Here is a 288,358-nt window from a genome sequence, read left to right on the forward strand (position 1 = left end):
CAGAATCCTTTGTACTTGGAGCAAAATGGGCACTTCTTTCAAAACAAAAAACACAAAGGAAATCTACACCCGTTACATTATTAGAGTCTGTGCATCATTTTACAATTCCCAGATTTAACTGTTTCTCAGGCACAGCATTAAACATAATATTCTGCTTTATGTTTTCTTCATGCCTAGAAACATTAAACGCACATCCCTGTTGAAAATCAGTTAAATTCTGTTTCCTTCCAAAGGATTTCCAAAGGAAAGGTGACATCTGTTACGGCGATAAAAGGAAGCAAAATAAATTGGCGTCAAGAAAATTTTTCCCTTGTCATGAATATCTAATTTCATGTTTTAGAACAGCGATGGGCGGCCTAGGCTAGAGAGTGGGCCCTCTGAGTGACCCCACTCCCCTCCCAACTCAACTCGGTCGGCTGCAAGATTGTAATGAAGCATATCCATTAACTATGACCCTTCGATCAGATACATTTAATGCACGCCAAATATTTCATAACAAATTATAGAAAATGCCTAATCATTCATAGATTAAGAGAACTGTCATCAACTTCAAGTGGCAAAAACAAAAGCTATTTACGCTTGATTGGAAGCAGTGGGAGCGCAAGGCTCTCAGTTAATGTGAGCAATCAGCATTCACCTGCCCTTGCTTTAGGTGTGTATCAGTTCGTTCATACTCGTCAGAGGCAGATTTACACTTTGTGAGGCCCCGCGCTCACCTTCATTTCTTCCCCCTCTGCCCCCCGCTCACATCCTTTGTTTTAGAAATATTTTTATTGAAGCCATTTTTCATATATACAAAAATACAAGTCAAACCTTGGCAACAGGTAACAAAACTAACAGTCCATCTGCCCCCCCCCCCCCCCCCCCCCCCCCCCCCCCGCCCAACCCTCCATGGCCAAGATATCTTAGTACTCTTCGGGAGGGTTGAAACTAATTTGTCAGGAGAATGGTAACTGGACTTGGGGCGGAATTCTTCGCAAGGCCCGATGCCGTCGTGAAACCTGGAGAGGTTCACGACGGCGTCGGAAGCCTCTCCTGGCCCCCTATTCTCCCCTCCCCGGAGGGATAGGAGGGCTGTGCTGGGAAACTCGGCTGCCGGGCCTTGTCCCTGGCTTCAAGGCCCGGCGCGCCAAGAATGACGCCGCCGCGGCGCCTAATGACGTCAGCCACGCGTGCGCGGGTTGGACAGCTCAAACTTGCGCATGCGCAGTTGCCGTCTTTCCCCTCAGCCGCCTTGCAAGACATGGCGGCTTGATCTTGCGGGCGGCGGAGGGGCCCGTCCCCTCCCGAGCACGGTCGTGGTGCTCGATCCCCGATCCGCCCCTCACAGGCCCCACACTTACCTGGCGCGCAATGTTCACGACGGCAGCGACCAGGTGTGGTTGCCGCCATCGTGAACAGGTCGGGAACATAGAACATAGAACAGTACAGCACAGAACAGGCCCTTCGGCCCTCGATGTTGTGCCGAGCAATGATCACCCTACTCAAACCCACGTATCCACCCTATACCCAACAACCCCCCCCCCAACCTTACTTTTAGGACACTACGGGCAATTTAGCATTGCCAATCCACCTAACCCGCACATCTTTGGACTGTGGGAGGAAACCGGAGCACCCGGAGGAAACCCACGCACACACGGGGAGGACGTGCAGACTCCGCACAGACAGTGACCCAGCCGGGAACTGAACCTGGGACCCTGGAGCTGTGAAGCATTTATGCTAACCACCATGCTACCGTGCTGCCCTGAGCGAACGGCAGGTCGCTCAGCCCATCCGGGCCGGAGAATCGCCGGTCGCCGTGAAAAACGGCGGCCCACATTTCTCTGAGCGGCGTGTCGCAAAACCGGACACGCCATTTTGGGGGAGTGGGAGAATAGCAGGAGTGCGGGAGAGGACCTCCCGCTATTCTCCCACCCATTGTGGTTGCAGAGAATCGCGCCCTTGGAGTCCAGCAACTAAGATAGCCAATGTTCAGGACGTCAAAGCGTGTAGTGAGGCAGTGGGGAAGGTAAAACTGACAAAGGAGAGTACTTGCAGGCACGGAGATGGGTTGAAGTGTGTATACTTCAACGCAAGAAGCATCAGGAAGAAGGTGGGTATGGATTGGTACTTGGGACTACGATGTGGTGGCCATCACGGAAACTTGGATGGAAGAGGGGCAGAAATGGTTGTTGGAGGTTCCTGGTTATAGATGTTTCAATAAGATTAGGGAGGGTGGTAAAAGAGGTGGGGGGGATTGCATTATTAATTAGAGATAGTCTAACAGCTGCAGAAAGGCAGTTCGAGGAGGATCTGCCTACTGAGGTAGTATGGGTTGAAGTCAGACATAGGGAAGGAGCAGTCACCTTGTTGGGAGGTTTCTATAGGCCCCCCAATAGCAGCAGAGATGTGGAGGAACAGATTGGGAAACAAATTTTGGAAAGGTGCAGAAGTCACAGGATTGTAGTCATGGGTGACTTCAACTTCCCAAATATTGAGTGGAAACTCTTTAGATCAAATAGTTTGGATGGAGTGGTGTTTGTGCAGCGTGTCCAGGAAGCTTTTCTAACACAGTATGTAGATTGTCCGACCAGAGGGGAGGCCATATTGGATTTGGTACTTGGCAATGAACCAGGGCAAGTGATAGATTTGTTAGTGGGGGAGCATTTTGGAGATAGTGACCACAATTCTGTGACTTTCACTTTAGTAATGGAGAGGGATAGGTGCGTGCAACAGGGCAAGGTTTACAATTGGGGGAAGGGTAAATACGATGCTGTCAGACAAGAACTGAAGTGAATAAGTTGGGAACATAGGTTGTCAGGGAAGGACACAATTGAAATGTGGAACTTGTTCAAGGAACAGATACTATGTGTCCTTGATATGTATGTCCCTGTCAGGGGGAGGAAGAGATGGTCGAGTGAGGGAACCATGGTTGACAAGAGAGGTTGAATGTCTTGTTAAGAGGAAGAAGGATACTTATGTAAGGCTGAGGAAACAAGGTTCAGACAGGGCGCTTGAGGGATACAAGATAGCCAGGAGGGAACTGAAGAAAGGGATTAGGAGAGCTAAGAGAGGGCATGAAAAGTCTTTGGCGGGTAGAATCAAGGAAAACCCCAAGGTCTTTTACACATGTGAGAAATATGAGAATGACTAGAGCGAGGGTGGGTCCGATCAAGGACAGTAGCGGGAGATTGTGTATTGAGTCAGAAGAGATAGGAGGTCTTGAACAAGTACTTTTCTTCAGTATTTACCAATGAGAGGGGCCATATTGTTGGAGAGGACAGTGTGAAACAGACTGGTAAGCTCGAGGAGATACTTGTTAGGAAGGAAGATGCGTTGGGCATTTTGAAAAACTTGAGGATAGACAAGTCCCCCGGGCCTGATGGGATATATCCAAGGATTCTATGGGAAGCAAGAGATGAAATTGCAGAGTCGTTGGCAATGATCTTTTCGCCCTCACTGTCAACAGGGGTGGTACCAGAGGATTGGAGAGTGGCGAATGTCGTGCCCCTGTTCAAAAAAGGGAATAGGGAGAACCCTGGGAATTACAGGCCAGTTAGTCTTACTTCAGTGGTAGGCAAAGTAATGGAAAGGGTACTGAGGGATAGGATTTCTGAGCGTCTGGAAAGACACAGCTTGATTAGGGATAGTCAGCACGGATTTGTGTGGGGTAGGTCTTGCCTTACAAGTCTTATTGACTTCTTTGAGGAGGTGACCAAGCATGTGGATGAAGGTAAAGCAGTGGATGTAGTGTACATGGATTTTAGTAAGTCATTTGATAAGGTTCCCCATTGTAGGCTTATGCAGAAAGTAAGGAGGCATGGGATAGAGGGAAATTTGGCCAGTTGGATAATGAACTGGCTAACCTATGGAAGTCAGAGAGTGGTGGTGGATGGCAAATATTCAGCCTGGAGCCCAGTTACCAGTGGCGTACCGCTGATGTTTGTGATTTTCATTAATGACTTGGATGAGGGAGTTGAAGGGTGGATCAGTAAATTTGCAGACGATACAAAGATTGGTGCAGTTGTGGATAGTGAGGAGGGCTGTTGTCGGCTGCAAAGAGACATAGATAGGATGCAAAGCTGGACTGAGAAGTGGCAGATGGAGTTTAACACTGAAAAGCGTGAGGTTGTCTATTTTGGAAGGACAAATATGAATGCGGAATACAGGGTTAACAGTAGGGTTCTTGGCAATGTGGAGGAGCAGAGAGATCTTGGGGTCACACTTTGAAGTGTGTCTACTTCCATGCCAGGAGTATACGAAATAAGGTAGGGGAACTGGCAGCATGGGTGGGTACCTGGGACTTCGACGTTGTGGCCATTTCAGAGACATGGATAGAGCAGGGACAGGAATGGTTGTTGCAGGTTCCGGGGTTTAGGTGTTTTAGTAAGCTCAGAGAAGGGGGCAAAAGAGGGGGAGGTGTGGCGCTGCTAGTCAAGGACAGTATTACGGTGGCGGAAAGGATGCTAGATGGGGACTCTTCTTCTGAGGTAGTATGGGCTGAGGTTAGAAACAGGAAAGGAGAGGTCACCCTGTTGGGAGTTTTCTATAGGCCACCTAATAGTTCTAGGGATGTAGAGGAAAGGATGGCGAAGATGATTCTGGAAAAGAGCGAAAGTAACAGGGTAGTTGTTATGGGAGACTTTAACTTTCCAAATATTGACTGGAAAAGATATAGTTCGAGTACATTAGATGGGTCGTTCTTTGTACAATGTGTGCAGGAGGGTTTCCTGACACAATATGTTGACAGGCCAACAAGAGGCGAGGCCACATTGGATTTGGTTTTGGGTAATGAACCAGGCCAGGTGTTAGATCTGGAGGTAGGTGAGCACTTTGGAAACAGTGACCACAATTCGGTGACCTTTACATTAGTGATGGAAAGGGATAAGTATACCCCGCAGGGCAAGAGTTATAGCTGGGGGAAGGGCAATTATGATGCCATTAGACATGACTTAGGATGTGTTGGTTGGAGAAGTAGGCTGCAAGGGTTGGGCACACTGGATATGTGGAGCTTGTTCAAGGAACAGCTATTGCATGTTCTTGATAAGTACGTACCAGTCAGGCAGGGAGGAAGGGGTCGAGCGAGGGAACCGTGGTTTACCAAAGAAGTGGAATCTCTTGTTAAGAGGAAGAAGGAGGCCTATGTGAAGATGAGGCATGAAGTTTCAGTTGGGGCGCTTGATAGTTACAAGGAAGCGAGGAAGGATCTAAAGAGAGAGCTGAGACGAGCAAGGAGGGGACATGAGAAGTCTTTGGCAGGTAGGATCAAGGAAAACCCAAAAGCTTTCTATAGGTATGTCAGGAATAAAAGAATGACGAGGGTAAGAGTAGGGCCAGTCAAGGACAGTGGTGGGAAGTTATGTGTGGAGGCTGAGGAGATAAGCGAGATACTAAATGAATACTTTTCGTCAGTATTGACTCAAGAAAAAGATAATATTGTGGAGGAGAATGCTGAGACCCAGGCTATTAGAATAGATGGCATTGAGGTGTGTAGGGAAGAAGTGTTGGCAATTCTGGACAAGGTGAAAATAGATAAGTCCCCGGGGCCTGATGGGATTTATCCTAGGATTCTCTGGGAAGCCAGGGAAGAGATTGCTGAGCCTTTGGCTTTGATTTTTAGGTCATCATTGGCTACAGGAATAGTGCCAGAGGACTGGAGAATAGCAAATGTGGTCCCTTTGTTCAAGAAGGGGAGTAGAGGACTTCCGGTGGCGGCGATGTCCGAGTGAGCCGCACATTCGGTGGGCTCTCACTCCGGCCGGCTGGAACAGCTGTTTCCCCGCGATAGCGGGACTACGGAGGCGGCAGAAAGGCTGCCTGGAACAGAGGAGGAGAGCGGGCTGCAGAGGATGTAAGTGTGGAGGCCAGCAGGTGAGGAAGAAGGAGAGAGAGAGAGAAGGAGGAAGCTGACCTGCAGGTTAAGATGGCGGACCCACGGACCTTCCTTCCTCCAGGACAAAGGGAAAAAGAAAAAGTTTGGAGTTGCTGAGGAGGGACAGCTTGGACCCACTTCAGATGCCCAAGAGGTAAAATTGAAGGAGCTGGGCGAAGGAAAGCGGCAGCGGAGGCGCTGAGGAGCGGGCTGCGGCATATGGAACAGCGGGATTCCAGAAGGCAGAAGAAGAAGGAGAAAAAGGGACAGAGACAAGGACCGGAAGAAAATTACCTGGGACCTAAGATGGCGGACACACGGAACCCGGACTCAGCAATCCAGCTGGCGCTGGATAACATGCTCCAGGTAATGAAGTCCAGTTTTGAAGCGCTGAAGCGGGACAGCTTGGACCCAATCCAGAAAGCGGTGGATCAGCTGAACCAGAGGCTGGACGCCCAGGATGTTAAAGTTAAGGAGCTGGGAGAAGTGGTGGAGGAGCAGGCGGATGCGCAAACGGTTGCAGCGCTAGAAGTGGACGGCCTGAAAGAGCGGCAGAGAAGACTGCTGGACAGAGTGGAGGAGCTGGAGAATAGAGTCCGCAGGAACAATCTGAGGATGGTCGGCCTCCCGGAGGGGGCGGAGGGAGCTGATGCTGCAGCGTTTGTAGCAGACCTGCTGAAGCAGCTGATGGGGGCCGAAGCCTTTCCGCGACCGCTGGAGCTGGAGGGGGCACACAGGGTGCAGGCAAGGCAGGGGCGGCCGGGCGGACCCCCCTGCCCGATGGTGATTAGGTTCCACAGGTTCGTGGACAAGGAGCGGGTGCTGCAGTGGGCAAAGAGTGCCAGGAGCAGCACGTGGAATAACAGTGTGCTCCGCATCTATCAGGACCTAAGCCAGGAGGTGGCTCGGCGGCGAGCAGCCTTTAAGAATGTCAAGGAGGTGCTGTTCAAGAAGCACGTGAAGTTTGGTCTGCTGTTCCCAGCTCGGCTATGGGTCACGCACCAGGGTCAACACCACTACTTTTCCGAGCCCGAAGAAGCGATGGATTTTGTGAGGGACCTGGGGATGGCCCCGAAAGGAGGCCCTAAGGACACGAGTTAGGGCCCGAGGATTTCTGTGGGGAGGAACGCCGAATGTGCCTGGACTGCTGCTCAACGGTTTGCTGGGCCAATGGGGCCAAACGGAACATTTGAGACTCTTTCCTTTGTTCATGGACATTTATGTGCTTTTTCTCTTTTTTCTATGTTTTTTCCCTTTTTTATTCCTGTTTGGGCTTTTTGTGCAGCTCGCGGAAGACACTGGAGCCGGCTTGCCCAGTGGGTGGGGAGGAGGGCGGGGAAACAAGGGGAATGGGACAGGAAGGCGCCGGAGTGTTGAGTCACCGGGCTAGCAGATTGGCTAGTCAAGGAAGTCAGATGGGGGGGAAAGCTATAGCCAGTAGATGGCAGGGGTGGGGGTATCGGGGGATGGGGTTAGGGGAGGGGGGGGTTGTTCTGCTGACGGGAGAGGGACTTGAAATAGGCACTGGAAAGGAGGTCGAGGGTGGAGGCAGCTATAGGGCGGGCCAGGAAGGGCGCGACGCACGGGTCAGGGGCCGGCCCGAGAAAGGCTATGGCTGACCGGCGGGGTGGGGGGGGTGGGATGTGCCCCCCGACCAGGCTGATCACCTGGAACGTCAAGGGACTGAATGGGTCGGTTAAGAGGGCGCGGGTGTTCGCGCACTTGCGGGCCCTGAGGGCGGACGTAATTATGTTGCAGGAGACACATCTGAAAGTGTCAGACCAGACCAGGCTAAGGAAGGGCTGGATTAGCCAGGTCTTCCACTCGGACTTGGACTCGAAGTCCAGAGGGGTGGCAATCATGATCAACAAGCGTGTGCAATTTGAGGCAGAGGGCATATCCGCAGACAGGGGGGGCAGATACCTGATGGTACGGGGCAGGCTGGAGGGGAGAAGAGTGGTGCTGGTGAATATATATGCCCCGAACTGGGATGACGTGGACTTCATTAAAAGAGTGCTGGGGAAGATCCCGGACTTGGATTCTCGCAGGCTAATAATGGGAGGGGACTTTAACATGGTCCTTGACCCGACTTTGGATCGGTCGTGTCCCAGAACGGGTAGGCTCTCAGCAATGGCAAGGGAGCTGAAAGGGTTTATGGAGCAAATGGGGGCAGTGGACCCCTGGAGGGAGGGACAGCCAACAGGAAGGGGCTACTCGTTCTACTCGCACGTCCACAAAGTATATTCCAGGATAGATTTCTTTGTGTTAAGCAGGGACTGTAGGGGGGAGGTAAAGAACACGGAATACTCAGCAATTACCATTTCAGACCATGCCCCGCATTGGGTGGACCTGCAGTTCGGGGGAGCGAGCTATCAACGCCCGCAATGGAGGCTAGATGTGGGACTGCTGTCGGAGGAGGGGATCTGCGAGAGGCTTCGGAAATGTATAAAAAATTACCTGCAGGTGAATGACACTGGGGAGGTCTCAGCGGCGACCGTGTGGGAGGCGCTAAAGGCAGTAGTGCGGGGGGAGCTGATTTCAATTGGGGCCCATAGAGCCAAGGCAGACCGGGCAGAGATGGATAGATTGGTCAGGGAAATGGGCCGGATAGATGAAGAGCACGCGAAGTCCCCGGGGGAGGTTTTACTCAGGGAAAGGCAGAGGCTACAGGCGGAACTGGGGGCACTATCCACGAGCAGGGCCGTGGAACAGCTTAGGAAGGCGAGGGGAGTGGTGTACGAGTATGGGGAAAAGGCTAGCAGACTGTTAGCGCAGCAACTTAGGAGGAGGGAGGCGGCCAGGGAAATAGGTAGAGTGAGGGACGAGGGGGGGCACAAAGTGGAGGATCCGGCAGAATTGAATAGGGTATTCCGGGACTTCTATTGTAAGCTGTATACTTCAGAGCCGCCAAAAGAACCGGAGGGGATGAAAAGGTTTCTGGATGGGTTAACATTCCCAACAGTTGGGGGGGGGGCGAGTGGAAGAGCTGGGGGCCCCGATTAGAGTAGAGGAGGTATTGGGGGGCCTAAAGGCCATGCAGTCGGGGAAGTCCCCGGGGCCGGATGGATACCCAGTAGAGTTTTATAGGAAGTTCTCTGAGCTGGTGGGCCCGGTCTTGGCGAGGGTTTTCAATGAGGCAAGGGACAGAGGGACCCTGCCGCCGACGATGTCACAAGCCACCATATCTCTGATATTAAAGCGGGGTAAAGACCCGGAGGTGTGCGGGTCCTACAGGCCAATCTCCCTGATTAATGTAGATGCCAAGCTCCTGGCAAAGGTACTGGCGGGTAGAATGGAGGACTGTGTACCGGAGGTGATTGGGGAGGATCAAACGGGGTTCGTGAAAGGTAGGCAGCTGGCGGCCAATCTGAGGAGATTGCTCAATGTGATAATGATGCCCCCGGCGGGTAGAGAGGTGGAGGTAGTGGTGGCTATGGACGCCGAGAAGGCCTTTGACCGGGTGGAGTGGGAATATCTATGGGAGGTGCTCGGACGGTTTGGGTTCGGGGAGGGATTGGTGGATTGGATCAAATTATTATATCAGGCCCCGAGGGCCAGCGTCAGGACCAACAGAGAAGTGTCGGAGTACTTTAGGTTGTACCGAGGGACCAGGCAGGGCTGCCCGCTCTCCCCGCTGCTGTTTGCGCTGGCCATAGAGCCGCTGGCGATTGCGCTGAGAGCCGCAGAGGGTTGGAAGGGGATGGTGAGGGGCGGGGTGGAACATAGGGTTTCTCTTTATGCAGACGACCTGCTCCTGTACGTGTCGGACCCAGTGGCCGGGATGGGAACTATACTGGGAATGCTGAGGGAGTTCGGCCAGTTCTCAGGATACAAATTAAATACGGTCAAGAGTGAAATGTTTGTGGTACAGGCAAGGGGCCAGGAGAACAGATTGAGAGGGCTACCGTTTAGGTTAGTTGAGGAAAATTTCCGGTATTTGGGAATCCAGGTGGCGCGAGACTGGGGCAGGCTGCACAAGTTAAATTTGGCCAGGGTGGTGGAGCAAATGAAGGGAGAGTTTCGGAGATGGGATGCACTCCCGCTGTCGCTGGCGGGGAGGGTGCAGACTGTAAAGATGACAATCCTCCCTCGATTTTTGTTTATTTTTCAGTGCCTCCCGATCTTTATCCCACAGTCCTTCTTCAAAAGAGTTAACGGGCTGATCATGAGCTTTGTCTGGGCGGGAAAGTCTCCGCGGGTGAAGAAGGCGATGTTGGAGAGGAACCGCAGCGAGGGAGGGCTGGCGTTGCCGAGTCTGGTCAATTATTACTGGGCGGCCAACATCGCTATGATAAGGAAGTGGATGGTGGGTACGGGGTCTATTTGGGAGCGAGTGGAGGCGGCTTCGTGCAGGGGCTCCAGTTTGGAAGCCCTGGTCACGGCTCCTCTACCGCTGCCGCCGGCCAAGTACACCACCAGCCCGGTAGTGGTGGCGACCCTGCGGATATGGGGCCAGTGGAGGAGGCATGTGGGGGAGATGGGGGCGTCTGTCTGGGCGCCAATCTGCGACAACCATCGGTTTGCCCCCGGCAGTATGGATGGGGGGTTCCGAGTATGGCGGCGAGCAGGGGCGGGAAGGGTGGGTGATATGTTCCTGGAAGGGAGCTTCGCGAGTTTGAGGAGCTTGGAGGAGAAATTTGGGTTGGTAGGGGGAAATGATTTTAGATACCTACAGCTGCGGGACTTTGTTCGTAGACAGGTCCCATCTTTCCCCGCGCCTCCCGCCAATGGGGATCCTAGACAGAATAGTCTCTGGGAGGGACGAAGGGGAGGGTAGAGTCTCAGGTATTTATAAGGTGCTCATGAGGGAGGAAGGGTCCCAGACAGAGGAACTGAAACTTAAATGGGAGGAGGAGCTAGGCGGGGAAATGGAGGATGGGCTGTGGGCAGAGGCCCTGAGTAGGGTAAACTCGACCGCGACATGTGCAAGGCTCGGGCTGATCCAATTTAAGGTCGTTCACCGGGCCCATATGACGGTGGCTCGGATGAGCAAATTTTTCGGGATAGAGGACAAATGCGCTAGGTGCGCGGGAGGACCAGCGAACCATGTGCACATGTTTTGGGCATGCCCTGAGCTGAGGGGGTACTGGGAGGGATTTGCGGGGGTCATGTCCCAGGTGCTAAAAACAAGGGTGGTGATGAGTCCAGGGGTGGCAATTTTTGGGGTTTCGGAAGACCCGGGCGTCCAGGGGAAGAAAGCGGCCGATGTGCTGGCCTTTGCTTCCCTGATAGCCCGGCGACGAATATTATTGGCGTGGAGGGACTCAAAGCCCCCGAAGACTGAGTGGTGGCTTGAGGACATGTCAAGTTTCCTGGGGATGGAAAAAATTAAGTTCGCCTTGAGGGGATCTGTGCAGGGGTTCACCCGGAGGTGGCAACCATTTATTGACTTCTTTGCGGGAGAGTGAGCGTCAGCAGGGGGGTGGGGGGAGGGGGGGGGGTAGAGTAGAGTAGGAGGGAAAATATGGCGGGTAGTACGGGTGGGAGGGGAGCGGGCTTGTGCAATACGGTATGATGGAAGTATTAAAAGTACGTGGATGCTTGCACATTTTTGCCTTTTTTGCTTCCTTTCTGATGATGTCTGTAACTGTTTATAAAGCCAAAAACTACCTCAATAAAATTGTTTATTAAAAAAAAAAGAAGGGGAGTAGAGATAACCCCGGTAACTATAGGCCGGTGAGCCTAACGTCTGTGGTGGGTAAGGTCTTGGAGAGGATTATAAAAGATACGATTTATAATCATCTAGATAGGAATAATATGATTAGGGATAGTCAGCATGGTTTTGTGAAGGGTAGGTCATGCCTCACAAACCTTATCGAGTACTTTGAGAAGGTGACTGAACAGGTAGACGAGGGTAGAGCAGTTGATGTGGTGTATATGGATTTCAGTAAAGCGTTTGATAAGGTTCCCCACGCTATTGCAGAAAATACGGAGGCTGGGGATTGAGGGTGATTTAGAGATGTGGATCAGAAATTGGCTAGTTGAAAGAAGACAGAGAGTGGTAGTTGATGGGAAATGTTCAGAATGGAGTTCAGTTACGAGTGGCGTACCACAAGGATCTGTTCTGGGGCCGTTGCTGTTTGTCATTTTTATAAATGACCTAGAGGAGGGTGCAGAAGGATGAGTGAGTAAATTTGCAGACGACACTAAAGTCGGTGGAGTTGTAGACAGTGCGGAAGGATGTTGCAGGTTACAGAGGGACATAGATAAGCTGCAGAGCTGGGCTGGGAGGTGGCAAATGGAGTTTAATGTGGAGAAGTGTGAGGTGATTCACTTTGGAAAGAATAACAGGAATGCGGAATATTTGGCTAATGGTAAAATTCTTGGTAGTGTGGATGAGCAGAGGGATCTCGGTGTCCATGTACATAGATCCCTGAAAGTTGCCACCCAGGTTGATAGGGTTGTGAAGAAGGCCTATGGTGTGTTGGCCTTTATTGGTAGAGGGATTGAGTTCCGGAGCCATGAGGTCATGTTGCAGTTGTACAAAACTCTAGTACGGCCGCATTTGGAGTATTGCGTACAGTTCTGGTCGCCTCATTATAGGAAGGACGTGGAAGCTTTGGAACGGGTGCAGAGGAGATTTACCAGGATGTTGCCTGGTATGGAGGGAAAATCTTATGAGGAAAGGCTGATCGACTTGAGGTTGTTTTCGTTAGAGAGAAGAAGGTTAAGAGGTGACTTAATAGAGGCATACAAAATGATCAGAGGGTTAGATAGGGTGGACAGCGAGAGCCTTCTCCCGCGGATGGGGGGTGGCTAGCACGAGGGGACATAGCCTTAAATTGAGGGGTAATAGATATAGGACAGAGGTCAGAGGTGGGTTTTTTACGCAAAGAGTGGTGAGGCCGTGGAATGCCCTACCTGCAACAGTAGTGAACTCGCCAACATTGAGGGCATTTAAAAGTTTATTGGATAAGCATATGGATGATAAGGGCATAGTGTAGGTTAGATGGCCTTTGGTTTTTTTTTTCCATGTCGGTGCAACATCGAGGGCCGAAGGGCCTGTACTGCGCTGTATCGTTCTATGTTCTATGTTCTATGTTTATAGATCTTTGAAAGTTTCCACTCAAGTGGATAGAGCTGTGAAGAAGGCCGATGGTGTGCTAGCGTTCATTAGCAGAGGGATTGAATTTAAGAGCTGTGAGGTGATGATGCAGCTGTATAAAACCTTGGTACGGCCACATTTGGAATACTGTGTGCAGTTCTGGTCGCCTCATTTTAGGAAGGATGTGGAAGCTTTGGAAAAGGTGCAAAGGAGATTTACCAGGATGTTGCCTGGAATGAAGAGTAGGTCTTACGAGGAAAGGTTGAGGGTGCTAGGCCTTTTCTCATTAGAACGGAGAAGGATGAGGGGCGACTTGATAGAGGTTTATAAGATGATCAGGGGAATAGATAGAGTAGACAGTCAGAGACTTTTTCCCCAGATGCAACAAACCATTACAAGGGGACATAAATTTAAGGTGAATGGTGGGAGATATAGGGGGGATGTCAGAGGTAGGTTCTATACCCAGAGAGTAGTGGGGGCATGGAATGCACTGCCTGTGGATGTAGTTGAGTCAGAAACATTAGGGACCTTCAAGCGGTTATTGGATAGGTACATGGATTACGGTAGAATGATGGGGTGTAGATTAATTTGTTCTTAATCTAGGACAAAAGTTCGGCACAACATCGTGGGCCAAAGGGCCTGTTCTGTGCTGTATTTTTCTATGTTATGTTCTATATCACGTCCCTCCTGACCCCACACACCCTCGCCCAAAAGAACGCAAAGGGACAAGCCACAAAAACACACAAATTGATCACTGTTTTAGTGTTTTAGTGCAAGTCTGCAACTCTTGCTGAACCCCCCCCGCCCACCCTGTCACACACTCTCCTCCCCCCGGGTGCCCTGTGGCCGCAGCCGACCCATAAGCCATATGGGTGCACATCAGCACAACCAGTGGCATCTTGTTGGCTGAGCTGAGTGTATATGCGTGTGGTGAATGGTGGACCAGTACGGGCTGCGGGCCACTTTCCCGTACTTGGATAACGTCACCATCTGCGACCATGACCAGCAGGACCACGACGCCAACCTCCACCGATTTCTCCAGACCGCACAAAAACTCAATCTTACCTACAATAAGGAGAAATGCATTTTCCGCACTACCAGGCTAGCCATCCTCGGCTACGTCGTGGAAAACGGGGTCCTAGGACCCGACCCTGACCGTATGCATCCCCTCTTACAACTCTCTCTCCTTCACTGTCCCAAGGCCCTCAAGTGGTGCCTCGGATTTTTTCATACTATGCCCAGTGGGTCCCCCAGTATGCAGACAAAGCCCACCCACTATTTAAGGCCACCCTCTTCCCACTGTCAGCCGAGGTTCGCCAGGCCTTCAACTGCATTAAGGCGGACATCGCCAAAGCCGCCATGCGTGTGGTAGATGAGTCTGTCCCATTCCAGGTGGAGAGCGACGCATCAGAGGTCGCTCTCGCTGCCACTCTGAACCAGGCAGGGAGACCAGTAGCGTTCTTTTCACGAACCCTCTCCGCTTCGGAACTTCGACACTCCTCAGTCGAAAAGGAAGCCCAAGCCATTGTGGAAGCCATGCGACACTGGAGGCACTACCTCGCAGGTAGGAGGTTTACCCTCATCACCGACCAAAGATCGGTTGCCTTTATGTTTGACAACTCACAGCGGGGCAAAATCAAGAATGACATCTTGCGGTGGAGGATTGAACTCTCCACCTATAATTATGATGTAGTATATCGTCCTGGGAAGCTCAATGAGCCCCCAGATGCCAGCGCGCAAGACGACCGACTACAGGCTATCCACAATGACCTCTGCCATCCGGGGGTCACCCGGCTCGCCCATTATATCAAGGCCCGCAACCTGCCCTTCTCCACCGAGGAGGTTAAAGCCGTCACCAGGAATGGCCCGATCTGCGCAAAGTGTAAACCGCACTTCTACAGACCAGACAAGGCCCACCTGGTAAAGGCATCCCGGCTCTTTGAACACCTCAGTATTTATTTCAAAGGGCCCCTCCCATCGAACAACCATAACACCTACTTTCTCAACATTATAGACGAGTTCTCCCGTTTCCCTTTTGCCATCCCATGCCCCGATATGACCACCCCCACGGTTATCAGAGCCCTGCACAGCGTCTTCACCCTGTTCGGTTTCCCCAGCTATGTCCACAGTGACAGGGGTTCATCCTTCATGAGCGATGAACTGCGTCAGTACCTGCTCAGCAAGGGCATCGCCTCGAGCAGGACTACCAGTTATAACCCCAGGGGAACGGGCCGGTGGAGAGGGAGAACGCAACGGTCTGGAAGACCGTCCTACTGACCCGACGGTCCAGGAATCTCCCAATCTCCCACTGGCAGGAGGTCCTCCCCGACGCGCTCCATGCTATTAGGTCCCTCCCATGTACAGCCACGAATCAGACTCCTCGTGGTCGCCTATTTGCCTTCCATGGGGAACTACCACAGGGGCCTCGCTTCCATCCTTGTTGAGGACACTGGGCCCTGTCCTCCTTCGGAAGCACGTCCGGACACATAAGACCGACCCCCTGGTAGAGAGGGTCCAGCTCCTGCACACGAATCCCCACTACGCGTATGTCGAACACCCTGATGGCCGGCAAAACACCGTTTCCCTCCGGGACCTGGCACCCGCAGGCTCTAGCACTACTACCGCCGATATACCCCCCACACCACACCCCACCCAACTTCCCACGCCCCTGCGCCTATTTGCTTCCCGCGCACCCTTCCACCCGGCACACCAGTCTGCAGGAACGAAGCTCAGGAAGAACCATCCCCGGAGTCCCCCCCCCGGACCCGCACTGAACATCCTTCCACAGATATCTGAAACGGCTGCAACACCAGTGCTTCATCGGTCGCAACGCACAATCCGGGCTCCGGATCGACTGAACTTGTAGACCCATCACCCCCGCCGGACTTGATTTTTTTAACATGGGGTGAATGTGATGAATGTGTAACTGGTAATTCACACTGTACCTTACTGTTGTCCCTGTGGGCCCCATCTGTGAGCCACTGTGCGGCTCTACCCACAGGGGGAGATGAGGAGCATGTACAGGGCCAGCGGGCGTCACCATCTTCTCCCCCTCAGACCAAGCGCGGCCAGTGGGCACCGCCATCTTCCCCTCTGAGCAATACATGCGGCCCATGGGCGCCGCCATCTTGTTCAACCCCCGCCACGTGCGGTCCATGGGTGCCACCATTTTGTTCCCCCCAAGATCTTCAGGCGCCGCCATCTTGTCTCCCCCACGGCACATGGGCACCGCCAGCGTTCCAGGACTTGTGCCCCCCGGGCTCCCCATCATCCGACCCCAGCTACGACCGACCACAACCTGCCTCAGTGACCATCGACCAGTTCGTCCGCACAACCTGGCCACCGCATCGACCAACGTTAAAATCAACGGACACGTGACCTCTTGCCTGCTGGACTCCGGGAGCACCAAAAGCTTCATCCACCCGGATACGGTAAGGTGCTGCTCCCTCGCGGTACACCTCGCCAACCAAATAATCTCCCTGGCCTCCGGATCCCATTCCGTGGCGATCCGGGGGTACTCTACGGTCACACTCACAGTCCAGGGCGTAGAATTCAGTGGCTTCCGCCTCTATGTCCTCCCTAACCTCTGCGCTGCCCTGCTACTCGGCCTGGACTTCCAGTGCAACCTCCAGAGCCTAACCCTGAAATTCGGTGGGCCCCTACCACCCCTCACAGTGTGCAGCCTCGTGACCCTAAAGGTCAATCCGCCTTCCCTCTTCGCAAATCTAACCCCGGATTGCAAACCTGTCGCCACCAGGAGCAGACGGTACAGCGCCCAGGACAGGACCTTCATCAGGTCCAAGGTCCAGCGGCTGCTTCGGAGGGCATCATCGAGGCCAGCAACAGCCCCTGGAGAGCCCAAGTGGTAGTAGTTAAAACTGGGGAGAAACACAGAATGGTCGTGGACTACAGCTAGACCATCAACCGGTACACGCAGCTCGACACGTACCCCCTCCCACGCATATCTGATATGGTCAACCAGATTGCACAATACCGGGTCTTCTCAACGTTAGACCTCAAATCCGCCTACCACCAGCTCCCCATTCGTAAATCGGACCGTCCATACACTGCTTACAAGGCAGACGACCGCTTCTATCACTTCCTCAGGGTTCCCTTTAGCGTCACCAACGGGGTCTCGGTCTTCCAATGGGAGATGAACCGAATGGTTGACTGGTACGGACTGCGGGTCACTTTCCAGTACCTGGACAACGTCAACATCTGCGGCCACATCCACCAGGACCACGACGCTAACCTTTCCAAATTTCTCCACACGGCCACTCTCCTCAACCTCACGTATAACAAGGAGAACTGTGTGTTCAGCACGAACCGATTAGCCATCCTCAGCTATGTGGTCCAGAACAGAGTTCTGGGGCCCGACCCTGATCACATGTGCCCCCTCATGGAACTCTCCCTCCCCCACTGCCCCAAGGCCCTCAAAACGCTGCCTGGGGTTCTTTTCGTATTACGCCCAGTGGGTCCCAAACTATGCGGACAAGGCCCGCCCACTCATTCAGTCCACCAACTTACCCCTGACGGCCGAGGCACAACAGGCCTTCGCCCGTATCAGAGCCAATATCGCCAAGGCCGGGATGCACGCAGTAGACGAGACACTGCCCTTTCAAGTAGAGAGTGATGCATCAGAAGTCGCCCTAGCCGCCACACTCAATCAGGCAGGCAGACCCATGGCATTCTTTTCCCGCACCCTTCATGCCTTAGTAATTCGGCACTCAACTGTCAAAAAAGAGGCCCAAGCCATCGTTGAAGCTGTGCGGCATTGGAGGCATTACCTGGCCGGCAGGAGAGTCACTCTCCTCACTGACCAATGGTTGGCAGCCTTCATGTTCAGTGACACCCAGCAGGGCAAGGTCAGGAATGATAAGATCTTGAGGTGGAGGATCGAGCTCTCCATCTACTATTATGAGATTTTGTATCGCCCCCGGTAAGCTCAACGAGCCCCCAGCCACCCTATCCCGTGGTACATGTTTCAGCGCACAAGTATGCCAGACTCCAGGCCCTGCACGACAGCCTTTGTCACCCGGGAGTCACATGGTTGCACCATTTCATAAAGGCCCGCAATCTGCCCTACTCCGTCGAGGAAGTACGGACAATCACCAGGGACTGCCAGGTCTGTGCGGAGTGCAAGCCACCAGCTGCTGTGGGAGGCCACACATCTTAGAGCAATAAAGCCTCAGTTGTACCCAACTCAAGTCTTTGTGCAATCGATCGTGCATCAGGGATAAGCTTAGGAGTCAATGTAAGCACACAAGTAATACTTTGCCTGTTACACACCTATCAAGACACTTGGCAAATTACTGTTCATCGGGCAAAAACAACTGCCCCCTCCTGGTTAGGACCCCTGCCTGCTCCATTGCTCTGGTTGTGGGGCATTGCCTCACCGCCTCACTCCTCAGGTATTGCCCTCGGGGATTCCTTTGGAAAGCAGCAGCCTCTGACTGCCTGCAAGAGTCCTGTGCCCCAGAAATTATTGAGGTAGAGTCTGTGACACCATTTGAAAAGGAATTGGATCAGTATTTGAAAAGGAAAAGGGATACGAGGCAAAATCAGGCACACTGGCATCAAACAGTTCCAGTCAACAGCCAAGTGAACCTTCTTCTGTACTATTATGTCTATGGCTCTGGCCAATCATGGAATGGGACACCTCACTGCTCGTGACGTGGTGACGTATCTGAACAATTGTACATCATGAATAATATCCCAGGTATATGGAAAAAGGGCAGCATGGTAGCATAGTGGTTAGCACTATGGCTTCACAGCGGCAGGGTCCCGGGTTCGATTCCCGGCTGGGTCACTGTCTGTGCGGAGTCTGCACGTTCTCCCCGTGTGTGCGTGGGTTTCCTCCGGGTGCTCCGGTTTCCTCCCACAGTCCAAAGATGTGCAGGTTAGGTGGATTGGCCGTGCTAAATTGCCCTCAGGTTAGATAGGGTTGCTGGGTTACAGGCATAGGGTGAAGGTGTGGGCTCAAGTAAGGTGCTGTTTCCAAGAGCCGGTGCAGACTCGATGGGCCGAATGGCCTCCTTCTGCACTGTAAATTCGAAAAAGAAAGAAGGCCTCCTTTGCTCGATAATTCAACAACTAGGACTAGGGGTCACAATGTAAAAATAAGGGGTTGCCCATTTAAGACAGAGATGAGTAGAATCTTTTTCTCTCAGACGGTCATGAGTCTTTGAAACTGTTCCTGAAAAGGCGGTGGAAGCAGAGCCTTTGAGTATTTTTAAGATGTGGCAATGCCAGCCTTTAACCTGGTGTTGTAAGAGTGTTTTTAAGGTGGAGGTTGATTCTTGATAAGCAAGGGGGTGAATGGTTATCGGGGGTAGGTGGGAATGTGGAGATGAGGTTGCAATCAGATCAATCCCTGAATGGCAGGGCGGGCTTAAGGGGCCGAGTAGCCTACTGCTGCCTCCTGCTCCTAATTTATATGTGACAACTTGGAAATGTCCCATTGCTTCACAGAGGAGGAACCAGACAATAATGAACACTAGGTCAAAGGAGGTAGCTATTCCAAAATGGTGGGTTTTGAAAAGGATGTGAAAGAGGAAGAGAAGAGGCAGAGACGTTTAGGAAGGGAATTCCAGAACTTAGGGCCTAGACAGCTGAAGGCATAGCTCCGAATGGTGGAGCAATTAAAATCAGGGATATGCAAGAGGCCAGACTCCCACAGAGTCAGTGGCTCAGTGGGTAACACGCTGCTGTCAAAGTCCCCCAAGAGAAATGGGTACGTGTACTAAACTGACTCTCCCTGTGCAATATTGAAGGAGTGCTGCATTGTCAGAGGTCCTTGGTTGAGATGTCAAACGAAGGCTCAGTTTGTCTTCTCAGCCGGTTATAAAATGCCCTTGACACTATTCAAGGGAAGACAGGCCCTGGCAAATATATATCCCTCGACCAACATTACCAATCAAGGGGCAGCACAGTGGCACAGTGGGTTAGCCCTGCAGCCTCACGATGCCGAGGTCCCAGGTTCAATCCCGGCTCTGGGTCACTGTCCGTGTGGAGTTTGCACATTCTCCCCATGTTTGTGTGGGTTTCGCCGCCACAACCCAAAGATGTGCAGGCTAGGTGGATTGGCCATGCTAAATTGCCCCTTAATTGGAAAAAATTAATTGGGTACTCTAAATTATAAAAAAACATTACCAATGAAGTGACTTACCTGATTACCATTCGTGGGATCTTGCTGTGTGTAATGTGGTTGTCACATGACCCACAACAATGACTGCACTCCAAAAGGATCCATGAGTTGTGAAGTACTTTGGGACATCCTGGGATCATGAAAGGTGCTATAGCAACACAGCTACAAGTGCGGCCTGTTGTTTTTTTAAAAATATTTTATTTTTAAAAGATTTTCAAAGATACATCCATATTCAAACAACAATTGCAAGATTGCACCCCCCCCCCAAAACCCCCAAAAAACAAAACTCCCCAATCAACCCCCCTCCCCGTAAACATCTGATAGTGACCGACTCCTGAAGTGGGAAATGAACGGGTACCGCCTTAAATAGAATCCTTCCGTCGATCGTCTCAGGATATATTTCATTTTCTCTAAATGTACGGACTCCATCAGTTCTCTTACCCACTGCACTTCCATCCAAACAATAGACGCCTTCGGACTATTGGCGAGGCGAAGGCCACAGCTCCCCCTGTCTGCAGGCTCCGGTAAATCGGAAACCCCAAAGAAAGCCACCAATGGGCAAGGACTGGAAATCCATTTCGCCGGAGAGAACCTCTGCAGGCACCTCCCTCCATCCGCCCACACACAGACTCCCTCCCATTCTACCACCCCCGCACCCTCTCAATAATCGCCGCCCAATTGTAAAACAACAGATTGGGCAAAGCCAGACCCACCGATTGCCTATCCCTTTGCCCGCCCAAATGAAAGACAACATTTTACTGACTCCCACAAAGAAAGATTTAGGGAGGAAAATTGGAAGGCACTGAAACAAACGTAAACACCTTGTGAGGACATTCATTTTTACTGACTGAACCCTACCCGCCAAGGTCAGCGGAGGTTTTCTCACCTTCCCAGGTCAGCCTTTACCCCTTTGACCAGTTTCCCAAAATTCAGCTTCTGGAGCGAGGCCCAATCGTGGGTCACCCGGATTCCCAGAAAACGGAAACTGGACATGGCCAGGCGCACCCCCATCCCCCTCCACTTCATAGATGACCTTAATGCGATGGCCAGAGACTCGATTGCCAAGACAAACAATAGCAAGGATAGTGAAACCCCTGTTTCATGTCTCTCATCAAATGGAAATACTTCGAACTCAAAGCATTTGTGTGAACACATGCGATGGTGACCTTACATAAGAGCTAGATCCGAGCTAGATCCAACCTATAAAATTAGGCTCAAAGCAAAACCTCCCAAGGATCTCAAACAACTAACCACACTCCACCCTATCAAACGCCTTTTCTGTACCAAAATAAATAATCACTTCCGGCTCAGGGGCTGAAGAGGGGCCCAAAACAACATTACGCAGTCTCCAAACATTGGCCGACAACTGCCTATCCTTAACAAACCCTATCTGCTCCTCCGATATAAACACCTGGGAGGCAGGGCTCCAGGCGCACATCTAAGACTTTGCCGACAACTTTGCATCTGCATTCAGTGACTAAATAGGCGATATGACCCACAATCTGATGGATCCTTATCTTTCTTTAAGATTAAGGAGATTGACTCCTGTGCCAACGTGGTCGGCAACGTCACCCGAGACAACTAATCCTGAAATATTTCTACCAGCAACTGGGCCAACTGTCCTGCAAACGTCTTATAATATTCGATCGGGAATCCATCCTGCCCTGGCGCCTTAGCCGACTGCATCAGACTCATGTATTTCAATACCTTCTCCAAGGTCAGCGGGGCCTCCCGCTCCTCCCTTCTCTCCTGTGCCACCACGGGGATAGATAAACCATCCAAGAACTCTGACATTAACAACCCATCCTTCGGGGCTCCGACTTGTAACGGTGACGGTAAAAAAAACCTCAAAAGCCTCCTTAAACTTGGCTGGGTCAGAGGTCAACCTGCCACCCCAGTCCTTCACCTGCACTATTTCCCGAGAAGCTGCCTCAGCTTGTGCGCTAACTGGCTTCTGGCCTTCTCCCCATGCTCATTAAAAAGCTCCCTCACACGCCGTGGTTGCTGCACTGCCCTGTCCTTCAAAAGCAGTTCAAACTTCAACTGTAATTTCTTTCTCCTTGTCGGTTGTTCTGGTGTCTGATTAACCGAGAAGCGGTGATCCACCTCCAGGATGGCATCCACCAACTTCCACCTCTCCACCCTTTCTCTCCTCCCCACCCTTTCACTCCTCTCCACCCTTTCACTCCTCCCCACCCTTTCATCCTCTCCACCCTTTCACTCCTCCCCACCCTTTCACTCCTCCCCACCCTTTCACTCCTCCCCACCCTTTCATCCTCTCCACCCTTTCTCTCCTCCCCACCCTTTCACTCCTCCCCACCCTTTCTCTCCTCTCCTCCCTTTCTCTCCTCTCCACCCTTTCTCTCCTCCCCACCCTTTCACTCCTCCCCACCCTTTCATCCTCTCCACCCTTTCTCTCCTCCCCACCCTTTCACTCCTCCCCACCCTTTCTCTCCTCTCCACCCTTTCACTCCTCCCCACCCTTTCTCTCCTCCCCACCCTTTCTCTCCTCCCCACCCTTTCTCTCCTCCCCACCCTTTCACTCCTCTTCTTATGTGCCATGTAAGAAATGATCTCTCCTCTAATAAACACCTTCAGAGCCTCCCACAACGTCGAAGGTGAAATCACCTCACTTCTGTTAAACCACAGATACTCCTCACTGGCAGAGGAAACTCTCTCACAGAATCCCTTATCCAGCAGCCCCAACCTCCAGAAGGGCGCTGAGAGGGGCCAGACACCACTACCAAATCCACAAAATGCGGGGCGAGATCAGAGATCACTATCGCCGAGTACCCCGCATCTCAGGTGGATGTAAAGATTTCCATGGGTCTGCTGCCCCCATCTGCTCCATGAAGGCCAAAAGTACCTTTGCCACCCAAAGGCTGCACAGCCTTAGGCCTCAATGTATCCAATCAGGGATCCATTACATAGTCAAAGCCCCCTCTCAGGACTAACCTGCCTGGTGTGAGACCAAATCCTGGATCAATGGCAACAACATTTTAATGTTGTTAAACATTACAGGCAGCACGGTAGCACAGTGGTTAGCTCTGTTGCTTCACAGCACCAGGGTGCCAGGTTCGATTCTCAGCTTGGGTTACTGTCCATGTGGAGTCTGCACGTTCTCCCCGTGTCTGCGTGGGTTTCCTCCGGGTGCTCCGGTTTCCTCCCACAAGTCCCGAAAGACGTGCTGTTAGGTCATTTGGACATTCTGAATTCTCCCTCCGTGTACCCGAACAGGTGCCGGAGTGTGGTGACTAGGGGCTTTTCACAGTAACTTCATTGCAGTGTTAATGTAAGCCTGCTTGTGACAATAAAGATAGTTAAGTAATAAAAGCTGCGTCATCCCAGTTTGGGGTATATACATTGACCAGCATCACCGGGGCATCTGCCAACAACTCACCAATCATAACATAGCTCCCATTCGGACCAGTCAAAATCTTAGCCGCCAAAAAAGCTACCTTATTAATTAACACCGCTGCCCCCCCCCCCCCCAAACCTTAACTGATCTTTAACCTACAAACTCCCACGGTGCACAAACAACCTAGATCTCTTTACGGTCCACTCATATTCCATGTGACCAGCAGGATGGGGGGGGTCGTCTACCCACCCCCGTACGAGAGTCAGCGATTCCCAATCTGTGAGGCACCCCAGCAACCACTCCAGGTGAGCCGACACCCGGCCCACCCAAGATGGCCGCCAAATCCCCCAACAAAACCGAACAAAGAACTGTCCCCAGCCATCATCAGAAAACTAACCTCCCCCCACTAACACCAACCAGCCCACCCAGCATCGACCAGGCAACCAAAGACTCCCCCACCCCCAAAACAAAACCACAAAGCCCATACTTAAAAGCCCCTCCACTGGACGATCTACAGCTATCCCCAACCCTTTGCTACCATTAACTAACTATCTTAGCTAGTGGGGTGGTCCCCACACAGTGCCCTTCATAAAAATTGCCAAATACCAACCAGCCCTCCCGCCCAAAACCAATTTTACAATCTGCAAAGGAGAGCGAGAAAAAACACAGAATGAAACGAACAATAATCAACCCCATCCCTCTAACCCCCACAATAAAATTCCCCAGTCAGAAAAAACTCCAAAAGCCCCCAATAATCACCCCATCAAAAATCAGAAATCACACACCAGCCTCCATACAAACATCACCAGCCAATAGAAAACACATTGATCGCAACCCCAGTCCATTTCTCTCCACAAATACTTCAGCCTCCTCTGGAGTCTCAAAGTAATAATCACAGTTTTCATAAGTCACAGGGGTAACCATGCCAAATCGAACCTTGTTGCGATACAGTGCAGCCTTGGCATTATTAAATGCAGCACGGCCCCCTTGGCCAGCTCCACTCCGACATGCTAATAAATTCTCACCGCATGGCCCTCCCATCTGCGAACACTATGATCCTTTGCCCATCGTAAAAATCGTCCACCTTGGCCCTGAATATTTAGTTATCGGTCACCACCCGCGTCACCTTCCCTCCCATGGCGGCGATCTGATCACTCTGCCTAGACAGAACTACCCCATCTCTTTCAGCTCCACACCCTGCACCTTCACCAGCTCGACAACCTTAGCCTAGGCCGCTTGAATCGAGGACATCGGCGCCTCAATCGCCTTTGCATGGGCCCCCCGAGACCTCCCGGCATAATTTCTATAGCTCCACCACTTAGATCTCAACAGCTTGTGGAGTGGACCCTGGTCCTGCAGTAGCCTCCGCCATTTCTGTTCAGACAGGGCTCCCAAATTCAACACGAGTTCTTTCTTTTACTGCTACCTCCCTATTGAGCATCCTCTTGATACGGGATACTTAATCCGTCAATCAACTAAAGGTGAGCAACAATTCATGCTGGGGTCATGCTACTAGATCATGGTGGGATTGCGGTGCTAGATCATGGCGGAATTGCTCGGCTAGTCCATGCCGGTATTGCGGTGGGATTACACTGCTGCAGTTGACGCCATTCAAACAGCACGACCAGTGCATTCTGGGGACGCACTGTACACGAAGGTCTGAGCTTTTTGATTAAATGTTTTGGCCATTGTATCTTTGCCCGTGGCTCATGGATGGCTTTGTGTTGATGTGGCATGTTGAAGAAGGAGAATCAAGTGCAAAATCAACAATGCAGAGGAAGAAGAAAAACCAGAAAGAGAAAAATGAGGACAGAAAGGTAAAAGAGAGTTGGGTCTGGATTATATACTTACTGAACAGATAGGGAGACCCTTGTGTTTAATTTGCTACGAGGTGTTCACAGCTACAGAAATGCCAAGAACATTGTGAAACACGCCATTGCTTTCACACGGCAAACCTTCCAGCCGGCTCTGCCCAATGTGCTCCGCACTCCGGGGTCACTGTCCGTGTGGAGTTTGCGCGTTCTTCCCACATGGGTGTGGGTCTCACCCTCACAACCCAAAGATGTGCAGGGTCTGTGGATTGGCCACGCTAAATTGCCCTTTAATTGGAAGAAGAACGAATTGGGTATTTGAATTTTTAAAAAATTGATAAAAAATGAAAACCCAGAGGACAGACCCAACCAAACGTCACGTGAATGTCGGTCAGGGAAGCGTAAATATTTCATTTGTTTTGGCCAGTCGAGGTTGCTGGCATTGCTATTAATATATCAATGCTTATTTATGCATTTTCTGTAACAGGTTGTGAAATATTTAGAACATAGAACATAGAACAGTACAGCACAGAACAGGCCCTTCGGCCCTCAATGTTGTGCCGAGCCATGATCACCCTACTCAAACCCATGTATCCACCCTATACCCGTAACCCAACAACCCCCCCCCCATTAACCTTACTTTTTTTAGGACACTACGGGCAATTTAGCATGGCCAATCCACCTAACCCGCACATCTTTTGGACTGTGGGAGGAAACCGGAGCACCCGGAGGAAACCCACGCACACAGGGGGAGGACGTGCAGACTCCACACAGACAGTGACCCAGCCGGGAATCGAACCTGGGACCCTGGAGCTGTGAAGCATTTATGCTAACCACCATGCTACCGTGCTGCCCCTTTAAATTTTTATCAATTTTTTTAAAATTCAAATACCCAATTCTTTCTTTTGGCGCATATTAAATGTATTTAATCTTATTCATGGTTGGTGGAAATGCCTAATTTCAATCTTGCGGCCCACTGAGATAAAGGAGTAACCCGTACGGCTCACCCACTAGCCTAGGCCTGCCCATCACGGTGCTATAGAAATGCAAAGATAAAAGCACATTACTGTGGGCGCTGGAATCTGAAACAAAAAACAAAAAGCACCGGACAATCTCAGCAGGTCTGACAGCATCTATGGAGAGAGAGAAGGCAGCTAACGTTTCGCGATGCTGTCAGACCAGCTGACATTGTTCAGTATGTTCCTTCGCTAGAGAGAAATGCAAGTCCTTTCCTTTCAGCCCAGTTTGCATTGCAGTGTGCCTGCAAAGCCTGTTGTTGCGATCAAACTCTTGCCGTCGACTTCATGCTGTTTAGCAGAGGGTATTGATAACCTTCCACACATTCGGATTCTATCTGTCAGCTTACTTAATTTCAAATCTGGCCGCTATACATCATCGCCGAAAAAAACAGAAGAGAAAAAATCTATTATGGTTTTGTTGTGCCAGGAATTCAAACAGGTTTGAAAACTGAGATATCACATCCTTTCACGTCTCATAAATCAGCCGGCCTCATGCATGGGCTGCTGGTGTGGCTTTCATTAGGACTAAGTCAGAACATGCCTGCATTTTCATTGAGGGCTTAGCAAGTAATCGCTCAAGAATTCACGCTCTAATCTTAAAATGCTGCAATAATAGCAGCGATTGCCAACTCCTTGAATACTCAATTCAACAACTTGCGGCGTGAAAATAAATCTGAAGTGGCACAGACCCAGATTCTTAATGTTGGTCTATTGTATTATCGCATGGCCCACAGGAAACCTTCATTAATTAATGTCCGAGGTCAGCTGATCTTTTCCCAAGTTCAGGTCAGTGCAGCTCCCGGTGTAAAGTCAGCTTTTAGGGAAGCGATGGAGAGATGAGAGAGAGAGCAGCGGGAGGCAGGGTAGAGGAGGGGTGGGAAAAGGGGTCAGAGAAGGAGACAGAGAGACAGCGAAAGAAAGAGAAATAGAAAGAGAGAGAGCAAGAGTAAGAAAAGAGATGGAGAAAGATAGACATCCAGGCAACATTTTAAAAAGCAGCTCATTAAAAATAAACTGGCAATGGGGTTGCCAGCCCTAGTTCCAGCTATTCCTGGAGGTTTATCACCTGCCCACCCACCCCCTACTGCTCTGGCCAATCAAACAGCACATCTTTCCACCCCCCACCCCCATCTCCAATTATTTTAGAACTAAGAAAGGCAAGTGTTCAAAGAATTTTTTTTAATGCTATAATTTTTCTCTTATTTCGCTTGGAGCATTGTGGCGATTAATCTTCACCTCCTGACGATTGTAGACTTGTCCTAACTGGGAACCACAGTCAGTCTATACCGAGTGTATTTAACCCTGTTGAGATCTGGGCGTGTATAGCCATAAGGGCCACAGGAGGATAAAATATTCATTTTCTGGTCAATCTAACTTGAAATGTAAACAATCAAGATGTATGACATAAAGCAGGGCCCCAGTGGTAGCTTGGACTCATTTTGGATGAACTAAAGTGATCAGAGGGGACATTTCCAGGCTCTCTTTCCCCAACTGTCCTGGGTTTTTTTATTTCATCTGCCAGGATATTAAGAACTGGCATTTCTATAACAGGTAACATCATCCCAGGAAGCCGTTGACAAAGGTTTGACAGCCAATGAAATATATTTTGAAGTATAGTCTCTTGTAATGTAGGAGGTAGGGCAGCTAATTTACCGTATCTTCAGCCTGCGTGTGCACCTGCTTCATGTCAGTGCCAGTGGCAAACGTACCGGTTTACCCGCGGGGCTGAATGACTCGCCAGGTTGAATGACCCCGAGCCTGACAGCTGGAATGTCAGACCCTCCCACTACTGTCTCGGATGGAAGTGGTTTAAATTGGAAATGGGGGTTTGGTAAGGGCATACACAGGGGGCGGCACTGACGGGGGATTCCCAGCGAGGAGGCGGTTTGACGTCATGTAAAACTTATTTAGTGCTTCTCACAACGTCGCTTCTTTACCGGCATTGAAGTATTTTTTGAAATGTAGTCACAGTTGTAAAGGCAGGAAATGTGGCAGCCCATTTGTGCACAGCAAGCTCCCACAAATAGCATTGATATCGTGACCAGGTGATCTACTTTTCGTTAATCAGGGTATCAGAGCAAACTTCCTTTGTCCTTGGTCAAATAGAGCGGTGGGGCCTTTTACATCTGGGAGGGAGGCCGCAGCTTTGGTTTAACGCCTCATCTAAAAGATGGTAGAGCACTCCCATGGTCCTGCCCCAGACATATCATCCTGGGCTTTGCTCAGGTCTCTGGAGTGGGACTTGAACCCACAATCTACAGACTCAGAGGCGGGAGTGCAGCAAATGATAGAAGTAAACCGTTATTGAGAGAGGAACTTGTTTATGGAACATTGGGTTCCTCCTGCACTTTTAGCTCGGTCGTTGGACCAAGTTCTAATAAAGAGACTGGTCAAGCTGCAGATGTCCACACCCAGTGGATGTCTTTTAAAGAAAGACCTACTCCAAACATCGAAAATGCTAACAACCAGTGACATTTTTACCATTGGCAGCATTGGTATAGAAGCAAATTCAGCAACAAGAAGTAACGAAATAGGCTTTACCATGTGACATTTATCTCTAGGCAGCTGGAGCACAAAGAGGAGGAAGTTATATTTGAGTTGCACAGAGCCCTGGTTAGACCGTACAGTTGCAACGACTTGGTCAGATCGTACAGTTGCAATGACTTGGTCACATCGTACAGTTGTAGAGTCTTGGTCAGATCGTACAGTTGCACAGAACCTTGGTCAGATTGTACAGTTGCACAGAACCTTGGTCAGATTGTACAGTTGCACAGAACCTTGGTCAGATTGTACAGTTGCACAGAACCTTGGTCAGATTGTACAGTTACGCAGAGACTTGGTCAGATCGTACAGTTGCGCAGAGCCTTGGTCAGATTGTACAGTTGCACAGAACCTTGGTCAGATTGTACAGTTGCACAGAACCTTGGTCAGATTGTACAGTTGCACAGAACCTTGGTCAGATTGTACAGTTACGCAGAGACTTGGTCAGATCGTACAGTTGCACAGAGCCTTGGTCCGATCGTACAGTTGCATGAGCCCTTGGTCAGATCGTGCAGTTGCAATGACTTGGTCAGACCATACAGTTGCAAAGAGCCTTGTTCAGATCGTACAGTTGCACATACGTGGTCCGATCGTACAGTTACACAGAACCCTGGTCAGATCGTACAGTTGCACAGAACCCTGGTCAGATCGTACAGTTGCACAGAGCCTTGGTCAGATCGTACAGTTGCACAGAACCCTGGTCAGATCGTACAGTTGCACAGAGCCTTGGTCAGATCGTACAGTTGCACAGAGACTTGGTCAGATCGTACAGTTGCACAGAGCCTTGGTCAGATCGTACAGTTGCGCAGAGTCCTTGGTCAGATCGTACAGTTGCGCAGAGCCTTGGTCAGATCGTACAGTTGCACAGAGCCTTGGTCAGATCGTACAGTTGCACAGAGCCTTGGTCAGATCGTACAGTTGCACAGAGCCTTGGTCAGATCGTACAGTTGTACAGAGTCTTGGTCAGATCGTACAGTTGCAATGACTTGGTCAGATCGTACAGTTGCACAGAGTCTTGGTCAGATCGTACAGCTGCGCAGAGCCCTTGGTCAGATCGTACAGTTGCACAGACTCTTGGTCAGATCGTACAGTTGCACAGAGCCTTGTTCAGATCGTACAGTTGCACAGAGCCTTGGTCAGATCGTACAGTTGCACAGAGCCTTGGTCAGATCGTACAGTTGCACAGACTCTTGGTCAGATCGTACAGCTGCGCAGAGCCCTTGGTCAGATCGTACAGTTGCACAGAGTCTTGGTCAGATCGTACAGTTGCACAGAGCCTTGGTCAGATCGTACAGTTGCACAGAGCCTTGGTTAGATCGTACAGTTGCACAGAGCCCTGGTCAGATCGTACAGTTGCACAGAGCCTTGGTCAGATCGTACAGTTGCAATGACTTGGTCAGATCGTACAGTTGCACAGAGACTTGGTCAGATCGTACAGTTGTACAGAGACTTGGTCAGATCGTACAGTTGCACAGAGACTTGGTCAGATCGTACAGTTGCGCAGAGCCCTTGGTCAGATCGTACAGTTGCACAGAGCCTTGGTCAGATCGTACAGTTGCACAGAGACTTGGTCAGATCGTACAGTTGCACAGAGCCCTGGTCAGATCGTACAGTTGCACAGAGCCTTGGTCAGATCGTACAGTTGCACAGACTCTTGGTCAGATCGTACAGCTGCGCAGAGCCCTTGGTCAGATCGTACAGTTGCACAGAGCCTTGGTCAGATCGTACAGTTGCAATGACTTGGTCAGATCGTACAGTTGCACAGAGCCTTGGTCAGATCGTACAGTTGCAATGACTTGGTCAGATCGTACAGTTGCACAGAGACTTGGTCAGATCGTACAGTTGCACAGAGACTTGGTTAGATCGTACAGTTGCACAGAGACTTGGTCAGATCGTACAGTTGCATGAGCCCTTGGTCAGATCGTGCAGTTGCAATGACTTGGTCAGACCATACAGTTGCAAAGAGCCTTGTTCAGATCGTACAGTTGCACATACGTGGTCCGATCGTACAGTTACACAGAACCCTGGTCAGATCGTACAGTTGCACAGAGCCTTGGTCAGATCGTACAGTTGCACAGAACCCTGGTCAGATCGTACAGTTGCACAGAGCCTTGGTCAGATCGTACAGTTGCACAGAGCCTTGGTCAGATCGTACAGTTGCACAGAGCCTTGGTCAGATCGTACAGTTGCGCAGAGTCCTTGGTCAGATCGTACAGTTGCGCAGAGCCTTGGTCAGATCGTACAGTTGCACAGAGCCTTGGTCAGATCGTACAGTTGCACAGAGCCTTGGTCAGATCGTACAGTTGCACAGAGCCTTGGTCAGATCGTACAGTTGCACAGAGCCTTGGTCAGATCGTACAGTTGCACAGAGCCTTGGTCAGATCGTACAGTTGCACAGAGCCTTGGTCAGATCGTACAGTTGCACAGAGCCTTGGTCAGATCGTACAGTTGTACAGAGTCTTGGTCAGATCGTACAGTTGCAATGACTTGGTCAGATCGTACAGTTGCACAGAGCCTTGGTCAGATCGTACAGTTGTACAGAGTCTTGGTCAGATCGTACAGTTGCACAGACTTGGTCAGATCGTACAGTTACGCAGAGCCTTAGTCAGATTGTACAGTTATGCAGAGACTTGATCAGATCGTACAGTTGCACAGAGACTTGATCAGATCGTACAGTTGCATGAGCCCTTGGTCAGATTGTGCAGTTGCACAGAGTCTTGGTCAGATCGTACAGCTGCGCAGAGCCCTTGGTCAGATCGTACAGTTGCACAGAGCCTTGTTCAGATCGTACAGTTGCACAGAGCCTTGGTCAGATCGTACAGTTGCACAAACTCTTGGTCAGATCGTACAGCTGCGCAGAGCCCTTGGTCAGATCGTACAGTTGCACAGAGTCTTGGTCAGATCGTACAGTTGCACAGAGCCTTGGTCAGATCGTACAGCTGCGCAGAGCCCTTGGTCAGATCGTACAGTTGCACAGAGCCGTGGTCAGATCGTACAGTTGCACAGAGCCTTGGTCAGATCGTACAGTTGCACAGAGCCCTGGTCAGATCGTACAGTTGCACAGAGCCTTGGTCAGATCGTACAGTTGCAATGACTTGATCAGATCGTACAGTTGCACAGAGCCTTGATCAGATCGTACAGTTGCATGAGCCCTTGGTCAGATTGTGCAGTTGCAATGACTTGGTCAGATCGTACAGTTGCACAGAGTCTTGGTCAGATCGTACAGCTGCGCAGAGCCCTTGGTCAGATCGTACAGTTGCACAGACTCTTGGTCAGATCGTACAGTTGCACAGAGCCTTGTTCAGATCGTACAGTTGCACAGAGCCTTGGTCAGATCGTACAGTTGCACAGACTCTTGGTCAGATCGTACAGCTGCGCAGAGCCCTTGGTCAGATCGTACAGTTGCACAGAGACTTGATCAGATCGTACAGTTGCATGAGCCCTTGGTCAGATTGTGCAGTTGCAATGACTTGGTCAGATCGTACAGTTGCACAGAGTCTTGGTCAGATCGTACAGTTGTACAGAGCCTTGGTCAGATCGTACAGTTGCACAGAGCCCTGGTCAGATCGTACAGTTGCACAGAGCCTTGGTCAGATCGTACAGTTGCATGAGCCCTTGGTCAGATCGTGCAGTTGCAATGACTTGGTCAGATCGTACAGTTGCATGAGCCCTTGGTCAGATCGTGCAGTTGCAATGACTTGGTCAGATCGTACAGTTGCACAGAGTCTTGGTCAGATCGTACAGCTGCGCAGAGCCCTTGGTCAGATCGTACAGTTGCACAGACTCTTGGTCAGATCGTACAGTTGCACAGAGCCTTGTTCAGATCGTACAGTTGCACAGAGTCTTGGTCAGATCGTACAGTTGCACAGAGCCTTGGTCAGATCGTACAGTTGCACAGAGCCGTGGTCAGATCGTACAGTTGCACAGAGCCCTGGTCAGATCGTACAGTTGCACAGAGCCTTGGTCAGATCGTACAGTTGCACAGAGCCTTGGTCAGATCGTACAGTTGCACAGAGCCCTGGTCAGATCGTACTGTTGCACAGAGCCTTGGTCAGATCGTACAGTTGCAATGACTTGGTCAGATCGTACAGTTGCACAGAGACTTGGTCAGATCGTACAGTTGTACAGAGACTTGGTCAGATCGTACAGTTGCACAGAGACTTGGTCAGATCGTACAGTTGCACAGAGACTTGGTTAGATCGTACAGTTGCACAGAGACTTGGTCAGATCGTACAGTTGCACAGAGCCCTGGTCAGATCGTACAGTTGCACAGAGCCTTGGTCAGATCGTACAGTTGCAATGACTTGGTCAGATCGTACAGTTGTACAGAGACTTGGTCAGATCGTACAGTTGTACAGAGACTTGGTCAGATCGTACAGTTGCACAGAGCCTTGGTCAGATCGTACAGTTGCATGAGCCCTTGGTCAGATCGTGCAGTTGCAATGACTTGGTCAGACCATACAGTTGCAAAGAGCCTTGTTCAGATCGTACAGTTGCACATACGTGGTCCGATCGTACAGTTACACAGAACCCTGGTCAGATCGTACAGTTGCACAGAGCCTTGGTCAGATCGTACAGTTGCACAGAGCCTTGGTCAGATCGTACAGTTGCACAGAGCCCTGGTCAGATCGTACAGTTGCACAGAGCCTTGGTCAGATCGTACAGTTGCGCAGAGTCCTTGGTCAGATCGTACAGTTGCGCAGAGCCTTGGTCAGATCGTACAGTTGCACAGAGCCTTGGTCAGATCGTACAGTTGCACAGAGCCTTGGTCAGATCGTACAGTTGCACAGAGCCTTGGTCAGATCGTACAGTTGCGCAGAGCCTTGGTCAGATCGTACAGTTGCGCAGAGCCTTGGTCAGATCGTACAGTTGCACAGAGCCTTGGTCAGATCGTACAGTTACACAGAGCATTGGTCAGATCGTACAGTTGCACAGAGCCTTGGTCAGATCGTACAGTTGCACAGAGCCTTGGTCAGATCGTACAGTTACACAGAGCATTGGTCAGATCGTACAGTTGCACAGAGCCTTGGTCAGATCGTACAGTTGCACAGAGCCTTGGTCAGATCGTACAGTTGCACAGAGCCTTGGTCAGATCGTACAGTTGTACAGAGTCTTGGTCAGATCGTACAGTTGCACAGACTTGGTCAGATCGTACAGTTACGCAGAGCCTTAGTCAGATTGTACAGTTACGCAGAGACTTGATCAGATCGTACAGTTGCACAGAGACTTGGTCAGATCGTACAGTTGCACAGAGCCTTGGTCAGATCGTACAGTTGCACAGAGCCTTGGTCAGATCGTACAGTTGCACAGAGCCTTGGTCAGATCGTACAGTTGCACAGAGCCTTGGTCAGATCGTACAGTTGCACAGAGACTTGGTCAGATCGTACAGTTGCACAGAGCCTTGGTCAGATCGTACAGTTGCACAGAGCCTTGGTCAGATCGTACAGTTGCACAGAGCCTTGGTCAGATCGTACAGTTGCACAGAGCCTTGGTCAGATCTTACAGTTGCGCAGTGTCTTGGTCAGATCGTACAGTTGCACAGACTTGGTCAGATCGTACAGTTGCAATGACTTGGTCAGATCATACAGTTGTACAGAGTCTTGGTCAGATCGTACAGTTGCAATGACTTGGTCAGATCATACAGTTGTACAGAGTCTTGGTCAGATCGTACAGTTGCACAGAGTCTTGGTCAGATCCTACAGCTGCGCAGTATCTTGGTCAGATCGTACAGTTGCACAGACTTGGTCAGATCGTACAGTTACGCAGAGCCATAGTCAGATCGTACAGTTGCACAGAGTCTTGGTCAGATCGCACAGTTGCACAAAGTCTTGGTCAGATCGTACAGCTGCACAGTGTCTTGGTCAGATCGTACAGCTGCACAGTGTCTTGGCCAGATCGTACAGTTACACAAAGACTTGGTCAGATCATACAGCTGCGCAGTGTCTTGGTCAGATCGTACAGCTGTGCAGTGTCTTGGTCAGATCGTACAGCTGCACAGTGTCTTGGTCAGATCGTACAGCTGCACAGTGTCTTGGTCAGATCGTACAGTTGCACAGAGTCTTGGTCAGATCGTACAGTTACGCAGAGACTTGGTCAGATCGTATCTGAAGCACTTCATTCAGTTTTGGGCGACACATTAAGGAAGGGCATATTATCACTGGAAGGGTTTACAGCACAGATACATCAGGATGATACCAGACTTTGAGTTAAATTGCAAGGAAATATCCCATAAAGTTGACTTGCACTCCCATCTGTTTAGAAAGTATATCTAATTGATATGTTTAAAATGATTAAGTGAATTGTTAGGGTAGACGCAGAGAGACTCTTTCCCGTGATGGGTGAATCAAGAACAAGGTGGCCTAACCTTAAAATAAGAGAAAGGCTGTTTAGGAGTGAAATCAAAAAGTATATTTTGTCCAAAAAGTGTGGTGGAAATCTTTGTCCTTTAAAGGAGACATAAAAGAGACATGGTACATGGGAGGTTTTGGTGGCAGTGCCTTTAGTTACCTAGGCCCTAATTTACCCATTAACATCTTGCCATTTGCTCTCTCCTCCTTTAAGACACCTCTTTAAATCTATCTCTTTGACAAACTTGGTCACCTGTCTTAACATCTTATGTGGCTTGATAACTCTCATGTGAAGTATCTTAGGAACTACCTTATAGATTGTGAATTGTTGATTTGTTCCGGTATCCTGGCCCAACACTTCACAGAATATCTAGCCATTTATCTTGTTGATGTTTCTGGGATCTTATTATATGCAAATTGGCTCATAATCCCATAATCACCATGGATGGCATACATTCAAGTGGAAAGCGAGACGAGCATCCATGATACAGACCAGGACAGTGGTAGGTTGGTACAGCTCTGAAAGTGCACAGGTTGGTGGGCTGTCACTGAGAGACCCCAGCTTCGCCAGAACGGTTTTCCGTTCATGCAACCTTCCACCAGCAGTAGGATTCACCACAGGGACAGCTTATCAACGGAGTTCCAGATTCTCACCACTCTCGGGTTAAAATAGTCCCTCCTGCGTTCTTCATGGATTCTGTTAATGACTACCTTATGTTTACAAGCTCCTTGTTCTGGATTCAGCCCATGAGTAGAAATAGATTCTTCATGCCCACCCTGGAGTATCTTCATAGTGTTAATACATCAGTCAGCTCGAGGTGAACCCCATTACAACTCAAGTAGAAGAGTTTAAATGAGTATAATCAGAGTTTACATCTCCCAGAATCCTCTTCTACCACCTCTGCTCGGGAGCAAATAGGCCGCCGAGGTTGTGAAAAGATTAATTCAGTCTAAGATAGTGGCCAGGCGACGGCATGAAATCAACAGCAAGAGTGTAGAGACAATGGTGCAGATAGAAGACTTTGGATTTTCCAAATGTTTAACTGAACAAATTGAAGTTCGCCCAATATTAGAGGTCAAAAAAAAGATTGTATAGCACAGAGGTAGTGGAGGGGTAGAAAGAAGTGCTTGGAAGGTAGAGCTGGATGTGGTCTGTGTATACGTGCTGTTGGATATCACCAATGGGCCTCGTATAGATGAGGAAGAGGGGGTAAAGAACAAACCTGCAGTGGACTCCTGATCTAATGATGCCTTGGTGGGAGATGTCATTACTCTGGTCACAGTCTGATAGGCAAGAGAAATAACAAGAGAGGGCAGTCCCACTAGGCTAGAAAATGAAGAGTTAATGGAGGAAGATACTGTGGCTGATCATGCCAAAGGCCAGCATGATGAAGAGGTCACAATCATGGTGGCATTTGTGACTTTGATTAGGGTTGTTTCAGTGCTGGGCTCAGAAACATTACTTTGTGCAATAAATTATAAAAAATGTGACTTTGCATAACAAACGCAAACATTTTCAGCAATTCCAGGGAATAGAATTTCATTTCCACCTCTCCCTCCCTCCCCCCCCCCCCCCCTCACTATCTTGATTGTTTAACCTATCCTTCTATTTCCTCAAAGAGGGACATAATCTTACAATTAGAGGTAGATCATTCAGGAAGCACTTTTTCACACCAAGATATATGGAAACATGGAATTCACTTCCTCAGAAAACAAAGCTGTAGATACTAGGGATCAATCAGCACTTTCAAGATTTGAAGTGATAAGATTTTTGCTTGCGATGGGTATCAAAAGATATGGAGCTAAGGCAGGTACACAGGAGGCGGTACAAATTAGTCATGATCGGATGGTCCTGTGCCCCTGTTTGTTGTCACCATCTGTTTTTTTTTGTTTCAGATTCCCAGCAATCACTCGGATTCGTTTTTTCTTTAAAAGGGACCCCCCACTTTACCATTTGAGAACATGCGTGTGTACAGTGACTGTCATTATTCCATTTGAGCGGGGGTGGGGAGTAGACAGATCTGGACATTCTTGTACAGCCTGCAGAGTTGCTAATCCCAGTCACAAAGTCCCAAAAATGAGTTAACCCTGTACTTGGAACCGCTAAAACAATCTGGAAGGAATGCAAGTTATGTGATCAATCGTACACACATGTCTTGTCACAAGGCAAGGTCTACAAAGGGGCAAACTACATGGCAAAAAGAGTGTTCTTTCAAATATAAAAATGAAGTATTTATAATACATTTTTAAGAGCCAAGAACGGTTTGTAAAGGTTCTATCTATTTTTAAGTCTTCAAAATATTGAGCAAAGTACAATTCACAAGAAGAGCTAAGAATTCAGGAGTGAATCGGGAAGCATCTTTTCCCTACGAACTTAAGTGGAAACTGGGAACATGCACTCCTAAAAAGAGTAAAAGGTGTAGATGCTGGTGAAGGGATTTGATTGGAGACTGATAAATATGTGCTGGATAAGAGTATTAAGGGCTATGTAGCAAAGGCGGTAAATAGAGTTGAGATCTAACTGAATGGTAACGCAGGCTTGAGGGGCTGCATGCCTCTTCCTGTTCCCCTGTTCCTCTGTTTGGGATGAGTTTTCACATATGTTCTGATTTCATGCAGCTCTTTCAGGGAGGTTAAGGAGGAACGGTGAGCCCAGATCAGTAATCTCACAGGGATTCAAGAAATGGCTGACGGTACTGAATACAGCAGAGCTTATGGGCCCTGACAATATTCCGGCAATAGTACTAAAGGCTTGTACTCCAGAACTTGCCACGCCCCTAGCCCTGCTGTTCCAGTACAGCTTCAACTCTGGCATCTACCCGGCAATGCACACAAAAAGCAGGACAAATTCAACCCAGCCAATTACCGCCCATCAGTCTACTCTTGATCATCAGTAAAGTGATGGATGGGGTCATCGACAGTGCCATCAAGAGGAACTCATTTAGCAATAACCTGCTCTTGAACACTCAGTGCGGTTCACTCAGCTTCTAACCTCCTTCCAGCCTTGGTTCAAACATGGAACTCCAGAAATGAGGCCCCTGACATCAATGCAGCATTTGACTGAGTACAGCATCAAGGAGCCCCAGCAAAACTGGGATCAAGGAGAAAACTCTCCACGGTTGGGAGTCATACCTGGCACAAAGAAAGATGGCTGTAGTTGCAGGTCAATCATATCAGTTCCAGGATATCACTGCAGAAATTCCTCAGGGTCATGTCGCAATTCCAAATGTCTTCAGCTGCTTCATCAATGCTCTTCCTCCCATCATTCCCGTACCTCCCCGGACAGGCGCCGGAATGTGGCGACTAGGGGCTTTTCACAGTAACTTCATTGAAGTCTACTCGTGACAATAAGCGATTTTCATTTCATTTCATTAGGTCAGAAGTAGGGATATTCACGATGATGCACAATGTTCAGCACCATTCGCAACTCCTCAGATACTGAAGCAGTCCATGTCCAAATGCAACAAGATCTCGGCAATATCCAGGCTTGGGCTGACAAGTGCCAAGCAATATTCACGCCACACAACTGCCAGGCAATGATAATCTCCAACAAGAGAGAATAAAACCACCACCCCATCACATTCAATGGCATTACCATCAACAAGTCCCCCATAATCAACATCCTGGGGTTACCATTGACTGAACTGGAGGCCACAGTATTTGTGTGACAAGAGCGGGTCAGAGGTTAGGAATCCTGCAGTGAGCAACTCACCACCCGATTCCCAAAAATCTGTTCACCATTTACAAGGCACAAATTCATAAGTTTGATAAAAACTCTCCACTTTCCTGGATGAGTGCAGCTCCAACAACATTCCCAAGAAGCTTGATATCTTCCAGGACAGAAGCAGCCCACTCGAGTGGCACCCCTTCCACAAATATTCACTCCCTCCATCACTGACGCACTTCAGGAACTCAACAAGGCTCCTTAGGCAGCACCTTCCAAACCCATGACCACAATCACCTGGGAGGACAAAGGCGGCAGATGCCTGGGACACCGAAGCTCCCCTCCAAGTCTCACACCATCCTGACTTGGAAATAAACTCCCTTTCCTTCACTGTTGCTGGTTCGAAATCCTGGGACTCTCTCCCTAACAGTGCGTGTGCCTTCACCAGGTGAGACTGCAGCAGTTCAGAAGGCAGTGCACCACCATCTTAGAGGGCAATTAAGGATGGGTAATAAATGCTGACCTAGCCAGCGATGGCCACATCCTTTGAATTTGTTCCTAAAAAGCAAAGGAAGGAACCAAAGGAGTTGATAACTGTTTTCCAACATTAATCTGAAGACTTGACGTGCACAAATGCTAGCAAATGGGCACCCAGCAACATCTTGAAGTGAACCAAGGGGGCGGCAAAGCAGTGACACCATTTTGGGTCCTGCTGGAAGTCATGAAACAGTAGAGCTGAGGCAGAGGCAGAGCTCCAGGGAAACGGTGGTCACTGAGCATGAGACGAGGAGCCAGGTACAGCAAAGAGCGCTTGAAGGAGTGAAGTGTTTTACATTTAGTTTTGTTTGGAGATCAGCCATGATCTGATTGAATGGCAGAGCAGGTTCAAAGGGTCTGCCTCTGCTCCAAATTCCTGTGTTACACCCACAGGATGTTTGCGGCAGACCAGATTAATGGGAATAAGGTGGTGAGCAATTGGTTGGAGATGATCATGTTGGCAATTGAATTCTGCAGTATAGGGAGACAAGGTCCAGGGGAGGTGGAGTGAGGAGAGACTATAAATCAAGGATGAGAGCGAGATCATTGCAAATCCAGATTGGAGACTTCCAGAAAAGAATGCCAGGACATTCTGCAGTTTACCTGGCAGTGCCCACACATCAAAACCCTCAATCACACATCCTACACATTTATCCAATCTTTCCTAATTTTTCTACATCGTGGAATTAACTTCAGATACCATTCTCATCACTATTCTCAAAATAATCTCATTTTGCCTATTGCACAAATTTACCCAGAATAAATCAACATCGAAAACCAAAAAAAAAACTGTAGCTCCAATAATTAAGTCACTGTTTTGCTGTAAATTAGTCCCCTCCCCTGCTTGACTACCTCTGTAACTCTATAATCGATGACAGTGTCCTTAACTGTGCATTTTCAGTGATTGGCTACCAAATGCAGCTCACAACATATATAGGTGCCTGCGGTTACTGTAACGTAGTAGCTGCTTGGACCTACCCTTGTCCCTCTGGGCGAAACGAATGTTAATTAGGGACAGCACCCTAATTGATGCAAATTTATTCTGGCTCAGAAAGCCAGTTCTAGTTGATTGATATGATGTGCAAATGTATCAACAGTAATTCACGTATAATGGCGTACAAATTCCCAGAAAGATGGCAATCTCTGGTCAACATATTTTGAATGATTCGTTCAATTTACTTTTCCCCCTCGGCCAGTCAACTAAACAGATAGTGTGCACGAACACTTTGAAACTGAAATAATATTTTATTACACTCATCTCATCTGTCTTTTTTGTCCAGCTGCTGCTAGATCGCTTCCCCACGCTCTTGACTTTCCTCCAGGCTATTCTCCAAGAAACGACAGCAAAAAGCAAAAACTTGCATTTCAATCATGCCTTTCACAACCTCTGTGCTCCAAAGTGCTCCACACTCGAATGAGGTAATTTTTGAAATTGTAATGCAGCAGTCAATTTCCACATGTTATGATCAGGTCATTGGGAGGCGTTGCAGGAGTGGTGGAAAACAGTGTTAGACATTGGTTGAGGAATAAATACTGAGGAACAGATATTGGCCAGGAAATTTCTCTACTCTTCTTTGAAAAAGTGCTACGGGAACTTTCATGTCCACCCTAGACAGAAGGTCTTGATTTAATGCTGCACGGTAGCACAGTGGTTAGTTGCTTCACAACTCCAGGGTCCCAGGTTCGATTCCCAGCTTGGGTCACTGTCTGTGCGGAGTCTGCACGTTCTCCCCGTGTCTGCGTGGGTTTCCTCTGGTTTCCTCCCACAGTCGAAAGATATGCAGGTTAGGTGCATTGGCAGGGCAGCACGGTGGCGCAGTGGGTTAGCCCTGTTGCCTCAGGGTGCCAAGGTCCCAGGTTCGATCCCAGCTCTGGGTCACTGTCCGTGTGGTTTGCACATTCTCCCCATATTTGCGTGGGTTTCACCCCCACAACCCAAAGATGTGCAGGGTAGGTGGATTGGCCACGCTAAATTGCCCCTCAATTGGAAACAATGAATTGGGTCCTCTAAATTTATATATTTTTTTAAAGTTAGGTGGATTGGCTATGCTAAATTTCCCTTAGTGTCAAGAAAAAGATACGGTACCGCTATTGGGTTGTGGGGATAGGGTGGAGGTATGGACTTGCGTAGTACTCTCTTTCCAAGAGCCGATGCAGACCCGATGGGCCGAATGGCCTCCTTCTGCACTGTAAAAAAAATTCTAATTCTTATTCTATAGGATCTTTAGAAATAAGGCATGAACATATTTTTTGATTGGTTGGAAAGTTTGGGGTGAGGGGTCATGTGGTGAACCTCAATGTGCCTAACTAGAAATACAAACCTAAAATGAGAGAACACGGAAGAGGTTAGGATTAAAATTCCAGGGTGGCACGGTGGTGCAGTGGTTAGCATTGCTGCCTCACGGCACTGAGGACCCAGGTTCGATGCTGGCCCCTGTCTGTGTGGCGTTTGCACATTCTTCTCGTGGTTGCGTGGGTCTCACCCAAAGATGTGCAGGGTAGGTGAATTGGCCACGCTAAATTGCCAATTCTTCTTGTTATTCTAAATTTATTTTTAAAGAAGGATTAAAATTTCATCATCCAGTAAAAGAGACAACTAACTTCTGCAAACAGTGGGTGGTTTAAAATACACAGCTCTAAAAGAAATACAGAAAACCGCTTTCCCTCAGAAGTTTGCAAACCTGATGAATCAGCTTGGAGCTGGTTAGGTGGCATTTGTTGTTCACAGAATACAGGAAGCGCCTATTCATACCATGCTAAATTGTCTACCCTTCTTTTGTATTCCCTTTTCAGATCGCTTATCTAATTAATTTCTAAATGATGTATCTGCCTCCACCTTTCTGGCACAGGATTAGTTGTTCTAATTACCCCCCGGCAAAATTTCTCCCTTTCATGCTTCTCGTGTTAATCTTCAACCTACACTCCCTCATGGGATCAATGGGTAAGAGGAGGTAGCGGTGCAGGGTAAAGGATATTAAGTAACAGCTCAGATGATTCCACTCCATTCAACACAATGCTGTTCCTCATTTTGATAATAAAGGAACAATGACACCTGCAGGGGAATTTGCGGTAGTGCAGATCATTTGAAAAAAAAATGTACAGTAGCTTTGACCGCTTGCTTGTAAAGTTTGAAACTTGCAGCTTACATCGCTGGAAAGTCAGAAAGCAATTCAGTCTTACATTTAGCTATATCCTCTCCATCAACAAGATTGTCTAGTTTAATTTGTGTAACATTGCCACCTGTCATAAACATATCTGTTGCTGAAACGATCATTCACACCTTTGTTATGCCTAGATGTGGACCATTCCATTGATTTCTTAGCCAGCCTCTCACCGCCCACCCTGCGTAAATTTGAGCTGTTGTTGAAAACTCACCATTATTCTTAGAATTCCCCCTATACCAAAAAGGGCCGACATTCTAAATGGTGAACAGGGATTCAACAGGGATTCTCGCTTCGGTGGGTGCTATTCAGGTCAAACTATATTTTCAAGTTAACCTCCGGTATAACCCATACCTTCACCAAAGTCTTCATCTACTTACCACTTAGTAGCATCGATCCTGGGTTCCGCATTGCTAAGTAAGTAAAGTAGATTTAGAAATAACCACTGTTTCAGGTTAAATTAAGTTATTTTATTATATTTTTTCTTTTAAAAGCTGCAATCACTTTCTTTACAGAAAGGTAAAAAGATCTTGCTTCTGGATCCTTCTGGTTGGTTGAAGGGACCTTCAGGCCCAACTTGACAATCAATCTTCTTTAAAGTCTGGTCTTCTTTAGATGTATTCGCTGGTTAGCTCGGTTGCTATGTCCTATCTTTCCCATGTACCGAGCTATGAGAGCTGGCTATCTCTGAGCTGACTCTGCCTCCTCTTTAAATTCTAGTCTTCCTTATGACGAATTAGCTGTTTTAGCTCGGCTGCTATGTCTTATCTTTCCCATAACCGAGCTGGCTGTAAACTGACTCTGCTTGCTTCTCTTGTTCTTTCTCGGAGTTCTGGTTCTGCTAGTTCCTGCTCTGGGTTTATATTCTCTTTCTAACAGTTATTAAGTTTTTATGACCTTATTGTAAAGTAACTATTATTTCATTTTGATTGTAAAAAGTATCTTTGATCTAAACATTATAATACAACTAAGTATTCATTTTGACATGACCTCACCTCAGGTCTCTGATTACATTGTTTCCTTTGTGATGTTCAAAGTTCCTTTGTGATATTCAAAAATGCTTTGGTTTCAAGAGGTATTACTTTTAATTCCTGTCATTTCTATAGTTTTATTTTCCAATTGTGTCCTCAGCTCATAATTTTGACTTTGATTTTAGCTTTAAATTATGTTTCTCGTAGACAGGTTGTCTCCAATTTTCTTTAATTTACCTGATATCGGCAGAACTTCACACCTAGAATTGTCACCAAATTCAACTGAACCTCATCCTTTCCTTTCCAGCTGCTGACTAAGATAAGTTAAATGAAGGTGTGAAACATTGCTTTTAGCTGTATGCTAAAATCCACTTGGTTATAACTTGAAAGGTTTACATTTATCACCTAGCTCAACTGAAACTCTCATCCATGCTTTTCCAGATGCTTACTAAGATAGATACTTTCAATGAAAGTGTGAGCCATTGTTTTTAAACTTCATACAAGAATCCTGTGTGTTTGCTAAGCCTGCTTGGGAGAAAGAATCTGCATTTTATAATCCTGCTCTTTGCAGCTGCTAACCCTTCGTGGGATCTTTCCCTGTATCCTCTCATGTTTCTCTCAGACCAGATATTGCCAAACTTCCATGTTTCAAATGACACCTTTCCATATTTTCAATTACAGAGCTAATCCAAAACTCTGCGCTTAGTATCTTAACCTGTGAAAAATCCTGTTCACTATCACCCTGTGCTCATTGACCTACATTTGGTTCCCACCCAACTACATCACAAATTTAAAATTCTTATATCCTGGTTTTAAAATCACTCTATGACCATGCCGCTTCCCTAGCTCGGCAATATCCTCTTGCCCTACAATCCTCAGAGATCTCCATGTTCTTTCAATTCTGGTCCCTTGCACAAAATTGCTCTGCCATTGGTGGCTGTAATTTCAACTGCCATCGAGAGGGAATACCCTCAGTAACCTCCTCGTCTTTATTCTTTTTTTAAATCGCTAATTTAAACCGATCTTTGACCAGACTTTTGATCACTCTTCTCCCCCCCACCCCGCGTGATTCGGTGTAAAATTTTGTTTTCAACAGCTTCATAAAATCCCTACAGTGCAGAAGACGACCATTCAGCCCATCGAGTCTACACCAACCCTCCAAAAGGGCTACTCCCCCGCCATATCCCTGTAATAACCCCATCTAACCTGCACATCTTTGGACTGTGGGAGGAAACCCAAGGAGAGACAGGGGGGGAAGGTGCAAACTCCACAAAGATGATCACCCAAGGCCGGAATTGAACCCAGGTCCCTGCCGCTGTGAGACAGAAGTGCTAACCACTGTGCAACCTTGCCACCCAGTTGGTTTTTCTTTAAGAGGCTAAAGGTGCTGTGTGAATGCAAGATGTTGTTGTTCAACCCAACATTGGGCCAATTTTTCTACTGCTTTCCAAAGTAGCTAGCTGGTGCAGGCATCCTCACAACCTACAGTGATTTTCTTGCCCGAGAGGCCCATTTGGCTTTGCAACAACAAAAGAAACCACAAACTTCAACTTTCAAACATCGAATTAAAATTTTTATTTATCAATATATTAGACACAAAAAAACAAATGGATCAAAATAAATCACTCATGCATGTGGATACAAAAAATAAAATAAAAGTGCCAAAAATACAATATTTACTAATTGGAACATTTTACCTTTCCCTATACCGGCTTCAGCAGTACCAGGGCACCGGAAAGACAACAGTGCTAAAATAAAACAAATAGAATCGCTGCCTACTCCTGAACCATGCTCATATTTAAACTTCCTACTCACGTCAAATTCAAAGCAATGATGTACAAATCTGTTAAAATGTCATCAAAAAGTTATCAAAGTTAGAAAGAGACCACGCATATCAATTAATTGCTTTCTGCTAGTTAATGGTCACGTTGACAAGAATTTCGGCAGTATTGGTTTGCAGTCTGAAAGCTTGCTGCTGGAAAGTTTGCAATGGAAAAAGTTAGTTTCAATGCACAGATTAAACCCAATAGCCAAGGTATATGGCAGTTACCTTCAGGCTGTTTAATATGTCAGTGCTTTCGGAATTCAGTTCTGCATTTGCTCTCACTGCCTTTGGCCACGGGTCCTGCAGCAGAAGAGCTTTCAATGGTTACAAAAAAAAAGTAAATAGGCTGCTTGAAATTGTTTGGTCTAGAGTTTTCACAATAAAGGGACCAACTGTTTATCGCATAATCAAAGGTTACAAGTGGGTAGCTGTATGGCATCGGAAATCACAGCCATTTTGTGAGGTAGAGTTGGTACAAAAGGTCATTTAAAACCTGCAAATCTACTCTAGGAAATTTCCTGACCCTTCCAGCTCAATTCAGACTTTATCCTGATCACGATCCCCACCCATTCAAGGGTAACTAAAAATGAAGGTATCAGAATGAAGGTTTTTTCATTTGGAAAGACTGATATCACAAGGTGTAGTTAAAGGGACGATGACAAGGGTTCTGATAATGTCATATTAATGCTTTGCAAGGTCACGAGAAATGTTTGCAAAAATGAAGTGAATAACCTGTTGCCAACTCCTTAAATGATCAAATTCAGGTAACTATAACTAGTCTTGGGTCAGAGAACTGTTGCATTTTGGTTTGTACGTTTTAGGTTTCACAGTAACACATTTCTGTGGAAAAGAAAATCTTGCACTTATAACATGCCTTTCATTAGATCAGGGCATCCCTAAGCATTTTGCAGTCAACTGAGTACTGCCACTGCTACATATTATTTTGTACTATAACAAAAAGTGTGTTGGCTGGAGTATGACATCCAATTTTGATATTACCTAGTGAACTTCCTGTGACATTACTCACACACGACTGAACATGAGGGCTGTTGTTTGGTCAGAGGCATTGCACTAAGTAAAGTGACTTTAAAGGCTAAATGATGGAATTGCTCACACGGGTCAAAATAGAAGCCGTCGTTTAAAGAAATAACACTGCGTGGTTTCATGTAAAGGTTGGTTAAAGGAAATGGACAGACTGTTTCTGGAGTTCTTCTGTATACTATTTCCTGAGTTGCAGCAGAAAGTTGAGTTAGACATGGAAATGCGATGGGCAGGAAATACACTACCAGATGTGTTTCTTAAAAAATGACTGGCAAATCAAATCTGTCGGGTTGCTCACAATGATTTACAAGAGGAAAATAATTACACCAAGCCTCATGTTTATATTAAAGACAGGCATTTTGAAGGGCTGTGTCTTTGAATCAATATTGTCAAATACCTGTTCAGAACATTTTACCCACCCCACCCCCGTGACAATATTTTCAATGGATTCAGTTATGTGAAGAAATTATTTACTTAGAAGATTAACTGAAGAATCAGTTTTGATCATGTTGAATTTTGTAATAAGACCTGTTTATCTTGTAATGGTAGGGAAACCATGCACTAAAACTGGAAGTTTGAATGCAATGGTGTTGTGCTATTCCTCCAACACGTGGATACTTTTTGTGCCAAGTCTACGAGAGTAAAGCTGCACTGAAATATCAAACAACTGAACCAAAATAACTTATCAGTGGACTTGTTCAGAAATCAAGAGACCAGCTACTTGATATTATGGGAGAAATACTTTCAGCACCTGGCAAGCTTGCAAACGGTCTTCTTTCAAAGAATCCATTTCCAAGTGTGCAACCAGCAATTTATTTGGCACTGCTGATAATCAGTTAGGAATGAATAATACCGGTGCACCTTTTAAGATAAGATTGGGCATGGGGAGCAAAGGGACCAAACACACTAGGGCAAGCAAATGTACTGCAAACTTAAGGCACAAGTCTTCCTACGGCTGTGCTTCTAATGTGTATACTCTGAACAGGGGCCGACTTGCTTTACACGAGAAACAAAATATACAAATCATGAAATATTTTTAAACTCGCTTGACCCTAAATTTCACTTTCACTGACAGCCAGCTACATGGTCCCAGATCCAGAGGCACGAAGATTCCTGAAACTCAATTTTAAAAAGGATATAGCACGTCATAGAAAGGATTCCGCTTTGTAAACTTGTCCCGTCAGCTTTAGTGCTCCTGATTCGGTGTAAGAATCTGTGATGAAACAACTCTGGGTGTCCTGTTGAAGGCCAGAGGAGCCAAGTGCCAGTTGGTGCTGACAACTGACGGTACACTCTGATCAAGAATAGTCCCTTACAGCAGTGATCAGAGCCTGGGCTGGTTTGGCACCTCATGAGTTAACAGCAGTGTCTCCATATTCTTCATTCCAGCGTTTGTACCCCTCCAGAGTCTGAGGGCCCACACTGCGTTTGATCTTCCTCCGTGAATCTTCAAAGTCAGTCAGTCTGATCTTTCTCACCTTGGACAGGCAGAAGAATAAAGGTTACAAAGTTGGGTCTGGTTAAGCAGCATGTAGTAACTCTCACACAGAACACTCCCTTGGTTCATCACCAACACCGTGCCAGCCCAATCTTATCCTTCACCTGTGTCTCCTCATAACTGTACCATGAGCATCAACGTGTGGTTTACCAGCAGAGGAGCAAAATGACGAAAACGCCATCCTTGGAATGATGCTGTAATGAAGCAATCTACGCTGCTGAAGAAGAGTATGTTAACACTAGCAATTTTGCGCATGGAGTGTTTTAAACATAGGAGAAGTGAACCATACCTCACTAGCCGCCATATTCCTCACTTCCTCTGGCTTCAGCTCTGAACAAAAAGGAAAAGATGTAATTTTTTTTTTTTTTTTTTAATAATTTTTATTGAAATTTTTCGATACAAACATTTACCCCTATTACATTTTAAATTATAACACCACAAGTCCCCCCTGGAAAAACCTCCCCACGCCCTCCCCCGCGCGCACCCCCCCCCCCCGCGCTATCAGTCTAGCAACCAAACCGTTTTTCCCTTTCTGCCGATGGCCTCGGGCAGTCATTGCCCGCGGCCCCCCGCTGACGTGCTCCCTTCGTTGCTATCCCCCCCCCCCCCCCCTCCCTTCCCCCCCCCCCCCTTTTCTCCCCGGGTTGCTGCTGTTCCGGCCTCCGGTTCCTATCTCTGATCCAGAAAGTCAAGGAAGGGCTGCCACCGCCGGAAGAACCCCTGTACCGACCCTCTCAGGGCGAATTTGATTCTTTCCAATTGGATGAAGCTTGCCATGTCGTTTAACCAGGTGTTAACGCTTGGTGGCCTTGTGTCCCTCCACTGAATCAAGATCCTTCTCCGAGCTACCAAGGACGCAAAGGCAAATATTCCGGCCTCCCTTGCCTCCTGTACTCCTGGCTCCACCCCAACCCCAAAAATCGCTAGCCCCCACCCTGGTTTGACCCTGGTTCCCACCACTCTCGATACCGTCCCCGCCACCCCCTCCCAGAACTCTTCCAGTGCCGGACACATCCAGAACATATGTACATGGTTCGCAGGGCTTCCCGAACACCTAACACACCTGTCCTCCCCCCCCGAAGAACCGACTCATCCTAGTCCCCGTCATATGGGCTCTGTGCAGCACCTTAAAGTGGATGAGGCCCAACCTTGCGCACGACGACGACGAATTGACCCTCTCTAGGGCATCCGCCCATGTCCCATCTTCTATCTGCTCTCCCAGCTCCGCTTCCCACTTGTCTTTCAGCTCCTCTATCGGTACCTCCTCCACCTCCTGCATTATTTTGTAGATGTCCGAGACCTTCCCTTCTCCGACCCAGGCCCCTGACAGCACCCTATCACTCGCCCCTCCATCGGGAAGCAAGGGGAATCCTTCCACCTGTCGTCTGGCAAATGCCTTCACCTGCAGGTATCTAAACGTGTTCCCCGGGGGGAGCTCAAACCTCTCCTCCAGCTCTCCCAGGCTCGCAAACCTCCCCTCTATGAACATGTCCCTCAGTTGCCTGATGCCCGCCCTGTGCCAGCTCTGGAATCCCCCGCCAGTGTTCCCCGGGACAAATCTGTGGTTCCCTCTCAGTGGCGCCGCCATCAGACCCCCCACTTCCCCCCTGTGTCGCCTCCACTGCCCCCAGATTTTAAGGGTGGCCGCCACTACCGGACTCGTGGTATACCTTGTGGGGGGGAGCGGCCATGGTGCCGTTACTAGCGCCCCCAGGCTTGTATTGCCGCAGGACGCCCTCTCCATACGTTTCCAAGCTGCCCCCTCCCCCTCCATCACCCACTTGCGCACCATCGATGCGTTCGCCGCCCAGTAGTATCCGGAAAGATTGGGTAGCGCTAATCCTCCACTGTCCCTACTCCGTTCCAAGAAAATCCTTCTCACTCTAGGGGTGCCATGCGCCCACACATAGCCCATAATGCTGCTAGTTACCTTCTTGAAGAAGGCCCTGGGGAGGAAGATGGGCAAGCACTGGAACAGAAACAAGAACCTCGGGAGGACCGTCATTTTGACTGACTGCACCCTCCCTGCTAGCGACAGCGGTACCATGTCCCACCTCTTGAACTCCTCCTCCATCTGCTCCACCAGCCTTGAAAAGTTCAGCTTGTGGAGGGTCCCCCAGTTCCTTGCCACCTGCACCCCCAAGTACCTGAAGCTCTTTACTGCTCTCCTAAAGGGGAGCCGCCCAATTCCCTCCCCCTGATCTCCCGGGTGTATCACAAAGACCTCACTTTTACCCACATTTAATTTATATCCCGAAAAGTCCCCAAACTCCGCTAGTATTTCCATTACCTCCGGCATTCCCCCTTCCGGATCCGCCACATACAACAACAAATCATCCGCATAGAGTGATACCCGATGCTCCTCCCCTCCCCTTGTCAGTCCTCTCCAACCCCCTGAACCCCTCAGTGCCATCGCCAACGGTTCGATCGCTAATGCAAATAGTAAGGGGGATAGGGGGCATCCCTGCCTGGTACCTCGATGGAGCCCAAAATACTCCGACCTCCTCCCGTTTGTAACCACACTCGCCATCGGGGCCGAATACAGCAGCTTCACCCACTTGATAAATCCCTCCCCAAACCCAAACCGTTCCAGCGTCTCCCACAGGTATTCCCACTCCACCCTATCGAATGCCTTCTCCGCATCCAGTGCTACCACTATCTCAGCCTCCCCCTCCACTGCTGGCATCATAATTACATTCAACAGCCTCCGGACATTTGTATTAAGTTGTCGTCCCTTTACGAAACCCGTCTGGTCCTCATGGATTACCCCTGGCACACAATCCTCTATTCTGGTTGCCAGGACCTTTGCCAACAGTTTGGCATCTACATTCAAGAGGGAGATAGGCCTATAGGACCCGCACTGTACAGGGTCTTTGTCCCGCTTCAGGATCAAGGAGATCAGGGCCTGTGACATTGTCGGGGGCAGAGCCCCCCCCCTCTCGCGCCTCATTGAAGGCTCGCACCAGCACTGGACCCACCAAGTCCACATACTTCTTATAAAATTCCACCGGGAACCCATCCGGCCCCGGCGCCTTCCCCGCCTGCATCTGGCCTATCCCTTTAACTAGTTCCTGCAGCTCTATCGGCGCCCCCAGCCCCTCCACCCGTTCCTCCTGGACCTTTGGGAACCTCAATCTATCGAGGAAGTTCTCCATTCCCCCCCTCCTCCTGGGCGGCTCAGACCGGTACAATTCCCTGTAGAAATCCCTGAAGACCCCGTTCACCTCTTGCCCCTTCTGCACTACGTTCCCTCCCTTCTCTCTCACTCCCCCAATCTCTCTGGCTGCATCTCGCTTGCGCAGCTGGTGTGCTAGCATCCTGCTCGCCTTTTCCCCGTACTCATAGACCGCACCCTGTGCCCTTCTCCATTGCGTCTCCGCCTTCCTAGTGGTCAGTAGGTCAAACTGGGCCTGTAAACTGCGCCGCTCCCTCAACAGCCCCTCCTCTGGTGTCTCCGCATATCTCCTGTCCACTTCTATAAGTTCCCCCACCAGTCTCTCCCTCTCCTGCCTCTCCTTCCTTTCTCTGTGTGCCCTTATGGAGATCAGCTCTCCTCTGATCACTGCTTTCAGGGCCTCCCAGACTACCCCCACCTTCACCTCGCCCGTGTCGTTCGTGCCCAGATATCTCTCAATGCCCTTCCGGACCCTTCCGCACACCTCATCGTCCGCCAGCAGCCCCACATCCAGGCGCCACAGCGGGCGCTGGTCCCGTGCTTCCCCCAGTTCTACCTCTACCCAGTGTGGTGCATGGTCCGAAATCGCAATGGCCGAGTACTCCGTGTCCTGCACTCTCGAAATCAGCCCCCTGCTCAGTACAAAAAAGTCTATTCTGGAGTACACCCTGTGGACGTGGGAGAAAAAAGAATACTCCCTCGCCCTTGGCCTGCCAAATCTCCAAGGGTCTACCCCCCCCATCTGCTCCATGAACCCCCTTAGTACCTCCGCCGCTGCCGGCCTCCTATTCGTCCTGGAACTCGATCTGTCCAGCCCAGGGTCGAGCACTGTGTTGAAGTCCCCCCCCATGATCAGGCCTCCTGCCTCCAGACCCGGAATGAGGCCCAACAGGCGCCTCATAAAACCCGCGTCATCCCAATTCGGGGCATATACATTTACCAGCACCACATTCTCTCCCTGCAGCCTACCCTTCACCATCACGTACCTACCCTCCTTATCTGCTACCACCTGCGCCGCCACGAACGACACCCTCTTTCCCACCAAAATCGCCACCCCCCCGGTTCTTTGCGTCCAAGCCTGAGTGGAACACCTGTCCCACCCACCCCCTTCTCAGGCGCACCTGGTCTACTACTCTCAAGTGAGTCTCCTGCAACATTGCCACATCCGCCTGCAGTCCCTTTAGGTGTGAAAAAACCCTTGATCTCTTGACCGGTCCGTTCAGCCCCCTCACATTCCAAGTAATCAACCGGGTCGCGGAGCGACCCGTCCCTTTCCCCTGTCTATTAGCCATGTTCTGTCCCCTGTTCGCCCCGGGTCGACCCTCCCCTTCTGACCCGTTCCCCATGGCGATGGCCCCCCCCCCCCTCTCTCCTCCCGTTCTTCCCTTCCCGTCCTCAGGCTTTCCAGCAGCAACCCGGTATCCCCCCCTAACCCCCCTTTCCTCCCCCCCCCCCCCTGGCTAGGACCCCTCCTAGCCGCAGTGTATCCACCATCGTACTCCCGAGAGTCAGCTGGTTTTCGCTGACCCGGCTGCCCCTGCCACACTCCGACTCCTCCCGATGTGGGAGGGGAGGGGCCTCCCCCCCCCCTTGCCATCCCTCTCTGACTCCGCTTCAGCGCGGGAAAAGCCGCCATTGCTGGCCACACCCCACTCTTCTCTCCTCCCCCTTCCTCCGTCCCGCGCGCGGGAAACAGGGGAGAGCCCGCGCTTTCGCCCGGCCACACCCTACCCCGCCATCTTCAATTCCACCCCCATCCCCATCCACACCGATAACAAAGCCCCCTTAAAACGAGAGGAAGAAAAAAGAGAAAAAGAAAACACGCATAACCCACTTGCTCCCCCCCCGTCCCGCCTCCCCAACTTAACAATATAACAATATAAATAACAAATCGCAAATAAATACATAAATACATAACTATGCCTGCATAACTAAATAACTACCCAATAATAACGTACTTAACCAACAGTAACCATAACCCTTAAAGAACAGATCAAAAAACAGTAAAAAAGCCCCCCCTACAACAACAATAATTTAGTGAAGTTGGCAACGTGAAGAGACACACAAAAAGGAACAAAGAAACCCCCCATAACACAAGTTTCAAAGAAACCAAACGATCCATCAACTTTAACCAAGTTCCGACCTGGCCTAAGAAAGACATGGGCCACTTGATCAGTCAAGGGTACTCGGGCGGCCTCGACCGCCGGCGTTCCCAAGTTCTAGTTCAGGTCCAGCTTTTCCTCCCGAACAAAAGTCCATGCCTCCTCTGGGGTCTCAAAGTAATGGTGCTGATCCTTGTAGGTGACCCACAAGCGCGCTGGCTGCAGCATTCCAAACTTGATCCTTTTTGCGTGCAGCACCGCCTTCGTTCGGTTAAACCGGGCCCGCCGCTTTGCCACCTCCGCACTCCAGTCCTGATATATCCGCACCGTCGAATTCTCCCATTTGCTGCTTTTCTCCCTCTTGGCCCACCTCAGCACTTTCTCCCGATCGCAGAAACGCTGGAACCGCACCAGCACCGCCCTCGGGGGCTCGTTTGCCCTAGGCCGCCTAGCCATGACCCGATATGCTTCTTCCAGCTCCAGGGGCGATGGACCGGCCCCCTCTCCCATCAGGGAGCTCAACATCTCCGCTACATATTTCGGGAGATCAGGCCCCTCCAGGCCTTCTGCTAGGCCCAGGATCCTCAAGTTCTTCCGCCTCATTCGCGTGTCCAGCTCCTCAAAGCGGCTCTGCCATTTCAGGTGGAGTGCCTCGTGCACCTCCACCTTTCCCACGAGGACCGTGGCTTCCTCCTCCCTCACCGCCATCTCCTGCTGCAGCTCTCTTATCGACGCCTCTTGGGTCGCCTGGGCCCCCATCAGCCTTGTGGTCGTCGCGTTCATGGACTCTAAGAGTTCCACTTTCAGCTCCGTAAAACACCGGAGGAGAGCGGCCTGCTGCTCCTCCGCCCATTTTCTCCAATCTTCTAGTGCGCCACCGGCCACCATTTTGGTCCTCTTCCCCCGCTTTTTTTGGGGAGCTGCTGCCGCTTTTTTTGTCGCCCCTCTCCGAGTACCGACCATAAGGTTGGTCTCACTCTCCTCAGGGAGCCTTCCCCCACCGGGATTCGTCTTTACAGTACCGTCGGGGCCCTCCAATCGGCCCTTAAACACCTTTGTCGCAGGAGCTGCCAAATGTGCGACTTAGCTGGTCATAGCCGCAACCGGAAGTCCCGAAAAGATGTAATTTTAACAATTAAAAAACTTAAAACCAGAGTTTGAAACAACATAAAATGAACACCTCGGCACTTTGAGACTAGGAAAAGTGACTGCGAAGCGGTCAGATTGTCGTAAAAGCCCAGCTGATTCATTAATAATCCTTTAGGGGGGCAGCACGGGGCGCAGTGGTTAGCATTGCTGCCTCATGGCACTGAGGTCCCAGGTTCGATTCCGGCTCTGGGTCACTGTCCGTGTGGAGTTTGCACATTCTCCCCGTGTTTGTGTGGGCTTCACCCCCACAACCCAAAGATTATCATAGAATTTACAGTGCAGAAGGAGGCCATTCGGCCCTTCGAGTCTGCACCGGCTCTTGGAAAGAGCACCCTACCCAAGGTCAACACCTCCACCCTATCCCTTTAACCCAGTAACCCCACCCAACACTAAGGCCAATTTTGGACACTAAGGGCAATTTATCATGGCCAATCCACCTCACCTGCACATTTTTGGACTGTGGGAGGAAACCGGAGCACCCGGAGGAAACCCACACAGACATGGGGAGAACGTGCAGACTCCACACAGACAGTGACCCAAGCCGGAATCGAACCTGGGACCCTGGCGCTGTGAAGCAATTGTGCTACCCACAATGCTACCATGCTGCCCAAGATGTGCAGGGTAGGTGGATTGGCCACGCTAAATTGTCCCTTAATTGGAAAAAATGAATTGGGTACTCAAAATTTATAAAAAATAAATTTTTTAAAAATTAAAATAATCCTTTAGGGCAGGAAGCCTGCTGTTTTAGCCCAGCTTGGGCCTGGTGAGACTCAGTCCTGTAACAACAAAATGATCTTTGAAGTGGTCTGACTCTCAGTTGTGTTAAACCATTAGCATCACCATTTCAAGGTAACGAAGGATGGGCAAGTAATGCTGGCTTTGTCATCGACAACTATAATGCACAAAATTTATTTTTAAAAAGATTAATGGAGGGGGGGGGGGCGGGCAGGAGCGAAGGTTTCAAAGGCAAGACTATTCTCTCTCTTCCCTCCCCCAGCATATGCCAGGCAATATCTTTTGCAGTGGTAAATGGAGCTTCACCGCTGAATTCAGTCAGGGGCAATCTTCAATGATGAGTCTTTGATTGGGATGTAGCACAGCTGCAGTCCGGGTTCTACAGCAAAACTATAGCAAACAAAGTCTCCATGTACAGCATGGTGCATTCTCCAGTAAAATACAATGAGTGGGGGATAGTAACATAATACAAAGTCGGTGAAAACTATCCCAGTTAATTATAAAACAGCTTCTCTAGTCTTCCAGTTACATCTTCAGCTGTCTAAATAGCTATTTAAGAACTTAAGAAATAGGAGCAGGAGTGGACAATTAAGCCCCTCTTGTCTGCTCCACTATTAAATACGATCATGGCCGACCTCATCTTGGCTTCCCTGCTCGCCCCAATAATCCTTAATCCTGCTACTAATTAAAAACCTATTAATCTCTTCCTTAAATCTGTTTAGTGTTCCGGTGTCCACTGTACTCTGGGGTAAAAAAATTCCACAGATTTACGACCCTTTGACTAATTCCATTCTAGAATGTCCAACAAGGGGAAACACCCACTCTATATAATAATAATCTTTATTAGTGTCACAAGTAGGCTTGCATTAACACTGCAATGGAGTTACTGTGAAAATCCTCTAGACGCCACACTCCAGCGCCTGTTCGGGTACACTGACGGTGAATTCAGAATATCCAATTCACCTAACAGCACGTCTTCCAATACTTGTGGGAGGAAACCAGAGCACCCAGAGGAAACCCAGACACAGGGAGAACCTGCAGACTCCGCACAGTGACCCAAACCGGGAATCGAACCGGGCCCCTGATGCAGTGAAGCAACAGTGCTAACCACTGTACTACTGTGCCACCCCCATCTGTCAATCTCCTATACCTCAATTGGATCTCCTCTCATTCTTCTAAACTCGTGGGCATTGGCCTAAACTGCCCAATCTCTCTTCATAAGACAAGTATTTCATCCATCCCTGGAATCTTTTCTCTGAAGCATCTCTAGTGCATTTACCTCCTTTCTAAAGGGGAGCAAAACTGTGCACAGTACTCCAGATGCGATCTCACCAAGACCCTAGTTGCAACAACAATTCCCTACTTTTATACTCTATTCCATTAGCAATGAATGCCAATATTCCATGTGCCTGCCTTACCACCTGCTGCAGCTGCATTCTAACTTTGTGATTCATGCACAAGGACACCCAGATCCCTCTGCACCAAAGCACTGAAATTTTTAGATAACAAGTTGCCATTTTTTCCCAGACAAAATGAATAACCTCATATGTATCTATGCTAAATTCCATCTGCCAAACTTTGGCTCACGCACCTAACCTATCCATATGTAAATTTCTAATTTCCTCATTGCAACTTGCTTTCCTATCTATTTGAATGTCATCTGCAAACTTGGCTATAGTATCTTCTAACCCTGCATCCAAGTCATTAATATAGATAGCCAATAGTTGGGGCCCCTACGGCCACTGTGGCACACCACTAGTTACAACTTGCCAACCAGAAAAAGACCCATTTATCCCCCTCTTTGTTTTCTGTCGGTTAACCAGTCTTCTATCCAAGCTAATATGTTACCCCCAACCCAGTAGGATCTTACCTTGTGTATTAACCCTTTTGTGCGGAACCTTATCAAATGCCTTCTGGAACTGTAGATACACTACATCTACATGATCCCTATTATCCAGTTTGCTTATTACATCTTCAAAGAACGCAAATTAGTCAAACATGATTTACCCATCATAAAATCATGCTGACTGATGGATTGTGTTTTGACTTTCCAAATGCCCCATTGCTACTTCGTTAATAATGGATTCCAACAGTTTCCCAACGACAGACGTTAAACTGACTGGTCTATAGTTTTCTACTTTCTGCCCTTCTCCCTTTTTGAATAGGGGCGTTACATTAGTCTTTTTCCAATCCACTAGAATCTTTCCAGACTCCAGGGAATTTTAGAATGGTATAACCATATCCCAGGCACAACCATCTTCAGCCCTTCCATCAAGAAATGTTTGCGGATGATTGCACAATGTTCAGCACCATTCGCAACTCCTCAGATAATAAAGTAATCCATGTCCAAATGCAGCAAGATCTGGACAATATCAAGGCTTGGGCTGGCAAGTGGCAAGTTACATTCACACCACACAAGTGCCAGGCAATGACCATTTCCTGCAAGAGAGGACCTAACCACTGCCCCTTGATATTCAATGGCATTACCATCGCCAAATCTCCCAGAATCAACATCCTCAGGATTACTATTGATCAGAAACTGAACTGGACTAGCCATATTAATACTGTGGCTACCAGTGCAGATCAAAGGCTAGGAATCCTATGGTGAGTAACTCACTTCCTGACCCTACAAAGCCTGTCCACCATCTACAAGGCACAAGTCAGGAGTGCAATGGAATACTCTCCATTTGCCTCGATGAGTGCAGCTCTAACAGCACTCGAAGCTCAGCACCATCCAGGACAAAGCAGCCCACTTAATTGCCCCCCCCCCCTCCCCCAAGCATTCAAACCCTCCACCACTGACGAACAATGGTAGCCATGTGTACCATCTACAAGATGTACTGCAGTAGTTCTCGGAGGTTCCTTAGACAGCACCTTCCAAACCCACTATCACTACCATCTAGAAGGGCAAGAGCATCAGATACCTGGGAACCCCACCACCTGGAGGTTCCACTTCAAGTCACTCACCACCCTGACTTGGAAATAGATTGCATTCCTTCACTGTCACAACATCCTGGAACTCCCTCCCTACCAGCACAGTGGGTGTACCTACATTTCAAGGGCTGCAGTGGTTCAAGAAGGCAACTCACCACCACCTTCTGAAGGGCAACTAGGGATGGGCAACAAATGCTGGTCGATCGAACGACGCCCACATCCCGTAAATTAATTTTTAAAAGAACAATGCTGCCACTTCCTTTAAGACCCTAGGATGTAGGCCTGAGGACTTGACTGCCTTTAATCTCAATAGTTTGCTTTTCCCTACTGATGGCAATTGTTTTTAAGTTCCTCCTTTTCAACAACCTCTGCATTACCTGTACTATAGGGATGGTTCTAGTGTCCTCCACCATAAAAACAGAGGCAAAATATTGATTTAGTGTCTCTGCCATGTGTTCCACAGTCTCGTCCTGAGGGACCAACGTTGGTTATAGCTACTCTTCCTTTTTTTATACTTCTAGAATCTTTTGCTATCTGATTTTATATTTTGTACTAGATTTCTTTCATACTTTACCTTTGCTCTTATTACTTTTTAGTCATGATTTGTTAGTTTTTAAAAGTTTTTCATTCCTCCAGCTTGCCACAGACCTTTGGAATATGGTATGCCTTTGTTTTTTCCTTTATGCTATATTTAATGTCCTTCCTTAGCCACAGAAGCATTTAACCCCTCTTACAATCTTTCTTCCTCTCTGGAATATATTCTAGTTGGGAGGAAGTGAATATCTCTGTCTGCCACTGTTGAACCTTTAGTCTTTCTGGCCAGTCTACTAAGGCCAAATCTGTTCGCCTGCCTATGTAATTATCTTAGTTTAACACCTGAACACTAGTGTGGGACTCAGGTTTCTTGCCCTCAGACTGAATGAAATTAAAGCATGCAATGATCACTCTTCCCTAGAAGATAATTAATTAATTGCATCTTATTACAATACTAAATCCAAAATAGACTGCTCCCTGGTTGGTTCGATAACATATTGTTCCAAGAAACAATCTTGAATACACGCTATAAACGCTCCCTTGAGGCTACCCTTACCAATTTGATTAATCTAGTCTAAATGCAGATTAAAAATCATCCACGGTTATCGTCGTACCTTTCTTACAAGCCTCCAGTATTTCCTGGTTTATACTGTGTCCTACTGTAGAACTACTATTAGGGGACCTATAAATTATTCCACTAGGGACTTCTTTCCCTTGTTTTCCTTATTTCTACCCAGACGAATTCCATGTCTTGATCTTCAGTGCCAATATCATTTCTCATGACAGCACTATCCCATCCTTTTCCTTTGACTTCTGGGCAGCAGCAGTAAATAAAGGTGAAGAATAGTGTCCAATTCTGGGTACTACACTTTAGGAAGCCGTCTTTGACAGGGTTCAGGGGCAATTTACTAGAATAGTACCAGTGATAAAGGAATTTGGTTATGTGGAGAGGCTGGAGAAGCAGGGGCTGTCCTCCCTAGACCAGAGCAAGTTAAATACATTTAATAAATGTAAGTTGTGAAGGGCTTTGACAACTGTAGATAAGGGAAAATGGTTCCAGTGACGAGGATTGGTAGCCACAGGATGCAGTTTTTTTTTTTAAATTCACGTTTAATAGATGTGGGCTTCGCTGGTTTAACCCACATTTAATGCCCATCCCTAATTTTTAAATAATTTTTATTGACAGAAGTAGGCTTACATTAACACTGCAATGAAGTTACTGTGAAAATCCCCTTGTTGCCACATCCCGGTACCTATTCAGGTACACAGAGAGAATTCAGAATGTCCAAATTGCCTAACAGCATGTCTTTCGGGACTTGTGGGAAGAAACTGGAGCGCCCGGAGGAAACCCACGCAGACACGGGGAGAAGGCACAGGCTCGGGGAGAAGGCGCAGGCTCGGGGAGAAGGCGCAGGCTCGGGGAGAAGGCGCAGGCTCGGGGAGAAGGCGCAGGCTCGGGGAGAAGGCGCAGGCTCGGGGAGAAGGCGCAGGCTCGGGGAGAAGGCGCAGGCTCGGGGAGAAGGCGCAGGCTCGGGGAGAAGGCGCAGGCTCGGGGAGAAGGCGCAGGCTCGGGGAGAAGGCGCAGGCTCGGGGAGAAGGCGCAGGCTCGGGGAGCAGGCGCAGTCTCGGGGAGCAGGCGCAGGCCCGGGGAGCAGGCGCAGGCCCGGGGAGCAGGCGCAGGCTCGGGGAGCAGGCGCAGGCTCGGGGAGCAGGCGCAGGCTCGGGGAGCAGGCGCAGGCTCGGGGAGCAGGCGCAGGCTCGGGGAGCAGGCGCAGGCTCGGGGAGCAGGCGCAGGCTCGGGGAGCAGGCGCAGGCTCGGGGAGAAGGCGCAGGCTCGGGGAGAAGGCGCAGGCTCGGGGAGAAGGCGCAGGCTCGGGGAGAAGGCGCAGGCTCCTCACAGAGTGACCCAACTCGGGGAATCGAACCAGGGTCCCTGGCTGTGAAGCAACAGTGCTAATCATTGTGCTACCATACCACCAGTTCCCTAGTTGCCCTCGAGAAGGTGGTGAGGAGCTGTCTTCTTGAACTGCTGCAGTCCACGTGGTGAAGGTACACCCACTGTGCTATTAGGGAGCACGTTCCAGGATTTTGACCCAGCAACCAAGAAGGAACGGCGATATATTTCCAAGTTAGGATGGCGTATGACTTGGAGGAGAACCTCCAGGCGGTGGTGTTCCCATGTACCTGCTGCCCTTGTCCATCTAGATAGTAATGGTTGTGTGTTTGGAAGATGCTGCTTAAGGAGCATTTGCAAGTTGCTGCAGCGCATCTTGTAGATGGCACACATGGCTGCAACTCAGCGTCAGTGGTGGAGGGACTGAATGTCTGTGGAAAGAGCACCAATCAAGCAGGGTTGCTTTGTCCAGGATGGTGTTAAGCTTAGAGTATTATTGGAGATGCACTCATCCAGGTAAGTGGGGAATATTATATCACACTCCTGACTTGTGCCTTATAGTCAAAGTATTTAGATGGCTAGGCAATGGCAACTCCCAGATTGTTGGTAGTGGGGAATTCAGTGATGATAACGCAACAGAATTTCATGGGGCAATGGTTTGATTCTCTCTTATCGGAGATGGTCATTGCCTGAAACTTGTGTGGTACGAATATTACTTGCCACCCCAAGCCTAGATATTGTCCAGGTCTTGCTGCATTTGCTGATGGACTGCTTCAGTGTCCGACGAGTCGCAAATGGTGAACATTATGCTGTCATCAGCGAACATCCCCACTTCTGACTTTATGTTGGAAGAATGGTCACTGATGAAGCAGCTGAAGATGTTTAGACCTGGGGCATGACCCTGAGGAACTCCTGAAGTCCCAGGACTAACCTCCAACCACCACAATCATTTTCCTTTGTGCTAGGTATGATTCCAATCAGTGGAGTTTTCCCCAATTTTCATTGATCCCAGTTTGTTAGGGCTCCTTGATGCCATACTCGATCAAATGCTGCCTTGATGTCAAGGGTAGTCACTCTCACCTCACCTCTGGCATTCAGTTCTTTTGTCCATGTTTGAAGCAAGACTATAATGAGCTCAGGAGATGAATGACCCCGGCGGAACCCAAACTAGATATCCACGAGCAGGTTATTGCTAAGTAAATGCTGTTGATACCACTGTTGATTATCTCTTTGATCCTCTTACTGATGATCGAGAGTAGACTCATTTAGTGGTAATTGGCCGGGTTGGATTTGTCCTGCTTTCTGCGGACAGGACATACCTGGGCAATTTCCCACATTGTCGGGTAGATGCCAGTGCTGTAGCTATACTGGAACAGTTTGGCTAGGGGTGCGGCAAGTTCTGGAGCACAAGTCCTCAGTACTATTGCTGGAATATTGTCAAGGCCCATAGCCGTTGCAGTATCCAGTACCTTCAGCTATTTCTAGATATCATGCAAGGTAAATCAAATTAGCTGAAAACTGGCATTTGTGATGTTAGCGACCTCTGGAGGAGACCAAGATGGATCATCCACTCGCACTTCTGGCTGAAGATTATTGCTAAAGTTTCAGCCTTGTCTTTTGCACTGATGTGCTAGGCTCCTCCATCATTGAGAATAGGGATATTTGTTGAGGCTCCTCCCCCAGTGAGTTGTTTAATTGTCCACCACCATTCACGATTGGATGTGGCAGGACTGCAGAGTTTAGATCTGATCCGTTGGTTGTGGAATCGCTTCGCTCGGTCAATCAATTGCTGCTTATGTTGTTTGGCATGCAAGTAGTCCTGTGTTGTAAGCTTCACGAGATTGATACTTCATTTTTCGGTATGCCTGGCATGCCCTCCTGCACTCTTCATTGAACCAGGGTTGATCACCTGGCTTGGTGGTAATGGTAGAGTGGGGGATATGCCGGGCCGTGAGGTTACAGACTGTGGTTGAGCACAATTCTGCTGCAGATAGCCCACAGCGCCTCATGGATGCCCAGTCTCGAGTTGCTAGATCTGTTCTGAATCTATCCCATTATCGTTTGTAGTGCCACACACCACTCAGATGGAGGTAATTGACAAAAGAACCAGGAGGGAGATGAGAAAATAATTTTTTTATATACGCGATTAATCGTGATGATCTAAAATAATGGTGGACACAGATACAATAATACATTTCTAACAGCAACTGGAGATAAATACTTGAGGAAAACACTTAGGAGGGTTGTGAGAAAGAGCACTAGCATGGGATTAATTGGATAGTTCTTTGAAAAGAGCACAAATAGGCACAAAGAGTAGAATGGCCATTTTGCATGCTATATCTTTGTATATCACACAACCTACCTCGAATTGGACCCAATGCTGCATCCTTCGCCAGTGCAGTCAGGTCACTCCCAGAATACCCTTCTGTTTGTCTGCAAGGAGGAGTGGGAAAATTAAAAATATGTACTTACACACACAGGCAATAAGTAAAACTGAGCATTTGTTGAAAATATTCAAGGTCCTTTGAGTTAAACAGAAAGCAGTAAAGATGCTCCTGAATAATGAATTTCAGGAGAGGACGTCAAAGGAATTATACAGTAATATGTTACTAGACCAAACTATCAGATGTCAAGCTATCCCAATTGTGGTTGCCGCAATACAATTTCAACCAAATGGAATGTGAACTGCATTTAGTAGAGGGGAATCAATGATTTGAATGAGATAGAGGGAGTGTTGAATAGGTCGTGAAAGGAGAATGAGGGGAATTAGGGAGGAAGGTATAAGAAGCTGACAGTTCAGGGAATGCGCATGCAAGATTGAGAGGACCAAAGGGTATGGGAGGGGAGATTCAGAAACAGATTTCACGGTAAGATTCACAGGCTTTTTTTAAACCCATACAGCCACAGGGGCTGGTTTAGCACAATGGGCTAAATAGCTGGCTTTTGAAGCAGACCAAGGCAGGCCAGCAGCACGGTTCAATTCCCGCACCAGCCTCCCTGAACAGGCGCCGGAATGTGGTGACTAGGGGCTTATCACAGTAACTTCATTTGAAGCCTACTTGTGACAGTCAGCGATTTTCATTTCATTTCATTGGGTCGAGTGTGGGCAGATTGGGCCATAACTTCCACCCAGTGGTGTAAAGACATGGCCTGCTAGAATTACAAGTGCACTTATCCGTTCTGTCAAAGCCTCTGCTGGCTGGAGCTACTTGGGAGTCTGCAGTGAAAGAGTTCCCGGAGGCCACAACCCAGTGCAACACCAGTAAGCTCAGGGAGGCCACATAGCATTTTTTCCAAACTATACTGGCTGTCATAAAACAGGTAGGAGGCAAGTGGATAGAATTTGGATTGGGGGGGGGGGGGGGGGGGGGGGGGTGTCAGTGCATCAGAGTGACTATAAGCGATTTAAAATCACTGTCTGATAGTTCCCAGTGCTACAGAAGAGGTGGAACCAACCACTAGCTCATGCTCTCTGCAGCCCTTTATAGAATGAATGAATGAATCAATGTTGGAAAACATTCAGTGCAGGTGTTGCCCAGAAAATGGCTTCCTGTTATGGGCCAGGGTTTAGAAAACTCTAAAGTATATCATGGAGTTCACCTGACCTACAACTGCTTATAGATTTTGGTTACGGGAGAGCACAAGGGCCTGTCTTTCAGGTGTTATTTAACAGAGGCCTTAAGCACTTTTAATCCAAAACAAAGTTGATTCTATGAAATTAGTTAACATTTTTATAAACACAGAGTAAGCATTTTTATCAACTATAAACATAAATACCCCACACAGCTACAGCACTCTATGTATAACCCTTAATAAATTTCCCCCTTTAAACTGTTCCAATTTAATAACACGATCCCATAAACCAGAAACCCCTTTTCAAAGGTGTGGCCGAGCACACAGCACTCAAGACCTGATATACACTCTTGTTTTGTTTCCTTTTCAAAACATCTGGAAACGGCTTTTAAAATGCAGAGAGAGTTAAGATGTGAAAATGAAAGCAAAAAAACTCAGAGCCACAGAACAGCTCCGCCCACATAATGATATCACCCACATTTCTTTTGGGACACTCCCATGACGCTTCCTCAGAAATTTAAACCACAGTAGCTCCATGTACACAGTAGCTCCATGTACACTCTCCATATCGCATTAGGACTCATCTAACTAGCCAAAGATATCTTACCATTGTACTGGATATTGATGCTGTTAATGTTCAACCACCTTGCTATGTGCACATTAAAGTCGCCACAGTCCCAGATGACCATAGGCTGCTTTCCACTTGTGAGGGGAAAGAGCTTACTGGTGGTGATGTCAAAGGAGTTGTTGGTGTTCATGGAACAGATGGGAGAGGGCCTCATATCTGTGTAGATTTAGGTATCCGAGCGATAAGGAGTTTTCTTTCTTATCCCACATCGGGTTTACTCCTGGATTGATTTTTGTGGGTAGGTCGGTCTCTACTCCCTGGGGTTGGGGGGGAGGGGGGGGGGGGGGACGATTGTTATATCAGACCCTGGCCTACATTATGTGGACCTGTTGTTGGAGTCAGGCCATCGGGTTGGACACTGCGTTGCTCACCGATATGGGATTTTCCAAGTGGGCTTCCTCTGTTATTGGGGAGTGTGGTTTAACAAGAACAAGGCGGTTTCGCCTTCCACGCTCTGGAAAGCATTGACGGCAGTTATTGGGGGAGGGGGTGGGGGGGTGCTAGGGCTAAGGCTAGCTGTCTGCTAGCTCACCAACTGAAACGGCAGGCTGTCCCCTGGGAGATAGTTCAGGTTAAGGACTCGGCTGGCGGGTTGGTTTCTGCCCCAGAGAAGGTGAATGAGATGTTTGAGGTCCTTTATCGTGGGCTCTACAAGTCTGAGCCTCAGAGGATTTGATAATGTGACAATTTTTGGATAGGTTGACCGTCCTGGATGGGGAACAGGAGAGAAGGGGCCAATTGGACAGGAGGAGATCATGAATTGTATTTGTTTATTGCAGACGGGCAAGGCACCGGGTCCAGACGAATTCCCAATTGAATTTTACAATCGATTGGTTCTGCAACTAGGGGGTGTTGCCGGCCACCCTGGCGCAGGCATCAATGTCACCAATTCTGAAGTAGGACAAGGATCCCACGGAGTGCGGTTTTCTCTGCTGAATGCTGACGCTAAGCTGTCGGCTACGGTGTTGGTGACTCATTTGGATCCCCGCCTGCAGGGGGCGATTTCGGAGGAGGAGACAGGATTTGTTACGGGCAAGCAGTTGTCGGCCAACATTGAGATTGTTGAATGCGCTGTTGTTGCCCTGCTCAGTGGAGGCAGAAAATGAGTTCTCGTCTGGCCAGCACCAGTTTCAGATATCTGGAAATTCGAGGGGCCCATGATTGGGCCTCGCTCCATAAACTTAATTTGGTCAGTGTGGTGGACGTGATGAAGGCTGATTTGAAGAGATGGTATGCCCTTCCTCTGACCTTGATGGGAAGAGTACAGACAGTGAAGATGAATATTCTCCCACAGTTTTTGTTTCTGTTCGAATGTCTCCCAGTCTTTATTTGATAGGGTCAATAATTTAATATCTACTTTTGTTTGGATGGGTTAAGGCCCCCTCGGGTTTGCAGGATATTTCTGCAAATCAAATTAGGCTCTATGTCGCTGTTGGTGCCGATTTATAGGAACCATAGATTAGTGCCGTCTGGTTTAGATTCAACATTCAGGGCATGGGAGAGGGTGGGATCGGAGAGGTTCAGTGATTAGTTTCTGGAGTGCAGGTTTGCCAGTCTAGATGAGATTTTGGAGAAGTTCCAGCTCCCGAGAGGGAATGTATTCAGATACTTCCAGCTGCACAAGCAAGGAGCTTCTTCGTTTCCCCTGGTACCAGCACCCTCACTCATGGATAGGATCCTGTCCTTGGACGAGCGAGAGGAAGGAAGGATCCCAGAACTTATGGGCAGTTGTTGGCGATGGAGTAGGCATCACTGGAAGTAAAGAGGAAATAGAGGATGAGCTGGGTTTGGTCTTCGAGGTGTGGGGAATGAGGCACTGGGCACATCTGACCAGGGCACATAGGAGTTAGTTCTTCTTGGGCTGGAGGACAGGTGCGAGCAGTGCTCCAGGGGGCTGGTGAATCACATGCACATATCCTGGTCCTGCCCCAAGCTGGTTAATTTTTGGGTCTCCCTTTTTTTGAAACAATGCAGGGATTCTGGGTGTTCGACTGGAGCGGTGCCCATTGGTGTCCATTTTGGAAGTGGCAGACTCACCGGTGCTGCAGGCGGGGGCGAAGGCAGATAGAGGTTTTGGCCTTCACCTCGCTAAAAGCCCGGATGCGAATCTTGCTTGGGTGGAGGTCTCCGGTTCCGCCTCAGGCTTTGGCCTGGTTAGGGGACCCAATAGAGTTCCTGTACTTTGAGAAGATCGCGCATGCGGTGAGGAGGGGGGGGGGGGGGTGTAAGTGGACAGGTTGGAGCCATTCATTGCCTTTTTTAAGGGGCTGGTTATCGTCAGCTGTTGGGGGTATAGAAGAGTCTTGGTATAACATTGGTTTGGGGTGGGTTGTGTTCATTATAGCAATATTGAAAATTTTTTTTGTATAAAAATATATTTTTTAACAAATCTCTTGCAGAATGACATCAATAATTCTACTAAATAGGAATCCCCAGGTAATGCTGCAGACAGTGCCTCGTTATTGCGATTTTTCCAGTTACCTCAGCTAGCTTTGGCGCAGTAGTGTCCAAATATTTGTTTCCACAGGTTTCACCAGAACATATCCACTAAATGAGGCGATTGTGTGTGTGTGTGTGTGTGTGTGTGTGTGTGTGTGTGTGTGTGTGTGTGTGTATATGTCTCGCGAATTGTGGGACAGTCTCAGAATAAGAAGTAGGCCATTTAGGACTGAGGTGAGGAAAAGTTTCTTCAGGTGGAGGGTGTGAATCTTTGGCAATCTCTACCCCAGAGGGTAGAGAAGCTCAACCATAGAGTTATGTTCATGAGATTTCGAAATAAAGATATCAAAGGATATAGGGATAGTACAGGAAAGTGGCATTAAGATAGAAGCCCAGCCATGATCTATATGAATAGTGCAGCAGGCTCGAGAGCTGAATAAAACTATAAGACAGGAGCAGAATTAGGCCGCTTGGCCCATCGAGACTGCTCTGCCATTCAATCATGTGTTTTGCATCCCCATTCTCCTGCCTTCTCCTCATAACCCCTGATCCCCTTATTAATCAAGAACCTATCTATCTGTCTTAAAAACAGTGATTTGGTTTCCACAGCCTTCTGCAGCAAAAAGTTCCACAGATTCACCACCCTCTGGCTGAAGAAATTCCTCCTCATCCCTTCAGCCTGAGGCTGTGCCCTCAGGTTCTAGCTCTTCCTACTAGTGGAAACATCCTCTCCATGTCCACTTTATCTAGGCCGATCAGCATTCTGTAAGTTTCAATAAGATCCCCCATATCCTTCTAAACTCCAACGAGTACAGATCCAGAGTCCTCAACAACTCCTCACAGAAAAACACTTTCACTGTACATCATATTTGTAGCCACAAACTATTCCAAGCGTCCTTCACGAGTGAAACTTTGTCAATCCCTTGCTTTCCAAACCCTCAAAGACCAGACCCATCTCCTGCAACGGGTCTGAAATATACAAGAGCAGGTTATTTGCGTAGAGCGAGACCCGGTGCTCCACCCTCCTCCCCCACCCCGAACTTTCCAGTTCCTAGAGGCTCTTAACACCCTGGCCAGTGGCTCTATGGCCAGAGCAAACAGTAGCGGGGAGAGGGGACACCCTTGTCTCGTCCCTCGGTGTAGTTTAAAATACCCCGACCTCAGCCAGTTCGTACGCACACGCGCTACCGGTGCCCGATAGAGCAACAGCACCCAGTCAATGAAGCCCTCACCAAACCCAAACCTTCCCAGCGCCTCCCACAGGTAATGCCATTCCACCCGATCAAAAGCCTTCTCTGCATACATCGCTACCACCACCTCCGCCTCCTCTCCTTTGGAGGGCATCATAATAACATTCAAAAGCCTTTGAACATTTGCCGTGAGTTGCTTTTCCTTTACAAAACCTGTCTGGTCTTCCCCTATCACCCCCGGGGACACAATCCTCGATCCTTATGACCAGTATCTTAGCCAGCAGTTTGGCGTCCACATTCATTTACAAATTGGCCTGTATGACCCGCATTGCTCCGGATCCTTCTCCCGTTTCAGGATCAATTAAATCGAGGCCTGCGACATTGTTGGGGGTAGGACGCCCTTCTCTCTTGCTTCATTAAATGTCCTCACCAGCAGGACAATATCAATATCTCAATATCTCCGAAAGCTTCTGATAGAATTCCACCGGGTAGGCGTCCGGCCCCGGGGCCTTGCCCGACTGCATGCCCTCCAGCCCCTCCATTATTTCCTCAATTTCAATTGGGGCTCCCAGCCCTTCCACTAGATCCTCATCCACCCTTGGTAACCTCAACTGACCCAAAAACTGCCTCATCCCCTCCACCCCAGCTAGGGGTTCTGACTCTCATAATTTGCTGTAAAAGTCCTTAAACACTTCATTCACCCCGACTGGGTCCAGGACCATGATCCCACCTCTACTCTTTACTCTCCCCATCTCCCTGGCCGCCTCCCCTTTTCTGAGCTGGTGCGCAAAACACTCTGCTTGCCTTTGCCCCATACTCCTAGATTCCCCCCCCCCCCCCCCCCCCCCCCCCCGCTTGCCTTCCTCAGCTGTTCCACTGCCTTCCCTGTAGTCAACAGCCCAAACTCCACCTGTAACCTCCGCATCTGGGGCCTGAGTATCTCCTGTCTACCTGAAAAATCTCTTTAACTAACCTATACCTCTCAGCCCGTTCCACCTTTTCTCTGTGGGACCATATCGAGATTAATTCCCCTCTGACCACTGCCTTCAAAGCTTCCCAAACCGTCGCTGCAGAGACCTCCCCCGTATCATTTGTTTCCAGGTAGTTCTGGATGTACGTATTCACCCGCCTACAGACCGCTTTGTCCGCTAACAACCCCACATCCAGCCTCCATAGCAGGCATTGTCCTCTTTCCAAACTAACCCATAGATCCACCCAATGTGGGGCATGATCCGACACTGCGATTGCCGAGTACTCAGTATCCACCACCCCGATATTAGAGCCCTGCTCAGAACAAAAAAGTCGATCCGAGAGTATACCTGGTGGACATGGGAGAAAAAAGAAAACTCCTTCACCCTTGGCCGTGCAAACCTCCATGGATCTACTCTCCCCATCTGTTCCATAAACCCCTTCAATTCCTTTCCCGCAGCTGGCAGCCTGTCCTGGATTTTGACCGGTCCAATTAAGGATCAATGACTGTTAAAATCTTCCCCCATGATCAAGTTATGGGATCTTACCTTGCACCCGCCTCATAAATTCCACATTGTCCCAATTCAGAGCATATACGTTCACAAGTACCACCCGCACCCCCTCCAGCTTCCCACGCCGCCCCCTCACCAATGTGACACGATTCTCCCCGCCTCAAATGCCACCTGTTTATTAATCAAAATCGCTGGCCCCCGGTCTTTGAGTCGAGCCCCGAGTGGAATACTTGGCCAGCCGACCCCTTTCTCAATCTAGTCTAGTCTGTAACCTTTAGGTGTGTCTCTTGTAATATTGCCACGTCCACCTTCAGCCCCCTCAAATGCACAAACACGCGAGCCCTCTTGACCGGCCCATTCAGCCCTCTAACGGTCCATGTAATCAGCCTGGTCGGGGGACTCTTTCTCTCTCCCCACCCCGGTAACAGTGCCAGAAACCCAACCCCCACCCCCATATCAAGCTCAAGCTTATCACCTGCTCGCCGCCCCCCCCCCCCCACTGTGCTTCCGTGAATCAGCTGACCTGATAGCTCCCACCCATGGCACCAAACAGACCGTCTCCCTATTGTTCTCTCACCTCTCACCCACTTGGACATAGATATTCATTCCCCAGAACAGCAGAAGAACCAACCACCCCACCTCCCCGCCTCCACCCAGCTCCTAGTAAGGCAAAGTTACCGTTAGCCATCGAAACGGCCCCTTATTGCACATAACACTACTTATTCAAACCAGCACAAAAGTGATTGTCAACGAATCACCATTGTCGTACTCTCCCCAAGGATTCAGTGTCTTTAGTCCACATCCAGTCTTTTGTCCCTGATGAAAGTCAATGCATCGTCTGGTGTTTCGAAGTAAAATTCCCGGTCCTCATATATGACCCACAGATGCGCTGGGTACAACATCCTGAACATCACCCCATTCTTAAAGAGGGCCAATTTTGCCCGATTAAACCAGGCTCGCCTCTTAGCCAAATCCGCACCCAGGTCGATAAATTCACAGCTCTCAATTCTCTCACCTGCTGCTCCTTTCTTTCTTGGCCCACCGCAGAACGTGTACCTTGTCCAGGGATCGGTGCATATGAACCACCATCGCCCTCGGCGGCTCGTTTGCTTGGGACTTCTTCGCGAGGGCTCTGTGCCTCAGCCCCCATCAACTTCTCCAATATATTCGTCACATAGGCCCTCGCATCCGATCCTCACTGCCTTCAGGGAGGCTGACGATTCTCAGATTCTGCCTCCTGGACCTGTTCTCCAGGTCGTCCAACTTCTCCTGCATTCTTTTCTGGCGGTCATTCATCATCTCGACCTTGGTCTCCAGCACAGTTAGGTATTCCTCGTGCTCGGACACCTTTTTCTCCACAACCTGGATCACTCGTCCGTGGGTTTCTTGATACTGCACAACCTGATCATTCGAAGCCTTGATCGGGTCCAGCATGTCCTTCTTAAGCTTGGCGAAGCAATCTTCAAAAAACTTTATCAGCTGCTCCGTCGACCACTGTAACATCTCCCCGTGGCCCCGCTTTGCCAGCTCTGTTCGAGTCTTTCTTGTAGAACTTTGTCTTCTCACACGGCTACTTCTGGTCCAATTCTCCATACACTGGAGGGGGATTTCTCCTGACCGTCTCACTCTCCACCGGTTCAGCCAATAAAATCCGGAAAAAAAACGAGAAAAAAAGTTCCAAAGGTCCATCACAGGCGCGAGTTATCAAACGTGCAAACTACTCCCGCCACTGGAAGAGGTTCTTCACGTGTTTAACAGTGGCTTCGACTTAGTCCACATTTGGAGGGAGTCCAGGATCATCTTTGTTGGGGTGAAGAGATCACCTGTCATCTCCATCAGCTGGTGGTGAAATTCTCTGACAAAGAAATTCCTGCAAACCTCACAGGATGTGAGCCACCATCTTCAAGAACGGAGTCAAACAGACTTTGGGAACTACTGAGGAATCTCCCTACTCGCCATCGCCGGGAAGATCATCGTCCAAATCATCACCAGCTGCCCAGACCTGAAGAAATTCTTCGGAAAAGTCAATGTGGCTTCTTATCAAACCATGGAATTTTCACTGCTCGGCAACTTCTAAGAGGAATGCCAGGAGCAATATCAACAACTTGACATGGCCTTCATCGATCTGACCAAGACTTCCGGCTCAATCAATCGAGAAGTGCTCTGGAAGATCCTGTCAAAGGCCGGCTGTCCAGAGAAATTCGTTCTCTGACTCCTCTATGAAAAGATGTTGGCGACATTCCTCCCTGTCGGAAATAAGACAGAAACCTTTGAGGTCAAGACTGGAGTCAAGTAGGGCTTGTTATCGCTCCCCGTTTGCTCCATCTTCATTGGCACCATCCTTGACATTGTCAAGAGCCAGTTTTCCAGTTGAGTGGACACTGTCTCCAGGATGGGCGGAAATCTTGTATAAAACAACATTGATATCACTTGTGAAACTTTGAGGATGACATCGCCATCGCTACTCGCTCAGAAGAGAATCTCCAAACCATGCTCAACACCTTCGCGGAAGCATACCAAAGAATTGGTCTCGGCATCAAAAGTAGCTTACCAACCCAGTCGGTTACGGCCTCTCCCTCCACTAAAATCAACGGAGAAACCCGACCAAACGTAAAACATTTCCCATACCTGGGCAGCCTACTCTCCTCTTAAGGTTGACATTGATGTGGAGATCCAACATATCCTCTTTTGAAGGATCTTTGACAACCGCACTGATACCAAGATCCTCGTGTACAAGGTGATCACCCACCCAACTATTCTATATGGCTCAGAAACTTGGACTACGTAGATGCCATCTCAAGGCCCTGGAGAGGTACCATCAATGCTGTTGGGAGAGAGATTCACCACATCAGCTGGGAGGACAGGCATACTAACATCAGTGTCCTTAAAGGAACCAAGAGCACCAGCGTAGAGGTCATGATCATCCAAAACCAACTCTGCTGGGCCGGCCATGTGCTTCGGATGTCAGAGTCCTGACTGTCAAAATAAACCTTCTTTTCCCAGCACAAAGAAGGCTTTTGAACGAGAAGGACAAAGGGAGTGCTTCAAAGACATCCTGAAGGCCTATCGCAAGAAATGCAACGCAGACATCATCGTCTGGGAGACCACTGCTCAGAAGAGACCTACTTGGAGGAACCTCCAGATTGAAGGGAAACAATTCTTGGAATACACCAAGAGGAGGCCAGGAAAAGGAGCTTCAGAAAGGAATACCAGCGATCTAGGATCGATCCCACCTTCCATAAACACCTGCCAAGTTGCAATCAAAGATGTAGCTCTAGGATCGGGCTCATCAGCCATCCAAGAACCCACCGCCAGTAATATGGAGTTTCTTAGGTCAACAATCATATTTGTTAGTGAGTGATCTCCGAAGAATCATCTCTTTTTTAATTCCATCTACCGATACAAAGGGCATCTGTCGCAACGGCTGGTTGACTTTGATACCAGAGTGTGCTAAATTGTCAGGCTCTCCTTGATGGGTTTACAATGGAATGGTTTTCTCTGGCCTAAACGCCTGATCCAGAAACAAGCTGTGGAGTAGATCATGCCAAAAAGGAGATGTGATAGACACTCTGGTGTTCTAGAGAATGTCACGAGGAGAACAGCACTGCAAAATCTTCACTGGATCGAGCAGACAGCGAGAACGCCTGACATATGGCATTGGACTTGGATGCCTAAACTATAAAGATGCGTCAGTCATAATTTGCATCTTTGGATTGGAAACCTGCAAATGACACTATTATACAATAGGGAACCAGGCCCATCGGTTTGATATCAATTGTGGGGAAGTTACTGGAATGTATTAATGACAGTGACTCAGGACTTGGGTCAACTGATAGTAATCATAGATTTGTGATGAGTATATTACGTTTCACTAATCTAGTTACTTTTTTTCTGAGGGGGTCATTAGCATTTGATAAGATTTTGCACAAGAGATTAGCTACAGAAATTAGTCTGCATGCAAATTTAGGTCACCTTGCGATGCGGATGGCTAATTAGTTGAGGGGTAGAAGACGAGAGAGAGTAGAGATAACTGATACTGGCAACTTATATTTTCCAGGGAACTGTTCTCAGGTCTCAACTTTTCAGCATACATATGTATGACTGGAATGAAGGATAGAGACTTATATTACAGTTGTAGATGATACTATAACCTGGGGAGGATACATTGCAGATTCACCAGAATTACTCCAATTACTGGTTTAGACCAGATAGTTAAAAATTGGATAAGAAACGGTTGCATACACTTGGTTTCTAATGACTGACGTTTAGATAGTTGGTGGATCACCAAATCAACATTAAAAGGTAGGTACAGAGAATTTATTTTCTCCAGTGGGGAAATCTAGAACAAGGGAATACATTAAAGCCACTTTGTGAATATAGGACAGCTTGATTTTGAGATTCACTCATGTTGCAGTTCACCTACCACCCCTCCCCACCACCGTCCCACTCAATCCCAAAAAATTAGATTTGTTAAACAGAACAAAAATGGCTCATCCGGACTGCCCATTTCAATAGTTCAAAGGGATTATGAATTACTTACTTGGACAGATGTTCAAGGTCTTTCTGGCTCAGTGGATACCCGTGTTTGGCCAAAAGATTTGTAATCAGCAACAACCGTGTCTGTGGAAGAGGATCATAGGAGAATGAAGATTAATGTTACAGTGCAAAACTATTCAGACTTAAACACATGTCACATTCTGCACCACAGCTGTGCTTTTTCTAGTAGAACATTTGGTTGGGGAATTTATGGAGAACCCAGGGAGAAGGGACTAAAAGAGATCATTTCTACATCCATTAACACTTACTGATTTCCCCATAGTTAAGAACATGTAACCTACTTATGTAAGCCTACTTGTGACACTAATAAAGATTACTATTTTTACTCCAAACCAATGCTCCAGGGCAACCTGCTCTTCACAGTCATCCATATCACCCAGGGTCATAGTCCACATCCTTGACAGCTACCCAAGTCCATAAACAGTTTACATTGATTAGAAATAAAGTGTAAGATATAGGAGAGTGAAATGAGCTAACCAGGTGAGTGCAAGTACAAGTGTTTGCTTTTGTGTAGTCCAAAAAAGCTCACACCGGGTGGCATGGTGGCGCAGTGGTTAGCACTGCGTCTTACGGCACTGAGGACCTGGGTTCACTCTTGGCCCTGGGTCACTGTCTGTGTGGATTTTACCCATTCTCACCGTGTCTGCGTGGGTTTCACCACCACAACCCAAAGATGTGCAGGTTAAGTGGATTGGCCACACTAAATTGCCCCTTAATTGGCAACAAAAAAATTGGATACTCTAAATTTATACTTAAAAAAACCCAAAAAACTCATCCCGATATCTAACATTTCAATATTAGGGTTAGTCACAGTGCGAGCCAAATTTATAAAATGCCAAGTCTAGGGAGCCTGGAAATTCTACAGCCTATGTGAGGGGAGTTGACAAATTAACACTAATGCACACTAATATGGGTGGCAGGGTAGCACAGTGGTTAGCACTGTTGCTTCACAGCTCCAAGGACCCGGGTTCAATTCCCGGCTTGGGTCACTGTCTGTGCAGAGTCTGCATGTTCTCCCCGCGTCTGCAGGAGTTTCCTCCGCGTGCTACGGTTTCCTCCCACCCGAAAGGCGTGCTTGTTAGGTGAATTGGACATTCTGAATTCTCAACAGGCACTGTAGAGTGGCGACTGGGGGATTTTCACAGTAACTTAAGTGCAGAGTTAATGTAAGCCTACTTGTGACAGTAACAAAAATTATTAATAAATATACCATTTAAAACTAGGCTGAAAATTTTCCAATGTAGTTCACGCACCTTTTCATTTGGTAATGAGACAAACACCCTCTTTGCAAAACGTCTGCAGGGGAAAAGAATAGAAATTGAAGATTGTTCAAACTATACTTCTATTAAGTACACTTCTATTAAGTATACAAAGTGCTTTTCAGAATGGTTTGATGTAATCCTGGTAAGTGCGCCTGACATTAGACACCGAATAACTCATCTAAATTATCTTCTTTATAAATCGGAGCATTCATAACTTAGAATCATAGAATGATACATCACAGGTGGTAGCAATTCCGTCCATTGTGCTGTATCGTTGAAAGAACTATCCAATGAGTCCTGCTTTTCTGCTCATGGGCCAGCAAATACTTCCCTTCAAGTATTTTTTTCCAGGTCCCTTTGTGAAAGGTATTATTGGGGAGGGTCATTAGCCATGCTGTAGCCATATCTGGAGTAGTGTACACAACTCTGGCACTATTTTACAGCAAGGTTATCTAGGCATTTGTGACAATACAAAATTGGGCAATCAAGCAAACACATCTTTCTCATCTTCAAAACAGTGCCCCATTGGGCATCTTTTGTGTCCACTTGGGAAGGCAAACTAGGCCTGGTTTAGCATTTTTGACAGTGCAGCACTTCCTCAGTACTGCATTATGGGCTCAAACCTTTGAGACTTGAACACATGACCCCAGGACTCGGACGAGTGTATAATATCCACTAAGCAAAACAGAAGGCAGTAATTTCAAACAAGCACAATTCAGGAAACTGAATGCTACTGTTCCATAGTCTGCTTTAACATCAGAACACATAAAAGTAGAAAAAGCAACATATTTAGTCAAAAACACAGCCTGGTTAGCCAAGCCGCTGCAACAGAACCTTTTAACAAAAAAGTTTGGTTTGCCTAAAAGGTCAGAGATGTTCAAAGGCCTGCTGATAAACTGGCAGTCTTGTTAAGTGCTCTTTGTCCCCCAGTTGAAACATCACTCAGTTATACTGAGCCAGCAAATTCCTAATGCTCAAATTCTGCCAAGTTCGAAGAGGATTTCATTACAAAAGGGGATTTCTTAGCTACATCAAAATTCCATCCAGCCTAGTGAACTGTGCAACTACAACTGAGCAGGTTAGTCTACTAAACACGGTATTCCTAGCCTCAGTGCTACAGAGAGACAGGCTACTCACCTAAGGACAGCCTCATCCAGCTCCTGCGGCCTATTTGTTGCTCCCATTACTAAAACTCTGTCATCCCCAGTGGATTGTACCTAAAAACAAGGGAGAGATCTTGTCAATGCATATTATACCAAACATATCCAGGTTGCTTTTATTTTAAAAAGGAGCATTAATGGCAACATTAATGTTGAGCAACAAAGGATTAAATCAATAGCTGCCCTGAAAAGATGGTGATGTGCATTCTTCTCAAACTGTTGGTAGCGGTTTGATGTAACGGAGGCGCCTGTTATGTCACTTTGGAAAGCAGTTAAGAGTCAATCACATTGGTACAGGTCAGGAATCACCGATAGACCCTGCCCAGGCAAGAAATGAAATGAAAATCACTTATTGTCACGAGTAGGCTTCAATGAAGTTACTGTGAAAAGCCCCTAGTCGCCACATTCCGGCGCCTGTCCGGGGAGGCTGGTACGGGACTCGGACCGTGCTGCTGGCCTGCTTGGTCTGCTTTAAAAGCCAGCGATTTTGCCGAGTGAGCTAAACCTTAGCCGAGTGAGCTAAATAATAGCACAGAATAGCAGGTTTCCTTCTCTAAAGGCCATTAGTGAACCAGTTAGGTGACTATGACAATTCAACAGCTTTCCTGGTCAAATGTACTGGCACTGGCTTTTCATTACCAGATTATTAAAGCTAAATTCAAATTCACAAACTGGAGAGAGATTGGAGTGTTCATTGTCTGAATTACTAGTTCAGTAACATTACCACTACACTTTCCTACTCGCAAGTTCCCTCAGGAGAATGAACCTGGGGCAGTGAATGGCACCAATATTAGATATGCTCAGCTTGACAGCCATGCAGGTGATGGACAACTCTCCAAGAGGATGAAACCATTGCAGACTTGACGTTCACTCTTTCAAAGCTTTGCCAGTGTACACACGGACCACCTCTCTGAGAGATTAACTGTATCACGAAAACTGTTGCACTGGAATTCAAAAGTAATCTGTAAAAACATTGTTTCAGAGACTGATCCGTGGTCACCCCAAGTCAAAATTACTCCCAAGGACACCAACAGGCTACTTAGAAATACAGATTTGCTCCAACACTAGATGCAACGGTCAACAAAATTGTGCTTCTCACATCACTTTTTCAAACCAAAATTGTGAGTTTGTTCACAAAATGTTAGAACGGCTTCCTTTCATGGAGGTCAATTGAGTCCTTCAGTTGAATAGGACACAGACGCCACTGCAGAGAGGAGTACAGTTTGTGATTCAAAATAGCAATTTTGATTGGCAATCCTGATCCCAAAGTACGGAGAAGGTTAGAAGTCAAGACATTGACTTACTGCAGCCTACTTTTATTCTAGTTGGGAGGAAGCCAGAGTTGAAACCGCAAGTCAAGGAGGCAGGGAAAGTCCCATGACTGCAATGAGAAGAACTATTTTATTGTAATAAGTAGTTGCTGGTCTGCAAAATTATTTCGGACCATTAATACAAAGTAACATCCTTTGTTACTTCTTGTGTGGTGTGCAGTAATGTGAAATAGACTGAATTTTACCACAAATAATATTGTGCACTGTGTGTGAAATAAACCAGCATCTTGGTTAACAATTGACCTCATCTCACCAGAGTTTTAAAATCAGATGCCTATTTGAAATGCATGTGCAAACTTGTAGTAAGTTAGACACGTGATGAGGGGTTGTCATTGTCATAGCCTCAAGGTCGCATAATCATGTCAATGGATTTGGATTACAAACTACAAAGTCCATTTACAGGAAAGTTCAGTGATGTTGAACCCAAAAATATACACCAGTAACATCCATTTTGACCACAATTTGCAGAATGTTATACCTCCTTGTGCTCCTCGATATTTGACAAAGTCAACCATTATGTTCCTGTGGTCTAACTTAGGTCAAGTTCAAACCTAGTTCTTGGGGAAAAAAATCAATATATCCCTGATTGCACATCCTGCTCTTAAAAGTCAATATATGACAGATTGTGGCCACCAGTACTCACCCCATCAAATTCTATTAAAAACTCTGTTTTTAAGCGTCTGCTTGCATCATGCTCTCCTTCTCTCCTCTCACAAAGGAGGCTGTCGATTTCATCTGCAAGAAGGATCAACATATTCAGAAATAAGGCAGAATCTCACACCGACAGACAGAACTTGCAAAGTGCCAGCACTGCAGTTGTGTACAGTGCTTCCAGATGTGGCTCACTGAATTTGGTGCTGCACTCACCAATGAAAATGATGGATGGCTGTAGCTCTCTAGCTGCTGAAAAGAGAGCTCTCACTAACTTTTCTCCCTCGCCAACCTAAAACAGAAACAGTTCCTTAGAAAGTGATCAAACAATTTAACACTCCTATTGAAATAATTGTAAATTCTCAAAACATTACCATCAAAATCTGTTCTGAACACAAACTGCAGAGTACTTAAAATACTTAGTTACAGTAAAATCTGTTTTTCTTATTTCTTAATGCAACTTCAGTATTTTAGTCTCCATGGAGATATCAAAAATCTGACATGAACGAACAGTAAAAATATTTTGTTCTAAGAGAAAAACAAAGGCATTTTCCTCTCAGCCCACTGTGTTTCAGTCTCCGAGTCTTGTGAAATCCCCAGGCGAGACATTTCATTTCTTCCCCTCTTCAATTTATAAAGGACAAGAACTAAACCAATAACCAAAAGAAAGGCTTTTAATCTCATTCGCAGGCTGTCATGTTTACTCACGTATTTGGAGGTTAGACTTGCAGCACTGATATTGAAGAATGTTGCACTGGATTCAGAGGCCACAGCTTTAGCCTAAATTGAAAAAGTAGAGGTGACTGAGAAACAATAAATGCTTAACACACAACACATCGTTTAGGATGCACACCTATTGCTTTTAATTGAGATCTTTGACAAAACTCCAAGCCTTCAAGAGTCAAGCCAATTGTGACACTGTTACCGTCAACCGTATAGAAATCAATGGGAACAAACATGAAACGTTCTTTTTTTTTCTCTTTCTTTTTTTTAAAATTTAGATTACCCAATTATTTTTTCCAATTCAGGGGCAATTTAGCGTGGCCAATCCACCTACTCTGCACATTTTTGGGTTGTGGGCGCGAAACCCACGCAGACACGGGGAGAATGTGCAAACTCTACACGGACAGTGACCCAAAGCCGGGATCGAACCTGGGACCTCAGCTCCGTGAGGCAGCTGTGCTAACCACTATGCCACCGTGCTGCCCTAACATGAAACGTTCTTGATCTTTTGAATGGGTCAAAAGCTTGCCATGTGGTACTTTAACCCAGCTGGAACATCAGAGCACTGCCAATAACTGAATAAGAATAAAACCGTGTGTCTCAAGATCATTTAAGTACTATTAGAACATAGAAAAATACAGCACAGAACAGGCCCTTCGGCCCACAATGTTGTGCCGAACCTTTGTCCTAGATTAATCATAGATTATCATAGAATTTACAGTGCAGAGGGAGGCCATTCGGCCTATCGAGTCTGCACCGGCTCTTGGAAAGAGCACCCTACCCAAGGTCAACACCTCCACCCTATCCCCATAACCCAGTAACCCCATCCAACACGAAGGGCAATTTACCATGGCCAATCCACCTAACCTGCACATCTTTGGACTGTGGGAGGAAACCGGAGCACCCGGAGAAACCCACATACACATGGGGAGAACATGCAGACTCCGCACAGACAGTGACCCAAGCCCGAATCATACCTGGGACCGTGCTACCCTTAAGAACAAATTAATCTACACTCCATTATTCAACCGTAATCCATGTTCCTATCCAATAGCCGCTTGAAGGTCCCTAATGTTTCCCACTCAACTACTTCCACAGGCAGTGCATTCCATGCCCCCACTACTCTCTGGGCAAAGAACCTACCTCTGACATTCCCCCTATATCTTCCACCATTCACCTTAAATTTATGTCCCCTTGTAATGGTTTGTTGCATCCGGGGAAAAAGTCTCTGACTGTCTACTCTATCTATTCCCCTGATCATCTTATAAACCTCTATCAAGTCGCCCCTCACCCTTCTCCGTTCTAATGAGAAAATTAGCACCCTCAACCTTTCTTCGCAAGACCTACTCTCCATTCCAGGCAACATCCTGGTAAATCTCCTTTGCACCTTTTCCAAAGCTTCCACATCCTTCCTAAAATGAGGCAACCAGAACTGCACAGTACTCCAAATGTGGCCGTACCAAGGTCTTGTACAGCTGCATCATCACCTCGCAGCTCTTAAATTCAATCCCTCTGCTAATGAACGTTAGCACACCATTGGCCTTCTTCACAGCTCTATCCACTTGAGTGGCAACTTTCAAAGATCTATGAACATAGACCCCAAGATCTCTCTGCTCCTCCACATTGCCAAGAACCCTACCGTTAACCCTGTATTCCGCATTCAGATTTGTCCTTCCAAAATGGACAACCTCTCACTCTTCAGGGTTAAACTCCATCTGCCACTACTCAACCCAGCTCTGCATCCTATTTATGTCTCTTTGCAGCCGACAACAGCCCTCCTCGCTATCCACAACTGCACCAATCTTCGTATCGTCTGCAAATTTACTGACCCACCCTTCAACTCCCTCATCCAAGTCATTAATGAAAATCACAAACAGCAGAGGACCCAGAACTGATCCCTGCGGTACGCCACTGGTAACTGGGCTCCAGGCTGAATATTTGCCATCCACCACCACTCTGACTTCTATTGGTTAGCCAGTTCGTTATCCAACTGACCAAATTTCCCACTATCCCATGCCTCCTTACTTTCTGCATAAGCCTACCATGGGGAACCTTATTAAATGCCTTACTAAAATCTATGTACACTACATCCACTGCTTTACCTTCATCCACATGCTTGGTCACCTCCTCAAAGAATTCAATAAGACTTGTAAGGCAAGACCTACCCCTCACAAATCCGTGCTGACGATCCCTAATCAAGCAGTGTCTTTCCAGATGCTCAGAAATCCTATCCCTCAGTACCCTTTCCATTACTTTGCCTACCACCGAAGAAAGACTAACTGGCCTGTAATTCCCAGGGTTATCCCTATTCCTTTTTTTGAACGGGGCACATTCCCGTACCAGCCTCTCCAAACAGGCGCCGGAATGTGGCGACTAGGGGCTTTTCACAGTAACTTCATTGAAGCCTACTTGTGATAATAAGCGATTTTCATTTCATTCGCCACTCTGCAATCCCCTGGTACCACCCCTGTTGACAGTGAGGACGAAAAGATCATTGCCAACGGCTCTGGAATTTCCATTTCTTGCTTCCCATAGAATCTTTGGATATATCCCGTCAGGCCCGGGAGACTTGTCTATCCTCAAGTTTTTCAAAATGCCCAACACATCTTCCTTCCTAACAAGTATCTCCTCGAGCTTACCAGTCTGTTTCACACTGTCCTCTCCAACAATATGGCCCAACCCGTTTGTAAATACAGAAGATAAGTACTCGTACAAGACCTCTCCTATCTCTTCAGACTCAATACATAATCTCCCGCTACTGTCCTTGATCGGACCTACCCTCGCTATTGATTTATTTAAAGTTTATTACTCATACAAACAAATGCACACAACAATATAACAAATGCTAATCTGTTAAACTGCTGAACAGTCTTGTGGAAGCTCTTTTCCAGGAGCATGGAAAGGACCTTTGTGGAAATGGCAGATGCCTGCTGATTTGTCATGAACCTGTTTCACGTTGCTAGCACAGTAATGACCATTCTTCTTTTGGCTGCAAAGTGCTCTGGGATCTCCCAAGACCATGGAAGGTGCTGTACAAACACAAGGGGCTGGATTTACCGTTTTTGAGCCTAAGTGGAGCAGAGCGGTGGCGTTTTCCGCCAAACATAAACAGCGGCGCCCCCTCACTGCATAAAACCCCTGGCTCCCACAATAAAAAGAGCTGGAGAATGGCCGGGTCTGTGGCAACGCATGTGCACGTCGATGACCTGCAGCAGTTGCAACATAAAACATGGCGCCAGCCATGCCCGGACCCGACCTGCTAGATAGTGCCCCCCTGCCCACCCCCCACCAGTCCCCCCAGCCGGCAGCATGGCTCCCGCCCGATCGTGGCAGCGCTGGACACAGTCCGCAGCCACCACACCAGATTCCCGACCACTGAGAACACATGTCAACCGCGCGGTCAAGAACTCGGCCCATCGGGGGCGGAGCATCGGGGATGGGCCTTTAGGCGACGCGTTAAGGCCGACCTAACGGCGTGTGACATCATTTCAGAGGGGGCGGAGCGTTCAAAACCTGTGTCAAACCGGCGCCGTCCCCGATTTTGGTTTGAAAGGGGATTCTCCGCCCAGTCGCCGATTATGAAATCAGCGTCAGAGAACGGTAAATCCCACCAAAGTTTTCTTTCTCATTGTTTAATTTCTACAGTCACTCTATCCCAAATAAATATATCTGTACATTTAGTCACCACAGTGCCAGAGAATCATAGGCTGTTTGTGAGCTGACTGGGCGATTTAACCGGAGGGTCACCATATCTCAGGTGAGGGTCTGAAAAGGCAGGGGCTTCACGAATAACCTCAACCAGTATGGGAATCGAACCCGCACTGCTGGTGTCGCTCCGCATCGTGAACCAGCCATCCAGCCAACTGAACTGGACAACTGCTGTAACTTTGCATTTAGAGATATGTATGAAATTCTACTTCATACGCATAACGTCACAAACAAAAAGCTTTTTTTCAAAACTAAAGTATGGATAGACAACCTGGAACCTTTCTGTGTTTGTCCAAAGCTTATCAAACTATATCTCCGGGAGTTGGCTACTAAGAGTCATTAAAAACGCAAAGGATTTTACGGCCGTACTCGCCAGCAGGATCTTCCGGTCCTGCCAATAGCAAACCTCTGCAAGTGCATAGAATGGGAAACCCCAGTGATATGTCGGGATCTGGGGATCCCACCTCCAGTTAATGGCAGGTTGCATCTGCAAGTGTCGGTACCTGTCGGTTTCCAGTAAGGAAAGGAGCCTATGATCTCTCCCAGTATCTGTTCTACCTATCAAGTCCACTTACGAAGGAAAACGCTGACTCTTTGACTTCACAAGTCATCCCAGCTGCTAAATCAAACCTTAAGTTTCAAACACTTCACTTTGGAAAGATGGAATTCAAGCAATCAGCCCTGTAATGATATCGCAAAGAGACAAATTTGAAATCTCACCTTGAAGCATCATTATTCTTTAGCTGCATTTTAATCTTTATATTTTAGTTAAAATTGTTATCACTTTTATTCAAGTAACTTTCTGCAGTGGCTTTACAATAAACTAAACTTTATCTTGATTAAAAATAAAGCTTGACTGCTATGTTATTTCAACTGGAACGACGCACAAATTAAAGGGGGGGGGTGCATATATACACAAATTCCTATCTCACAAACTACCGAGGGAGCATCTTTTTTTTTAATAAACAATTTTATTGAGGTAGTTTTTGGCTTAATAAACAGTTACAGACATCATCAGAAAGAAAGCAAAAAAGGCAAAAATGTGCAAACATCCACGTACTTTCAATACTTCGAGGGAGCATCTTTTACATGGTCATGGTACTTGACAAGCATTACTAAAGTGAACTATCGCAAAAAATTACCCTTTTTAAAGTTTAATTCCAGTGTTTAAGAATTAATGAACAATTTTGCTTTTCCTATTAGTTTGAGCAGGTGTCACAATCACCTAAAGTTTTCTTACTTTCTGTAGACTTTCAGGTGTACACTGTAAACTTTAGCATTTGATTTTACAGCATGTGGTTTGTACATGCAACAGCTGGTCACCACCAATCATGCTGACAACAAACTAGTTTGCACCACAAAGACAAGGCTGACTCTGCACAATGACACGAAGTTCCACACGGTGTTCCACATTTCCCAGATGTTATAATCTGCATAGAGACCAATAATTTTAAGTATCATACAAGATTTCAAATTTTAAGATTTTTAATGTAACCAATTAAAACCAACATTGAGCAAACACTATTTCCATAGGCAAATTATATTCTGTCACGTTAAATGGGGCAAGATTCTGTAGTTTAATGACTGAAGAAAATAACACCATAACACATCTACATGGTTATACTCCATCCTTTAAATGGACATTTCATATTCCAGGAACCCAGTTAAAAGCCAGTCCTAGCTCCAGGTGGCTTGCTTTCTTTTTCCCCTTTCCAGCCAGATAACTTCTAATCCCTGAATTACCTTTCAAGGCGAGAGATTCCTTCCTTTAGTCAAATCTTCCAGTCTCATTTAAATCCTCATGAACTTGGTCTCTTCCAATCAAATGTGCGCTCCCATCTGCATTCTGCATAGCCACCTTACCTCTCGGATCTCTTTCTCTCAGAGTCCTGCAGGAGGGATGTCTTTAGAAACCTGTACGGTCATATTATAATGGCTTGGACTCTTCGCATTTCAAAGCCTCTCTCCACAGCAGCATGAATCATGTGAGCATTGTATCCCGGTAGAAATGCCAATTAGCTATCCTCTATACGCTCAACCTCATTCTATCTCAAAATAGATAGTTTAAACTATAACCATTAACAAAATCTGACAATCATAATACCTCCTTGTGAGACTTGGAGCTTAACAGTCTATCCACTGTAGAACTGGTCATTATTTGCAGGTGGGAATACCTCACACCATCTTCCCAGAAAGATAACGTGGGCCCCCTGTTGACCAGCAAGCCACCTAAGCTTGTTGTTGGGCAGAATTCAGAACAGATCACATACTGCTTTATTCCCCCAATTTACCCTAAATTAAAGAGAGTACCAAAACATACCAATCTTTGTAACAATTTTTTAGTTGCAGCTATGTCAGCAAGGAGTGAAGCCACTCTGTGCTTTGATTTACATAGCTCTTGCTTGAAAGGAATACAGTGGCTAGAAACCATGGCAAGGGACAGTCAAACTGTATTTTCTGACGGCTTTTCTAAATGCAGGCTTATTGGGATCCGCTCAAAACTGCTAAGTACAAGTCACCAAATCTGTCTGTTGTCTGCAAGATCAGCAGTAACCAGCAGCTGTATGTACAAGTTACAAAGATCAAACACAAATTGCACTCTAAAGCTGAAAGGTTTACAAGAAGAAAAGAAACCATGGATGATTCCGACACCTGCTCAAGCTGGTGAAAGCAAGGAGAGGGAAACTAGTCATTAATCCTTTGACAAAGACTGGATTAAACTGGAGGCCACTTCTTCGAACAATTCATTTCAACAATTTGTTACATTTAACACCCTTTGCTGCATGGGAAAAACCCAGTTATGTAACAGTCACAGCAGTAATGTAGGAAATGCATCCGCCAATTTGTGCACAGCAAGGTCACACACAAAACAATGCAATAATGACCAGATAATTTGTCTTTAAGTGTTGGTTAAGGGATAAATATTGGCTGAGAAGTAGAGTGAGAAAAAAAAATCATGCGCTTCTTTGAATTTGTGCCATTTTACATCCACCCAAGGGGACCCTGGATTAACATCTTATCTTAAACTGGGCGCTACCTCTTCATTCGATCCCTCAAGTATTGTATTAGTATGCTAGCCTGAATTATGCACCCATTTTTTGTAAGTGCTTGAAGCCACAACCTTTTGATTCAAGAGAGGCAAGTGCAGCCCACTGAGCCATGGCTAACTTAACACATTCGGACAAGTTAAACTAAATCAGGAAAAGGATATTGCAACAGATAGTACAATAGAGACATGTCAATGCTGTGGATATATATTAAGGTAGATATAAAACATACATACCAGCATAGTCTTCCCATTCCCTGGTGGGCCAAATAGCAGCAATCCCCGAGCAGGAGCTCTCAGTCCAGTGAACAACTTAGAAATAGAAAGGCAGAGGAACAAAAACAAATCAGAAAACTGACTGCTAACGGAACCATTTCTTACATTGTAATCTCCAAAACGACAGAAGTTCACTAATAGAAGAACATGCTCACACAACACGAAAGTGACATCCTTGGGACTCTGCTGCCAATAACTGCAGTCACCATTTTACTTTAAGAAAACACAATTCATGCACAGTAAGATGTATGCTTACTGTGAAATCCATTTCATTCCTGCCATGGGGTGGTGGTGGTGGTGCAGTGGATTTGTCGCTTAACCAGTAATTCAGAAACCCAGGGTAATGCTTTGGGGGCCTGGGTTTGAACCGGCAGATGGTGGAATTTAAACACAAAATATATGGAACCATTGTTAAAAACGTCCAACTGGTTCACTCATGTCCTTTAGAGAGGGAAACCTGCCATTATACCTGGTCTTGCCTACATGTGACTCTAGACCTACAGCAACGTCTTAAATGCCCTTTGGAAGGGCTTAGCGAGCCACTCAGTTGTATTCACCCACTACAAAGGAGTGAAAAGGAATGAAACTGGACCGACCACCCCACATCAACCAAGGCACCAGAGCCCTGCTGCCTCACGGCCCCAAGGTCCCAGGTTCGATCCCAGCTCTGGGTCACTGTCCGTGTGGAGTTTGCACATTCTCCCCGTGTTTGCATGGGTTTCGCCCCCACAACCCAAAGATGCGGCAGGTGGTAAGGGAACCAACACGAGGGAAATACAAACTATACCTCATCCTCATCAACTTCCCTGCCACAGATGCATCTGTCCATGGCAGCGTTGATGGAAATGACACCGCACAGTCCTTATGGAGACAAAGTTCCATCTTCACATTGAGCATATTCTCCCATCATGTCGTGTGGCACTACCACCGTGCTAAATGGGATAGACTTAGCAACTCAAGACTGGGCATCCATGAGGCACTGTGGGCCATCAGCAGCAGCAGAATTGTCCTCAATCACAATCTGTAACCTCACAGCCTGGGATATCTCGCACTCTTAACACTACCACCAAACCAGAAATCAACTCTGGTTCAAAGAAGAGTGCAGGAGGGCATGTTAGGAGCAACACCAGGCATATTTGTTTTGTTTTTTTTAAATGTAGTGTCAACTGGTGAAGCTACAACACAGGACTACTTGTGTGCCAAGCAGCAAGTGGCAGAACTAAGCAATCCCACAACCAACGGGTCAGATCTAAGCTCTTCAGTCCTGCCACATCCAGCCATGGGCAATTAAACTTACTGGAGAAGGCAGCTCCACAAATATCTCAATCCTCAACAATGGAGGAGTCCAGAACATCTGTGCAAAAGACAAAGCTGAAGCATTTGGAGAAGCCATCAGCCAGAAATGCTGAGTTGATGATCAATCTTGTCTGCTTCAGAGGTCCCCCAGCATCACAAATACCAGTCTTCAGTCAATTCGATTCACTCCACATGACAGCAAGACCAGCTGAAGGCATGGGATACAGTAGCGGCTATGTGCTCTAAAAATATTCCGACAACAGGACTGAAGACTCATGCTTCAGAATTTACCACATCCCTAGCCAAGCTGTTCCAGCTACAATACTGATACTGCCATCTACCCGGCAATGTGGAAAATTGCCCCAGCATGTCCTGTGCACAAGAAACAGAACAAGGCCAACCTGACCAATCACCACCCCATCAATCTACTCTCATTAGTAAAGTGTTGGAAGGAGTCATCAATAGCGTTATAAAGTGTCATTTTCTCAACGATAACCTGCTCAGGAACACTCGGTTTGGGTTCGGCCAGGGTCACTCAGCTCCTGACCTCATTACAGTTTTGGTTCAAACATGGGAAAATAAGATGAATGCCAGAGGAGGTGAGAATAACTGTCCTTCACACCTTGTCATCAAGGCCATATCTGACCAAGTATGGCATCAAGGAGACCTGGCAAACTTGGAGTCAATGGGAATCAGTGGAAAACCCCTCTGCTGGTTGGAGTCATAGCTGGCACAAAAGGAAATGGTTTGTGGTGGTTGGAGGTCAAACATTTCAGCTCCAGGACATTTCTGTAGGAGTTTCTCAGGGTAGTATCCTAGATCCAACCTTCTTCAGCTGCTTCATCAATGACCTCCAACCCATCCGAAGGTCAGAAGTGGGGATGTTCGCAGAAGACTGCAGTCGTGACTCCTCAGATACTGAAGCAGTCCGTGCAGCAAATCCAGGACAATATCGAGCCTTGAGCTGACAAGTAACATTCACACCACTCACAGAATACTCAAGTGCAGAAGAGGCCCTTTGGCTCATCGAGTCTGCACCGATGCACAAAAGGCCCTGACCTGCCCACCAAAACCCAGTTGCCAGCACTTGGCCCATTGCCTTGAAGGTTATGACGTGCCAAGTGCTCATCCAGAAACTTTTTAAAGGATGTAAGGCATCCCCCACCTCCCCCACCCTCCCAGGCAGTGCATTCCAGACCGTTAGCACTCTGGGTAAAAATAATTTTCCTCAAATCCCCACTGAACCTCCCACCTCTGACTTTGAACTTGTGTTCCCCTCATAATTGACCCTTCAAAGGGGAACAGCTGCTCCCTATTCACCCTGTCCATGTCCCTCATTATCTTGGACACCTCAATCAGGTCACCCCTCAGTCTTCTCTGCTCCAGAGAAAACAACCCAAGCCTATCAAACCTCTCTTTATACCTGAAATCTTCCATCCCAGGCAATATTCTGGTGAATCTTCTCCGCCCCCTCTCCAGTGCAATTACATTCTTTCTATAACATGACGACCAGAATTGCACACAGTACTCCAGCTATGGCCTCACCAAAGTTCTATACAGTTCCATCATGACCTCCCTGTTTTTGTAATCTATGCCCAGATTGACAAAAGCGAGTGTCCCGTATGACTTTTTCATCACTCCATTATTAACCTGCCCTTCTGTCTTCAGAGATCTATGGACAAACACACCAAAGGCTCTTTGTTCTTCACCTGACCCACAACTTTTAATAGATTTTGGTTATGGGGAGCACAAGGGTCCACTGTCCAGGTGTTATGCAACAGAGGCCTTAAGTATTTAAAAAACAAAACAATGTTTATTCTATAAACCCAGTTAACATGTTATAAACATCTTATCAACTACCAACACACGTAACCCCACAGATACAATATTCTTAATACCTTAATAACCCTTAATACCTTTCCTAGCAACATCCATAAGTTAAACCCTTTTTAACAAAGACAGCAGGTTTAAATTCTCTACAGGTATTACTTTGAAATCATCAGTGAGCTGAAGACATTCTTTAGCTTGTAGAGAGAGATCAGAACATCTTCTTACTTTGAATGCAGCTCTCCAACACTGAAAGCAAAACCAAGAATTGAGCCACAAAGCAGCTTTTCAGCTCAAAACAAAAGTAAAAGAAAGACAGCCCAGCTCCACCCACACACTAACATCACTGCAGGTATTTGATAAACACCCATTTCTTAAAGGTACGTCCACATGACAGTATCCACTGCTGTCACTGAGAGTCAGTGGTGTAGGGTGTAAATCTTGAAGGTGGTGGATGGGGTGCCAATCAAGCGAGCTTTGTCCTGGATGATATCAAGCTTTGTGAATGGAGCTGCACTCATCCAGGCAAGGGCAGAGTATTCCATCACACTCCAGACTTGTAAATGGTAGACAGGCTTTGGAGAGCCAGAAAGTGAGTTACTCGCCAAAGAATTCCCAACTTCTAACCTGTTTTTGTAGCCACAGTATTTAAATGGCTGGTCCAATTCAGCTTCTGGTCAATGGCAACCCCCAGGATGTTGACAGTGGGGGATTCAGCAACGTAATGATATTGAATGTGATGGGGTGATAGTTGAATTCTCTCCTGTTGGAGATGGTCATCACCTGTACTGTACACACGAACAAAGGAATTAGGAGCAGGAGTAGGTCATTTGGCCTTTTGCATCTGTTCTGCCATTCCTAAGATCATGGCCTACCCGATATTAACTTGCGTGACGCGAGTGCAACTTTGCAACAGCCCACGCCGGAACCTTGTCCAGGTCTCACTATGTCGCTACATATGGACACGGACTGCCTCAGTATCCAAGGAGGTGCTGAACAAAATCAGTGAACAGCCCGACTTCTGACTTTATGATGGAGAGAAAGTCATTGATGAAGCAGCTGAAGATGGTTTTGCACAGGAGCTCCTGTAGTGATGTCCTTGAACTGAGATGATTGACTTCCAAAAACCACAACTGTCTTCCTTTGTGCCTGGCATGACTCCAACCAAGGGAGAGCCCCCTTCTGATTCCCCATGTCTCCAGTTTTGCTAGGGCTCCTCGATGCCACATTTGTTCAGTCACAAAGGGCAGCCATACTTATCTCTCCACTTGAGTTTGGCTCTTTTGCTCATGTTTGGACCAAAGTTGTAATGAGGTCAGGAGCTGAGTAACCCTGGTGTAACTCAAAATAAACATCAGCAAGCATGTTATTGCTGTGTAATTTGTACTTTTTATTGTGTGTAGGAGATAGTCGGACAATTGTGCACATTATCAGGTAGATGTCAGCCTAGTAGAGGTACCAGAACAACTGAAACAACCCTGAAGTAAATGCAATTCAAGCTTGGAGTTAATGAGTTACCCGCTAACCTACACTTCTCTTCAGGATGGATTTAGAAAGTATAAACACTTGAACAATGAATGACCCGTTTCTGGACCACTTTGTAGAGTCAGACTGTCTACCATTATCTCCATAAAAGAGGCTAAATGTTACCACTTATGGAAAAGAGGGTCGTAAAACACCATTAGAGAAATAAATCATTCATATGGTTTGCAAAATCAAAGAGTTATGTTGAAATGAAAATAATTTGTTTCCATTTCTGGTTGAATCATCCTAAAGCATGGCACATTACCACAGAGATAATTCAGGAGTCTTGATTAGGAAGACTGTTTTAAGTTTATTTGTGTGCGTTAGCTGAGAAACAGTTTGGGAACACACGGTCAGTTGTAGCTTTGCTGAGGGCCGCCGCCCACTGCAGTGAGAGCCAAGAGGTGATAGCAAGATATTGATTTCAAGCAGAGAACCTTCATCGTCCACTGCATGAATCATGGGTGGGGCTGTATCGAAGTTTGGATTTTGAGAAAAGCAGCTGGCAGATTAGTCCCAGCTGGCAGATTAGTCCCAGCTTGCAGGCAGTGGTTCTCAGAGCCTTGTGGCATAAAGCAAGTCAACAGAGTCAACTTGGAAGCTGTGGGAAGGTGTTTAGATCTGCTAGCAACGTAACAAGGAGCAGAGTCATCAGTAAAGGAAAAGGTGGAGGGTCACGTAGCCGAAGAGCAAAGTTAAGAACCCCCGTAGAACTTACCTCAGAGGAATAGCTGAAAAATTAATCAATGTAAATTCCAGAGAGCTGTGACATACCTTTTGTGTTGGTCCCAGAATAGTGAATGAACCTTCCAAGAATTTCTAAAATAAGGGAACTTTTGTGGGGAAGTAAAAAGTAGAACTGAGAGCATAGCATACATATTTATATGCTATGTTAAGAGTGCTCAACTATTTTTGATATACAATAAAGTTTGCTTTTGTTGTAAAGTGCAAAATTCTTGGTGCATTCTCAATCAGTCAATTAATTACAGGGTGTTCAGATTAGTTTGTCTTTAAATATCAACAGTCACAAGTTTATAACACTTTGAAAATACTTTAAGAATAATGGCCTGTAAGAGTCAAGGTCACTGATTTTGTACAGATTTTGGGTGGGAATGAGTATGACATTACACCAGCCATTCTACCTCAGAGACGTTGGAACTACTAGTGTGGGAAATAAAACAAAAAAGAGACCACAGCAGGGGTAGCACTGATCAGGTAGGGCTAATAGGGAGGGAGTCTCACTTAGCACTTGCTCCAAACCCTTCCTAACAGCAGATGGCTCAAGTGGGAAAGTTTAAGAAGGCCCAACTTGAAGCATGTAAAATTTCAACAAAATACAAACCCAGAAGACAAAGACCAACAAGCACCGCAAAGATTCTCAGATACATGAACTGGGCTTACCTCAGGCCTGAGAGATGGAAGAATGACTATCTCCTGCAAAGCCTGTTTTGCCAGCTCCTGCCCAGCAATATCTTCGAAACGGACCGACTGTGCACTGTTTAAAAATAAACATTATGTTTTCCATCAATTCAGCTAGTCTCAGCTGGGGCCTTGCTGACACTTTTTTTTGCAATTATTGTTTGATGCAGTCAGACTGTACCTATGCCTCTGAAATACAGGCCCAAACCTCCCCCTTCACCCCCTTAGTCCCAATATACCCACTAGAATATTATCTCACACTATTAGGAAACAGATGATTTAATTTATGTAAACCAAGCACACAAAGCACATGTTGCAAGATTTCATAGTAAAACAAATCATCTAAATTTTTCCTCTATTTGCCACATTGCTTAATGAGATAGTACATGTACTCTGCTGGTCACTCACAAAGCTCACACTGGTGACCATCGATACGAACAGGCTATAAGTAAAATTAGGGCTAAAACCTGCAGGGTTCCCAGCGGTTGAAGGGGCTAATACACCAGAGGGCACAACACAGCGAGACAAACAAGCAAAATCCCATGATCAATGACTAATTCTAAAATCTTGGTGGGGTGGGTGGGGGGGCGCGCAAGAGAGAAGAGGTAAACAATAAATAGGGTTTCATCTCCTGATCACAAATTTTATGACCGCTCTAATACAGCACAAATTTTATGACCTCTCTCATACAGCACAAGTGAACAGTTACTTGGGTAAAGACAGGGAGGAAATGCGTTCTTGATAGAAGGGAAGGAGGGCAGCATGGAGGCGCAGTGGTTAGCACTGCTGCATCTCGGCGTCGAGGTCCCAGGTTCGATCCCGGCTCTGGGTCACTGTCCGTGTGGAGTTTGCACATTCTCCCCGTGTTTGCGTGGGTTTCGCCCCCACAACCCAAAGATATGCAGGGTAGGTGGATTGGCCACGCTAAATTGCCCTTTCGTTGGAAAAAATGAATTGGGTACTCTAAATTTATTTATTTAAAATGATAGAAGAGTAGGGATTTAATACAGGTAAATTCATCCGCAAAGTTCAGAGCAACTGCAGGTACCAGTTTGAGGGAAAAATCCCATGAACACAGGTTTGTAGTTGAATCGTAGCCCAGTTATCCTGGAAAGCAGCTTGGAGACCATTTTGTAGAACTTGTAAAAATATTTTCAACAGGTGTTTTTCAAATCACTCAAGTTAAACTGGTGCAAACAGTGAACGGATTATTTTGAGGAGATTTGGACACAAGTCATCCAGACTTGAAACGATAGCTCCGTCCTCTCTCTACAATTGCTGTCAGATCCGCTGATACTGTCCTGAATTTCTGCTTTTGTTTCAGATTCCAGCTTCCACAGTAATTTGCTTTTATTTTGGGGAGTAATGCTTTTGAAAAACCGTGACTGAACTAGTAACCCGGAGTGTGAATCAATTCCCACTAATCTGTGAAAGGGCAATAAACCTTGCCTGCGACAGATCCATCCTGGGAGATCATGCTATAAATACCCGGTATCATCAACAGCAAAGAAAAGCCACTGCTCTTCTTTGAGTAGTACCGTAGCATCTTTCTAACTACTTCAGAGGTTAAATAGGGCCTCAGTTTAACTTATCCGAAAGATGGCATCTCTGCCAGTGCTGCACTCCCTCAGCACTGCACTGAGGTGCCAGTCTGGATGATGTGACTAAGTCTCTGGAGTGATGCACGGTACAAAATACCAGGCATGGCCAAAGCTTCACCTTTCATTGGTTGTAGGAGTAAGAGAAGGAGCTGGATACTTCTCAAAGTTTAGAATGCAAATGGACTTTTTATTTTCTGCCCTCATGTACAATGAAGCTCAAATTGATGCCATATGACACAGTTACCTGTCCACTACTTCATTCAGGATGAGGTTTGCCAGCTTACTATCGACATTTCGAAAATTTTTCAAATCCTTCTTCTTCCGGGGAGTTGCAACAGGAGTGGTAGGTTTGTTTGGTCTGGTAGTGCTTTTTGTACCCGTGGCCTGCAAAAAGGGAAATCTTTCAGCACGTCAAATAAATTGTCAAAGCAACACAGTTGTGAAACTCTCAAAACTGAAGGCTTCCAATTGCAAATCCCTCCATGGCCAGGCCCCCAACCCCCTGAAGATACGGGGTGGACCATTTAGGACAGAGATCAAGAGAAATTTCTTCACCCAGAGAGTGGTCAGCCTGTGGAATTTTCTACTGCAGAAAGCTGTTGAGGCCAAAACATTGTATGTTTTCAAGAAGGAGCTGGATAGAGCTCTTGGGGCCAGAAGGATCAATGGAATTGGGGAGGGGGGGAAGAGAGGCTGAGGGATTCAGCCCATCGAGTCTGCACCAGCCCTTGGACATCAGGCGTCTGCTGAACGTGTTAATGACCAATCTGGAGGGAGAACACAAGAGGTGATCGTCTCCCTGGATGCAGAAAAGGCCTTTGACACAGTAGAGTGGAAAAACCTCATGGAGGTATTAGCGCGATTTGGACTAGGGACAGGGTTCACCTCATGGGTGAAACTCCTATACAACACCCCACAGCGAGCTTATGGACCAATGCCACCAGCTCTGAAAACTTCCAGCTACACAGATGCACAAGGCAGGGATGCCCACTGTTCCCGCTCGTGTGTGCGTGTGTGTGCGTGTGTGTACGCGAGAGCGCACAGAGTGTAACTCTATGCAGATGACCTGCTCCTCTACATCTCAGACCAGCAGAGCAGCATGAAGGAAAAAATGGAAGTTCCCAGGAGAGTTCAGAGCCTTCTCAGGCTACACACTCAACCTGGGCAAAAGCGAAGTTCTCCCGGTGAACTTGAGAGGGAGAGGGGCAGAGCTGGAGGGCCTACCATTTAAAATAGCCCAAAGCAAATTCCACTACCTGGGGATCCAGATTGCTTACCACTGGACACAGGTCCACAAGTGGAACATGACCAGTCTGCCAGAGGAAGTCAAAAAGGATCTACAGAAATGGGATGTACTCCCGCTTTCCCTGGCAGAGAGGCTGCAGACGATCAAAATGAACGCACTGCCCAGGTTCCTCTACCTGTTCAGATCCCTACTGATCTACATCCCCAAGGTCTTTTTCCATTCAATAAATAGGATTATGGCGTTTGTGTGAGAGAGTCCCAAAATCCCCAAAACGTTACTACAAAGGAGAACATGGGGGCCCTGGCCCTCCTGAGCTAACAATACTACCATTGAGCAGCCACAGCGGAAAGAGGGAGGGGATGGGTAAAGGACCCAAACACGGAATGGGTGCAGATGGGGGAGTCCTCTCCAGGCCTTCACCACGGCAACACTCCCATCCCTGCCAGCAAAACACTCCACAAGCCCAGTGGTGGTAGCGGACCTCAGAACTTGGAACCAGGTGAGGCAAGATGTCGGGCTGACCAATATATCCATCCCTGCCCCTATCTGTAGCAACCATAGGTTTGCACCACCTTCAAGAGGTGGAGACAGTCCCAGGGCACACTGACGGTTAAGGGCCTTTTGCATGGATGATAGACTAGCGACCTTGGAGGAGCTGTTGGAGGGACTGCACCTACCAAAGGGAAACAAACTACGACATCAAAAACTCTCTGCAAGGAAACGACCATTAACCCCAAAATGCACAATGCTGGAAGAGTTACTGGATGCAGAGAGTCTGGACGAAACTTGAACGGACGACCTTCAGAAAGGACACTCCCCACTGGACGAAACTCGGGAAAAATGGGAGGAGGATCTAGGGACAGAAATAGGGTGGGGACTCTCGAGAGAAGCACTGTGTTGGTCACAACGGAAATTCATATGTACAGAGTAACGGCACAGTTACCCTGTGTAGTGTACAACATGCAAAAATGTCAATAGAAAATATTTCAAAATAACAAAAAGGGGGGTGGCGATTGGTAATGTTGGGCTTTTGCAGATTTCGATTTGGTCTCCACAGATTTGTTTATTTTATATTGTATAAAATGAAAACTTTAATAAAACATTTAAAAAAAAGAATTAGTTGTAGTTGACATGTCTCCTTGCTGCGGAGAAGGTGCTCCAGCACGTTTTAGTGATTTTTTTTTAAAGACTAATGAGATCTTCCATTATATAGCCCTTCTTACGTTCTATTGGCACTATTGGAAGAGCAGAGTGCTAACCTGATTCTCTAATATAAAAAAAAACCTCCTCGTTCTGTATTCAAACTGGCTGTTTTGTTTGCATACAGAATATATAGAACAGTACAGCACAGAACAGGCCCTTCGGCCCTCGATGTTGTGCCGAGCAATGATCACCCTACTCAAACCCACGTTTCCACCCTATACCCGTAACTCAACACCCCCCTTTCTAACAGTGGGGCTAGAAAGAGGAGGGTGGCATGGTAGCACAATGGTTAGCACTGTTGCCTCACAGCATCAGGATCGATTCCCGGCTTGGGTCACTGTGCGGAGTCAGCATGTTGTCCCTGTGTCTGCGTGGGTTTCCTCCGTGTGCTCCAGTTTCCTCCCACAGTCTAAAGATGTGCAGGTTAGGTGGATTGGCCATGATAAATTGCCCTCAAGTGTCCAAAAAAAGTTAGCTAGGGTTACTGGGATAGGGTGGAGGTGTGGGCTTAAGTGCGGTGCTCTTTCTAGGGGGCGGTGCAGATTCGATGGGCTGACTGGCCTCCTGCACTGTAAATTCTATGAAAACAGTGACTAGATTCAAAAGTAAGGCACTTGGATGTCCTGAGGTTGTGGATGACACTTGGGAATTGCAAGCTTTTTGTTTCTCTCTTCTATCCCAAACTGTGATAGACGCGAAATCTATCATTTAAAAGTAAAGAATTCTCCAAAAAGTAAACCTTTCTCCAGAATTCTTGCCGAACAGCTGGAAAAAGCACTGGAACACAAAAATAATTTAGAAAGACAACAAGGGAAAGTTAACTGCATTTCTTTAAAGTGCAAGTTATTCCATGCGAGCAACGGAAGCAGTTTTTGCTTCTGTAGGTCACAACATATGACTGCTGGAAATTCCCCAGAAAGCAGCAGTAAGATTCCAGCCTGTGTCTCAATCACAGGTCCTAGAGGATATGTCACAAGGTGCCTGAGTTTTTCTTTCACAGTTCATGAGGGCACCCGAAGCCTAATTTACAGAGTGAGCCGCATCTATTCGGTTTTGTTTAAAATGGAGCAAATCAAAAATACAAATGGAATTCAGGTCAGCAAGGACAAGACTGAAATTGGCACAAAGCTTGACCAGCTAGATATATGCTTTAGCAAGGAAAGATTTGCAGGGGTATAAGTAAAGAACAGAGGAGTGACAATATTGGACGGCTCTCGCAAAGAGCCAACACATGTAGGACGGGCTGAATAACTCTTCCTGGGCTCCAAGTCTCTTTGAGCTCACATAATTAAACTGAAGCAATCACCTAGTTAAATACACAGTTTAACTGAATGGTCCAATTCCTTTAACACCCAATAGCAGTCAAATATCAAGGCAGGCTACTAATTTGAAGACAACAGAATCGTCAAACTGAAGCAAAGTCAATGTCGTCGATGGCAGGAACATCAAAATGTCAAGTCAAAATTTTGAAGTGCTACTGATCGAGTGAATTAAAAATTGAAAGTCAACTTATAAAGGCTTGATGGTTTATAAAACATTAACACTACACAGTGGATTGACCAGCCAGGTTTGACTTGCTCACTCAGTGTAAATATAGCCAAATCAAGTTGCTGAGAAATGTGCTCAATTTGGCAACAGCCGAGGCTCGAGTACCTCGGGGGATGTATCCACCTGCACACCGAGTTTAACCAACTGAGCATCTGGGCAGACTCCACCTCGTACTGTCTACTTCTCAGTGTCCTCCTGCTATCCACTACCATAATCTCTCCCAGTTTATAGCCCGTCTCCTTCCAGACATGCCATGTACCCACCCACTAGCCAGTCTTCTACTTTTGTCCACTTTACTCAATTATGTCCACTGATTCCACCTCTTTTGTCAGAAGTCTTCGTACTGTCATCAAATGGTTTTAGTTCAAACTTACTGTTGCACCGTCTGCAACTCACAAGGCTATATGTTTGGTCTAACCTGGCACTCTGCTTCTTTTCATAACTAAACTATGAGGCTCATCTGTAGAGTACGAATGCAGCCAAGGTAACCTGACAGATGCAGAATTACAAAGCTCCCCAGAGCCAAGCAGAAAATAATTCTAGTCCTGGGAACTCTATTATCCTCCAAGATCTCATTAATGAATCAGGCTGGCTGGTCGGTAAACAGTATGGAGATTATAGATGCGCATGACCAGGACAAAGACCAGGCAAGAACAATGCTCTATTTTGTTACCTTGGCAGCTGAGGTACTGGGCTGAGGTGTTCGTGAAGTCCCAGCACCATTGGAGATTCCACTGTGGCTCTGAGCCCTCTGATGACCCCGCTGTCCTGGGGAAGTGATTTTTGCTGTGTACTTGGAACGAGGGAGGGAATTGCTTGTGTGCGTCAAAGGATCCTTTTTCTTTGGGACAGCTCCACTTCCTAGAGTCAAATAAAGAGAATTGGAGTCAGAACAAGAGACCATCACAACCAATGAAATACTAAAGAGTCATTTTTTGTTGCACAAAACTGTTGGGAATGTTACAGTACGATGAACTGATACTAATTTTTAGATTCGATAATGCAAATCATTTTTTCAGGGGTATTTTTAAAATACTGGAAAATGTTGCAGTACAATTGTATGGCAGCAGATGGCGATGTTGGATTCTCTTGCTTCTTAGGAGATCACAGTAAGAAGTCTTACAACACCAGGTTAAAGTCCAACAGGTTTGTTTCAAACACTAGCTTTCGGAGCACTGCTCCTGCCTCAGGTGAATACACAAATTCAAAGATGCAATTAGGAGATGAAAATGCAGCATTCATTCCTACAAACTGCAGATTTGCACTTGACTCTTTAAAGAAGCCGAGGCAGTCAAATACACCAATTTGCAAAAAAATTAATAAGTATTTATAAATCTGACTGCACACACAAACCTGAGGAGCACCACCAACCAAATGAGTAGCTAAGCAACTCTACCCTCCGGTCAAATAAAGCTTTCCAAAAGTAGTCAAATTTAAATTGCAATGTTTGGTAAATGAGCACTCCACGCAGTTAACAATTATTTGGATCTCTACATTGTACCTACAGTATATCAACCATCTGGATGGCAGTAATGAGAAACCACATTACACCCAATCATTTGACTAAACCGCTGCTCAATTATTCTGCTGCGCGAGGTCACAGCAACAGAAATAGGCCATTCAGCCCTTGAGCCTGTTTCAAAAATCAAGTAGATAGAATGCAGGAGGCCATTCAGCCCATCAAGTCTGCACCAGCCCTAGGAAAGAGGACCCTACTTAAGCCCACCCTATCCCCGTAACCCCACCTAATCATTTGGGCACGAAGGGGCGATTTATCATGGCCAATCCACCTAACCTACACATCTTTTGCCTATGGGAGGAAACAGGAGCACCCAGAGTAAACACACGCAGACACGGGCAGAAAATGCAAACTCCACACCCACACAACTACCTGAGGCCGGAATTGAACCCGGGTTCCTGGCACTGTGAGGCAGCAGTGCTAAACACTGTTACCCATAATCATGGCTGATCTGCACCCTCTTATATTAGGTTCATGCCTGTGTTCAGTGAGCATCTGGAGAGCTCTGCAAAAACTTGGCCGTAACCCTGATTAATATGACAGTGGGGAAATAAGCAAAATATTTCCATTTTAGGGACTTCCGGTGGCGGCCATGGAGTAGGAGGTCCGCCTGTGACGGACTTTTGGACCTTTTCCCCTCCCCCCAGTTTTTTCCGGATTTTATTGGATGAATTGGTGGAGAGCGAGACGGTCAGGAGAAATACCCCTCCGGTGTCTAGAGAATTGGACCAGAAGTGACCGTGTGTGAAGACAAAGTACTATAAGGAAGACGCAAGCAGAGCGGCAATGCAGGAAAGCATGGTGGAGAGTCAGGGCCGTGGGGAGGTGGCACAGTGGTCGACGGAGCAGCTGGTGAAGTGTTTTTGAAGATTGCTTTGCCAAGCTTAAGAAGGGCATGCTGGACCCGATTTAAGGTTTCGATTGATCAGGTGGTGCAGAATCAAGAGACCCACGGGAGAGCGATCCAGGAGGGGGAGAAATAGGTGTCTGAGCACGAGGAATACATAACCGTGCTGGAGACCAAGGTGGGGATGATGAATGACCGCCACAAAAGAATGCAGGAGAAGTTGGAGGACTGGGAGAACAGGTCCAGGAGGCAGAACCTGAGAATCGTCAGCCTCCCTGAAGGCAGTGAGGATCGGATGCGAGGGCCGATGTGACGATCATGCTGGAGAAGTTGATGGGGGCTGAGACGTTCCCATCGGCCCCCGGAAGTGGATAGAACGCACTGAGCCCTTGTGAAGAAGCCCCGAACGAACGAGGCACCGAGGGCGATGGTGGTACGTTTACACCAATTCCTGGACAAGGAACACGTTCTGCGGTGGGCTAAGAAAGAATGGAGCAGCAGGTGGGAGAACCGTGAGCTACGTATTTATCAGGACCTGAGCGTGGATTTGGCCAAGAGGCGAGCTGGGTTTAATCGGGCACAAACGGCCCTGTTTAAGAAGGGGGTGAAGTTTGGGATGTTGTACCCAGTCCCTCTGTGGGTCACACATGAGGAACGGGACTTTTACTTTGAAACACCAGATGATGGATGGACTTTCATCAAGGAAAAAAATCTGGAGGTGAACTAAAAGACAAAGCCTTGGACAGTACTGTAGTGGCGATTTGCTGTAAATCACTTTTGTGCTGGAATAAGTAGTGTTACGTGCAATAAGTGACTGTTTTAATAGCTAAAGTTTTTTTTTTATAAATTTAGATTACCCAATTATTTTTTCTATTAAGGGGCAATTTAGTGTAGCCAATCCACCTACTCTGCACATTTTTGGGTTGTGGGGGCGAAACCCACGCAGACACGGGGAGAATGTGCAAACTCAACACAGACAGTGACCCAGAGCCGGGATCGAACCTGGGACCTCAGCGCCGTGAGGCGGTTGTGCTAACCACTAGGCCACCGTGCTGCCCTTTAATAGCTAAAGTTAACTTTGTCCTACTGGGACAAAGTTAGAGTTTCTGGGTTTGTTTTTGTTCTGTGGCTTTTTTTTCACTTTTTCAGATGTTTGTGTTCTAGGGAATGTGATGCTTTCAATATGTTTATCCAAGTGAGGGGGAGAGGGGAGAACACAATGGGGAGACAGACTGCTTGGTGCCATGGGTAGGAGCTATCAAGTCAGCTTGGGTCAGCTGACTCACAGCAGCACAGTGGGGGGTGAGCAGGTGTTAAGCTGGAGCTCGATATGGGGGTTGGGTTAAAAGTGCTGTTACTGGGGGGTGGGGGGCTGCTTTGCTGACCGGGGAGGAACTGTTACTAGGGGACAAATGTGAGGTCGAGGACGGCGAATGCCTGAGGGGGGGGCTCGAGGAGGCCGGGTGCGCGAGTTGGAGGCTGGCCTAAAAAGGGTGATGGCTAGTCGGCTACAGGAGACACACCGAGAGGTTATAGACCAGATTAGATTGAGAAAGGAGTGGGTTGGCCAAGTATTACACTCAGGGCTGGACTCGAAGACCACAGGGGTTAGCGATCTTGATCAACAAACGAGTGGCATTCGAGGCAGGGAGAATCGTGTCAGACATGGGGGGGGGGCAGGTAGCTGGAGGGGGTGCGGGTGGTACTCATGAACATAGATGCTCCGAATTGAGACGATGTGGAATTTGGTAAGATCCCAGACTTAAGATTCATATAACTTGATTATGAGAGGATATTTTAATATAGTCCTTGATCCGGAATTGGACTGGTCAAAATCCAGGAAAGGAATTGAAGGGGTTTATGGAACAGATGGGGAGAGTAGACCCATGGAGGTTTGCACAGCCAAGGGCGAAGGGGTTTTCTTTTTTCTCCCATGTCCACCAGGTATACTCTCGGATCGACTTTTTTTTCTGAGCAGGGCTCTAATGCCGGGGGTGGTGGATACCGAGTACTCGGCAATCGCAGTGTTGGATCATGCCCCACATTGGGTGGATCTACGGGTTAGTGTGGAGAGAGGGCAATGCCCGCAGTGGGGACTGGATGTGGGGTTGTTAGCAGACGAAACGATCTGTGGCCATGTGAACAAGTCCATCCAGAACTACCTGGAAAGGGAGAGTAAAGAGTAGAGGTGGGAATACGGTCCTGGACCCAGTGGGGGTGAATGAGGTGTTTAAGGACTTTTACAGTAAATTATATGAGTCGGAACCCCCGGCTGGGGTGGAGGGGATGAGGCAGTTTTTGGGTCAGTTGAGGTTTCCGAGGGTGGATGAGGATCTGGTGGAGGGGCTGGGAGCCCCAATTGTAATTGAGGAAATAATCGAGGGGCTGGAGGGCATGCAGTCAGGCAAGGCCCCGGGGCCGGATGCCTACCTGGTGGAATTCTATATGAAGTTCTCAGAGATATTGAGCCCACTGCTGGTGAGGACATTTAATGAAGCAAGAGAGAAGGGAGTCCTCCCCCCAACAATGTCGCAGGCATCGATTTCATTGATCCTAACAGGAGAAGGATCTGGAGCAATGCGGGTCATACAGGCCAATTTCTCTACTGAATGTGGATGCCAAACTGCTGGCTAAGATACTGGTCACAAGGATAGAGGACTGTATCCCGGGGGTGACAGGGGAAGACCAGACGGAATTTGTAAAGGGCAGGCAACTCAAGGCCAATGTCCAAAGGCTTTTAAATGTTATTATGATGCCTTCAGAAGGAGGGAAGGCGATGGATGCAGAAAAGGCTTTTGATTGGGTGGAATGGCATTACCTGTGGGAGGCGCTGGGAAGGTTTGGGTTTGGTGAGGGCTTCATTGACTGGGTGCCGTGGCTCTAGCAGGCACCGGTAGTGAGTGTTCATACGAACAGGCTGAGGTCGTTGAAGTACCAGGTCACGCTCCACGCAAATTACCTGATCTTGTATATTTCAGACCCGTTGGAGGGCATGGGAAATTATCTTTGGGGAATTTGGTAATTTTGTCAGGGAATAAATCGAAGATGGGGAAAAGCTAGATGTTCGCGATCCGTGCAAGAGGACGTGAGAAGAGACTGGGAGAGCTGCCGTTTAGAATGGTAGGAAAGAGCTTCCGATAACTGGGAATCCAGGTGGCCTGGGAATGGGAGGCACATTTTAAACCTATCCCGGCTCACAGAACAAATGAAAGAGGACTTTAAGAGATGGGACATGCTTCCACTATCACTGGCAAGGAGGGTAGACTGTGAAAATGACGGTCCTCCCCAGATTTCTGTTCGTCTTTCAGTGCCTCCCCATCTTCACCCCAAGGCCTTTTTCAAGCCGGTGAATAAGGTTATTTTGGGCTTTGTGTGGGTGGGTAAAACCCCGCGAGTGAAGGAAGTATTGCTGGAGCGCAGTCGGGGGGAGGGTGGGTTGGGGCTGCCGAAAGTTTGCAGTTACTACTGGGTTGGCGTTGCCGAACTTTTGCAAGTACTGCTGGGTGGCTAATATAGACATGATTAGGAAGTGGGTAGCGGGGGAGGGATCAGTGTGGGAGCGGATGGAGGCGGCGTCATGTGAAGACACATGTTTGGGAGCACTGATAACGGCACCTCTTCTGTTCTCGCCGGCCCGGTACTCCACAAGTCCGGTGGTGGTGGCGGCCCTGAGAATCTGGGGGCAGTGGAGGAGATGTAAGAGAGTGGAGGGAGCATCGGTTTGGACCGCAATTTACAATAATGATCGGATTGTACAGAGTAGGCTGGATGGTGGGTTCCGGAGATGGCAAAGGGCAGGAATTAAGAGGATGGGGGATCTATTTTTAGACGGGAGCTTCCCCAGCTTGAAAGCCTTGGAGGATAAATTTGAATTGCCAGCAGGTTTAGGTATTTGCAGATGCGAGACTTCTGGAGAAAGCAGGTTCCGGCCTTCCCACTGCCTCCGCCATGTGGGATACAGGATAGAGTAGTCTCCGGTACCTGGGTGGGAGAGGGGAAGGTAGCAGGAACTTTTGGAGGGGGAGGAAACTCCGGCGGAGGAGCTCAAGGGCAAGTGGTAGGACGAGCTAGGAGAAGAAATAGAGGCGGATGCCCTAAGCAGGGTTAATACATCCTCATCATGTGCCAGGCGTAGCCTGATACAATTCAAGGTAGTCCACCAGGCAAGGATGGTGGCCCGGATGAGCAAGTTTTTTTGGGTAGAGGACAGGTGTGTGAGATGCGCAGGAAGCCTAGCATGTCCACATGTTTTGGGCATGTCCGAAGCTCAGAGGGTTTTGGCAGGATTTCACTAAGGCAGTGTCCACGGTACTAAAAACACGGATGGTGCTGAGTCCAGAGGTAGTGATCTTTGGAGTGTCAGAAGACCCAGGAGTTCAGGGGGTGAAAGAAGCCGACGTCTTGGCCTTTGCCTCCCTGGTAGCCCGGAGACGGACCTTTTAATGTGGAGGGACGCGAACCCCCCCCCCCCCCCCCCCCCCCCCCCCCCCCCCCGAGTGTAGAGACCTGGGTTAGTGACGGCTGGGTTTCTCCGTCTCGAGAAAATAAAGTTTGCCTTAAGAGGATCAATGTTAGGGTTCACCTAGGGTGGCAGCCGTTCGTCGACTTTCTCGGGGAAAATTAAAATGTGATGGGGGTGGAAATGATTATTGTATCGGGTTTATGTCATTGTTATTATTATAAAAACTTGCAAATACCCTAATGAAAGTATTATTTTTTTAAATTTCCTTTTAGGAAAGAAAATCAAACAGAAGAATCAAACCTGGGAACATCGCAAGATCGACATTATCTTCATACCAAATCAAGTGAGGGTGTACACTAGAGAAGATCTGCAGTTCACGAACATCGGGAGCTAAAGCTGGTGCTAACAAACTAATCTTCAAAGATTGGACATAAAAATTTACTAAGGACTAAAACAAAGGGAGCTGGGACCACAGTACTGATTAGGAAGGACATTGTCATTTAAAATATGACGTAGCTAGCCGAGTAGGCAGACAAGTGGCAGGTGGAATTTAATATAGAGAAGTGTGCAGTTATGCATTTTGGCAGGAGAAATGGGGACAGAAAATGTTGCTTTAAAGCATGTGCAGAGACAGAGGCACCTGAAGGTTCATGCACATAGATTTTTGAAGGTGGAGGAAAAAGTGTAGTTAGAAAAGTATATGGGACTACAAAACTACTTCAATGGTTGTAAATTGATTTGGAAATCCTTAATTCAGGAAAACTGCTAGATAAATGCAAAGTTTGTGTTAATTAAGATTGACATTGCATATAAAAGGAAACGGTATGAGAGAATACAACCATACAGAATGATTAAATCACTCACTTATTTTCACACCATTTCCAATTTATGAAACTAATTTAAAAGGTGTACTGAAATCGGGGGAGTCCTTTAACCTGCTTCCTTACAGCCTCCACTGCTCAGTGTTCAACCTCTACCGTTGGAACCTCAATCATGATCTCAGTGAAGAAATGCTTATCCCAAGACAACAGAGTGAAAGCAGCAGCCACTCTCGCTTTTGACTTCTTCCCTGGGTGCATCAAAGGAGAAAGGGAAATGATGCATCTTCTCTTCCTGAGAGTTAGAGTTGGGACTAAACCATAGCCTCTGAAGGTGTTACAGGGGAAGGTGGTGACAAAGGAGAGATTTAATGAAAGAGAATGAGACAGTAAGGTTGAGGTGATTCACTGATGCTGACATGAAGGAACCTGCACATAAGAGCGGAGTCAGCAAACAGCAGGAGAGGATAGAGCTGCACGGCTGGAGGAGGTGGACATTAAAACTCCCATTATTCAACTCTGGTATCCATGATAACCATTTTGTTTATAACATGGAATTGTTTGGATGGACAGTGAACACCTTCAACTAGTCTTGCCTCCCCTCTTTCAACTCTGCTAATGGACATCATCCAGTTATGTACCCTTTCTTACACTGCTGGATGAGTTCAGTAACACTGGCTGTTTCAGCACATTCTTCAATCCTTTTTCTTTCTTGACCGTTGGCCAACAGTCTTTTGAACCCATTTCCACTTGAATGACCTTTCCTGGCAATTTACCTGCAACAATTTTGTTCCAACAGTATAATCTAGCCATGCAGTATCTCCCTGGAGCCCTGTACTTGTAATTACTTTGCAAATCACACACTGCCTCAGTGAGAGGTAAAGGGGTTTCTCTAAATTGTAGAATCCACAAGATGTTTACCACTTGAAAATAGTGCTGGCTGATTTATTGAAAAAAAGTTAAGCTCAAAAGTCTGGCTTTAAAAACAAAGAGAGAGACTTAGCTACTCATTCAGTTTTCTGGTCAGTCTGTGGAGCTTGTCTCAGTAATTAATACCAAACATTTAATCCATATACACATGCCCAAAATATATACACACATGCTATGCCTAAAGTTAAAGAATAAATAGAATGCCAAATGGTCCGACATAACTGAAACCCATAGACACTGAAATATAGAACTATTAAAACTTATAGCTCAGGAGGCGGCTTTCTGGACTATTATGCTTGTGCAAACAATTTGAAAGAGTTATCCAATTAGTCGACCACACTGCACTTTTCCTGTCACCCTACAATTTCCTCTTCTTTAAGCACATATCCAATTACGGGTTGCAGAGTCAGTGGCAAGGCCAGCATTTATTGCAAATCCCTAATTGTCCTTAACCGTGTAGCTTGTTAAGCCTTTTCAGAGGTCAATTAAGAGTCGACCACAAGGTCAGACCAGTAAAAAGGCAGCAAATTTCTTTCCCTTTAGGGCATTAGTGAGCCACATGGGTTTTTAAATGACAATCCAATCGTTATGTGGTCACAATTAAGGATACCAGCTTTTTATTCCAGATTTATTAATGGAATTTAAATTCCCCAGCTACTATGATGGGATTTGAATGAACGTCTCAAGATTGTTTGTTCAGGTCTCTCTGGGTTACTAGTCCAATAACAACCACAATACTACCATCCCTTTTTGAAATTTACCATTGAATCTGCTTCCATCACCCTTTCAGGCAGTGCATTCCAGTTCGTGACATGCTATGCAAAAGTGATTATTTTCACCTTAAATCTGGGTCCTCTAGTTACTGATCCTTTGTCACTGGAGTCAATTTCTCCTCATTTATTGAATAAAAACCCTTTTTGAATGTCCGTATTGAATCTCCACAAACAGGCGATTCACACCAGCCACCACAGGACCTTCAAGACCAAAGCAGCAACAGCCATCTGGTTTTCTCACAACCACTCATCCTCACAATACTTGAACTATGAGGGTTAATTCGTCAATCCAATATGCCTGGCACAGCACCACAGGCAAAGGAATTGCGGATGGGAGAAAATTAGCACCAACACCACACCACCATCATTCATTCACCTTGGGTGTGACGTCACTCCTTTTGAGCACGACATTGGCAAGTTGACCAACGGGAGTCATCCCTTAACCATGGAGCACTTGGTTTACAATCTGTTCACAAGGCAGCTGAAATTTCTAGGAAAATATATGTGTACATATTCTTTATTAAACCAAATGGTTGCCATCTAATAAAGCCATGGTTTTGTTGAGCAGAGGAAACCCACCTGACTGGATCCGTGCACTAGGGCACGGCGGGCCTGAGTTGTCTCTACACACCTCCCTCTCGGGCTTGGAAAACCTCGCACATGCTAGCATCTGCTCTATACAACACAATAAGTGGGCACAAACAACAACAAAAAAGAAAATAAGTACAGACAGAGCAAACAAGTTAAATAGATTGTGTTATAGAATTTTGAACTGCATGGATAATGTGCCAAATTAAAGTGCAAATTTGGATGCGTGCTTTCACACCATTCTGGTCAATGAACCTGCATTTCCTTTTGAAGAACACCATTCATCCAGATTTAGGGAAAAGGTGTTGAAGAGCTTTGGAACAAGTCAAGGTAAGAAAATCAGAGGATGTCACATCATTTCCAACCCATTATTATATATCCTGACAGTCAATTCCACGTGGGTTCACTAAATCACACTGAAGAAAATGGTTTTTTAAACCCAGTTCCAGGGCTAATTAAATGCTGAAAGTTTATCACCATCGCCTCTCAAGGTTTGTGTAAAAACACCTTTATTTAATTTGAGGTAAACTGGTCCCATCCATCCCTGGGTTGACTTCGCTCATTCCCAACTCCATCTTCTACAATTCTAAACACATTGGTCATTGGTTGGGATTTAATTATTTAATTGTCGTGAGGTCCTAAACCTGAACTCCCTTCCCCAATAGGATGGTACCTTCAGCACTTGGACTGCAGCTGCTCAAGATGGCCCACTGCCCCGTTCTCAGGGATAATAAATACTGCCCTCGCAAGCGTCACCCACATCCCAGGAATGGTCTCTTGGATCGAGTAGGAAATAATAGCACTTACAGGGGTCAAAACTTAATGTACGTGGAGAAATAGCTGTTCACCACTTTGCCTTTAAGGCAGCGTAGAAAAATATGGAATGAAAAGTTCTGCATGTATCCAGCAGTTCAGGAAATGGCTGAAAGTATTTTTTTTCTTTTTGAGGACCTTACTTCAGAAATCCAAATCAGAACTAATGTCCGGAAACAAAATTGGATGCTGCTTTTCTGTAAACACAGCAATTATTCAACACCCTTGCAGTTCTGTATACTCACTACAATCAATTTTTTTTTTAAACGCTTACGATTGGATTTTTTTTTTTAAAATGTAAAAGCAACACAAGCTGCAGGTTTAGCTTTGTTGCATGCTTCAATGCTTGAGCTTATTACCACTTTAACCACCTTTCATCTTCATGTAGTGTAGTGATCTGGCACTGGATCTGCAAGTTTAATTGCAGATAATGGATAAATGAAGCAGCCCGAGGAAATGGCTATTTTTCAAAGCACTGCACCGGGGCCTATATATCAAGAGTTATTACTCAACTGGAGTGCAGTTTTGACATACTGACCTAAATGTATGTTTCCTTGTGTCTCATTAAACAGGGATGGGATATTAAAGAGCTTTACTTTATTTAATTTTTTAATACTTTAATGCAAATTTCTCATCCTCTTCTGAATTTAGCCATCCTTGTCTGAAATTTCCTGAAGCATTTCACTAGTTTACCCCCATCACAAGCTCTCCTTTAACAAACCAAGAAAACAAAGGTGGAGAACTTTAAGGCTGCTTAGACACTTTCAATTTAGCCAATTTTGTTAAATTGTTACGGGTATAGGGTGGATACGTGGGTTTGAGTAGGGTGATCATTGCTCGGCACAACATCGAGGGCCGAAGGGCCTGTTCTGTGATGTACTGTTCTATGTTCTATAACAAAAGCACTTGTAATTTTATTTTAAAAGTCTATCAGAAACAGGTTCTACAACACCACTTTGCCTGTACCAGGCAAGTCAATAAGGTAAAAGATTTGGAGACAACAATATTAGCAGTGCTGCAAGGAAAGAGGCCAATGTTTCCACAATTGGGCAGCATGGTAGCATAGTGGTTAGCACAATTGCATCACAGCTCCAGCGTCCCAGGTTCGATTCCCGGCTTGGGTCACAGTGTGTGGAGTCTGCACGTTCTCCCAGTGTGTGTGTGCAGGTTTCCTCCGGGTGCTCCGGTTTCCTCCCACAGTCCAAAGATGTGCAAGTTAGGTGGATTGGCCATGCTAAATTGCCCTTAGTGTCCAAAATAGCCCTTCGTGTTGGGTGGGTTTACTGGGTTATGGGGATAGGGTGGAGGTATGGGCTTGGATAGGGTGCTCTTTCCAAGAGCCGGTGCAGACTCGATGGGCCGAATGGTGTCCTTCTGCACTGTAAATTCTATGAATTGACAACTTGTGATAAAGACCCAAACCTGGAATACTTGGGAGTTTTGCCATTCTACTGCCTTGCAAGATTTTCCCAACCTTGACTGCAGAGCACTTTGGGATATCCCGAAGCCAGAAAAGGCTCTACATAAACGTAGGACACAATACATGCCAAACCACTTTAGCGCCAACCAAGTGCTTCTGAAGTGGAGTCACAGTTGAGAGCACGCCAAGCTCTCACTATCATATTGCTGTTATGACCAGATGTTTTAGTGATGTTGATTGAGTGATCAATACTGGCTGGTACCCAAGTACACAAAACATCAGTATAAACAAACTTAAATTAATGACCATCAACTGACACCCCACCTTTATAAATAGACGTTCAGCACCTAGATACCTTAGTTAGCCAGCAATAAATGTGTTGGTCATCCAAAAACACATCAGTTTCCACGTGCATGCTGATGATCCCTAGTTTTAGTTCACTAGATCGTTCGATCCGCTGCTGTTTCTAAACTAATTAAACGTTCGGAAGACTGAAGCCGTTGTTTGCAGATCCCACAACTCCACGTCTCATCACTGACTCCAATCCTTCTCCCTAACTGGGAAAGGCTGAACTAAATGTTTGCAAGCTGGATGTCATATTGGACACCGGGACATCACACGTTGATGTCGTCATCAAGGACCAATATTTCCACCTCTGTTATCGGCCAATTCTGCCCGCCTCACCTCATTTGCCACTGAGGCCTTCATCCATGCCATGTTACCTCCAGGTTTGCTTCTTTTACTGTACTCATGGCCAGTCTCCCAAATTCTACTCTCCGTAAACTGAAGGTCATCGTGTTGCCCTACTCGCACCATTCATCCATCACCCCTATGTTTGCTGACCTACTCTGGCTCCTGAATAAGCAATGCAGCAATTTTTGAATTCTCCTAGTTTTCAAATCCTTCTCTGGGTTGACTCCTTCCTATTTTGTAATGTCCTGTCATATAGCCATCCCATAGCTCTACAATCCCTCCATTCTGATCGTCTTGAGTATCCCTCATTTCCACATCTCCAACATTGATGCCTTCAGAATTCCCTCTCCAAGCTCTCCATCTCTACTTTGCTTTCCTCCTTTAAGATGGACCTTGAAGTCCATTTCTTTGGTGAAGCAATTGGCCATCTGCCCAAATATTTTCTCATGTGACTCTGTCATATTTTGCTTATTTTTTAAAAAAGTTTTTTCAATATAAACAGAATATTTTGAAAATATTGAAAATTTGGGAGGTTGTGATATTATTAAAATCAGAAACAGACTTTCTGCAGAATATACCCCATGGGAGCATAACCTGCAAATATTAAGTCAGAAAGGTAAACAGTCTAGGAATGAACAAGGAAAGTGTGGGGTTGGGATGGGGAGCGAGATGTAAAAAATTGCTTGGCAAGGATTTCATTCTCCAGAGGGGGCAAAGTACTGAAGAATAAAGGTGCAATATAATTGTTACAGTTAAAATGATTTAAGAAGTTGACAGATAGACAAGGCAAAAATTATTTCCTCTGGTGAGAAAGCCCAGAAAAAGGAGGATATATAGCCTTAAATGTAGCTCCAGGCCATTTAGGATATCAGGAAGCATTTTGTCATACAAGGAAATCTCTCCCCCTGCTCACCCAACCCCCTTCCAAAAAAGTGGATCAATTAAGAATTTCAAAATTGAGATAGACAGACTTTTCGCAGACAAAAGGTTTAAAGGTTACAGAAGCGAGGCGAGGGGATGGATTTACAATTCAGAAGAGGCGTGGTCCACTATAATGGTGGAACAGGCTCGACAGGCATACATTCCCAACAAAAAGGTTGGTTTCAGTCTTGAAAGCACCAGTTGCCATTATAGTTTGCTACACAGTCGATGCTGCAGATCGCTGACATCGCCAAGACAAATAAATTAGTTCTACAGTACAACAAATCTCTCCAGCTCCGAGACTTAAAATCGCACAAAAGATTAATCTACTACTTTTGCACCAGGTTTTGTGTACTGTGGCGACTAGGGGCTTTTCACAGTAACTTCATTGAAGCCTACTCGTGACAAGCGATTTTCATTTTCATTTTCACATGCTAATTCAGTTTCTCTTCCTCCTGAAGTTACTTTCAAAGCTCCCTTTAGCAAATAACTTCCTTGTATCATTTTTACTCTTGCTTCAGACAACTGTTGATTTAAAGATCATGATGTGATTAACAAATAATGCAAAGAACCAAAAAGGTTGAAAATATGATCATCAGGAAGCTTCTCCCACTTCCCCTTACTGCTGGTCACAGCTTGTTGTACGGAAGATTAGAAAACTGACAAGAGATGAGCGAGACAGGAGTCAACTGTTCTTGCTCATTTATTTTTAAATTTCACATCCATTTCAGGATGCGAGCTGTGGGGGTACCCTGGAGGGTTTTATATGTTGCATATCTTGGAGTTAGGGTCAATTGTATCCTTGAAACCAGAAGCAACAGGCCTGCCAAGATAAACAGAATGGCTCAAGTATCACGAGAAGAAAATATGGCTTGACCTTTTCTTTAAATGCGTTATCCACAATAATTGTTTGTGGAAAGAATAAGAAAGAGTAAATTTTTTAATTTTTAAAAAAAATTAGAGAGCCCAATTATTTTTTTCCAGCTCTGGGCAATTTAGAGTGGCCAATCCACCTACCTGCACATCTTTTGGTTTGTGGGGTGAAACCCATTCAGAGAGAATGTGCAAACGCCACACGGATAGTGACCTGGGGCCAGGATCAAACCTGTGACCTCAGCGTCATGAGGCAGCACTGCTAACCACTGCACCGTGCCACCCAATAAGAAACATTAATGAAGTTAGCTACGAATAATTATGGTGAAATTATGGGCACTAATTTAATAAACTTAGGCAGAGCAATCTATTCACTGTAATATAGAAAGATAATGTCTAAGAAAACCAACTTTTCAAAAGATTCAAGAACAGTCAAGTCAGAAGGGGTAGTCTGAGGGAAGTAGCTTTTGTGCAAACAACTATTTATGCAAGTAGACTGCTTGAGGGATTCACGAACAGAAATGCCAATGTGGTCCTGTCTGAGACATGTACCTGCAACGTAGGCAACATATGGTGTATAAAAGGAGCATGGTTTTCAACTCGCCCCGAGGGCACGATAGATAGAACTAGAAACTGAAAATCATTCTTTGGGTACAGGACAAGTCAATTACCTAAGCTGTGTTGCATATGAATAGTCTGTTCTATATACTCAATCATAAAATGCTTGCTTGAAGCACGTCATTGTGAACCAAAGAAGAAAATAAGCAGACTAACAGCTGAACATTAGCAAGAGTGTGTTGCAGGGCCACTTAGGTGTGTGACTAAGAGCTAACCACTTTGGTCTGGGACTAGAATCACAAAACGGACAAGTGGATATACTTTTATGAAAGGAAATAGTTTCTTGTCATTTACCCCAACAGATCCTTTAATCTTCTCCCTCATACACCTCTTGATATTCACTGGTACACAAGTCTAGTGTATTCAACCTAACCTCAATTAAAGTAATGTATAAAAAGAATTATATTTATAAACTTCCAGTCACTGACAGATAAATCATTATTTTGCACAGTACACACCCAGCAACTCCAGACGATCCTTGGCCATAATCAAGTTGGTTGTCATCTTGCTCTGTAGGCGTCTGGCTCGTTCAATCTGCTCACCTGGAAGGCAGGAGACTTATCAGTGGATATTTAAAGATTTTTAAAAACGTTACAAACTACTGTTATGTAGCACTCAGTTACTGCCAGTAAGCAACAAACGCAGAATGTATGCAGGCTGCTCAACTACCACGTTATCTGCAAATTTAGGCAATTAGGAAACAATATTTGTAACTGACTAAGAGGGATAGCTCTGAAAGGACATTGTAGCAATTAAGAAAAACTGCTCAATACCAGCTACCATTGCAGCCCACTCAATGTACTCTTTACATTATTTTTATTGCCTTCCTAGAACGGGGTGGGGGGAGGAGGAGGAAACACCACATATTACTCCAACTGCAGCCTAATTAAAATTGTGTATTAATTCAAAATTTCCTCATTATGTTTGCATATCACTACTAAGGACACAAAATTAAAATTTTCTTTACCTCACTTTGCTCCTTAGTTCAAAGAATTCTATAAAGGTTAGTCAAGTGTGAACTTATGCCGTAGAAACCCGTGAAAACCAACATTGATCAGTTTCCATCTCTCCAAAGTTTTAGTAATTTAATCTTGTATCATGTCAAGCAGTTAATCAATATCTTACGAAAGACCAAGGCACATATTCTTATCTAATTCTTACTTATTTTGAAGAGTGACATCTGTTACTTTCTAGTCTTCTGGCACAATTTGCTTTTCTGTATAATTTTGGAAAATTAACAAAGCCTCCCATTATTTCTACAATCAGAATTCCCCGGACATAAAACCATTAGGCGACGGTTTATGCTGGCTGTAGGTGGGAGGCAAATTAATAGGGTTTACTAACAATGATTTATTAGGACAATCAATAATTAGTCTATTAAAAGGGTTGTAGGCCATGTCTGCTTGGGTTTCACCCCCAAAACCCAAAGATGTGCAGGTTAGGTGGATTGGCCACGCTAAATTTGAAAAAGACCCAAAAATAATTGGATATTCTAAATTTATTTTAAAAAGGGGGCCGTAGGGACTTTTGGAACTTGTATAGTGCAGTATAATAGATTAAAACAGTAGAGAATAATTCCACAAAATGGTCAATCTGATGTGGCAAAAAGGACATAAACGATGCCAGCTGAATGCACAAGCCAGGATAATGGGTCAACAAATATGTTTTCAGTCGAACTGGTTCTTAGTGACCAGTGATGGTTTCTAGACACCATCTGTGAAAAATCAGGATAAGTGCCAACAACGTGTTTCTGGTTTAACAGTTCTAACAAGTAAAGAGATCGGAGTAAGAGCCATAGAAAGATCAGGGTAGCTAATACTCACTCTGCCTGGATGCGCATCTGCAACTTGTTTAATGTAAAGTTTTTAACCAGACAATGCTCAAATGTGAGCAATGTATTTGCCTACGTGACCTGCAATATATAAATGTTACTCAATTTCTTAGTTGGGGAGAGTAAGCTCCAGAGGTCCTTCTCGGAGGTTGTGCTCTCCCAATGCGTTGGCTAATAAACAATCATTCTGTACCTGAGCCTCTTGTAATTATTTCTTGTAATAGAAAAACACTACAACACTGACCTTAAAGTTTGAGTAGCCTCTATTTCTCTATGCACTTCCTCCAGCTGGTTAACATCCACCTCTTGAATATACAGAACCTATTTAAAAACAGTATGTACAGCATCTATTCCTCCACCACAAGCTTGCGCCCTTCATCTCTGAGCCACCCTATCCTGACTATTACTTTACAACTAATATCCATTAGTTCCATTCAGTTCATAAGATAAGCATTCTTCGTTTATAGTCAACCTATATTTATTATCTGCCTCGCAAGCACTTTAATTGAAATGATTAACATGGAGTTAGAACACAAGAAATAGGACAATCAAGCTTCTCTGCCACAGTGCGTAATCCTTTGACTTGAGCATATTTATTGAGTGAGCATCCAAAGCTCTAGGGATTCACAAACCCTTGAGTGAAGAACTTTCTCAGATCAGTACTTATCACTTATTCTATGACTCTGATCCCTAATTTTGAACTCGCACAAGGGAAACACCCTCTCAGTCAACCTAATCCTTTAGGAATGTTATGTTTCAAAAAGATCACCTCTCAGTCTTCTAAACCCCAGTGAATTTAGGCTCATACATAATGTTCGCTTTCTCCAAAACAGTTCGATTGCTCAGTAAACAACCCGACTCCATAACATGGTATGTTGCAATGTTTGTTGGATAGAATAACAGGGAGAACTGAAGATAAACCCCAATGGGAGAATGCTCGGGGAAAAGGTAACAACATTTTCAAATAAAAACAACTGGGACTCTATTCCAAACTGCGGGCAAATTCTTGGGTTTAGATAGCTAAACAGAAAGTTATGTGACTCACAAAACGATAGGCTGGCCTCACATTATTTATTCTTTGGTGAAACATTTTCCACGTTATAGTGCCTAATTCATGTTAGGTGGTCATTTTGCCCAATGTCCATCTACAAGCTTGACTATGATCTCATTCACCATGTTTCCCAATCGTTGGTCTCCAACTAATCTCAAATTTCAGGAACATCTTTTTTTGCTGGGCAATCAGTCCATTGCACCAAACACTTAATTTTGCTAAGGTGAAGTTATGGAATGCTCGAGGGTAAACTGCTTTTAGGTGCTATCCCCTAGCATTTACATTTCCACAACCTTTTGCGATAATTGAATGTACTGCCCAAATTAAGCTGTTATCTGGGTTGAACTCTTGCGGATGCTCCAGGCTCATCAGTTCCTGCATTTAAGTTAAATTAATCTTCTGCCATTCAATATCTTCAAGTTAACTATGGAAGAAATTGATTAGCTGCTGCTCGTAAGCAAAGAAAACTCTTGCCATTTGCTGCAACTGCCTTGGATCCTAGACCCCAATCTCATCATTCCTGCTTCTCTGCTCTGTTTAACCCAGTCTCTCTCCGTCGAACTTATTAATGGGAGAAATTTGGTGAGTTTGAAATTTGATCAGTGTAGAAGTTCACAAAGTCAGAACACGAGTTGTGAGTAACCACAGTTCCAATGCAAAAACCTCTCAATTAGCCTAATGAGTGTATGCTGAAGAGGGCTTATTATAACTAATATACTATCGGCAAAAAATTGAGGGGTTAAGCTATCTTTCAATAATCCGACTGGTGCCTAGAATCTCTCCAGATTCTGTTGCGGTCTCTCCAAAAGCCCTTTCTCGGAGGGGGCAAACAGACACAAATCAACACGGAGCCAACAGGATAACATTAGAACAGGAAGAAGTAGGACTACAGAGGGATGTCGGGCTAAGACATCATAGTGATGCGTGGGGTAGGGGGGCTGAGGCCGTGGAGAGATTTGAAAGGAGAATGAGAACTTTTAAATCAAAACATTGCTGGATCAATACTCAATGTAGGTCAGCAAGCACAGGGGTTCTGGGTGAACAAGATTCGGTGAAAGTAAGGATACAGATAGGAGAGCTTCAGATAATTTCACGTTTGTGGAAGGTCAGCCATGGGAGTATTTTAATAGTCTCAAGGTGACAAAGGCATGGATGAGGTTTTTAAACCGTCAATAAATGAGCTGAGGCAAAGGCGCGCATGTTACTGAGGTCGAAGTAAACCAGCCTAGTGAGGAATAAAGTTAAAAGCTCAGCTCAAGATTAAGCGGGATGACAATGTTATGAACCATCTGTTTCCACCCGAGGCATTGGGCAGTGGAAAAGTGGAATAAGTGGCGAGAGAGTAGAATTTTTGGTGAGGCTGAAGACAATGCCATTTATTTGTCTTCCCAATATTCAGTTGGAAGAAATATCTGCTCACTCAGGATTGGATGTCAGGCAAGCAACATAACAGATCAGAGACAATGCACGGGTCGAAAGTTGGGTGTTATCAGCATGCATGTTGAACCGAGGACAGCACGGTGGCACAGTGGTTAGCACTGCTACCTCACGGCGCTGAGGTCCCAGGTTCAATCCCGACTCTGGGTCACTGTCCGTGTGGAGTTTGCACATTCTCCCCGGGTTTGAGTGGGTTTCGTACCTACAACCCAAAAATGTGCTGGGTAGGTGGATTGGCCACATTAAATTGCTCCTTAATTGGAAAAAAAGTGAATTGGGTACTCTAAATATTAAAAAAAGAAAACAAAATGCATATTGAACCAGATTTTTTTTGGATGAGGTTGCTGAGGCAGGGAACAGAAGATCAATAGGAGGGGGTTGTGGAAGATCCTGGAAAGACTTGGTGCTGGAATAGAAAAGAATGACAGCAATTACATCTCAAAAATGCTTCATAGGCTACCGAGTATCCTAACATTGTGACAGGCACTATATAAATACAAGTTATTTCCTTCTTTCTGCTTGACAATTCCTTCAGGACAAATATTTCATGACGTATTCAATGAAAACAGCTATTCCTCTTGAAACAAACTCTAAAAACATAAACACTATGTTTTCTTTGTATTCTTGCCTTTGAAGTCCAAGCAGGCAAAGATAAGAGTTTGTGAGAAGTCTATTTTAGGCAGAACTTACAATTTGAAGCATTTTGTCATGACTGCAGTCCTTTGTGATTAGTATATATCATGGAACCATTTTTACTCCAAAAGCAAGCGAAATCTGGAATTCTTTCCCCCTAAACTAATGACAGGTCAATTAAAGCTTTCATTTCGGAGCATGATAAGACTTCAATTAAATGTGCGCATTGAGAGACATGGATTTAAGCAGAACAGAGGTACAGATGAGTGATGGCCTGATTGAATAGAGTGGTATAGGCCCGAGGGGTTGAATGACCTATTTCAGTTATTGCGTTCCCATATCCACAGCAGTGAATAACTACATCCAAGGGGTGACTGCTCTGGAATGTATCTTTTCAAAGAAGAAAAATACAGCACACAAACAGGCCCTTCAGCCCTCCAAGCCTACGCCGAACCATGCTGCCCGTCTAAACTAAAATCTCCTACACTCCCGGGGTCTGTATCCCTCTAATCCCATCCTATTCATGTATTTGTCAAGATGTCCCTTAAATGTCACTATCATTCCTGCTTCCACCACCTCCTCCGTCAGCAAGTTCCAGGCACCCACTAACCCTCTGTGTAAAAAATTTGCTTTGTCGATCTCCTCTAAACCTTGGCCATCACACCTACACCTATGCCCCTTAGAAATTGACCCCTCTACCCTGGGAAAAAGTCTCTGACTATCCACTCTGTCTGTGCCCCTGATAATTTTGTAGACCTCTATCAGGTCACCCCTCAACCTCCTTTGTTCCAGTGAGAACAAACCAAGTTTATTCAACCTCTCCTCATAGCTAATGCCCTCCATAACAGGCAACATCCTGGTAAATCTCTCTGCACCCTCTCTAAAGCTACTCTCTGCCTTCTATGGCCTTTGCATAACTAGATACTTACAAATAAAGAATTAGTCAGGTAACTCGATCATTTTTAATTTACAATCATAGGCAGTCTTTGAACCCCACATATCATGTTCCAACATCCCATTTTTTCCTGTGTCTTTCTCTACCTACCCGCTTTGGTTCCATGACCCTTAACATCCGATGAAAATCTATCAATCTTAGTCTTGAGATTTTCAAGTGACCCTTGCATTTTTGAGAAGAATTCCAGGTTTCCACAACCTAGTTCTAATTTGAACATTAAGCTCCTTTTCTACATTTCCCCTGCAATTGGGTAGATAGAAACTATTTCCTTATACTGTCTTAAACGCCATAATTAGATCATCTCTTAACCGTCTGTACTCAAAAAGGAAGTTAAGTATTAAGAGGTTTCTAATGTTGCCAAAAAGAATAACAATCCTGAGGATTGGAAGGATTTTAGAATTCAGCAAATGCTGACCAAGAAATTAATTTTTAAACAGTGAAAATAGGATGAGATTACATCAGCTAGAGGCACAAATATAGTATGTAAAAGCAAAATTGAAGAGATTAGTTAGAGTAAACTTGGGTCCCTTACAGGCATTGGCAGTCTTAAGGAAATGGCAGAGACATTAGGGGAGACACATTGGCACAGTGGTTAGCACTGCTACCTCAGCTGCAGGGACCTGGGTTCGATTCCAACCTCGGGTGACTATCTGTGTGGAGTTTGAACATTCTCCCAGTGTTTGTGTGGGTTTCCTCCGGGTGCTCCAGTTTCCTCCCACAGTCCAAAGACGTACAGATTAGGTGGATTGGCTATGCTAAAACCAGCTTGGTAGCATAGTGGTGAAGACTATGGCTTCACAGCGCCAGGGTGCCAGGTTCGATTCCTGGCTTGGGTTACTGCCTGTGCGAGGTCTGCACGTTCTCCCTGGGACTGCGTGGGTTTCTTCCGGGTGCTCCGGCTTCCTCCCACAAGTCCCGAAAGACGTGCCGTTAGGTAATTTGGACATTCTGAATTTTCCCTCTGTGAACCCGAACAGGGGCGGAATGTGGCGACGCGGGGCTTTTAACAGTAACTTCATTGCAGTATTACTTGTAAGCTTACTTATGACAATAAAGATTATTTATGGGACGGCACAGTGGTTAGCACAGTTGCTTCACAGCTCCAGGATCTCAGGATTGATTCCCGGCTTGGGTCACTGTCTCCCAGTGTCTGCGTGGGTTTCCTCCGGGTGTTCCAGTGTCCTCCCACAATCCAAAGATGTACAGGTTAGGTGGACTGACCATGCTAAATTGCCCTTCGTGTCCAGAAACATTACGTGGGGTTACTGGGTTACGGGGATAGGGTAGCGGCATTGTCTTAAATAGGGTGCTCTTTCCAGTGGCCAGTGCAGACTCGATGGGCTAAATGGCCTCCGTCTGCATTGTAAATTCTATGCTTCTATACTATGCTAAATTGTCCCTAGGTGGGGTTACAGGGATATGGTGGGGAATTGGGTCTGGGTGAGGTGCTCTATCAGAGGGTTGATGCAAGTGTGATGGGACGAATGGCCTCCTTCTGCACTGCAGGGATTCTATGATTAAACAAACAGTTTGCTTTTGCCTTCATTGTGAAAAGTTCACAAAACATTCCAGAATTACTGGGAGCCAAGGGTCTAAACAAAGTGAAGAATTTTAAAGTATTGTTCTTAAAGAAATAATGCTGGAGAAATTAATGGGACTAAAAGCTGACTAAAGGTCCCTGGCTTGATGGCCTCCATCCTAGGAGTTGTAAAAAGGCTGCGTCAGAGATAACAGATCAGTTTTATCTTTCAGAATTCCCTAGAACTTAAATTAAGAATCGCCTTTGCAGATTGGAAAGTAGCAAATGAAGCCCCACTGTTCCAAGAAATGAGGAGAAAGAAAACAGAGAACTATAGAGCAGTCATCCTAACATTAGGAGACAAAATGCTAAAAGCTATTATTAGGGGTGCTTTAATAGGGCATATGGAGGCTTATTTTACCCAAAAGGAAATTTTGTTTGACAAATTTTAAAGTAGTTACTGACTTCTTGTGACAAGCTCTTCCCCACAGACAGCCATTCTATTCCCTCTCCAATTCTTACTTTCCTGCTCTTGGTCAAGAGTCCTTCTTGACTTCCTCCCAAGGAGCCCAAGTGGAACAAAGCAAAGCCTTCCATTTAGTCGGCAGCCTCATCTATTACAGCAACAGAATTGCATTTGTTAATGCACATGTCTTACCTGATCCAGAGATGTGGATTGCAATCCCATGCTCTAGTTCTGCAATCCCCTTCTTGTACCACTCCACAGCTTTTTCCTTCTGTCCTGTTCAAACAGAGGAGCAGGATTACCCACAAATTACTGAAACAACATAATGCCTTAACACAACTCAAAAACAGCATTGTTTAACTTGTCTTAAATCTTTGGGGATTGATGGCAATCTGCTGCTTTTCTACCAACCAGAGCTGTCACCAGCATTTCAGGGAAGTGTGATATTGAACATATGACATTTTCATACCTGGTCTAATTTGAACAGTGAAAAGTAATCTATTTGTACAGTAATTTGCGTTGTCTAGTCAAACCCAGATTTGTTGCCTAAAGCATGCACTCAGAGGTGTGCAAAACAGGGTCACTTTTGATGTGAAAGTGATGGAACAGGAGAAATTGAGGCATTGCACACCAATGACACATGAGTATATGCATTACCCAACTGATGCCCAGTAGCTGCTAAAGGCAAGAGACCAGAATACACAAAGATCAACACAATCACAGACTCCACACAAATGGACATGCTATCCAAAATACAATTCTCACAGTCTGGCTCCAGTTTACAGGTTCCTATTCAAATTTTATGGGACTGGATATTTGAAAAGTACTGTTGCCATGCTGGTGGATACATCACACATCAAAACACGCATTGGTCCCTTAATACCTGCTGGTTGAGATGTACATAAATTAATAGGAGCACTGACTGTTGCGTGCAGCCAGTGACACTCCGTGTTTATGAAGAAGGAAAAACATGCCCAATAATTAACTGCTGAACAATTGTAAAACGTCGAGGTGCAAACAACGCTGAACAGAAGGGGAAAGAAGGGAGAGAATGGAACAAACAAATAGGGTTCATGGTCAATACTCTTCAAACCATTTAAAAATTAGATATGTATATGTGATTTTCTTTTAAATTCCAATCTATATTCCTGCTCCCCACACACAATTTCATAATGTTGCAATATGGGTCATGTGTTTAAAACAAAACCCCTTTAGGTTCAACTAATTTCAATATAAATCGTGTAGTTTAAGGAGGCTGAGCCTCAACTGCTCCTGCTTGTATTCTGACTACAGTTCTGAACATGAAGTCCCAAGGGAGTCAGCGTCAATGCATTAGACAACATGTTGGTCAACCTCAGCAGAAGGTGCACAGAGTCAAGACAAAATGCAATCTTCAGATTCTGTTTATAAAAATTTGTTCAAGGAGTGTGCCTGTCACTGGCAACGCCACCATTTATTTCCCATCGCTAACCCTCCAGAAGGTGGTGGCAGATTGCCTTCTTGAATGCAATCCATGTGGCAAATGTACTCACAAAGCAACATTAAGAGGACATTCTAGAATTTGGGAGGATGCTCGTCAGTGAAGGAAGGATATATTTCTAAGTTCGGATGGTGTCCAACTCGGAAGGGAAGTAAGTTTGGAAGCGGCTGTCAAACGAGCACTGGTGAGTTTCCGCAGTTCATCTTGTAGATAATGAACAGAGTAGCTATTGTGTGGCTGATGGTGGAAGAAGTGAATTGTTAATGCGGTGGATGGGGCGCCAATCATGCAGGTTGCTTTGTCCTGGATGCTGTCACAATTCAGAGTTGTACTTATCCAGGCAAGTGGAGAGTATTCCATCATGCTTCTGTCCATGCCTTGTTAGAAGAAGGTGAAAAGCTTTGGGGAATTCTGGAACAGTATGGTGTTGGTTGAATCCAAACTGAAGTGGGATTAAATGGCAGGGGATAACTCGACCAGTCCATTAAATATAACCTGACTCTTCTATTTCCATAATTCCAACTGGGAAGCAGGTCATTATTCCCTGTCAGCGTTACCCTCCAAAAACAAATAATTCTAATCACAGAACTACACCCATAATCCACATATGCCTCCACATCCCTATTCTTTCATATAATAATAATCACTTATTGTCACAAGTAGGCTTCAATGAAGTTACTGTGAAAAGTCCCTAGTCGCCACATTCCGGCGCCTGTTTGGGGAGGCTGGGACGGGAATTGAACCCGCGCTGCTGGCATTGTTCTGTACTACAAGCCAGCGATTAAGCCCACTGTGCTAAACCAGCCCCTACATTTACATATCCAATCTAACATTGAATGTTGACTTTGAGACTGAGACAGAAACTAAGTCAATTCTAGAGCCCAGTGATGAGGATCGCTTTTTGTCGGTTCTAAATCTTTAAACCCCTCAACTACTGGAAATAATCTGCTGCTATCTACTTTGCCCATCCTCTCAACTTCCATCATTTCATAACCTGCAGTGTTTCAAAAAAAAAAGTGAATTCCAAATCTTTCTTTGTATTTATATATTCTCAAAGCCAACAGCATCCTATTGAATCTGCAGTTACCTCAATAGGATGCTTAAACTTGTTCCTCCGTCCATTAAAATTCCTCCGTCAACACGAATAATAGAAAATACCGTTGGAAATGCAATTACATTAGAAATGTACTCAAGCGGCTTCCATAATAAATGTGGAAGAACTCATAACAAAAAATCTTGACAGGAAGTGCAATATTTTAATATATTTATAACTCAATTATAGCCTTATGGCACCGAGGACCTAGGTTCAATCCCAGCCCCTGGTCACTGTCCGTGTGGAGTTTGCACATGCTAAATTGCCTCTTAATTGGGGAAAAATATAATTGGGTACTTTTAATTTTAAAAAATAAGTAGATTGTGATTTTGTCTAAGTTCTGGTGTAATTATCCTGGTAATGTACCGGTGGAAAAGTAGAGAACAATATGAGTTCCTCTTATCATCACCATGTCCCAATTACAGCAGTCATGTAATACGGCAAGACATGGTTAAAGGAAAGGACTCCCATTACTGTAGCATCTTACACAACCTCAGGATGTCCCAAAATCGCTCTAAAGCCAATCAGGTATTTTGAAGCATAGTCACTGTTGTAATGCGGGAAATTAGATAAATGAGGTCATCTGTTTCTGGCATTAACTGAGGGATTAAGTTCTGTCCAATAATTACAATGCAATGCTTGTCAAGTTGCATAGTGTGGTGGGCTGTCACACAAAACAAAATTCAACTCAACTTTGTCAGCTTTTATCAGGTCTTGTCCAACTTACTAGGTGGAGCCATTTAGGAAACAGACCATTGCACTGGGAGACAACAAAGAAGGCACGAAGCTGAGGCACAGGAAGTCAGTAGCCTGTGCTATCCACTTCTCAGACTAAGCTTGAGTTGACACATTAGCAGCAATAGTTTTTTCAACAGCTTAAGTGCATCTTAAGGACACATTTTTTGTATTTCAAAGTTTAGTCACTGTTCTATGCAAATTGCACCAGAATACTAAATAGTAGCTGTATCAAAACAAGATAGGCAGGCATCTCTGGTGTACATAAACCGGTCATGCAAATTAAACACTTGTTTCAACACCTCACACTCATTGTCCTCCACAGACTGAGAGAATAAGCATGTGCGTGTGCGCCAGGTGTTTGAACACTTTTGTTCTGTGATGTGACATGGAAAACTGGAAGAAAGGGGCCACTGAGATGAATGGAGTTTAATTTGATGAGATTTTGTACACTAGAGCTGCAAGTCTATATCGTTTTATCACAGCACACTTACATAACATCACATGGCGTAGATTCCTACATTACAACAGTGTTACTTGTACCACAATGTAACAAAGTGTTGCATGCACTACACCAAAACAAAGTAACAAATTAAAATGGCATACAGCAAAGTAACACATTAACATTTCAAATCAATGCAGCAAAACACCAATGCATACCTCTACATTAGAATGTACCACAGAAGCACAGCAATGGGTGTGCTACAATGCGATGCAGCTACACAGCACGGAATACATTGCAATGAATGAAATGAATGAAAATCGCTTATTGTCACAAGTAGGCTTCAAACGAAGTTACTGTGAAAAGCCCCTTGTTGCCACATTCCAGCACCTGTTCGGGGAGGCCGGTACAGGAGTTGAACCCACGCTGCTGGCCTGCCTTGGTCTGATTTCAAAGCCAGCAATTTAGACCTGTGCTAAACCAAGACTTAGTAATGCATGTATATTATGAAGTGACACCAACATGTTCATGAATGCAGCACATGAAGCAGTGACACAGCAATACATGTTTTGACATCATGATGCAATGCTGCAACAATAATGCACTTTATACATTACGATGCAACCCAAAGATGCATGCTCTGCACTGCTATGCAGTGAGGAAATAATACACAGTGACATAGTAAAACGCATGACATTTTGTTGCCTCGCCGCAACAAGATACTGCATATACATCGCAGCCCAACAATATAGTAATGCCTGGATTTGCAATTCAAATGACCACAAAACTGTCAGGATTCACTGCCATGCACATGCATAGCAAAACAAATCCAGAAGCTACTGTCAGGAATATCCTGCTTCTGCACAGCCTTCTCAGGCACAATTAGCACATAAATCATTGACTTGATTGAACTTCACTTTACCATGCACTATTCTTGCCATTGAGCCACTGAAAATGTTACATCATAGAATCTTGTGTTAGTTATTCCTGAACAACCTTCTGCTCCCAGACAAACTAACTTAGACATCATGCATTCCATGATAACAAATCCATAGATTTTTAAAATAACTTTAAAACGGTTATTATATTTCAGTTTCTACCATAGTCCTGTATGTATGTGCCAATGTTTATTTCCCTTGCTGTAAAATTATTTAAATAATCACTGCTCTTTGCTTTACTTTCAGAATTCTTCAATCTGGTTTTTGCTCAGCCTGCTATTCCTGGACATCAGAGATCCCCTACAGCTGGCCCCAGAATGAAACCATGTTGTTACACAGGAAATTACCATCACCGGTCTTTGTGGGTAATTTTCTAAACTACTGACTGCAAAACCTAAGCTAATGTAATGCCACAACATGGCAACATGTGCACATTACAGTGCAACACCACATGACACAGTAATGCATGCACCATATTATAGTGGGACGCTGCATGACAAAGTAAGGCATGCATTCTCTGCAACACCACAAGACACAGTAAGGCAGACATTACATTACATGATACAGTAGACATGCATTACAGTGCAACTTCAAAACAAAGGCTTGCATCACACTTCAATGGCACACCACAATGTGTTACCGATGGTAACAAACAGACCGAAATGCAACATTGTAAGAAGGCTGCAGAGGTCAAATCAGAGTTATGGGGAGAAGACTGGAGAATGGGGATGAGAAACATATCAGCCATGATTAAATGACTCGATGGGCCGAATGGCCTGATTTTGCACTTATGGTAATACGTACCCTGCATTAGAGAATGTAGTAACACAACTACACTGCAAGTGATGACGAAAAATAATGCTTTTACTACATAATAAACAAATTCAACATGCCAATATACTACATAAAACAATGCAGCCATATTACAATGCCAACTACAATGCATTCACATTGGGCCCGAAACAATATTGTCCTGTCAGTCCCTCACCTGGCTCAGAGGGGCAGGGCGCTGACCCAACAACGCTTGTAATCGCCCAACAAAAGCCTCCCTCCTCCCCAGACCCGGCCCTGCCCTGCCCGCTCTGGTGCGGCGGAACCCCGCTCACCTTTGTCGTCCTCGTCGATCTTGAGAGCGGTGGAGATGTAGTCGAAGGCCAGCTTGTGGGACTGGCGGACCTGCTCGGGCTCGGCCGTGGCCACGGAAGGGGCGGTCTTGCGCGATGCCATCTCGGCCAGGCGCTGGCAGACGTAGGCGAAGAAGAGCCAGAGGTGGAAGGCCAGGAAGCGCAGGAAGCTGAAGACGGCCACCAACGGGTAGGCGAAGTAGTAGAGGTTCCGCTTGTGGAGCGAGAGTCTGTCGCTGCTGCTGCTGCTGCTGCCGTCGGGCGGAGCTCGGGCCGGTGCCTTCTTCTTGCTGCCTCGTCCGCCCGGAGAATTCATCCACCCGCCCTCTCTCCGCCATCACCCACACCCCGACCACGCATGCGCGGGCACCACCCCCTCATTGTCCGGCTACCCGCCAATCGGAGGGGCAGGTGCCGAGCCGTCCTCCAATCCGAAAGCGGGTGCGCGGGCTGGGCCAATCAGAACGTCGTGCTCCGCTGTGCCAGGTGTGGGGAACAGCCAACCGGAGGCGGGATGAATCCCCGTCCAATCAGAGAGCAGGACGACTCCTCATTAATAAAACGCGGCTGCTGAAAATGCTCAGCAGCTCAGGTAGCATCTGTGGGGGCAGAGACAAGCAAAGACCCTGCCTGAGGAGTGGTCGCGAGTACTGACCAGCAACTCAAAAAGTAGAGAGAAAAAAGGAAATAGCTCAAAGAAGCAGGAAAAGAAACTGAAGGAGCTGGAGTGCTTGGGTGAAGTGCAGCTGATGATTAAATAGCAGGTGTATTATTTGCATGAGGCAGAATAATGAAAATCATAGAATCCCCACAGTACAGGAGGCCATTCGGCCCATCGAGTCTGCAACAACCCTTCGAAAGAGCACCCATCCACCCAGCCCTATCTCCGGAACCCATCCCACACATCCCTGGACATTAAGGGGCAATTTATCATGGCCAATTCACCTAACACGTATATTTTTGGACTGTGGGAGGAAACCCACACTGGGAGGAAGTGCAAACTCCACACAGACAGTGACCCAAGGTCTGAATTGAACCTGGATCCCTGGTGCTGTGAGACAGCAGTGCTAACCACTATGCCACCCCTATAAAAATGCAGCACTGAGTGTGTGGCTAGCTGGAGGGATAGGCAAAAGAAAGTAAAGTCTTGGGCCAGAATTTTACACTCTTGGAGTGGGCACACGCAACCAGCCTGAACTCACATGCGAGATGTTGAGCAAGCCCATAGAATCCCTACAGTGCAGAAGGAGGCCATTCGGCCTATTGAGTCTGCACTGTGATGGAACCATCAATTCACCAGACACGTGTTTCCGATGTGAATCTAGGCTTTAATCGACTTACTTCAGAGCCAGCCTGTGATCTGTCAATGAACTCATAGTGACCCAGGCTGACTCTGGACATGGGTATTTATACAGCTGCACTAGGGGGAGGAGTCATGGGCGGAGCCAAGGGTGGAGCTCAGTATAAGTTCCTGAGTGCTCCATGTGCTACTCCCCCTAGTGGTAGGATAGCGCTGCTGCGCTTACAAAGACCGTGTGAATTAACATATATACATTTATATTACATTCACCACACACTGGCCCTCAGAAAGAGCACCCAACTTCATCCACTCCTCCATCCTATCCCAGAAACCCATTAATCCCACCTAACCTTTTGGATACTAAGGGACAATTCACCAATCGACCTAACCTGCACATCTTTGGACTGTGGGAGGAAGCCGGAGCATCAACAGGAAACCCACGCAGACACAGGGAGAGAGTGCAAACTCCAAACAGTCACCCAAGGCCAGAATTGAACCCAGGACTCTTGACCAGTGAAGTAACAGTGCTAACCAGTGCACTACAATGTGAAACTGGATGAAGGTTCCGTAGCATGACTTGCTGCTGACTTTGCAGTTGATTATTGTTTCCATGAACTCATTATTCCAACAGCCATGTCATACTTTGCAGGAGAAGTGGCAAACAATGAACAGGGTGAAGAAGCAGATGATGGTCCAGAATAATAATAATCTTTATTGTCACAAGTAGGCTTACATCATCACTATAATGAAGTTACTGTGAAAAGCCCCTAGCCGCCACACTATGGCACCTGTTCGGGTACATGGAGGGAGAATTGAGAATGTTCAAATTACCCAACAGTACATCTTTGGGGACTTGTAGCAGCAGTGGTGGTGGTGGTGCAGTGGTTAGCATTGCTGTCTCACGGCATCGAGGTCCCAGGTTCGATCCCGGCTCTGGGTCACTGTCCATGTGGAGTTCGCACATTCTCCCCGTGTCTGCATGGGTTTCACCCCACAACCCAAAGATGGGCAGGGTAGGTGGATTGGCTACGTTAAATTGCCCCTTAATTGGATAAAATGAATTGGGTACACTAAATTTATTTTTTTTTAATCATCTTTGGGGACTTGTGGTTGGAAACCAGAGCACCCAGAGGAAACCCATGCAGACACGGGAAGAACTTGCAGACTCTGCACAGATAGTGACCCAAGCCGGGAATTGAACCTGGGACACTGGAGCTGTGAGGCAACAGTGCTACCCACTGAGCTACCATGTAGCTCCTATAAATATGCAGCACCGAGTATGCGACTAGCTAAAGAGGGATAGGCAAAAGAAAGTAAGACTTGGGCCACAATTTTACACTCAACATCTTTTCCCAAAGGTAGGGGAGTCTAAACCTAGAGGGCATAGGTTTAAGGTGAGGGGGGAGAGATACAAAAGGATCCAGAGGGGAAATGTTTTCACACAGAGGGTAGTGAGTGTCTGGAATGAGTTGCCAGAGGCAGTAGTAGAGTTGGGTACAATTTTGTCTTTTAGACAGTTACATGGGAAAGTTGGGTAGAATAATAATAATAATAGCTTATTGTCACAAGTACGCTTCAGTGAAGTTACTGTGAAAAGCCCCTAGTCGGCACATTCCGGCGCCTGTTCCGGGAGGCCGGTACGGGAATTGAAGCCGCGCTGCTGGCATTATTTTGCACGGTTCTGCTTAACAAGCCAACTGTTTAGCCCACTGTGCTAAACCAGCCCAGGGTATAAAGGGAAATGGGCCAAATGCGGACAATTGGGACTAGCTTAGTGGTAAAAACTGGGTGGCATGGACAAGTTGGGCCGAAGGGCGTGTCTTCATGCTGTAAACCTCTATGACTCTATCTGACGATTAATCGTATCTGAATTTTTTGATGGATGTTTGTGGCAAGCAGAGACTGATATGCTTATGAAGAAAATAAATAATTTTCATTTTTATAGTACCTTTCCATGCCCTCATATTGTCACAAAGTGCTTCATAACCATTGAATAAGAAAGAAAACATTTGCGTTTTGAGAGGACATCTCAGGAAGTTCCAAACTGCCAATCAAGTATTTTTGAAGTGCAGTCACTGTTGTAATGTAGGAAATATGGCAGTCAATTTTTGTACAGCAAGCTCCCACAAACAACATTTTAAAAAATAAATTTAGAGTACCCAATTATTTTTTCCAATTAAAGGGGCAATCCACCTACCCTGCACATCTTTGGGTTGTGGGGGTGAAACCCACGCAAACACGGGGAGAATGTGCAAACTCCACACGGACAGTGACCCAGGGTCGGGATTCGAACCCAGGTCCTCGGTGCCGTATGTAGCATTGCTAACTACTGTGCCACCATGCTGCCCCTAACAAACAAAATTAAAGGTATTAGTTGAAGGATAAATACTGGGGCAGGGGACTAAGAGAATTGTAGTGCTCGTCTTCAAATAGTGCCATGGAATCTTTAAAGGTCCTTGTACAATGTTGGCAAGCTGGAGAAGTGCAGCAACATTCGGATGTGTGCAGCTTTATCTTAATAGATCAGTCGAAACAATCAATTGAAGGGAATAGGGCGTGGCTGGAATAAAAGGAGAAATTACAGGAGGACCAAAGGTCTATTAAATTACTTGTTACTTTGTTCAAAAATGGCAGGAGTATAAACAAAGCAAGAGTCAGAGTGCAGAAGCCAGAGATTTGTCAAGTCTTTTCCCGTCTCGAGTCTCTTAATATAGCAATTCTGATCATATAGAGACAGTGTACTCTTGAAGAAATTTGTTGTTTTGAAATAAACTGGAAAACACTGTCAGAAAGAGAACACTTTAGTTAACAGATTGTCACCACCCTCTGAGAGTGTATGAGCAGGCTCACTTTGCAGAACAGTTGTACAGCAAAAGCCTTTTGAAGTTTTTTTCCTGGCTCTAGCAGTGAGTGTATCAGTCTTGATTTCTGACTGTTTCAAGCCTCAAACCTGTTTTCAAAAGATTGTGCATTTATTTTATAAATATTGGATATAATTTGTATCGTCATGTTTTAAATGTGACATACTGATAGTCAGGCAGGTGAGCGGAAAATGATGAGTCTGCGTTAGTTCCCGTCCTACAGTAAAGCCTGGTCTCCAGTCATCCCGGATTTCCCTGCCACTGGGCCAAGACCTCCCTCCGCAGGGAGCGTGTGGTGGTTGGTGTGCAAAGACCATCCCACGTTAAAAGAATCTACGCACAGGCATCTTCCACCACAACCTCACCACCCAAATAGATTTTGGGACTTGGAACGTTAGGACCCTCATGGACAACCCCAACAGCAATGCCGCGCCGCCACCATAGCCGGGAACTCTGACAACATTGACATCGCTGCCTTGAGCAAGACACAACTAGCCGTAGAACAAGGTGACGAATGTACCTTCTTCTGGAAAGGTAAACCAGATGAAGAATGCCATCTCTTTGGAGTCGGCTACATAAAAAAAAAGAGTTGGTTGCACGTCTCAATGAATTCCCCCTACGGGGTGAGCAAATGACTACTGACCCTACGGCTCACCCTGGCCCAGAAACAGCACATCACAGCCGTCAGTACCTACGCCCCAAACTTATATGCAGCTGACGAGACAAAAGTGGTATTCTGCTCCAACCTCGACCAATCACTGTCCCACATCCCAAAGGGAGACAAGCTGATTCTCCTTGGTGACTTCAAGTTGGGAATGGTACAAGCCTTTAGAAAGGCGTGTTTGGTAGGGAAGGCATGGGGAAAACAGACGCCAACGGAGTCCTCCTCCTGGCAAAATGTTTAGAACTTGCCCTGTTCATCAAAAATACCCTGTTCCGCCAGAGGGACAAGCAGAAAACCTCATGGCAACAGCCCCTCTCCAAGCACTGGCACCTAATAGATTTAAATTGTCCGGGCAAGGGACCACAAAGACGTCTGCATCACCTGCACCATGGCCGGAATTGACAACTGATCACCGACTTATCTGCACCACTATCTCCATCACCCTGGCCCCAAGCTGTAGAAGAAACTCTGCCGTCCGCAGGAGATTAAATGTTGATGCACTCAAAGACCCTGAGAAGAAAGAGCTACTCAGCTAGCGCCTCATAGCTAACCTGGCGACAACAAACAAGCCAGAGCCGTAGAATGGATTTGGATTGGTTTATTGTCACGTGTACCGAGGTTTCTGCGAGCAGCTCAACAGATCATTAAGTACATGAAAGAAAAAGAAAAAACATAATAGGGCAACACAAGGTACACAATGTAACTACATAACACCGGCATCGGGTGAAGTATACAGGGGTGTAGTGTTAATGAAGTCAGTCCATAAGAGGGTCATTTAGGAGTCTGATAACAACCGGGAAGAAGCTGTTTTTGAATCTGTGCGTGTTCTCAGACTTCTGTATCCTGCCCGAAGGAAGAAATTGGAAGAGTGAGTAAGCTGGGTGGGAGGGGTCTTTGATTATGCTGCCCACTTTCCCCAGGCAGCGGGAGGTGTAGATGGAGTCAATGGATGGGAGGCAGGTTCGTGTGATGGACTGGGTTGTGTTCACGACTCTCTAAAGTTTCTTGCGGTCTTCGGCCGAGCAGTTGCCATACCAGGCTGTGATGCAGAAGATAGGATTATTTCTATGGTGCATCTGTAAAATTGGTAAGAGAATGCCCACAATGCCTGGTATCCTGGTCCACCTTAAAAGCCAACATAGTCAGCATCTGTGAGGAGACACTCGGACTCTCGACCAAGACTGGCTCGGTGACAATGATCAGGAGATCCAGGATCTCCTTGACCGCCAGTGCCAGGCATTCCTGACTGGCAGCTCCGCCAAAATTCAAGTGAGAGGAAAGTGAAGGTCAAGGTGCAACAAACAGCCCACGACCTAAAGTTGGGTGGAAAGAGCGCAGGAGACTCAGCAACCTGCTGACAACCACAATGTGCGTGGGTTCTTCAGCACAATCAAAACCATCTAAGGTCCAAGCACCCCAGGGACTAACCCACTGACAGCCAAAAACAGAGAGGCACTCAGCAAAGACAGGCAGTCAATGCCTCTGGAAAGAGCACTTAGAGAGCTCCTCAACCAAGACACAGCCTTCGATACAAGCGTCCACGACACCCTCTCGCAACATGTTACCTGCCACCATTTCAACCCAACCCCAGCTTGCTGAGAGTTCGAAAAAGCCATCCAATAGCTGAACAAGGCGCAGGTGGAATCCCCGCAGAAGTACTAAAATGCACTCTTGACAAGAATCCACAACCTCATCATCCTTGTCTGGAAGGCAGAGAGCATGCCGGATGATCTCAGAAATCCTTAATTGTGACCACCTTCAAGAAAGGAGACATGTGGAAATTACAGAGGGATTTCCCTACTCTCTGCCACGGGAAAGATGATCACTAGAATCCTCCTCAACTTCCCCTCCCAGTGGCTGAACAGCTCCTCCCCGAGCTTCTGTGCAGCAAGAGGCTCAATGGACATGATCTTCCCCCCTCCTCCACCATCAAGATCCACAGTGAGCCCTTGGACAATGTGGATAATTTCCCATACCTCAGGAGCCTCCTCTCGGTGCAAGCAGACATTGACGACAAAATCCAACATCAACTGCAATGCGCCAGTGCAGTCTTCAGATGCCTGAGGGACAGAGTATTCGAAGAGCGAGACCTCAAACCCAGCACCAAGCCCCTGGCCTACAGAGCAGTCATGGTCACTCTCTCCTGTATGCACCATGCCACCTGCCACCATTTCAGCCCAAACCCAGCTTGCTGAGAGTTCGAAAAAGCCATCCAACAGCTGAAGAACAAGAAGGCGCAGCTGGAATCCCCACAGAAGTACTAAAATGCAGCGGACAAGAATCCACACCCTCATCATCCTTGGCTGGAAGGAAGAGAGCATGCCGGATGATCTCAGAAATTCCTTAATTGTGACCATGTACACTGTACGGCAAACACCTCAAATCCTTGGAGAGATATCACCAACACTGCCTCCACAAAATAGGCGTACCAACGTGAGCATCCTCTCCCAGGCCAATATCCCCAGTCTCAAGGCACTGGTCACGTTCAGCCAGCTGGGATGAGCGGGCCATTTTGTCCACATGCCCGACACAAGACTCCCAAAACAAATATATGCTCAGCTCAGGATTTTTATATAAATGTACCTTATACAGTGAGCTCCGCAATAGCGAGCAATAACTAGGAGGGCAGAGGAAACGTTACCACAACATCCTGAAAGCCAGGGATGCTGGTTTGATTCTCGGTTTAGGTCACTGCCTGTGTGGAGTCTGCACATTCTCCCCGTGTTTGTGGGTTTCCTCCCACAAGTCCGGAAGGACGTAAATGTTTGGTGAACTGAACATTTTGAATTCTCCCTCCGTGTATCCGAACAGGCGCTGGAGTGTGGTGACTAGGGGATTTTCACAGTAACTTCATTGCAGTGATAATGTAAGCCTAATTGTGACACTAATAAAGATTATTATTAAATGTAACATCCCCACCGACACGTGGGAATCGCTTGCCTTAGAACGCACAAGCTGGAGAAAAAGCATTCGCGAAGGCGCCAATCACCTTAAGCGCCGTAGGGTGGGGCACGCAGAGGCCAAGCCTATGCAGTGGAAAGAGAGTGCAGATTCCAGAGCGTCCCACCCACCTCATCAAACACCACTTGCCAAACCTGTCACTGAGTCGGCGGATCAGGATCAGACTGTTCAGTCACCGCAGAACCTACCTCCCCAGAGCAGATGCAAGTCACCCTCGACGCTGAGGGACTGTCAAAGAAGAAAATAATTTGTATAATGCGGTGAATATGGTGGGCTGATAGGCACAAGTTTGGTGAGCATCAAGATCCTATTAATTAACACTGATCTACAATCCTTCCATCCAACTTTGTCTAATCCTATCCATGTAACTTCTATTAATTTCTCCCCCCATGTGTTTATCCAAGTTCTACTAAAATATATGTGTTAGTCATCTCAGCTAAAATGCAAATTCTGCTTTCTAACCACTCTGTGCAAAAGTGTTTCTCCTAAATTTCCTACTGGATTTATTAGTGACTATATTCATATTTACAGCCTCCAAATTGGTTTCCCCCACACGTGTGAACACCTTCTGTATGATCTACTCTGACAAATCCTTTCATAATCTTAAAGATCCCCGTCAAGTCACTCCTCAGCCTTCTCTATTTGCAATGCATCAAGCATTGCAACTGTATGGGACTGGCTGGAGGAATCAGTTTCCTGTCTCATTTTTCATATGTTCATACTTATGTAAAACATGTAAAACATACTTTAGCAGGTAATTTAGCTCTTGGCCAGGTTAGACAAAATCTTTCATGGTGTAAAGATGCCTGATGGATTCAATTCCAGGAGCATTCACTGAGATTGCACAGATTTTCACAGCTTGATTGGCAATATACATAAATAGACCAATGGATACAGTCTAACTTTGAAACAAAAGATGATATCAAAGTCTGTACCATGCTCTCAATATTCTGGAGACATTCCAACAGCTTTCTAGAGGCTCTGAACACAGCCAGAAGATACTACAGTGCCAGATTGTATGCACAGCACAAGCCAGTGGAAACCTCCTGTTTGCTAGCTTAGACATCTCAAAGAAGCTTGTTAATAACCATTATAAACAATACTTGGTCATAAACGGATACTTCTACTACATTATGAACTATATCAATGAACTCAGAACCGATCCCTATTTGATTCTGCCAGTAACCTTTTGACCTACTACATCTGAGAAAGGATCTACTTGACACAGAGGGAGTACCTTGGCCTCGGTAATTCCACCATAAAATTGTTGTGATGTCGGGGTGGGTGGGAGTCCAATGCGAAGGCCATCCGAGGAATTTTACACCCCCTGCCCAGTTACACACCCGCTGGAGGGGTATGTAAAATGCTGCCCTATTTTGGTGTTCACTCACTGGGTCAAAATCCTGGAACTCTCTTCCATATAGCACTGTAGGTGCACCTACATCAAATGGACTACATCAGTTGAAGGAGACAGTTCGCTGCCAGCTTCTCAAAGGCAATTAGTGATGAGGAACTAATGCTGGATTTGTCAGCAACATTCTCATCCCTTGATTGAATCATTATTTTGATGAGTAAATAAAGCAACACTTTTTCTACTGGGTTCGTAACCAGGGAGCACAGATTTAAGGTAAATTCATAATTGACAGAAACAACATGAGAAAACGTTCATTTTAACATAGCGAGTAGTTGTGATCTGGGATATACGCAACAACTGAGCATCCTCAGGTCTTTGGGTTAGAGAATTGCAAAGGTTCACAACCTTTGAGTGAAGAAATGTCTCCTCAGTTTGGTCCCAAATGGCCACGTACAACAATCTTCTCATCCCTGAAATCAGTCTTATGAACCTTCGCTGCACTCCCTCGGGAGGCAAATATATATCCATAGGTAAGGAAAACAAAACTATACACCATACTCCAGGTACCTCACCAAGATCCTGCTGGACTTCTTTGCTCTTATCCTCTAACTGGTTTATCATAAAGGCTTATATACCATTTGCTTTTCTATTTCTCCTGTCAAAGTGGCTAGCTTCACATTTCACCACATTATATTCCATCTGCCACATTATTGCCCATTCACTTACCATGTCTAAATCCTTTTGCAGCCTCTTTGGTGTCTTCACCACAGCTTAGTTTCCCATTTAACTCTGTATTGGTAGCAAACCTCGATACCTTACACCAGTTATTATTGAACTTTTTTGTTTGAAGGACCGCTTTTCAATAGGATTGGTAATTATGAACCTGCCCATCTAAATTATAATACTGTAAATTCATTGCACATTTATATATCTAAATGTAAAAGTTAATTAATGCCGTTACAGAAACTTGCATAAAACTTTGCGGGCGGCAAGGTAGCACAGTGGTTAGCACTGTCACTTTACAGCGCAGGGTCCCAGGATTGATTGCTTGGGTCACTGTCTGTGCGGAGTCTGCACGTTCTCCCTGTGTCTGCGTGGGTTTACTCCGGGTGCTCCGGTTTCCTCCCACAAGTCCCGAAAGACATGCTGTTAAGTAATTTGGACACTCTGAATTCTCCCTGCGTGTACCTCAACAGGCGCTGGAATGTGGCGACTAGGGGATTTTCACAGTAACTTCATTGCAGTGTTAATGTAAGCCTACTTGTGACACTAATGAAGATTATTATTATTATTGGAGCTGTCTGACGTAAATAACATTGATGTGATTGGTGATGTGAAAACCTTTATCTTCCCTTTAGCTGAGAGGTGACCTTACAGGTTCAGCAACATGCTTGTTAAATACTTCACCACATGACACCTCCCTTCTTTTCCTGGAATGGGATTAAGTTTATTGCCTCCTGTTGGGAGTTTCAGGTGTAGCCTTCAACCACCTGTCTGCTCACTGCACAGTTGCTGAGTGTACCAGGGATTTTTTTCACACCGCCTTTGCTACTTACTGGCTTGGCTGCACTGGATTACTGCTGAGCAGAGTTCCTGGTGTGTGGCCCTTTGACGACTGGGACACGGTCATAATTTATGTGAGTTTTTTTCTCTCAAAGTGAATGGATCGGGTTTGGAAATGCTCTGAAGTGAGATGGAGGCAGATACAATCAAGGTATTCAAGAGGGCATTGGATGATTATTTGAATGCAAACAATGTGCCGGGCTAAGGGAAAACCACTGGGTGCGCCGGTTTCCTCCCATAGTCCAAAGATGTGCAGATTAGGTGCATTGGTCATGCTAAATTGCCCCTTAGTTTCCAAAGGTTAGGGCGGGGGAGTGGGCCATGGTAGGGTGCTCTTTCGGAGGGTTGGTGCACACGATGGGCTGAATGACCTCCTTCTGCACTGTAGGGATTCTATTCCATGAGAAGGGATGAATTTGGAACATCTCCCAAAAAGGAGGGAGGAATGAGAGACTGAGGAATAAATGTTGGAGAATTAGTGTCTTTGTTTGCATAGTGAAACCATGGTTTCTGGGATATGACTATTCTGGACATAGTTCAGCATCATCACAAAGACAAACCAAGAGTTTCTCGGACTTTCAGAGATGAGAAACTTAGGTCTTCACTGCTTCTTGTTAAGCATATAGAACCATAGAATTCCTACAGTGCAGAATGACACCGTTTGGCCCATTGAGTCTGCACCAACAGTATGAAAGTGCACCTTGCCTAGGCCCACTACCCTGCCCTATCCCCGTAAGCCCACCTAACCTGCGCACCTTTGGACACAAAGAGGCAATTTAGCATGGCCAATCCACTCTAACCTGTGCATCTTTGGACTGTGGGAGGAAACCAGAGCCGCTTTAGGAAACCCACACAGACACAAGGAGAACGTGAAAACTCCACACAGTCACCCAAAGTCAGAATTGAACCCAGGTCCCTGTGAGGTAACAGTGCTAACCAGTTTGCCACCACGCTGCCCCTTATGTAAAATCTTAATAAGTTCTACTTGATTCATAAATACTAGTTAATTGTATCTTGTAGGTCATGCACAACTGAGGACCCTAATGTGAGAAATTAAAAATCTGGATCTTGGAGGTTTTTCTTTTAACCAGAAAGGCTTTATACCTCAACTCTAAACCTTACACTACAACCATTGACACATCGCCAATTCTGGCCTCTTAACCATCCTTATTTTTAATTGCCCCACCACTGATGGCTCTGCTTTTGGTTTCCTAAGGCCCTAAGCTCTGGAATTCCTGCCCCAAACCTCTCCAACTCACATTCCTTCTTTAATATGTTCCATCATCTGATCTAATATCTTATTATGTGGCTGGTCGAAGAAAGCTCAGTGATTTGCCTTGGAAGGTTTTAGGATGTTGAAGGCACTGTATAAAGCTAAGTTGTTGTTGTGCACTCTTGTTGGTTTGGAACTGGTCTGAGATGGTCAGGAAACATTTCTATATCCAGCTTTGCTGATCATATTTAATAATAATCTTTTATTGTTACAAGTATGCAGTTACTGTGAAAAGCCCCTAGTCGCCACATTCCGGCGCCTGTTCGGGTAAGCCAGTACGGGAATTGAACCCGCACCGTTGGCTTTATTCTGCATTACAAACCAGCTGTTTAGCCCACTGAGCTAAAGCAGCCTTTCAGGGTGGCACAGTGGTTAGCATTGCTGCCTCACAGCTCCAGGGACCCAAGTTCAATTCCGGCTTCAGAGACAGTCTGTGTGGAGTTTGCACTTTCTCCCCGTGTCTGTGTGGATTTCCTCCGGGTGCTCCGTTTTCCTCCCACAATCCAAAGATGTGCAGGTTAGGTGGATTGGCCATGATAAATTGCCCCTTCGTGTCCAAAATGTTAGGTGTGCTTACTGGGATAGGGTGGAGGCATGGCCTTAAGTAGGCTACTCTTTCCAAGGGCCGGTGCAGACTCGATGGGCTGAATGGCCTCCTTCTGCACTGTAAATCCTATGAGTATGATATTAAAATTTAGCTCACTGGGCTAAATCGCTGGCTTTTAAAGCACACCAAGCAGGCCAGCAGCACGGTTTGATTCCCGTACCAGCCTCCCCAGACAGGTGCCGGAATGTGGCGACTAGGGGCTTTTCACAGTAAATTGAAGTCTACTCGTGACAATAAGCGATTTTCATTTTCATTTAAAATTGTTCCAAGTTAGGGCAGCACGGTAGCGCAGTGGGTTAGCACAGCTGCCTCACGGAGCCAAGGTCCCAGGTTCGAATTCCGGCCCTGGGTCGCTGTCCATGTGGAGTTTGCACATTCTCCCCGTGTCTGCATGGGTTTCGCCCCCACAACCCAAAGATGTGCAGGGTAGGTGGATTGGCCACACTAAATTGTCCCGTAATTGGAAAAAATGAATTGGGTACTCTAAAAAATTGTTTAAATTGTTTCCAGGCCCTCTTTGACCCAGTTAATCCTGATTGCCCCGCCCCCGCGGCACTGTGACACTTTGGAGGCATCACCATGTGCACCACCTGCTCACCTTACCTCCTCCTGACTGCCAGCACTTGTTGGGCATGCGCCTGGTGGTGGCTCTGACGTCACTATCCACCACACCTGCGCGCGCAGACCCGCTATCCACTGACCCATCAACCAATCGCCGCCTTCCTCGCCTAACGTCACAGTCGGGCCAATGAGAGCACGTGGTCAATGGTAGCCCTGGCGGCGACCAATCGCCGAGCTTGTCTCAGCGGGCTTGCGGGGTAGCGCGTAGAAACGGACAACAAACATGGCGGAAGGTAAGCTGATTGCTTTGGAGTTGGTCGTCCCGCCTCAAAAAAAAACAGTTCGGCTGCTTAATGTCAAAGTCCTGGGTGGGAGGCACTTGCTGAGTGTCGCCTGAGTGGAAGGAGCTGAAGCTGGGCTCGCCGAGTTGAGGTTTGGGGGATCCCCGCACCAAGTGTGGCGTGGCCAGGCCGCAAAGCCGGCTGTATTTCATATTGGCTTGTTAGAACGACTGTTAGCAGTATGAGGGTGTAGAGGTTTGCGGGGTAATGTTAAACAACAACACGACTATCTGCTGTAAACAACAACAACTTTAACTCCTATAAAACCAAAGTACTGCGGATGCTGGAAATCTGAAATAAAATCAGAAAATGCTGTAAAAATATCAGCAAGTCTGTGGAGCGAGAAATAGCGTTAACCTCTGGAGTCCGTATGACTCTTCCTCAGAGCAACTTTGGCTCAAATTGACTCTCGGTTTCCCGCCACGTCTTAACAATTAAACTCTTATCCATGTGTTTAAATCCCTCTGAGCTCTCGTCCTATCTCTGACTTACTCCAGTCTCGCATGTTGTCCCCCCCCCCCCGCCCCGAACGATGTCACAGGCCTCGATCTCTCTTATCCTGAAGTGGGATAAGAACCTGGAACAATGTGGGTCGTAGGCCAATCTCCCTTCTAAATGTAGACGGCAAGCTGTTGGCCAAGATCTTGGCCTTGAGGATTGTATGCCAGGGGTGTTAGGGGTTTGTGAAAGGGAGGCAGTTAATGGCTAACATCAGAAGGCTGCTAAATGTGATTATGATGCCTTCTGAGGGAAGGGAGATAGAGGTGGTGGTCACCTTTGAGAAGGCCTTTGATTGGATGGAGTGGGTGGTTCTGGGGCGGTTTGGGCAGGGTTTTATGGACTTGGTCTGGCTGCTGTTCCAGGCACCAGTGGCGCGAGTGTGTGGATGAACCAAGTGAGCTCGGAGTATTGAAGGCTGTACTGGGGGACGAGGCAGAGATGTCCACTCTCCCCACTGTTGTTTGCCTTGGCTATAGAGCCTCTTGCGATGGTGCTGAGAGTGTCATAGGACTGGCAGGGGCTAGAGCAGGATGGTAGGGGCTGGAGCACAGGGTCTCGTTATATGCAGATGACTTACTTTTGTATATTTCGGACCTTCTGTGGGGGATTGGAGAGATTATGAGGATCCTAGGGGAATTCGGCTGTTTTTCGGGGTACAAATTGAATATGGACAAAAGTGAGGACTTTGCAATTCAGGCGAGGGGGCAGGAGAGGAAATTGGGGGGGGGGGGGGGGGGGGGAGAGAGCGCCGTTCATGATGGTGCGAGGGAGTTTTCGGTATTGGGTATCCAGATGGCGCGGGGATGGGAGCAGCTACACGAGCTGAATTTGGCTCAGTTAGTGGAGCAGATGAAGGAGGACTTTAGAAGGTGGGATATATCCTCCTGTTGTCACAGGCGGGGAGGGTGCAGACGGTAAAGTTGATTCTCCCGAAGTTTTTGTTTGTATTTCAGTGCCTGCCTATTTTTATCCCATAGGCTTTTTTTTTTTAAAGAGGGTGAACACGGTGATCTCTGGGTTCGTTTGGGTGGGTAAAACCCTGTAGGTAAAGAAGGTGCTGGCCCTACAGAATTTCAGGAACTACTATTGGGCGGCGAACACAGCAACGATCACGAAGTGGGTGGTGGGGGAGGGGTCGGTGTGGGAGCAGTTGGACGCGGCATCATGTAGGGGCACTGGTAACGGCACCTCTGCTGTTCTCGCCGGCTCGGTACTCCACAAGCCCAGTGGTAGTGGCGGCTTTGAGGGTGTAGGGACAGTGGCGGAATCATATGGGAGTGGAGAGAGTGTTGGTGTCGGCTCCAATTTGTGGCAATCACCGGTTTGTGCCGGGGGGGCTGGATGGGGAGGTTTCGGAGGTGTCAGCGAGCTGGGATTGAGCGGTTAGGGGACCTGTTTATTTGATGATTTGATTGCCTGCAGGTGCTCACATTCCGGGGCATCTCTGACTGTGTCTATATAAACATTTCTGGAACAAGCCTTTCCATTCACCTGAAGAAGGAGCCGTGCTCCGAAAGCTCGTGTTTGAAACAAACCTGTTGGACTTTAACCTGGTGTTGTAAGACTTCTTACTGTGCTCACCCCAGTCCAACGCCGGCATCTCCACATCCTGTTTATTGAAGACAGCTTTCCGTGCTTGGAGGACTTGGGGAAGGATTTTGAGCTGCCAGGTGGGAAAGGGTTCCGCTCCCTGCAAGTGAGGGACTTTGTGTCCGTGTAGAGTTTGTACATTCTCCCCGTTTTTGAGTAGGTTTTGCCCCTGCAACCCAAAGATGTGCAGGGTAGGTGGATTGGCCACACTAAATTGCCCCTTAATTGGAAAAAATGAATTGGGCGCTCTAAATTAATTTTTAAAATAAAAGGTGAGGGACTTTGCACGGAGACAAGTTTCAACCTTTCCACACCTACCAATCCTGGGGATGCAGGACACGGTAGTGTCGAAAACGGGAGTGGGGAGGGGAATGTCTCGAAATTTATAAAGAGCCCATGGAATGGGAGGGAACTCCGATAGGGGAGGTAAAGTGAAAATGGGAGGGAGTTGGACAAGGAGTTAAAAGCGGGACTGTGGGAGGATGCCTCGAGTAGGGTTAACACGTCCACGACCTAGCCTAATACAATTTTTATTTAGAAAATATTTTATTGAAGCATTTGTAATTTTCACAGTTTTAATAAGTTAACATCTCTTAAAGAACCGAGCAGGCCAACACACGCAACAACGTTAAAATAACATACCCTACTATCTCTCCCCTCCCACCGCCCCCCCCCCCCCCCGATCTCCTGATTATCCGTATATTAAGTTCCCTGTCCTTGTCTTACACTACCATGCCTCCCATTTTCCTCTTTTCACCCCCTCCCCTTTTCCCTCTCAAGGCAAACTTAATTTTTTCCAGACTGAGAAACCCTGCCATATCGCTAACCCATAGCCTAATACAATTCAAGGTGGTCCACAGGTTGCACGTGACTGTGGCCCCTATGATCAGGTTCTTTGAAGGGGTGGAGGATAGGTGTGTGCGGGAGGGCCCGCAAATCATGTCCACATGTTTTGGGCATGTCCAAAGCTGAGGCGATTCTGGCAAGGATTTGTCGATGTCATGTCCACAGTATTAAAGGTACGGGTGGCTCCGAGTCCAGAGGTGGTGATTTTTGGTGTCGGAAGACCCGGGAGTCCAGGGGCCAAGAGAGGCTGATGTGTTGGCCTTTGTCTCCCTGGTAGCCTGGAGACGGATCTTATTGGCGTGGTTGGACTCGGATGGGTCAGTGACATGTCTGGGTTTCTCAGACTTTAGAAGATTGTTCACCCTGAGAGGATTGATGCTCAGGTTTGCCCGGAGGATGGGCAGCACGGTGGCACAGTGGTTAGCATTGCTGCCTCGGCGCCGAGGACCCAGGTTCGAATCCCGGCCCTGGGTCACTGTCCATGTGGAGTTTGCACATTCTCCCAGTGTCTGCGTGGGTTTCACCCCCACACACCAAAGATGTGCAGGATAGGTAGATTGGCCACTCTAAATTGCCCCTTAATTGGAAAAAATAATTGGGTACTCTAAATTAACAAAAAAAAGGTTTGCCCAGAGGTGGCAGCATTTTATTGATGTTTTTGGGGAAAATTAAGCTGTCAGCAGATACAAAGTGGGGGGAGGGGGGTGCTGTTGGTTGTGGCGGGACATAGTTAGTGGGAAAGGGGGACTAGGAAACTGTGTATGTAAGCCATGATGGCTGGGTCTGGTTGTTGGTTTGGTGGGTGTTATTTACTTTGTTGTTTTTTCTCTTGAAAATTGTTCTTAAAAATTATAAATGCTTTCATGAAATGTTTTCAAAAGAGAAAACTCTGCTTTTGCTACAAGCATCACTAATTTCTGAACTAACACATTTCTGATATCTGGAGGCCAGTAGACAACTCCCTATATATACATTTTTAAGTCCTCGCTTTTACCTTGGTTCTAACAAATCTCTGCTGATTGCCATCATTTACCTATAGCCTCTATTACTGATATTGTAAGAGTATCTTGAATCAATAAGGCTACTCTCCTTCACCAGTTTCCATATATTTTCTGGACTTTGGTTGGAATTCTCCAGTCGTTGGGATTCCCTCGGACAGCGTGCTCCTGCCTCCAGGTTTCCCAGCGATATGGGGTGGCTTCAATGGTAAATCCCATTGACACAGCAGGAGTAATGAATCCCGCTGCCAGCGAACACCAAACTGCCAAGAAACATGTGACTGGGGGAATGGAGAATCCACCCCCTTGTCCTGGAATATTTAACTTCCAATCATGACTAGCTTGTTGTCATGTCTTTACAATGACCACCATGTCATACTTTCCATTCTGTATATTAACCTCCAAATTATTGTTTATTTTACATACTATTACTCTATAGTGTATAAATTTGGTAAAAGACCAATATTTGTCATTCTGTCCTAATGTTGTCTTTCCTGTATTGTATACCTGAACATATTTCTTATTTGCCACTCCGTCTGCAGCTACTTTAGTTATTTTATTCATGTTATCTATATCCCTGTTTGTAACCTGATTCTGATCTTGTCTCTCTTATTATATATAAACTATGATTTCTGCTATTGCTTCTTACTGAGTCACCCTGTCCCACCACATCTATTAAAGTGCGTATTACCACCCTATTTATCCTTTCCACTAGGATCTTGGTACCAGCTGGGTTCAGGAACAGCACGTCCCATTTGTATAGCTACTTCATGGCCCTATACTTGTGCCAATGTCCAATGAAATGGAACCCTTCTTTCCCCAAAGAATTGATTTTGCCACAGTCATCTTCTTGTTTGTCCCAATTAACATGTAGCTTGAGTAATAACCGGTTACCACTCTTGAAATCCTACTTTTATTTAGCTCTTATCGCCTGGTACAGCAGGGCCTCCTCCAATTACTTCCCCAAGTCATTGGTTCTGACATAAACCGTGCAACTGAATCTTTCCATCCACATTGAGATATTCATTATCTGGCACCAACTTGGCAACAGAGATTCTTAATCGTGGCTCCAGAGGATGCCATCAATACCCATAACAGTTATCATTCAGAATTGACAGTCCGTTCAACATAGAGGAACTCTTCCCCCGAGTGTTATCTGGATGAAGAGCCTTTTTGAGATGTCCCAGATAATGATTTTAATGCCACTGTGTTTACTTTCCTAGAGCCTGGCGATACACTTGCAGAACCAAACCTGGAAGGACAGATGCAGGTAATATTAGACTGGAATAAGTGAGACACAAGAACATATTTCTTGGTTTTTGCTTAGGTAGGACAAAAGTAGCACTGCTCTCAGATGAAGTGTTTTTTTTCAGATATCAGAAAATCCTCATGCGGAATATGGTCTCTCTGAGAACGTGCAGGTACTGAACTGAACCATGTGGCAGTTTATTCCAGGGACAGGTTCATGCAGAGTCAAACCTATGTGCATGCAAGTTTTTCTGTGCAAGTCAATTGCAGAGTTATCGTCAATACATATTTGCAATGCCCTGTATAACCATGAGTACTTGGTAAACTTGACTTCATTAAAGATTTTCTAATCTTCATAGGACTGTGTTTGTGGCCAGTCTCTTGAGTCAATAGTGAATGTGATATAGAGCTAACATGGCAGGGAATTTTAGAATACTGTTCAGTGAATATGCTCTTCTGGCCTTGGTTGCATCTTTCTAAATGCTGCTTAGCTCTTCTATTTGCCAGTAGCATTTATTTTCCTAGGCTATCTACTATGCAATTTTGTATGTAAATAGGTTTGACTGTGCAGACTATAACCATTTATGAGAAGTAGCATTATATTGATGCTTAAAATTCAGTAGTGAGTTTAAACATATGGCTGAGCCATGGACTATTATAAATTATGCAGAATCCTCCCTATTTTTTATTTTTCATTAAACCTTTCCTAATCTCTTTAGAGCTGTGTGGGTGTGTTACCATTCCAGGCAGCATCCAGTGAACCAACAATGAGAGTCATAAAAATAATTATGGCGTGGCATTTTAATATAGTTTTTCCTTGAACACTTGGAGAAAGTCTATTAACCATTTAATGCTCTTCTCTTTTAAGGTTCCTTGCTATTCTGACTGCTCTCTTTGTCAGCCTTATCTGATGCTTATTAAATGACCCTCCTGTTGTAAAGTATATTCGGGCAGGAAAATGCTCTGTTGTGAAGCCCTTGCAGTCAAATAGCCCACTAAATAGCTGTTTGTGCCCACACATGAGCAATGGACACTTGAGTGAGACAAAGGTGGATCATGAAGAATATCATGTGGAGGACTTTTTTGGGTTGTACAGCATTGTGCCAGATTTAATTTGCTGCCCATCATACAGATTCTTTGTTTTGATACACTGCGGTTGAAGGTGTTCCCCACAAGAGTTGTACTCGCTTAATGAAGCCAGGCCTGAATGCTGATTGTCTGGGTGCACTGGCTGCACTCTTGCTTGGGAAGATGAGTAGAAGAGTAAAGTAGGATAATCACAAATTCTACTTTTAAAGTATTCTGTGGAAGGAACTTCATTTGTATTGAACTTTATGTTACTTGCTATTGGTAGTAATCCTATTATTTGAATTACAAACTGCAGCAAAATACTTTGGTTGAAGATGCAGAGTAAAGATTAAAGTTAAAAGCTGTATATTTTTTTTCTCTGAATGGTACAGAGGATAGTTGAAAATGAAAAACTGAATGCGGAGAAAACATCTAAACAGAAAGTGGATCTGCAGTCCCTTCCAACCCGGGCGTATCTGGATCAAACGGTGGTACCTATTCTTTTGCAAGGCCTTTCAGTTCTGGCAAAAGAAAGGTAAGATGTTTATGGAAAGCGAGTATATACTGCTCTTTTGGGGAAAATAAATCACCTATTTTTATATATATATATATTGTTGAGAGGGCCGAGAGGATTCTTTCAAAAATTACAGGATAAGTGGGCGCTATATTTCAAAGCTATTGCTCTGTGAGGGGTGAACAATTAATGTATAGAATCAGCAAGTGTCTGAATCTTATTAATGTTGTGAATGTTACTCTTGGTTTAAATATATAATATATATATATATAATATATATATATAATATATATATTATATATAAATGGTTGGTCAGAAGGTAATTGAACAAAGTCCCATGAGTAGGATAAGATGTACATAGAGGTATGTATAGAGCAGCAGTAATCTGATGTATTTTGAAAAGTAGTATGGAAGTTGATGCATTCAACAGTTGATACACACACTACTGCGTGGCAAAATTTGGTTCCAACTCCATCTAGTGATGAGGATATGACCATAGTGGGCCGGATCTCGAATAACGACAGGTCAGAATACAGAAGGAGATAGAGAACCTAGTGGAGTGGTGCAGCGACAACAATCTCTCCCTCAATGCGAGCAAAACTAAAGAGCTGGTCATTGACTTTAGGAAGCAAAGTACTATACACACCCCTGTCAGCATCAACGGGGCCGAGGTGGAGATGGTTAGCAGTTTCAAATTCCTAGGGGTGCACATCTCCAAAAATCTGTCCTGGTCCACCCACGTCGACGCTACCACCAAGAAAGCATAACAGCGCCTATACTTCCTCAGGAAACTAAGGAAATTCGGCATGTCCACATTAACCCGTACCAGCTTTTATAGATGCACCACAGAAAGCATCCTATCTGGCTGCATCACAGCCTGGTATGGCAACTGCTCGGCCCAGGACCGCAAGAAACTTCAGAGAGTCGTAAACATCACACGAACCTGCCTCCCATCCATTGACTCCATCTACACCTCCGCTGCCTGGGGAAAGCGGGCAGTATAGTAGACCCCCCCCCCCCCAACCCGGCTTACTCACTCTTCCAACTTCTTCCATCGGGCAGGAGATACAGAAGTCTGAGAACAAGCATGAACAGACTCAAATAGCTTCTTCCCCGCTGTTACCAGACTCCTAAGTGACCCTCTTATGGACTGACCTGATTAACACTACACCCCTGTATGCTTCATCCAATGCCGGTGCTTATGTAGTTACATTGTATACCTTGTGTTGCCCTATTATGTATTATCTTTTATTCCCTTTTCTTCCCATGTACTTAATGATCTGTTGAGCTGCTCGCAGAAAAATACTTTGCACTTTACCTCAGTACATGTGACAGTAAACAAATCCAATCCATTCCTCTTGGTTCAAACCCATCCTAGACTAAATGCAATGGAAGTTTCTTCTTAATAGGAAGGGTTTCTGGTAAAATCAGTCCGAAGCACCAATGATTTACCACGTGCTGGGAGACCATAATGATGATTAACGTAGGATTTGACAGTTACTATCTATACATTTGCTAACAACACTGCTCAAGGTTAGACATTATAATAAGGTTGGGATCACTTGGTCAGGGTTGTCTTTCCATTTGCAATTGCCGTATTGGCAGCACATATCTCTAGGTAGGTACTTATTCATTACCTTGTCCTAGGAATATAAGGCTCCTTTTGTACCAGTGTAAATAGAGATCAAAACTATGCTGGTTTCATGCAGCAGGGACTGAACTGTTTCAGCATTCAAGGCTGAATGATCTCTTGCTCCTAAGCAGAGCCCAGTCAAAATTGTCTAAAACTGGATCGTCTCGCAAAGTTGGAGCACTTCCATTCTTTAAATGGATATCCTTTCCATATCTAACGCACACTTTTATATTATCCACTAGGATACCATAAAAAACATTTAAGCTTGTTAGCAAAATTGAAGTTCATGGGATAAAGGGAGAAGTAGCAGCACGGATACAAAATTTATTAGGGGATAGAGTTGTGGTGAATGTTTGTATTTTGGAATCTAGAGGGGAGGACCACTGTCGATTTTGTAATAGATTAATGGCATGGGACTGTGGATGCAGGGCAGTTTTAAATTTCCAGATAATACACAACTTGAAATTGTAGTGAACACGGGTAGATAGTAATAGGCTTCAAGATGAAATAGGAGGACACATCTTGAAATTCAACACGGCAAATTGTGAAATGATCCATTTTAGAAATACGAATGAGAGATGATACAGACTAAATGGTACAATTTTAAAAAGGTTACAAGAGAGAGACCCAAGGATGCTTGTGCACAAATGACGGGACAGGTTAACAAAGCAATTCACAAATTGTATAGGATCCTAGAAACAGTGTACAAAAGCAATAAAGTTTTGCTAAACCTACACAAAATATTAGTTTGACTCCAGCTGGACTACTGTGTCAAAATCCAGGCACCGCACTTTAGGGATGGAGATAAAGATTTTGGAGAAGGTACAAAAGAGACTTACTAGAATGGTCCCAGGGATGAGCGATTGCAGTTATGTGGATAGACTGGAGAAGTTGGTGATTTACTTGAAGCAGAGATAGCTAAGAAATTTGATAGTTTGATGTTGAAAATCATGAATGGTTTAGTAAAAAAGAGAAACAGTTTCCAATGGCTGAAGATAAGTAGAGGACACAAGTTGGCAAGGGAATCAGAAAGACCTTTGAGGGAAATTTTTATGCAGCGAGTGGTTAGAATTTGGATGTGATGGACACAGATGAAGTTTTCACAAGAGAATTGGATAAATACTTTGAGAACAAATTACAGGGATTTGGAGTAGAAGGACTAACGGGATTACTATTCAAAAGTGCCAGCGGAGACCCAATGGGACAATTGTCTTCCTTCTGTGCAGCAGTATTCAATGATTCTGAATAACTTAGGTGCTACTTAACTAACATTGCAGGTAATAATGAAGCTATGTATGTTCACTGTGCTGCCTTTAAAAACACTGACTGAATCCAATTATAATCTCATTCCATCAATTACTTTCATTCCATTATCTGATCCTTCTTGTGGCTTGTATTTAGCCTGGAAGGACATGTATATATCCGTTACTGAAATATTCAGATAGGTAAATGGCGACAACTGAGAGCAGTTACACTAATCTTCTCACATTTGCGATTTTTTTCAATTCTCTAGTTTAATTTTTTAGAATATAAATATCAAGGCTAGCAGAGAAATCCTCAGTTCCCACTGGTTGTCTATAGCTCGAATTCCAAATTGAACCTTCACCGAATGTACCTAAGTTCTGGTTACTCGTTTTATAGAATTCTGAACATAACAGATTCCAAAAGAGCCTTTCCTTCATATTACCTGTGGTTCAAAGTAAATGGTGTTAATATATCTATTGAATCCCTACAGTGCAGATGGAGGCAATTTGGCCCAGTGCGTCTGTACTGAACCTCTGAAAGAGGGCCCTACCTCGGCCCACTTCTCAACCCTATCGCCATAACCCCACCTAACCTGCATCTCTTTTGAGGCTAAGGGGCAATTTAGCATGGCCAGTCTATCTAACCTGCACGTCTTTGGACTGGGAGCAAACCGGAGCACCCGGAGGAAACTCCAATGCCAGAATCAAACCTAGGTCCCTGGTACTATTAGGCAGCCGTGCTAACCATTATGCCACCATCTCTTGAAATTAAAAATGAAATGAAAATCACTTATTGTCACAAGTAGGCTTCAAATGAAGTTGCTGTGAAAAGCCCCTAATCGCCACATTCCAGCGCCTGTTCGGGGAGGCTAGAACGGGAATTGAACCGTGCTGCTGGCCTGCCTTGGTCTGCTTTAAAAGCCAGCCCCTGCAGCAAATGTGACTAGAGTCAGCAGGTTGTGGTTTGAGATTAATCCAATTTTATTCAACTTTAACAATCCACAAATTAAACAGGAAGCATAGCACAAAACCTTTAGAACCCTTAACTGACTCGAAGAGGACTGATGTGTGACCCCCATAATGCATGGCTTGACGTGTCTTCATTTTATACTGCCCTGTGTTTTTAAAATGTGAACTTGCATGCTTTGTTTTTAAATATATGGACTAACTTCTGCATGAGAGATAAGATCGTACATTAGATGTTTCACAACATCAATTCTGCAATTTAAAAAAAAAGTTAAAACTTAGTTTACCATATTGCTTACTTGATAAATTTTGTTTTCCAGACCTCCCAATCCTATTGAATTCTTGGCCGCTTACCTTCTGAAGAACAAGTCACAGTTTGAAGAGAGAAATTAGCTTACACAGAACTGAAAACTTCACCAGTCCCATGCAGTTGAGAAGGGGAGGTGACTCTTAGATTATCATGGTGGTTTGTAAAAACAATTGAAAGAAAAAAAACTGATTAAATGCAGAAGACCAAAAATGCATGAAGTGGCCTATTATCTATATAAAGAATGGTAACTGCACAGTTCTTCACCATTTTCTGTTATTTATGTAAACATTATGATGTTAAATAAACCAGTTGTGTTTTTACATCAGTTCATTAGTAGCTATTTGCATCATTCAATATTGGACTTCAAAAAAGACTGCCTTCTTTTGCAGGAATACCCCAGCAAACTTAACAAAATGTGGCAGTAGTTTTTGAGGGATTAAAGGGTTAAGTTTGAGTAATATGGCGAAGGGTAGACATGAAACACAAGATCTGGCTCAAATTATCAACGCTGGGCAGAAAACTAAAAAGGACAATAGACTAGTAATGGAGAATCTTCAAATGCGGTGCATTCCTCGGGTGAGGAAAGATAGCATGAAGGGAAATTAAGTGAAGCAGTGTAAAAGGAGATTGAAAGGGGTTATGAAAAGGCCAGCAGGGAACATAATTACAAAGATATTAAAAATAAAAAAGAATTGGACAGTCACTCAAATGAAGGATGTAGGTACGGTGAAGGTGTCTAAGTTTCCATTCAGACAAGAGTTGATGGAAGTAACCATGTAGGTATAGGTATGGGGCGCAATAAAAGTCAGTGATAAGGCAGTAATTATGAAAAAATGAGCAATATTCAAAATGATGTAATTGGGCCTAAATGGATTGCATCTCTTGGATGTTGAACAAAGCATGTGGACTTAGAGGCTCTGAACACAATTTTTCACTTTTCTAAAATGCAAAATTGTGGCATAGATAGCTAATGCAACGTCTCTGCTCAAGAAGAGAAAAGAGGTAAGTTAGATAACTATAGGCTAGTTACACAAATGTTTGTTGTGGACAAACCTAGAGATTAAGTTGATAAGCATGGCAGTGGTAGGTGCAACAATGCTAACCACTGCACCACTGTGCTTCCCCAAAAACAAATGAATAAAGTGTCTCAAGAAGTTAGACATCTGGACCCATAACTCTCTGGCTTCCCCAGTGCTGCATTGGGTGGGGGTACCCCCAAATGATGCGCTGGGGGATCCCTCTAGGAAGTCCCCGTGTAAGGGTTTACCCAGTAATTGTTCAGAAATGCCAAATTGCTCTGGACAACTGAACTGGGTTGGGAGCCATCTAACAGAAACAATTTAAATTGCTAACTCTGATGGTTCTGCCAGTTTTATCCTGATAGTTACATTGAAAGAGTTCAGGGGGAAACAAATTGCTTAACTCCAGAGTAACTATTTAAACGCCTAGACCAAGCCTCACATGGACACATGGCCTTCCCAGCACATCCCCCAGATTGTCTGAACCACTTTCCTTTGAAATGTCTCCCATTAAATATCTCGTTTTTGCAGCTAGTGCCGTAAAGGAGGGGGTGGCCTTGCTTCGCTGCTCCTGCCTCACCCATTCTTGAGTGAGGAAAGTTGGGCGACACAGGAGCTTTGCAATTTTAATTTAGTGGGTAATTCCATCAAGAGTGTCAGTCTGCAGTCTGCTAGGGATTCACCCTGAGGAAGTTATGGGCCATGATGTAACTAAGGTCAGCCATATACATGGTAAGTTGGTTGCCAGAAAACAGGTTAGAGTTGATAGTTATTTCTCAGTTTGGAGAACACGACCTTATAGCCAGCTCTTATCAAACATATTTGGAATTGGCAATATCATGTTAAAATTGATACAAAGATGAGGAATTTTGGGTGATAGTGAGGAAAGCTATATTACATAGTAAACAGGTGTTATAAGTTTATAGTCTGTCATTGATACCTTTTGAACTTTACTGGAATTAACTATCCAACAGGCTTATCTATGCATCTCTCTTGACATATCATCATAGAATTTACAGTGCAGGAGGCCATTCGGCCCCTCGTGTCTGCACCAGCCCTTGGAAAGAGCACCCTACTTAAGCCCACACCAACCCCCTAACCCCACCATACCTTTTTGGACACTAAGGGCAATGTAGCATGGCCAATCCACCTAACCTGCACATCTTTAGACTGTGGGAAGAAACCAGAGCACCCGGAGGAAACCCACGCAGACACAAGGAGAACGTGCAGACTCCGCCGAGAATCGAATCTGGGACCCTGGAGCTGTGAAGCAATTTTGCTAACCGTTGTGCTACCGTGCTGCCCATCTATAAACTAGGTCTTTCATACATGATATTGCATCATGAATGAACAAGCCGTCTGTTTACATTTTGATGATATGAGGCCTGAACCCAATGTCATTTCTGAGGCAGCAAGTGACCAGTTGATTTGTTTTTAATTAGTGGGGTATGGGCATTGCTGACCAGGCCAGCATTTATTGCTCATCCCAAATGGTTTTTGAGAAGGTGGCGAGGAGCAGACGCCTTGAGTCAGTGAAGTCTTATGTGGTGTCGGTCCACCTACAGTGCTATTAGGGAGAGAGTTCCAGGATTTTGACCCAGCTACAGTGAAGGAACGGCGATATATTTCCTTGAATGGGAACTTCCAAATGGTGCTGTTCCCATGTACCTGCTGCCTTTGTCCTTCTAGATGGTAGTGGTTGTGGATTCACTTAATTCAGTTAGGACAACTTGCATTAATTTAATAATACAAGTGAATATACTACATTTCTCGGAAACACTTGATCATTTTACTCCACCCGAGAAGGAGAAAGGTGATTTCAGAAGGTCAATAAAAGATTGTAGCTGCATGACATTTTCTGCAAATGTATTGATACGAATCTTGGAATGATAAGAGTACAGAAGGCACTCATTTGGCCCATTATGCTCTCTGGTCGAATTATCCAATTAAGACTCTCTCCCAAATGCCCTGTGAATATTTTCCTTACTCCCTTTTGTATGTTACTAATAAATGACTTCCACCACCCTTTTAGCCAGTATTCCAAAATCATAACTTTCTCTCAAAAAAAGTTATTTTGCCAATCATAAATTAATGTACTTTTGATCCTTCTGTCCTTATTCTTTTTGAGGTTTGGGGATGGTTTTTAAGCTCCAGCACGCTGCAGTTATAATACTTTTACATGAATTACCAATACAGATTTTCTCCCTCCGGAATCAGAGACATCCAAGATTAATTTTATGAAGCTGTAGTCCTGGTGCAAGGCATTGCTATATAGGAACCCAGTTAGGAGTATTCATAGAATCCCTATGGTGCAGAAGGTAGTCATTCGCCCATCGAGTCTACTAGACCCCTCTGAAAGATCACTCCGCCCAAGCCCACTTCCCTGCCTTATCCCAACAACCCCTCAACCTAACCTACACATCCCTGAACACGGGCAATTTAGCATGGCCAATCCATCTAATCTGCACATCTTTGGACTGGGAGGGGAAACACGCAGATACGGGGAGAAACTTTACACAGACAATGACCTACGGCCAGAATTGAACCCGGGTCCCTGGTGCTGTGAGGCAGCAGTTCTAACCACTGTGCCACCTCAAAATCAAAGTGGAGAATGTGGCTTGTGACAGAGTATACTTAAAGCCTTACCCCAGATGTATGCTTCTATTGGATGAAGCTCCACTCAGGGAACAGGATATTTTAAAGTTTCTAATTTCTAAAAAGGCTGCACTTTATACAATGCATTTAATAAAACATTTTATTGGGTACTCCCCCAATGATTATAACTGAGATAATTGTGGAATTCTATTTTACTTACTGTACAAAAACCTGAGGTAATGTTTTGGTGAGATTATTACATACAAATCACTTCCTTACACACACAGTATTTGCAATTTGCTGCAAATGATCCAGCTGGTGATCATATTCACAGTTCTAGTGCCGTTAAACATTTGTTTTAAAGTTCTTTTAAAATAACCAAATGGAATTATCCTTGACACATTAATTGGTAAACGCAACATGGAGGTGACTCTTCCTTCACTGACCGGAGGAGCACTGGTTCTGCAACATTATATTTGATTAATTTATGGGGAGTGGCATCTCTCTATAGACCAGCAGTTATTGCCCATCCCTAGTTGCCCTTCAGAAGGTGGTGATGAGCTGCCATCTTGAACTGCTGCAGTCCCTGAAGCGCAGGCACAGCCACAATGCTGTTAGGGAGGGAATGCTAAGGTTTTGACCCAGCAACAGGGAAGGAATGATAGATTTTCAAGTCAGGATGTTGAGTGACTTTGAGGGGAACCTCCAGGTGGGGTTCCTGGGTACCTGCTGCCCTTATCCTTCTAGGTGGTAATGGTCGTGGGTTTGGAAGGTGCTGCAGTGCATCTTGTAGATGGTACACACGGCTGCCATTGTTAGTCAGTGGTGGAGGGATTGAATGCTTGTGGAAGAGGTAGCAATGAAATGAGTGGGCTGCTTTATCCTGGATGGTGTCGAGTTTCTTGTGTTGTTGGAGCTGCACTCATCCAGGCAAGAGGAGAGTATTCCATTACACTCCTGATCTGTGCCTTGTAGATGGTGAACATCTGCAGGATTCTTAGCTTCTGACCTGTTCTGGTAGCCATAGTATTTATATGGCTAGTTCAGTTCAGTTTCTGGTCAATGGTAACCCCTCGGATGTTGATACAGGGATTCAGCGATGGTAATGTCAAAGGATGATGGTTAGATCCTCTTGATAGAGCTGGTCATTGCCTGGCACTTGTATGGCATAAATGTTACTTGCTACTTCTCAGCCCAAGACTAGATCGTCCAGGTCTTGCTGCATTTGAACATGAACTGCTTCAGTATCTGAGAAGTCATGAATGGTGGTGAACATTGTGCAGTCATCTGCAAACATCCCCACTTCTGGCCTTATGGTGGAAGGAAGATCATTGATGAAGCAGCTGAAGATGGTTGGGGCCTAGGACACTATCCTGAGGAACTCCTGCAGTGATATCCTGGAGCTGAGATGATTGACTTCCAATCACCACAACCATCTTTCTTTGTGCCAGGTTATGACTAACGAGCGGAGAGTTTTCTCCCGATTCCAATTGACTTTTTTGTAGGGTTCCTTGATGCCATACGGTCACATGCTGCCTTGATATCAAGGGCAGTCACTCTCATCTCACCTCTGAAGTTCAGCTCTTTTGTCCATGTTTCAACTGTAATGAGGTCAGGAGCTGAGTGACCCAGGAGGAACCCAAACTGAATGTCCGTGAACTTGGTAAGTGCTGCTTGATAGTGCTTTTGATGACCCCTTTCCATCACTTTTCTGATGATACGGGTAGGATGATGGGGCAGTAATTGGCTGGATTGGATTTGTCGGTCCAGGACATATCTGAGCAATTTTGCACCTTGCCAGGTAGATGCCAGTGTTGTAGCTGTACTGGATCAGCTTGACGAAGGGCACAGAAAGATCTGGAACACAAGTCTTCAGGACTATTGCCGGAATATCGTCAGGGTCCATAGCCTTTGCCGTGTCCAATGCTTTCAGCTATTTATTGGTATCACATGGAGTGAATTGGATTGGCTAAAGATCTATGACGCTGGGGACCTCCAGAGGAGGTCGAGATGGATCACCCACTTGCACTTCTGGCTGAAGATTATTGCGAATGCTTCAGCCTCATCTTTTGCACTAATGTGCTGGGCAACTCATCATTGAGAATGGGAATATTTGTGGAGCCTCCTCCTCCAGTGAGTTGTTTAATTAGCCACTAATTCACGCTGGATGTGGCAGGACTGCAGAACTTAAAATCGTTGGCTGTGGGATAAAATTTACATAAACTGTGCATCTTTTACCTTCATATTCGTGATCAAAAATTGATAAATCAATACTGGGATAATAAACTCACTTCACCTCCAAATCTTTACTCCACCAAATTCTTTCCCCTCCACCTTGGCGATCAAAAAACAAAATTCTTCATTGACACAAAATAGAATAGTTTCTGTATTTTTCAGTCCGAAATCACTCTGCGCTGCGCCACATTTTCCATCCGCCTTTCTAGTTTTCCTCCTCTATTCCAGCTCCTTGTACTAAAAACAAAACCCTTGATGGGGACGGAGTGGGGTAACATAATTAAATGTGGGTTTAAGTTACTGATAAAACTTACTTTTTATAATTCATTTCTATAAACACACTTTGTAAAATTCATTCTTGCACACTTTGCTTGTCAGACTTAAAATGGTTAGAATATTTGCATCATTAAATTATGAATATATAAATGATAATTCCTTCTCCTTTTAAAGCTCTACAATGTAACATCAGTGCTCATTTTTCCCCAACCCGGCACATGGCTACCATCTGTTCAAATGAGGTGGGGTTTTAATCAGACGGGGGTTGGACGCCTTGCTCCCTAAATATAAAACTGGTGGGAAGCAAGCGTGTCCATGAAAGGCCGCACCAGGTTGTCAGTGGAGAAGTAGAACACCAGGCCAAAGGTGATTGAGATGGGGAGTGCAGGCAAGGCTTTCTTAAACACGGCCAGCAGCAGGAGGGTGAGGCACAATCCCTGTCGAAAGAAAAAAGAGAGAGGGGGTGACTTTGTTGCTGCCAATGTACAAAATGGGACAAACATAGGATTGCCAACTCTGCTGGGACATATTCCTGGAGCAGTCATCACGTGACCTGTCCCCACTTTCTCACCATTGGTCACCCCCCCCCCAACACATTTATATCTAACAAAAGTGTACAAAGGAAAAAAAAATAAAACTTTGTAAACAACTCCTTTAATTTTACTCCCGTGTTTTTTTGCTTGCACCCACTTCCCTGGGATATTAATCTTAGTCCCTGGAAAGTTGGCAACCTCCAATGAAACGTTAGAATCACTCCTCTTAACTTACAATCAGAATGGCAATGAAGCAGGCCAAGGTCGTGTTCCAATCTCCGCTGGCACCCGCTGCAGCCTTGCCCACCAGGACACTGTAGAAGATGAAGTCCCCCAAGCCAAGCTTCACACCCTCTGTGAATAGATTTACAAGAATACCAGAACTAGCAGGTTATAACCATCAGGAAAGATTGAACAGATTCTGCCTTTTCTCTCCAGAAAAGAGAAGGCCTGATGTAGGTCTTTGAAATTATGAAGGGATTTAATACAGTAGACATTTTACACCTGGAGAGTCCACTACGGACCATGAATAATAAGATAATCCCTCATAAATCCGTAAAACCGCTCACGAAAAGCATCTTTACCAGAGTGCTACAAGAAGGTGGAACTCGCGACAGCATAGAGCAGTTGAAGCAAATAGATACGTGCTTTTTAAAAAAAATTTTAAATATAAATTTAGAGTACCCAATTCATTTTTTTCCAATTATGGGGCAATTTAGCATGGCCAATCCACCTACCCTGCACATCTTTTTGGGTTGTGGGGGCGAAACCCACGCAGACACGGGGAGAATGTGCAAACTCCACACGGACAGTGACCCAGAGCCGGGATCGAACCTGGGACCTCGGCGCCGTGAGGCAGCAGTAATACTCACTGTGCCACCGTGCTGCCCCTAGATACGTGCTTTTAAAGGACATCTAGATTAAATACAGGGGAGAAAGGATGAGAATGATTTTTTAAAATTATTTCACTGGATGTGGGCCTGGCTGGCTAGACCAGCATTTATTGGCCATTCCTAATTGCACTCGAGAAGGTAGTGCTGAGCCGCCGCCTTGAACTATCCGTTTGGTGTACGTACATCCACAATGCTGTCAGGAATGGAATTCCAGAATTTTGACCCAGTGAAAGAACAGTGATATAGTCAGGATTGAGTCTGGCTTAGAGGAGAACTTGGAGCCAGTGTTGTTCCCATGTATCTGCTTCTTTTGTCCTAGGTGATAAAAGTTGCCAATTTGGAAGGTGCTGTTGAAGGAGCCTTGGTAAGTTGTTGCAGTGTATCATCTCAATGTGTCAATAGTGGCACGGTAGCACAGTGTTTAGCACTGTTGCTTCACAGCGCCAGGGACCTGGTTTCAATTCCCAGCTTGGGTCACTGTCTGTGCGGAGTCTGCACTTTCTCCCCGTGTCTGTGTGGGTTTCCTCTGGGTGCTCTGGTTTCCTCTCAGTCCAAAGATGTGCAGGTTAGGTGGATTGGTCACGCTAAATTGCTCGTAGTCCAAATGTTAGGTGGGGTTGCTGGGATGGGGTGGAGATGTGGGCTTAGGTAGGGTGCTCTTTCACAGGGCGGTGTAGACTCGATGCACCAAATGGCCTCCTGCACTGTGAATTCTATGATCTATGATAATGGATGGAGTGAATGGGGTGTCAATCATGCAGGTTGCTTTCTTCAGGATGGTGTCAAGTATCCAGAGTGTTGGAGCTGCACTCATCCAGGCAAGTGGGGAGTATTCCAACACACAGCTGACTTGTTTCTTGTAGACGGTGAACAGGCTTTGGGAAGTCAGGAAGTGAGTTACTACCACAGAATTCCCAGACTCCAATCTGAGATTTTGCCACAGTATTTCTATGACTGGTTCAGTTCAGTTTTTGGGCATTGATAACCTCATGATGTTTTCGTGGGGGATTCAGTGATGGTAATGCAATTGAATGTCAAGGGGAGTGGTTAGTTGGAGATGGTCATTTCCTGGCACTTGTTGGAGATGGTCGTTTCATGGCACTTGTGTGACACAAATGTTTCTTGCCACTTCTCAAGCCCAAGCCTGGATATTGTCCAGGTCTTGCCTCAGAAGGATATGGACTGATTCAGTATCTGAGGCGTTGCGAATGGTGCTGAACAAGCCCACTTCTGACCTGATGATGGAAGAAAGGTCATGAATGAAGCGGCTGAAGGTGGCTGGGGCCAGGACACTATCTGGAGGAACTCCTGCAGTGATGTCTAGGGGCTGAAATGATTAACTTTAAACAACCACAATCATCTTCCTTTCTGTTAGGAATGAATCAAACCAGTGGAGAATATCCACCCTCCCCCATTGACTCTATTTTGTGAGGGGCTCCTTGACACCACAGTCAAATTCAAATACTCTCATGATGTCAGGGGCAGCCACTCACACCTTCCCACTCTTGTCCATGTTTGAACCAAAGCAGTAATACGGTCAGATCATAAAGTGCTGTTAGATAGCACTGGCGATAGCATCTTTCATCACTTTCCCAATGGTCAAGAGTAGGCAGATGGGGCAGTAATTAGCTTGATTGGATTTGGCCTGCTTTTTGTGGACAGGATATACCTGGAAAATGTTCTATATTGCCCAATCAGTGTTGTGACTGTTCTGGAACAGCTTGGCTAAGGACACAGCTAGTTCTGGAGCCCAGGTCTTCAGTAGCATTTTCAAAATGTTGGTCAGGGTCCCTAGCCCTTGTAGTATCCAATCATTCATGTTTCTTGATATCATGTGGAGTGAATCAAAATTGACTGAAGACTGGTATATGCGATGCTGGCAATCTGAATAGGAGGCTGAGATGGGTCACCCATTCGGCACTTCTGGCTCGATATTCTGATAAGGTGATATAAGGATGGGAGGTGACTCGTGTGAATTTGAACAATAGCCAATTGGACCAATAGACCATCAATAGCCCATTCATAATTATTATTATTATAGCCCTGTTCAGTGTATGGTCTACCTTGCTGCTGTAATTGAGCCGAGATTTCATTAGTGTATTTATGCTTATATTTTTAACAGTAAATTGCTTTTTTAAAACCATATAATGGAGTGAGGAACTGTTAAGGTTATTGAAATTATGGCGGGGGGGGTGAGGTTCCACACACATTACCACTGCAGTGCCAATGTGAAGTGATTTTGCTGAATCTGATGTGATTTGATCCATAGTCAGGGTCCAACCTGTTAGCTAAGGAAAGCGATGCTTTGGAGTCAGTTCAGCGTTAACATCTGTTTGATACCAAGCTATTTGAGGGAGGAATGTTGGCCAGGATAACAGGATAATTCCTCTACTTTCTATCCAATAATGCCAGTGGGAGGGAGGGAGATCTTCTATGTCCAACCCTGCTTTAATGTCTCAGCTGGAAGATAACCTTGTGAATCAGTGGTGTCAGTGCCACTAACTAAGCCAGGTGCAGACTTTGCTGGATAACAACCTGCATTTCTACAGCCTCTTTAACGTAGGAAAATGAATCATGGTGCTTCACAGGAGCATAATCAGTCATTAACTGGCACCAAAGGAGGAGATATTAGTAAGGATAACCAAGAGCTTGGTTAAAGAGATGGGTTTATTGAGGGTCTTAAAGAAGAGAAGGAGGTGGAGAGATCCTATGAAGGGATTTCTCAAGGTTGGCACAGTGGCCAATGGCCATGTAAAGTAAAGGATGTGGGATTTGAGGGGCTGGGGGGAAGGATCGATAAATGAGCAGCACCAGGTCACATACTTTCTTCCTCTAGTTCCTCTCCTCCGGCAGCTGAATGGCGCACCCCTTGGAATTGCGTCTGAGGCATATCAGAAACATCATCCAATCCTTGGGCAGCATGGTTATTTGCCTCAACCTCCACTTCGGGATAATTCTCTAGACAGAAAAGCAAAAAGAAGTCAGCACCCAAGCTGAACGAAAGAATGCCAGCTAAGAATTCCCAATAAAAATAAAAAATTCCACATGTGCGGTCAAGTTGCGAACTTTGGCTAGACATTTCCCTGGAGGTTTTATCATATGGTTCACTTGCCTCGAATTGCCCAGCCCCTACACTGGTCATTGATCTATCTGCGCAATACCCCACTTTCTCACAGGCGATCAAACAGGTTTTCTCCCCATTCTAATATTTTATAACTTTTAAACAAACATGTCCAAAAAGCACGATTTATTTCAAACATCCCCAGGCTTTTCTCTTGGGTTTTCTGCTGGCAGCGGAGCCCTGTAAACTATTCTTCAGCTCCTGGGGACTCCCAAGACAATCCTGGGGCATTGGCAACCTCTGCTACTACTGACAAACCAATTGAGTCTGGGTTTCAAACTCTGCAGCATGAACTCCCGGACACCAGGGTGGCACAGTGGTTAGTACTGCTGCGTTACAGCACTAGGGACCCGGGTTCAGCACCGGCCTTGGGCGACTGTGCAAAGATTGCATGTTCTCCCAGTGTCTGTGCTCCGGTTTCCTCCCACAATCCAAAGATGTGCAGGTGATAGGGTAGGGTCGAGTGCTCTCTCGGAAGGTCGATGCAGACGCAATGGGCCGAGTGGCCTCCTTCTGCACTGTAGGGGTTCTATGATCTTCTATGACAAGTAGAGAGTCCGCACACATTCCTCCTCACCTGTTCTAAAAGCCATGATTTCCTTCCCTTCAACTTTCTATTGTCTCTATTTTGAAAGGTAGATTTATAGGAATCCTTTTAAAGAAAACATCCCGGGGGAGAGGGGTGTGGTGGTTGGGTGAGCAGATATTCGGGAACACACTCCCCAGTTGTGTGTGCTCCGGAGGGAACACACACAGGAGAAGGATGCTCTTCAGCCCATCCTGCCCGTGCTGAATATTTGAGAGAACTATCCAATTACTGTCAACTCCCACCTCTGCCCTCGCTACTCTTTTCCCATAATCCTGCAAGTTTTTGGAGTGGTTAGTGCACAATGAGCAAGAGGATCCAGCATCGATGTCTGGGAAAGAGAAAACCTATCACTAAATGATCTCTTCATTCGACAGAAAGTAGTACGCTAGTTATTAGCAGATTGGTTCTATTGGTTTTGCCATGGCAGACAGAATGTGACCTGGAACATAGACACAGGAGCAGGCAGGAAGCCCCCAGAGACTGCTGCTCCAGGTTTTCTTCAGATTTCTCCACACCGAGTGACACCGCCCGTTCTCAAGATTGTGCTTGTTTTGAAGCAAACTTTGAGAATTAAGGGCAAACCAGTATTCTTTCCATGGTAATGCTTGGAGCCCAGCTGACCCACCTCACTGACAGTAAATACCGTTTTGAGGATTTGGGTTATACTGCTCCTCTTGAAGCTCAGCCACACCAAAGGGTGTTGTAAAATTACTCCTCATCTCTCAAGACGGCACCTTAAATTTTCATTGTCGTAATAACACAAAGCTGAACGTTCCTCCTGCTACCTCTTAATTGCAGCGTGCAACTAAAAAAAGTAAAGTCGCCATAGTCCCAGATGACCATAAATAAAAGCAAATTACTGCGGATGCTGGAATCGGAAACAAAACAGAAAATACTGGACAACGTCAGCAGGTCCAACAGCATCTGTGGAAAGAGAAGGCAGCTAACATTTCGAGGTCTGGATGACTCTTTAATCAAAGCCAGATGACCAATAGCTGCATTGCCCTTTGACGGGGAGAGCTGACTGGTGGTGATTTAACCTGACGATCACCATACCTCAGATGAAGGGCAAGGTTGAGAAGGCGGGGCTTTCATAAACAACCTCAGCCGGTACCGGAATTTAACCCATGCTGTTGGCCTTGCATCACAAACTAGCTGTCCAGCCAACTGAGCTAAACCAGCCCCCCCGCATACAACTAATTGCCAAATGATTCCAGTTTATTTTCTCACTTCCCCTATCACACACGCACAAACAGACTCAAAAACAGCTTCTTCTCCGCTGTTACCAGACTCCTAAATGACCCTCTTATGGACTGACCTCATTAACACTACACCCTGTATGCTTCACCCGATGCCGGTGCTTATGTAGTTACATTGTGTACCTTGTGTTGCCCTGTTATGTATTTTCTTTTATTTCCTTTTCATATACTTAATGATCTGTTGAGCTGCTCGCAGAAAAATACTTTTCACTGTACCTTGGTACACGTGACAATAAACAAGTCCAATCCAATCCAATCTAATCTCGAAGCGTCTGATCCTCATGTTGATCACTGTGCGTGGTGCGCACGCGCCTGGGTGTAAGAATTTCTGTCCTAAATTTTTCTTTCACTAGTTTGAATTGCCTGATTCCACCTATATAATCTAAAGCTTTAACTCTTCCCAGTTCCGTAGCTACGCACACAACATTCTGGCAGATTGCCACGGAATGTCTCCTTTGCAGAACCAGATGGGTTTTCTTCCATGAATTTAATCAAATGGGACCCAGCACTGTCATGTGAACTCTCCTCTGATAGCCAGATTTTCCTTTTCAAACTCAGGTGTTTATCTACCCCGGTCTCTTTCAATTTCTTCAGCTATTTCAACACTCCTGTCTCCAATTTTCCTTCTGCTAATAACAACTGATTTTCAAAAGGGCACATTATGGAAATGTTAACATTTTGTTCTCAAGATTTGAGCATTTCTGGCATTTATTGTGCATCACTTCGTGTTCCTTGAGAAGGTGGTGGTAAATCGTCTTCAGCCACTGCTGTTGGACTTGGTATTGACATTCCCATAGTGGCTGTTAATGGGGAGTTTCAGGATTTTGGCCCAGTGAAGTTGAAGGAATAGCCGACATTTATCCGAGTTAGGAAGATGTTGGAAATACAACCGAAGGACTATGAAAAGAGTGGGGAGTGAGACCCATGTCAAGTAGCTAGAATACAAAGGGATGAAGTAATGTTACAGCTTTGCAGAGAGCTTGGTTAGACCTCCACTTAAGAATACTGTATCTCGAGGGCTTCCGGTGTGCACCATGGAGTAAGTGGTCACACACAAGGCAGCTCCTGCCCAAGGTTACAGAAAAGAGCTCTTTTTTAAGCAATACGGGGTGGAATTTTGATGAAAAGGCATAGATGAATGTTGGAGGAGTACTTTCCCCCAGGAACGGTATGTTTCTTGGTTACCAGACCCGCAGAAACAGTGAAAGATTTGGCTGAAGCTACAGCAGAGACAAAAGCCTCTTCCAGCATGCAGATGGGGGAAGGGCGAGCTTAAAGGCCTCAAGCTGACTCGAGGGCCTTTATTAAAGCTGAATTCTAGCAGCAGTGGGAACAACTGTGAAAAGATCTCACAAAGGCCATTGAAGAAGCGGTGACGGCTGACTTCCGGTGATGGCGGGCGGGAGGCAGCCGCACATTGGAGGGCTCCCGTTCGGGAACGGCGTTGTCGGGGATTGACGCCCGGTCCTAGGGGCAGCGAAGGCGGTGAAGGCCAGGAGAAAGTACAGGGAAGGGATGTGTCGAGGTCCAGTAAGAAAATGGCTGTGAAAGGTCACCGCGGGGTCACCCAGGAAAATGGAGGCTGGAGCATCAGGGGAGGCCGCATTGCTTAGGGCTGAAGAAATAACTAAGGTAATGGCTGCAGAATTCGAAAGGCAGTTTACAAAATACATGGAGACAATGAGGAAGGAGATGAGGGAGGTTTTGAGTGTGCTGGTGGAGGAGGCGATTTCCCCGGTGACCACGGCGGTGGCGAGCGCAGTGGCGGAGGTGCGGGAGCAAGGGGAGGCGCTGAAGGAAGTGGAGGAGACATTATTGCAGCATGGTGATTAACTTACGTCGATGGAGAAGGAGATGCGGAAGGTGATAAGAGATTAATATGGATCTGCGAGGAAAAATGGAAGACCTGGAAAACAGATCCAGGCGACAGAACTTGAGGATTGTGGGGCTGCCTGAAGGAGTTGAAGGGCCGAGACCGACTGAGTATTTTGCTGCGATGCTGGCGGAACTATTGGGGGAGGGGGAGGATCCCTCCCGATATGAACTGGATCGGGCTCATCGGTCGTGGAGGCCTGTACCAAAGGTGAGTGAGCCGCCAAGGGTAGTGACTCTGTGTTTCCGTAGGTATAGTGTGAAGGAGAAGGTCCTGTGCTGGGCCAAGCAGAAGCAGGTGGTGCAGTGGGCTAGAGCTGGTATATGTGTACACCAGGACTTTACCGTGGAGCTGGCGAGGAGGCGGTCTGCTTTCAACCGGGTGAAGAGGGCACTGTACATCAGCATGGTGCAGTGCGGCATTGTATATCCAGCGAAGCTGAGGGTGACTAACAAGCTCAAGGACTTTTATTTTGGAATGGCGGAGGCAGCGGAGGAGTTAGCGAAGGCAGTAGGACTGTGGCAGAACTGAGAAATTGAGAAATGACCATGTGCCGATGTAACCTCATGACTGTATTTTCCTTTTTTTTTGTTTGTTTGTTTCACTGCGTGCGCCTGTATGGGTAAAGGAGCCGGTGTTGTATATATTTGGACAAGGGAAGTGATGGGACTTTAACTCAAAGTGAGGGCTCTTTGGGGTGTAGGTGGATATGCGGGGTTTGTGCGCTAAAAGGGGGATTTTTGGGCTTTCCTAGGGTTGGGCGAGGGGGAAAGGGACCCAGGCGGGGGCCTCCACGCTGGTCGGTCTAAGCCGGCCAGTGAACGGGAGTGAGGTGGGGGGAGGGGCTGTGGCAGAATAGGGTCCGAGTGGTCTAGCCGGGGTGGAAAGTTGGAGGGGAAGGAACCGAGGTTGGGGGAAGGAGTTTTACAAGAGATAGTGGACGGGAGGAGTTGGGAAGGAGTGGGGGGGGGGGGGGGGGGGGGGGGGTTTACAACTCTTGGGTGCCATGTATGGCACTCTTTCAGAGGTTGGACGGCGTTGAGTGTGTGTGTGTGTGGGGGGGGGGGGGGGGGAAGGAGGAGGGGTGGAGTGGACTCTGGTGACTATGAGTGGTCCCGGACTCCTTTTTTCTTTTTCTCCTTTGCTTTTTGTTTCCACCGTGGGAGGGTTTGTTTTATTGGATGCATATATTGACAGGTGGGCCGTTGTGTGGGAGGATGGGATCGTTGTTATTGTTAAGGGGATTGATTTTGTATTGGTTACCGTTTACTATTTGTGGGTGGGGTGTAAATTTTGGAGAAAAATGTGAAAATGGAGAATAAAAACATTTATATAAAAAAAAAGAATATTGTATCTCAGAAGGATATATTGGCCTTGGAGAGGAATCGTGCTGATTCACCAGAATATCAGGTTAAATAACAAAAGGTTGCAAAGTCTAAGCTCATATTTTCCTTAAATTTGTAAGATTACGGTGAACTAATTGAGGTGTTTTAAAGGTGATTAAAAATGTTGTTTGAGTAGAGAGAGAGAAACTATTTCCTCAGGGCAGAATTCAGAACAAGGGGTCATAATAAGGGGCAGCACAGTAGCATCATAGCGCCACGGTCCCAGGTTCGATTTCCTGCTGGGTCACTGTTTGTGCACATTCTCCCCGTGTCTGCGTGGGTTTCCTCCGGGTGCTCCAGTTTCCTCCCACAGCCCAAAGATGTGCAGGTTAGGTGGACTGGCCATGCTAAATTGCCCTTAGTGTCCAAAAAAAAAGGTTCGGAGGCATTATTGATTATGGGGATAGGGTGGAAGTGAGGACTTAAGTGGGTTGCTGCAGACTCGATGGGCCGAATGGCCTTGTTCTGCACTATACAGTGCAGAACAATATATTAATCTATGTATGTTAACCTTAAAATTGGAGCTGGGCCATTCAGGAGCGATGTCAGGAAGCAGTTCTTCATACAAAGGGTGATAGAAATCTGGAACTCTCTCCCCCGACAAATACCTGATGAGGCTGGGAATCCAATTTGAAACAGATTGATTTTTTGGCAAGAGTGTTCAGGGTCAAGGAAAAAGGTGGGTAAATAAAGTGAAGATACAGATCAAACATGATCTAATTGAATGGCATATAAGCTTGATAAGCTGCATAGCCTCCTCCTACTCCAGGACAGTGAGCACCTTCACCACACAGACTACAATGGTTCAAGATGGATCACCACCACTTTCTCAGAAGTATTTAGATAGAGACAGTTATTTCAAGAAGCCAGCACAAGCAGTGTGGGCTGAATGCTTTCCCGACATGCTGTCATGATAACTCATGATTAGTATGTGGTGATTGAGATAATCTTATACAGCAGGAGTCCACCCCACTGGGTTCCAAGTACCTCAACACCAGTCTAACACCAACCTGCATTACAGGTCTTGCTCAGATGTTGCTCAGTGTCCACATCTCGCTTTGCCATCGACACCAACCAAACCATGGTGGCTGCAGAGAAAAAGGAAGCTGGTTACGGCACAGTGTCCACTTGTTCAGGTCAAGGCAAGTTTGACCTGTTCTCACATTTTGGTCATATTCCAGAGCCTACAGGCGGGGTCTGAGATCTGGCGTTCCTGTACAAAGTATCTCAAAAATTTCTGTCATGTAACACCTCACAAGGAGATGAATTACAGAATCAACCCTACAAATACAACTAAGGCCGGTACGTGGCGCAGTGGTTAACACTGGGACTACGGCGTGGAGGACCTGGGTTTGAATCCCAGCCCTGGGTCACTGTCCGTGTGGAGTTTGCATATTCTCCCTGTGTCTGCGTGGGTTTCACCCCCACAAAACACTAAACTCCAAAATCCCAACTCCATCTCTATGTCACTAAACTCCAAAATCCATCCCGATTACACTGAACCCCAAAAATCCAAACTCCATCTCGATTACACTGGACTCCGAAAATCCCAACTCTAGCTCTATTACACTGAACCCCAAAAACCCACTGAACCTCAAAATCCCAACTCCATCTCTATTACACTGAAAACCCACTGAACCTCAAAATCCCAACTCCATCTCTATTACACTGAAAACCCACTGAACCTCAAAATCCCCAACTCCATCTCTATTACACTGAAAACCCACTGAACCTCAAAATCCCAACTCCATCTCTATTACACTGAACCCCAAAAATCCAAACTCCATCTATATAACACTAAACTCTAAATCCCAAATCCATTCCTATTACAATGAACCTCAAAATCTCAATCCCATCTCTATTATACTGAACTCCAACATCCCAACCTCATCTCTATTACACATGTTCAAAATCCCAACTCCCATCGCTATTACACTGAACCCCAAAATTCCAAATCCATCCTTATTACAATTAACCTCAAAAACTCAATTACATCTCTATTACACTGAAATGTAACAACCCCACTTCATCTCTATTACAGTGAAACGCAGCACCCCCACTTCATCTCTATTACGCTGAACCCCAACATCCCATTTCTATTAGACTGAACCCCAACATCCCACCTCTAATACACTGAACCCCAACATCCCATCTCTATTACACTGAACCCCAACATCCCATCTCTAATACACTGAACCCCAACATCCCATCTCTAATACACTGAACCCCAACATCCCATCTCTAATACGCTGAACCCCATCATCCCATCTCTAATACACTGAACCCCAACATCCCATCTCTAATACACTGAACCCCAACATCCCATCTCTAACACACTGAACCCCAACATCCCATCTCTATTAGACTGAACCCCAACATCCCATCTCTATTACACTGAACCCCAACATCCCATCTCTAATACGCTGAACCCCATCATCCCATCTCTAATACACTGAACCCCAACATCCCATCTCTAATACACTGAACCCCAACATCCCATCTCTAACACACTGAACCCCAACATCCCATCTCTATTAGACTGAACCCCAACATCCCATCTTTATTACACTGAACCCCATCATCCCATCTCTAATACACTGAACCCCAACATCCCATCTCTATTAGACTGAACCCCAACATCCCATCTCTATTAGACTGAACCCCAACATCCCATCTCTATTAGACTGAACCCCAACATCCCATCTCTAATACACTGAACCCCAACATCCCATCTCTATTACACTGAACCCCAACATCCCATCTCTAATACACTGAACCCCAACATCCCATCTCTATTAGACTGAACCCCAACATCCCATCTCTAATACACTGAACCCCAACATCCCATCTCTAATACACTGAACCCCAACATCCCATCTCTATTACACTGAACCCCAACATCCCATCTCTAATACACTGAACCCCATCATCCCATCTCTATTACACTGAACCCCAACATCCCATCTCTATTAGACTGAACCCCAACATCCCATCTCTATTACACTGAACCCCAACATCCCATCTCTATTACACTGAACCCCAACATCCCATCTCTAATACACTGAACCCCAACATCCCATCTCTAATACACTGAACCCCAACACCCCATCTCTAATACACTGAACCCCAACATCCCATCTCTAATACACTGAACCCCATCATCCCATCTCTAATACACTGAACCCCAACATCCCATCTCTAATACACTGAACCCCAACATCCCATCTCTAATACACTGAACCCCAACATCCCATCTCTAACACACTGAACCCCAACATCCCATCTCTATTAGACTGAACCCCAACATCCCATCTCTATTACACTGAACCCCAACATCCCATCTCTAATACGCTGAACCCCATCATCCCATCTCTAATACACTGAACCCCAACATCCCATCTCTAATACACTGAACCCCAACATCCCATCTCTAACACACTGAACCCCAACATCCCATCTCTATTAGACTGAACCCCAACATCCCATCTTTATTACACTGAACCCCATCATCCCATCTCTAATACACTGAACCCCAACATCCCATCTCTATTAGACTGAACCCCAACATCCCATCTCTATTAGACTGAACCCCAACATCCCATCTCTATTAGACTGAACCCCAACATCCCATCTCTAATACACTGAACCCCAACATCCCATCTCTATTACACTGAACCCCAACATCCCATCTCTAATACACTGAACCCCAACATCCCATCTCTATTAGACTGAACCCCAACATCCCATCTCTAATACACTGAACCCCAACATCCCATCTCTAATACACTGAACCCCAACATCCCATCTCTATTACACTGAACCCCAACATCCCATCTCTAATACACTGAACCCCATCATCCCATCTCTATTACACTGAACCCCAACATCCCATCTCTATTAGACTGAACCCCAACATCCCATCTCTATTACACTGAACCCCAACATCCCATCTCTATTACACTGAACCCCAACATCCCATCTCTAATACACTGAACCCCAACATCCCATCTCTAATACACTGAACCCCAACACCCCATCTCTAATACACTGAACCCCAACATCCCATCTCTAATACACTGAACCCCATCATCCCATCTCTAATACACTGAACCCCAACATCCCATCTCTAATACACTGAACCCCAACATCCCATCTCTATTACACTGAACCCCAACATCCCATCTCTATTAGACTGAACCCCAACATCCCATCTCTAATACACTGAACCCCAACATCCCATCTCTAATACACTGAACCCCAACATCCCATCTCTATTACACTGAACCCCAACATCCCATCTCTATTAGACTGAACCCCAACATCCCATCTCTATTACACTGAACCCCAACATCCCATCTCTATTAGACTGAACCCCAACATCCCACCTCTAATACTGAACCCCAACATCCCATCTCTAATACACTGAACCCCAACATCCCATCTCTAATACACTGAACCCCAACATCCCATCTCTAATACACTGAACCCCAACATCCCATCTCTAATACACTGAACCCCAACATCCCATCTCTAATACACTGAACCCCAACATCCCATCTCTAATACACTGAACCCCAACATCCCATCTCTATTAGACTGAACCCCAACATCCCATCTCTATTACACTGAACCCCAACATCCCATCTCTATTACACTGAACCCCAACATCCCATCTCTAATACACTGAACCCCAACATCCCATCTCTAATACACTGAACCCCAACATCCCATCTCTAATACACTGAACCCCAACATCCCATCTCTAATACACTGAACCCCAACACCCCATCTCTAATACAGTGAACCCCAACATCCCATCTCTATTAGACTGAACCCCAACATCCCATCTCTATTACACTGAACCCCAACATCCCATCTCTATTACACCGAACCCCCAAATCCTCCCACTCCGTCTCTATTATACTGAACTCCCAAATCCCCCACTCCATCTCTATTACACTGAACCCCCAAATCCCCCCACTCCATCTCTATTACACTGAACCCCCAAATCTCCCCCACCTCATCTCTATTACACTGAACCCCCAAATCCCCCCACTCCGTCTCTATTACACTGAACCCCCAAATCTCCCCCACTCCGTCTCTATTACACTGAACCCCCAAATCTCCCCCACTCCGTCTCTATTACACTGAACACCCAAATCTCCCCCACTCCATCTCTATTACACTGGACCCCAATAGTCTTTGTCATGCTCTCTCCTATTTGAAGATGTTTTCTTCCTTTCCAATCAAATGCGATGTTTGAAAATCAGAGTGTGATATTGAAATTAAAATGTGCACTTACACGAGTATATTAAGGCAGGAAATATTGGTTCATTCCTTTCCTGGGCTGTTTCCACAAGCATCCTCAAGGGACCTTTCGGGCACAGCACTGCTATAAGATCTGCAGAAAAACAGAAAGAATGAAGCATCATAATAAAATTGATCTCATAATAAAATTGATCTCATAATTAAAACTAGCTTATACAATAGTCATCAATATCATGCGCATGTGATCTCTCTTAGAGTTGTTAATGGTGATATTATCTAGTATGCTGCTTTGAGTTCCATGCTCCAGCCATTCAGTGACCAATAAATATTTCAATTTCTGCGGAGTGACCACACGATCAGAGAGTGTTTGCAAAGAAGTATTTTAAAAGTAGTCACTGTTGTAATGTAGGAAATGCAGCAGTTTATTTATGTCAGGCATAAGTGAAGGGATAAACATTGGCCAGGACATCGGAGAGGGTTCCCCACCTCTTATTCCCGAGCCCGATAGTGCTGACGGTGACGTTGCTCAAACATCTCCTCTGAAAGACGGCACCCTCTGACACAACAGCATTACAGACTAACAATTAGAGCAGCGTTCAGCCCAACCAGCCTGTGTTGATACTTAATATAAGTATAAATGTAAGTTTACTAAGCAGCACTCACTCGGCAGTGAACTGGGAGCATCAGTCTGGATTGTACGCCAGGCCTCAGGACCGGCACTTGAACCCAGAAATCCGATTCAGATGTGACAGTGCTACCCACTGAGCCATGGTAAACACCCCAAAATAATATGGTGTTTTCATTGCTGTGGCAACCTCTTCAGGTCCAATAGTTCTAGGCACGTGTTACACTTTGTAATACATGCTCTCTGTCGATCATTTGCTTTTGGTTAAAAAGTCCTGCCCTTAATCAAGTGATAACTTAAAAGGTAAACGCTGTGTGTTTGTCCAACCCGAGTATCTATTTTGCAAGCTTTACACATACCGTAAACAGATATTGCGCCAAGAATGACCCAGGCTGACCATTCAGGGAGGTACTTAATGAAGACCAGGGCCATCAGTGCACTGATCATGATGAGGTAAGCCTGCTGGAGCTGCAAAGGTCCTTTCCAATGAATGCACACCATTCCCACTGCTCCAAAGTTCCAAATGATTAGGATCAGCGTGGGGTAGTCCATAGCCACATTGTACGTCTTAAACACTTCACTAGACAGGAGACAAACGGAGCTGTAATCACAGAAAAGTACAAGGGGCCAAAGCTGGGGTAGAATTGGGAGCAAAAAAAGTGCAAATACATACCCCAGGTAGATGTACGTGAAGAGGAAAAGCAACAGGAGAGAGGAGAGAATCAGCCATCCGTGAATAAACTGGAAAATATGAGCACACCGGTTAGGCAACAGTCTTGGGGCATTTTTTCTATCTGCTTCTGAACCAGGAGAGAATCAGGTGAGGAAAAACCTCACTTTTCTCAACCCTAGCATGAGATCATATTCCAACTGCACCAAGTCCTGTGACAGGTTCATTATATCGGGCACAGAGTAATAATAGATTAGAAAGGTGACCAAAACATCTTTACCTTCCTCCCCCCACCCCACCGGAAGTACTAGTGGGGTGCATTTACTGTTAGAATGTAGGAAATGCAGCAGCCAATTTGCACACAGCAATGTAAAAATGTCTAGATCATCTCTTTTCATGGTGGCTGAGCGATAAATATCTCAGAGGACACTGGGGAAAAAGATCCTTGCTTCCTAGCTTAGGACTTGAACCCATGATCTTCTGACTCTGTTTGTCAATGTACCATTTGTCAATGTACTCTGTTGATTATTCTTCTTTTGTCTACTATGTACGTTCCCTTGGCCGCAGAAAAATACTTTTCACTGTACGTCGGTACATGTGACAATAAATCAAATCAAATCAAATCAAGATGCGAGGGTGACCAATAAAGCCACTTTAGGACATCCTGTAAATGCAAGTTCTTACTTCTTCCTTGCTGTTGCTATGTTGTACTGCATGAATCTGATCTGTCATAACACTTTAATGCGGTTAGTATCTGATGCCATGGTAGTGAAGAGCAGGTTGAATGTGAGTTTTGTTCTCATACAGTGATATAAAAGCCTTGTTTAGAACTTTGCATATAACATATGAATAAGCTCAGTGAGTTAGCACGGAGATACTAAACTTCCCTCGGTGTATTTGCTTTATGACAAAGAAGATCCCCGATTGTTGTGCTACCGACAGAGGGTAAAAAGACACAATTCAATCCTGTCTGAATCGGCACCACAGACAGACCATCTTCCCAATGTCGAGCACTGAGCTGCTTCTGCCATCATTAGCCCTGGAGACAGCAAGTGACTCACGCCCAAGGTAGTTTCACCATTACATCTAATGGTGAGGCTAAAGAACATCAATCACTCACTGGCCACTTTACTGGGAATGGAACGCTCACAAAATACCAAGAATAACTGCAGCGTTTTGTGGAGTTTTGCGGCAACCCCTTTACGTGGCCAACACAATCTCCAACACATAACTGAACACAGCTTCCAATAGCCCATAAAACATGATCTACACACAGCATCAGTTTCACAACATCAGTTTCTCCCAAATGCTTTACAGTTAAGTAAGTAATTTTTGAAGTGCAGTCACTGTTGTAATGTAAGAAACACAACTGTCAGGTTGTGCACCGTAATCTCCCACCATCAGCAATGTGCTAATGGTCAGATAATCTGAATTTTTAATGATGTTAATTGGAGGATAAAAAATTGCCAGGACACAGATTTCTTTATATTCATCTGAGAAGTCCTCAACTTAATGTCTCATTTAAAAGACGGTACCTCTAACAGCACAGCATCCTTCAGAACGGAACTGGGACCATCAGTCCACACAAGTACTAGAGTAAAATATTACAGATGCTGGAAATCTGAAATAAGAACAAAAAATGGGGGAAATATTCGGCGGGTCAGACAGCATCTGTGGAGGGAGAAACAGAGTTAATGTTTCAGGTTGACCCTTCATCATTCTGAAGGGTCAGCGTTGATCTGAAATGTCAACTGTTTCTCTCCACACATTCTGTCTGACCTGCTGAATATTTCCAGGAATTCCTGTTCATGTTATGTGTTTCAAGTGGGACTTGATCCCACTTGAACCTTATAATTCAGAGGAGAGAATGCTGCCCACTGAGCCACAGCATGTATTATCACAGCCCATAATACCACAAGGGTAAAGCGTAGCCCACAAGATCACACATTTTTTTTTAGAAAATATGTTATTGAAGCATTTTTAATTTTCACAGTTTAACACATTAACATTTCTTAAACAATCGCGTGGGCAGACACGCAAAAACATTGTCCCCTGCTGCCCACGTCCTATTCCCTAATTACCCATATCCCTGTCCTTATCTAACACGGCCATGCCTCCTATTTTCCCGAGTTGATCCTCTCACGGCGAACTTGATTTTTCCCAGACTGAGAAACCCTGCCATATTGCTGACCCACGCTCCTGACTTCGGGGGCTCCGAGTCCCTCCATCCCAGTAAAATCCGTCTCCGGGCCACCAGGGAGGAGAAGGCCAGGAATTCACCCCCCCCCCCCCCCCCCCCCCCCCCCCCCCCGATCATCCGATACCCCAAATATTGCCAGTTCTGGACTCAGAGTCACCTTCCCTTCCAGGACTTCTGACACAACGTCCGCAAGTCTCTGCCAGAATCCCCTCAACTTCGGATATGCCCAGAACATATGCACATGGTTAGCCAGGCTACCCCCACACCGCCCACATTTGTCCTCCACCTCGTCAAAGAACCTGCTCATCCGAGCTACCATCATGTGGGCCCCGTGGACCATTTTGAACTGGATCAGGCTAAGTCTGGCACAGGATGAGGATGAATTGACTCTCTTCAAGGCTTTTTCCCACTTTTCCATTTCTAGCTCTCTTCCCACTTCCGCTTCACCTTCCTGATCGGGGTTCCCCCACTCCATTAACTCCTTGTATATTCCGAAATCCTCCCCTCTCCAACACCAGTTTTTGACATCACTTTATCCTTAGTCCCCTCAGGGGGAGGCGAGGAAAGCTTGGAACCTTGGTAAAAAGTCCCGGACTTGAAGGTATAGAAACCCATTCCCACCCGGTAGCTCAAGCTCCTCCTCCTGTGCCTTCAAGGTAGGAGAGCCCGCCTGGATAAATAAATCCCCAAATCTCTCGATCCATGCCTGCTGCCACCTCCTGAAGCCCCCATCCAGCCTCCCCTGGTGATTGTTCCAAATCGGAGACCAGACTGACGGCCCCTCCAATCCCATGTGCTGCCTCTATTGCCCCCACACCCTTAGGGTTGCCACCACCACAAGGCTTGTAGAGTACCGAGCTGGCGAGTAAAGCTTCCATTAGTAAAGCCTCCAAACTCGTACCCTTACAGGCTGCCGCTTCCACCCGCTCCCAGGCCGACCCCTCCCCCACTACCCACTTCCTGACCATCAATATGTTGCCGCCCAGTAATAATTAATAAAACTGGGGAGGGCCAGGCCCCCCTCTTCGTGACCCTGCTCCAGAAGTGCCCTCTTTACTCTCAGGGTTTTCTCTCGCCTACTCAAAACCTGTAATCGCCACATTTATTTTTCTAAAAAAAAAAGCCTTTGGGACAAAAATCGGAGGGCATTGAAAAAAGAAAAGCAGTCTTGGGAGGACTGTCATCTTCACCGTCTGGACCCTCCCCGCTAGCGTCAGCGGGGGCACGTCCCATCTGTGGAAATCCCTTTTCATTTGGTCAACCGCTTTGCCCAGATTTAACTTGTGGAGCTGCCCCCACTCTTTAGCCACTTGAATCCTTAAATATCTAAAACACCCCGCCACCACTTTATAAGGTAACTCACTCAGTCTCCTTTCCTGCCCCATGTCTGGATCACAAACTCACGCTTTTTCCCATATTCAACTTGTAGCCTGAAAATCGGCCAAATTCTCCTAGTACCTCCACGATTTTGGTCATCCCCCCCCCCCCCCCCCCCCCCGGCGGTCTGTAACATAAAGCAGCAAGTCATCCGCATAGAAATAAACCCTGTGCTCCACCGCGCGCGCCCCCCCCTCCCCTCCGCTGTCATCATTATAACATTAAGAAGCCGTCTAATGTTGGACGTCAGGTGCCTGCCCTTCACAAATCCCCTCTGATCCTCACCTATTACCTCCAGGACACAGACCTCTATTATGGTGGCCAAAATCTTTGCCAGTAATTTAGCATCTACATTTAAAAGGGAAATTGGTCTGTACGAACCACAGCTCTCCGGGTCCTTGTCTCGCTTCAGGATGTGATACCATCTCGGAGGATACAAGCAACAGATACATGGGAACTCCACCACCTGGAAGACCCCCATCCTGACTTGGAAATATACTGCGTTCCTTCACTGTCTCTGGGTCAAATTCCTGGAGCTCCCTCCCTAACAGCACTGTAGGTGTTCCTACACCACAGGGACTGCAGCGGTTCAAGAAGTCAGCTCACTACCATAGGACCTAGTGCTATGTAATGAACCAGACTTTATAAAAGATCTTAAAGTAAGGGAACACTTAGGAAGCAGTGATCATAATATGGTTGAGTTCAGTCTGCAGTTTGAAAGAGAGAAGGCAAAATCGGATGTAATGGTGTTACAGTTAAATAAAGGTAATTACGAGGGCATGAGAGAGGAACTGGCGAAGATCGACTGGAAGCAGACTCTAGTGGGGAAGACAGCAGAGCAAAAATGGCAGGAGTTTGTATGCATAATTGAGGACACTGTACAGAGGTTCATCCCCAAGAAAAGAAAGATTATCCGGGGAGGGATTAGACAGCCATGGCTGACAAAGGAGGTCAAGAAATGTATCAAAGAAAAAGAGAGATCCTATAAAGTGCCCAAAAGCACTGGGAAATCAGAAGATTGGGAAGGCTACAAAAACAAACAGAGGTCAACAAAGAGACAAATAAGGAAGGAGAGGATCAAATATGAAGGCAGGCTAGCCAGTAATATAAGAAATGATAGTAAAAGTTTCTTTCAATACATAAGAAACAAACGACAGGCCAAAGTAGACATTGGGCCAATTCAAACTGATTCCGGAAGGCTAGTGATGGGAGACGAGGAAATGGCTGGAGAACTTAATAAGTACTTTGCGTCTGTCTTCACAGTGGAAGACATGAGTAATATCCCAAAAATTATAGAGGGTCAGGGGGCTGAGTTGAGTATGGTTGCCATTACAAAAGAGATGGTGCTAAAAAAGCTAAAAGGTCTTAAAATTGACAAATCTCCTGGCCCCGATGGCCCCTAGAGTTCTGAGGGAGGTGGCTGAAGAAATAGCGGAAGCGTTGGTTGAGATCTTTCAAAAATCACTGGAGTCAGGGAAAGTCCCGAACGATTGGAAGATCGCTGTTGTAACCCCTTTGTTCAAGAAAGGATCAAGACAAAAGATGGAAAATTATAGGCCAATTAGCCTAACCTCGGTTGTTGGTAAAATTCTAGAATCGATCGTTAAGGATGAGATTTCTAAATTCTTGGAAGAGCAGGATCGGATTAGAACAAGTCAACATGGATTTAGTAAGGGGAGGTCGTGCCTGACGAACCTGTTAGAATTCTTTGAGGAGGTGACAAGTAGGTTACACCAGGGAAACACAGTGGATGTGGTCTATCTGGATTTCCAAAAGGCCTTTGATAAGGTGCCACACAGGAGGCTGCTGAGTAAGGTGAGGGCCCATGGTGTTCGAGGTGAGCTACTGGCATGGGTTGAGGATTGGCTGTCTGACAGAAGGCAGAGAGTTGGGATAAAAGGTTCTTTTTCGGAATGGCAGCCGGTGACCAGCGGTGTCCCACAGGGTTCAGTGTTGGGGCCGCAGCTGTTCACCATATATATTAATGATCTGGATGAAGGGACTGGGGGCATTCTAGCGAAGTTTGCCGATGATACAAAGTTAGGTGGTCAGGCAGGTAGTGCTGAGGAAGTGGGGAGGCTGCAGAAGGATCTAGACAGTTTGGGAGAGTGGTGCAGGAAATGGCTGATGCAATTCAACGTGGGAAAATGTGAGGTCTTGCACTTTGGAAAAAAGAATCCAAGCATAGACTACTTTCTAAACGGTGAGAAAATTCATTATGCCAAAGTACAAAGGGATCTGGGAGTGCTAGTCGAGGATTCCCTAAAGGTAAACATGCAGGTTGAATCTGTGATTAAGAAAGCGAATGCAATGTTGTCATTTATCTCAAGAGGGTTGGAATATAAAAGCAGCGATGTGCTACTGAGCCTTTATAAGGCTCTGGTTAGGCCCCATTTGGAGTACTGTGTCCAGTTTTGGGCCCCACATCTCAGGAAGGACATACTGGCACTGGAGCGTGTCCAGCGGAGATTCACACGGATGATCCCTGGAATGGCGGGTCTAACATATGATGAACGGCTGAGGATCCTGGGATTGTATTCATTGGAGTTTAGAAGGTTAAGGGGAGATCTAATAGAAACTTACAAGATAATACATGGCTTAGAAAGGGTGGACGCAAAGAAACGGTTTCCGTTAGGCGAGGAGACGAGGACCCGTGGGCACAGCCTTAGAATTAGAGGGGGTAAATTCAGAACAGAAATGTGGAGACATTTCTTCAGCCAGAGAGTGGTGGGCCTGTGGAATTCATTGCCGCGGAGTGCAGTGGAGGCCGGGACGCTAAATGGCTTCAAGGCAGAGATAGATAAATTCTTGATGTCGCGAGGAATTAAGGGAGAGAATGCTGGTAGGTGGAGTTGAAATGCCCATCAGCCATGATTGAATGGTGGAGTGGACTCGATGGGCCGAATGGCCTTACTTCCACTCCTATGTCTTATGGTCTTACCACCTTCTCAAGGGCAATTAAGGAGGCCAACAAATGCCGGCCAGCCAGTGAGGCCCACATTCCATAAGAAATGAATCTTTTAAAAATTGGAAGAAGGTGAATTTCAATGCAATGGGAAGAAATCTAGCCATGGTAAAATGGAATGCAGGGTGATCTTTAAGGAAGCGATGTTTCAGGTACAGACTAGGTACATCCCAACAAGGGTGAAAGATAAGGGAACTAAAAACAGGCTTCTTGGATGATGAGAGCGATAAGGGAATTAAAACAAAAAAAAGGCGTAGGAAGCATATCAAGTGAAATCTTCAAGAGAGAACCAGGTCAAATACAATAGGTGGGAGGGAAGGTGAAGAGGAAAGTAAGTCTGGCAGGGAGAAAATATGGGAATAGAATGGCAGTTCATTGTCCGGGAACCCCAAATTAATTTACTGACATGTAATGAGTAAATGGATAGTAAGGGTGGGTCCTGTTAGGAACAAGGCGGGTGATATGTGCTTGGGGATATAGGGAAAGGCAAGAATATTTAATGAGTTATTTGTATCGGTGTTTACTAAAAGGTATCTGACAAAATATCGGTAAAAAAGTTGAGATGATGTCAGCAACGGATGGTATGTGTATTTAACTGTGTAACAGCTACATTGTGTTGGAGTTGGGCTGCTGCTGCTACTATTGCTCCTCTTGGCTGACCTGGGCTCTGCCCTTCCTCTCTCTCTGCTTAGTCCTCTTCTGCCTTCTCCCACCCTAGAATGTGCAGGCTTCATTGAGTCTTCCAACTCAAGTTGACACGGCTCAACCTGGCCAAGGAGGTTCTCTGTGAGCTTGTTCTCATTGGGCTGCTAGAGACTCTGGTAGATCTCTTAAACACCTTCTTCTGGACCCCTAAGGGGCCACAAAGCCCCATCTGAGAACCCCTGCCCTATAGAGTTAGAGTCCTATCTCCAACTTCTACCCACAAAACTAGCAAGGTTAGTAAGACTCCACTCTAGGATGCGGACACATTAGATTTTCCCTACACTTTGTTTCTTTTTGTATTCTTTAATAGGATGAGGCCCCTGCTGGCTGGGCCAGCATTTATTGGCCTTGAGAAGGAGCGAGTGAACTGCCTTCTTGGAAACCTGCAGTTCATGTGGTGTAGGCACATCCATAGTGCTATCAAGGAGTTCCAGGATTTTGACCCAGCGACAGTGAAGGAATTGTGATATATTTCCAAGTCAGGGTGGGGAGTGGCTTGGAGGGGAATGTGCAGGTGGTGGTGTTCCCACGCATCTGTTGCCCTTGCAGGTATTAGAGATCGGTTTTCAAGGTGATGTCAAGGGAGCCTTGGTAAGTTGCCGCAGTGCATCTTGTGTACGGTACACACTGCTGCCACTGTGCATCGATCATGGAGGGAGTGAATGTTTAAGGTGGTGGATGGGATCCCAATTTAGCAGCTGTTTTATCCTATTCTCTTAAAATTAGGTTTAATGTAAGTGAATACTACAAACCTATTTCCTCTGGTCAAATGTTTAACTATATAATGAATTCAAATTAAAAATCCCTACCTTGTAACATCGATACTTGTAAAGGAGGACAAGAATTATAGTCATTACGACAATGACACTGATCATTATTAATGTGTTCAGGATGGAGTTGAGGAGACGTTGTCCAATAGAGTCTGTATCCTCGGTAAATGGGGTGTAGATTCTGTGGAGGAGAAAGTGGGAACAGAATAAATGAGAGTTTAATTCAACCCTAACAATTACAACTGGTGTCAGGTTTCCCAAGCAGCAATATCAACAACAATTTGCATTGATATAGCACCTTTAATATGGCAAAACATGTCAAAGCGCTTCAGGGGCGTTCCAAACAAAATATGGCGAACTATACATGAGGTGATATTAAGATAGGTCACTAGAATCATGGTGAAGGGTAGATTTTCAGCAGCATCGTATGAGGGGCAGAGAGATTTAGGGCAGGAAATCCAAAGCTTGGGGTCCAGCCAGCAGTGATAGAACATAGAATTTACAGTGCAGAAGGAGGCCATTCGGCCCATCGTGTCTTCACCAGCCCACCTAAGCCCCTCACCTCCACCCTATCCCCGTAACCCAGTAACCACACCTAACCATTTTGGACACTAAGGGCAATTTATCATGGCCAGTCCACCTAACCTGCACTTTTTTAGACTGTGGGAGGAAACCGGAGCACCCGGAGGAAACCCACGCAGACACGGAGAGAATGTGCAGACTCTGCACAGACAGTGACCCAAGCCGGGAATCGAATCTGGGACCCTGGCGCTGTGAAGCAGCCGTGCTAACCACTGTGCTACCGTGCTGCCCCAACAGTGGGTATACCTGCAGATTTGTGGATGTTTATTTCTGTTAAAAGCTATATACATAAATGTTGCTGTTGTGATAAAGGATCTAAACTAGGAAACCTTTTGATATCTAATAACAACATCAGATTAATCAGCTGACCGTTAATGGGGACTTCTTCTGGGTGACCCATGTAACATTTTCACAGTTACTTCACTGCAGTGTTAATGTAAGCCTACTTGTGACAACAATAAAGATTATTATAGTGAATAATCTCCTTACCCATGGCACTCTTGGGGAGTTTCTTTTACCAAGCACGATGAGTTGCCCATTACAGATTCTGAAACAGGGACTATCTTTTCAGAGTCTTGACATTTTGTGGAACTGAACACTCGCAGAAGATCATCTGGGCTTACTGGATTGCGAGAAACTAAAACTGGTGCTGTTCCTGAGAAGGTTCAGACTGTGAGAACCCCATTCATCTCGGAGGAAAGATTCCATTTGAAACGAGTAGCTTTAAATGCCCTGGGCTCTTTCTTCCAAACTCCATCTGCCCTACCAGGGCCCGAGACCCTGTTCTGGGGTCACCAAGGTGCCAGAAAAAGTCTTCTGATTTTTTTCCACTGTCAAGTTGCAATTCCAACCTTCAACTGAAGCTGGAGAAAGTGGACTAGATTCATGTGCAGACACTAATTATTAATAATTCTTGTAGCTCCCTCTTGTATCAGGCACCTGAAGACAATGACTTATTCGGATAACAGATTTCCAAACCAACAAGGATTACGCTGGCTTGACCCATGCTGGGATCTTCAGAGGAAACTACAGCCTGGGTAACATTTACAAATCTTTATAATAAGCCCTTCACTCATATGGAATCTGTATGATCAGATGGAGGAACTGGGAATTATACAATATCCCTCAATTACTGTTGACAAGAGAAATGGTCTTCCTTTTCTAATAAATTCTTTTTAAAATAAATTTAGAAAACCCAATTTTTTTCCCCCCCAATTTAGCGTGTCCAATCTTTGGGTTGTGGGGGTGAAACTCAGGCAGACACGGGGAGAATGTGCTAACTCCACATGGAAAGTGATCCAGGGCCGGGATTCGAACCCGGGTCCTCAGCGCCGTAGTTTCTAATAAATTCTTAACGATTACTTTGGCTTGCCCCAGTGTCAATAACAAGAACTTGTATTAAACTTGTTTAGACCCACACTTGGAGCACTGTGCTCAGTTCTAGTTTCCATATTATAAAAAAAGGACATAGGGGTACTGCAGAAGATGCAAAAGGGAAAAAACAATCAAGATACCAGAATTGATGGGTTATACATGTCAGGAAGGATTGACATGGATTCTCTAGAAAGGAGAAGACTGAGGTGTGACCTGATGGAGGTCTTCAGGATCATGAGAAGAAGATGTTTCACTTTTGGTGAATCCAAAACTTAGGGTCTAAAATATAAGATAGTTGCTAATAAATCCACTCATCTCACAGCGCTGAGGACCCGGTTCGATCCCGGCCCCGGGTCACTGTCCGTGTGGAGTTTGCACATTCTCCCCGTGTCTGCGTGGGTTTCACCTCCACATCCTAAAGATGTGCAGAGTAGGTGGTTGGCCACACTAAATTGCCCTTAATTGGAAAAAGAAGAATTGGGTACTCTAAATTTAAAAAAAAATCCACCATGGAATTCAGTAGTAATGTCTTGTCAATTACATTATGAAGGTTTGTTAATATTAAAATATTGTCGCGGTCAAGAGAAACGAGGTGTGTATCAATTGCCTTTCAGTACATATACATAGGGGATAGCTGGGACACTGGGTTGAGTGGGAGGAGAGCTATGAGTCTGAACAAGTCAATAAACTGTTAGAATAAAGAAAATCTCTGTCTTGGTGTCAGCTTCCCTATCTGTCTTGCATCCGATTAACATACAGGGGAATTTGTTTACCCAGAGTGGTGATAATTTGGAACTCAGCACCACAGGAATGGTTGAGATGATTCGCAGAAGTGTATTTAGGGAAAGCTAGAGAAACACGTGGGACTGTAAGAATTAAAAGGATACGCTACTAGATTTAAATGAAAAGTGTGTGAAGAGATTTGTGTAGAGCATTAACAGCAGCATGGAGCAGAGTGTGGCCTTTTTCTTGGCTGTAAATTCAACAAACATGTGCAACAGTTGCCAGAGGGACCCTCAAATGAAGAATCACTTTGTGGGACACTTACAGCTGCCCGTCCTTCTCGGTGTAGAAGCTGACTGACTTGATCGTCACCACCACAACCGCCATACACAGTGTGACGGGCACAAAAAGCATGATGACGTGCTTTGCCCCGTACTTGAGGATTAGTTCCTCCTCTTCCTCCTCCTCGCCCTCTCCACCTCCATCTCTGCTTGCAGGCCCTCCCTCTGGACTAACTCTCCCCTCCACAGGATTTGCGGGCTGACGGGCTGCTGATCGGCGCTGTGCAGGCAAAACAATACAAGGCATTATTAACAGCTAAGTTAAACTTATAGCGAAATTTTCCGAGACCACACTTACAGAAGAGTACCCTGCACAGATCTGATTTTCACAGGACAAAAAAAAACTTATTCAGCCACTGAGGTAGCTGCAAAATTAATTATAAAAAAGATACCAGAACTGACAGGTTAGACCCATAAGGAAAGATTGAACAGGCTGGGGCCGTTTCTTCTAGGAAGGAGATGCACGAGGTCACCTGATAGAAGTCTTCAAAATTATCAATGGGTTTGATAAGATGCAGAGAAGATGGGCTGAATGCTCCGCCTTCGGGATGCTCCGTTTTACCGGCAAGCCCGGGGGTTTCCTGACGGAGTGGGGCTGTCCCACAATGGGAAACCCCATTGACCAGCCGACAAAACGGAGCATCCCGACGGCATGCTGCACCAGAAAGTATCTCCATTTGTGGGTAAAACCAATTGAGGGGCCATAAATATACGATAGTTACTAATAAACCTAATAGGGAATTCAGGTTCACCCAGGCAGTGATAAGAATGTGGAACTCACTACCATAGCGAGAGATTGTGGCAAATAACCAAGATCATTTCAGGGGAAGCTAAAAAAATACGTAAGGGAGAAAAGGATATGCCAATAAGGTATGCTATGAAAGGTGGCAGAAGTTACAAGGCAGAGAATAATAGCATGGACTAGTTAGCAATTCTTTGTAATGTGTATAATTCTGTGTATTGTATGTAATTCTAAGAAATGTGTGTAACTCTATGTAAATACACCCGTTCTATTGGATCTTAACTTGCAGAAAGACTGGCATCAGCCCTCGAGTGGGTGGCTCACTTTGACCGGTTGGCGTGCTTACCCGGTTAGCTTGTACGTTGGTGGAGCTAGGCGCCCCATCCATATCCTGGTAGGAGGGTGCTGTAGAGGCATTGGCTGACATCAGAGCCGTCCTCTCAGTGTACAGTTCCTCTTCACTGTCTGATGAAATCATGAACGAGCTTTCAGCGAGCACGAGTGGGTAATCTCACAGATACGAGCTGGGTCTCTCTGAAAAACACCAAGGCAATGTGTGTGAACAACTGGAGAACACTGCAGTCAAATATTACCCCAGCAGTTAGTTTTGCTCCCTGTAGCTCTCCTTTAACCGTGATACAGATTACTCCTCATCATTCTGTGGAAGGACCGGTTTGTAGTATGTAACAATGGCCACCAATGAAACCTGGCCACCGGAAGTCAGTGTCGGTAATAGAACTGCAGAGAGCCAGCATTGTCAATGTAGCCATAGGGTTGCCTGCATCACTAAGATAACTTAACCGTGGTGGTAGCCGGTGTTACTAATATACCCGAAGACGCCAGCATCATTAAGTAACTGAGGCAGCTGGGGTCTCCAGGGTAACCATGGGGAGCTGATGTCACCAATGTAACCAGCGTAACAGCAGTTGGTGACGTCTGGGTGTGTGGGGAGCTGACATTAGTCATGTAACCACAGGAAGCCAGGGTCACTAATGCTCGGAGACGGACGTAGGCAGACTTGTTATTGTAGTGGACGTTCAGGTTAATGTTCAACAGTTCGGCAAGGTTGGAGGCAATATGGCTGATGGTGAACAGTCCCCAGAGATAGGGTGTAGAGAGTGGTGTTGGTACAGATTGTGTGGCTAGGGCCTATAGATGATGGCTCTGATATTCCCAATATTTAGCTGGAGGACGTTATGTTTCATCCATGAATGGTGATAGGAGAAGCACAAACATTTCAGTTTTATACAGGAATTTTAAAAAAGGGACACGACATCAGCAATGAACCTTCACACAAATTACACTCCAAACACCCCAACGTCTCCGAACCAAACCCTGACCATTTTCCAACTATAATAACAAAATAACCCCACCACCCCCACTGACGCTTCACCACTCTTTAAAGAAGTTGATGAACAACGTCCACCTCGGGAAGAACCCCACATCTGCACCTATGATCGCAAACTTTTTCCAGGTGCAGAAACACCACCAAGTCGCTCAGCCACTTTAGGTGGCTCCAAGTCCCACCATGTTAACAGTATCCGCCTTTGGGTTATTAGGGAGGCCAAGGCCAACACGTCGGCCTCTCTCTCCAGCTGCACGCCTGGACCTCCTGAATCTCCAAATATTGCTACCCACGGGCTTGGAACCATCTTCACCACCAGCACCTTCCACATAGCTTCCCAAAACTCCTCCAACTGCGGGCATGCCCATAACATGTGGACATGATTCGCCGGAACCATTGTGTACCGCCCGCATCTATCCTCTACTCCTGGAAAGAACCGACTCACCCTTGACACTGTTAGGTGCGCCCTGTTAAATTTAATTGGATGAGACTCAGTCTCGTACGCGAGGAGGACGCGTTTACCCTCCACAGGGCCTCACTCAATAGCCCGGCCTCACAACCACCCCCCCACTCAGCTCCTCTCCCCATTTCCATTCTATTTCCTCCACCGACGACCACCCTCTCTCCGTCATCTCCCCATATATGGGAGATCCTTTCCTCTCCGATCTCATCCTTTGTCCTGCAGGACCGGGGGCGGTAGCTTCGGAAATGCAATTAATTCTTTCCTAACAAAGTGCCTATTGAAACCCATTCCCCTCGGTAGCTGGAACTCCGCCTCTAGCACACTCAACTCTGCAAACTCCACCTCCCCCCTAAACAAACAGGTCCTTAAAGCACTCTAATCCCTCCCTCTCCCAGGCCTTAAATATGGAATCTTGGCCTGATGGAACAAACCTGTGACTGCCGCTGATCAGTGCCCACAGTAACATCCCCTCCAGCTTAAAATTATGTCGGCATTGATGCCACCACCGGGCTCATGGAGTACCTGGCCGACAAGAACGGAAGAGGTGCCAATGACAGCGCCCTTAAACTAGTTCTTCTGCATGACTTCCTCCATCCATCCCCAACCTCTTCCCCCACCGCCCACTTAGTGACGTTCTCAACATTCGCCGTCCAGTAATGATTGAGCAGGTTCAGCAGCGCCAACCCACAACTTCGCCCGTCCCTCTCCAAAGACCTTTTTCCTGATCCAGCGTACTTTACTCGCCCATATAAACATCAAAATCATCCTATTGACCCTACCGAAAAAAGATTTGGGCATAAAAATCAGGAGATTTTGAAAGACAAACAGAAGCTTCGGCAGCACCGTCATTTTAACTATCTGGACCCTTCTAGCCAATGTCAGCGGCAAAACATCCCACCTCTTAAATCCTTTTTCACCCCCTCCACCAGATTCGCCAAATTCAGCTTGTGCAACTGGGCCCAACTATGCACCATTGGTATCCCCGGGTATTGGAAACTCGCCCCCGACCAGACAAAATGGCCAGTTAGAACATAGAACAGTACAGCACAGAACAGGCCCTTAGGCCCTCGATGTTGTGCCGAGCAATGATCACCCTACTCAAACCCACGTATCCACCCTATATCCGTAACCCAACAACCCCCCCTTAACCTTACTTTTTAGGACACTACGGGCAATTTAGCATGGCCAATCCACCTAATCCGCACATCTTTGGACTGTGGGAGGAAACCGGAGCACCCGGAGGAAACTCACGCACACACGGGGAGGACGTGCAGACTCCGCACAGATAGTGGCCCAGCCGGGAACTGAACCTGGGACCCTGGAGCTGTGACGCATTTATGCTAACCACCATGCTACCTAACGTTCTCCAAACGTTTCCTCCCATCACCAGTGCATTGACCGGGAATTCCTCGATTTTCCCCATGTTGAGTTTATACCCAGAGAACGAGCCAAATTCCCCCAATATCCCCATGGCACTATCAAACCAGGTTTGTAATATACAGTAAAAGGTCCTATGCATTTAGGGAGACCCGGTGATCCATTCCACACACTCCTCCCCCCCCAACAGCTGCTGCCCCTTCATGAACCCAGTTTGGTCCTCACCCCAGCACACAGTCCTCTATACACATAGCTGTTGCCACATCCACATTTAGTAATAATATCGGGCAGTCCGAGCCACATTCCTCTGGATCCTTATCCTTTTTTAAAATGAGCAAAATTGAAGCGAGATAACGTTAGTGACAGGTCACCCCCCCCTACCGACCAACTCATTGGGGCTGGTTTAGAACACTGGGCTAATTCGCTGACTTTTAAAGCAGACCAAGGCAGGCCAGCAGCACGGTTCAATTCCTGTACCAGCCTCCCCGAACAGGCACCGGAATGTGGCGACTAGGGGCCTTTCACAGTAACTTCATTGAAGCCTACTCGTGACAATAAGCGATTTTCATTTCATTTTTCATTTTCATTTCATTATACATCTCTACGAGTAGGTGTCCCAATTCCATGCCAAACTTTTTATAGAACTCTGCCAGGTACCCATCCGGACCGCATCGACCCCACGTACCTCATTACTTCCCTCAGACCATCGGGGCACCCAACCTTTGCACCTTCCCTTCCTCGACCACCAAGAACTCCAGTCTGTCCAAAAATGGCCTCATGCCTTCATTCCCCACCGGTGGCTCCGAACTATACATCCTATGGTAAAAGACCTCAAACATCCCGTTGACTTTCCCCGACTCCGTAACCAAATCTTTCATCGGATCAATCTTCCTCGCCGCCACCTGCTGCCTCAACTGATGGGTGAGCATCCTGCTGGCCTTTTCCCCATGTTCATACATCTGCCCCCTCCCTGATCCGGCGCAACTGCCCCACTGCCTACCCTTAGATACAAGCTCAAACTCCACATGGAGCTTCTTCCTCCCTTTTAGCAACACCTCCTCAGGGGCTGTCACGTACCTCCAATCCGCCTCCAGAATGGCCTCCACTAATCTTTGCCTTTCAAGTTGCTCCACTTTCCCTTTATGCACCCGAATCAAAATAAGCTACCCCCCCCCCCCCCCCACCCCATCGCCCCCAATCACCGTTTCCCACACTATGGAGGTGGAAACTTCATCCATCCTATTTAGTTGCACACAAGTTTGTTTTGCCACTCCTATCCTTTCACAGACCCCCTTATCAGCCAACAACCCTACATCTAACCTCCACTGCAGGTGCTGGGAACCCCTCTTTCCAAGCACAAGTCCACTAGGTGCAGTGCATAATCTGAGACCCCTCCCCCCAGCAACCTTTTATACATCACAACATGCGTAATTCGTCCTCGTCCTCCCATGGGTCCACCCCTCCCGTTCACTCCATCGCCAACATCTTCAGGGGCTTAGGACATGACCCCGATCATCAGTCATGGCCGTATCAAAATCCACCCCCTCCCCCTATAATCAACCGGTGTATGTGTCCAGGTCCAGGACCTTCGCCAACACCTTCTTCACAAACTGTGCATCGTCACAGCTGGGGGCAAATATATTCACCAGCACATGTGTACAGCCTCCTACCTCCCACTCACCATCACAAATCTGCCCTCAGGATCCGCCACAATACTACCAGCCGAAAAGGCCACCCTCTTACTCACCAGCACAGCTACCCCCCTCGTCTCCATATCCAGCCCTGAATGAATCACCTACCCCGACCAACCTTTCCTCAACCCCGTTTGATTTGCAACTTTTAAATGAGTCTCTTTACATAAACGCCATGTCTGCCTTCAAGCTCTTTAGAGGAGGGACCTCTTGACCGGCCTATTCAGTCCCCTAACATTACACGTAATCAGCTTTGTTCCAGGCCTCCCTCCTCCAAATATATCAGCCATATCCACTGTTTAATGAGCTCCTCCAGGCCCACAGCCCTGCCCACCTCCCGGACCTCCTGAAGATGACGGCCCGTCATCCCCCTTAATCAATTGTGCCACATTAAAACCTTCCATGTCAGCAACCAATTCCCCCCCCCCCCCCCCCCCACCACCACCACCCCCCACCACCACCCTTCCCCCAACCCTTTCGCAGACCCCCTTATCAGCCAACAACCCTACATCTAACTTCCACTGCAGGTGCTGGGAACCCCTCTTTCCAAGCACAAGTCCACTAGGTGCAGCGCATAATCTGAGACCCCTCCCCCCAATGTACCACCAGCCACCAAGAAAAGCATCCCCTCCCAAGCATCCCCCGGGTCCGTCCACAACTCTACCCTCCATTTTGCTTCCGTTAATTAGCCTACCTGCTAGCAGGGTGACCCCAACCCGAGGCAACAGCGTCTTTCCTCCCAATGCTGGGAGGATAAGAAGTTACAACAGTCCTACTTTAACACAGATGACCAACTAAAGCCAGTAGGTATTATAAACAATGCCAAACATAATAACCTGACACAAACATAAAGAGTTTCCCTCCTTCCCAGAGTACAGCACCTCCAGTCCATTTCACAAGTGTATCCAACATTCTCATAAGTCCCCCAGTCCAAGGTCCCTTAGGAAGTTTCTTGCCTTCGCCGGCATATCGAAGTATCTCTGGGATGTGACTTTATTCCTGAATAGGACTACCTGGACCCTACTGAACCCGGCCAGTCGCTTGGCCAGCTCGGCTCCCAAATCCTGGTAAATGCAAACGGCATGACCTTCCCAGGTACACTCTTGTGTCTCCTTTGCCCAACATAGGATCCTCTCCTTGTCCAAGAAGCGATGTAGCCGCACAATGATCGCCCTCAGCATCTCTCCCGCTTTCGGCCTCCTCCTCAGCGACCTGTGATCCGATCCACTTCAGGAAGTTTGTCAAAGACCCCCCCCTCCCCCACCAGCTTCTCGAACATCCGAGCCACATATTTCATGGCCTGCGTTCCCTCGATCCCCTCAGGCAGCCCCAGGGTCCAGAGATTCTGCCTCTTCGAGCGATTCTTCAAGTCTTCCACCTTCTGCCATCATCAGCATTTCAGCTTCCAACGAGGCCAAACGGTCCTCATAGTCAGCCACCGACTCCTCCACTTTCTGGAGCGACGTATTCTGCGCCTCCAGCCTCTGCTCCACTTGCTCTCGGCTGCCATTGCCAAGTCTTCCGAGGCCTCCTTCCTCTACTCCTGGAATTTATCCATTAAAACTCTATTAGTAGCTCTGTTGACCATTGTGTGGGCAATGACACCACAGAGCTCTCCGCCATCGTTTCCTCCATCACACCTCGAGAGTTCTCCTGGTCCGACTATTGCCCTTTATTCGTTGCACTCCTCGTTTGGTAGGGCTTAGACATTCCATATTGAAGGAGACTGACTCGTTCTCACTCATTCTCACTGTTCCTTCACTATCCACCTCTGTAACACCCTGCAAAACGGGCAAAAAGGATCAAAATAAATCCAACCTTGGGCAGGAACCACCTAATGCACGACCATTCACTTCATGGCCACCACCCGAAGCCAGATATTTAGCAAATATTGCTCCGGGTACTTATCCAACTGTCTCTTGAATTCATTTATGCAATCGTTATCACTGCCTCCCTTACGTTCCAGTCCCCACATTCAGCATGCTCTATGCTTAAATCTTTTCATCCTCACTTGTCTGAGTTTCAGGCTATTTCCTATTGTTGTGGAATCATTTCTATGTCAGAGCACAGGAGGAGGTAATCTGGCCCATCATACCTGTGTCAGCTCTTCCTGAAAGCTACATAATTAGGCCCAGCCCTCCACTCTTTCCTTATAAACCTTGAAATATTTTGCTTTTGAAACATTTATCCAATTCTTTATTGCTACCTGATCAGCTTCCACCACCCTTTCAGCCAAATCGTAACAACTCACTCCTGGTCCCCTCCCCCACCGGGTTCTTCTGTCAATTATCTTTAATCTGTGTCCTCTGTTTACAGACAATAATAATAATAATCTTTATTATTGTCACAAGTAGGCTTACATTAATACTTCAATTAAGTTACTGTGAAACCCCTAGTCGCCACATTGCAGCACCTGTTCGGGGTACACAGAGGGAGAATTCAGAATGTCCAATTCACCGAACAGAACATCTTTCAGGACTTGTGAGAGTAAACCGGAGCACCTGGAGGAAACCCACGCAGACACAGGGAGAACTGGGCAGCACGGTAGCATTGTGGATAGCACAATTGCTTCACAGCTCCAGGGTCCCAGGTTCGATTCTGGCTTGGGTCACTGTCTGTGCGGAGTCTGCACATTCTCCCCGTGTCTGCGTGGGTTTCCTCCGGGTGCTCCGGTTTCCTCCCACAGCCCAAAGATGTGCAGGTTAGGTGGATTGGCCATGCTAAATTGCCTGTAGTGTCCTAAATTGCCCTTAGTGTTGGGTGGAGTTACTGGGTTATGGGGATAGGGTGGAGGTGTTGACCTTAGGTAGGGTGCTCTTTCCAAGAGCCGGTGCAGACTCGATGGGCCGAATGGCCTCCTTCTGAACTGTAAATTCTATGAACTTGCAGACTCCACACAGACAGTGTCCCAAGCCGTAAATTGAACCTGGGACCCTGGGACCCTGGCGCTGTGAAGCAAGACTCACAAGTCCCGAAAGACATGCGGTTCGGTGAATTGGACATTCTGAATTCTCCCTCAGTGTACCTGAACAGGCTCCGGAATGTGGCGACGAGGGTTTTCACAGTAACTTCATTGCAGTGTTAAAGACTAGGGGCTTTTCACAGTAACTTCATTTGAAGCCTACTCGTGACAATAAGCGATTTTCATTTTCATGTAAGCCTACTTGTGACAATAATAAAGATTATTATTATTGTCTGTGAAGCAACAGTGCTAACCACTGTGCTATCATGTTGCCCACAAATCTTCCCAGTGAAGAAACTTACTGTATCTAAATCCTTTATTTTGAACACCTGTCTTAAAGGTCTCCTTGACCTCCTCGATTTCAAGGACAGCAATTCTAGTTTCTTTGAATCAGTGACTGATTAACGTGTTAACTTTTAGCTTGGCTATTCTCAATATAAGAAGGAACCTCAACTCGCCCCCCACCCTCCACCCCCCCCCCTCCACCCCACCCCCCCCCACCCCACCCCCCCCCCTCCACCCCACCCCCACCCCCCCCCTCCCCTCCACCCCACCCCCACTACCCCACCCCCCTACCCCACCACCCCCCCTACCCCACCCCACCCCTACCCCACCCCACCCACCCCCCCCCCCCCCCCCTACCCCCCCCTACCCCCCCCCCCCCTACCCCCCCCCCTACCCCCCCCCCCCTACCCCCCCCTACCCCCCCCTACCCACCCCACCCCCTGAAGGTTTCATCGTGGGACCTTCCATCCCCACCACTGAGGTCCCAACACATCCATCCTCATGACAACTTCACCCTTCCCAATTTCCAACTAGCAATTCAAATAACCCTTCATTCCCAAATTGAGCAATGTTTGACCACCAGTCAAAACATCTTAAAGCAACACCCCTGTGATTTTTCTCCTGGGATTTTTGTTTGCTGGCAGGGATTTAATATTTATTCCCTTCACTGTCCAGGACAATCAAGAGGAAGGGTTTGCAACCAAAATAAAAAAAATAGTCTGAAACGGTTAAGGTACCTCAACGTTAATTCCCCCACCTCACCTCTGTTGTGCAGAGAACATTCATTTCCAAAAAGATCATGACAGCCCCCAGTGAAAATCTGACCTCCAATCTGCTGTTCAAATCACTTACTACTGCAGAGACATCTTTGTTATTTGAATCATTCAATGTGCTTAAATTAACAGTCCGTGCTAACTACTGCATCATTCGACGAAGGCAGCAGAAAAATCAGTGACACACAAAAGGAATCACAGCCTGTAGCTCCCACGGGTAAACACTGTTTTTTTTAAACACAAGATTTAGGCCATCCCTGCAAACTCTGGCCCAGTTGCACAGGCTCCTGTCGGTTTTTTGTGTGTCTCCCACCCGCCGAAGGTGAGGAAGTGCGTACAAAATTAATCAAAAAACAGCCGACACTCGACTGAAGAGTCGACAACAAGCGCCGAGGCCACATCCCACCCTGCTCCCACCACCATCCCTGAAACCCCCCTCCCCCCCACTTCGTAACTTGCCTGCTGGGCTGCTGGTTTGTGAAGCTCAGAGAATATCTGTCAGAAAGCAGCCATTCCGCCGAGGGAGAGGCGGTGGAAGGGGGAAACAAAGCAGCTGATCCGATCAAACCAGAGGCAGAATCGGCTCCTTCCCACAAGCCCTACATCTCATGAGACTTGTACGTTGCTTAGCCGCGGGTGTGAGGCCAACCCCCATCAGCTGGCAGCAACTGTGCAAACGCTGCAGCCCTGCACGGCAGCTCGGCTTTAATGCACCAACTCGATTTTAAATCCTTCCCCCATCTGGCCTTCCAAATTCCCGTGGGTTTAAAACCAGCCAACATGAACCAGACCAGCTGGTTGTGCGCAACCCCCCCCCCCCCCCCACCATCCCCCAAGTAGGTTTTGCCAGAAATGATTCTGTTTGTTCTCCACAATGCCAGACTGAGATTCTTTATAACGCCGTTGCTACACCACCGTCAACTTTCTCTTTTAATAATAATCTTTATTGTCACAAGTAGGCTGACATTCACACTGCAATGAAGTTACTGTGAAAAGCCCCTAGTCGCCACATTCTGGCGCCTGTTGGGGTACACTGAGGAGGGAATTCAGAATGTCCAATGCACCTAATAAGCACGTCTTTCGGGACTTGTGGGAGGAAACCAGAGCACCCGAAGGAAACACGCAGACACAGGGAGAATGTGCAGACTCCGCACCGACAGTGACCCAAGCCGAAAATCGAACCTGGGACCCTGCCTTGGGGCATTTCTTTATTCCACCTTTTACAGGATAACGCCAGACAATGGTTCCAGGGATGAGGACCTTCAGTAAAATAGATTGGAGAAGTTAGGGCTGTTTTCCTCGAAGAGAAGACTGAGAGATTTGGAGGTGTTCAAAATCATGAGGGATCGGGACAGAGAAGCGAGAGAATTTGTACCCACTCGTGATAGGATCCAGAACGAGAGGGCACAGGTTTAAAGTAATGGGGGGGGGGAAAGCAAAAGTGATCTGGAGAAAAATAACTTTCTCATGCAGCGAATCATAGAATTCTACAGTACAGAAGGAAGTCATTTGGCTGATGGAGTCTGCACCGACCCTCCCATGTTGAGGTCTGGGATGTACTGCCTGAGAGTGTAGCTTCAATCAAAACATTCGAAAGGGACTGTTATCTGAAAAGGGTTACAGGAAAAGGGCAGGAGAGTGAATTGATCATTTCAAAAGACAGCGCAGACACACTGGGTCAAATGGCCTCCTTCTGTGCTGTAACTATTCTGTAATTCTGTCAGAATTATAGTGTTCAGCCTAACCAGTCCATATTGGTGTTTGCCCTCCACACGACCAGTATCCTAATTCCTATGTGCTTGCCCTGCCCCCATTATTCTGCTTTCTTTTAACCATCTATCTAGGCTTTTCATTACTGTTTTAGTGCTGTGCACAAATTGGCTGCTAGGTTTCAAAATAAAGAGCTTGGATTTATACAACACCAATAGCATACAAAAACATCCCAAAAGCACTTCAGGAGCATTATCAAACAAAAACCTGTCACCGGGGGGCGCCGATAGAGTTGGAGGAGCTAGTCAGGGGGATCGGGCAAATGCAGTCAGGTAAGGCCCCGGGGCCGGACGGGTTCCCGGCAGAATTTTACAAAAAATATGCGGACCTGGTGGGTCCCCTGCTGGTGCGAACTTTCAATGAGGCGTGGGAGGGGGGGGCTTTGCCCCCGACGATGTCGCGGGCACTGATCTCTTTGATCCTAAAACGGGATAAGGACCCCTTGCAGTGCGGATCATATAGGCCTATTTCACTCCTTAACGTAGACGCTAAGTTGCTGGCGAAGATCCTGGCTACCAGGATAGAGGATTGTGTGCCAGAGGTAATTCATGAAGATCAGACAGGGTTTGTCAAGGGGCGGCAGCTCAACACGAATGTGCGGAGACTGCTCAATGTTATCATGATGCCGGCAGTGGAGGGGGAGGCGGAGATAGTGGTGGCGCTGGATGCAGAGAAGGCGTTTGATAGAGTTGAGTGGGGGTACCTATGGGAGGTGCTGGAGAGGTTTGGATTTGGGGAGGGATTCATCAAATGGGTGAGGCTGCTTTACGCGGTGCCGATGGCGAGTGTAGTCACAAATGGAAGGAGATCGGAGTATTTTAGGCTTTATCGTGGGACCAGGCAGGGGTGTCCCCTGTCCCCCCTGCTCTTTGCACTGGCGATTGAACCGCTGGCCATGGCGTTGAGGGAGTCAGGGAAGTGGAGGGGTCTGGTGCGGGGTGGGGAGGAGCACCGGGTATCGCTGTATGCAGACGACCTGCTGTTATATGTGGCGGACCCAGAGGGGGGAATGCCAGGGGTGATGGAGCTGTTAGCGGAATTTGGGGGCTTCTCGGCCTATAAGCTGAACTTAGGAAAGAGCGAGGTATTTGTAGTGCACCCGGGAGATCAGGAGGAGGGAATTGGGAGGCTCCCCTTCAGGAGGGCAGTGAAGAGTTTCAGGTACCTGGGGGTGCAGGTGGCCAGGAGTTGGGGGGCTCTTCATAAGCTTAACTTCACCAGACTAGTGGAACAGATGGAGGAGGAATTTAAAAGGTGGGACATGGTGCCGCTATCGCTGGCGGGCAGAGTGCAATCCGTCAAAATGACGGTTCTCCCGAGGTTCTTGTTCCTCTTCCAGTGCTTGCCCATCTTTATCCCTAGGGCCTTTTTTAAAAGGGTGACCAGCAGCATTATGGGATTTGTTTGGGCGCATGGCACCCCGAGGGTGAAGAGGGTCTTCTTGGAGCGGAGTAGGGATGGGGGGGGGCTGGCGTTGCCCAACCTCTCGGGGTATTACTGGGCGGCCAACGTGTCGATGGTGCGTAAGTGGGTGATGGAGGGGGAGGGGGCAGCATGGAAACGGATGGAGAGAGCGTCCTGTGGGGATACAAGCCTGGGGGCCCTGGTAACGGCGCCGTGGCCGCTCCCTCCCACGAGGTATACCACGAGTCCGGTGGTGGCGGCTACCCTCAAGATTTGGGGGCAGTGGAGGCGACATAGGGGAGAAGTGGGGGGCTCGATGGAGGCTCCGTTAAGGGGGAACCATAGGTTCGTCCCGGGGAACATGGATGGGGGATTTCGGGGATGGTATAGAGCGGGCATTAGACAGCTGAAGGACCTGTTTATCGACGGAAAGTTTGCGAGCCTGGGGGAGTTGGAAGAGAAATTTGGGCTCCCGCCGGGAAACATGTTTAGATATCTGCAGGTAAAGGCATTTGCTAGGCGGCAGGCGGAGGGATTCCCTGCGCTCCCCGCGAAGGGGGTGAGTGACAGGGTGCTCTCGGGGGTCTGGGTCGGGGAGGGGAAGATATCCGATATCTACAAGCTTATGCAGGAGAAGGAAGAGGCGTCAGTAGAGGAGCTGAAAACGAAGTGGGAGGGGGAACTGGGGGAACAGATCAAAGACGGGACATGGGCTGATGCCCTGGAGAGGGTAAATTCTTCCTCCTCGTGTGCGCGGCTTAGCCTCATCCAATTCAAGGTGCTGCATAGGGCCCACATGACTATGACGAGGATGAATAGGTTCTTTGGGGGTGAAGATAGGTGTGCCAGGTGCTCGGGGAGTCCAGCGAACCATGCCCATATGTTCTGGGCATGCCCGGCATTGGAGGAGTTCTGGAAGGGGGTGGCGAGGACGGTGTCAAGGGTGGTGGGATCCAGGGTCAAGCCAGGATGGGGACTCGCGATCTTTGGGGTTGGGGTAGAGCCGGGAGTGCAGGAGGCGAAAGAGGCCGGTGTGCTGGCCTTTGCGTCCCTAGTAGCCCGGCGAAGGATTTTGCTACAGTGGAAGGACGCGAGGCCCCCAAGCGTGGAGACCTGGATCAATGACATGGCGGGCTTTATTAAGCTTGAGAAGGTTAAATTCGCCCTGAGAGGATCGGTGCAAGGGTTCTTTAAACGGTGGCAACCTTTCCTCGACTTTCTGGCTCAACGATAGGGTACTGGGACAGTAGCAGCAGCAACCTGGGGGGGGTGGGGGGGGGGGGGTGGGGGGGGGGGGGGGGCGTTGATTATGTTAGCTTATTTTATTTAAATTTGATTTATCTAATTTTAATTTATGGTTAAGTTCTCTTGTTTGGGGGGGGGGTGGGGGAATGTGATACATGTGATGTTACGGTATGGGGGGAATTGTGGGTGTTATGGGGCTGTTAGTTGCATATTACTGCTCTTTGCTATACTTTTTGTTATATTTTCTGCAAAAAATTCCAATAAAAAAAAAAAACCTGTCACCAGGACCCAACGTCACAAAAAAAGAACAAAGAAAAGTACAGCACAGGAACAGCATATCGGCCTTCCAAGCCTGCGCCGACGATGCTGCCCGTCTAAACTAAAATCTTCTACACTTCCTGGGTCCTTATCCCTCTATTCCCATCCTATTCATGTATTTGTCAACATGCCCCTTAAACGTCACTATCGTCCCTGCTTCCACCACCTCCTCCGGCAGCGAGTTCCAGACACCCACTACCCTCTGTGTAAAAAAACTTACCTCGTACATCTCCTCTAAACCTTGCCCCTCGCACTTAAACCTATGCCCCTAGTAACTGACCCCTTTACCCTGGTAAAAAGTCTCTGACTATCCACTCTGTCTATGCCCCTCATAATTTTATAGACCTCTATCAGGTCTCCCCACAACCTCCTTTGTTCCAGTAAGAACAAACAGTTTATTCAACCTCTCCTCATAGCTAATGCCCTCCATATCAGACAATATCTAGGTAAATCTCTTCTGCACCCTCTCTAAAGCCTCCACATCTTTCTGGTAGTGCGTGACCAGAATTGAACACTATACTCCAAGTGTGGCCTAACTATGGTTTTATACAGCTGATGTATGGATAGTCCAGTTCAGTTTCTGATCAATGGTAACCCCCAGGATGTTGATTGTGGTGGATTTGGTAACGCCATTGAATGTCACAAAATATTAGGGATACAAGATTAAACTCTTGGTCAGAGGTATGTTTGAAGAAAGACGAGACGGTTTAGGGACCAAATTCTATGGATTAGGCAGCTGAAGGTACAGCTGCCAATGGTGGAGTGATTAAAATAGATGGTGTACAAGAGGCCATAATTGGAACAACACCAACATCAGATCCATTCCCGTACTGCCCTCTCTGCATTGGACATAACTAATGTAATTGTTTCTCCGGCACCCAAATGTATATGTACCTCCCCAGTTTCCACACTCCCCCCCCCCCCCCTCAAACAGATGCCTATTTATATGTGTTAAAAATAATATTGCTAACTGTACAGAGTTGCTGTTGTTGAGCTAGTGCACAAAAGAAAAGAGGTCATAATTGGACGAGAGCAGAGATCTTAGAGAATTCAAAGGCTGGGGGTAGTTGCAGAAATTTGGATAGGCAAGGGATGGAGTAATTTGAACACAAGCTGAGAATTTTAAGGTCAAGGTCTTCTTTAAACATGAGCCAATGTTGGTTAATGATCACAGGGCTGATGGGTGGACATGCTTAGTATAAATTAGGGCAGCAGAGTTTTGTATGAGCTGAAGATTACAGAGGGTACAATGTAGGAGACTGGCCAGAATAGTTGGGTCGGATGAGCTGAAGATTACAGAGAATATAATGTGGGAGTCTGGCCAGAATAGTTGAGTCTAAGGGTAAAAAATGCACTCTTGAGGATTTCAGAAGCAAATGAACTGAGACATGGGACGCGATCTAACAGAAAACAAAAAGATTCCATACTGGGCAAGATTAGAGGGGTCGTCCCCGGCGATTGTAGCTGACCTTTTTTCTTCTTTTTGGGCCTCAACAGGGAACGCCCCATTAAGGCCACACTCAGTCTCATTTCCTACACTGAGGAATTCTGCTCATCATTGCAGGAAGGTATCGGGGCCCCTGGACCTTCCCCTCCAATGGCTCAACTCACCTGTTTTGGGGGAGGGGGGTCCTTGATCCCTCCTACACCCCACCTCATAAGAGCAAGGCACTCCCGGGCCCAATCACCGATGTGGGCAAACAAAATGCCACCTGAAAATCTTGGCACTGCCACCCTGCCCAGATAGGGGCCTCCAATCGGCAGGAAACTGTTCTGCCCAGTCCCCGTTTATGGGAATCAGTGCTAAACGCCGCCTGGCTAGGGTCTCCTCGGCAAGGCCAGTAGATCCTAGACACTAGTTCGATCTGGCGTCAGCAGAGCAGAGTACCCAATTATTTTTTTCCAATTAAGGGGCAATTTTAGCGTGGCCAATCCACCTACCCTGCATATCTTTGGGTTGTGGTGGTGAAATCCATGCAAACACAGGGAGAATGGGCAAACACCACACGGACCGTGACCCAGAGCTGGGATAGAACCATAGAACTCGGCCACACGTTAGCAGAGTTAAGTAAGCTTTTAAGCTCACTTTGCAAATCTGGGTTCCACCCATTGTTGGTGGGATCCAAATCCGACATCTCGTGGGATCTTGTCAGATTGCGTGAGGCATAACGAACCCAGACGAGGCCATCTACCATCAGCATACCGTCCAGATTCCAGTAGGACGTGGCCGGTAAATCGTAGCCAAGGTTGCAGATAGATAGACCATGTTATAGAGATGAAAGTAGACAATCTTGATGAAGCAGTTACGAGGTCAGAAGCTCATCTTATGCTAAAATAGGACACCAAGGTTGCAAATGATCTGGTTCAGCTTCAGTTAGCGATCTAAGTGGCAGAGAGCAAAGGCAAATGTTTCAGACTTCCCAATATTTGGTTGGAGGAAGTTTCCACTACTAGATGTTTGACAAGCAATTAAAAGAATTTAGAAGTAATGGAGTCATCAAGAGGATTAGGGTTAGTCGGCATCAATGAACCTGATGTCATGTTTTTGGACGATGTTGTCAAAAGGCAGTACGCTTCTTTTGATTAAAACCCATGAGGGGATTAGGTTTGCCTAAGCAGAGATCTTGGAGAATTCATAGGCTGGAGGCAGTTGTTGAGATTTAGATAGGCAAGGGCATGGGTGCATTTGAAAACAGGGAATGAGAATTTTAAAGGTCAAGGTGTTGTTTAAACAGGAACCAATGTTGGTCAATGAGCAGGCAGCGCGGTGGCCCAGTGGTTAGCCCTGCTGCCTCACAGTGCCAAGGTCCGATCCCGACTCTGGGTCAATGTCCATGGAGTTTTCACATTCTTCCCATGTTTGCATGGGTTTCGCCCCCATAACCCAAAGATGTGCAGTGTAGGTGAATTGGCCACGCTAAATTGCTCCTTAATTGGAGAAAAAGAATTGGGTGCTCTAAATTTATTCATTTTTTTACATGTTGGTCAATGATCATACAATGGGCTACTTTTTACAGCATACAAACAATAGAAACCCAAATAATAGGAATCTTGATAAATGAAATAATTTTGTCACCCATGTTGACCACACTTCAGGCACATTCTGTGGAAGACCTCAAGCATACTGACAAACACCATGTGCTTCCTCAGAGCACAGACCAGGCTTCAGAAGAAAGGCAGGCAGCCAGAGCAAAGAACCAGTTTCTAGGTGAAAAATAGAAGGGGTCCAAGATTGATCCTTGGGGTACTCGACCTTTAAACTGTGCAGGAGTTGGAATTCGCTTTAGTCAGTCAATATTAAGTATTTTTCAAACTTTCTTTCCCAGGACTTTTGCCAACTACCAATCTTGGTGGCATATGCCACATTCGCTTACCTTTAATGCGAAAGGGGAGCCTGCTTGGTCCTCACAATCTCACTGCAATCAGGTTCACAGGAGAGGGTAATGCACATACCAGGTGCAGAGTTCAGCCACTTCCTTTGTGCCATCTTGGAAGAAAATGGGCTTATCAGTGACAGGCAACATGTTTTTGTGCAGGGAAGGTCATGTCTTACCAAATTAATAGAATTCTTTGAGGAAGTGACAAAGTTGATTGATGAGGGAAGGGCTGTAGATGTCATATACATGGACTTCAGTCAGGCATTTGATAAGGTTCCTCATGGTAGGCTGATGGAGAAAGTGAAGTCTCATGGGGTTCAGGGTGTACTAGCTAGATGGATCAGGGTGTACTAGCTAGATGGATAAAGAACTGGCTGGGCAACAGGAGACAGAGAGTAATAGTGGAAGGGAGTTTATCAAAATGGAGAACTGTGACCAGTGGTGTTCCACAGGGATCCGTGCTGGGACCACTGTTGTTTGTGATATACATAAATGATCTGGAGGAAGGTATAGGTGGTCTGATTAGCAAGTTTGCAGATGACAATAAGATTGTTAGAGTAGCAGATAGTGAAGGGGACTGTCAGAGAATACAGCAGAATATAGATAGATTGGAGAGTTGGGAGGAGAAACGGCAGATGGAGTTCAATCCGGGCAAATGTGAGGTGATGCATTTTGGAAGATCCAATTCAAGAGCGAACTACACGGTAAATGAAAAGAGCCCTGGGGAAAATTGATGTACAGAGAGATCTGGGTGTTCAGGTCCATTGTACCCTGAAGGTGGCTGCGCAGGACGATAGAGTAGTCAAGAAGGCATACAGCATGCTTTCCTTCATCGGAAGGGGTATTGAGTACAAGAGTTGGCAGGTCATGTTACATTTGTATAAGACTTTGGTTCGGCCACATTTGGGATACTGCGTACAGTTCTGGTCGCCACATTACCAAAAGGATGTGGATGCTTTGGAGAAGGTGCAGAGGAGGTTCACCAGGATGTTGCCTGGTATGGAGGGTGCTAGCTATGAAGAGAGGTTGAGTAGATAGGATTATTTTCATTAGAAAGACGGAGGTTGAGGGGGACCTCATTGAGGTTTACAAAATAATGAGAGGTATAGACAGGGTGGATAGCAAGAAGCTTTTTCCCAGAGTGAGGGACTAAATTACTAGGGATCACAAGTTCAAGATGAGAGGGGAAAAGTTTAAGGGAGATATGTGTGGAAAGTTCTTTACGCAGAGGGTGGTGGGTGCCTGGAATGCATTGCTGGCAGAGGTGGTAGAGGCGGGCACGATAGCATCATTTAAGATGTATCTAGACAGATACATGAATGGGCAGGGAGCAGAGGGATACAGATCCTTAGAAAATAGGCGACAATTTTAGATACAGGATCTGGATCGGCACAGGCTTAAAGGGCCGAAGGGCCTGTTCCTGTGCTGTAATTTTTCTTTGTTCATCTCCATCTTTGTGAGAACAGAAAATTCAACCTCGCACATATAGGTTATTGTGAAGGGCAATAGAAACAAAATTCTGGTTTCATTCAGCACTGGATACTTCTGAGAAATGTTACTCCATAATGCTAACAGCTTCATGGGCTCTCAGTATGTTTTTAATTACAATTACTACCACCGGTCAGGTGCAGCAGTGTAGTCTTTTAGTTTGGAGTCAGCTAGAAGTTGATAGCTGACAGGGGTCTCAACATCCAGAATTTTTAACCCACCACCTCTCGCAATCTGAAACTTCTCTCATTTACCAGTTTTTCCCTGCATATAACACACTTGGACTTTGCATCCTTATTTGCACAGGCACAATTGACAAAACCATACCTCAAGAAATAATCTTCATACTGCTTTGTTCCCAAGTGAAGTTCCTTCGTTTTCGGCTGCTAACCAGAGGCCCTAGAGCTCTGTACAGAGCGAACACTAGCACTGGCCGATCCTGCCCTGGACTCCCTTGAACAGCTCTCTCTGCGAGATCCTAGCCAGTAGGTACACTGCCTATTTGTGTCTCTGACAGACTCTTGTAAGAAAATGATTAATCCTCAGTCTTATTGCCTTGCTTGCCAGCAATTAGAAAATGGAAGTTCTCCTCCGTGATTTGGCACCAAAAGCACTTTTTTCAGGGCGCTTAATGTCAAGTGTACATTCGGGCAGCACAGGCTTGGAGGGCCGAAGGGACTGTTCCTGTGCTGTACTTTGTTCTTTTGTACTTGCAGGGCACTTAACCCACTTACTGCTGCTGATTCTGGCTGGGAGATTGCACACAGCCACATTTTCGTTTCATTTAAAAGATGGCAGCAGCCACCATTCTCACTACAATGGCAATAGTGGCGATTGGGTGCTTCTCCCACAAATCGGGACAACTGCAGAAACAACACGGCCGATCACTTTGTGACCCTCCTACCCTAACCCTAACTTTGAAAAACCCTGCTTTAAAATGTCTTGGCCGCTACATATAGTTTCTCTTCACCGCCTCCCAGATTTGGCTGACCACACACAAAAGAACAATTAACAAAAATACAAGTCACCGGGCTAGCAGATTGGCTAGTCAAGGGAGTCAAGAGAATACAGCCAGTAGATAGCAGGGGGGGAAAGCGAGTTATTCTGCTGGCATGGGGGGGGAATCTGAAGTAGGTAATGGAGAGGAGGTCGGGGGTGGAGGTGGCCAAGAGGCAAGCCAAGAACGGCGCAGCGCATGGGCCGGGGTCGGGCCCAAGAAAGGTTATGGCTGACCCGGCGTTTGGCGGAGGGGGGGGGGGGGGTGCCCCCCAACCAGGCTGATCACCGGGGGGGGGGGGGGGGGGGGTGCCCCCCAACCAGGCTGATCACCTGGAATGTCAGGGGATTAAATGGGCCAGTTAAAAGGGCACGTGTGTTTGTTCATTTGCAGGCTCTAAAGGCAGACGTAATTATGTTGCAGGAGACACATCTGAAAGTGTCTGACCAGACGAGGCTAAGGAAGGGCTGGATCAGCCATGTCTTCCACTCGGACTTGGATTCTAAGTCCAGGAGGGTAGCAATTACGATCAATAAGCGGGTTCAATTTGAGGCGGAGGGCGTAGTCGCAGACGGCGAGGGCGGATTTCTTGTGGTAAGGGGCAAGCTGGAGGGGAGAAGAGTGGTGCTGGTGAACATATATGCTCCGAACTGGGACGGCATTGACTTTATCAAAAGAGTGCTGGGGAAGAACCCGGACTCACGCAAGTTGATAATGGGGGGGAATTTAATACGGTCCTTGACCCGGGTCTGGACCAGTCATGTCCCAGAATGGGTAGACTCCCAGCAATGGCAAGGGAGCTGAAAGGGTTCATGGAGCAAATGGGGGCAGTGGACCCGTGGAGAGCCAGACAGCCGACAGGAAGGGGCTGCTCGTTCTAATCCCATGTTGATAAAGTATATTCTAGGATTGATTTCTTTACTTTGAGCAGGGACTGTGTAGGGGAGGTAAAGATTACGGAATATTCGGCAATCACTATCTCGGACCATGCCCCGCACTGGGTGGACCTGCAGGGCGGGAGGGGCGAATTACCAACGCCAGCAATGGAGGTTAGACGTAGACAGGGCCGGCTCAAGGCACCGGCAACTCGGGCTGTTGCCCGGGGCGCCATGTGCTCGGGGGCGCCAGACTCGGGTCCCGCGCATGCGCAGTTGGGCCGGCGCCAACCAGCGCATGCGCGGTGGCCGCATTCCCCGCGGTCCGTCCCCTCGGTCCGCTCGCCCGCTCGGTCCGCTCCCCCCCCCCCCGCCTCGGGTCCGCCCGCCCCGCCCCCCCCCCCCCCCTCGGGTCCGCCCGCCCCGCCCCCCCCTCGGGTCCGCCCCCCCCGTCCCCCCCTCGGGTCCGCCCCCCCCTCGGGTCCGCCCCCCCGCCCCGCCCCCCCCTCGGGTCCGCTCTCCCACCGGGTACAGATTTTAAACTGTAATATTTTTTCTCTCCCCTGTTTGGTATGTGATGCGGGCAAATGCTACAGAGCTCACTGCGTGGCTGCTGTTCTGAGACCTTAAGATCTGTGTTGGAATACAGCCATTTTATGAAGCAGTGGAGTGCCCATTGAGCAGTGGTAGTTCGTTAAGGCCTTGGGCAAAGCTTATGGGTTTAACAATATCGTCAGAAGCCCGAGACACAAACGTCTGACGCCCTGATGTAAAGTCTTGCCACATTTACTGAAGACATTCGCTCACCAGTTCCCCACACACCCGCACCACCCCCCCGCACCACCCCCCCCCCCCCCCGCCATGTGTGCGAGAATAAAGATAGAAGTAAGCCATTACTTGTTTGTATAAGTGCTCTTCATCTGTGGATTTATTAACAAAAGTAAATAAACAGACTCCGCCGCGGTGCTGGGAAAATACTATTTTTGGACGTAGGGTTTTTCTTTTCCTATTTTTACTAAATGGGAAAATAAGTGAAGGGTTATTATTGTAAACTGGCAGATGTTTTTATGTCATAGACAGGAAGTCACCAACAGTCATGATGTTGTCAACAACCGCTTTCATTTCACTGCATCTTTAAAGTCGAGGGTGCTGCACAGAATGGTTATCAAACAAAATTTGACATCAAGTCACATGAGGCGCGGTTGGATCAGGTGACAGGAATCTTGGTCATTCATCAAAAAAGTAGACTAACGGAGTGTCGTAAAGGAGATTTGAGGAGAGCATTCCGGAGCTTCAAGTCCTGGACAACTGAAAGCGGGTTCGACGTTGAGAATGCGGAAAAGGTCGGAGGCCCTCTCGGCCCCGCCCCCCCTCTCGGCCCCGGCCCCCCTCTCGGCCCCGGCCCCCCTCTCGGCCACGCCCCCGCCCCCCCCCCCCCCCCCCCCGGCCACGCCCCCCCCCCCAAGGGCGCCGAAGCTCAGCTTGCCCGGGGCGCCAGCAACCCTAGGGCCGGCGCTGGACGTAGATGCAGTGACCCTGTGGGAGGTGCTGAAGGCACTGGTGAGGGGGGAGCTAGTATCAATTCGAGCTCACAGGGTTAGGGCGGACAGAGCAGAAATGGACAGATTGGTTAGGGAGATTTACCGGATAGACGAGGAGCATGTGGGGTCCCTGGGGGAGGACCTACTCAGGGAGAGACGGAGATTGCAGGTGGAACTGCAGGTGCTATCCACGAGTAGAACCGTGGAACAACTTAGGAAGGCGAGGGGAGTGGTGTATGAGAATGGGGAAAAGGCCAGCAGATTGCTAGCGCAGCAACTCAGGAAGAGGGTGGCGGCCAGAGAAATAAGTAGAGTGGTTGATGGGGAGGGGAGCAGAGTGGAGGACCCGGCAGGACTGAATAAGGTATTTCGGGACTTCTATAGTAAGCTGTACACTTCAGAACCCCCCGGCAGAGCCGGAGGAGATGAAAAGGTTCCTGGACGGACTAACCTTCCCAAAGGTAAGCGGGGGACTAGTGGACAGGCTGGGGGCCCCGATTAGAGCTAAGGAGGTAGTGGGGGGCCTAAAGGCCATGCAGTCGGGGAAAGCCCCGGGGTCGGATGGATACCCAGTAGAGTTTTACAAGAAGTTCTCGGAGATAGTGGGATCGGTCCTGACTAGGGTTTTTAATGAGGCAAGGGACAGAGGGACCCTGCCGCCGCCGATGTCGCAAGCCATCATCTCGCTGATATTGAAGCGGGGCAAGGACCCGGAATCCTGTGGGTCATACAGGCCAATCTCCCTGATCAATGTGGATGCCAAGCTCCTGGTGATTAGAATTGAGGACTGCGTACCGGAGGTGATTGGGGATGATCAGACGGGGTTTGTGAAAGGCAAGCAGCTGACAGCTAACTTGAGAAGATTGCTTAATGTGATCATGACGCCCCCGACGGGCAAGGTGGAGGTCGTGGTGGCAATGGATGCTGAGAAGGCCTTCGACCAGGTGGAGTGGTGCTATTTGTGGGAGGTGCTTGGACGGTTTGGGTTCGGGGAGGGACTGGTTAATTGGGTCAGACTATTGTACCAGGCCCCAAAAGCTTGAGTTAGGACAAACAGGATGTCAGATTATTTTAGATTACATTGCGGGACCAGACAGGGATGCTCACTCTCCCCGTTGCTGTTCGTGCTGGCCAGAGCCACTGGCGATTGCTCGGAGAGCTGCAAAGGGGTGAAAGGGAATGACTAGGGGGAGTGGGGGGGTGGAACACAGGGTTTCTCTCTATGAGGATGACCTGCTCCTGTACATGTCAGACCCACTGGCCGGGATGGAAAATATACTGGAAACATTGAGGACGTTTGGCCAGTTCTCAGGGTACAAATTAAATATGGCCAAGAGTGAGATGTTTGTGGTGCAGGCAAGGGGCCAGGAGAATAGACTGAAGGAGCTGCGATTTAGGCTGGTTGGGGAAAGTTTCCGGTACTTGGGGATACAGGTGGCACGAGACTGGGGCAGGTTGCATAAGTTAAATTTGACTACAGTGGTGGAACAAATGAAGAGGGACTTTCAGAGAGGGGATGCACTCCCGCTGTCACTGGCGGGGAGGGTGCAGACTGTAAAGATGACAATCCTCCCTAGATTCCTGTTCATCTTCCAGTGCCTCCCGATCTTTATCCCACGGTCCTTCTTCAAAAGGACTGGCAAAATCATCATGAGCTTTGTCTGGGCGGGAAAATCCCCGCGGGTTAAGAAGGCGATGCTTGAAAGGAGCCTGAGCGAGGGAGGACTGGCCGAGTCTGATCAACTACTACTGGGCGGCTAACATAGCCATGATAAGGAAGTGGATGGTGGGTACAGGATCTATTTGGGAGCGAGTGGAGGCGGCTTCGTGCAGGGGCACCAGTTTGGCAGCCCTGGTCACGGCTCCCCTACCGCTTCGCCCGCCAGGTACTCCACCAGCCCGGTCGTGGAGGCGGCCCTGCGGATATGGGGCCAGTGGAGGAGGCATGTTGGGGAGGTGGGTGCGTCTGTCTGGGCTCCAATTTGTGATAACCATCGATTTGCCCCCGGGAACATGGATGGAGGGTTCCGAACATGGCGGTGGGCGGGGGGGAGCGATATGTTCCTGGAGGGGAGCTTTGCGAGTCTGAGGGGTTTGGAGGAGAAATTTGGGCTGGTATGGGGAAATGACTTTAGGTATTTACAGATGCAGGACTTTGTACGCAGACAGGTCCCATCCTTCCCACGCCTCCCGCCAATAGGGATCCAGGACAGAATAGTCTCTAGAGGAGGAGGAGGAGAGGGTAGAGTCTCGGATATTTACAAGGTGCTCATGAAGGGGGAAAGAGTCCCAGACGGAGGAACTGAAACTCAAATGGGAGGAGGAGCTTGGCGGGGAGATGGAGGACGGGGTGTGGCAGAAGCCCCGAGTAGGGTAAACTCAACCGCAACATGTTCCAGGCTCAGCCTGATTCAGTTTAAGGTCGTTCACCAGGCCCACATGATGGTAGCTCGGATGAGCAAATTCTTTAGGGTAGAGGACAAGCGTGCTATATGCGTGGCAGGCCAGCGAACCACGTTCACACATTTTGGGCATGCCCTAAGCTTAGGGGGCCCTGGGAGGGATTTGTAGGGGTCATTTCCCGGGTACTGAAAACAAGGGTGGCAATTTTCAGGATTTTGGAAGACCCAGGAGTCCAGGGGGAGAAAGAAGCCGATGTTCTGGCCTTTGCTTCCCCGATAGCGAATACTGCTGGCATGGAGGGACTCAAAACCCCTGAAGACCGAACTGTGGCTTTCGGACATGTCAAGGTTTCTGGGTATGGAAAAAATTAAGTTCACCCAAAAGTGGCAACCATTCATTCATCAATTTCTTCACGGGAGACTGAACGTCAGCAGGGGGTGGGGGAGGAGAAGATGAGAGTAGAGTAGGAGGGATAAATAGGCAGGTAGTGTCTATGAGAGAGGAGCGGGTATGTGTATTATGGTTTTATTGAAGTATTGGTTTTCCGTTGATGTTTGCATATTTCTGTGATCTGTAACTGTTTACAATGCCCAAAAATACCTCAATTGTATTTTTGTTCATTTTTTAAAAAAAAAATTTTTTTACACAAACAATCAAACACTGAACAATTGAATACTACATTTCCCTACACACAGGGATTATGCTTCATTGGCTATAAAGGGATTTAGAATATACCGAGATATGAAATGCAAGTTACTTTTTAAATCTATTGTTAAATGCTGACTCTTGTCTATTTTAATCAGCAATTCTGGTACTGCACTTGATCTGCTCTTGCTTTCTGCCTTAAATCTTCTGCTCTTGCTTTCTACCTTAAATCTATTACCTTGAGGTTTTATCTGGTGTCTCATCCTATTAAAACGCAGAATACCCCCACCAAATTGCACAGGAATAGGCAGGAATGGTGCTGTCGGAGAGAATATCAGGAAGACAGTTGGAAAATTCAGCCTCTCCTCACAGACTGAAATTTCAGATCCAAGTTTCACAGGCAGATTGCTCCCCTTTCCAGACACATCAGATTTAAAACTAACTTGTGAAATTTGCCAGGAACACACCGAATAAAGAGGAACAAACCATAATGACAAGAGCTTACTGACCCCACAGGAAACAATGAGCTTTGTATTCTGAACATTTAGATCTGTTGTGCTCTATTTCTGTTACTAAAAAATGAACAAAAACACAAGTTTCCCTCTCCATCATTTTGTCCTCGATAAAGGATGATCTGTGGATTAAGCCGGATTTATTTTGTTTTAATGCAATGAGGCTTTCAGCCTCAATCTCTGGTTCCGACTCTCAGATAATCTGTCAATTTATCAGTTTGTTTCAAGGAAGACAGTGGGGATTTAAACAAACAGGAAATTGAATTTAGAAAATAGATGCACCAGTATCGTTAGCTTGCTTCTAGCTTTGTAAATTTGTTGGGTACAGTGTTGACTGATGCTTTTTATTCTCAAATTCTTGACCTGCTCCAGGAGTGCTTTGTCCGAAACCAAGATCAAGCTATCCCACTCCCAGTCATTCTGGTGTGCTCCATGTGCCTATCCAATAACCACTTGAAAGTTCCTAAAGTGTCCGACTATCACAGCAGGCAGTCCATTTCACACTCTAACCACTCTCTTGAGCACAGGAACTGTTTATAAATGAGAAAAGCCAATAAAGAGTTTTTAAAAAAAAAATACATTAGGAAGAGAGGTTGATAGAATGAGTAGACATAAACATAAGAACTGAGTAGGTCTTTCAGTCCCTTGAACCTGCTTTCCCATGAAAAGAACATGGTTAATTGGACGGTGGCACCAACTCCACTTTCTATTCTGCCCCCATAACCCTAGACTCCCTCGTCAATCAAAAATCTAACTCAGTCTTGAATCTATGAAGTGATCCAGCTTCCTCTGTTCTCTGAGGAACAGAATTCCACAGACTAATAGCCCTTCTCTCAAAGTGAGAAATCCTTAATTTTTCCAAGTGTCCCCCAAGTTCTGGACTCTCCACAAAAGGGAAACATCCACTCAGCACCAACCTGTCAAGTTCCCTCAGAACCTCTTTTTTAAAAAAACCTAAAATTCACTTCTCATTCTTTTAAGCTTCAATGAATATATGCTCGTCCTCATCCTTCATCCCAAGAACCAGTCTAGTGAATTTTCAGAGCTGCTTCCATTGCAACTGTATCCTTTCTTAAGGAGACCAAACTGTATACAATACTCCAGATGCTGTCTCAAGGTCCTGTACAGTTGTAGCAACACTTCCCCACTTTTATACTCCATCCTGTGCATTAACCACCAATATTCCATTTGCCTTCTTAATTACTTGCTGTACTGGAGTGCTGATTTTGAGATTCATGTACCAGGTCATTCAGGTCTCTCTGCACCACAGCATTCTGCAATCTCTTCCATTTAAATAATGTGCTGCTTTTCTACTTCTACTGTCAAAGAGGCCAATTTTACATTTTTCCACATTATATTCCATCTGACAAATTTTTGCCTACTCATTTAACCTAATCTATATTCTCTTCAACTTTTACGCAAGTGCAAGATAAGTTTTGGGAGGAAACACAAAATTTAGAAAGATCTACTCCACAAAAAGTTCCTGAACACTGCAGATCAACAAGAGGCCTAGATATTCAAATACAATTCCATAAAAGTGCATTGATAATTCCATAAAAGTGCATAGATAAAATCATGAAAAATGCCAACAGAATTTGGGTGTTGTGTACACAGAAAAAGTAGCAATGTAAAATTTTAAAAATAGTTAAACCACTCTTTGCAGTTTTGCGCAATCCATTATAGAATTCAGGAACTCAAATGTTCAAACAAACCATTCATTGCCACAGACTGAGCATTTGTTACAACATTTTCTCAATTTGACCTATTGCTGACAGAATATATAAACAGCGAGAGATGTGGCTTGTACTGAATTAGGCGCAAGGATCTTGGACGTTGTGACACAAGTGGGTGTTGGCAACTATGGAAGGTATGGAGGTATTTACGGATTCTGAAGGACCAAAACACACGCTTCAACTAATTGTCCAAGCAAACCAAGAAATGTATGCACACACACACAATTACATCAAAGTATTGGAGGCAAGACAAATGATATTTTAGCAGTTATTTACTTTTATTATCCTTTAGGAAAACATGCTTTTTCAATATTGTTGTGCATTTAGTCACTGCACACTAGAAAATAAGGATTTTATAAAATAAAATTCACTGCAAGACTTCAAAAAAAATGAAATGCATTTAAAAGTTTGTGCAGGGGACCTTCAGGCTGGGTATCTAAAAAGTATTTTGGTTCTTCGCTAACAGCTGTAATGATATACGGTTCTTTCCCAGATATATTTGAGCCATTACAAACTGGAGCACCTTACACTGCATGCAAATCAGTGTATCACAAGTAATCTAGAATTGCAGCAAGAGAAACTACTGTTTTAAGAACTAACATTTGGAAATACAGATGCAAAGGGACAAAAAAAGTTTTATATTAAAAGGTTTATAATAAGTGTCTCAGCTGCTGCCTCTGGGTATATGTTTCTTGGAAGACTTATTGATTTTGCAGTCTTTTGATTACACTATAAATTATATATGTTAGCTTTAAAATGATGTCACAAGCTATCTAAATTAACCAATTGGTTGGGCAGGAGGTTAGACGAGACAGTGTACAAGATGTGTTACTATTCTTTTAACACATTCTAATGGTTAGTTCTGTGAACAAATGATGTAAAATTTCCCTGCAATGCTCTAAAATCCCAGTTATTCCCACTGGGGTGGTGCACGGATACCCAGTCTGAACATCTGATTCAGGACAACCACAGAGCTCAAAATGTAGGTGCATAACCAGAAAAAGGCCTGCGCAAAAAAAAGTTCTCAAACTGTATGCGCGCTTTTATAAAAGTTACCAAAATATTTAAATACAAGTGTTCAATTCCCACTGGGGTGGTGCACTGATACCTGGTCTGAACATCTGATTGACAACCACAAGAGTTCAAAATGTAGGTGCAAAACCAGAAAAAGGCCCATGCAAAAAGTTCTCAAACTGTATGCACGCTTTTATAAAAGTAACCAAAACATTTAAATACAAGTGTTCAATTAGAATTTTGCACCAAACTTTTATAAATTAGAAATAATGTTCAAAAAAACACAGCTGTATTGATACTCCAAGGTGGTGAACCTCAGATACAAAATCAGTAATTACAAAGATTAATAAAACAGAATTAAATCAAATGCATTCTCATTAGAGAACTGTACAGTTAAGAAATTGCACACTGTACAGTTAAGAAATTGCACTTTTATTTTGAAAGTGCTAGCTGCACATTTATCTTCCATGTACAGTATAATAAAACCAATTTAATTCAGAGATTATAAAAGCTACATATCCCCAGTGAAGCTTATACTTCTGCTGGGTTTTCATAACCTTCAAACCTCAGCAAGAGATTTATAAAAATAAATAAATAAAGTTCATAATAAATGCTACATATGACTGGGGAGATTAGTTCCTGCCAACAATTCAAGTAGATTGCTACATTTGGGTGATGGGATTTGGTTCCTTCCCATTTAGCACATGAAAGAGGCTCAAAATTGATGCAATTAATTCTACAGGTAAAATATTGCTGTTAAGTTAATAAATGCAAATCACGCTTCTTTAGTCATCTCAATTATCTCAGGGTCAATCCGATCATCTTTAAATTATTTGTTGGTAGCAGTTATGTTTTCAATAAATTAGATTTTTGTGGTACTGAGACACTGTTTCAAACTATATTTACCAGTTCCCAGGAATATTTCTACAAGAGATGTATACAACCAAGACCATCATTTAGTCTGTACATCATTTGCATTAGATCAGGTATTGTAAAATTAACTTTTCTGGATTAATGTGAAGCAAGGCAGGTAAGAGCTATCAGTCATTAATATGAAATTCTCAATTTAATAACACTCAAAAGAAGCTTTTACTTCCAAGTCATTTGACTAGCTAAATACACTATGTATTCACAATAACTTAACCATTATCCGTGTATTGGAGTTCAGTTTGCTGGAAAGCTCTTTGAACAGGGAGTAGGACTGGCTGGCTTGCAGATTAGCATGCCAATAGCATTTTATAGTTCACACAAAGTATTTTTAACTTGGCTGGGATTGGCCTTTCATTCTAATGTAACATTACTATTAGAAGGATCAGTTCTATCCTTCACTGTATGTTGTTCACCCCTGAAATTGTAATTAGAGCAAAAATGATGGTTACATTCAGTTTACTGAAGTCAGTTTATAAAATTACTTTACAAGTCCACAGCCCTTTATGTGGTAGTCACAGTGTTTTTGCTTGATGATGCCTACAGAATTCTCTCAGTTGTTTATCAACTCGAAGATCAAGTCTGTCACGGTCTTTGATTGCTCAGTATAATCATCATGGCCCAACAAACACTAATTTCAACATCCAGAAAGATTGGACATGACGCAGTCCTACAGAAATTTTAAATACTTGCTGAGGATCTGCAACAAAAAAAATTCTGACTATTTCAAACGAGGCATTGCTAAAAAACAAGATGGTCAAAGGATTATTCAACGTGTGAAGTTGAAATGACAGTTTATATGTAAACTAGCTTAATGAAATCTGGCTACTAAAAGATTATTGCCTCTTTATCCACCACCTTTCAACTGAAACAATGCTGACCCTCGCGCGAATCAGTTTCAAAATCTACAATAGTATAATGTCAGAAACAGTGTAAAAGGTCAAAGCTGTAGAACATCTACTATATAGTGATATGAAAAGAATCCTGCATCCACTGGTCTCGGGAATTGAGTGTTTTAGGCACCTCAAGATTGGTCTCCAATTTGTCAGCCTTCCCATTTTCGACAGCGCTCTGTTCCTGGAAATACTCCTCTTCTTCATCAAAGTATCCATTTTCCAATCCATAGGAGCAATCCGAATTAGCTGCAGCTGTCAAGTCTTGGCATGTTCCTTTATATTCCTGAATGGATTCATAGAGAGACCACAGCTGACACAGCAATGACATATCCAACTGGCGCAGGCCAACCTGTGTTTTTTTTTAATGGAATAAAAAGCAAAAAACTTTTAAACCTGCAACAATACAACTTCATTAATTGGTGAGTTACAGCCACTAAAATACCATACTAGCCAAAAGGAAATTCAACAGTGGATGCATGCATGCCATGACTTGTCCCCAATAAATTTATATCCAAAGTAGATTTCAATTTTAATTGAAGTGAAGCTAAATTTTGAGGCGTGCACACTTTGGCAGAAACTACATGGTGACATAGTTGAAGAAGATCCACACCATTGTTCAACAGCATCACTAACTCCAATAAATTACTTTTCTAAACGACTAGTGGCCAAAGATTCGTGGCCATTCTGACACACTCCCACTCTATATCTGAAAGGAGTGAAGGAAGGGCCAAGAATGAGACTGGAGCCCTGGCTTTCCCACCAGTTTCTGAAGATCTTAGTTTGGGATTGGAACCTCCATCCACTCCAAACATCCTCACCCTTCCCCCACCCTAAATCAAAGGGAACATAGCTGGAGAAGGGGAATATTTTGGATTCAGTCTAGAGATTCGCACATCAATGTTAATCACTAATTTTTCAATTTACGTATTCTCCTCCAGTCAGGAGTGTCTGAATCCATGGTTATTCATTCAAACTAGTAGACCAGTTTTCTGGTTAATAATGCACGTGGAAACTAACTGAGAAATAGCAACATTTGTGCCATCACTAAAATTACTAATTTCCAACTTTGTGACACCAGACTTCATCTGACATAGCTAGTCTTCTGCTGAACCCTCATTTATGCCTTTGTTGCCTCTGGATTTAAACTATTCCAATGCACTTCTGGCTGGTTTTCCCAAGTTCTACCCTTCATAAACTTGAGGTAATTAAACTGCCTACTTCTTATTTGTAGCAAGTCCCATTCATTCATCCATCAACTCTGTGCTCATTGACTGGCACCAACCTCTAGTCAAACAACCGCTGGGCTTTAAAATCATCCCTCCAAGCCTTTACAGCCCCCACCTCTAATCTCTTCCAGTCCTACAACCCAAGATAGTTGGTTCCTCTAATTCCAGTTTCTTGTGCATTCCTAATTATAGTTGTTCCACCAGTGGTTGCCATGACTTCTGGAATACTCTCCCGATACACCACGTCCCAAAAGCTTTCCAGCTTCTCGCAACCCCAGAACACGAGAGCATGATTTGCCAGACCCCTACATATTTCTCACATTCATTTCTTACCCCCTGGAAGAACCCACCCACCCTTGCCAGAGTCATATGTACCCAGTGCACCACCTTGAACTGAATAAAACTCATCCTTGCATAGGGAGAGGTTGGCGTTCACCCGCTGCATCGCCTCACATCAGAGTCCCCAACCTATTTTCCTCCCCAGCTCCTCTGCCTTACGCTTTATCCTCACAACCTGTGCCTTGCCCTGCTCCCCCAACCAACCATGTGTCCCCAATCCTACCATCCCCCAAATTGTCAGGGAGCAGCAGTTGCTCCAACAATGTGTACTCCAGTAACTGGGGGAACAGCTGCCACTGCCACTTCTTTTGCACAAAGTCCTACACCTGCATGTACCTAAACTCGCTACCAATGGCAGCTCAAACCTCTCCCACAGCTCATCCAGTCCCACAACTTGCACTCAGAACATATCTCTAACCCACTGCAGCCCTGCCACCACCACACCTTCTCCACATTCACAGCCCAGCCCAGTATTAATACACCGGGTTCAGGAGTGCTAACCCCCCTTTCTGTCTCTGCCTCTGTAGCAGAGCCCTCTTCACCCTCGGTACCTTCCCCACCCATAGAAACTCCCAAATCAGTGCCTCCACCCGTCAGAAGGAAGCAAGAGGGTCTGAAAGACAGACAGGACGTTGGCATCACATTCATCTTCACCACCTGCACCCGCGCCAATGACAAGTGCAAAACATCTCCGTTAACCTCTCCACCTGTGCATCGTGACACACGAGTCACCCTAATCCCCAATATCCAAACTGCTCTCTTCCCACCTTACATGGTAGTATCCCCAAATTGGCCCCCCATCCCATGCACTAGGAATACCTCACTCTTCTCTACCTTCAGCTTGTACCCGAAAAAGGCCCTAAACCTCTCCAACAGGCCCATAATTCTGCCCATACTCTCCAGCAGGTCACACAAACAACATCAGGTTGTCAGAGTACAATGACACCCAATGCTCCCTACCCTCCCCTCAGAATCCCTTGCCACTCGGCCGAGCCCTGAATGGCCATTGCCAAGGGCTCAATTGCCAGCACAAATAACGACAACAGCACAACGTTCCCTTGTGCAGCCCAAAATACCCTGAACATGTCTCATTCATACGCATGCCTATAAAGGGACATATGCAAAAGACAGACCCTGCAACAAACTTTGGCCCAATCCCAAACCTATTTAGAATTTCAAACAGGTACGTTCACTCTACCAGGTCAAAGGCCTTCTCCATAACCATGGATACAATAACCTCTGGTGTCTGTCCCCCTGAAGGAGTCATAACATTAAACAGCCTCCTACTGTTGCTGGAGAGCTTCCTTCACAAAACTGTTTGATCTACCTCTGGCACACACCCCTCCAACCTACACGCCAACACCTTCGCCAGTACTTTCACATCAGTGTTCAAAGAGATGGACCTGGAAGACCCACATCCCAGTGGGTCCTTCCCCTGCTTTAGAATCAGCAAAATCGCCACTTCTCCACCACCTCACAAAACATCCCCAACACGCGTTTGGTAATTACAGGCCAGTTAGTCTTACTTCAGTGGTAGGCAAAGTAATGCAAAGGGTACTGAGGGATAGGATTTCTGAGCATCTGGAAAGACACTGCTTAATTAGGGATAGTCAGCACGGATTTCCGAGGGGTAGTTCTTGCCTCACTAGTCTTACTTGAATTATTTGAGGAGGTGACCAAGCACGTGGATGAAGGTAAAGCAGTGGATGTAGTGTACATGGATTTTAGTAAGGCATTTGATAAGGTTCCCCATGGTAGGCTTTTGCAGAAAGTAAGGAGGCATAGGATAGTGGGAAATTTGGCCAGTTGGATAACGAACCGGCTAACAAGTCAGAGAGTGGTGGTGGATGGCAAATATTCAGCCTGGAGCCCAGTTACCAGTGGCGTACCGCAGGGATCAGTTCTGGGTCCTCTGCTGTTTGTGATTTTCACTAATGACTTGGATGAGGGAGTTGAAGGGTGGGTCAGTAAATTTGCAGACGATACAAAGATTGCGGGAGTTGTGAATAGTGAGGAGGGCTGTTGTCGGCTGCAAAGAGACATAGATAGGATGCAGAGCTGGGTTGAGTAGTGGCAGATGGAGTTTAACCCTGAAGAGTGAGAGGTTATCCATTTTGGAAGGACAAATATGAAGGCGGAATACAGGGTTAACAGTAGGGTTCTTGGCAATGTGGAGGATCAGAGAGATCTTGGGGTCTATGTTCATAGATTTATGAAAGTTGCCACTCAAGTGGATAGAGCTGTGAAGAAGGCCTGTGGTGTGCTCGCGTATATTAGCAGAGGGATTGAATTTAAGAGCCGTGAGGTGATGATGCAGCTGTACAAAACCTTGGTACAGCCACATTTGGAATACTGTGTGCAGTTCTAGTCGCCTCATTTTAGGAAGGATGTGGAAGCTTTGGAAAAGGTGCAAAGGAGATTTACCAGGACGTTGCCTGGAATGGAGAGTAGGTCTTACGAGGAAAGATTGAGGGTGCTAGGCCTTTTCTCATTGGAACGGAGAAGGATGAGGGGCGACTTGATAGAGGTTTATAAGGTGATCAGGGGAATAGATAGAGTAGACAGTCAGAGACTTTTTCCCCGGGTGAAACAAACCAATACAAGGAGACATAAATTTAAGGTGAATGGTGGAAGATATAGGGGGATGTCAGAGGTAGGTTCTTTACCCAGAGAGTAGTGGGGGCATGGAATGCACTGCCTGTGGAAGTAGTTGAGTCGGAAACATTGGGGACCTTCAAGCGTCTATTGGATAGGTACATGGATTACAGTAGAATGATGGGGTGTAGACAAATTTGTTCTTAATCTAGGACAAAAGTGCAGCACAACATCGTGCTGTATTTTTCTATGTTCTATGTGGGAAACCAACTCTGGTCTCAAACTGCTTATAAAACTCAGCCAGAAATCCATCCGGCTCTAGGGTCTTCCCCAACTGCATTCCCATGCTACTATCCCATCAGCTCCCTCAGACCCACTGGCTCCTCCAATGCCTGCCTCTTCCTCTACTCCAGCTCTGGGAACTCCAACCCATCTTGAAGCTGGCGCATATTCCCCACCTCAGCCTTATACAACTTCTCATTTTACCCCCTGAACACCCCATTTATCTTTTCCAGCTCCGGCACCAACCCCCTCCTCCACCCTTACCTGCAAAATATTCCTAGACGCTGCCTGACGCCACAATTGGTGGGCCAATATATAGCTTGCCTTCTCTCTATACTCATACCACATCCCCACTCCTCCGCAGCTGCCCCAACGCCTTGCCCGTCGTCAAACTGCATCTGCAAACTCTTCCTCGGTCAGCAACTCCTTCAAAAAGGGGCCACTGAATATCTCCTAGCCACCTCGATTATCTTGTCCAACAGCCGCCGGTATTAGTGCCTCCTCCCCCTCCCCCATGAGCCTTAAACAAAATCTCACTTCGGACCACCACCTTCAATGCTACCCAGAACGTGGCCACCGACACCACCTTATTCGGATTAAGCTCCACACAATTCCTAATCGCCACACTCGCCTTCTCACAAAATGCCTTGTCCGCTAGAATCTCCACCTGGTCTCCGCACCTGCCCCAAACTAAGCCTCACCTCTAGCCAATGCAAGCGTAGTCAGAAATCACTATTCCCACATACTCTGCCCCTACCATGCTCATCAGCACCACCCGACACCACACAAAAAAAATCAATTCTAGATTACATCTTGTCCATGTGCGAGAAGGAGTACTCCCTCCCTCCTCGGTTCCTGATCCAACATCCCCATTCTATTCATAAACCCTCCCAGCTCTCTCCCCATCCTCGACCTTCCCATCAACTTAGGGCTCGACCTGTCCACCTTCGTCACAGTTAAAATCCTCTCCCTTGATCAGCTGTTGCAAATTCAAGTCTGTAATCACCCCTAGCACCCTCTTTACAAACTCCACATCATCTCAGTTTGGCATATAAACATTGACTAACACCCCACTCACTATCACAAATCTTCCCTGGATCCTGCACCTTCCTGGCCCCCACAAACCCCATTTTCTTGCTTGTTGCCTCTCCTCAACTAACTTCTTCCAGCCCTACAACCACACTAAAACAGAAGTGTTCCTGATTCCAGACTCCTATGTACTCACCAATCTTTTCCCAGGGGCCTTGTCCTGACTAGGACGAACTCCCTGGAATTCCCTTGAAAAATAACCCCACCCTTCAAATCCTCAACCGCCTCACCTAATGTCTGTTCTGTTGCTCTGTATCAGAATTTTTTGAAGTAACCTTTTCCAAACTAAAGGCACATGATAACAATAATAATCTTTATTATTGTCAAAAGTAAGCTTACATTAACATTAATAAAGTTACTGTGAAAATCCCCGAGTTGCCACACTACGGCACCTGCTCGAATACATTTAGAGGGAGAATTCAGAACGTCCTAATCACCTAACAAACACGTCTTTCGGGACTTGTGGGAGGAAACCAGAGTGCCCGGAGAATACCAACGCAGACACGGGGAGAACGTGCAGACTCCGCACAGAGAGTGACCCAATCCGGGAATCAAACCTGGAACCCTGGTGCTGTGAAGCAACAGTGCTAACCACTGTGCTATCATGCCACCCATATGCAACTTGTAGCTTTTGCTGGTCCAAATTAACTGAACAGAAAACAAAAACAGCAAATCAGAAGGATTTTCTAAATACAGAACAGCAAATACAAAAAAAATCTTTATTCTTGGAGGGTGTAAACATTTGTGTACTGTGGATAAGAGTCAAATTAAAAACTTAATAGAACCATTAATACAAATAAAACAATGAGTAACATGACTGAAAGGGAACATCGGCTAGGAATAATCTCGGTTCTCTAGCTATCTAACGTTGAAAATTCCTCCTATGCTGATTTGCTCTTTTGTTTAATTTTCTGCGTGATTAATTTGAGCCAAATAAAGCTACAAGCTGTTAGACAATACAAAAGGAAATAAAACTAGTTTCAACACAAGATGCATACAAAGTAAATATTATTCAGGGTATTTAGGACCACTGAAGAATTAAGAATATAGTATTAAATATCTAGCATCAGATTTTTACACACTGGTACAAGTTAGAACATAGGTCTACTAAAGGAAGATATGGAACAATTGGTGCAGGAAATAGGAAGTGTTGGATCTAAAAATAAATTTGTGGAATGCAACCTGTGCTAATGAGAGAAATCAGTCCAAAAAAGAGAGCTTGAGTCTTGGATCGTAATTTATTAATCTGCCTTGCAATGCAAACTGCAAGAGCACTGAATTATAGTCAGGAACATAGAACATACACAGTGCAGGAGGCCATTCAGTCCATCAAGTCTGCACCGACGCACTTAAACCCTCACTTCCACCCTACTTTATGTTCTATGTTCTATCCCCGTAACCCAATAACCCCTCCTAACTTTTTTGTTTGTTTGCACTGAGTGCTGAATTTGGGTGCATTTGAGTGCTACAGTGAGGAGGGAGTAAGGTGCTCCTTTCGTTTCATTTCCTACATTTCCTCAGAGCAGGAAGAGAAGACAAAACTTTCCCAGGTTCGATTCCCGGCTGGGTCACTGTCTGTGCGGAGTCTGCACATCCTCCCCGTGTGTGCGTGGGTTTCCTCTGGGTGCTCCGGTTTCCTCCCACAGTCCAAAGATGTGCGGGTTAGGTGGATTGGCCAGGCTAAATTGCCCTTAGTGTCCTAAAAAATAAGGTTAATGGGGGTTGTTGGGTTACTGGTATAGGTATATGTCGCTCGAGTAGGGTGATCATTGCTCGGCACATCATCGAGGGCCGAAGGGCCTGTTCTGTGCTGTACTGTCCTAATTCTAATTCTAAACATTCTCTTTGGTGGTACTGGTCGCTCCAATAAGACAGTCATATGTTCAGGGTGGGTTAACATGGGGAATTTAACATTAATCATTTGAATTGGATATCCCTGTCTTTCACACATCTCCATTTGTCGTTCCAAAGCTGGCTGAAGAAACGCCAAAATAATCCCAAAATCAAAATTGAGCTGCTTTATTTCAAGGCAAGTGAACATACAGAGTACCAATAAAATTTAAAATGAATACGGTTTTTATGTAATAACACCCTATGCTTTGATGAGTGTTTATTCATACCCATCAATAAATCTTTCCAAAAGAGGCATAGCTATCCTAGTTAGAACACAACATTCCTCACCCATTCATGTGTCTATCAAGATACATCTTAAAAAGTTGTAATTGCGTCTACCTCCACTGGCAACCAGTTCCAGGCACCCACCACCCTTGGTGGAAAATCTTTCCCCCACTCACCTTGAACCTGTGCCTCCTTGTTATGGAGTCTTCTACCCTGGGGAAAAAGCTTCTGACTATTCACCCTGTCTATACCTCTCTGTAGACCTCAAATCAGGTATTCCCTCAGCCTCAATCTTTCCAATGAAAACAATCAGAACTCTCCTCATAGTTAACGCCTTCCAGCCCAGACAACATTCCAGTAAACCTTCTTTGCACTCTCTGAAAATCACCTACATCCATCTGGTAGTGTGGCAACCAGAACTGCATGCAATATTCCAAATGTGGCCTAACTAAAGTTTACAACGGGAACATGACCTGTCAACCCTTATACGCAACGGCAATGAAAGCAAGCATGTCATATGTCTCCTTGATTACCTTAACCAACTGCATTTCAACTTTCATGGAACTATGGATCTGAACACCCAGTTCCCTGTCAATGCTCCCAAGGGTTTTGCCATTTACTGTATAATTCACACCCGAATTTGATCTTCCAAAATGCATCACCTCACATTTGTCAGCATTGAACTCCATCTGTTATTTCTCTGCCCAACTCTCTAATATATCTGTATTCTTGGACAGTCCCCTTCACTATTTGCAACTTCACCCATCTTAGTGTCATCTGCAAATTTGCCAATCAGACCATTTACATTTTCTTCCAGATCATTTATGTACAATTACAAACAACAGTGGTCCCAGCACTGATCCCTGTGTGATAGATTGATTTATTCATGGTTTTAGATGCCAATTGAATGCATAAGCTAAAGAGTGAAATTATTTAAAATGCCTTGACTGTGAGGATGCAACCATTGTTTTAGATAATGAATCAACTATTGAACTCTTATAGTGTCTTGTTGGTGGAAATTTGGACAGTTTCAGTGAATATTTCACATAATGAATTGACTATTGTATTTCAGTGCATTTATCAATAAGAAATTATCTAATTAGTTACAGCAAGGTCTATGGCCAGCAGTGGTGTCAGAAACCTATTTTCATAAAACTGCACACGTAGGCGCTTAACTAACTTTGATGGACACTAGTCAATCTCAAGTAATGGCCAATGGTCAATTAATAAATCATCCTCCAAGAAACAGACAACCATTTGAACAAATCAGGTCTCATCTGAGAATTAGAAGCTAATTAGAGTAAATGAGGGATTATATCATAGATAACCATTCCCTTAAAAGTAGAACCTCGTGGGCGAGATTTTGTTCCTGAATCAACTATTTGTTTGTGATTTCTTTATGCTATTATGTTTAATGCATTTGTTTGCCATGTATTTCACCATTTCTTTGCCATCTATTTCACCAGTTTATGTATTATTTTTCTAAGTTTTGATTCAGTTCTTATGCAACAGTATTAAAGTGAATAATTAGCAATAAAGTTGTATTTTCTACACCCCCAATCAACTGGACAATCAATTTTTATTAGAAGGTAAAACAAGAGTCCTGACACTGTGGAACACCACCAGTTACAGATCTCTATTCTTCAGGGTGGCACAGAAGCACAATGGTAGCACTGTTGCTATACAGCACCAGGGTCCCAGGTTAGATTCCTGGCTTGGGTCACTGTCTGTGCGGAGTCTGCACGTTCTCCCCCTGACTGCGTGGGTATCCTCCGGGTGCTCCAGTTTCCTCCCACAAATCCTGAAAGACATGCGTGTTAGGCGAATTGGACATTCTGAATTCTCCCTCTGTGTACCCGAACAGGCACTGGAGTGTGGCAACTAGGTGTTTTTCACAGTAACTTCATTGCAGTGTTAATAAGCCTTCCTGTGACACCAATAAAAGACTATGAAAAATACCTTCCACTGTTACTCTGTCTCCTCTTGCCAAGCCAGTTCTTTATCCATCTAGCTAGCACACCCAGAATCCCATGCGACGTTACCTTTTGTACCAGTCTTACCATCCTCCACTTTTAGGAAAAAGAGGGGGAGATCTTTAAGGAACTGAACATATTTTATATATTTGTAAGTGCCCTAGTCTCACATCAAGAAGTGAAATACCTGGATATTCCATTCAGTTACAATCTGGACCAAGGAAAACAAATGAAAGATTCAGAAGGCAGGAGCAACAACCCAATCCCCAGCAAGACTGTAATCAGTAGGGATTAGGGTGCTAAGCAACAAAGAGGAGCCTACTGTATATTAGATGATGAATAGTCTGTAGAGAAAAAGTAGTCAAAATTAATTGCGTGTTTAACCCTGTCATAAACAGTTTCTTAAAAAACAGTCGTATTTACTGTTACTGTAAAAGGCTCCATTAAACTGGTTTGATAACTCAATGTAGTACGAGTGTCCAGCATGAATCAATGTAATTTCTCCAAAAACTTGCCCTTGTGGGCTTTAAGGCACTTCACAAATAAGTGCAAGGAAACAGATGGCAAAGTAGGAAAGAGGAGCACAGTCCAAAAGCTTGGTTAAAGGTGTGTGTTTTTTTTAAAACAAACTGGACATATTAAGAGTCAGAGCTCAAAACTGTTTAATTAATTTATGGGATGTGGGCATCACTGGTTAGGCCAATATTTATTATTGCCGATCCAGAGTTGCCCATCAGAAGGTGGTGGGGAGTTGCCTTCTTGAACCATTGCAGTCCGAGGTTTAGATCCTCTAGCGCTGTTTGGGAGGGGGTTCCAAGATTTTGACTGAGGGACAGTGATTTTGACAGAGTTCCAAGATTTTTACTAGGCTACCACTTTGTCAGTGGTGGAGGGATTGAATGTCTGTGGAAGGGGTAACAATCAGCAGGCTGCTTTGTCCTGGATGGTTTCATGCTTCTGGAGTGGTGTTGGAGCTGCACTCATCCAGGCAAGTGGAAAGTATTCCATTACACTCCTGACTTGTGCCTTCTAGATTGACAACACGCTTTTTGTTGGGTGGTGGTGGTGGTGGTGGTGGTGGTGGTGGGGGGGGGGGGGGGGGGGGGGGGGGGGGAGAGTTACTCGCCATGGATTCCTAGTGTAGCCATCCAAGATGGCCACCTGTAAAGAATTATGGGAATTATGGCCAGGTTTGGGACACAGACAACCTGCAGTCCAGAAGTATGCACGAATTCACACCTGCAAATGGGCCATTCAAGGCGATTAAAACAACAATGGGACCATCAAGTCCATCGCATCATCTTCCAGACTAGGCAGCACCGAGGTCCTACTCCGAACCTTCCCAGGATTGGCCACTGATGCGCACCCCAAAAGTGATATGGCAGCCCCTGATTGGATGTGACCAGAGGGTGGAGCCTGAGGAATTGATTGACAGTGACCCAGAAACTGCCCACAAAAGGGGCAGGGAAAACTCAGCCAGTTAAAAGACAATGCAGCCATGATCTTGGATCCGGCCTATGCCAACCCATGTGCAGCATTACGACCAGACAGCCAAGTTCAAGACCAACGATCGCTACCAGACGGATGAGCCCAGCAGAAACAGAGTCACTTCTTCCACCCAGCCACGCTGGATCCATCTGCATAGAGCCAGTTGCCCTGAAGTTAAGTATAGATTATTCTAGTTGTTAGGTGTAGTTGAACTTGTAATGTTTTGTGTTGCATGTCGAAATAATCCTTGTGTGTAAATAAACCATATTTGAACCTGAATTGACTAACTGTGTGGTCCTTTGATCTATATCCGGTAAAGCCTTGTGGTGGTATCATTTGATATCTGGCAAACTCTAAAGAGCATTATTAAAAAGAGCAACACTAGCCTTTGACCTGTTCTGGTATCCACCGTATTAACATGGCTAGACCAGTCCAATGTCTGATCAATGGTAATCCCAGGATGTCTATTTTAGGGGATTCAGCGATGGCAATGCTATTGAATGTAAAGGGGCAATAGTTAGAGCCGCTCTTGTAGGAGATGGTCATTGCCTGGCACAAGCATAACTTGCTATTTGTCAGCCCAAGCCTGGATATTGTCCACATCTTGCTGCATTAGGACATGGACTGCTTCATTATCTGAGGAGTCATGAATGATGCTGAACAAAACATCCCCATTTCTAACCTTATGATGGAAGGGAGGTCATTGGTAAAGCAGCTGAAGATGATTGGGTGATTGGGTCTAACCTGTGGAACTTCTGAAGTAATGTCCTGGATCTGAGATGATTGACCTCCAACCTCCACAACCATCTTCCTTTGTGCCAGGTATGACTCCAATCAGCAGAGTTTCCCCAGATTCCTATTGACTCCAGTTTTGCTAAGGCTCCTTGATACCTTATTCAGTCAAATGCTGCCCTCATGTCAATACTCTCACCTCACCTTTGGAATTCTGCTCTTTTGTCCATGTTTGAACCAAAGCTATAATGAGGTCAGGAGCTGAGTGACCCTGGCGGAACCCAAAAGAGTGTCCATGAGCAGGTTATTGCTGAGTAAGTGTCACTTGATAGCACTGTTGATGACTCCTTTCATCATCTTACTGATGGAGAGTAGATTGATAGGGCGGTAATTGGCTGGGTTGAATTTGTCTTGTTTCCGGTGTACAGGACTCAGCTGGGCAATTTTCCACATTGCCAGGTAGATGCCAGTGTTGTAGCTGTACTGAAACAGCATGGCTTGGTGTGGCAAGTTGTGGAGCACAAGTCTTCAGGACTATTGCCGGAATATTGTCAGGGCCCATAGCCTTTGCAGCATCCAGTGACTTCAGCTGTTTCTTGATATCATGTGGGGTGAATAGTATTGGCTGAAGACTGACATCTATGATGCTGAGGATATCAGAGACCGAGATGGATCATCCACTCGGCACTTCTGGCTGAAGATTGTTGGGAATACTTCAGTCTTGCCTTTTGCATAATGTGCTAGGCTCCTGAACTAACTTATGAAATGTGGAGCAAAAGTACAGAAGATTAAAGAAATAGAACCTTCAGGAGGGGATACAAAGTTCAAGTAGATTGCAGAGAAAAAATTTGACATGGGTGTGGGGGGTCATATAGACAAGAATTTTACCTTCATTATGTCCTCTGAAGAAAGCTGGACATATAGAGAAAATCCTAAATACAAAACACAAATGAGGGGCTGACAATGTAACAGCTCTCTGGGCAAACAGGTCGTTTGCCAAGGGAATACTATTCCATATTATTTTGTACATTACATAATGCTTTTGCTTATGGCTGTTTATGAGAAATTCATCTGGTAAAGAGCCTGAAACGTTCCAAGGACTGGCACTTCATCCTTGTTTCTATGTCAGAGACAATGAATGAGTTGTGAAAATGTCAAGCAAGAACTCTTTGGGGAACATGGGGAAGAAGTGAAAACAAAAAACAATCTTCGAATACACCTGCAGGTGCAAACAACATGGCATTGGTCAATGTCAGCAGGACACCACTACTGTTCATAGTATATCAAAATGATTTGGAGGAAAAAATGTAACTGGTCTGATTAGTAAGTTTACAGACAAAGGTTGGTGGAATTGCGGATAGCGATGGGGACTGTCAGAGGATACAGCAGGATTTAGATCGTTTGGAGACTTGGACGGAGAGATGGCAGACGGAGTTTAATTCGGACAAACGTGAGGTAATGCATTTTGGAAGGTCTAATGCAGGGAGGGAATATACAGTGAATGGCAGAACCCTCAAGAGTATTGACAGTCAGAGAGATCTTGCTATACAGGTCCACAGGTCACTGAAAGGGGCAACACAGGCAGATGCGTGCCTTCATTAGCCGGGGCATCGAGTATAATAATTAGCAAGTCATGTTGCAGCTATATAGAACCTTAGTTAGGCCACACTTGGAGTATAGTGTTCAATTCTGGTCGCCACACTACCAGAAGGATGTGGAGGCTTTAGAGAGGGTGCAGAAGAGATTTACCAGGATGTTGCCTGGTATGGAGGCCATTAGCTACGAGGAGCGGTTGAATAAATTTGGTTTGTTCTCACTGGAACGACGGAGGTTGAGGGGCGACCTGATAGAGGTCTACAAAATTATGAGGGGCATAGGCAGAGTGGATATTCAGAGGCTTTTTCCCAGGGTAGAGGAGTCAATTACTAGGGGGCATATGTTTAAAGTGTGAGGGGCAAGGTAGAGGAGATGTACGAGGCAAGTTCTTTTTACACAGAGGGTAGTGGGTGCCTGGAACCCGCTGCTGGAGGTGGTTGTGGATGCAGGGACGATAGTGACATTTAAGGGGCATCTTGACAAATACATGAATAGGATGAGAATAGAGGGATATGGACCCAGGAAGTGTAGAAGATTTTAGTTTAGATGGGCAGCATGATCGGCACAGGCTTGGAGGGCTGAAGGACCTGTTCCTGTGCTGTACTTTTCTTTGTTCTTTGACACATTTCCCAAAGCGACAACAATGATTGAAATTCACCCCATCAGGAACCCCATGAACAGATGAATTTTGTTTGAAGAATTACATGGTAAAAATTAGGTTAAATGTTCGGCAATTCTTTTCCTGGCAGACATATGGAACTAATGGTTTGCATGGACAGTGCTGATTTACTGTATACCTTTGACAAAGAACTGGACCAATGATCACATCATACAAGAGACTGTTTTGATGAAAGATCATCAACCTCTTTCTCTCCCGCCAGATTCTGCCTGACCTGCTGAATATTTCCAGCAAAGTGTTTTTATTTCAGATTCCCAACATATCTTGCCTTGCATACAAGGTGTACATCCTAAATAATGTGTTGTGGTCAACATGGCAGAGAATTGAGATTGCCTGGAGGGATTCGGAAATAGGCATCAGATTTTCCTTTTTTTTGATAAATGGCTCAAATTGCTGATCTGGCATTTTGCCTCTCCCACAAAATTACATGACTGGCACATGAGAGTTATGGCTAAGGGATCACACCACATCTGACAGGCTACATGGACCTGATTTTTTTTTCAGTGAAGTTTTTTGTATGTCCTTGGATAATGTACATTTTCACCACCACCTAAGCTCACATATGTACCAAACAACTCAGCATAGGAACCACTGTTTGAACTTGTATTACATGGGGTTCAGATTGATCCCTGCCCCATTCACCAGTGAGTGACCCAGGGTTGCCCGGAATATCATCCAATGTCCCGCTCCCCTCCCCAGTGGTCTGTCAGGGCACTTGGATATTGTGCTCACTCCCAGGCATCCCAATAATGTGCCCTACCCAATGTCTGACAGTGTACTGTGCCTCTCCCCATTATCTGACAGTTCACACAAACATTGCACCCCTCCCCCTGTGTGTGCACACCAATAGTGTCCCCTACCCAGCCTGACAGTATACTCCAATATAAAACCCTCTTCTCCAGTCTTGACCGTGCACCTCAATATAGTGCCTCCTCCCCAGTCTGACAGTGTAGCCCAATATAGTGACAGTGGGGCAGTGGCTAGCACTGCTGCCTCACAGCACAAGGGACCTGGGTTCAATTTGAACCGTGGGTAACTGTGTGGAGCTTGTGCTTCTCCCCATGTCTGTGTGGGTTTCCTCCCATAGCTCAAAGATGTGCAGGTTAGGTGGATTGGCCACGCTAATTGACAGCATGGTTTTATGAAGGGTTAAGTCATGCTTGGCAAACTTGCTGCAGTCCTTGAAGGACCAGCAAGGTGGATAATGGGGAACCTGTGGATGCAGTGTATCTAGACTTCTAGAAGGCACTTGACAAGATGCCACACAAAGGCTGTCCCAGAAGGAGATCACAGGGGATGTTCCGCCTTGTAGGGCAATCTAGAACAAGAGGTCACAGGTATAGGTTGAATGGCAGTAGCTTAAAACGGAGATGAGGAGGAACTACTTCTCACAGAGGATGGCAAATTTGTGGCACTCTGCCCCAGAGTGGGGTGAAACAGGAGTCATTAAATGGTTTCAAGAGGGAGATAGATACGTTTCAGATTTTAAAAAACAGGTTAAAGGGACTTGGGGAACAGGTTGGGAGGTGGCTTTGAGACCAGTAAGAGATCAGCAGAGCAGGCTCAAAGGGCTGAATTGCCTACTTCTGCTCCTATTCCCCCCTTAGTGTCTACGGGCATGGGGCACCAGCCCAGCTAGAGTGCCCACTTTCAGAGTGTCAGCACAGACTCGATGGGCCGAATGGCCTCCTCCTGTACCGTAGGAACTCTATCGTGCCCCCTCCCCAACGTGCCGTTACCCTGCCACACTCACCATCTCTTTCCGGAGCAGGGCCAGTGCAGCGTCCAGGTTGGCCGGTTTGTTGGGCCGGTTGCTGTGGCGGCTGCTGGCGGTGCGGGCCCGGCTCAGGTCCTCCTGGATCATGCAGCGTTTGGCGTACACCCGCTCCATGTCGCGCCACGAGCCGCCGCTCGAGTTCAGCAGCCCGCTCAGGCTCTTCGGTAGCGGCGGCAGACCCTCCAGGCACGTCGTGTTCGGCACGGAGCCGCCGTTCACCAGCTTCCCGGCCATGTCAGCTGCTCGCCCAGGCGGTTCCGGGTGGGGGAGCGATCTGTGTGTGTGAAAGGGGGGAGGGGAGGGAGGGAGGGTTCCGCCCTCTGACTGCGCGGCGCTCACCTCCTGCGCACGCGCGGCCCTGAGCCGCAGCCGTTAACCCGCATTTAAACCGCTCGCGCAGTTAACCGCCTCCCCTTCCGAGCGTGACGTCAGCCGCCTCGGCCGTGGCACGCGCGAACATCCCCCGATTCCGCCTCCAGGTCCTCCGGACCGCTCTTTGATTGGTCCAAGTGGCTGTCAATCGAAGAGGCGGAGTCAAATGGCCGGCGGGCACCGTTATAGGGGCGGGTCTTTGTGCAGCTATCTGCAGGGCGGCGGCTGCCTTGTTTTTCAGGGAAGGTCGCTTGGTGGTCACTGACCGGCTGTCGACGCTTTCTCCCGTTGGACGGTGGGAAGATTCAGTGCGCTCACATTTCAAAGGAAAGGGAGCCGAGATCATAATTAATTTTTAGCCGTGGCTGACAGGCTGTACTTTTTTTTATTAGTCAGATTAGTGGCGTTACAGATATTGAGCCCAAACGCAATGTTTAATTGGGCGTCGTCAATGGAGCGACCAGACTTGAGGGTGGTGGCAACAAAAAGATTTCCACTTATGCAGCGCCTTAACATTAGAATGCCCCAAAGCCCTTTGCATCCGATAAAGGGCTTTTGATGTGTGATCGCTGTGGTAATGTAGGAAAACCGGTCCAATTTGTGCATTGCAACCTCTTGCCAACAACGATTTGATAATGACCAGGTAATCGGTTTTGGTGATGTCGGATCTCTTATTCTATCTTCCAAATAAGAGTTGATTGGAGGTGTCCAAATGATTCACTTCAACACACTTACATAAGAACTACATCAAAACTTAGAAATGAAATATTCAAATACAATTAAGAAATCACTTTTAAAATAAATAGACGGAATGTTTCAAGAACTTGAAAAGGTAGGGACTCAGGGGGGAACATTGACCACGAGGTCTTACTCTTAAGGGAATCCCTATCAAGGACTAGTCCCTCATTTACTTGCATGGTTTCTAAATCTCTGCTGAGACCACCTGGCTGGTTCAAATAGATGTTACTTGGAGGGCAATTTACTAATTAGACATTGGCCATTACTTAACTTTTCATAACAGAACTTTCTGTTATGAACAGAATGTGCTGTTGTTGTCTGGCGCACTGACCTCTACCTCACAGGCTGAGTGCCAACTCTCAGATACTTCCTCTTGCCTCCCCCTGGACCATGACCAGACCACTGAACATCAAGGCATTATCTCCCAACACCATTAGCGACCTCATTTCCTCGATGCCTTCCCCCTACAGCTTCCAACCTCATAGTCTCCCAATCCCGAACAGCCGGCTTTTACCTACTTCCCAAAATCCACAAAAAGGATGGTCCCAGCAGGCCTGTTGTGTCAGCATGCTTTTGCCCCACTAAATTTATTTCCTCTTATCTTGACTCCATCCTCACTCCTCTGGTCCATTCCCTCCCCACCTACACCCAGGATTCCTCTGATGAAATGAATGAATGAAAATGAAAATCGCTTATTGTCACAAGTAGACTTCAAATGGTTACTGTGAAAAGCCCCTAGTCGCCACATTCCAGCACCTGTTCGGGGAGGCTGGTACGGGAATTGAACCGTGCTGCTGGCCTGCCTTGGTCTGCTTTCAAAGCCTGCGATTTAGCCCTGCTAAACCAGCCCCTGTGTCATACTGACAGCTTCCAGTTCACAGCCCTAACCGCATTCTATTCACCATGGATGTGCAATCCCTCTACACTTCCATCCCACATCTGGAGTTCTACACTTGCCTTTTTATGGGGTATGTGGAACATTCCTTGTTGCAGGCCTATTCGGGCCCCCTCCCACAAGTCCTTTACCGATACATTGATGACTATTTTGGTGCTGTGTCATGCTCTCACCCGGACCTGGAAAAATTCATCAACTTTGCTTCCAGTTTCCATCACTTTCACCTGGTCCATCTCAGACACTTCCCTTCCCTTCCTTGATCTTTCTGTTTCCATTTCTGGCAATAGATTATCCACTAATATCCACTACACGCCCACTTACTCCCACAGCTATCTGGACTGCAGCTCTTCACACCCTATACCCTGTAAGCACTCCATCCGTTTCTCTCAACTCCTTCGCCTCCGTCACATTTGTTCCGATGATGCCACTTTCCAAAATGGTGCATCGAAAATGTGTTCCTTCTTCCTCAACCGTGAAGTTGTGTGGTCCATCTCCCGCGCCACTACCCTCGCCCCCTCCACTCCCTCCCAGAACAAGGATAGAGTCCCCCTCATTCTCACATTTCATCCCGCCAACCTCCGTATATCCTCTGCCATTTTCGGCAACTCCAGTGTAATTCCACCACCAAACACATCTTCCCTTCACTCCCTCTGTCAGCATTCCACAGAGACCGTTCCCTCCGAGACAATCTAGTCCACTCCTCTACCATACCCAGTATCTCTCCCATCACCCATGGCACCTTCCCATGCAATCGCAGAAGGTGTAACACCTGTCCCTTTACCTCTTCCATGTTTAATATCCCAGGCCCAAAATACTAATTCCAGGTTAAGCAGCATTTCACTTGCATCTCTTCCAATTGACTTCATTCACTGCTCCCAATGTGGTCTCCTCTATATCGGAGAGACCAAACGCAGACTGGGTGATCGCTTTGCTGAGCATCTTCCTTCTGTGCGCATTCAGGTCCCTGACCTTCCTGTTGCTTGCCATTTTAACAAAAGACCCTGCTCCCATGCCCACATGTCTGTTCTTGGCCTGCTGCAATGTTCCAGTAAAGTGCAACACAAACTGGAGGAACAGCATCTGATCTTCCGGTTTGGCACGCCACAGCCTTCCGGCCTGAACATCGAATTCAACAACTTCAGATGATCAGGTCTACCCCATCTCGACCCATTTGTTTTCATTTCATTTTAACTGTCTTTTACCATTTCTTTCTTTCTTAATATATATTTAATTCCCCCCCCCCCGCACAATCTTATCCACCTTTCTTACACCTTTCTCCTCTTCGCTTCCCCCTTCCCCTCCCCCCACATCTACAGTTCATCCTCTGATGTTAGTTTCCCTGCTGTTTGACCTATCACATCTTTTGTCCTCTCTGGGGACTGCCATTAGCACTCTTTCCCATTCGTTTCTGTGGCCATTAGCACCCTGTTTCCCGGGGTTTCTGTGGCTATGACTCATCTTTCATTCTCACTCCACAGTATAAATATTTCCCACTTTCTCTGTCTGTCAGCTTTGACAAAGAGTCATTGGACTCGATACGTTAGCTCTGTTCTCTCCCTACAGATGCTGCCGGACCTGCTGACATTTTCCAGCATTTTCTCTTTCGTCGGCCATTACTTAAGATTGACTGGTGTCTGTCAGAAATAATTTAATGTCTACTTGAGCTGCCCTGTGAGAAGGGTTCTCACACCATGGCTAGCCATCAACCTTGCTGTAACTACTTAATTGATACATTTTTATTACTACATGCACTGGAATACAATTGTCTATTCATTGTGAAACATTTGTTGCTGGCTTTCTGCAGATATGACTCTAAAGTTCAACATTTTATTCATTATCTGAAACAATGACTATCTTACGCCAGCATCTCCACATCATGGCTACCATCGACACCGCAAACTGCCGGCTCAAAGTGGAAAGGATCTCCAAGAAGATTGCACATATAGACACTGATATTAAGTTTCTACAAAGGTGCAAGAAAGCAGACAAGATACCTGAAAATGCTCACAGTCAAAGCATTGTCTTGCATCTTTGACTTTGTCTATATATATGTTTCTGGAACATACCTCTTCATTCACCTGAGGAAGGAGCTGCGCTCCGAAAGCTAGTGTTTGAAACAAACCTGTTGGACTTTAACCTGGTGTTGTAAGACTTCTTACTGTAGAAATCGGAAGATAGAGCAGCTAAACACGTGGCTAAACAACTGGTGTAGGAGGGAGGGTTTCGGTTATCTGGACCACTGGGAGCTCCTCCGGGGCAGGTGTGACCTGTATAAGGACGGGTTGCATCTAAACTGGAGATGCATAAATATCCTGGCCGCAACACACTGGAGGATTTAACCTAGTATGGCAGGGGGTGGGTACCGGAGCAATAGGTCAGAAGGTGAAAAAATTGAGGAAGAACTAGGAAATAGGGCCACTATGGCTCTGAGGAAGAGCAGACAGGGAGATCTTGCTGAAAACAGCGGGACTGGTGGTCTGAAGTGCATATGTTTAAATGCAAGAAATATAACAGGTAAGGCAGATGAACTTAGAGCTTGGATTAGTACTTGGAACTATGATGTTGTTGCCATTACAGAGACCTGGTTGAAGGAAGGACAGGATTGGCAGCTCAACGTGTCAGGATTTAGTTATTTCAGGCGGGATAGAGGGGGATGTAAAAGGGGTGGAGGAGTTGCGTACTGGTTAGGGAGAATATCATAGCTGTACTGCGGGAGGACACCTCAAGAGGACAGCAAGGCTATATGGGTAGAGATCAGGAATAAGAAGGGTGCAGTCACGATGTTGGGGGTTTACTACAGGCCTCCCAACAGCCAGTGGGAGATAGAGGAGCAGAAAGGTAGACAGATTTTGGAAAGGAGTAAAAACAACAGGGTTGTTGTGATGGGAGACTTTAACTTCCCCAATATTGACTGGGACTCACGTAGTGCTAGGGGCTTAGACGGGGCAGAGTTTGTAAGGAGCATCCAGGAGGGCTTCTTAGAACAATATGTAGATAGTCCAACTAGGGAAGGAGCTGTACTGGACCTAGTATTGGGGAATGAGCCCGGCCAGGTGGTGAAAGTTTCAGTAGGGGAGCATTACGGAAACAGTGACCACAATTCAGTAAGCTTTAAAGTGCTGGTGGGCAAGGATAAGAGTGGTCCTAGGGTGAATGTGCTAAATTGGGGAAAGGCTAATTATAACAGTATTAGGCGGGAACTGAAGAACATAGATTGGGGCGGATGTTTGAGGGTAAATCAACATCTGACACGTGGGAGGCTTTCAAATGTCAGTTGAAAGGAATTCAGGACCGGCATGTTCCTGTGAGGAAGAAGGATAAATATGGCAAATTTCGGGAACCTTGGATAATGAGAGATATTGTAGGCCTCGTCAAAAAGAAAAAAGGAGGCATTTGTCAGGGCTAGAAGGCTGAAACAGATGAAGCCTGTGTGGAATATAAGGAAAGTAGGAAGGAACTTAAGCAAAGAGTCAGGAGGGCTAAAAGGAGCCACAAAAAGCCTTTGACAAATAGGGTTAAGGAAAATTCCAAGGCTTTTTACACGTACATAAAAAGCAAGAGGGTAGCCAGGGAAAGGGTTGGCCCACTGAAGGACAGGGGAGGGAATCTATGTGTGGAGCAAGAGGAAATGGGCGAGATACTAAATGAATACTTTGCATCAGTATTCACCAAAGAGAAGGAATTGGTGGATGTTGAGTCTGGAGAAGGGTGTGTAGATAGCGTGGGTCACATTGAGATCCAAAAAGACGAGGTGTTGGGAGTCTTGGAAAAATATTAAGGTGGATAAGTCCCCAGGGCCTGATGGGATCTCCCCAGAATACTGAAGGAGGCAAGAGAGGAAATTGCTGAGGCCTTGAAATCTTTCGATCCTCACTGTCTTCAGGTGATGTCATGGAGGACTGGAGAATAGCCAATGTTGTTCCTTTGTTTAAGAAGGGTAGCAAGGATAATCCAGGGAACTACAGGCCAGTGAGCCTTACGTCAGTGGTAGGGAAATTACTGGAGAGAATTCTTCGAGACAGAATCTACTCCCATTTGGAAGCAAGTGGTCGTATTAGCGAAAGGCAGCATGGTTTTGTGAAGGGGAGGTCGTGTCTCATTAACTTGATAGAGTTTTTCGAGGAGGTCACAAAGATGATTGATGCAGGTAGGATAGTGGATGTTGTCTATATGGACTTCAGCAAGGCCTTTGACAAGGCCCCTCATGGCAGACTGGTACAAAGGTGAAGTCACACGGGATCAGAGGTGAGCTGGCAAGATGGATACAGAACTGGCTAGGTAATAGAGTAGGAATGGAAGGGTGCTTTTCTGATTGGAGGGCTGTGACTAGTGGTGTTCTGCAGGGATCAGTGCTGGGACCTTTGCTGTTCATAGTGTATGTAAATGATTTGGAGGAAAATGTAACTGGTCTGATTAGCAAGTTTGCGGATGACACAAAGTTTGGTGGAATTGCGGATAGCGATGAGGACTGTCAGAGGATACAGCAGAATTTAGATCGTTTGGAGACTTGGGCGGCGAGATGGCAGATGGAGTTTAATCCGGAATATGTGAGGTAATGCATTTTGGAAGGTCTAATACAGGTAGGGAATATACAGTGAATGGTAGAACCCTCAAGAGTATTGACAGTCAGAGAGATCTTGGTGTACAGGTCCACAGGTCATTGAAAAGGGCAACACAGGTGGAGAAGGTAGTCACAAAGGCATACGGCATGCTTGCCTCCATTGGCCAGGGCATTGAGTATAAGAATTGGCAAGTCATGTTGCAGCTGTATCGAACCTTAGTTAGGCCACACTTGGAGTATAGTGTTCAATTCTGATCGCCACACTACCAGAAAAATGTGGAGGCTTTAGAGAGGGTGCAGAAGAGATTTACCAGGATGTTGCCTGGTATGGAGGGCATCAGCTATGAGGAGAGGTTGAATAAACTTGGTTTGTTCTCACTGGAACAAAGGAGGTTGAGGGGTGACCTGATAGAGGTCTACAAAATTATGAGGGGCATAGACAGAGTGGATAGTCAGAGACTTTTTCTCAGGGTAGAGGGGTCAATTACTAGGGGGCATAGGTTTAATGTGCGAGGGGCAAAGTTTAGAGGAGATATACGAGGTAAGTTTTTTTACATAAAAGGTAGTGGGTGCCTGGAACTCGCCGGAGGAGGTGGTGAAGCAGGGACGATAATGACGTTTAAGGGCATCTTGACAAATACATGAAAAGGATGGGAAGAGAGGGATACGGACCCTGGAAGTGTAGAAGATTTTAGTTTAGACGGGCAGCATGGTCGGTGCAGACTTGGAGGGCTGAAGGGCCTGTTCCTGTGCTGTACTTTTCTTTGTTCCTTCTTGTTCTAATTTCAGCCTTGGATGACTGTCTTGTGAAGTTTGTACGTTCTCTCTGTGTCTGCGTGAATTTCCTTCAGGTGCTCTGGCTTCCTCCCACAGTCCAAAGATGTGCAGGTTAGGTAGATTGACCATGCTAAATTATCCCTTAGTGTCCAGGGTTGTGTGGGTTAGGTGGGGTTACCAGGTTTCAGGGATAGGGCGAGAGCCCGGTCAGGGTGCTCTTTCGGAGGGTGGGTGCAGACTCAATAGGCCGAATGGCCTTCTTCTGCACTGGAGGCATTCTATGGCTTAATATAATTAAGTACAGCATCAGTAACTAGGAAATGAATGGAAATAAAGATCGACAATTCCCCAGGACCTGATTGTTTCTATTTAATGATGTTGAAGAAAGTAGGGAAGCACATTGTAGATTCCCTAACTATAATCTTTCAGAGTTCCCTAGATTCAGGAGTAGTCCCTCTGGATTGGAAAATTGCAATTCCGCTTTTTAAGAAGGGTGAAATGGATGAACCAGAGAATTATAGACTGTTTAACATAACATCGGTGGGTGGGGAAATTGCTGGGGTCTATAATTAGGGATGGGACAACTGAACACCTCAAAAACTTTTGGTTGATCAGGGAGAGCCAGCATGGATTCGTGGACGAATGACTAATCTTATTGAATTTTTTGAAGAGGTGACTAAGGCAGTGGATAGGGGAACGTCTATGGATGTTATTTATATGAACTTCCAGAAGGCATTTGATAAAGCCCCACATAAGAGACTGTTAACTAAGGTGGAAACCCACAGATTGAGGGCAAATTATTGTCATGGTTAAGAAATTGGTTGAGTGGCAGGTGACAGGGAGTGGGGATAATGGGTAATTACTCTAATTGGTTGGACTAGTGGTGAAAATGAAATGTATCACAGGGATCTGTGCTGGGGCCCCAATTATTCATTAATGACTTGGATGATGGCATAGAAAGTCATATATGCAAATTTGCTGATGATATAAAGTTAGATGGCTTTGTAGACAGCCTATTATAGGGCAGGTGGTGGCTTAGTGGTATTGTCACTGGACTACTAAACCAGAGACCCAGTGTAATGCTCTGGAAATCGAAGTTCAAATCCCACCACCGCAGATGGTGAAATTTGAATTCAATTTTAAAAATCTGGAATTAAAGTCTAACATGACCGTGAAACTACTGTTAATTGTTGTTCAAACCCATCTGGTTCACTCATGCTCTTTAGGGAAGGAAATCTGCCATCCTTACCTGGTCTGGCCTCCATGTGACTCCAAACCCACAGCAACATTGACTCTTAACTGCCTCCTCAAGGGCAATTAGCGATGGACAAAAAATGCTGGTACAGCCTGCGATAACCACCTCCCATGAACAAATAATAAAAACAAATATGATAGCATAAAATTGCAAGGAGATAGCGACAGACTAGGTGAATGGGCAAATTGTGACAGACGGAATTCAATGCGTGAGGTTATCCATTTTGGCCTAAAAAAGGATAGAACAGAATACCTTTTAAATGGAAAGAGGTTAGGTACAGTGGATGTCCAAAGAGACTTGGGAGTTCAATGCTCGCCTTTATATCTAGAGGATTGGAGTATAAAGACACAGAGATTATGCTGCAGCTATACAAAACCCTGGTTAGACCCCACTTGGAGTACTGTGAACAGTTCTGGGCACCACATCATTGGAAGGATGTTTTGGCCTTGGAGGGAGTGCAACAGAGGTTTACAAAAATGATATCTGGACTACAAGGGCTAGGTTCTGAGGAGAGATTACTCAAATTAGGCCTGCTTTCACTAGAATTTAGAAAGTTAAGGGGTTATCTGATCAAGGTATTCAAGATATTAACAGGGAAAGTCCGGATAGATAAAGATAAACTATTTCTACGAGTTGGAGATTCTATAACTAGGAGGCATAGTCTAAAAATTAGGGCTAGACCGTTCAGGAGAGATGTTAGGAGGGACTTCTTCACACAAAGGGTGGTAGAGGTTTGGAACTCTCTCCCACAAACAGCAGTTGAAGCTAGATAGATTTTTGTTAAGCAAAGATATTAAAGGATATGGGCCAAAGATAGTTATGTGGAGTTAGGTCACAGAACAGCCATGATCTTATTAAATGGTGGGATATGGTGATCTATTCCTATGATTTGTGCCTTGTAGGTGGTGAACAGGCTTTGGGGAGTCAGGAGGTGAGTTACTTGATGCAGAATTCTGTGCCTTTGACCAGCTCTTATAGCTAAGTGATTGATATGCTTGGTCCAGTTCATTTTCTGGTCAATGGTAACCCCCCAGATGAAGTTAATGGGGGATTGTGGTGAATTAACTGCCCTTGAGGAGGCAGTTAAGAGTGAACATTGCTGTGGGTTTGGAGTCACATGGAGGCCAGACCAGGTAAGGATGGCAGATTTCCTTCCCTAAGGTTTGGTGTGATATGTCTTTAAGGCTTGGGATGGAACCCCGGTGGGCTCCGCCTCCCTGGGGCTGTACATAATGCTGCGTCCAGTGGGTGGCGCTCAGTTTGTACTGAAGTCTCTGGCTAGCTAAGTTCTTTGTGTATTAAAGCCTTCATTCACTTGATCGCACTCTCGTGTCGTAATTGATGGTATATCAATTTAATACGCAAACAACGACACTATGGACCCCGCTCTCAAGCCAGAGAAATACGATCTAGATGCCCGTGCGCCAGAAGCCAAGATCTTCTCGCACTGGCTTCGAGGCATATATCGGCTCCTCAGAAGCACCTATCCTCAAAACTCGCAAGCTGCACCTCCTCCACGCCCGGGTGAACCACAGAATCTCCTTTTTAATCGAGTAGGCGGCCTCGTATGACGGTGCAGTCGATATTCTAAAGAAACACTTTATCAAGCCCATCAATGAGGTGTTCGCGCGGCATCTACTCACTACCCGCCGGCAGTGCTCGGGGGAATCGCTGGATGAGTATTTGGAAAAGGTCACCATGCTCGCCAGAAACTGCAATTACCAAGTTGTGTCGGTGGAGGACCACATGAAGCTGCAGATCCGGGATGCCTACGCGGCTGGAATCCGCTCGAACCATGTCAGGCAGCGACTCCTAGAAAACGGGGCAAACAACCTGCAGGAAACGGTAAAATTAGCCACGTCGTTAGGGGTGGCCTACCAGAACCTCGGCACGGACCCTGCGAGCCCCACGTGGACTTCACCAGACCCGACCACGGCACAGGCCTGTGCCGCGCGGCTGCCCACCCAGACTGGGGGACCGTCGTGCTACTTCTGTGGTTAGGGCCAGCCCGCTCTGCGACATGTAGCGACTGTGGCAGAAAGGGACATTTCGCTAGAGTCAGCCTGGCCAGACCGAAGGCCCAGAAGCAGAAAACTCACCAGGCAACATGGCTGCATGCCAGCCGGACACGCCCTTTTCCAACGCGTCATTGGCCTTGTGCAATTCGTGGGGGTGGCCATCTTGGCCGCCATCTTCTGCTCAACCCGACACGTGCGACTGATGGGGGCGGCCATTTTGTGATTCCGATTCCCCGGATGACATAGACTACCCGCAGCTTGGAGCAGTCACCCTCGACCAGTCGCGGCCGAAGCACCTGCGGAGCTCCATGATGTCATCCAGGGCAACGGGCACGAGACCCCATGCCTCTTTGACCCCGGGAGAACGGAGAGTTTCCTACATCCAGAAACGGTAAGGCGCTGCGCCCTGCGCACCTACCCTGCCTCCCAAACAATCTCCCTTGCCTCTGGGTCCCATTCCGTCCGAATTCGGGGGGTTCTGTATCGCGAACCTCGCGATCCAGGGCGCTGAATACGCCCGCTTTAAACTCTATGTCCTCCCACACCTCTGCGCTTGGTCTGGATTTTCAATGTAGTCACCGAAGCCTGACCCTGAAGTTCGGCGGACTCTTACGGTCTGTAGCCTCGCGACTCTGAAGGTCGCCCCCCTCCCGCTCTTCGCGAACCTCACCCCTGACTGTAAGCCTATCGCCACCAGGAGCCGGTGGTACAGTGCCCAGGATATGACTTTCATCAAGTCAGAGGTCTAGCGACTCTTGAGAGAGGGGTCATCGAGGCCAGCAACAGCCCCTGGAGGGCGCAGGTGGTGGTAGTCCGGTTCGGAGGGAAGAACCGGATGGTCGTGGATTACAACCAGACCATAAGCTACTGATCAGCTGTTCTGGGGAAATTTGCATACGTGCAGTGCGGTCAGCCTAAGTTGAAGGTGAACCTGCGAAGAAGACCCAAGGAGTTTGAGTAAAGGCAAGCAACCAGCAGAGGGCAGCAGAGCAGAGCTACTGATCAGCTGTTCTGGGGAAATTTGCATACGTGCAGTGCGGTCAGCCTAAGTTGAAGGTGAACCTGCGAAGAAGACCCAAGGAGTTTGAGTAAAGGCAAGCAACCAGCAGAGGGCAGCAGAGCAGAGCTACTGATCAGCTGTTCTGGGGAAATTTGCATACGTGCAGTGCGGTCAGCCTAAGTTGAAGGTGAACCTGCGAAGAAGACCCAAGGAGTTTGAGTAAAGGCAAGCAACCAGCAGAGGGCAGCAGAGCAGAGCTACTGATCAGCTGTTCTGGGGAAATTTGCATACGTGCAGTGCGGTCAGCCTAAGTTGAAGGTGAACCTGCGAAGAAGACCCAAGGAGTTTGAGTAAAGGCAAGCAACCAGCAGAGGGAAGCAGAGCAGAGCTACTGATCAGCTGTTCTGGGGAAATTTGCATACGTGCAGTGCGGTCAGCCTAAGTTGAAGGTGGTTTGTGGAGGGGCTGTTGGCAAGTGACAGGGACTCAATAGTCAGGGGCACAGATAGGAGATTTTGTGGGAGCGAGAGAGACTCACGTTTGGTATGTTGCCTCCCAGGTGCAAGGGTATGTGATGTCTCGGATCGTGTTTTCCGGGTCCTTAAGGGGGAGGGGGAGCAGCCCCAAGTCGTAGTCCACATTGGCACTAACGACATAGGTAGGAAAGGGGACAAGGATATCAGGCAGGCCTTTAGGGAGCTAGGATGGAAGCTCAAAGCGAGAACAAACAGAGTTGTTATCTCTGGGTTGTTGCCCGTGCCACGTGATAGTGAGATGAGGAATAGGGAGAGAGAGCAATTAAACACGTGGCTACAGGGATGGTGCAGGCGGGAGGGATTCAGATTTCTGGATAACTGGGGCTCTTTCTGGGGAAGGTGGGACCTCTATAGACAGGATGGTCTACATCTGAACCTGAGGGGCACCAATATCCTGGGGGGGAGATTTGTTAGTACTCTTTGGGGGGGTTTAAACTAATTCAGCAGGGGCATGGGAACCTGGATTGTAGTTTTGGGGTGCGAGAGATTGAGAGTAGAGAGGTCAGGAGCACAGTTTTGACTTCGCAGGAGGGCGGCAGTGTTCAGGTCTGTGGTTTGAAGTGTGTCTATTTCAATGCCAGGAGTATACGAAATAAGGTTGGGGAACTGGCAGCATGGGTTGGTACCTGGGACTTCGATGTTGTGGCCATTTCAGAGACATGGATAGAGCAGGGACAGGAATGGTTGTTGCAGGTTCCGGGGTTTAGGTGCTTTAGTAAGGTCAGAGAAGGGGGCAAAAGAGGGGGAGGTGTGGCGCTGCTAGTCAAGGACAGTATTACGGTGGTAGAAAGGATGCAAGATGGGGACTCTTCTTCCGAGGTAGTATGGGCTGAGGTTAGAAACAGGAAAGGAGAGGTCACCCTGTTGGGAGTTTTCTATAGGCCACCTAATAGTTCTAGAGATGTAGAGGAAAGGATGGCGAAGATGATTCTGGAAAAGAGCGAAAGTAACAGGGTAGTTGTTATGGGAGACTTTAACTTTCCTAATATTGACTGGAAAAGATATAGTTCGAGTACATTGGATGGGTCGTTCTTTGTACAATGTGTGCAGGAGGGTTTTCTGACACAATATGTTGACAGGCCAACAAGAGGTGAGGCCACTTTGGATTTGGTTTTGGGTAATGAACCAGGCCAGGTGTTAGATCTGGAGGTAGGTGAACACTTTGGAGACAGTGACCACAATTCGGTGACCTTTACGTTAGTGATGGAAAGGGATAAGTATACCCCGCAGAGCAAGAGTTATAGCTGGGGGAAGGGCAATTATGATGCCATTAGACATGACTTAGGATGTGTTGGTTGGAGAAGTAGGCTGCAAGGGTTGGGCACACTGGATATGTGGAGCTTGTTCAAGGAACAGCTATTGTTCTTGATAAGTACGTACCAGTCAGGCAGGGAGGAAGGGGTCGAGCGAGGGAACCGTGGTTTACCAAAGAAGTGGAATCTCTTGTTAAGAGGAAGAAGGAGGCCTATGTGAAGATGAGGCGTGAAGTTTCAGTTGGGGCGCTTGATAGTTACAAGGAAGCGAGGAAGGATCTAAAGAGAGAGCTGAGACGAGCAAGGAGGGGACATGAGAAGTCTTTGGCAGGTAGGATCAAGGAAAACCCAAAAGCTTTCTATAGGTATGTCAGGAATAAAAGAATGACTAGGGTAAGAGTAGGGCCAGTCAAGGACAGTGGTGGGAAGTTGTGTGTGGAGGCTGAGGAGATAAGCGAGATACTAAATGAATACTTTTCATCAGTATTCACTCAAGAAAAAGATAATATTGTGGAGGAGAATGCTGAGACCCAGGCTATTCGAATAGATGGCATTGAGGTGCGTAGGGAAGAAGTGTTGGCAATTCTGGACAAGGTGAAAATAGATAAGTCCCCGGGGCCGGATGGGATTTATCCTAGGATTCTCTGTGAAGCCAGGGAAGAGATTGCTGAGCCTTTGGCTTTGATTTTTAGGTCATCATTGGCTACAGGAATAGTGCCAGAGGACTGGAGGATAGCAAATGTGGTCCCTTTGTTCAAGAAGGGGAGTAGAGATAACCCCGGTAACTATAGGCCGGTGAGCCTAACGTCTGTGGTGGGTAAAGTCTTGGAGAGGATTATAAAAGATACGATTTATAATCATCTAGATAGGAATAATATGATTAGGGATAGTCAGCATGGTTTTGTGAAGGGTAGGTCATGCCTCACAAACCTTATCGAGTTCTTTGAGAAGGTGACTGAACAGGTAGACGAGGGTAGAGCAGTTGATGTGGTGTATATGGATTTCAGTAAAGCGTTTGATAAGGTTCCCCACGGTCGGCTATTGCAGAAAATACGGAGGCTGGGGATTGAGGGTGATTTAGAGATGTGGATCAGAAATTGGCTAGTTGAAAGAAGACAGAGAGTGGTAGTTGATGGGAAATGTTCAGAATGGAGTTCAGTTACGAGTGGCGTACCACAAGGATCTGTTCTGGGGCCGTTGCTGTTTGTCATTTTTATAAATGACCTAGAGGAGGGCGTAGAAGGATGGGTGAGTAAATTTGCAGACAACACTAAAGTCGGTGGAGTTGTAGACAGTGCGGAAGGATGTTGCAGGTTACAGAGGGACATAGATAAGCTGCAGAGCTGGGCTGAGAGGTGGCAAATGGAGTTTAATGTGGAGAAGTGTGAGGTGATTCACTTTGGAAAGAATAACAGGAATGCGGAATATTTGGCTAATGGTAAAATTCTTGGTAGTGTGGATGAGCAGAGGGATCTCGGTGTCCATGTACATAGATCCCTGAAAGTTTCCACCCAGGTTGATAGGGTTGTGAAGAAGGCCTATGGTGTGTTGGCCTTTATTGGTAGAGGGATTGAGTTCCGGAGCCATGAGGTCATGATGCAGCTGTACCAAACTCTGGTACGGCCGCATTTGGAGTATTGCGTACAGTTCTGGTCGCCTCATTATAGGAAGGACGTGGAAGCTTTGGAACGGGTGCAGAGGAGATTTACCAGGATGTTGCCTGGTATGGAGGGAAAATCTTATGAGGAAAGGCTGATGGACTTGAGGTTGTTTTCGTTAGAGAGAAGAAGGTTAAGAGGTGACTTAATAGAGGCATACAAAATGATCAGAGGGTTAGATAGGGTGGACAGCGAGAGCCTTCTCCCGCGGATGGAGGTGGCTAGCACGAGGGGACATAGCCTTAAATTGAGGGGTAATAGATATAGGACAGAGGTCAGAGGTGGGTTTTTTACGCAAAGAGTGGTGAGGCCGTGGAATGCCCTACCTGCAACAGTAGTGAACTCGCCAACATTGAGGGCATTTAAAAATTTATTGGATAAGCATATGGATGATAAGGGCATAGTGTAGGTTAGATGGCCTTTAGTTTTTTTTTTTCCATGTCGGTGCAACATCGAGGGCCGAAGGGCCTGTACTGCGCTGTATCGTTCTATGTTCTATGTTCTATAAACCGGTTCACGCAGCTTGATGCGTACCCCCTTCCCCGCATAGCGGAGATGATTAATCAGATCGCGCAATACTGAGTTTTCTCAACGGTCGATCTGAAGTCCACCTACCACCAGCTCCCAATCCGCCCGGAAGTTCGCCACTACACGGCTTTTGAAGCAGTGGCTCTTCCACTTCCTTAGGGTCCCTTTTGGTATTGCTAATGGGGTCTCAATCTTCCAGAGAACAATGGACCGAATGGTGGACCAGTACGGGCTGCGTACTTGGTCAATGTTACCATCTGCGGCCATGATCACAACACCAACCTTGAGAGGTTCCTCCAGACCGCCAGGGCCCTCAATTTACAACAAAGAAAAATGCATTTTCCGGACAACCCGGCTAGCCATCCTCGGCTATGTCGTGGAAAACGGGGTCCGAGGGCCCGACGCCGACCATATGCGCCCCCTCACAGATCTCCCTCTTCCCTTCAGCCTCAAGGCCTTCAAATGGTGCTTGGGGCTTTTCTCCTATGATGCCCAGTGGGTCCCCAACTATGCGGACAAAGCCCGCCCACTTATTAAGACCATGGCATTTCCCCGATGTTTTTTTTCTAGAACCCTCAACACTTCCGAGATCCGGCACTCCGCTCACGAGAAGGAGGCGCAAGCTATTGTGGAAGCTGGGCGGCATTGGAGGCACTACCTAGCTGGTAGGAGGTTCACCCTCGTCACCGACCAGCGGTCAGTCGCCTTTATGTTCGACAATTCACAGCGAAGCAGGATCAAGAATGATAAGATCTTGAGGTGGAGAATCAAACTCTCCACCTACACTTATGATATTAAGTATCGTCCGGGGGCGCTCAACGAGCCCCCAGATGCCCTGTCCCGCGGTACATGCGCCAGCGCGCAAGAGGATCAACTGCGGGCTATCCACAATAACAATGACTTAGGCAGCACGGTAGCATTGTGGATAGCACAATTGCTTCACAGCTCCAGGGTCCCAGGTTCGATTCCGGCTTGGGTCACTGTCTGTGCGGAGTCTGCACATCCTTCCCGTGTGTGCGTGGGTTTCCTCCGGGTGCTCCGGTTTCCTCCCACAGTCCAAAGATGTGCAGGTTAGGTGGATTGGCCATGATAAATTGCCCTTAGTGTCCAAAATTGCCCTTAGTGTTGGGTGGGGTTACTGGGTTATGGGGATAGGGTGGAGGTGTTGACCTTGGGTAGGGTGTTCTTTCCAAGAGCCGGTGCAGACTCGATTGGCCGAATGGCCTCCTGCACTGTAAATTCTATGATCTATGGCACCCGGGGGTCACCCGGCTTGCCCACTTTATTAAGGCCTGCAATCTGCCCTACTCCACCGAGGAGCTCAGGGCCATGACCAAGGATTGCCAAGTCTGCCGGGAGTGCAAACCGTACTTCTATCGGCCAGGCAAGGCTCGCCTGGTGAAGGCCTCCAGGCCCTTTGAGTGCCTAAGTATCGACTTCAAAGGGCCCCTTCCGTCCACCAACCACAATGTCTATTTCTTAACCGTCATTGACGAGTTCTCCCGCTTCCCATTCACTGTCCCCTGCCCCGACATGACCTTGGCCACTGTTATAAAGGCACTGCACAGCATCTTCACTCTGTTCGGTTTCCCCGCTTACATCCACAGTAACCGGGGTACATCGTTCATGAGCAAAGAGCTGCGTCAGTACCTGCTCGGTAAGGGCATCGCCTCGAGCAGGACTGCCAGCTACAACCCGCAGGGAAACGGTGGAGAGGGAGAACGCGACAGTATGGAAGACCATTCTTCTGGCCCTCAGGTCTAGAAGTCTGCTGACCCCCTCTGGCAGGAGGTCCTCCCCGACGCCCTCCATTCCATTAGATTGCTCCACGCACAGCCACGAATGAGACCCCTCACGACCGTTTGTTTGTCTTCCCCAGGAAGTCCATCCCCGGGGTCTCGCTTCCACCTTGGCTGACAACTCCGGGACATGTTCTTCTCCGGAGGCATGTGAGGAGCCATAAGATGGATCCCCTAGTCGAGAGGGTCCAGCTGCTACATGCTAACCCCCAGTACGCCTACATCGCGCATTCTGACGGACGGCAAGATACGGTTTCCCTACGGGATCTGGCGCCCGCTGGTTTCCCCGTCAACGTTTCCCCCTGCATCCCCACGTCACCAGTCGCCACCACCGCGCCCCTCCCGCGCCTCCATTTGCACCCCCCCCCCACGCCTGCACTGTTGCCCCCAGCCACTCAACCGGCCCCTGCTCCCCAACCTTCTTCGACACGCCAGACGGAAGCTCCGACCGCCATGCTCCCGGATATACCATCATCGATGACGTCTGTGCTCACCGTACCACCGCCTGAGCTGAGGAGGTCAAGGAGGACAATCAGGCCTCCTGATAGACTGAACATTTCATCCCACGTCAACCCGACGGACTTTGTGTTTTTTTTTAAATAGGGGGTGAATGTATTCACCAGATAGGTGATATGCCTTTAAGGTTTGATGTGATATGCCTTTAAGGCTTGGGTTGGAACCCCGGTGGGCTCCGCCTCCCCAGGGCTGTATAAAATGTTGCGTCCAGTGGGTGGCGTTCAGTTTGCACTGAAGTCTCTGGCTAGCTAAGTTCTTTCCGTATTAAAGCTTTCATTCACTTGATCTCACTCTCGTGTCGTAATTGATGGTATATCAGGGATTCAGCAATAATAATGCTGTTGAATGTCAGGGGGTGATGATTACATTCACTCTTGTTGGATATGCTCATTGCCTGGCACTTGTATGGTGCGAATGTTACTAACCAGGTTTTTCTGCATTTGGGCATGGACTGCTTCAGAATCTGAGGGATCACGAATGGTGCTGAACATTGTGCAATCATCAACGAACATCCCCATTTCTGACCTTATGATGGAGAAACGGTCTAAATGGAGCAGCTAAAGATGGTTGGTCCTGGGATATTACCCCAAGGAACTCCTCTTCAATGTCAACCTGGGATTTGTGTTTAAGTCTCTGGAGTGAGATTCAAACTATTTCACTCCGAGACCAGAGCATTTCCAACTGAACCATTGCTGACCCAGTAAGTGGTATCTTTTGATAATATAGGCTATCTGCATTGTCATAATCTTTGCAACATCATTGATGATGGAACCCTGGTTTCCATTCTTCTCTGCTCACTTTTAGACTCGTATTTTCCAAGCAGTATGTGGCGTATGCTGTCCAAAGGCACCATGTATATATATATTTTTAAAATGTTTTTTATTGGGTTATTCGCACATAATATATTTACAGGTGTACACAAAGAAGAAAAAAAGAAAAGATAATAAAAACAAGATAAAAACAACAACACTAAATAATTAGAAAGATCACGTAAATAAAAAAACAAGGGGTCAGAAAGTAAAAACTGGGGAAGTGTATATACATTGAGGCACTGGATAGACATGTCACCCAACTGTATACATGTCTGGGGGGGGGGGGCCTTCTTCTGTTTTTTTTAGCAGAGTACATACAACACCAGTAATGTAAAATAGATTTGGGTTGGGGGGGGCTGGCTCTTGGCTACTTGATTATTTATCTGCTTGTTCGTTGTCCCGGAACAGTTGGGTGAATGGCTCCCATGTTCTGAAGAAGCCATCTTCCGACCCAAGGATGGCGAATTTGATTTTCTCCATTTGGAGAAATTCCGACAGGTTGAACAGCCAGTCTGCAGCTTTAGGTGGTGTTGCTGACCGCCAGCCGAGCAGGATTCTACGGTGGGTGATCAGGGAGGCAAAGGCAAGGGTGTCCGCCCGCCTCCCTATGAAGAGATCTGGTTGGTCTGATACTCCAAAGACCGCCACATTCGGGCACAGCTCCACCCTCACCCCCACCACTTTGTACATTGTCTCGAAGAAGGCTGTCCAGTACCCATCAAGACTGGGGAAAGACCAGAACATGTGAACTTGGTTGATCGGGCTTCCTTGGCACTGTTCACATCTGTCCTCCACCTCAGGGAAGAACCTACTCATTCGGGTTCTTGCTAAATGGGCTCTATGTACCACCTTTAGTTGTTAGGTTGAGTCTTGCGCACATATGGAGGTGGAGTTGACCCTCTGCAGTGCTTCACTCCAGAGTCCCCACCCTATTTCGAGCCCCAGGTCTTCCTCCCATTTCTTCCTCGCCGTGTTCAGTACAGTGTCGGCCCTCTCTGCCAGTCATTTGTATATGTCGCTACAGTTTCCTTTACCTAGAATGTTTGAGTCCAGTAACTTCTTGAGTAGTGTCTGTCGTGGTGGTCGTGGGTATGTCCTTGTCTCCTTCTGCAGGAAGTTTAAAGCTGCAGGTATCTGAGTTTGTTGCTCTTAGCTAGCTGAAATCTCTCCGTCAGATCGTCCAGTGGTATGACCCTGCTGTCAGTCTATAGGTCGCTGACTGTCAGTACCCCCCCCCCCCCCCCCCCCCCCCCCCATCTCCACCGTTCAAAGGTGGAGTCAGTGAGTGCTGGTACGAACCTATGGTTGTTGCAGATGTTTTTCGGTCAGGCTGAATTTCTGCCGTAATTGGTTCCAAGTCTGGAGGGCGGCTCCCGTTACTGGGCTGCTGGAGTGTTTTTGGGGTCATCGTGTATATATTCACATTAATTTGCCAATCACTGACCCTTTCTACAAGTAAAAAAAAATCTAATTAAAGGGCAATTTAGCATGGCCAATTCACCCTACCATGCATATTTTTGGGTTGTGAGGGTGAGACCCATGCAGATATGGGGAGAATGTGCAAACACCACACGGAAAGTGACCCGGGGCTGGGATCAAACCCGGGTCCCTCCATGAGGCACCTCAAAGGAAGGAAGGAAGGGAGCCAATCACAAACCACCCCCCCCCCCCCACCCCCACCAACAAAAAGAAAGGAGCCCGAAGCCTGAGGCAGACCCAGCGAGAGCAGAGGAGCGGGGGAAGGGAAAGCTACCTCAGGATAAGGAACAGCAGCGGGGGAAGAGAGAGAGAGAGACAGATAGCTGAAAGAAAGAAAAACACCAAAGCGAAGGGACGGTGAGACGCAAGCAGCAGCAGCGAGGGGAAAGCGCAGGAGTGGCGGACCCACAATATGAGACGGAGTTTCAGGTGAGCCTAAAAGGGAAAAGGATGGCGGACCAAACAGTGGAGCGGGAACAGGACGCAGCGACCAGCGTAAAGGAGGCGCTCTGGTCGGAGCTCCACACAATGATGAAGGAGGCACTGGCGGAGACGACGCACAAAATGCAGCAGACCATCAAAGGCCTGGGAAGGAATGTGGAGGCACAGGAAAAAACGATTCTGGAGTTGAAGAGGGCCGTCTCGGACCAGAGCGGCAGGGTGATAGCCCTAGAAGCCGAGGTGAAAAGGTTAGTAATGTCCCGGGGAGCCTAAGAGGGAAAGTTGAGCACCAGGAAAATAGGTCCAGATGGCAAAACATTAGAATAGTGGGTCTGCCAGAGGGGATAGAAGGCAGAGACCCAACAGGCTACATCACCCAAATGATGGGCAAGCTAGTGGGAAAGGAGGTATTTCCAAACCCGCCAGAAATAGACAGGGTGCACAGGTCGCTCCGGCCCAAGCCCAAAGTCGGGGAGCAGCCCAGAGCGATTATCATAAGGCTACACCGGTTCCAAGACCAGGAGAGAATCCTAAAGTGGACCCGGCAACCGAAACAGAGCACGTGGGAAGGGAAGAACATAAGAGTATCAGGACATAGGAGCGGAAATGGCCAAAAGAAGGGCTGAATTCAACATGGCAAAATCAGCACCGCACAAAAGCAAGGTAAAATTTGGGATATTGTTCCCGCCCAAACTCTGGATAACATTTTGATGTGTTGGGTATGCTGGGTCTGCGAGGACTGCGTTTACCATAGCAGTGAGAGAGACAGGATACCAACAGTTGCAGAAGTACAACTCCATTTTATTGAACTATGAGCTGTTAAACATACTTGAACTGTTGGTGGACACTATGTTGAGTTGACTGGAGACCTGAGGCTAACCTGACCAGACTATCCTGCTAGCACATGGTGGATGTTCGTGTTGCTGATCACGGGCTCTGGCTGTCTGAGGCTGCATCCCAAGAGAGCGGGAAAACTAGTGCCCTCTGGCTTTATAGTGGCCGTGTTCTGTCTGGTGATTGGCTGCTGTGTTCTGTGTGTTGATTGGTCATTCAGTGTGTCAGTCAGTGTCTGTCTATGCACCATCATATACTTGTGTGTATATTATGACACATTTGAGGGGAAAGAGCTGTATTTTAACACCCCAGCGGCGGCTGATGAGTTCGTTAGCGTGAACAAGCTGGGGGAGCAGCAGCTGCAACCACGATGAAAGACATGGGGGACGAAAAAGAAAGGGAAAACCGGAACAAAGAGCGGAGGACAAACCGCAAACAATGACAATGAGATAATGAACTGTGCACGTGTTTTATGTCATGCGTGGGACTGTGCTGCCTCGCTTCAGAATTTGTCTCCTCTCTCAGTGCATTGGGGGGAGTGAAATGAAATGAAAATTGCTTATTGTCACAAGTAGGCTTCAAATGAAGTTACTGTGAAAAACCCCTAGCTGGAGTAAGGGTGAGAAAAGCACAGGAGGGCGAGACAAGGGCCAGTAGGAGGAAGGTTAAACAGGGCCAGAACTGGGTGAATACTGGGAGGAGGGCCACTGTACTAGCGAGGAGGACCAGCACGGGAGGGCAGGAAGGACGGCAGCGGCACACCTCTCAGGAGAGAGGGAGCGCCTGGCACAAGTCGGGGGGGGGGGGGGGGGGGGGGGAATAGATATGGGGCTGGGGGGGCAAGGAGTCGGGGGGAGAGCGCAGAACAAAAGAGAAGCAAAGAGAAGGGGGAGATAGTGAAGCAGTACAGACATAGAGCTTGTCAGGCATGGAGCAGGGCAAGGAACCAAGATGGCGCTGCAACCAGCCACTTGGGAGGGCATCAGGCTGAAGGGAGACCCCGGAGTGCAGGGTCGCACCCACATGGCGTACACACAGCTGGCAGACACATTGGGTGCCTTCTGGACTAAAGGAAACCCCGGAGCACTGGGGCCTGACCCCACGGTGAGAGTGGTGACCGAGCCATTTTAGACATCTGCCTAGCAAAGGGAAACGCTGAAGTGCAGGGGCGCATCCACTAGGTAGGTATGGGTGATCCCACAGGACCAGGTGGTCAGAAACCCCCCACCAGGATTGTTACCCGGAATCTAAGGCGACTCAATGGCCCAGAGAAAAGATCCAGAGTCTTCACCCACCTAAGAAGCCTAAGAGCAGACATAATCTACCTACAAGAAACGCACCTGAGGGAGAAGGACTGACTGCTGGTAAGAAAGGGCTGGTTGGGACAGACGTACCACTCATGCTATCGGATGAGGGCTAGTGGAGTAGTGATATTAATTAGCAAAAGGACAAGGTTTACAGAAACCAAGACAGTTACGGACCCAGTGGGATGGTACATCATGGTCAGCGGTGTCCTGGAACGGGCAGCGGTCGTGCTGGTAAATGTGTACGCTCCCAACTGGGACGACACAGAGTTCTAAAGAAAGTCCCTGACCTTTACACACACCGACTGATTATGGGAGGCGACTTTAACTGCGTGCTGGTCCCACTGACCGACCGATCAAACCCCAGTACGGCGAAAGCCTGGCCTGGCTAGGGAGCTAGGAGCCTTCATGGAACAGATGGCGGTGGACTCATGGAGGTTCCTGCACCCAGGAGAAAAGGAATTCTTGTTCTTCTCGCAGGTGCACAAGGTATCGACTTCTTTGCAGTGGGGAAATCAGGGATCACGGGAACGGACTACTCCGTAATCGTTATCTCCGCCCATACTCCACATTATATGGATGTGAGGTTGGAGACAGGCCACGCCCAGCACCACGTGGAGGCTGGACACGGACCTCCTGGTCGACAAGGCCTTCTGCCAAAAAATATCGCGGGCCAACGGCGACTACGCTAGTAACAACCAAAATGGGGCGGACTCACCCTCCACATTTTGGGAGGTACTGAAGGCCGTGATCAGAGGGCAGCTCATAGCCTACAAGGCAAGCAGAGATAGGGAAGAGAGGGTGGCCAAGCAACAGCTAGTGGACTCTATTCTGGAAATCGATAGAAAATAGACGATAGACTGTAGAGCTGCTGGCGGAGAAGAAAAAGCTGCAAATGGACTTTAACCTGCTATCCACTCAGAAAGCAGTGGACCAACTCCACCAGACACAGGGGACCTTCTACGAACACGAAGACAAGGCTGGCCACCTATTGGCTCACCAGCTGAGAAAGCAGGCAGCCACAAGGGAAATAGCGCAGGTTAAGGATAGCAGAGGCAGACAGGTAACAGAGCCAAAGAAGGTCAATTGGGCATTTGAGACCTTTACTGGGGACTGAACACCTCCAAGCCCCCCAACGGGGGCGCGGGGATGAAACAGTCCCTAGACGGACTGGAACTACCAGTGGTGGGGGCCGACAGACAGAGGGGAGCTGGAAGCACCAATAAACTTGGGAGAAATCATGGAGAGCATTAGCTCCATGCAGGCGGGGAAGGCATCAGGACCCGACGCATTCCCGGCAGGCTTTTACAAAAAATTTGCACCAGTCCTGGCCCCACACCTAAGGGGCATGTCCGCGGACTCACTGGCAAGGGGCACCTTAACCCCCACATTAGCGCAGGCCACAATCTCACTGATTGTGAGACCTGATGGAATATGGATCATACACACCCATTTCACTGCTGAACGTGGATGCAAAAATACTCGCAAAGGTCCTGGCCAAAAGGCTGCACACCAAAAGTGGTCGCAGAGGACCAAAAGGGCTTTGTCACAGCGAACATCAGGCGGCTGCTGAATGTAATATTGACCCCACCCTGGGGAGAGAACACCAGAGGTGATCGTCTCCCTGGACGCAGAAAAGGCCTTCGACTTCGGGTCGAATGGAACTACCTCCTCGAGGTACTAGAACGATTTGGGCTCGGAGTGGGATTCACCACCTGGGTGAGGCTCCTGCACAATGCTCCCAAAGCGAGCGTCCGAACCAAAACCAACAGCTCTAAATACTTCCAGCTACAGAGAGGAACATGACAGGGCTGCCCCCTGTCCCCACTCTTGTTCGTGCTAGCGATCGAACCCCTGGCGATAGTCCTGCGGTACATGAAAAGCTGGGAGGGAATCCGGAGAGGAGACAGAGAGCACAGAATCTCACTCTATGTAGATGACCTGCTCCTCTATGTCACCAGGACAGAGTGGATGGTAAGGGAGATGGTGTAGCTCTGTAATTTAAGGATGACATCCGGGCAATAGTAAGGGATGACATCGGTGCTATGGAGGATAAGGTTGAATCCCTTTGGGTGGAAATCAGGAATAGTAAGGTGAAAAAGTCACTGATAAGAGTAGTCTATAGGCTACCAAATAGTAACATTATGGTGGGGCAGGCAATAAACAAAGAAATAACTGATGCATGTAGAAATGGTACAGCAGTTATCACAGTAACTTCATTGAAGCCTACTCATGACAATAAACGATTTTCATTTTTCAGTTATCATGGGGGATTTTAATCTACATATCGCTTGGTTTAACCAGGTCGGTCAAGGAAGCCTTGAGGAGGAGTTTATAGAATGTATCCGCGATAGTTTCCTAGAACAGTATGTGATTGAACCTACGAGGCAACAAGCAGTCCTAGATCTGGTCCTGTGTAATGAGACAGGATTGATTAATGATCTCATAGTTAGGGATCCTCTCGGAAGGAGCGATCACAATATGGTGGAACTTGAAATACAGATGGAGGGTGAGAAGGTAAAATCAAACACTAGTGTTTTGTGCTTAAACAAAGGAGATTACAACGGGATGAGAGAAGAGCTAGCTAAGGTAGACTGGGAGCAAAGACTGTGAAACAGTTGATGGACAGTGGAGAACCTTCCAAGCGATTTTTCACAGTGCTCAGCAAAGGTTTATACCAACAAAAACGAAGGACGGTAGAAAGAGGGAAAACTGACCGTGGATATCTAAGGAAATAAGGGAGAGTATCAAATTGAAGGAAAACGCATACAAAGTGGAAAAGATTAGTGGGAGACTAGAGGACTGGGAAATCTTTTTCTTAAAATGTTTTATTCTCCATTTTCACATTTTCCTCCAAAATTCACCCCCACCCCAAACAGTAAACGGTAACAAATACAAAGTCAATCCTCTTAACAATAACAACGATCCCATCCTCCCACCACCCCAAACAACAGCCCGCCTGTCAATATATGCATCGAATGAAACAAACCCTCCCACGGTAGAAACAAAAAATAAAAGAGAAAAAGAGAAAGGGGTCCGGGACCGCCCATGATCACCCTAGAGTCCACTCCTCCCTCCCCCCCCCCCGCCATGGTCACCCTAGAATCAACTCCCCCCCCCCCACCCCCCATACTCAACGCCGTCCAGCCTCTAAAAGAGTACCTATGTGATACCCAAGAGTTGTAAACCCTCCCCTCCCCTCCCCTCCAACCACTCCCGCCCACTGCCTCTTGTAAAACTTCTCCCCCCAACCTCGGTTCCTTCCCCCCAACTTTTCACCCCGGCTAGACCACTCGGACCCTGTTCTGCCAGGCTCCGATGGCCGCAGCCCCTCCCCCCACCTCACTCCCGTTCACTGACCAGTTTAAACCGGCCAGCGCAGAGGCCCCCGCCCGGGTCCCTTTTCCCCTTGCCCGGCCCTAGGAAAACTCAGAAATCCCCTTTTAGCACACACACCCCGCAAATCCACCTACACCCCAAAGAGCCCTCACTTCTAGTGCAAGTCCCATCAATTCTCTTGTCCAAGTACATGCAACATTGGCTCCTTTAGCCCATACACCCGCACGCAGTGAAACAAAAAAAGAGACAAAAAAGAAGAAAATACAGTCCTGAGGTTACATCGGCACATGGCCATATCTCAATTTCTCAGCTCTGCCACAGTCCTTCTGCCTTCGCAAATTCCTCCGCTGCTTCCGCCATTCCAAAATAATAGTCCTTGAGCTTATAAGTCACCCTCAGCTTCGCTGGATATACAATGCCGCACTGCACCTTGCTGATGTACAGTGCCCTCTTCACCCGGTTGAAAGCAGCCCGCCTCCTCGCCAGCTCCACCGTAAAGTCCTGGTATACACGTATACCAGCTCTAGCCCACTGCACCACCCGCTTCTACTTGGCCCAGCACAGGACCTTCTCCTTCACACAGTACCTACGGAAGCACAAAGTCACTGTTCTCGGTGGCTCACCTGCCTTTGGTACAGGCCTCCCCGACCGATGAGCCCAATCCAGCTCGTATCGGGAAGGACCCACACACTCCCCCAATAGCTTCACCAGCATAGTGGCAAAACACTCCGTCGGTCTTGGCCCTTCAACTTCTTCGGGCAGCCCCACAATCCTCAAATTCTGTCGCCTGGACCTGTTTTCCAGGTCTTCCAATTTTCCTTCCAGATCCTTGTTCTTCATCACCTTCCGCATCCCCTTCCCCATCGAGGTAAGTTGATCACCGTGCTGCACCACTTTCTCCTCCACTACCTTCAGCGCCTCTCCTTGCGCCTGCACCTCCGCCACTGCACTCACCACCGCACACTCAAAACCTCCCTCATCTCCTTCCTCATCGCCTCCAGGTGTTTTGTAAACTGCCTTTCGAATTCTGCAGCCATTACCGTAGTTATTTCTTCAGCCTTCAGCAATGCGGCGTCCCTTGGTGCTCCAGCCTCCTTTTTTCCTGGTGACCCCGTGGTGACCTCTCCACTCCCCGACGGGCCTTCAGCTGTTCTTTTGATGGCCGTTTTCTGACCGACTGATGGAACCATCAATTCACGAGACACATTTTTAAAGATATGAACAGTGGTTTTAATCTACTTACTACAGAGCCAGCCTGTTATCCGTTGAACTCTCGAGGAACTGCAGGCTGGCTCTGGACACGGTTATTTATACAGCAGTCAAGGGGGAGGAGTCATGGGCGGAGCCAAGGGTGGAGTCCTGTACAAACTCCTGAGCATTCCCAGAGCTACTCCCCCTAGTGGTCGGATAACGCTACTGCTCTTACAATGGTATTGGTAAATACAGTGTGAATTACTACGTTACATTCACCACATTCACCCCCTGCAAAAAAATAAAGTCCGGCGGGGGTGGTGGTCTACAAAGTAAGTCTGTCCGGTGGTCGGACTGTCCGCTGTGATCTGCGGAGCACCGGGGTTGCAGCCTCTTGCGGTGGCTGGATGGGTGTTGTGTGCTGGGTACAATGACGGACACCAGGGAGGGTTGTGTCCGAGCTTCATACTCTTCTGGTTCGCTGGCGCTGGGGGCTGGCCGGCGCGGGTGCACGGAACTGGTGGAGCGAGCTCGTGGGCTCGGGAGCGCGAGGGAGCGGCAGCATGGGGTGTAGGGTGAGGGGTCCTTCTGTGGGGGTAGAGGGGGCGCTGGATCCGGCGGGTGCCAGATCCCGGAGGGATACTGTGTCCTGGCGGCCGTCAGGGAACTCGACGAGGGCGTACTGGGGGTTGGAGTGGAGCAGGCGCACCTTCTCAACAAGGGGCTCGGTTTTGTGTGCCCTGACATGTTTCCTCAGGAGTACCGGGCCCGGTGTCCTCAGCCATGCCGGAAGTGAGACCCCTGTGGTAGTGCCCCTGGAAAAAATGAAGAGTCTCTCGTGAGGGGTCTGATTGGTCGCTGTGCATAAGAGGGACCTAATAGCGTGGAGCGTGTCTGGGAGGACTTCCTGCCACTGGGAGACTTGGAGCTTTCTAGACTGGAGGGTCAGTAGGACGGTCTTCCAGACCGTCGCGTTCTCCCTCTCCACCTGTCCGTTCCCCCTGGGGTTGTAGCTGGCAGTCCTGCTCGAGGCAATGCCCTTGTCGAGCAAGTATTGACGCAGCTCGTCGCTCATGAAAGACGAACCCCGGTCGTTGTGCACGTAGCTGGGGAAACCAAACAGGGTGAAGATGCTATGCAGGGCCCTAATGACTGTGTGGGAGGTCATGTCGGGGCACGGGATAGAAAATGGGAGAACTCATCTACGACGTTTAGAAAGTAAACGTTCTTGTTAGTTGAGGGGAGTGGCCCCTTGAAATCAATCGCAAGGCGTTCAAAGGGCCTAGAAGCCTTGACCAGGTGGGCCCTGTCTGGTCTATAGAAGTGCGGTTTGCACTCCGCAAAGATCGGGCAGTCCCTGGTGACCACTTTTACCTCCTCGTTGGAGAAAGGCAAGTTTCGGGCTCTGATGTAGTGGGTGAGCCGGGTGACCCCTGGGTGGCAGAGGTCGTTGTGGATGACTTTCAGTCTGTAAATTTGCACGCTGGCGCATGTCCCGCGGGATAGGGCATCCGGAGGCTCGTTGAGCTTCCCGGGTCGATACTTAATATCATAGTTATAGGTGGAGAGTTCGATCCTCCACCGAAGAATTTTATCATTTTTTATTTTGCCCCTTTGCGAGTTATCAAACATAAAGGCGACCGATCTTTGGTCAGTGATGAGGGTGAACCTCCTACCTGCGAGGTAGTGCCTCCAGTAATGAATAGCCTCCACAATGGCTTGTGCTTTCTTCTCGACTGAGGAGTGTCGGAGTTCTGAAGCGGAGAAGGTACGGGAGAAAAATGCGACTGGTCTCCCTGCCTGATTTAGTGTGGCTGCTAGAGCTACCTCTGAGACGTTGCTCTCAATCTGGAATGGAGTGGATTCATCCACCGCCCGCATGGCCGCTTTGGCGATGTCCTTGATGCAGTTGAAGGCCTGGCGTGCCTCAGCTGACAGGGGAAATCATGTGGCCTTAAAGAGTGGGCGGGCTTTGTCCGCATATTGAGGGACCCACTGGGCGTAGTAGGAGAAGAAGCCCAAGCACCGTTTGAGGGCCTTGGGGCAATGGGGGAGGGGGAGTTCTAAGAGGGGGCATACGGTCCGGGTCTGGGCCCAGGACTCCATTTTCCACGACGTAGCCGAGGATGGCTAGTCTGTTTGTGCGGAAAACGCATTTCTCTTTGTTGTAGGTGACGTTTAATTTCTGTGCCGTCTGGAAAAAACGGTGGAGGTTGGCGTCGTGGTCCTGCTGGTCATAGCCGCAGATGGTGACATTGTCCAAGTACGGAAACGTGGCCCGCAGCCCGTACTGGTCCACCATTTGGTCCATTGCTCGTTGGAACACCGAGACCCCATTAGTGACGCCGAAGGGGACCCAGAGGAAATGGAAGAGGCGGCCTTCGGCCTCGAATGCCGTGTAGTGGCGGTCCTCCGGGCGGATTGGGAGCTGGTGGTATGCAGACTTCAGATCTACCGTAGAAAAGAGCCGATACTGGGCGATCTGATTTACCATGTCTGCAATCCTGGGGAAGGGATACGCGTCGAGGAGCGTAAATCTATTTATGGTCTGACTATAGTCGACAACCATACAGAATTTTTCCCCGGTCTTAACGACCACCACCTGAGCTCTCCAGGGACTATTGCTGGCCTCTATAATCCCCTCACTGAGAAGCCTTCGGACCTCTGATCTGATAAATACCCTATCCTGCAGGCTGTATCGCATGCTACAAGTGGCTACGGGTTTGCAGTCCTTTGTGAGATTGGCGAAGAGAGGAGGGGGGAGATTCGCAGTGTAGTGAGGCTGCAGATAGTGAGTGGGGGCAGGGGCCCGCCGAAGCTGAGGGTGAGGCTCTTAAGGTTACACTGAAAATCTAGGCCTAAGAAGAGTGGCGCGCAGAGGTCGGGCAAAACGTAGAGTTGAAATTTTGAGTAGCTCGCGCCTCGGATTGTGAGTGTCGCGGCGGTGCGCCCCTGGATCTGTACAGAATGAGAGCCTGAAGCGAGCGAGATAGTTTGCCGCACGGGGAAAACGGGGAGCGAAAGGCGTCTTACCAGGTCTGGGTGTATGAAGCTCTCAGTGCTCCCAGAGTCAAAAAGGCATGGTGTGTTGTACCCGTTGATTTGGACCTCTGCCATCGAATTTCGCAGATGCCTCGGGCGTGATTGATCCAGGGTGACTGCGCCGAGTTGCGGGCCGCGTGACGAGCACCCGGGGAGGTCGTACTCTTCCGATGAGTTGTCCGAGCGTGGAGATGCAGGTCGGGCCCGTGGATCGCACGTGGCGGGCGGCGAGGAAGATGGCGTCCAAGATGGCGGCCCCCATGAGTCGCACGTGGCTGGCCGCGTGGTGGAGGTTTGCCAAGATAGCGGCCCCCATGGATCGCACGTGGCGGGAGGGGGCGGGATCGGGGCATAGGCCGCAGCGTTTCTGGCCACGCGGGTGTGGGGAGCGATTACTTCGTGCCGCTGGGAAGTTGGAAGCTGGGGCCATTTTTGCGAGGCACACTCTCGCGTACTGGCCTTTCCTCCCGCAGCTGCTGCAGGTCGCGTTGCGGGCCGGGCAGTGCTGCCGCGGGTGCTGATTCTGGCCGCAGAAATGGCAGGCTGGAGGAGCTTGGTGGCTGGGCGGCCGCGTGGCACAGGCCTGGGGTAGTTGCTGGTCGGGGGCCCATGATTGGGTCACGGGGTCCGCGGGGAACGAGGTGAGGCTGTGGAAGGAGACCTCCATCGTGGTAGCAATTTCCGCAGTTGTTTCTTAGTCTTGGGCCCCCTTTTCCAGCAGTCATTGGCGCACATAATTAGACCTGAGGCCCGCTACAAAAACATCGCGTACAGCAAGTTCTCTATGTTCAGCCGCGGTAACAGCTTGATAGTTAGTCATTAGATAGATTATTGAGCTCTCTTAAAAATTCGGCGAATGATTCTGTAGGCCGCTGTGAACACATGGCATGCGTAAACTTCGTTAATGGGCCTTACATACATCTTATCGAGTATCGCTAGTGCTGCAGTATATGAACCAGCCGAGTTTAGTTGCGTAGAGATTCTGTGGCTCACCCTCGCGTCAAGTAGACTTAACTTCTGTTCCTCTGTTGTTTCGGCTGTGCTCGCTTCTGCCAGGTAGGCCTTAAAGCACCGCAGCCAATGGGAGAAGATTTATTTTGCCTCTACAACCTGTGGGTCGAGTTCCAGGCGTCCAGGCTTGAGGGCTGATTGCATGATCGATCCTGACTGTTCTCAAGTAGATTAAATTGATGGAACCATCAATTCACGAGACACGTGCTTTAAGATATGAACAGTGGTTTTAATCTACTTACTACAGAGCCAGCCTGTTACCCGTTGAACTCTCGAAGAAATGCAGGCTGGCTCTGGACACGGTTATTTATACAGCAGTCAAGGGGGAGGAGTCGTGGGCGGAGCCAAGGGTGGAGCCCTGTACAAACTCCTGCGCATTCCCAGAGCTACTCCCCCTAGTGGTCGGATAACGCTACTGTGCTTACAATGGTAATGGTAAATACAGTGTGAATTACTACGTTACATTCACCACACCGACCCTTGACATCTTCTTCTGCTGTGCCTCCTCTGTGTCTTTGATGCCTCCATGGACCTTGGGACCGGGCTTAAAGCCCCGAAAATGCCGTTCCCGATCGGGAGCCCTCCGTTGCGCGGCCGCCTCCCGCCCGCCGTCACCGGAAGTCTGACTGGGAAATCTTTAGGGGGCAATAGAAGCTACTAAAAAAGCTATGAAGAACAGTAAAATAGATTATGAGAGTAAACTTTTAAAAAATAAATTTAGAGCACCCAATTAATTTTTTTCCAATTAAGGGGCAATTTAGTGTGGCCAATCCACCTACCCTGCACATTTTTTGGTTGTGGGGGTGAAACCCACGCAAACACGGGGTGAACGGACAGTGACCTAGAGCTGGGATCGAACCTGGGACCTCGGCCCCATGAGGCTGCAGGGCTAACCCACTGCGCCACCGTGCCGCCCCTTATGAGAGTAAACTTGCTCAGAATATAAAAACAGATAGTAAAAGTTTCTACAAATATATAAAACAAAAAAGAGTGGCTAAGGTAAATATTGGTCCTTTAGAGGATGAGAAGGGAGATTTAATAATGGGCGATGAGGAAATGGCTGATGAACTGATCAGGTTTTTTCGGTCGGTCTTCGCAGTGGAAGACACAAATAACATGCCAGCGACTGATAGAAATGAGGCTATGACAGGTGAGGACGTTGAGATGATTGCTATCACTAAGGAGGTAGTGATGGGCAAGCTAATGGGGCTAAAGGTAGACAAGTCTCCTGGCCCTAATGGAATGCATCCCAGAGTGCTAAAAGAGATGTCTAGATAAATTGCAAATGCACTAATGATAATTTACCAAAATTCACTAGAGTCTGGGGTGGTCCCGGCGGATTGGAAATTAGCAAACGTGACACCACTGTTTAAAAAAGGATGTAGGTAGAAAGCGGGTAATTATAGGCCAGTGAGATTAACTTCGGTAGTAGGGAAGATGATGGAATCTATCATCAAGGAAGAAATAGCGAGGCATCTGGATGGAAATTGTCCCATTGGGCAGATGCAGCATAAGTTCATAAAGGGCAGGTCGTGCATAACTCATTTAGTGGAATTTTTTGAGGACATTACCAGTGCGGTAGATAACGGGAAGCCAATGGATGTGGTATATCTGGATTTCCAGAAAGCCTTTGACAAGGTGCCACACAAAAGGTTGCTGCATAAGATAAAGATGCATGGCATTAAGGGTAAAGTAGTAGCATGGATAGAGGATTGGTTAATTAATAGAAAGCAAAGAGTGGGGATTAATGGGTGTTTCTCTGGTTGGCAATCAGTAGCTAGTGGTGTCCCTCAGGGATCAGTGTTGGGCCCACAATTGTTCACAATTTACATAGATGATTTGGAGTTGGGGACCAAGGACTGTCCAAGTTTGCAGACGACACCAAGATGAGTGGTAAAGCAAAAAGTGCAGAAGGTATCGGATCTGCAGAGGGATTTGGATAGGTTAAGTAAATGGGCTAGGGTCTGGCAGATGGAAAACAATGTTGACAAATGTGAGGTTATCCATTTTGGTAGGAATAACAGCAAAAGGGATTATTATTTAAATGATAAAATATTGAAACATGCTGCTGTGCCGAGAGACCTGAGTGTGCTAGTGCATAAGTCGCAAAAAGTTGGTTTACAGGTGCAACAGGTGATTAAGAAGGCGAATGGAATGTTGTCCTTCATTGTTAGAGGGATGGAGTTTAAGACTAGGGAGGTTTTGCTGCAATTGTATAAGGTGTTAGTGAGGCCACACCTGGAGTATTATGTTCAGTTTTGGTCTCCTTACCTGGGAAAGGACGTACTGGCGCTGGAGGGTGTGCAGAGGAGATTCACTAGGTTAATCCCAGAGCTGAAGGGGTGTTGTTGAAAACTCGCCACTATTCTTAGAAGTCCCCCTATACCAAAAAGGGCCGACATTCTAAATGGTGAACAGGGATTCTCACTCCCCGACTCCGATGCAGGCTTCGGTGGGTGCTATTCAGGTCAAACTATATTTTCAAGTTATCCCCCGGTATAACCCATACCTTCACCGAAGATTTCATCTACTTACCACTTAGTAGCATCGATCCTGGGTCCCGCATTGCTAAGTAAGTAAAGTAGACTTAGGAATAATCACTGTTTCAGGTTAAATTAAATTATTTTATTATTATATTTTTTCTTTTAAAAGCTGCAATCACTTTCTTTACAGAAAGGTAAAAAGATCTTTCTTCTGGATCCTTCTGGTTGGTTGAAGGGACCTACAGGCCCAACTTGACAATCAATCTTCTTTTTAAAGTCTGGTCTTCTTTAGATGTATTCGCTGCTGAGCTTGGTTGCTATGTCCTATCTTTCCCATGTACCGAGCTGTGAGAGTTGACTCTGATGGCTATCTCTGAGCTGACTCTGCCTCCTCTTTAAGTTCTAGTCTTCCTTAGATGTATTAGCTGTTTCAGCTTGGCTGTTATGTCTTATCTTTCCCATGACCGAGCTGACTGTAAGCTGACTCTGCTTGCTTCTCTTGTTCCTTCTCTGCTTCTCTCCTCTCTCTGAGTTCTGGTAGTTCCTGCTCTGGTCTCTGGGTTTATATTCTCTTTCTAACAGTTATTAAGTTTTTACGACTTTACTGTAAAGTAACTTTTATTTCACTTTGATTGTAAAACGTATCTTTGATCTAAACATTCTAATACAACTAAGTATTCATTTTGACATGACCTCACCTCTCAGGTCTCTGATTACATTGTTTCCTTTGTGATGTTCAAAGTTCCTTTGTGATATTCAAAAATGCTTTGGTTTCAAGAGGTGTTACTTTTAATTCCTGTCATTTCTATAGTTTTATTTTCCAATTGTGTCCCCAGCTCATAATTTTGACTTTGATTTTGGCTCTAAATTATGTTTCTCATAGACTAATAGTCTCCAGTTTTCTTTAATTTACTTGGTGTTAGCAGAATTTCACACCTATATATTTCCCTCTCTAGTCATTCTTTTCTATCTGCTGATTTTACTTCAATGAAGGTGTGAATCATTGCTTTTAGTGTAATGCTAAAAATCCACTTGGTTATAACTTGAAAGGTTTACATTTATCACTTAGCTCAACTGAAACCCTCATCCATGCTTTTCCAGATGCTTACTAAGATAGTTAATTTCAATGAAGGTGTGAAGCATTGTTTTAGCTTCATACAAAAATCCTGTTTGGGAGAAGGAATCTGCATTTTATAATTCTGCTCTTTGCAGCTGCTGTTAACCCTTTGTGGGATATTTCCCTACATTCTCTCATGTTTCTTAAATCAGGTATTACCAGACCTCCATGTTTCAAATGACACATCTTTCCATATTATCAATTACAGGGGTTGGAATACAAGGAGAGAGTGAGTAGACTGGGACTGTACTCATTGGAATTTAGAAGGATGAGGGGGGATCTTATAGAAACATACAAAATTATGAAGGGAATAGATAAGATAGATGCGGGCAGGTTGTTTCCACTGGCGGGTGAAAGCAAAACTGGGGGCATAGCCTCAAAATAAGGGGAAGTAGATTTAGGACTGTTAGGAGGAACTTCTTCACCCAAAGGGTTGTGAATCTATGGAATTCCTTGCCCAGTGAAGCAGTTGAGGCTCCTTCATTAAATGTTTTTAAGATAAAGATAGATAGTTTTTTGAAGAATAAAGGGATTAAGGACTACAGTGTTCGGACCGGAAAGTGGAGCTAAGTCCACAAAAGATAAGCCATGATCTCATTGAATGGCGGAGCAGGCTCGAGGGGCCAGATGGCCTACTCCCGCTCCTAGTTCTTATGTTCTTAACGCTAGAAGTGTGAGGTGATACATTTTGGGAAGACTAACATGGCAAGGGAATACACAATGAACTGTAGGATGCTAGGAGGTACAGAGGGCCAGGAGCGTCTTGGAGTGCATGTCCATGGGTCCCTGAAGGCAGCAGGACAGAAAGATAAGGTGGTTCAGAATGGATATGGGCGGTTTGGGGATTTGTTTATTGAAGGGAGCTTTCCGTGTTTGGAGGAATTGGAAGAAGAGTTTGAGCTGCCTGGTGGGAATGGATTCCGCTACTTGCAGGTGAGCGACTTTGTGCAGAGGCAGGTTTTGACCTTTCCGCACCTGTCGCCCTATGGGGTACAGGACAAGGTAGTGTCTAAAACAGGAGTGGGGGAGGGGAAGGCATCGTAAATTTATAAAGAGCTCATAGATTGTAAGTGAAGCGAAAGTGGGAGGAAGAATTGCACAGGGAGTGAGAGGTCGGGTTATGGGAGGATGCCCTGAGGCGAGTCAATGCATCCTCTTCCTATGCCAGGCATAACCTGATACAAGGTGGTCCACAGGTCGCACATGACTGTGGCCTGGATGATCAGGTTCTTTGAAGGGGTGGAGGATAAGTGTGGGCGGTGTGCGGGAGGGGCCGCGAATCATGTCCACATGTTTTGGGCATGTCCGAGGCTTTGGAGATTTTGACGGGGATTTGCTGATGTCATGTCAACGGTATTGAGGACACGGGTGGTTCCGAGTCCAGAGGTAGTGATTTTTGGTGTGTCAAAAAACCCAGACGTCTCGGGGGCGAGAGAGGCTGATGTTTTGACCTTTACCTCTCTGGTCGTCCGGAGACAGATCTTATTGGCGTGGAGGGACTCAGAACCCCTAAAATCAAGGGTATGGGTTAGTGACATGGCTCTGAGAGGATCGATGCTAGGGTTTGCATGGAGGTGGCAGCCATATATCGACTTCTTTGGGGAAAATTAAGCTGTCAATAGTGGGGGAATGGAGGTGGGTAAAAGAAAAGAGGGAGGCATGGGGGGTTGGATAAGGTGAGAAATGGTTAATGGAATATTGGGATTGGGGAAATGTGTATGTAAGCCATGTTGGCTGAGTTTGGTTGTTGTTTGAGTGTGTGTTATTCACTTTGTTTTTTTGTCTCTTGAAAATGTTTTAAATTATAACTGCCTTAATAAAAACATTTAAAAAAAGAATGCATATGGGATACTTGCCTTTATTAGCGAAGGCATGGAACATTAAGAGCAGGGAGGTTATGATGGAGCTGTATAAAATGCTCAATAGGCCCCAGCAAGTGTGTTGTGTGCAGTTCTGGTTGCCAGATTATAGGCAGGATATGATTGTGCTAGAAAGAGTACAGAGGATCACCAGGGGATGCTGCCTGGGCTGGAGCATTTCAGCTATGAACATAGAACATACAGTGCAGAAGGCCGTTTGGTCCATCGAGTGTGCACCGACCCACTTAAGCCCTCACTTCCACCCCATCCACGTAACCCAATAACCCCTTCTAACCTTTTTTTGGTCACTAAGGGCAATTTAGCATGGCCAATCCACCTAACCTGCACATCTTTGGACTGTGGGAGGAAACCGGAGCACCCAGAGGAAACCCACACAGACACGGGGAGAACGTGCAGGCTCTGCACAGTGACCCAGTAGGAAATCGAACCTGGGCCCTGGTGCTATGAAGCCACGGTGCTATCCACTTGTGTTACGAGCTGCCCGAATGGAGGCTGGTTAGTCTGGGAGCAGGAACTTTAGAGGGGATTTGAGGAAAATCTGGAACTCACTGCCTGAAAGAGTGGTAGAGGTGGGAACCCTCACAATAGTTAAGAAGTATTTGAAATGCCATGGCATTCAAGTGATGGAAAACCGGATTAGGATAGGTGCTTGATTGCCAACACCGGCAAGATGGGCCGAAGGGCCTTTTTCTGTGCTGTAATATTTTAGACTATGATCCTTCTTGATTAATCTGGATACGATTTTAGTTTCAACTTGTGAATTTGTTGTTAAAACTGGCGAGATATCGGAGTAAAGCGGTACCTGGTCATCTCGCCAGGGTGAAACTAGGTTTGAGCTGGAGACCCCGCTCCAGATTCAGGTTGCAGTTACACTGTGACCATCGAGCAAAAGCCGTCCGACTCAGACGCTTTGGTTGCAGCATCAAAGGAAACCGCTAGGGCTGTTTGTGAGAAAAGGGAATTGAAAACTGCCGAATTTATTGGGGTGGGCCTGTACAACAACTCCGCGACAAAGCCAACAGGACATCATGTCCCAAGACATGCTCAGTTAGCAGCAGTGCTGTCCCGAAAAGTACACGTGCGCATTGAGCGCGGCTGTAGAAGTGTGCACATGCGCAGTGAGGGACGGCGCTCTCGCTCCGGAGGCGAGTGCACATGCGCAGTGAGGGGCGGCGCTCTCGCTCTGGAGGCGTTCACATGCGCAGTGAGCGGCGGCGCTCTCGCTCCGGAGGCGAATGCACATGCGCAGTGAGCGGCGGCGCTGTCCCTCGCCTGGTGCTGACCGGGGGGCTCGGAGCCGCGCGTCCCGCCTGCCCCTGCTGCATGGCTGACATGGAAGAGGAGCTCAAGTGCCCGGTCTGTGGCTCGTTCTACCGAGACCCCATCATCCTGCCGTGCTCGCACAATGTCTGCCTGCCCTGTGCGCGCACCATCCTGGTGCAGACCCCCGAGGCCGAGCCGCCCTCGCCGCAGGCCCGGGCCCGCACCTCGGCCTCGGACTACGACTACCTGGACCTGGACAAGATGAGCGTGTACAGCGAGGCGGACAGCGGCTACGGCTCCTACACGGGCTTCGCGCCGGCCACCCCCAGCCAGAAGTCGCCGAACGGCGTGCGGGTGTTCCCGCCGGCCCCGCTGCCGGCGCCGCTGCGCCACTCCAGCCTGACCTGCCCGCAGTGTCACCGCAGCGCGCTGCTGGAGGAGCGGGGCCTCCGCGGCTTCGCCCGCAACCGCCTGCTCGAGGCCATCGTCGGCCGCTACCAGCAGAGCCGCGCCGACGGCGCCAAGTGCCAGCTGTGCGAGCGCGGCCCGCAGGAGGCGGCCGTCCTGTGCGAGCAGTGCGACGTCCTCTACTGCGAGCCGTGCCAGCGGCGGTGCCACCCGGCCCGCGGAGCGCTGGCCAAACACCGGCTCATCCCGCCCAGCCAGGCCCGCGGGGGCCCCGTCCCCGCCAAGAAACTGCTGCCACCTCGCAAGATCTCCACCTGCACCGAGCACGAACTGGAGAACCACAGCATGTACTGTGCCAGCTGCAAGATCCCCGTGTGTTACCAGTGCCTGGAGGAGGGGAAACACGGCAAGCATGAAGTCAAGGCGCTGGGGGCCATGTGGAAACAACACAAGGTAGGAGGGAGCGTGACTCACCTGCAGGGGAGAGGTGCTGAGGGGGTGACCCTACGCTTCAACATTAGGGAGGGTGAATAACGATGGGGCATTTCCACTGGGGAGGCTTTTACAAAACATTTTGCACCCGCGTGTTTAAAATATGGTTAGTGCATAAAATGGTTCATGGAATCGGATCATTTGCTCGGTTGTTAACCAGAGTCCGCTAACCATTCTCTGTCGACAGACAGGATTTGGGGACCGAGCCTAGCTTAGCTGCCTTTGTAAGCCGTGTCTAGTTTGGCAACTGTTGGATGCCCTAAAGCCCACGAACTAATTTCACAGCAATCGGCTAAAAATTAAACCAAAATGAACACCTTATGGGTAAAAACCTTAAAGGCAGAGTCACTGGTATCAGGGGTGGGCCGGACATATTCTGCATGAGATGATGATTCAATGAAAATAATGCTTTAAAGGGATTTTAACAACTAACCTACTATGCTCCAAAAGTCACTTCAAGAAACCACATTCCCTCTTTTATATTGTGCTTCAGTTTGTTCTTTCCCTCCTCCTTCTCGCCCCAAACCTTCCCTCACTGTATGGATGGGAATGTACCAATTTGAATGGGCAAATGGCAAGTGAACTACAGTCCAAGAGACCGCACCTCTTTATCAGTAACGTCATGTGGAAATGAAGAGAATGAATTCAAGAAGCAGCTCTTTGCAATGCATTAAGAAATGCTGACTTATCACCTCTCTCCACACACCCCAGCCCCCATCCTTTCCGATTCTTGATGAAAATCAATGTAACTTGTACAAGTTTACACTGTTCAATCAACAATGACCTTGGCTCTGGAGGATTTAACAAGCCATCTTCCACTTGTGAAATTAATCTGTCAATCGACTTGTTGAGCACGTTGGTTCACTTGGCCAGACGTTTTGTTGACAGCGTCAGAAAATAGTTCAGATGGGTTTCTTCCCTAAGACATAAATCAATTCCTGTCTGACACAAGATTCCCATGCCACGTATTAGGGAAGACATTCGCATTGCTTTCCTCAAAGCTTTTATTTTCTAAGTGGCTTCTAGCTAGGCTACAATCACAGTTAAAAAGCCCCATCTACCCTTTACGGGGAGGAGAGAACCAGCACCTATCAACGCAAGCACCAATGGTGGACATCAATCCAGTATTTAGAGCCAGCAGTCAAGTCTTTGCTCACTAGGGTTGGCTGGAGTGGAGCCCGGAGCCTTCAGCTTCTGACTCAGAAATGGGAATGTTCCCACTGTGCCAATAGGTGGCTGGATGTCAACCCAGTATATAGAGGCCATATTCTCAGGAGTGGGGTTGGAAGCCAGAACTTCTTAATTTTGAGGTGGAAAAGCTACCATTAATCCAAAGGCTCACTCGTATAGTTTAGGGCAGTGTTCTTCAAACTTTCTTTTCAGGGACCCATTTTTACCAACCTGCCAACCTTTGGGCAATGCCGGCCGACCTTCGCGACCCACGACGGCCGACCTGCGCAACCCACCATTTTTTCTTACCTTGTTTGCTGCTGACAAAAATGGAGGAAATGGTTTTGCGTCCCTTTGGCCCTCGTACACACTCCTCCAATGGAACCTGTCGGAAAGTATGGAGTCTCCATCTGTCCAAAGTTCTGCATTTTTTCCTGTAAAATTTTGTGAAATAAAACACCCCGAACTTGTAAAAAAAAATGAATAAAATAAATGAAAAAAACAAAAATTAAATGAATAAAATAAATGAATAAAATGAATAAAACCACCCAAACTTGTAAAACAAAAAGCTGCGACCGTTTTTTTAAAAAGCGGCCGCACTGTGCATGTGTGCCTAATCATCGGCTATACGCATGCGCACCGATGATCTGGCACGCATACGCAGTGCAGCTGCATTTTTTTTACATGTTCACAGCCATTTTGAAGGTCGCTTGCAGCCGGCGTTATTAACAGCCGACTGCTGTGGCTGTTGAGCGCAGATTTGCGCGATCGGGAGTGCTGCGACGGATGGCTCCCTGACCCTCCCGACACCCGCCCGCGACCCATCCGTGGGTTGCGCCCCTGAGTTTGACTGCCTGGTTTAGGGTCATTCGGTAAGATGAATAACATCTGCAGAAAGATCAAAAGTGAGTCTATATTCAGCTACTTGATTGTTGTCCCAATCTACAATTGGGAGGTGAAACGCACGCAGACATGGGGAGAATGTGCAAACTTCACACGGACAGTGACCAAGGGCCAGGATTCAAACCCGTGTCCTCAGCGCCACAGTCCCAGTGCTATCCACTGCGTCACATGCCACCCTTAGCACATTGTATACTTGCTTTACACTAGGGTTTATCACTGCCCCTGAGTCAAAAATCCTACCCATTCTCAAGCCAGCTGATATGTCATGTGCCATGTGTACTTAACTGTAGTTCGCTTGCCATTTGCCCATTCATACTGAGCAGCTTCCCATCCATACAGGGGGGGAAAGGTTTGGGGCGAGAAGGAGTATTGGAAAGAAATAATGAAGCACAATATAAAAGAGAGAATGTGGTTAATTGAAGTGACTTTTGGAGACATAGTAGGTTAGTCCAAGAGGTGATGACTGTAGTTAAAATCCCTTGAAAGCATTGTTTTCATTGAATCATCACCTTATGCAGAATATGTCCTGTCTACCCCTGATCCAAGTTTAAGATTTAAGATCAGCGTTTAAGATTTTTATCCCTATGATGTACATTTTGGTTTAATTTTTAGCCTATAACTGTGAAATTAGTGTGCTTTTCTAGTTTGCTGGCAAAAAGCCCTTAGATGCTGAGCAAAAGTTGGTTAACAGTTTTGATGTTTTGCTTTGAAGGGAAATAAATTAGCTATTAAATCTGTTGCACATTGTATCTGAGATGATGGAGAGTTCCCCAACACATTCCATAGTATGGAAATACTTTTTATTCTTTGTGATCAGGAGTAGGTGTAATTAAACAATCAATGTAGTTGCCATAGCTCCCACACTAAAGTTAGGAATTGTATATTTAAGTAGTAACTTTGGCAGCTCTTGACTTGGAGCTGTCGGGTGTGGAGCCCAAATGCTTTCCCTTCCGACTCAGAGTTGGAAATATTATCACTCTCTAATTGGCACTTATTGTGACATGAGTGCCCAGTTGGATGTCATCTCAATATTTAGGGAGCACATTCTCATTTCCACTCACGAGGGCTGTTTGGAATGGTGTTCAACCCTTCATCTTCTGACTCAGAACTGTAAAGGGGGTCCAGGTTTCTTATCATTTGGTCTCCCCTCGGTAAAGGAACTTGGATGTTGTGTCTGGCAAAGGCATAGTGAGACAAGGGAATCTTGTGTTCTAAGGTTAATATCAGTCTGTTCATTAATGGGCTAGAATCAGAGAATTTACAGTATAGAAGGAGGCCATTCGGCCCATCGGCTTGCACCGGCCCTTGGAAAGAGCATCCCATTTAAGCCCACACTTCCAACCTATCCCCGTAACCCAACCGAACCTTTTTGGACACTAAGGGCAGTTTAGCATAGCCAATCCACCTAACCCGCACATCTTTGGACTGGGAGGAAACCGGAGCTCCCAGAGGAAACCCACGCAGACACAAGGAGAACGTGCAGACTCCACACAGACAATGACCCAAACCGGAATCGAACCTGCGACCTTGGAGCTGTGAAGCAACTGTGCTAATCACTGTGCTACCATGCTGCCCCGGCATACTTTGCTATTTCCAATGTTGGATGGAGCAATGATTAATGGATGCATTTCACTGGAAAACTGCTCTCAGTTCATTCATGTATTCAACCAACCATTTGGTGTAAAATTGGTCATGTCAACCCAGCGTTTTTCAGTCAGCTGCTGCAAAAATAGGGGAAAGCATATGGTGGCAAGTGTGAGATCAGTGCCCACTACACATAATGAGTGTTTATTGTTTCAGTCCCTCGACTATGCTTGTCATTTGACCAGATATTGAATGCCAAAGGTGCTCTCCACATAGGGAGGGATGTGACACATTTAAAGGAGTGATGCTAAATCTGAGAGCATAAATGCAGAACCAAAATTTGAAACAGCTCTTGAAATGTCTTAATCCTAGTTATTGACATCATTAAGACTTTTTCCTGAACTGCCCCAATGAATTTGTATTTGTTTAAGATAGAAGTATAGAGTTCTCCAGCACGGGAAGGAGGCTTACTGCAGCCCACTTTTTCTCTGAAAGAGCTATTGATTTGTCACCAATTTCTTGCCTTTTCTCAGTACCTTTTTAAAGTTTTGAAGATGGAATACTCAGCACTCAGTTGGATGGGTGCAGACACAACTGCACTTGACAGGTTCAGCATAATCAAGGATGGAGCTGTCATATGATTGGCACCCCATCATTGTAGTCAGTACCCACCCTCTCCTCCACAGGTACATTGTGGCCACAATATGTACCATCTTCCACATGCCCTGCAGCAATTCTTTGAACTTATTTTGACCTCTACCACCAAGAGGGTGAAGAGCAGAAACGTAATGGAAGCAAGCATTACTGGTATATTTTTCTCATAATTGCACACAATCTTTCAAAAGACGTGACTCAATAGACAAGCTATTCAAGTTATTTTCACCAACCTCCTACATATCTGTCACCATGCACTGCACTCGAATGGTAAAGTGGTTGTGACAGTTTATTGTTAGTCTTCTCATTTCACAGAGTAACAGCCTTACCACTTAGAAACAATGCAAATCAGAAATGCAGCTTTTAGCAGATTTTTGCTTGACGAGGCACTTAATATAAAGGATTAACTGTTTCATTTTCATTAACATTTTAAAGCAGGTATCTGTTGTACTTAAATTATTAGAGGAAGTGAAATTAGCATTGACATACTGTAGTGCCTTATCTCATCCGCATGGTAGCAAAATCCACTCACAATTGTTGAATTCCAGTTGGAATGCAGTCATTGTTATCTAGATAAATGTAGCAGTCATTTTTTTTTAAATTTAAGGGATGTGGTCTTAGCTGGTTAGGCCAGCATTTATTGCCCATCCCTAACTGCCCCTGTGAAAGTGGTGGTGAGCTGCCTTCTTGAATCGCTGCAGTCCATGTGATCAGCGCCGGCCCTAGGGTTGCTGGCGCCCCGGGCAAGCTGAACTTCAGCGCCCTCCGGGGGGGGGGGGGGCCGAGGCGGGGGGCCGGGGCCGGGGGGGGCGGGGGCGGACGGAGGGGGCGGGAGCGGGGGGCAGAGGGGGCCGCCCTGGGGGAGGGCGGCCACCGCGCATGCGCTGGTTGGCACCGGCCCAACTGCGCATGCGCGGGACTTTAGTATCTGGCGCCCCCTAGCACATGGCGCCCCGGGCGACTGCCCGAGTTGTCGGTACCTTGGGCCGGCCCTGCATGTGATGTACGAACACCCACAGTGCTGTGTTTAGAAAACCCCAAAGAATATCATGGAGTTCACCTGACTGTTTATTGATTTTGGTTACGATGAGCACAAGGGCCTGCCTTCCAGGTGTTATTCAACAGAGGTCTTAGGCACTTTTAATTAAAAACAAGCTTTATTCTACGAATTTAGTTAACATTTGAATAAACACATTTTTATCAACTACAAACATAAATAACCCACACAGCTACAGTAATCTATGTATAACCCTTAACGATTTCCCCCCTTTACTGTTCCAATTTGATAACAAGATCCAAGTAGAAATCTAGTACCCCCTTTTCAAAGGTATGGCCCAGCACACGGCACTCGAGACTTGGTATTGCCTTGATACTTGCTACTTGGTAATTCCTTTCCAAAACAGCAGGCTTGAATTCCTTCCAGAAAACAATTATCTTTTTTAAGTTATCAAGCAGTCTGGAAACAACTTTTAAAATGAAGATAGAAAGACACTTATTTTCAACCTGTGCAGCACAAAACCAGTTCAAACTCAAAACGAAAGTAAAAACATACAGAGCCACAGCCCAGCTCCACCCACACAATGACATCACTGAAGCCATGTGATAAGACAAAAACGTTTCTTTTTTTAAATAAATTTAGATCACCGAATTCATTTTTTTTTCAATTAAGGGGCAATTTAGCGTGGTCAATCCACCTAACCTACACATCTTTGGGTTGTGTGGGCGAAACCCACGCAAATACGGGGAGAATGTGCAAACTCCACACGGACAGTGACCCAGAGCCGGGATCGTACCTGGGACCTCAGCGCCGTGAGGCAGCAATGCTAACCACTGCGCCACCGTGCTGCCCTTACAAAAACATTTCTTCAAGGGTCGCTCACATGGCAGCTGTTAGGGAGGGACTTCCAGTCAACAGTGAAGGAATAGTGATCTATTTCCAAATCAGGATGGTGAGTAGCTTGGAGGGGAACTTACAGGTGATGGTATAGGGGCTGGTTTAGCACAGGGCTAAATAACTGGCTTTTAAAGCAGACCAAGGCAGGCCAGCACGGTTCAACTCCCGTACCAGCCTCCCCAAACAGGCACTGGAATGTGGCAACCAGGGGCTCTTCATAGTAACTTCATTTGAAACCTACTTGTGACAATAAGTGATTTTTATTTCATTTCATTTTCATGGTGTTCCCATGCGTCTGCTTCACTTGTCCAACTAGATGGTAGTGATGGTGGGTTTGGAAGGTGCTGCCTAAGTAGCCTTGGTAAGTTCCTGCAGTGCATCTTGTAGGTGGTACTGTGCATCAGTAATGGAGGGAATGAATGTTTGTGGAACGGGTGCCAATCAAACAGCTGCTCTGCCCTGGATGTGTCAAGATTCTGACACAATGTTCAGCACCATTTATTACTCCTCAGGCACTGAAACACCTGGAGCCATATTCAGCCAGGCAAGTGGAGAGTATTCCATCACACACCTGACATGTGCATTGCAGATAATGGACAGGCTTTGGGGAGTTGGGGTGCTCTCTGCAAAATTCCTAGCTTCTACCTGCTCTTGTAGCCAAAAGCTATATCTGGCTAGTCCAGTTCAGTTTCTGGTGACTGGTAACCCCCCAGAATGTTGACAGTGGGGGATTCAGCAATGATAATGCCATTGAAGATCAAGGGCGATGGTTAGATTCTCTCTTGTTCGAGATTGTCATTGCCTGACACTTGGGCACAAATATTTCTTGCCACTTGTCAGCCCTGCTGAATGGTGCTGAACATTGCACAATCATCAGTGATCATCCCCACCTCTGAACCTATGATGGAGGAAAGGTCATTGATGAAGCAGCTGAAGATGGTTGGGCCGAGGACACTACCCTGCAGAACTCCTGCAGTGCTGTCCCAGGACTGAGAATACTGACCTCCAACCACCACAACCATCTTCTTTTGTGTGGAAGGTGCCAGCATTGGTGGGCACAGTAAGAAGTTTTCCAACACCAGATTAAAGTCCAACGGGTTTATCTGGAATCACTAGCTTTTGGAGCGTAGCTCCGTCATCAGGTGAGTGAAAAGGTAGGTGTGTTTTTGTAACCTACCTCTTCACACAACTGATGAAGGAGCAGTGCTCCGAAAGCTAGTGATTCCAAGCAAACCTGTTGGACTTTAATCTGGTGTTGTAAGACTTCTTGCTGTATCTTCCTTTGTGTCGGATATGACTCCAACAAGTGGCAAGCTTTCCTCCTGAATCCCATTAATTCAGTTTTGCTAGGGCTTCTTGATGCTACAATCAGCTAAATACTGCCTTGATCTCGAGGGCAGTCACTTTCACCTCACCGTTGCAATTTTTTGTCCTGTTTGAACCAAGGCCATAATGAGGTCAGGAGCTAAGTGACCCTGGCGGAACCCATACTGTGTTGGTGAGCAGGTTATTACTGAGTAATTGCTGTTGATAGTGCTGTTGATGACCCTTTCAATCACTTTACTGATGATGGAGAGTAGATTGATGGGGCATAATTGGCCGGGATGGATTTGTCCTGCCTTTTGTGTACAGGACATACCTGGGCAATTGTCCACATTGCCGGGTAGATGCCAGTGTTGTAGCCATATTGGAACCTAGGTGCATAACAAGTTCTGAAGCTATTGCCAAAATATTGTCAGGGCTCTTAGCCTTTGTAGTATCCAGTGCCTTCAGCTGTTTCTTGATATCATGTGGAGTGAATCAAATTGGCTGTAGAATAGTGGCTAGCTGGTTTCACAGCGCCAGGGTCCTGGGTTTGATACCCGGCTTGGGTCACTCTGCACATTCTCCCCATGTCTGCATGGGGATCCTCCGAGGTGCTCCGGTTTCCTCCCACAAGTCCCGAAAGACATGCTATTAGGTAATTTAGATAGTCTGAATTCTCCTCCGTGTACCCGAACAGGTGCCAGAATGTGGCGACTAGGGGCTGTTCACAGTAACTTCATTGCAGTGTTAATGTAAGCCTACTGTGACTAAAGATTATTATTATATAAGACTGGCATCTATAATGTTGGCGACCTTGGGAGGAGGCCGAGATTGATCACCACTTGGCACTTCTGGTTGAAAATTGCAGCAAATGTTTCAGCTTTATCTTTTGTGCACAATGCACATAATGTTACAACTCAGAAACGTGCGACCTGGCCCAAGCAAGTCCATGTTGGGATTTATCCTCCATCTGTTCCAATATCCATTAAACTTCTTTTCCTTTTATCAACCTATCTAATTTAAGCTTCCTCATTCATAGAATCCCTACAGTGTGGGCAGCACAGTGGCGCAGTGGATAGCACTGCTGCCTCACAGCACCGAGAACCCAGGTTTGATCCCAGCCCCGGGTCACTGTCCATGTAGAGTTTGCACATTCTACCTGTGTCTGCGTGAACTCACCCCCACAACCCAAAAAGATGTACAGTTAAGGTGGATTGGTCACGCTAAATTGCCCCTTAATTGAAAAAAAAATAATTGGGTACTCAAACTAAAAAAAAAAGAATCCCTACAGTGCAGAAGGAGGCCATTTGGCCCATCGAGGCTGCAACGTCCCTCTGAAAGAGCACCCTACCTAGGCCCACATTCCCACCCTATTCCTGTAACTCCATCTAACCTTTGGACAATTTAGCATCCACTTAGCCAATCCACCTAACCTCCACATCTTTGGATTGTGGGAGCAAACCGGAGCACCCGGAGGAAACCCACTCAGACACGGGGAGAACGTCCAAACACCTCAGTTACCCAAGATCGGAATCAAACCCGGGACCCTAGTGCTGCGAGACAGCAGTGCTAACCACTATGCTATCATGCTGTTCACTGACATTGCCTCTCTCTCTCACTCACTAACTATGGAAGATGACTTTGTAGATTTGCAACTTTGTGTTAAGAACCCTCTATTTCTAAATCTCTTGCATTTAATCTTGTATCTCTGAGGCCTCGTTGTTGACCTTTTGACTACTAAAAACAATTTGCTTCTTTCTACCTTATCAAATCCTGCCATCATTTTATTATCAAAGGAAGGTTGAGGAGGTTATCCCATGAGGAAACGTTAGATTAACCCCCCCCCCCAACTCCCCCTCCCTGTTACAAAATAAAGTCATCCCCACCCTATCCTACCCCCTCCTCTCCCCCACCCCCAACAACTAACAGTGATCAATTTTTAAAAGTATATTATAAATGGCCGCCACCTACGGTAAAACCCATCCACGGACCACCCTCACGGTGAACCTGACCTTCTCGAGGTGCAAAAACCCCATCAGGTCACCCAGCCACGCCAAAGTGCTTGGAGACATAGATAGGATGCAGAGCTGGGCTAAGAAGTGGCAGATGGAGTTTAACCCTGAAAAGTGTGAGGTTGTCCATTTTGGAAGGACAAATATGAATGCGGAATCCAGAGTTAACGGTAGGTTTCTTGGCAAAGTGGAGGAGCAGATAGACCTTGGGGTCTATGTTCATAGATCTTTGAAAGTTGCCACTCAAGTGGATAGAGCTGTGAAGAAGGCCTGTGGTGTACTCGCGTTCATTAGCAGAGGGATTGAATTTAAGAGCCGTGAGGTGATGATGCAGCTGTACAAAACCTTGGTAAGGCCACATTTGGAGTACTGTGTGCAGTTCTGGTCGCCTAATTTTAGGAAGGACGTGGAAGCTTTGGAAAAGGTGCAAAGGAGATTTACCAGGATGTTGCCTGGAATGGAGAGTAGGTCTTACAAGGGAAGGTTGAGGGTGCTAGGCCTTTTCTCATTAGAACAGAGAAGGATGAGGGGCGACTTGATAGAGGTTTATAAGATGATCAGGGGACTAGATAGAGTAGACAGTCAGAGACTTTTTCCCCGGGAGGAACAAACCATTACAAGGGGACATAAATTTAAGGTGAATGGTGGAAGATATAGGGGGGATGTCTCTTTACCCAGAGAGTAGTGGGGGCATGGAATGCACTGCCTGTGGAAGTAGTTGAGTGGGAAACATTGGGGACCTTCAAGCGGCTATTGGATAGGTACATGGATTACGGTAGAATGATGGAGTGTAGATTAATTTCTTCTTAATGTAGGACAAAAGTTCGGCACAATATCGTGGGCCGAAGGGCCTGTTCTGTGCTGTATTTTTCTATGTTCTATGAGGTGTAGTCGACCTCCAGCCTAAGAGGATCTGCCTACTTGCCAAATCTTGCGAAAGGCCAGAGCGTCTGCCCCCGACCGGAGCTCCGGTACATCCGAGACGCCAAATATCGCAACCAATAGGCATGGCCTCTACCCCATGTTCAGGATTGCCGACATGGTATCAAAAAAGGACCTCCAGAACCACATAGCTTTGAGAAGTCTGTTCTATATAAGTCCAATACTGCACACGGTACTCTAAATGTTTTAAAGTTCTATATGAGCCCTTCACTACCTTTTGAGATGAAACATATAATTCTTCTGTTTTTCAATAAGGTCTGTCTCTAATATTCTGTGCACCTACACCCAGGTGCTCTTCCATAGCATCCTGCCTATTTCTATTCAAAGGGTTATTTCTCCTATTTTTACTTTAATGCTTCTCCACACACTGACTGATATTGAATTCCATCTATATCGCTCCAAGCTTCCTTTGGTCTTTTAATAAATTAACTATACCTTCTATTTTGTTGCCATCTGCAAATTTTCACACCACTCCCTAGGCCTGTATCCAAGCTTGCGCAAACAGTAAATGAGATGAATGGGCATTTAATCTGTTTTTCATGATGTTAGCTCAGAGAGGAATGCTGGCAAGGATGCAGCAGAACAGCCTGTTCTTTGCTGAACACTGCCACAGGTTCCTTTAGTCCAGCTGAACATACGGAGTGTTTGATGTCTCATCCAAAAGTTGAAACCTCTGACAATGCAGCACTCTCCGGTTTCTGAGCGACATGTGAGTCATACATTGTGTTCTTTCTTAAAGTGCTGGCAGGGGTGTGTGTGTGTAAGGGGCTGAAACTGTAGGCTTCTGATTCAGGAGGGGAGGTTTATCAGCAGAGCCAACCTGATGCTATCATTTATGACATGAAGGCAAGATTAACAAGTGAACCCATGTGACTCTATGACTGTGAAAGATGCAAATTGGAATCTGTTGATTTAATGCAAACCTTTATTTTCTTCTGTCTGTAGGCCCATCTGTCTCAAGCATTAAATGGTGTGTCTGACAAAGCGAAGGAGGCCAAAGAGTTTTTAGTGCATTTGAAAAACATGGTACAGCTAATTCAGGTAAGTTGATTACAAGATTTATGGCACCCCTTGCATGATCTCAGTGTGAAACTACATAAAGTTTTGTTGAAAGAAAATGGTCAAAAAACTTGTGTTTTCATTCATTGGGTTCTGAATGCCCACTTCCCACAATTTGAAAATGGATGCTTCCTATCAGAGAAGATGTGGCGGCAAATAAGCAGGTTGGATAGCTGGTACGGGTAATGAATGAAATGTTCACATCATTAAATTAAGGTTCCTGTTGTTGCCATTAGTATGACATTTCTGATCCTGGTGGTATCTAAATGTGGATACCCAAATACAAATTGGCTGAAGTGAATGCCGGATCTACAGTGGGTGCAGACTAAGACACTGGTATTGGACAGTGTTAATTTGATTCAAGGAGCTGCAATAAAGTCAAATTGTGCAGCGAATCTGTCTCTTTATTTGATGGGTTGGTAGTAATAGAGGTGTAGTTGGAGAAAATAATGCTAGGATGAGTCAACTAAGAGTTCAAAAGTAAAAGTTTCAAATGTCATCTTAAAATACAACCCAGATTTGCAGGCAAAGGGACTGTAACTGTGAGCCAGAGGTGCAATAAATCTGGACAGAAACACAATTCAATTACAATTAAGTGCTGTAAATTATTTTACAGTGTTGTTAGATCTTCATTTTTTAATGTAAATTATTTCAGTCGAACTACTTTTATTTTATTTTTTTTACCATACCAGACATATGGGGCTGGGGTTTAACCCTCCTCACTGGCGTGTTTGAAGGTAAGGGGCACACTGTCTTCCTGCCAGCTTTCTACCTGTTTCTCATTTTCTCTGGATGATGGGGGTGACAAACACTTTACCCATGAATGAGGGAGGCTCATGCCAAGTGGGTGGCCCGGCAGCTTTTTACTGGGAAAGCTGGTGTTGGGCAAAGTGGGGTGTGAACCTCCTTTGTGGGGCCCCAGTGCCCAATGGAGGCACCTGTTCCTTCCTTCCCACATGATCATAGACTCCCTTTAACCTCCCACCACAATCTATCATACATTTATCCATCCCCATCTGCAGCATTAAATCTTGAATTATTTTCTAGTGTTGGAAATATTTCACGAGCCCTATTTTAAAAGTTTTGTCTACGTAATATGCAATTCAAACAGTGGATTAAAAAAAAAAATCAAAAACCATATTTATAACAGAATTTTAAATGAAGAAATGTTGTTTGTAATTTGTTAATGGAACTGCTTGCGAAAATATAATATTTTGAGTTGTACTTTTCTTTTTGCTTTTGTCTTTTTTTTTAATGATAGGGCATTGTTTTACAAATAATTTTTGATTCTTGGAGATCCGAAGACTATTCCTACCGAAGGTTGTGTGACCTGCATATTGGATAAGCTGCCAAAGTCCAGCAGCTTCAGCATCTCCTTGGTATCTTGGTCCACCTCAATCACCTCCTGATCCAGAGCGGAGAGTAAAATCATAGAAAAATTACAGCACAGAAGGAGGCCATTCAGCCCATCTTGTCCAGTCCAGCCTGAGGACACCCTTTCTAATCCCACCTTCCTACACCCAGTCCATAGCCCTGTATCTTACAGCACAAGGTGCAGATCCAGGCACCTTTTAAAATAGTTCAGGATCTCTTCCTCCACCACCAACCCGGACAGGCAATTCCAGACTCCCACTACCCTCTGCGTAAAAAAAGTTCTTCCTCATGTCCCCTCTATACCTTCTGCCACTTATCTTGAATCTATGACCCCCAGTTCTAGAATTCTCAATCAAGGGAAACAATTTTATCCTGTCCACTCATCTTTTCTCCTCATAATTTTGTACACCTCAATTAAGTCCCCCCCCCTCGGCCTTCTTTATGCCAAGGAAAATAATATAAAATATATATATTTTTAAATCCCTCCTCTCCTGCTCTTCTTGCTGCAGTTTGATGGAGATGCCTCTGACAGGCCCACACTGAATACGCTTCATTAAGTGTGTCACATACCCTGCAATTTTGATGCAAAGTTTCACACTGGGATGATGGCAATCTCCTCGCAGACCCAAGTCATTGCCGAGGCGGGCGTAATACTTTTTGATGATCACTCGGGCGGCTTTCTTGATCGCCTTAGTCCTCACACAACCCATCTTGGATTCCAAGAGAGAAAAGAGCTAGTTGTACTTGTTATGTTTTCCAATATAATCAGGCTGTCTTTGTTTGAAGCGTCGGATGGGCAGAGACTGGAGAACTCCTGCCTTTGTGAACCCAAACTTTAAGAATGGCTGCTCGGACATCGGATTTTTGGTCTGGGAGCACAGGCTGGATTAGAAGTTGGGGCAGGAAGTCCCAGAAAAATTGAGAAGGCTGCCAGATGCAGAGGTGGGCTGAGCAGAAGGCTTGCCTTGGGGATCAGGCACTGTATCCAAAGTTTCAAAATAAAGAATAAAACTTGAAACATCCCTCCAGTTCTCACGATTCTAGGGGTTTTGTATGGTGAGGACTACTGTTTACAAACTTTAAAGCTGGTCACTTTTAAAATGGTCCATTTGAATTTCTGTTAGACAATTAACAATCAAGGTAATTTAGAAACAGGAAAGCAGTTGTTTGTGGGAAGCTATACTTGAGGAATTTATGACTCCAATGCTGCCACTAAATCTGAATTCAAGGGTGTTTCTGTGTTGAGGGAATAGTTTTAAAAGAAATAATTTTTATTGAGATTTTCAAAAAATATCAAAAACAGAAAATAACAACAAGAAACAGTATTAACAACAAAAAAAAGAGAAAAAACACAATAACCCCCAAAACCAACCAACCAACCCCACCCTCCCCCCCATCTGAAAATGTAAATTTCAGATGACACCTTGGCCTGAACTCTACATTTGGGAGACTATCGTCTCCCGCCGGAGCTGAATCGTACCTGATTTGCGCTCACGCTGGGAAGTGTCATACACACCCCTGTCCGTATCCATGGTGCTGATGTGGAGGTGGTTGACAGCTTTAAATTCCTAAGTGTACACATCACCAACAATCTGTCCTGGTCCTCGTCGACGCTACAACCAAGAAAGCACAACACTTAAATTTCCTCAGGAAACTAAAGAAATTCGGCATGTCCACATTGACTCTTACCAATTTTTACGGATGCACTATAGAAAGCATCCTATCTGGCTGCATCACAGCCTGGTATGGCAACTGCTCAGCCCAAGACTGTAAGAAACTACAGACAGTTGTGAACACAGCCCAGTCCATCACGCAAACCCGCCTTCCATCCATTGACTCTGTCTACAACACCCGCTGCCTTGAGAAAGCAGGCAGCATAATGAAAAACCCCTCCCACTCGGGCTTCTCTCTTCCAACCTCTTTCATCAGGCAGAAGATACAAAAGTCTGAGAACACGCACTAATTAGATTAAAAAACAGCTTCTTCCCCGATGTTACCAGACTCCTGAATGACCCTCTTATGGACTGAACTGATCTCTTCACACATCTTCTCTACTGAGTAGTGCTATACTCCGTATGCTTCACCCAATGTCATATGCCTCACTAATGTTTATATCCATGTATTTACATTGTGTATTTATCATATATCCTGGCCGGGATTCTCCGCTGGCATGATTCTCCGTTATGCCGGTGCCCGGGGGTTTCCCGACGGGGTGGGGCTGCCCCACAATGGGAAACCCAATTGACCAGCCGGCATAACAGAGTATCCCGCCAGCCGGTCGGGGCAGAAATGTGGCGGGACGGAGAATCCCGATCCCTATGTTTTTTCATGAATGGAACAATATGCCTGGACTGTACGCAGAACAATACTTTTCACTGTACCTCGGTACAAGTGTCAATAGATGTAAATCTAAATCAAATCCAGAAGCAATTCACAATCGTTAGCCATGCAAATTAATGCATGGCGGGGATTGCGAGGGATTCCATAGTGAATCCCGCTAGCGGGCCACCATTTTCAGCTGGGCCCCCTCACCCCTTGCAATGCAATTCCACTCCTCTCCAGGATTTTATTGGTAACCCCACTGATTTCAAACCAGAGACCCCCCCCCCTCTAATTTACAGAGGCCCCCACCAGGGCTCTCCCATTACAGAAATGCCCACCAGGGACCCCCCTCCCCCTCATTACAGTGCCTCCCACCAGGGAGCCCCCAATTACAGAGACCCACCAGGGGCCCCCAAATGACAGAGACTCCCACCAGCCCCCCCCCCCCCCCTCCCCCTCCATTACAAGACCCCCCCCATTAAAGAGACCTTTGCTTGAAAGCTCCCCCATAAGAGAGAGGCCCTTGCCTGGAAGCCCCCCATAAGAGAAGCTCCTGAATGGAAGCCCATCATAAGAGAGACACCTGACTGTAAGCCTCTCATCAAAGAGATCCCTGTCTGGAAGCTAGAGAACATTCCGGACAGAGGCAGTGAAAATAAGTCTGCTTTAACACTCACCTATTGGCTCAAGCAGAGGAAGCAGAACCTATAAATTCCTGGAAAGAGAAAATTAGTCAGCTGGGTTTAAACCCCCTCAGATCTTTGATCTGCAAGCCTTTCATTCATATTTCTGTGAGATTGCTTTAACTAGGCTGTGATTGACAACTTCCACACACACATAGACTTATCTGCGTTATAGCACAGTGTTTAGCATTGTTGCTTCACAGCATCAAAGACCTGGGTCCGATACCCGGCTTGGGTCACTGTCTGTGCGGAGTCTGCACTTTCTCCTCGTGTCTGCATGGACTTTTGCGGGGTGCTCCGGTTTCCTCCCACAAGTCCCTAAAGATCTGCTTGTTAGGTGAATTGGACTTTCTGAATTCTCACTCAGCGTACACGAACAGGCACCAGAATGTGGCAACTAGGAGATTTTCACAGTAACTTCAATGCAGTGTAAGCCTACTTGCGACACTAATAAAGATTATTATTTCATTATTATTAGCTATTTGCATTGTTTAATTCATCTCCCTTCATCGCTTTCAAGTAACCAGCTGTGAAACTAAGCAATGTTTATAAACATCTTGCGCGAGTGACAGCTCATTGGCCACATCAAAGACAGTTAAGTACTTTCTACAGAGAAAAGAGAAAGTGAGAGCATTAAAGCACTTAACAGGTTAGTTTCACAGCTGACTACTTGAAAGTCACTCAAACCTGAAAAGAGATGAATTAAACAATGCAGACAGCTAGGTATGTGTGTGGATTCTGCCAATCAGAGCCTAGTTAAAGTAATTTCGCAGATCTATGAATGAAAGGCTTGCAGATCAAAGATCTGAGGGGGTTTGAACTCTGACTAGCTTTCCTTTTCCAGGAATTTATAGATACTGCTTCCTCTGCTTGAGCCAACAGGTGCGTTTTAAAGCAGTAATTTATTTTTACTGCCTCTGTCCGGAATGCTCTCTAGCTTCCAGGCAGGGGTCTCTTTGATGGGAGGTATATTTGCGTTTTACTTAATAGATTCTTCCCAACTCGCAAATATTAGTCGTTCGTACCTTGTTGAGTCAAGCACAACTGAAACCCTAGTGTTAGAAATCAAGAATTCGGACCTTAAAGCTCTTAAATAAAAGTATATTATACCTCAAAATCTTGAAATCTTACACCATGTTCAGGGATGGGGCTTGGGTATACTGCGAGAGGCTAGCCATTGCGATGAAAATGTGGGCCATGATATTTCTAACCCTCACAGTTCCATTTGTTCTTTTATAGGAGAATGGTGTGGAGGTTGAAGCTTGTCTTGTGGCACAATGTGATGCACTGGTTGATGCATTAAATCGCCAAAAAGCAAAATTGCTTACTCGAGTTACCAAGGAGCGTGAGTTTAAATTAAAGGTAAATTCTGGATTGTGCCTGGTTTTTTTTTTTGAAAGAGGTCTCCAAATTGGATCATTCTGCTGTTTTTTCCCCAGAGCAATCGCGGCAATTTTTTCCTTTCCAAGAAAATATTCAACTCTCTTTTGAAAGTTACTGATGAATCTGATGCACTGCCTTTCATGGCCGTAATGCTTTGCTGTATTCAAAAAAAAAATTCCCTCTTTCTCAATTTCTCTTGTTCTTTTGCCAATTATATTAAATCTGCATCTTCCGGGTACTGACCCTCCTGTCTGTCTCTCTCAACTTCCTCCATCAAAATCCTTCACAATTTTGAAAACCTCTATTGAATCTCCCCTCAACCTTCTCTTCCCTGAAGAGAACAATCCCAGCTTCCCCAGCCTCCACATAACTGAGCGGTCTCACCCCTGGTATCAGTTTAGTAAATCTTTTCTTTTGCCTTTCAATGTTAGACATTAACATTTTACATTTTGTTTGCAATAGTTAAAATTAAGAATACAAATGAGTTTCACTTGGAAGTGTTCAAGGTTTACACCACATTGTGCTTTACAAGTTAAATATTTGAATATTAGTTTAGACAATATGGTTGAATACTTTAGAAACAATTTCAATCAAAATTATAGAAAA

The 288,358-nt window shown here is 46.6% G+C and overlaps 6 protein-coding genes across 9 annotated transcripts in view; 2 read left to right on the forward strand and 4 right to left on the reverse strand.

Annotated features, from left to right (window-relative positions):
* Positions 1-45,000: 45,000 nt before the first annotated feature.
* On the reverse strand, positions 45,001-127,369 carry spast (spastin). 2 transcript variants are annotated; one of them, XM_038800591.1, is made up of 17 exons: positions 126,990-127,369; positions 121,388-121,471; positions 113,762-113,845; positions 107,957-108,052; positions 98,702-98,889; positions 94,276-94,415; positions 92,413-92,506; positions 86,326-86,400; positions 79,320-79,391; positions 78,828-78,903; positions 78,604-78,695; positions 76,607-76,686; positions 75,461-75,503; positions 74,191-74,270; positions 62,702-62,772; positions 48,106-48,146; positions 45,001-47,796 (listed from the first exon to the last, which is right to left on the reverse strand). In XM_038800591.1, the coding sequence occupies exons 1-17, from the start codon at positions 127,321-127,323 to the stop codon at positions 47,668-47,670; spliced, it is 1,779 nt and encodes a 592-aa protein (XP_038656519.1). In that variant the 5' UTR covers positions 127,324-127,369; the 3' UTR covers positions 45,001-47,667. The 2 variants fall into 2 exon arrangements, with proteins under 2 accessions (XP_038656519.1, XP_038656520.1); XM_038800592.1 differs by lacking the exon at positions 107,957-108,052 and having other exon boundaries at positions 126,990-127,368.
* A 12,932-nt stretch (positions 127,370-140,301) lies between these two features.
* Positions 140,302-151,735, forward strand: dpy30 (dpy-30 histone methyltransferase complex regulatory subunit). Of its 2 annotated transcripts, XM_038800593.1 has the most exons (5): positions 140,305-140,444; positions 145,651-145,697; positions 145,801-145,848; positions 147,136-147,278; positions 151,421-151,735. In XM_038800593.1, exons 1-5 carry the CDS (start codon positions 140,435-140,437, stop codon positions 151,491-151,493), a joined length of 321 nt encoding a protein of 106 aa, XP_038656521.1. In that variant the 5' UTR covers positions 140,305-140,434; the 3' UTR covers positions 151,494-151,735. The 2 variants fall into 2 exon arrangements, with proteins under 2 accessions (XP_038656522.1, XP_038656521.1); XM_038800594.1 differs by lacking the exon at positions 145,801-145,848 and having other exon boundaries at positions 140,302-140,444.
* Positions 151,736-157,311: 5,576 nt separating this feature from the next.
* Positions 157,312-195,099, reverse strand: psen2 (presenilin 2). The gene is made up of 11 exons (XM_038800595.1): positions 194,886-195,099; positions 185,877-186,064; positions 184,773-185,008; positions 181,808-181,949; positions 173,755-173,822; positions 173,441-173,661; positions 172,491-172,589; positions 168,199-168,276; positions 161,785-161,919; positions 158,304-158,422; positions 157,312-157,972 (listed from the first exon to the last, which is right to left on the reverse strand). The coding sequence occupies exons 2-11, from the start codon at positions 186,006-186,008 to the stop codon at positions 157,817-157,819; spliced, it is 1,386 nt and encodes a 461-aa protein (XP_038656523.1). The 5' UTR covers positions 186,009-186,064; positions 194,886-195,099; the 3' UTR covers positions 157,312-157,816.
* Positions 195,100-212,991: 17,892 nt separating this feature from the next.
* Positions 212,992-231,778, reverse strand: fam89a (family with sequence similarity 89 member A). Its single transcript, XM_038800596.1, has 2 exons — positions 231,442-231,778; positions 212,992-215,920 (listed from the first exon to the last, which is right to left on the reverse strand). Exons 1-2 carry the CDS (start codon positions 231,697-231,699, stop codon positions 215,636-215,638), a joined length of 543 nt encoding a protein of 180 aa, XP_038656524.1. The 5' UTR covers positions 231,700-231,778; the 3' UTR covers positions 212,992-215,635.
* A 37,789-nt stretch (positions 231,779-269,567) lies between these two features.
* Positions 269,568-288,358, forward strand: part of LOC119967718 (E3 ubiquitin-protein ligase TRIM9) — a 39,384-nt gene continuing 20,593 nt past the window's right edge. For both annotated transcript variants that reach the window (XM_038800600.1, XM_038800601.1), the window contains exons 1-3: positions 269,568-270,428; positions 281,877-281,972; positions 287,609-287,731. In XM_038800600.1, coding sequence (XP_038656528.1) covers positions 269,628-270,428; positions 281,877-281,972; positions 287,609-287,731 — 1,020 coding nt within the window. In that variant the 5' untranslated portion in view covers positions 269,568-269,627. The remainder of the gene's footprint in view (positions 270,429-281,876; positions 281,973-287,608; positions 287,732-288,358) is intronic.
* On the reverse strand, positions 283,261-284,074 carry LOC119966898 (40S ribosomal protein S17-like). Its single transcript, XM_038798854.1, has 2 exons — positions 283,845-284,074; positions 283,261-283,432 (listed from the first exon to the last, which is right to left on the reverse strand). The coding sequence occupies exons 1-2, from the start codon at positions 284,072-284,074 to the stop codon at positions 283,261-283,263; spliced, it is 402 nt and encodes a 133-aa protein (XP_038654782.1).

This window comes from Scyliorhinus canicula, chromosome 6 (genome assembly GCF_902713615.1).
Source record: "Scyliorhinus canicula chromosome 6, sScyCan1.1, whole genome shotgun sequence".
Lineage (NCBI taxonomy): Eukaryota > Metazoa > Chordata > Chondrichthyes > Carcharhiniformes > Scyliorhinidae > Scyliorhinus > Scyliorhinus canicula.

What these genes read in the sequence shown, in the direction of transcription:
- spast (XM_038800591.1), bottom strand. Translation starts at nt 127,323, where the DNA reads ATGAATTCTCCGGGCGGACGAGGCAGCAAGAAGAAGGCACCGGCCCGA. An exon ending in TTCCATCTCTCAGGCCTGAG is followed by an intron (nt 86,401 to 92,412) that starts GTAAGCCCAGTT and finishes TCTATTTCTAAG; the next exon opens with TTGTTCACTGGACTGAGAGC. An exon ending in CTGGATGAGGCTGTCCTTAG is followed by an intron (nt 75,504 to 76,606) that starts GTGAGTAGCCTG and finishes TTTCCCCTGCAG; the next exon opens with ACGTTTTGCAAAGAGGGTGT.
- dpy30 (XM_038800593.1), top strand. An exon ending in ACCTGGAAGGACAGATGCAG is followed by an intron (nt 145,698 to 145,800) that starts GTAATATTAGAC and finishes GTTTTTTTTCAG; the next exon opens with ATATCAGAAAATCCTCATGC. An exon ending in TCAGTTCTGGCAAAAGAAAG is followed by an intron (nt 147,279 to 151,420) that starts GTAAGATGTTTA and finishes TTTGTTTTCCAG; the next exon opens with ACCTCCCAATCCTATTGAAT.
- psen2 (XM_038800595.1), bottom strand. Translation starts at nt 186,008, where the DNA reads ATGATTTCATCAGACAGTGAAGAGGAACTGTACACTGAGAGGACGGCT. An exon ending in TGGCGCAATATCTGTTTACG is followed by an intron (nt 172,590 to 173,440) that starts GTATGTGTAAAG and finishes GTTTTTCTGCAG; the next exon opens with ATCTTATAGCAGTGCTGTGC. An exon ending in GAGCAAGACCTGTAATGCAG is followed by an intron (nt 161,920 to 168,198) that starts GTTGGTGTTAGA and finishes TTTTCTGTCTAG; the next exon opens with AGAATTATCCCGAAGTGGAG.
- fam89a (XM_038800596.1), bottom strand. Translation starts at nt 231,699, where the DNA reads ATGGCCGGGAAGCTGGTGAACGGCGGCTCCGTGCCGAACACGACGTGC. An exon ending in CCCTGCTCCGGAAAGAGATG is followed by an intron (nt 215,921 to 231,441) that starts GTGAGTGTGGCA and finishes AAAAAAACACAG; the next exon opens with GTTGGCCTGCGCCAGTTGGA.
- LOC119966898 (XM_038798854.1), bottom strand. Translation starts at nt 284,074, where the DNA reads ATGGGTTGTGTGAGGACTAAGGCGATCAAGAAAGCCGCCCGAGTGATC. An exon ending in GAAGAGCAGGAGAGGAGGGA is followed by an intron (nt 283,433 to 283,844) that starts TTTAAAAATATA and finishes CCTTCTGTGCTG; the next exon opens with TAATTTTTCTATGATTTTAC.